The sequence below is a fragment of the Hesperophylax consimilis genome, chromosome 18 (assembly GCF_061612785.1).
Source record: "Hesperophylax consimilis isolate HC1 chromosome 18, BYU_Hcon_1.0, whole genome shotgun sequence".
Lineage (NCBI taxonomy): Eukaryota > Metazoa > Arthropoda > Insecta > Trichoptera > Limnephilidae > Hesperophylax > Hesperophylax consimilis.
This window is the reverse complement of record NC_142853.1, coordinates 23,840,043-24,128,400: the sequence shown is the minus strand read 5'-3', so window position 1 is coordinate 24,128,400 and position 288,358 is coordinate 23,840,043. Positions and strand designations below refer to the sequence as shown.

Genomic DNA, 288,358 nt, shown 5'->3' with positions numbered 1-288,358 from the left:
CATAAAGCAGAATCCTCTTTGTGCTTTATGCTTTATGAGCTAGATTATCAAAAATCAACTTAATATCAAATAAACTGCTGTGGGCATTTTGAAAGCTCGCGGTTTCGCAACAGCGGTAGAGAGCATAGATATACTACTCACGTAGACATTAATTAGTTTTTACAAAGAAAATAGAATCTAATTCCTCTATTAAAATCATATCGGTGATATCTAGGCTTACGACGACTATGCGGATTATGTTCAAAGCCGCGCAAAGCTCAACATTCCAATCAAGTCGAGCTTTAAATCAACTGACATACTTGGTCCACGACACAATATAATATGAATGAAATCTAGCTTTTCATCCTTCATCTCGTGGCAGAGTGTCTCGAAGCTTCGAATTATTAAATCTGCTTATGCGATTGGTGAATTTATCCATTCCTGCCTCGTTTCTCACTCCTCAAATAGCATAGTTAGATGATTGATCTCACCACATTGTTTAAGAAGGCAATTTTGTCAAGGCGTATGAAAGTATAAAAATCATTGTGATAAAGATTCAAAGACGAACAGGTAGGTAAACAAAAACATTGATTGGATAATGACCAATAGGCTGGAGCGACATTGCGAATATCAAATTTCAGTATTGCAATATCTGAAAAAGACACCTTATATCATTCATATTCTCGTAAAAATAGTTCCTTACCACACTGTTCAAGAAGAATGCACTTATCGTCTGGGCCTAAAACGTAGTCGGCTTTACAAACACATTTCCTAAGCGGGCATTCAACATAGCAATCTTCAGACACATTAGGGGAATCGCAGGTCTTGGGGCATGGCACTGGACAGACTTGAACTGTTGCATTAGGATCATTACAACCTGAGAAAAGAAATAAGATAATATGTTATTGAATTTATTCAATCAATGCGACAAACTAACCTGTAAATACGAAATACCTTATATGCTATTAAGGCGAACTGAGTTCTGCATGTTTCTGTAGGCGAATGTGTGGATGCACGGTTAGGTAGAAACTGTGCAGGTGTGTGAGTCGAGCGCGATTCGGTAATCCTCGGCAATGCTCGTGCATTGATGTGAGTCATTCTGGATCGAATCGCGCGCTCGCGAACAGCATTTAATTAAGCTCATATAAAGACTAAATAAAGCAACACTTTTCATTTAAAATAGATATTATTATTTAATTCAATCGATTCTCTTAGTCCTGTTCAAACAGGTTATGGGCCCAGTTAACGTATAACTAAAAATTAAGAGAACGCGAGTGAAATTATTCGACAAGTCTCACGTGGTGCGGAACGGAAGTCGGCCATTGTTTTAGTGTCAGAGCTAACTGTTTGAAAACGAGCGTGAAGTGTGAATAAAATTCACGATGTCGGTCGGCATCTCGGTGAAGGGTGTGAAGCCTTTCGATGGAACAAACTTCCAGGGCTGGAAAGCTCAAGTGAGTGCACTATTTGTGATGAACGATGTTCTCGATGTCGTCGATGGCACGAGAGAGAAGCCTGCTGCCGGCGATGGACATGCGGCCGCGCTGAAGAAAAACGTGAAAGATGACGCAACGGCAAAATTCATAATTCTGTCAAATCTTGACGAGGCTCAACAAGTGTGTGTGTTGTCGTGCATCTCTGCGAAAGAGATGTGGGACAAATTGTGTCTCATTCACGAGCAGAAAACCGCGTCAAACAAGCTGGGACTGCTACAAAGATTTCACGCTTGTCGGATGAGCGAAGCAGACACTGCGGTTCAGCATGTGGCCAGGGTGATGAATATGGCGAGTCAACTGAAGGAAGTCGGTGAGAATGTATCAGACGCTACGATAATGGCAAAAATACTCGCGAGTCTCACCACAGAGTTTAGCACGCTGCAGGTGGCGTGGGACAGCGTAGACCCTGCACGACAAACTCTTGATAATCTCCAGGAACGGCTAATAAGAGAGGACACGAGGCTCAGCGGCGAAGAAGAAGCGTCGGAAGCGCTGGCTTCAATAGCCAAAAATCGTCGTGGGCGAGGAACAAAAAGTGCTGAAAAGGACATGAAGAAAGTGCAGTGTTATAAATGCCAAGGCATGGGACATATTGCGAGTCAGTGTTGGAATAAGCGGAAGCCACGTGACGACGGTGAAACATCAAGTGATTGCGCGTTTGTAGGAGAGACAGTCAGCTCGATCGCGTCGGGCATGAAAAATAGCGCGCGACAGCAGCGCATCGAAACATCTAACCTACCGACGTGACTGGCTGACTGACTACAAGCCGGATAACACGGGCGCTACAGTATCGCTTGGTGACAGTCAGATATGCGACGTCGCTGGTGAAGGCACGGTCCGAATTAAAAAATTGATCGATGGAGTGTGGCAAGATGCGAGAATTGAAAAAGTGCTACACGTTCCGAAATTGAGAAAAAACTTATTCTCCGTCGGAGTATGTACAAAGAAGGGACTCGGAGTGCGTTTCGAAAATAATCGGGTTATTGTGGATCGCGACGGTGAAGTGCTCGGGACGGGAATGAAACAAAACAATGACGTGTGTCGCATGTTCTTCAAGGTCACGAAACAAGGAAGCACAGAAGAAGCTAACGTAGCTACGACAAATTTAACTGTGTGGCACGAGCGATTGGGACACGTCGGGAAACGAGCGATTCGTGAATTAGCAGAAAAGGGGCTCGTGAGTGGAGTAACATTTTCAGACAAAAGTGACGTCTTCTGTGAACCGTGCCAATTTGGGAAATCGCACAGGCTGCCCTTCAACAAGAAACTGGAGCGAAATAAGAAAATAAAGCCAGGCGAGAAAATGCATTCAGATGTCTGTGGGCCGATGTCAACGAATTCTGTCGGAGGATCGAGGTATTTTTTGACATTTAAAGATGAAACTACCGGCTACAGACACGTGTACTTCATGAAAACGAAATCCGAGGTGTACGAAAAATTCAAGATCTTCGAAAAGATGATCGAAAATAAGTTCGGAAGAAAAATGAAAACTCTTCGCTCCGACAATGGCCGAGAATTTTGCAATGACCAGATGGATAAATACCTCGAAGAATGCGGAATAAAGCGAGAGACAACAGCGCCATACAATCCGGAGCAAAATGGCAAAGCTGAACGCGACAATCGGACGATTGTTGAAAGTGCTCGTACAATGATAATCGCGAAGAATCTTCCATTAACCCTTTGGGCGGAAGCAGTGAATTGTGCCGTATACGTTCTCAACCGAACAGTGTGGATAAGTGGTGCAGTAACGCCGTACGAAGCGTGGATTGAAAAAGCTCCGAATCTGAAACATCTTCGAATCTTTGGATCAGACGCGTATGTGCACACTCCCAAACAATTCACACGAAAATTCGATGCATGAGCGAGCAAAAAGATATTCGTCGGATATACGGAAGAATCGACGAATTACAGGGTGTATGATCCTGAAAAGAAAAAGGTCAGTGTGGTTCGAAATGTTGTGTTCAACGAAAAAATCGGGGCGCCAGTGGCGAAAGAAAACGAGACGGAGGAGGAATACGAAACAATTCTTTCACGACCCGAGGAACAAGAGAACGAGGCACGAGAGAACGAGAACGTGAACAACAATGTGATCAACAACGAAGAAAACGACCACAACGAACAAGAGGACGATCAAGACTGTGAAGATCGAAGAATCCTGCGAGATCGAGCACTGATTAAAACTCCTAGAAGGTATCAACACAATGCAAATTTGGCGGAGTACATAGTCCCATTAACGTACGAAGAAGCGACGAATAGCACTGAAGCTGCGCAGTGGGCGGATGCTATTAAAAACGAATTTAAAGCTCATGAAGAAAATCGTACGTGGGAACTCGTGAAGAAAACGCCGGAGATGAGACTAATTGACTCGAAATGGGTGTTTCGGGTAAAGACGGATGTCGACGGGAAGTCACATCGTTTCAAGGCTTGATTGTGCGCAAGGGGCTTCCTGCAAAGAGAGGGGATTGACTTCAAGGAAACGTTTTCCCCAGTGGTGAGATATGACTCGCTGAGAATTTTGCTGGCAACGATAGCCACGGAAAATCTTGAAGTAATGCAATTTGACGTTCAAACTGCATTCCTGTATGGCAAACTAGAAGAAACAATTTTCATGAATGTTCCGGAAGGACTGAAGCTGAAAGAAGACAAAAGGAACGTCGCATGCAAGCTCGAGAGGGCTCTCTACGGGCTCAAACAAGCTCCAAGATGTTGGAATCAACGATTCAACAAGTTTTTGAACGAATTCAACTTCGTAGAATGCGAAGCAGACAAATGTGTATTTACTGGAAGGATTAAAAACAACAAAGTATATCTGGCGCTATTCTTCGATGATGGGCTAGTAGCCTCGAACAATATAGAGACCCTTAAGGAAATTATTCAACGACTAAGCGAAACATTTGAAATAACAGTCGAAGACTCGAATATTTTTGTCGGCTAACAAATAAAAAGGGATAGAGAGAGAGGTAAACTGATGATTCATCAGAGCGCGTACACGCAGAAAATAATTGAAAAATTCAGAATGGCGGATGCGAAAACAGTGTGCGTGCCAGCGGATCCGCACGCAGCACTGATTCCAGTCGTGGAAAACAATAAAACTAAAAATGTACCGTATCGCGAAGCAGTAGGGTCTCTGGTTTTCCTAGCGGCTGTATCGAGGCCAGACATCGCGTTCGCAGTAAATGCAGTGAGCAAGTATTTGAACGAGCACAATTCATCGCATTGGCAAGCAGTAAAGAGAATATTTGCATATCTAAAAAGCACAACTGATTACGGTATTGAATATCAAAGCGGCGGTAGCGAACCAAAATTGATAGGTTTCTCGGATGCTGACTACGCCGGGGATGTAGAAACGCGAAGGTCAACAACAGGATACGTTTTCTGTCTCGCGAACGGGGCCGTAACGTGGTCGTCACAGCGTCAAAGACTGGCGACGCTAAGTACAACGGAAGCCGAGTACGTAGCTGCATCGGCAGCAGCTCGGGAAGTAGTCTGGATCAGAAAGCTGTTATCGGACATCGGATGTCCATGTAATGAAGAAACAACGCTTTACGTTGACAACCAAAGTGCAATTCAATTAGTCAGAAATCCAGTATTTCACAAAAGAACGAAGCATATAGACATACACTTCCATTTTATCCGCGAGAAAGTGAATGATAAAGAAATTGTAGTTAAATATGTTCCATCTGCAAATCAGAGAGCAGATATATTTACGAAAGCGCTGCCGCGAGACCGTTTCCAAGATCTATGCTATAAGCTAAATATGGTAACGAGAAATGAGAAACACTCGAATGGCGGTAGTATTAAGGCGAACTGAGTTCTGCATGTTTCTGTGGGCGAATGTGTGGATGCACGGTTAGGTAGAAACTGTGCAGGTGTGTGAGTCGAGCGCGATTCGGTAATCCTCGGCAATGCTCGTGCATTGATGTGAGTCATTCTGGATCGAATCGCGCGCTCGCGAACAGCATTTAATTAAGCTCATGTAAAGACTAAATAAAGTAACACTTTTCATTTAGAATAGATATTATTATTTAATTCAATCCATTCTCTTAATCCTGTTCAAACATATGCCAACAGCCCATATAGCGATTAACAAACAGTAGTGACATTTACAAACTTGTCAACTTGTGTATACCTCACTAAAGTCCCAACTGCTGGAAGTCGGTTGGACTATGTCATTTCCATTTGGTGCAGGTTGTGAAACTAAAGAGATGTGGGAGGGAGAACAGATGGGGTAGAGAATGGTTGGGAAACACCTACCTATTCATATCTGGTCACTAAACAAAGTTAAATAAATTTCGAGTAACGTTTAAGTATTATAATATAAGTATGTCTAAGGATGTATATTGATTGACTACGTTTGTTTGCTGTAGGAATAATATGTTCTTTCCACTTTAAATTACAATAATTGATTAAATTTAAACAGTCATAAATAAAACCCTAGTATTTGATTTTAGTCACCCATTCTAAGTAAGGGCAATCATTTACCAGGAGGAAAACACATCTATTAATTTGATTTTCTGGGATACTCAAGAAAGGATTAATGCTAAACTCAATGTTTTAGGTTTTGGTCACATTCATTGTTGTCTAACCATAGTAACAGTGTGTTGTTGTCTAACCATATTTTAACAATAGCTACAACCCTGTTTGATTTTAAATAAACACCATTCCAGTTACTTGATTTGAAATGAAGAATCGTATATTTTGGCGTCTGTAGGCAGATTACACAATTCATTTATATAAATTGAAAATAAAGTGAGGCCCAAAACGCTTCCTTGTGGTACACCAAAACTAATTGGTAATCGATAGCTGAGTCAGTTATTGATTTTTACACGTTTGCGGTTGAACAGGTAATTTCGAAAAATAATAAGTTAGGTATGTAGGTATTCTAATTTTTTATAGTTATAGATGTAATTTTTTAAAACTTAAAAACTAATCAGTTAAAATCTAGGTATCGACGTCCTGATATACTCTAAATACCGGTGTATTTCAGATTGTTTTAGCATTAGTTTGTTATCGGAATAATTTTAATATGAAATGACGAAATTAATACGGAATAACATCTTAATAGCGATTACATACAGAGATCACCAGATACACATTCCCCGTCGTAGTAGTCGATCCTAACGTACACTTCATCACACTCGCAGCGTGGCTCGCAATGGTAGTCAGGCGGAGGGGCTGAGCAGACCACATCCCAACCCTCGATGTAGGAGTAACAATAGTCAGCTCCAAACGTGCAGTAGTCGGGACAGTTGTTCAACACTTCATTTTTGCCGCAAACTGGTGCAGCTGGAATCAGAAGGAATTGTTGTAAGGTTTGTAAAGTTTTGTAAAGTTTGTAAGCGATATTATTACTACCGGAAAGGTAGTTATGTGAAAGAAAAGGGTAAGAGGGTTGAGTGTTGATCTGGGATCCACAAGTGACGCATGAATCTGACATATGAATTAGTCGAGAGAATCCAGCTAGAGAGCTTAAAGGGTTTTTAAGAAAACTGAAATTTGTTTATGGTAAACACGAAGTTTTTGAGGCAAGGTGTGGCCGCACGGTAAAGTAGATATTTTATTTTATTATTATATATTTTTAATTTATTTATTTATACTGGGTTTTTACAGATGTTCTCATTTACGTGAGAACTATCTAGTTACAAAAACTCAGATAAGTTACAGGCAAAAATCTAGAAATTACATACACAGGGAAAAATGCAATTAAATACAGGTTACGTACAATTAAAAACCAAACAAATACTAATATAAAATTCTACACAAGCTCAGTAGAATGACAAATAATACTAGGAGAGACGAGAGATACGAGATTTACAGTGATACATAATATAATTATCTACACATATTATTTAGCATCACCTGAACATTTTTTTTGAATCTGTATAGATTATCGACGAAAATATCTACTTCAGCACACTCAATTTTATTACAGTCGACACATTTGGTTCCGAGGGCTAAAATAGGTGATATTATTCTTGAATATATTCAGTTGAAAAATGCTATGGTGTCTTAAACAATGGGAATTGGGGACATTTATTTCAATATTGCTAAGACATAATGAGGTATCAAGATTGCCGTGGATAATTTTATGCAAACATATATTAGGTCAGTCAATAACCTGACAATATTTGAAAATCTCCTACTACCTCCACAGTAAGCGTTGCTTGTGTTGTGATGGAGGACTAAGCCAGCCGAGGAATTGAACACACGACACTTTCTGTCTTGGAGCACTGAGGTCTAAATAAAGTTATCGGAGTTCGTCCGAGGAAATGAATATTCTCCATAAAAAATGTATTTAACAAACTGCCCTGTCATATTTTTTTCCGATCAAACATCAAACCAAAGGAAACACTTGTCGAACCTACGCCAAATAATGGAAAGTCAGATACAGGGGGTTGAACTTGGGCTAGCAATCAAATTTATCAACAAGCCGACAATAGTGAAGATAAAGATACTCCTAAAAAATAAACTACTCTTCCATTACTATAACTATCGACCTATCTCCTTGCTAAATACGTTATCAAAAATAATAGAGAAATTAGCTAAAATTAGGTTGATGTCTTATGTAAAAAGATATGAAATTCTCTCAGATAATCAATTTGGCTTCCAAGAGAACATGGGAACAAGTGATGCTGCATTAAAAATGATCACCACAGTCGTAGAAGCTCTTGATACTGGCAATAAAGCAATGGCCGTCTTTTTAGACTTGTCTAAGGCATTTGATACCGTATCCCACGGTTTACTCTTAAAAAAACTCAGTTCAATGGGTATTGTTAATAATTCTTTAGATTGGTTCAGATCATATCTTGAAAATAGAACACAGAGAGTAATAATTAATGATCACATTAGCTCAAATAAATCAATTGTATATGGTGTTCCTCAAGGTAGTGTTCTGGGTCCAATTCTATTTTTGTTATATATTAACGACCTCTGTAAACTGAAATTTTCTGGATCTTCAATTGTATTTGCAGATGACACTGTCTTGGTGTTTGCTGCTGACACATGGAACGAAACGTATGCTAAGTGCGAGGCAGGATTAAGGGCAGTCAAAAATTGGCTTGATCAAAACTTGTTAACCTTAAACATGAACAAAACTAAATATATTACTTTTAGCATTTCCTCTGTAAATCAACCATCTTTGGAACGTTCATTAAAATTACATTGTTGTGTGCAGGAGTGGAACTGTCAATCTTTGGAAAGAGTAGACAACATCAAATACCTGGGTTTAATTATTGATAAAAATTTAAAATGGAACAATCACATTACTATATTAAGAAACAAAATAAGAAGGCTAGCCTACATTTTCAAAAATCTAAGAAACATATTGGACAAAGTTACATTAAAAACTGTATATTATGCTCTTGTTCAATCAATGCTTTCATATAATGTTGTCTGTTGGGGTTCTTGTAACAAGACTACCTTAGAGCCTTTGAATGTTGCACAAAAATTAATTTTAAAAATAATGTATAAGAGAAATTTTATGTATCCATCAAAGTTATTATATAGTGAAAGCAAAATTATGACAATAAGGCAGTTGTACATAATACAGGCTCTCTGTAAATTTTTCAACAACACTATTACTGCTAAAAGATCTCAACAAGTGCGCAGCACTAGAATGGGTTCTTCTTTAATGTATCAGCCGGTGTATACCAGAACATCCTTCGGACAAAGGAGTTTTTCATATAAAGCTCCGTTGCTATATAATATGCTTGGAGAAAATATAAAAACTATAGGTACGTTAAATTCATTCAAGAAAATGGTCAAAATCTCCGTACTAGCTGAGAATGATGATTTTGGATCACCCATGTTGTCGCTTATATCATAATTCCTTGTGGAAGCTCTGTTTCGATACAATCCTTATTTATTTACTGCGCATGTACTTATTTACTTCTAAAATAACTTTTGGTTATTTATTATTATGTTACTTATTATTATTATTATCTACTTAATTATCGTATTAATATTTACTTTAATTATTGTCCAGCTAAATTATTTACTTACTTACTTTTTATGATAATATTATCTACTTACCTATCGGTTATTATTTACTTTTTTTATTTAGTTATTTTTATTTTTTCTTATAATCTATTATTCATACTATCCATGTTGTAATTGTTAGTATGGTTACCCTATGCTTGTGTCTGATAAGCCAGCACCTGTACCTTGTACTTTAGTTAACAGAAGAATATTATTGTTGCCAAATTACTTAATAATGCTTCTTTTGTTGACTTTTTTGTTTTTATTTTTTTCATACATTTGTTACTAAAATTTTGTTTTTTTTTGTCTACCGGTCTCGAAACGTCCGTGTCATAAACTTTTCTTTTTTGGTTTAAATTTTATTTGTTTTTTGAATGAAATAAATAAATTACTCCAAAACATTGATGTATTAAAAGTATTCATTATATTATTATTATGTTACCGATTCTGCTATGCACTTATTCACTAATACTTCTGTGTTCACTTACCTGGGAATACATCGATTATTATCACATGTTTGTTTTCATAAATAGTATTATATTATGTATGTTATACTGTTTCTGGAAATGGATCAAAATCGCATAGTAGTGAAATATTCTTTGTTTGGCATTTCATCTGAATAATTATGATTCACTTACCTCCTGATATCTACAATGACACAGATATAACTTGCAATACGAATTTGATTGTCGATCTCAACAAATTAAATCATTATAGTTGTGAGTCTTATACTTTAAAGATTATTCACCAGAATATGAGAAGTATGTCAAACATCGATGATTTTCTGTTATTTCTAGATCAATTCAATCTTATTTTTGATGTTTTAATTTTATCAGAGTGTTGCATCAACAAAAATACACATCTAAAATAATACAAACTTTCACTGAATATCACTCAATTAATAATATAAATAAATCTAATGGGGTCGTTGTTTACATCAAAGACGGTATTCAAGCGCAAGTCGAAGAAATGTTAGTATCACAAGGTAACTCTGCCTTAGAATTGTTCTTAATAATAACTTATGTATTTTTCTATACATAGATCACCTTCTTTCGGGAACATAGATTCTTTTTTGAATTCACTCTAAACTGTTATCAGTAGTTCCGATAAATTTGAACGTCAAATCATTAAAGGCGACCTTAATATTGACATTTTATCTCCATTTCACCCCCAATTCAACGACTACCTATGCATGCTCACAGCAAAAGGATTCATAGTAACAATCAATACACCTACTCGTGAACAGGGCACGAACAAATCCTGTTTGGATCACATCAACGTAAAAATATTAACTTCACTGACTCTTTTGTTATCCACACTTCAATTTCCAACCACTACACAACAGCCCTCTGCTTTAAAGATAAACCGCCCACAACTGCTAAAATTAAGTACGTCCATCGAACAAACTATAAGAATTTAATTGAGGACTTGCAATTAGAATACTGGCAAAAAGTATTTGATCAAACTGATACTGACATTGCGATGAATGAATTCATCTGCATCCTTCATACATATATATCTAAACATACAAGTAACAAACTCATACCGAACAGCCAGTTAAAACTCACGCCCTGGATATCTCCCGGCCTCATCAAATCGATTCACAAAAGAAACCAACTCCACAAAAGGGCGCAAAAGTTTCCAGATAATATTTTAGTACAAACTCAATATAAGAAATGCAGGAACTTATGCAAAAAGATTATCAAACATACGAAGGAAAATTTCGTAATATTAGTAAAACAAAAATCAACAGGTCTTCCGAAATTAAATCATTAGATATCGGTAACACAAACTCCTCTTATCCTAAAAATATGGCGAATTTTGCTAATAACTACTTCTCATCGGTGGGAACCACACTTGCCGAAAATATTCTCGATAAATGCAATAAAACTGAAACCGATCTTGCCAAGTTAGTCACCTCTAACATCAACCATAAAATAGACAATATACAAACATCGACGGACGAAGTCTTGGAAATAATTGACGACCTAAAGCTATCTAACGCTTGTGGACCAGACAAAGTTTCGACAAATCTGTTAAAAGTAATTAAGTCATTCATAGCAACTCCGATAGCTTTCATTTCAAATCTAAGTCTCAAATCAGGAATATTCCCTAACTATCTAAAATATTAAATTGTTCTATTACTACACAAAAAAAGAGATAAATCTGCGATTCAAAATTACATTTTTAAAAACCGTCTTAGCTTTTACCTTGAAGATAATAACATTCTTTCTGAGAGACAATATTGCTTCCGACCAGGTTTAGGTACCGAAAATGCCATTGGCAATCTGACTAAAGTCATTTCTAATAACATCGATCGAGGAATTAAAAGCATCGCGCTCTTTCTGGATCTGGCTAAAGCTTTTGATACCATCTCGCACAAAATCCTTTTGAAAAAACTTCAGCTAATCAGTATTCAGGGCAGTTACTTAAATGGTTAGGAAACTATCTAGAAAATTGAAGTCACAGAGTTAATATTAGTGGCACTCTGAGCGACCCAGCCAATATCGAATTTGGTGTTCCACAGGGAAGTACTTTAGGACCGATATTGTTTAATATCTATATAAATGACCTTTGTAACAGTAACCTTGTTGATCATATCATCACTTTTGCTGACGATACGGTCTTAATATTTGAGGCGAAAAACTGGTACGAAACGCATAAGATAAAATTTATACGTATTAGTGCAACACAAGCGGGACAACCCAAGGAAATACTGAATATTGCTATTCACATTTGTAATGAACCGAATACTTGTACTTGCAATAACCTAGAATCCGTGGATATTTAAAAATATTTAGGAATCACCATAGACAAATATCTGAGATAGGAAGAACACATTAACTCAACTGCCTCAGAAAACTTACCCACCGTTTTATGACCATCAGAAATATTCTCATTGTAAAAGATATGAAATCAATATACTATTCCATGTGTAATTCTTTACTCGAATATGCATCCCTAGATTGGGGTGGCTGTGCCAAAACACTATTAGACTCCCTGGTTAAAGCACAGAAATCACTACTTAGAGTCATCCTCAAAAAACCATTCAGGTACCCCAATGATTTTTCACGGCAGCATTATTCAAGGAAATAAAAGTTCTCGATGTTAGGCAACTGTATATTAGAAAGATTATATTACTTCCACAAAAACAACGTCAGCACTTCCCTTCCATCGACCACCTTCACGACACCCGACTTTCAAGGAATAATCCAATAGTCCCTAAAAAAACCTCGACGTCCATTGGGCAACGGCAATTCTCGTACTTAGGACCTAAATTATTTAATATCATTCCGAATGCTTGGAAAACGAAAAGTACAAATGTTTTGCGCAAATTGGTCAACGACTGGCTCCTTGATTTAGGAAGGGTAAAAAGTGAAGATATGTTGATCAATAGATAGATCTCATTATAAAAAAAATTATATGTACATTATTGTCAAAACACTCAAACATAATTTTTTAAAGTCCATACAATGCAAAAACACATATTTATCACCTCTGAACACAATTATATATTTTGTATTAATCTATACTTTATTTATCAATGCTATCGATTATTTTCTAATCACTCAAATATATTATAAACTTATACACTACCTTTTCCATTTTTTCTACCTTACAACTCCTGCGGTGATCTGTCTTTTTATTACTACTATCTGCCTGTTATTTAGTTTACAGGTTTTGTTTATATTAAGTGCTAAATTATGATATGAACTAAACTTGTCAATTTGACTGGCCTAAAACAGGATCCATTCCTAGTTGGCTAGTCAAAGTTTCCGCATGTTTTATATTATGATTTTTATGTAAAATATTTATTTTTTTTAAACTTCCAATTTATGTCCGGGTTAAATCTTCCCCATAGGAAAAACTAAACACTTCCACACACTTTTCCACAAATGATTATGTAGTCAATCAACATTATGCAAGTGCATTATATAAGCAAAATAAATACAAAACAATACAAGAACAACACGTCTCACCAGAGATTAAATGGGAAAATAATTCACCGACTCCAGATATTTATATATTATATTTATATTATGTAGGGTTCGGCTCTGTAAAACTCCTAACAGGGCCTATAAATCCTACGGATCCCTCAACATAAGTATTTAAAAAATCTTTCGTTATCCTACATGTATTTAAAATGACTATATTTTTTTAAATTTAAAAATGTTTTTTTATTTATTTCTTCTGAAACTGAAACCTGTCGTGACCCTGATATTCATACAGAGGAACTTGGATTTTCATCTTACAACACCTACCGCCTTGATAAAAATCCAGCAACTAGTACTAAAACAAGAAGAGGAGGAGTTCTCGTATCCATTTCAAAACTATTGCCATCCACTCGATTACTATGTAAACATCTAGACGTGGAACAGGTATTCGTATTATTAAAAATAAATCAGATAAAATTCTCCTGGGATGTGTCTATATTCCTCCCGGATCCAACATCACAGTCTACAGAAACCTCATTGATGACGTAAAAACCTTTCAAAATAAATACCCGGATGCCAGAACAATTTTATTTAGGGACTAACAACTTGACTCTTGTAACAACTTTAGCCTGCCAGAAAATTCTCGCGAATTGATAGATATGACGAACTTGCTCTCACCGCATCGAGTCAATCAAGTCTACAATACCAATAATCGACTGTTTGATATAGTGTTCTCCAGTGATCTCTCAATTCATGTTGTTAAATCAGATGATGAGCTCCTCCCCCTAGACTGCCACCACTCCGCTGTAAGCATAACCATTGTGACGAGTAACTCACTAGACGACACAACTATTCTGCCTAACCTTACTTATAATTTTTCTAAAGCTGACTATCATACCATGAAACAATATCTTGCATTAGAAGACTGATCATTTTTTCACCTCAACAATAATTACAATCGGGAAATATTTTACACAATTATTAATATTATATATTAAAAATATGTACCACTTTTGCATTTCAAAGAAGCGAAGTTATAAGCGAATATCCCAGACAATTAAATGCCACCCTCATACATATCCCTGCAATAAATATCAATAGAAACTACGTTAAAACTAAAATCAAATCTCTATACAAAAACAAGAAGGCCAGACCCGATAATGTGCATCCCAGTATCCTTATAAATTGTATTGCTTCACTGGCTGAACCGATTTGCTTATTCATTAATCAATCCCTTGACACAGGTTGCTTCCCTAACATTTGGAAACGTTGTTATCTGACACCTATATTCAAAAAGTTTAATAACTAACTATAGACCAGTATGTAAGCTATCCGTAATACCAAAACTTTTCACTTAACAAAACTCATCTATTTTTACTAATAGATGTATTTAAAAAACTGGTTTGACTGAGAAGTGAACATTCATCCCAAGGGACTAACTAAAATGAGTGAATTGTGCTATCACTTCAACCAAATCCTAATTGGATGATACTGAAATTTATTTCGTACATTCTGCTAGAAGTTTTTATTATTTCACCCAATTTCAGAGAAACGAGTGTGTGTGTATGTGAGAGTATCACCAAGTTCATATTATGCATTATCATCGGCAAGAAGTCTATCTACCGAGTTTCAGCTCGATCGGAAGTGGATTAAGGCGATGCACTACGAAGTAATGCAAAATTATTTGTTTTTGGTTTAAAATTTGGTCGTCTAGAAATGTTTCAGATGCTTTAAATAAATACCGCCAGTAATACATCTTAGCCTTTGAAATAATCGAGTATTTTTTAGATAAGTCTTTTTATAAGCCCAGAAAAAAAAAATTATAAGGCCTATGAAAACTGCTTTAAAGTTCAAAAATTCCTACTTACGAACCCATTTTCGGTTATGGTTTTATTGTATAATGTGGCAAATTAAGTTATTTATAAAATGATCTGAAAACATTTAAATATTTATGCCTGAACATCGACAAAATAAAATTAAAGGCACTTTTTGGCCATGTTTTTTTCTTGCCTAAATCAAAACAGCTGGATGGTGTTAAGCGGGAATTTAAGCCTTATCGCCATCTACGTAAGGAGTGTTATTGATGGCGGCTCTATTCAAAATATTACACGACGTAGTGCATCGCCTTAATTTCCACTAACTAGATTCCATTTTATTCTTGGTTCGTAGAAAATATGTATTTATGTTGAAAATATGTATTTATATTTAAAATATGTATTTGTATTGTATAAATATATTTATATAATACAAAAACATGTTTTAGTTATAAATACATAAAATATAAAAAAAATATTGTGGCAAGACTTGGATGTCTATGATGCAGACGGTGTATACAATAGTGAGCACAGTTGGGTTCTATAATGAAACATTTTTGGATATAGCCTCGATTAAAATTCTCACGACAATCTTTAGCTTCGATGCATTTAGCGTTTACGGAGTCGTCCTTCTTGATGAACCCGGGCAGGCACTGGCAACCGTAATCCGTGCAGCGATTACGACACTGAACAAACGTGTGGTTCTTCATGGTGTCACAAGTGAGAGGGCACCACTCTTTGCATCGCCCGTACTTGGCGTTACAATCGTTGCACTGGTCTGTAAAAAAAGATTTGTTTAAATTGTTTAACATTTAAAACCTAATAAATAAATACTGACAAACTGACAACTTAAGATATAATACTAGCGCAAACCCATAAAAAATCACGCAATGTTAAAATAATTGGATTTATGAAGTTGAAACTAGGTGCTACCTAATATACGAAAATTGCCTTAGGAATTGTCATTTTTCTTCTCTAACTAAATAGTATAAAATAAAGTCATTATCTGCGTCTGTCTGGTTATGCGTTTAATTCTTCTAAATTGGGCAATGGATTTTGATAGGAGTTTCTCTATCATTTTCATGCATATTATATTTAAAGAAAGTAGATAAAATACTATGTTTTGTAATCGACTCGAAAAAAAATGTTTGGGCAATAATACTGGCTAAACCTTATTAGATACATCAAAATAATGTAATACGGAATTGTACATCTTAAAAAGGCCAACAGAATAGAAAAATTCAAAAAATATATTGTATATGTCTCCTAAGGCTAAACCCCAGCAACACTAGGTACACGTCCGCTTGTAATATATAAAATTTCAGTCTTGCGTATTTTTATGCACGCAAAACTCGAAAAGTAGTCTACTATTTTTTTACATTTAAAATTTGTTCTTATTAGTGCCAGGAGTTATTAGAAAGTGGTTTGAATAGTATAAGAAGTTTGAGACGCCCGAGAAAGACATAGAAATAGCGAAGCATTGCGGGGTCCATAGTGTTAATGAATAAAATATGTAATCAGTTCCACTTTTGAAAATTAAAAGTTCATTGAACTTGATTAATTTTATGCAGGAATACAATTTAGAATCAGGCATGCACCCATGCACCGACAACCGTGTTAGAATGTTTAAAAATATGGTGCATTAATATTTTCAAATCTGGTTAACTGAACTCAAAATTTCAAAATTAAACTACGTGTCTGAAGAATTCAGATGAGCTATAAAGTAGGTAATTACCTACAATATAATATTTTAACAAAAATAAATTTAACTGTCATTTTCAAAATGTGAATTATAATATAATGATCGATGGAAAATGAACATCATATAGATTTACATTGACAATTAGATGGATCGATAAAGAAAATAAAATGTGTGATTTATTATTCTTAGCTTCTTTATAAGCATTCAAGGGGTGATAGATTACGCTATATGTTCAAAGCGTTTTATATAACTCCATATTACTCGTCATACAATCCTATACAGACCTTCACACCTAAAAAGATGTTGAAGATGTGTTGTAGGTGTTGGCGTTGTGACGATATGCTCTGTGATCTGCTAGCCAGGCGATATTTGAAAATTACGGCATGAGAGGGGGTCACAACAATTTACGGAGCGCCGTCATTACGCGGCTGTCATCTGTCAAAGTGACTGATCCCATAAAAATAAATGATATTCCGCGGCAGTTCCCCAATTGATCTGACCCTCTCTCCTGAGGAAGATTATAGCGTAGTAAATCACCCCAACATATAATACGTATATTCCACACCCAAATTAGCGTGCATAATATAGAATAATGTGTTTAAGGCTTTCTGGTGTTGGTTCATATTCGGTAATAGGTCGTTCTCAAATGTCTTCAGGTATTCCAATAATTGCCGGGTCTTTTCATACCACTATTATGTTTATAGATTTCCAGACATTATTCACGTTTACAATAATATGTTTTTCAAATACCTTCTTTGATTAAATTACACATTGCCAAAGGCAAAACCACTAAAACTAATTTTATCATCAACATCATTATGAAGTTGCTAAAAAATCAACTGGTTACTGCTAAAAACTCGTACTAAATAATAAAAAAAGGTAACGAATGAATATATATTTTGCTATTCATGTATAATTAATTAGAAAAGTTATTAAAATTTTCAAATAGCATGATTCTCGTGACATTAGCTCTAAACGACGTGACGACGATTGTCACGACTCTTAAAACTTCACGAATCTTTTAATAAATTTTTATTCCTTGTCTTCATTATATTCACGTTTTTTTAATAAGGGCTATAAATTTCACGATTCGTCTTTTTTTAAGTAGTCACGAAGTATCGGAATATACAATATAACGAAAACACATCAACTTAGGCAAAGAAGACAAAAAAATATATTTAATCATTGAAGACAATATTTAAGGACTCTCAAAAGAAAAACATGAAACAGAATAGACTGAAAAAGATTCAGTCGCATCGGGGAATGTCATTACCTATGACGTTAGTTAATATGGTCGAATTAGCTCAGTGGTTAGAGCACTTCCCCGGCAAGGAAAAGGTCTTCGATGATTTAAAATTTCAATTTGAAGTTTTACTCAACTTTAAAAATATATTAATTATAAATAACCAATAACCATAGACATCCAAAGTAATATACTTGCTTTTAAGATGAAATCCGGGTATCATTTCGAAGAGCTGGAGGCAAACCAGGTAACCGTATTTTTGGCACTAGAAGCTTTCGAGAATGCCCGAGAGAAGAGCACACGTTAAAATAATCATACCCTGCGCAGAAAAACAAAGTCGTTAAAGTAAGGCAAAGTTTTGCAGGGCAGTCCATTTTGGGACTTTTCTGCGCAGGATCGTAACGTTAGTAAAAACGGTTAAAAATTAAACCGCCTTCAAAGCAGGTTGCATAGCGAATGTGGATAAATTATAACATATTTGTAAAAGTGCCTGAATACTAAAACAACATATACAGTTTTGGAAACCAGCCCCAACTTTTGTTCACCCGTTTTGGGATGTGTAGTAAAGTTTTTTTACACAACCAGAAATTTGAGCGCCATTAAAAAACTAGTACCTAATTCGTAAGCAGATTTTTTTGACGGACTGAATGGTGATATTACTACGCGAGTTGCCTGTATACTGTCAGAGTCATTTATTGAACAACTAGCTGACGTGTACCCAGCGTTACACGACTTTACTCTAATTTCAATGGATATAATATCCATGTATTAGGTATATTGCAATAAATGGAGTTCCACAGGGTTCACACCTTGGCCCAATCTTGTTTATAAATTATCTTACTGTGGTACTCGTTACCTACCTACGGGCCGCGAGGTGTGGGGAGCACTTTGGCGGTAGTCTGTATTGTCATTCGGTATTCTGTAGTCTCACAGTAAACAAGCAATAAACGATCTCTGTAATTATTTAACCAGCCTCACGTATTTTATCAATCCTGAATACAAGCCCCCTTTTAAGGTGAATCTACAGGATACTACACTTACAAAAATATTTCATGATCTTACTTTTTATATTTTATATCTTACATTTTGCTGATGACCTCAAAATTTATAGAACTATTCAAAATATTTACCATTGCAACATTCTTCAAGACAATATCAACAAATTATTAATTTGGTGTAATGAAAATAGACTTTACTTTAATATCTCAAAATGTCAACATTGATAACAATGCTCTTGCGACATTAACACAAATCAAAGACATTTCATTGCATCACATTTCAATCAAATCTTTCATTTGTTAACCACATAACAGAAATCTCTAATAAGGGCTTAAAAACGTTGGGATTTATAAGTAGGCTTACCATAAATTTTAACAAAATTGTTATATTTTGCCTATGTAAGAAGTCAACTTGAGTACAATTCTCCTGTCTGGAACCCACATTATAATTTACATATACAAGAATACAAAACAAATACTTACGTTTTATAAATTTTAAAATGGATATTGCATCAATTATGTTGAACTACAACACTCCGTTAAATTTTATGAATATGCTCAAATTGTCAGACAGAAGAATTTTCACTGACTTGGTATTTCTTTATAAAATTCTAAATGATTTAGTTGATAGTCCGGGATTGCTAGAATTCATAGGCTTTCGGATTCCACAACGTAATACTAGAAGTCAGGATTTATTTCAGTGCAGAAATTCTGGGACTACCTACCATATGTATTCCTCTTTGCCCAAAAAATAGCGTTAATAAATAAATAAATATATATATTTATTTATTTATTAACGCCCTTTTTCGGGCAAAGAGGAATACATATGGTATATAGGTTTATATATAATACATATATTTTTTATATACCGCACAAGAGTCTCAACCGCTCCCGTCTGGAACAGCGAGACTGTGGCATCCCCAATCTGAGTACTTGGGTGAAGGTATTTGGGAGGCGAAGATGATGGGGAAGAGGAATGTGGAAAAGTACCTGGCTATTTAGATCTGGTCGCCAAACACGGCAAAAGCTTAGAAATAACGTTTCGATTCGGAATGGTGGTCTGATAGGGCGATACTGAGAGTATATTTCATTCTGGAACATGCCACAAACACACTATTTTTAATGTATTAATTGTGAAATAACACAAACAAATAAAAAAATATTTGCGCACGCCGGGTTCGACCGTCAGATTACGGGCTTCGGATTGCGAGTCGAGAGTCTTACCCCTCAACCACAGATGCTGTAATTAATTAATTAATTCACTATGAACGTGAAAATTTCACTAGAAGAGTAAGAAATATTTTTTGTTGTTTATTTACTTATTACACCTAATGGACTTTTACATTCTAGTTTAATAGTTGAGTATCGCAGTTATTATAAATTCTTCAAAATTAAAACAATAGAGAAAACAAAATACAATGAAAAAAATGTTACAACAAAAGCGTATAATAAAATAAGATACATTGGTAAAAATGATAAGAAGTCTCACATAAGTAGATATTCAAAATTAACAAAAGATTGCAAAAATTATAGATGTCTATTTGTGTCTCGATGTATAAAAGAATTGAAATAAACAATATTTATATTGATTATTTTTAAGGTGAGATATATATCCCAGATCAGAATAAGTAATGTTATCATAAGGGGTTATATAATATAAGGGGCATAACAACGGCCTAAATGTGCCTAAATTGTTGAAGTCTTTTGAAACTCTCAAAACAAATCCAAGAGTCTTAAGGGCCTTATATACGGATGACGTTAAAATTAAATCGACCTTCAAAACGCCATGTAACAAACAAATAATATACACTCGGACGCCAGAATAAATTATTCAGTATGGACGTGAATCCTTTATTAGAATAGTCAGCAATATACGGAAGACGTAATAATTAAATTAGAGTGAACGGACGTGAAACCTTTATTAAAAGGAACCTTCAATATACAAAAAATATACACCCGGACGTGAAAGTATAATAAACATCAAAACCTGCATTATTATGAATATTAAAAAAATATGATATTAGCGATTATTGTGAGCAATACATAGTGCAATATTCACAAAAACAATCTTAAAAAAAGAACTAGAAGTGCTGGACGCCCAAAGACGGATTTACGCACGGACGCAATAAATGTAGTGGGACCTATATATATACTAAGCCCCTTGAACATATAATAAATCTAAGCTTTCAAACTGGCCTCTTCCCAAATTCTTTAAAACACTCAAAAATTATTCCTATCTTTAAATCAGGGGACAGATCATCAGTGAATAACTATAGACCAATATCCTTGCTGAGTCCGATATCAAAAATAATTGAAAAAACGGTAAACGAAGGCTATACAAATTTCTTGAAGACAATAACATTCTTTCAGGAAATCAATATGGCTTCCGCAAAGGTCGTAGTGCCGCAGAAGCAATTGCAAATTTTACAAAAGTGGTCTCTGATAACCTTGATAAAGGCCGCAAGCCCATTGCTGTTTTCTTGGATCTAGCCAAAGCCTTTGATACTGTCTCTCACCGCATACTTTTGAAGAAACTCCTTCAGGCAGGAATAAAAGGTACTCCCCTTAAATGGTTTGAGAACTATTTAACAAATAGATCGCAATCGTCTCTTATAAATTCTGCTAAAGAATATAGAAGGACAAGTTTACCAATCACGTACGGTGTGCCTCAAGGCAGTGTATTAGGCCCAGTTCTTTTTCTAATATATATAAACACTTTATGTAACTTGGCAATTGATGGAACTATAATTTCTTTTGCTGATGATACGGTAATCATCTATGAAGCTGAAAATTGGAACTCAACTATGGAAAAAGTAAATAAGGGCCTAAATAAAGTAAAACATTGGTTAGACGACAACCTTCTGACTCTTAATATTGACAAAACAAAATACTTACTTTTCTCCATACGCAAAGACACTCCTCCTCAAAACTGTCCTAATCTTATCATTCAGCCATGCCCACAGAACCATATTACCCCTACGCCTCCCCTCAATAATTGCTCATGTATCAACCTAAAACAATCCGACCAAATTAAATATCTAGTGGTTGTTATAGATGATCAACTGCGTTGGGAAGATCATGTCAATTTCACAACAAAAGACTCCGCAAATTGTGCTATATATTTCTCTCTCTCAGATCAATCATGAACCTTCTAACAATGGGATGCATATATTTTGCACTTTTCCAATCAATAGCTACATACGGTATCGTGCAATGCAGCTTCAATTATTTATCCCATGATCTTAATTCAAAAGCTGCTACTAAGGATTATATTAAAATGTCACCCAACTCACCCATCAGACCCACTTTTAAAAAAATTCGCAATCCTAGGCATTAGACAATTATACATTAAGACAATTCTCATACACAAAAGGAAAAATGATTTATCACTCAAAACTCAAAAAAATATTTACACACGCTTTTCACCACACCAAAAATGTTATATTCATCCAACAAAAACAGCCTTCGTCCAACGACAGTTATCTTATATAGCCCCTAAAATGTTCAACTTACTGAGTATATATATAGTAATATCTTTTTGGCATTTGTTTCTTTCGGGGGGCGTTTACTCTTAAGTCGTTTGGACTCGAGGTTCGTTTTGGCGTGCGCGGCGTTTCGGAAAAAGTTGCCTTTCAATTGTTTCAGCGTCAGGCGAAAAGCGACCGAGACGCCTCTCTGTCGGCATTGAACCCGAGGTTCAATTCGGCCTGGCAAAAACACGACTAAATTAAGGTAAAATTTGTATGGAAATTTTTCCCCGAAACTCGACCAGATTCGTTCGGGCTCAATGTCTTCAAAATTGTCCGGAAACTCTGGCGGCGGAAACTGGAAGCGCTCGCGGCGCGCCATACAAAAGCGCTTATTTTCTCGCTTTTCGGCCGCCGGGATGGCCCCACTGGCAAAAAGTTGATTTGTCGCTGTTTAATTTGCTCAGCTTCCCGGTGACAAATCAACGTTTCCCCACGAGTGTTGCCACACGCATGGTTTCGAAACGGCTACATTTCGGTTCATTTTCGTAATGTTTCGTTTTCATCGATCACTATCGATCTGTAAAACTTTTTTTCCTTCACCGTTTATATTTTTATTCAATTTCGAACGCACCCCGAACGCGAAATGATTTAATTCTTTTTTTGTGCGCCTCTTTTGCTCGAAAATGTTTCGTTTTTCGCATTACTCAAACGTAAATTAAAAAGACGATTGATTTTGATTAAGCGTCGGGTCTGATTTAATCAGGTATCGTTGTTTTTTTTAATTTTCACGAAAAGGTGTACAATTTTTTTTTTTAATTAAAGTAAGTTTGAAATGACAACTTTTTTCTTCCATAATGATAATTCTTATAAAGCCATTTCTGCGAAAAATTGCCTCGAGGACGTTGTAATCTACCAGGAGCACATAAGTTTGGGAAAATAATTTACTATTAAAAACGGTTTATTTAATTGTTTTTTTTTTATTTAATTTTTTCAATTAAAAGTTTTTACATATGGGCACCGTTGCCCCGTAGTGAAAAACTACGTCACACAAAATTTATAAATTATACCCGGAGCGCAGAAGTAAGTAGGTTGAAGCGTCTATTTATTTTGTAAGATATAATTTTTTTTGATTAAAAGTTTTTGCTTTTCGCGTGTTTATAATAATATTAAATTTGGTAGGCGGGCATGGGTACCGTTGCCCAGGGAGCAATTCATATATAAAGTGTGATCCCTTTATTTTTTAACGAGTAGGTACCTTATTGCGTTTTGTATACATTTTTCCGATATTTTTTTTATGAAATTTAATTAAGATTGAAATGAAGACTTTTTTCCTCCATAATGATAATTCATACAAAGTCATTTCTGCGAAAAATTACCTCGAGGACGCTGTAATCTACCAGGAGCACAGAAGTTTGGGAAAGTTATTTAATATTAAAAACGGATTATTAAATTGTTTTTTTTTTTTTTATTAATTTTTTCCAATTAAAGTTTTTACATTTTGAGCGTTTATAGAGCAATGTTTTTTTCCAAAATAAAACTCGCTGGGACTTTTGAAGAATGTCGGTGAAAAAAACCGTACATACGATATGGGTATCAAATTCCGCGTCTCCACCTACACAACCCTAACGGCTCAGTGAAAAAATGATCAGTAAGCTCCTTGGGACTTTTTTCTCCAAATATACATTTCTTTTTTAAATTTTTTGTAGACCCACACTTCTTGCTTCATTTTTACCCATTAGTTGCCTGCAACGGGCAAAAAGCTAATTTTAGGCACATACATTCAAACATACATATATTTGAATAAATATGTGGGCACACATTCATTGCTTCATGCACATGCAAACATACATATGTTATATATACAATTTTTTTTTATTTAAAAGTTTTTACATTTGACGTGTAACATAAAACTGAAAGCTTTGGAATAGCATAAAGTGTACTGATTAAATCGGTAAACTCCCTGGGACTTTTCAAGAGTGTCGGTGACAAAAACCGTACATACGATATGGGTATCAAATTATGCGTCTCGACCTACATAACCCGAACGGCTCGGTGAAAAAATGATCAGTAAGCTCCTTGGCACATTTTTTTCTCAAAATATCCATTTTTTCTTTAATTTTGCTTTCCCACACTCCTGGCTTCATTCACATTCAAACACTACACCACGCACCACATTCTTACCAATTAGTTGCCTGCAACGGGCAAAAAGCTAGTTGATATTAAGACATCGAAAACTGATGATCTTTATGCCATTAGTGTTCAGAACTGGTTATTTGCTCAGGGAAGGAAATATTATAAAGAATGCCTTACATCTAACTGTTCTTATTTTTTCATATTTCTCGAGTAAAAATTTTATCTCAAAATTAACTTTAAAAAAAAACTTTATATTACGCTGATGCGATTATTCTTATTTTTATTTCTATTATCCCTAACATTATCTATTATTTTTATTTGTATCCTATTTTTATTTTTACAAGATTCACCCACTTCAACTCTGTTTAAAATTTCTTTTTAAAATAATTAATTAATTTATCTTTATTTTCATTATATCAACAAGTAAAGTCATTTGTTGATTTGCCCATTTGTATTTATATTTATTTTATCTCATTAAAATCAACACTTTGCAATACGGTTGGTTTATTCTTGTGAAATCTACTAAACCAGTTCAAGTATTACCCATTTTACAAATACATTGCATTTCACAAAATATTATTTTAACAAATGAACATGTATTACATTAATATAACTATACACAAATTTCGACTACCATAATACGGATATGTGTCTAGTGTGGTAGTCGAAAACCATGTGAAAAACTGGATACAAATATATTTTACGAATAAAAGAAAAACTACAAAAAGTTAATAAATTAGTATTATTAAATTTCATAGATAAAGTGAATTAAACATATTTTAAGAAAAATGGGACATTTATATTTCGCTGCTAGTTATTGTTTGTGATGAATTCTTTGTCGAACTTTTGAACCTTCTTTTTATGGGAAAAAATCGTGTTTTTGCAGTTTTTGTAGGGACCGAAAAAAAACATCTTAAGCGAGTTTCAGTGTAATATAAATTAGATATATACCTTCAGAATATTCCTTCAAATGAGAATTCCACACTGTTGAAGCGCACTGTAGGTGATTTATCAAATGAGGATTCCACACTGTTGAAGCGCACTGTAGGTGATTTATCAAATGAGGATTCCACACTGTTGAAGCGAACTGTAGGTGATTTATCAAATGAGGATTCCACACTGTTGAAGCGTACTGTAGGTGATTTATCAAATGAGGATTCCACACTGTTGAAGCCCACTGTATAAAAATTTGATGAACTGTTTTCTAAGATTCAAGAAAAAGTAATGCACGCGGCTGTCCCGGCAAAAACTAAGTTACAAATTACGCTAAGATACCTGGCAACGGGAGATTCTCTCTCAGGAGAGTCTGGCTTATATGTACAGTGTTCCAAAGATACCTGGCAATGGGAGATTCTCTCTCAGGAGAATCTGGTTTATATGTACAGTGTTCCAAATATACCTGGCAACGGGAGATTCTCTCTCAGGAGAGTCTGGCTTATATGTACAGTGTTCCAAAACATACGATATCATTCTTTATAAAATAAGTGTTCGTTGCAATAGTTGATGCCCTAAAATTTGTTATGAAGATTAAAATAATTATTCTTTGAAACATTCAGAGACGTGTTATTTAATAATAATAACTACTAAGTTACAGTAACATTTCAAAAATAATATAATAAATTGCAGTGTCACGGGCATTCTAATTTTCGTAAACTTCTTCCTTCTGATACCAAAGACAGGGATGGCTTTGGTATAGATCCATTAATCTTAACATCATATCATCCGACCACTTAATACCATTGAAGTAGATGCCATGATGGTAGGAACTAGGTACGCGTCAATTAATCACTCAGTAGGGATGTCGAACGTCTACTTTCGACCGCAGAAACATATGTTCACACGTTTCGATTCAACTAAAACTTTCGATCAACTAAAATCGCTCTGTGTGAAAGGAGTAGTAGAGAGCGAGAGATCAAACTACAATTTGCTCTGAGCCAATTAGATCTGAGCTTTCAGTCACAACAGTTTTGTCTATAAGAAAACGGGTTGGTGACGTCACGCCTCATCAGGGTTACAAGGTCAGACCGGAGATATACGTCCCTGCTATCCAACGCAACTATCTTGGTACATAAATTTTGTAGATCTTTTAAAATTATAGGGGAACTCCGCAATCGGTTTTAAAAACTTTCACTGATAAAAATTGTACATTAGAGTATAAGTGTTAATACTTATTGATAAGACAAACAAAGTAAAATAAGACAATATTGTGCTGCCGACTTCAGAATAGGTGAGTACCGGCAAATTAATTACACAGCAAATTAATTAATTCATATATTCAGTATAGTGACACGGAGAGCACACTCAATTTTACGCTTAACACAATTTAATATTTTACAGTATTTTTAATCAGTGAAACTAACAATTTAACGAGCCATTGAGAGACTGCAAGTTTAAGGAAGTCGGAGAGCAATCCTGCTGGTTCCTAAATTCATAACTGAGTAATATAATTAAAAGTCAAAACATTAAGTATTATTGTCACCCAAACTACTACCGCGCGGCTGGGTCCCTAGTATCTACTTCAAATCACTCCACCTTAAATACAGGCTGCCCCATCCTCCATTTTTCCAAAAAAAAAAAAAAAATTTTAAGTTAATAAAATGGATTCCCAAGGATTCATCAATCTGGCGAGAAACGCGGTTGAGGCCCTCACTGAATTAATAATTGACCCAACAAGCAAATTAAACAAAGATCAAATTGCAAAAATGGTACCAAAAACAAACGCTATTCTCGGAACCATTGCTCAAATGGCTGCCAAAATGGCAGCACTCGAGGGTGAGCTGTCAGCTTTTAAAGCATTATCCAATAAACCTAACTCAGTAGTATCTACTTGTGAAGCAGCCGACGAACTCGAAGAAAGAAAAAAAAGAGCAAATAATCTAATAATCATAAATATTCCTGAAAGCTCTAAGCTCAACCAAATAGAAAAAATACAAGTTGACAAAATACAAATTACAAATATATTGAATAAGATTGATAGTAACATTGAAATTAACTCTATTAACACTTTACGCCTTGGAGCAGTGAGGCCGGATAAACCTAGGCCCGTTAAAGTTATTCTAAAGAACTCCACTGAAGCAATAAATATCCTCAGGAGAAAGAACTTTCATCTGACCAACTCCACTGTTAAAATCTTTTCCGACCAAACACCGAACCAACGAAAATTCTTGTCGGACCTCCGCCAAGAATTGGAAACTCGGATAAAGGGAGGAGAAGTTGGGTTAACAATAAAATATATGAATAACAAGCCCACAATAATAAGGTCAACTTCAAAAAACTCAAACACATCATCGGATACGGCCAAAATATCCGAGGCTGCCGTACCAAACTCATAGAGCTACAAACTACTCTTCCACTACTCCAACACATTGAAGTTTTTCTTCTTACCGAAACTTGGCTTACTCCTGATATTCACACCGAGGAACTTGGATTTTCATCTTACAACACCTACCGCCTTGACAGAAATCCAGCCACTAGTACTAAAACCAGAGGAGGAGGAGTTCTTATATCCGTTACAAAATTACTGCCATCCACTCGATTAATTTGTAAACATCTGGACGTGGAACAGGTATTCGTTTTACTAAAAACTAAATCAGGCAAAATTCTACTGGGATTTTTTTTTTATAGTGTATACCTCACAAGAGTCCCAACTGCTCCCGTCTGGAGCCAGTGAGACTATGGCATCCCCAATTGGGGGATGTTGTGAGGCTGAAGGTAAGTGGGGAAGGGAAAGAGGAAGGTGGGGAAGTACCTGGCTATTCAGATATAGTCACTAAACACGGCTTAAGGCATTTGGAGCAACGTTTCAATTCTGAATGGTGGTCTTACACCAGGGCGATACTGGTAGTATCTTCCACTCTGGAAAATGTGATGTGTCTACATTCCTCCTGGATCCAATATCACAGTCTACAGAAACCACATAGATGACCTCGAAACCTTTAAAAATAAATACCCTGATGCCAGAACAATTTTATTCGGTGACTATAATACCCCTTGCATTGATTGGATGAATAAGGACTCTTATAATAACTTAAGCCTACCAGAAAATGCCCGCGAAATAATAGATATGACGAACTTACTCTCTCTACATCAAGTCAATCAAGTCTACAATACCAATAATCGGCTGCTGGATTTAGTATTCTGCAGTGATACCTCAGTCCATATTGCTAAATCAGTTGACGAGCTTCTCCCCCTAGACTGCCACCACCCCGCCCTAAGCATAACCATCACTACTAATAACTCACCAGATGACACAACTGTTCTTCCTTACCTAACTTATAATTTCTCCAAAGCTGACTATTCTAACATGAATCAATATCTTGCAAATGAAGACTGGTAATTTCTTCACCATAATAATACTATTAACTATAATCTTGAATTATTTTACAAAATTATTAATAAGGCCATTGAAAGCTTTGTACCACTTTCACACTTCAAGGAAGCGAAGTTCCCAAAATGGTTCAGTGGCGAGCTAATTAACCTAGTTATCTGTAAAAACATTGCACACAAAAACTTTAAAGAATCGAGCTCTCTTATCGACTACAAGATATTTCACAACTATAGAACTCAATGTAAAAAACTATCAAGAAATTCATATTTCAATTATATAAATAGAATCGAAAACTCTATACCTTCTAATATACAAAACTTTTTCACTCACGTTAACTCTCTTAGAAAAAACAAACAAGGTTTACCCCTTTCAATGCACTTCAAAGAAAAGAGTAGTACTGACATGAATGTAAAAGTTAACTATTTTGCTGATTATTTTAAAAGCGTCTATGACGAAGATATCCCAGATAATTATATACCACCTTCGTCGCTTAACGAGAGCATACATATCCCTGCCATACACATCAACTTAAACGACGTTATAAGTAAAATCAAATCCTTAGACAAAAACAAAAAGGCTGGACCTGATAATGTACATCCCAATATCCTGATAAATTGCATTACTTCACTGGCTGAGCCGATTTTTCTATTGTTTAATCAATCCCTTGACACAGGGTGCTTCCCTGATATTTGGAAACGTTGTTATCTAACTCCTATATTTAAAAAGGGTAATAAAAGTGATGTTACTAACTATAGACCAATATGTAAGCTATCTGTAATTCCTAAACTTTTTGAAAAACTATTACTTGATAAAATTTCACCATGTATTAACCATCTCATTGTTCCGAATCAACACGGATTTTTGTCAGGTAGATCAACTCTGACAAATCTCTCGTTATATGAAAACTATATATCAAACGCATTAGCTAACAGAACTCAAGTCGATTCCATATATACGGACTTTATCAAGGCCTTTGACAAAGTATGCCATAAAATTCTCCTGATCAATCTACGTAAGCTCGGTATTGACGGAAAACTTTTAGAATGGTTTGCTAGCTATCTAACTAATAGAGTTTTACTTGTAAAAATCAATTTGTTCATTTCCAATCAATTTATAGCTACCAGTGGTGTACCACAGGGGTCTCATTTAGGCCCAATATTATTTTTACTGTTCATAAATGATATTGTAAAATATTTGATGAAGATATTAATACGTTACTTTTCGCAGATGATTTAAAAATATTTAAAATAATCAAAAGCTCTGAAGATTGTATCTGTCTACAAAATAATTTGAACAGGTTAATTAATTGGTGTTCTCTTAACAAACTTCATCTGAACATAAATAAGTGTTATTCAATTAAATTTTACAGAATAAATCAACCAATTATTCATTCATATAAACTCAATAACTCAATCCTTACCTCTGTCGAAGAAATTAATGACCTGGGGATAACTTTCGACTCTAAATTAAACATTATATCGCATATAAATAATATAAATAATAAAGGAATGAAAATGCTAGGCTTCATTCTTCGAAATTCCAGAGGTTTCAAGAATATTTCAACATTAAAATTTTTGTATACATCCCTGGTTCGTAGTCAAGTCGAATATAACTCCTCGATCTGGTCCCCCCACTACAAATTACATTCAGATTCAATCGAAAAAATTCAACATAAATTCCTAAGACACATTAATTTTAAACTCGGTATTCCCATTGAAAATATAAATTATAATTCTTCTTCTTCTTCGATGGCGCTACAGCCCATATCGAGCTTTGGCCTCCTGCAACAGTCGCCTCCAACTCCTCCTGTCCTCAGCGGCTGACTTCCAGTTTGTCACCTGGAGAAGCTGTGCTGCATCCCCTCTTACCTCATCTTCCCACCTCAGTCTGGGTCTTCCCACTTTTCTCTTTCCACCTGGGTGACCAGTCAGAATTCTTTTTGGGACGCGTGTATCCGGCATTCTCTGTACATGCCCAGCCCATCTCAGCCTGAGGAGTCTCATGTGTGCAGAGATGCTAGGGGCCTTATATATATCGTACAATTCTATATTGTGCCGGATACGCCACTGTTCGCCCTCTTTCACGGGTCAACATATTCTTCTCAGCACCTTTCTTTCAAAAGTATCCAGAATTTCAGCCATCTTTACCGTCAGTGTCAGCGCCTCACATCCATATGCCAATACAGTTCTTACAATGGTCTTATATATGGTTATTTTGGTTTTTCTGTGGACTTAAACACTGGCAGCAAAGAGAAGTATGTTTTGTTGGCTGCTGTGATTCTCCTTCTGATTTCTGCTGGATCCTCATTGTTCTCTGTCAGGCTGGAGCCCAGGTAGGTGAATTGATCGACCACTTCGTATGAGTAGTTGTCTTTAAATAGTGCACTACTTCTTCTTCTGTGTGAGGGGTTCCTGCTCTGTACCATCATTTTTGTTTTGTCAACATTAACTCGCAGTCCTACTTCCCGCGCCGCTGTTTCTAAAGGGTCGAAGACCTCCTTAATGGCTGAAATTGATCTTCCGACAATGTTGATGTCATCCGCATATCCGACAACTTGACTGATCTTGAAACAAATATTGGAGCCAGTGTCTATTAGTGTTTTTCGTATTACATGTTCGAGCACAATGTTGAAGAGAGTGGGAGCCAGACTGTCCCCCTGTTTAAGTCCCTGTGATACTGTAAATTCTTCCGAAAATTCTCCGTCTATTTTGACCTGACATCTTGAGTCTGACATTGTGGCTTTTATGAGCCTAACCAATTTAGGTGGAATCTGGAATTGTAGCAATATGTCATATAGACACTCCCGATCTATGCTATCATATGCTTGCTTGAAATCAATGAATAGTTGGTGTATGTCTATGTCGAATTCCCAGCACTTTGCCAAGATCTGTCTGACGGTGAACAGTTGGTCTGTTGTGGATCTACCGGTGCGGAAACCTGCCTGATACTCTCCCAGTAGGTTTTCTGCATATTTATCAATTCTTTGTTTCAGTATCATGGTGTAGATTTTATATGCTGTGCATAGAAGTGATATGCCTCTATGATTTTCGTATTTTAATTTGTCACCTTTCTTGTGAATTGGGCATATTATGCTTATTTGCCATTCCTCTGGGATTTTTTCCACTGTCCATATTTTAGTTATTAAATTGAGTAGCAGATTTCTCAGATGCTCATTTCCATATTTGAACAACTCTGCCGGGAGGTTGTCTTTCCCAGGTGATTTGTTGTTTTTAAGTTTCTTTAGTGCAGCATTTATTTCTTGCATTGTTGGTGGATTCGCTGATTCTTCATTACTTGATTCAGTGGGGATGTTGGTAGGGTGACTTCTCAGGTCGCTATTAGGGTTGAGAAGTTTATAGAAGTAGTTTTTCCGCACCGTTTTTATTCGCTCCTTATCTGATATAATTGATCCATCAGCGTCTTTGCATAGTGTTGTATTCGGTTTGAAACCCTTCTTGAAGAAGTTTACTCCCCTATATGCTTCTCTAGGATTATTATTGACAAAGTCCTGTTCCATTTTTAGCAGTATATCATTCAAGAATTTTCTTTTCTTTCCCCGTATCAGCTTGTTCGTTTCTTTTCTCGCTTGTTCGTACGCCTGTCTTTTGTTTCTTGTTGACGTTTCCAAGTACTTCTTTCTGAGTATATTCTTTTCAGCTATCTTTCTTTCACACTCTTCATCAAACCACGGGTTCCTGGGCTGTCTGGGCATGTTTCCGACACTTGATTCCACTGCTTTTACAATTGCTTATTTTATATCATTCCAATCATTTTCGAGTGATTCTTGGGAGTTCTGCTCAGTGATCTGATCTGGTAGTCTATTTGCAAGGGCGTTGTGATACTGCTCTTTGCCTTCTGGTGTTTTTAGAGCTTCCGTATTGATTTTTAGAATAGTTGGTGATTTTCGTGTCCTGTTGTTTGCAATTCGGCTCCTATAGGTGGCCACCACCATGTAGTGATCTGAATCACAGTTGGCACCCTTATACGTCCTTACGTTTGTGATGCTCGTTGCCCCCCTTCTTTCTATCAGGACATCAATTTGGTTATGGTGTCTACCATCTGGCGACGTCCAGGTCCGTTTGTGTACGTCTTTTATTGGAAATTGAGTCGAGGCCACGATTAGGTTTCTTGATTCTGCGAAATCAATCACTCGGGTTCCATTATTATTAGCGTGCTTGTGTAGACTGTTCATTCCTGCAATGTGTTGGAGCAGAGGATCCTGTCCTATCTTGGCGTTAAAGTCCCCAATTACCATCTTAATGTCGTTCGATGGTAATGTGTCGTAGACCTGTTCGAGTTTCTGATAGTATGTATCTTTCATTATGTCCTCTTTATCTTCCGTTTCAGCATGTACGTTGATCAATGTTACATTGAAAAATTTCATTTTTATGCGTAAGCTGCACATTCTTTCATTAATGGGTTTAAAGTCTAATATGCATTTTCCCATTTTCCGGTCCACAATGAAGGCCACTCCGAATTTATGATGTCTTTCATTTCCACTATGCAGTATCGTATGCGTTCTTGTGTCAAATGGCTCAGATCCTATCCATCTGGTTTCTTGCACCGCCATTATGTCAATTTTATATTTCGTCATCTCCCTAGTGATCTCTCCTAGGGCTCCACTTCTATACAGCGTCCTTGCGTTCCAGGTAGCTATTTTCAAGTCCTTATTTCGTTTGCCGGGTCTTTTCCTAAGTTCAGTTGTTGTCCGAGGCTCTGTGTTAGGATTTGTAATAGCGTTGCTTTTTCAGGGAGAGGTTATTAGCCTCTCGCCCAACCCCCTACCAGGAGGGCCAGGGTTTTTCTGTAGGGGTTTCCATCCCTTAGCTGGGGGGTTCCGGTTTTATGGCACCGGAGATTCGCCATTCATCCTCTCCTATCTGCTATGGCTGATGGTATTGCCATTGGCCACATTGCCCAGGGCTCGCGGGGCTTAAGAGACCACTCGTGGACGCTAAGAGTAGGACTATTGGTAGTGTTGCTGATGGAATGCAACAGTGGCGTTACACGGTATTTGATGAGTGACACATTTTTCCCAGCAAAAAATGCGTCTCCGTGACCCTACCAAACTTTAAGCCCCATAAATTATAATTACTTGATGAAAAATCTAAATTTATTAAAACTCTCAGATCGAAGAATTATATCCGACTTAATATTTATGTTCAAAATTGTAAATGGTAGTATAGACAGTCCTGATTTCATTAACCTCATTGAATTTCATATACCCACGAGAGCTACTCGTTCTAAAATTTTGTTTAAATGCAACAATATCAGGACTGAGTATTCCAAACACTCGCTTTTACCTAGGTTGCATGAAGTTAGTAATAGCTACGCAGATGTGGCAGATCTATTTAACTGCACGCAAGGTAGGTACAAGAGGGCTATGCTATCAAATCTTTTCAATCAATATTAATTTAATCTAATTCTACCTTATTTGCACTATAGAAACTTATGTAATTGTATCTCTTGTTTACTTACTTACTTACTCTCTAATGTCATTTCACAATCAAATGCCACATATATTTGTAATTATTTTTTAAAAATATTTCTACGATTTTAACTGTGACATGTTATCATTGTTTATGGTATATTTATACCATTGATATTAAATAAATAAATATATTGGTATTCCCTTCGGATTACTAATACTACCTCTTACCTCCCACTTCCGGAACCCCAGAGCCGCCTTTGAAATACTTTTATCGACAATATGGGTAATACAGAATACACCAACACAAAATAAAAAAGGTTTCAGTCTGGATCAAAACAAAAGGTGCACTAATTTATTCAAAATTTAATAACATTAAACAAAAGTCAAAAACATTTACAATACATAATATAAATAACACAAAACATAACTCAGGCATTTAAATTTCATGACATTACATAATACTTAATAATATTCTAATAATTCACATAACTAAGACATGTGAACACCTCAGCATATAATGTTGTTCTCCTAGCGAGGTATTCACAAAACACTAAAACATATTCCTGATTCATTTGCACGCAGTATCTACCCATCATCCCCACCTTACTTGATGCGGTATTGTTGTCTACAAAGAAAAGGTTTTAGAATTGAGTGTAGACTGTCCAAACTGAATATTGATATATTGATAAAATGGTAGAGTTATAGAATAGAGGGAAGTATGAGTACTGACAAGTAGTGAGGCAACAAGTAACAAGAACTGAAGGACAGAATGCCAAACTGACTATAAACCAATTTCCAAGAGAGAAGAACAAGTTGTTCTTGGCCCTGGGTTGGCTGATTAGCTGCTAACTATCAATTATTTCATTTTAATCTCACCCAATGGTACATCCATTTTACACGCACAAATACAAATCGGCAACTACGATTTCTCAATAACCAGTTGGTCGATTGACCTCAGATTTGTTACATAACTTCAGTAAACTGGTTTTTTGAAAGTAGCAGAATAAGGTCAGTAAAATTTTAATTTTACTTTTTATTACTCAGATAGAAGTAAAAAAAATTTAAGTGCGCCATTTTTGAACTTAGGTTTAGTATAAGAAACAATATTACAAAAATATATTTTTCTTCTGTAAAACGTGTTTATAATTTAAAAAATAAAACTGATTTTGATATTATTAAATCATAAAAATCTCCTTTTTATAGAAATAATATATGCATGTACCTACATTCCACAATAAGTCATGTTTAAGTACCTTTAACTAATCCTAAGTATACCTACCCACAGGCCTTGCCTGTGTGGGATTTTTGTAAAACATGTTGTCTGGAAACTCATAGTACAAATAGGAAACTGATGAACCTATTACAAAAGTATTTTTTTTATTTTGTGAGTTTTTATTTTCGAGTAAATCGAGTCAGAAGTAGGAATTTATATATTTTTTTAATTGGTCGCGTCAGCCCAGCTACAAAAGGTTTTAATAGAAAAAATGTAACAAAAGAATTGAATTTTTTTTTTATTATTTTTTTTTTAATTAATATCTATAGCAAAATTTGTACATTATGTAGGTTTAAAGTATAATATAAGTATATTTTTTGTATTTTTTTCACAGTCCTCCTCACTAGGGTTTCCTGTTCTGAGGCGGCCTGTAGTTTTTCTTAAATTTTTGTATTTAGTTTTGAATTGTCTTTACATTGTCTTCATAATGTTTGTAAGTTGATTGTTACTTTGATCTCTAAGCCATGTTTTGACTTTTGTTTTAAATATACTCATTTCGTTTATTTTTTTGGTTTCATTTGGTAGAGCATTGAACAATTTTATAGCATGGAATTTATTATTTCTCTGTCCAAAGGATGTGTTTAAACTGGGAGTAATCAGGATATTTTCGCTTTTTGCCCTGGTTGTGTATTTATGTTGGGCAGTGGAGTATTCGGATATGTTTTTTTTCAGTTTAAATAAAATATTTTTTGAATATAGTTTCTGTACATTGTAAACATTGAAGTTTTTGAATATTTCTTCTGTCGGAGTTCTAAGCGGAACTTTCAGTATAGTCTTTAATACTCCTTTTTGTGCTATATTGAGCCGCTCTGTGTGAGTGCTCAAGGCAGACCCCCATCCAGTTATTCCGTACTCTATTTGTGATTGACACAAAGCATAGTATACTTTTTTAATATCGTTTATATTGAGGATATTGCGAATGTTTCTAAAGAAGTATATGTACCTGGTTAGTTTTTTTGTAATTACATCTATATGTGAGTTCCAACGGAGATTATCATCAATTTCAATTCCAAGATATTTGATGCTTTTGGAGTGTGCTATAGTGGGACAGAGGCATGATAAGCCTTGATTTTTTTGATAAATTCCTTGGCATGAATGTAATTTGAGATTAAGGTCCTCTGACGGCTGCCCTCTGGCTGTTTTAGAAAATGTCAGATATTTTGTTTTATTGACATTAAGCGTCAGGGAGTTTCTTTTAAGCCAGTTTTGCAGGAGACCAAGTCCGTGTTCAGCATCTTTGTAGGTATTTATCCAATCTTTTTCTTTAAATAAAATTACTGTGTCATCAGCAAAACTAATGATTTTTCCTCTTGTTTCTAGGTTACAGATATCATTAATGTATATTAAAAATAATATCGGACCTAGTACGCTTCCTTGTGGTACTCCATGGTTGATTAGGAGAGGTTTGCTTTTTCTCTTGTTAATTTGGACGCTCTGTGTACGCTCCGTCATATAGCTTTTTAGTAAGTTTAGTGTTGTACATGACATACCAATTTTTGAAAGTTTTGAAAAAAGTATTTTGTGATCTATTGTGTCAAAAGCCTTTTGTAAGTCTATGAAGATTGCCAAAGTTTTTTCTCCACTGTCTAAACTTTTAGTGATCATATCGGTAATTTTTTCTATGGCGTCACTAGTACTTAAGTTCTCCCTAAATCCATACTGAGTTTTTGATAATTTTTTATTGTCTTCTAAGTAGGATAAGAGTTGGTTTTTTAGTATTCTTTCCAATATTTTTGAAAATGCATTTAGTAGGCTTATTGGTCGGTAATTGTTTATGTCATTTTTACATCCTTGTTTAAATATTGGTATAACAATCGCTTTTTTGAGGGCTGTAGGGAATATGCTATTCGTTATAGACATGTTGACTAAGTATGTAAGTGGTTCGATAAGTTCTTTACAGAGATATTTTATTGCGTTGGTTGAGGTTGTGTCCTCCCCCGAAGAAATATTTGATTTTAAAGAAGAAATTGTGTTTTTGATATCGTCAGCTGTAATTTGTTTAAAATTGAGCTGATTTCCTTGCTCAGGTGGTTCGTTTATTTGTACATCTTCGTTACATTTTGTAACTTACTTTGCTAGATTTGATCCTATATTTATGAAAAAATTATTGACGTATTCAAGTATTTGGTCAGGATTATCAGCGTATGTCCTGGGAACATTGTTTATATTCAGCACGTCAATCGGTACATTGTAGATTATGTTTAATGATATTCCAGTTGATTTCTGTTTTTTCTGTTGTTAATGGTTTTTTCTTCATTTTATTTGACTTGTTTATTTTTATTGAAAGCATAGTTGTATAATGATCGGTTATAGTTGAATTAAATACAACAGTTTGAGTAATGTCTTTTGTTTTACTCATTATATGGTCTATGCAACTTTCACTGTTGTCCACTTTTCGAGTAGGAACATTTATTAAGCTTTCCAGTCCATGGGATGCTAGCATCTGCAGATATTGAATTCGCTTAGGGTGTCCATTTTCTAAAATATTTATATTTACATCTCCAATAATAAATATGTTTTTCGTTTCTTTAAGAAGGCAGAGTTCCTCGTCTACGGATTTAAGGAATGGGTCGATGTTTCTTGTTGAGGGCGATCGATAGATTGCTAATATAGCTTTTTCTTTACTGATTTTAATTTTTAAAGAATTGGCATTTGTGATAATAATTTCTTCAACTTCGGCTCTTATTTCATTTTTAATGTATATAATTACACCATCGTTTTGTTTTTTGTTATTCAAACTTGAGTAGGTTGTATATCCAGCAATTTCCAATTTCATGTATTTATGATTTATCCAACATTCAGTAAGTATTATTATTTGAAAATTAACTTTTAAATATTTCAATAAAATTTGCAATTCATCAAAATTTTTTCTTATGCTTCTTATGTTTTTGTGTAGTATATTGAAAGAGTTGTTATTTAAATTCGATAGATCATTTGGTTCCGAGGTTAATATAATGTCAGCCATTTTTATATTTTTTTTCGTAATCGTTTTTGTGCCCTTTTGTTATACAATATTTTTTATATCATCTATATGTTTTATATAAATTATTTTTTCGGTTGGCATTCTTCGCGTCATTATTTTTCCATCTTTGAACCAAACGTAGGAGTACATTTTTTCATTGGCAGATTGCTCTGATCGAACAAAACCAGAGTATTTTTTGGGTTTTCCATGTGACGTAAATGCGCCAGTTTGCCGCTTGTACTGCAAGTTTCCAGACACCATGCATACACAGAAGGGGGGGGGGGATTAGGGCAACTGCCCCCCTTAACTAATTCTATTGATACCATTATATTCAGAATGAAAAAAAAATTATAATAAAAAATAATTTACAAATTGCTTAAAACACGGTCCTAAACAACAACACCGCTTTCAGGCCACACAATACCCTCTATCCAAGGGACGAAGGTAGATATCCGCGTATTGGTCACTATGCAGGGTGAATCCTCATTCCAAGATTTCAACCCCACCAGCAGGTGAGTACAGGCCACCCTGGGGCTGTTGGAAATAGTCAGCGGGCTGCCGCTGTACAAGCCCTGAGAACAAATAAAGTGAACACACTTCAAATGACAGATTATTAATTCATTTTAATTAATTAATCGCTTCTTTATAACTGGTACATAGTCAGTGTTTACATTCATGGGCAATGGAAATGGTTTGGTTAACCTAACCTAACCTAACCTAACCTAACCTAACCTAACCTAACCTAACCTAACCTAACCTAACCTAACCCAAGTAGTTCTGTGAATAAAAGTCCTCGCATCCAATAAATGTATGTTTTCGTTTTTCTCTAATTAAATCAAAATTTCTTCTGAAAACTTAAGATTTGTAAGTAGGTACTTATATACCTACCTACTTAATCATATAATATGAAAAAGTTACCCAAATGATAATCCTGGGGAGGAATTAATTAAGGAAGTCGTTTCTCCTGGGCCTTCCTTACTAGCGACCTCAATCGTTGTATGAAGAATCATGAATTGTCAGATTCAAACGACAATCTAAGTTATTAATCGTCAAAATATCGATAATGTAGCCACGCTAGGATATCATAAATACATTTTTCTGTCGAGATATATGTTTTTACTTACAATTTATTTTCGTTAAATACTATATAATGAACATCTAAGAATTCTCCTACTCATTCGGCTCTATGAGGTGGCCGTGAATGCACGCTTTCTACGGTCCGTCGTGTCAATATTTTTTCAAAGTTCGAAATTCCGCGTAATTATTACACTTCCATGAGACGTTTCAACAATATTCCACTCTATGCGTTGCGCGTAGGGACTATAATAGTGTGTCGCCTTTTTTTATGTTTCATCTGTGCGTTTCCGTCGAAGCTGTGTAGTGTCAAATAGTATTATTAAGAATCAATTTATTGTTAACATTTTTTTGGGTTTCTAGGTAATAAACAATTTAATATTATTAAGAATTAATATATTGTTAACATTTTTTCGGGTTTCTAGGTAATAAACAATTTCATATTATAAAGAATTAATTTATTGTTAACTTTTTTTCGGGTTTCTAATAAATATAGTAATAAACAATTTGATGTTTTTAAAATATAAAAGTATATAAAATATTCCAGCACTTACAATAAAGTAAAAGAAGCACATCGTATAAAAATGTTTCAGTCGAAAAGATCGAATGCCGAAATCACTTACTTCGAAATTATTGCAAAAAACTTAAATCACTGTTAGAAGTATCCCTTAGCATTGAGGAAGATTGTGTCAAGCCGTATTTTACGCCCGAGAACGGCTGTACGTTGTGCAATAACGTACCGGAAGACTTTGAATTAGGAAAAATAAAACAGTTTTATTTGGATATATTTGAATGGTCCAAAACATGTATTTGGAGACCACTCACTATGCAAGGAACGGGCATACTTTTGCAAACGGGATACTGGCGACACTAATTACGTACCCAATATGACTTCGAGCTTGATAATGTCAAGAAACGCTTTTACAATTTTTGCATGCTACCCGAATTAATTGATCCTCGACACAATCGCTGCATGCCTATTAGAAATCCTGAGTATTTAGAAAAGTGCATAATAGCGAAAAGAAACAAAGTAAAATTGGTTTCAGCTAAAACCAAAACATGTAAAAAGGAATTGTTTCGAAGAAATCAATAACATTTTATTTCATTGAAGTTTCTTCAGAAGAAATTTCATTTATATTCCTAATGTATGTAGTCCACATTTTTAGAAATAGGGAAAAGGAGGGTTGGAAAGTTCCTGGCTATTCAGATCTAGTCACTAAACAACTAAAGAAACAAACTACCTTAAAAAATTGAAAATTAATAGTATTATTACTTCAATAGAAGAGAGTCCAAATATAATTACTAATCATATAAATTACTTCTTCAGTGACATTGGTCCAAGCTTCGCTAGTAATTTGTGCAGTGCTAATAAAACTATTGAGATGTGTCTGGTGAATGATTTTAAATCTGAACTTCACGTTACAGGGGACAATTTTTATTTTAAACCAACTAGCATTTCTGAAGTCACAAATGTGATAAATGATTTAAAAATGTCTTTCTCGTGCGGTATTGATTCTTTAAGTGTTATGGTGTATAAAATGCATGTATCCGAATTAGCTTGTCTCATATCTCACCTTGTAAATACAGGAGTTTTCCAATAAGAGGTGTAATTTTGATATTTAATCGTAAAATATCAATGGTTTCGTTGATTGTGTGGCACGTAGCGCCGTCTTGTTGAAAGTAAACGTTGTCCAGATTAATACCATCCGATTCCGGCCATAAAACATCATTCATTTTTTTTCGGTAGCGCAGTCCATTCACTGTTGTCCATTCTGTTGCTCCAGCCTCATTTTCAAAAAAGTAAGGTCCAATGACTCCGCCGGACCATAAGCCGCACCAAACAGTCACACGTTGAGTGTAAAGAGGCTTTTTAACAATAACTCTTGGGTTTTTCGAGCCTCAGATGCGACGTTTTTGCGTGTTGACGAAGCCACCGAGGTGGAAATGGGCCTCATCACTCAAAATGATTTGCATTTGATTCACTCAAGTGAATTTTAATAAGTTCAATGCGTTGTTGAAGCGTGTATCGTTCCATTTTATTAATGGCGTTGTTTCTACTTGTCAAATGTCAAAAAATGACAGCTTCAAAAGTAACATCTACCGAAATAGCGGGCTATTCAAAATAACACCTCTTATTGGAAAACACTGTATTAGCTTCGAGAGTGGGATGTTCCCTTCTCATTGTAAGAAAGCTAAAGTAATTCCCCTTTTTAAATATGGAGATCGTCTAGATGTTAATAATTACAGACCTATATTCTTACTCAATACTCTTTCAAAAGTAATAGAGAGATTAGATATGTCGAGATTGGTATCATTCTTAGAAACATATAATATACATACTCTCTAGCAATCAGTTTGGTTTCAGAGAGAATACAGGAACAAGTGATGTAGTGTTGAGGGTATTGTCCAAAGTCAAAGTCAAATATGAATACAATGTCCTGAAGGAGCTTGCAGAACTAGAAAGCATTACCATAGAAAAGTGTGGTCTTTTCATACATGAAGAGTATCCGTATATGGGTGCGACACCAGATGGAATTTCTTCTGAATACACCGTGATTGAAATTAAATGTCCTTTCGCAGCAAGCAGCATGCTCATATAAGAAGCAGTAAAATCCAAAAAAATTATGTTAGCAAAAATGGAGAAATTCTGGTAAATACATCTCACGATTGGTTTTACCAGGTTCAGGGCCAATTACATGTAACAAAAAAAGCTATTTGTATGTTTGTTGTATGGACTGAACTCGGATAAAAATCGAAAAAATTTTACGGGATGACGAATTTCGGCAGACTAATATGGTTGAACAGCTGAATCGCTTTTACAATTTTTGCATGCTACCCGAATTAATTGATCCTGGACATAATCGCTGCATGCCTATTATAAATCCTGAGTAATTCAAAGTGCATAATACCGAAAAGAAGTAAAGTCAAATTGGTTTCAGCTAAAACCAAAACATGTAAGAATTTTTAAGAAGATCAATAACATTTTCATTGAAGTGTCCTGAAAAGAAATTTCATTTATATTCCTTATGTATGTGGTCTACATTTTTAGAGATAGGGAAGATGGGGGGTTGGAAAGTTCCAGGCTATTCAGATCTAGTCACTAAACATATCTACGCCGTTCTCAAGCAACTTTCAATCCTGAATTATGGTCTCTCACCAGGGTGATACTGAACGTATCTTCCACTTTTGAACGAGGTACAGATTCATTATATGTAACTATATAAAATTTATTTTAATTCTATAATATGACATACTTATATAAATTAAATTAAATTTGTTTTGTCCTCGCCGGCTTTTGAACCCGTGACCTCAAATTAAACTATACAATTTAGTATTAACAGTGCCCCGCCGCACTGCGAAACCAGGCTGGAACAAAGGGAAGCCTTTTGTAACTCTTTATAATTGTATTTATCAAAAAAAAAATCCAAATAAAAAGTTATATTAAATGTTGTTACTGAGAACCTCCTCCATGAATCAAGCTATTGTAATATTGCATTACATTCTAAAATATATTTTAACATAATTTTCATAATCACAATATCTTTAATTAATAATAATTTGTTTTGCTCTGTGCGTGTCTTGTATTGAATGGAACGCACCGGCCAGCTGCCAGGTGCAGCGAGTTAGATATTCGAATTCGCGCTAGAAACATTTAGTAGCGAGGGCCGTTAATAGTAGATACATTACGAGAGAAGAGAGCAATCAGAAGAAGAATAAGGACGGGTTGTTTCGCGGAATAATAACAATTCATCAAATTTCAAAGTTGGTTTTCATGTTCTGTGTAGGTTCTATTCAAGTTCTATTATTAATTATATCATTATTGACCAAGGGCTTCACAAAGCTGAAATACCAACAGAACTTGAATAGAACCTTCACAGAACTTGAAAATCAAATTTGAAATTAGATGAATTGTTCAAATTCTGTGAAACAACCCTTCCTAAGAGATTTAATGTTACGTTACATAATATAGACATTATTATGAAATTAAAACTAATTTTTATATGCAACATGATTATGTGTTATGTTAATTAAATTGAAAAAAAATGGTAGACCTGTAGACAAGCTGCCATGGGGCAGGCAGCGGGACTACTCTTCTGTTATTTATAAAATTCTTGTTATATCAATGTTTTATTATCAATATTAAATAATAAAAAACATCCTTGTTATAATGAGCTTGGTGTACAATGCATCCCAGCGTTACATACCGGACATACTCCAGTTGTGTTGACTGGGCGGCTGCAAATCTCCAGGTCATGTTTTACGCCGGCAGGGTGTGCATAGCTGCCAGTGGGGAATGTTAAAGAGCACTCCTCCTCAGATACTCTCTGCATTGTCGTCTGAAATGTTGAAAAACGTACCAACTAATTGTTTTATCCAATGAGAACAATCCGTATAGTATTTCAATGTGAAGTGAGGTTTTGAAAAAAATTGTTTTTTAATGTAAATACTACACAAGTCTCTCAACTACTCCCAACCGTCTAGAACCAGTCTATGACATACATTACTTTTAATAAATCAATAATTTATCGTGAAATTACACGCGAGGATTTGACATACATTACTTTTAATAAATTAATAATTTATCGTGAAATTACACGCGAGGATTTGAAGCAGCTACTTCTAAGGGTGTGATTTAATCAACATTTCATTTCTCCTCTTCAGAGTGGTAGAAATACCATAAACATGTGGAGATCGGGAAAGAATTCAATAATGTAAGCTAAGGGACTCTAAGATGGGTTTGACATGTAGAGCGAATGTACGGAGTAAGGAGTGGATGGTAGAAGAACTCTGGGACTCCCAAGGTAGACATGGCAAGTACTTGGGTCATCTCAAGATTCAGATTAACAGAACTTATGTATGAATGTGCATGAAGCGAGGGGTGTGTTATAAAACAGAGTTGTGTGGCGGTCCATCCTCTCTGCCTACCCCTGCGGGAGACGGCGTGATGGTTAGATATCTATTTAAACAATTGTACATTTAGTACTAGCCACAGATGTCCATAATACAGGGTGTATCGGCAAGTACCCGACAAACTTTAACCAGCTATTCCTCAGCACATTTGGAGTAAAAAATGTTATGGGCGCTTTGCTGTCCGGTAACATTTTATTTCCATTAAAAACAAAAAATAAATAAAAAATCCACACTCCGTCACTGTCATTTGCATGGTTTATCGTGTTCAACAGCTGTTATTAGCAAGTGTGTCAAAAAGTGTCCTCGCTCTTTCGTACACACTAAATAATAATAGTTAAAAATGAGACGAATGGTGCCGTGCCATTTTGTTGTGATTGTAAAAGAGAGCTAACGTAGGTACGTACGTACATTATTCAACGAAACTCGAACAAAATACTGTCAGACGGGTTTTCAAACTTTGACAAAGGATAAAACATTGGTGACATGTGGTGAAAATATGAAAAATAATATTTTTATTAAAAAAAAATGTTACCGGACAGCAAAGTGCCCATAACATTTTTTACTCCAAATGTGCTAAGGAATAGCTGGTTAAAGTTTGTCGGGTACGTGCCGATACATCCTGTATAGTAATCACATCATCGGTAATTGTTCATTCTGAAGGCAGAGCAATGTGTTCTAACCTTGTGGGCGGGTATGGTGAGAAAGTCATGCCGCCCAGTAAGGATGAAGCCACTGTCAGGAAGAGTTGTGCCGGTGTGGAGACAGGCTGGGATTATACTGCTTGTGAATGTTACCCTGAAATTGATATAATTTATTTTTGTAAAACTGTAAAGTGGTAGTGCAATGCAATAATATTCCTTAACCCTTTAGGTGCGGTATGCCGATATTCCGGCATGACGCATGACGCATGACACTCGTGAGACCCTGTCATCTGTTATTTGACATTGGAAATAATGGTAATAAAGTAACAATAAATTATAAAATTTCATAAAAATAATAAATATCGTGACATTACTTTTCAACAGATTATTGACTGTAACCACAGACATAGGAATTAATAGACGAGAAGATAATGGCGAGGGGTAAAATCAACTGTTGAAGAACGAAGGGCGTAAGGCTGACTGTGATTCGTCAATAAATCAATCTGACAGTAAATAGGCATCTCGCATTGTAATATCACCATTTACTTCTTAAAAGTAAAATCTGCTTTGGAATGAATAGACATTTTTACATGGGAGTGCAAATTACTCGCCACGTTATGAACAAATTTGCGAAGTCCAAATTCGGCAAAAAAATTCGGTTGTATTTTCAGAGTCGAATATTTCGTTTAAGTATTTAGTTAAGACACTTTTATAAATGTTCATAATTTACTTCCCAGCAACCAACCAGCTTTGTGTTTCGCGTCCAGACGTTTCTCGATATGATAGTATAATATGTTTCTAAAACTGATCTATATTATACGATGTGAATATGCTTAAAATAAAGTAAAATAATGCTTATATATGGAATGTAATACGACAATAGGGTTTATTCTCTTTTTCACATCTATTTTTACAAGTTTTCATAGTACAAGTCAACATTTTGCCGTGTTATTTCGTAAAATGAACCGATGATGCCTCGACCATAGTTCGCACAAGAATGATGACGTCACGTTTTCAAATTTCGCTTGAGGCCATACGCGAGCCCAGCCGGTTCCAATGGAACCGGTATGGGGAGTGGGGATAATACGCTTTTAATCACTTAGGGCAGGTCTACTAATATTCATATGTCTATGACTGTAACATTGTAATAATAATTACAAATAGGTTCTAATGTCGGTTGTGACTCTGTCCGTAACTCTGGTTCAATGAACTCCAGAACTTTGATTTATTTTTGGGGTGCTATGCCATATTGCGCTACCTCCTTCTTTAGCCCACTTCGGACAGCATTCATCAGGGCAGATCCGGTAGATCCGAAGATGATCCGAACACATCTTCGGATCTACCGGATCTGCCCTGATGATGGACACTGCAACGCTGTCCGAAACGTCGGCTAAAGAAGGATTTAGCGCAACACGGCATAACACCCCAAAAACAAACAACAAAAATGCTTTTGGCCGTGAGAATCTAAAAACTTACCAAACAAAGATGCTGTTTAAAAGCAACTTCTTAAAAACTAAATATATAATACGTCGATATCGGAATTGATTCTGTTCAACTACTGACTCATCTCGCTAACTTTACTCTTCGAACAGTTCGAGAGAGTTCTTAAGGCTCCGTAGTAAGCGTTCAAAAAGATGAAGAAGATTGTTTGAAGGGAGATATGAAACGACAATAATTTTGCGAAAATTGTTAAAATATTTAATGAAACACGATTCGTTTAGTATAGCATCTATTACAGTAATTACAAATAAACATGTAATTTCACATTCGATTACACATCTGCCCTGATAATGGACACTATAATGCTCTCCGAAACGTTGGCTAAAGAAGGAGGTAGTGCAACCTGGCATAATACCCCAAAAATAAATCACCGTAATTTAAAGACGTGAAAATTTGAAATCATATCCAGAACTTTGGTTTTGAATTTAAGTGTCATCATTTTCAAAATTGGAACTGATTTGTCGAGAATTCAGACTATCTGTGATGTTTCAAGGGTCTGCCCTAGGTATATTTCTATATAAGTCTAAACTGTTTAGTGTGGCGCACAGTTTACACCCGCGCTACGCAAGCGAGTTCCCTACAGAGCATCAGACCATGTGAAGCAACACTGGGCCTGTTCCGCTATGGAAGTTAACCAATTGAACGGAACTCTGCAGGACTCCGGAGTGTTTGTTGGTCGACCTACACTGAGGTGGCACTATACATGTGGAACTATTCCTGCTAATAAGTAATAAGGAACTAACCTAGGAGATGGGGAATAGGAATGTGGGAAAGTACCTGGCTGTTCAGATCTGGTCACCAAACACGGCTAAAGCCATCTCAAGCAAAGTTTCAATTCTGAATGGTAGTCTTACACCAGGGCGATACTGAGAGTATATTCCACTCTAGAAAGTACTGCAAATGTGCTACATAATAAATTATTAAAATAAGATTTACTATTTGAACCTCCGACCTCCGGATTGCTAGTTGAGAGCCTTACCACTCAACCACGGTGGCCGTCAGATTTTTAATGTTGATAAAATAATATGTACACACTTAAATGTGTATTAAATGGAATGCAGAAATGCGGCAGGTCTGAAGGTTCGGGAGATAGCTCAGTTGCTAGAGTAAACGCCGGAATAGCAAATGGTCTTTTTTAGAAATTCTGGTCGCACCCATGAACATATTTATTTTGTGATTTTTACTCACATTATTCCAATGTTTTGTACAATTATGAAAAGCTTACTGTCTGTCAAGCTGCAGAAGGGCGATGCTATTATACACAAATGAGTAACTGTAGTTGTATAGTGGGTGGGTGTGAATTTTTATAACATCGTATATAGCATCAGGGTTGTACTGAGGTGTAAAATTCCCCCCCAATCCGACGAACTTGACCTTCTCTGAGCTGAAACAAAAGAAGTTCAGGTTATATTAACATTGCCATGTGCATCTTGAGTAGGTCTAATTGTCTAATACAATCACTACGTCATCTGAGATTCACCACCATAATATATTTGTTATGGTTTTATATTTCAAAGGAAAACCGATGATTCAATTCAATTCAATTTTTCATTTATTTTAAAAACATTACAAAATCGTTAATTTCAAAGCGTCTTAAAATAAATTGCATTCATATAAGTCGGTACATACATACTCGTATGACAAAGCAGAATTTAGTGTAGCTATACACTATGGTGTATAATTTGTAAACATGGAGTGAAAAATAAAATAACTGCGTACCATACTAGCGAAACTCGAACAGTTCGAGAGAGTTCTTAAGGCTCCGTAGTAAGCGTTCAAAAAGATGAAGAAGATTATTTGAAGGGAGATATGAAACGACAATAATTTTGCGAAAATTGTTAAAATATTTAATGAAACACGATTTGTTTAGTAAGATTTCTTTCTACAAATGCTTAAGTTGCATTTAAAGAAACACTGTGAATTTTTGAATACCTACGACATGTTAAATAACAGAACAAAATTGTTCTGTTATCATTTTCGGAGCACACTCTGAGATTTTAGTCGATCGATTGAATTTCGTATAGTTACCGTTTCAACTCAAATGTATAAATATTATCTTCAAAAACAATATATATTTTTTAGGAACTCTAAATTTTAAAGTGTTCAAGAGAAATGTGTTATAAATTTTTTGGAAATACGGAATGCGTGGCTTAAAACCAGTCGGGTCATGTGGTGGTATATCTGTCACCAAATGACAAATCCTCATGAAACTAACTTTTTTTTTTTTAATTCCTTTATTTTTCCCAATTTTTACATTAATTACATTTAATATTATACAAATCAATACGAATAATGGGAACCCACTAAGACGCAGCCTGTGCGTGGGTAATATATTTAAGTTATTATGTTATTGTACCTAGAAATAAACAAATTGTGGGCATATAAAATAAAAAAAAGATTACATTTTGTCTAAGCGGTTTGTATAAAAAGTGTTTACAATAGTGTATAGTGAAGTTATAAGTGTTTAGTGTAATATATGGTAAATATTTTATGAGAAACATAAATTGATACAAATTAAATAAAAAAAGTTTCAACTGCTGTATCGAAAAGCCATAATTTTAATTCTTTTAAGTATTGAGGAAGTTTAGTAATCACTTGAATATTTTTCGGTAAAAGATTGAAAGTACGAGGTCCAATGAAACTGCAGTGTATTTGCATTAGTTTTGTGTTCGTTTGGGGGGTATAAAATACATAATTATTTCTAATGTTGGTTCTGTTTTCATTTATTACGAATTTATTTTTGTTTTTAAAGATGTATTTCATAGTTTGCAAAAAAATAGTTTACGGATACAGAATAGTTTAGATTCTTTAAATAACTCATCTCTTGAAAATGTTCTTTTCAGACTATACATAACTTTGATGATATAATTTTGAATTATTTGTAAAGGTTTGATATGTGCATTAAGCGCACCGCCCCATCCTATTATTCCGTAGGTATATGAGTGAAGATTGCACCAAAGAAAAATAAATAATTTTCAGTTTTTCAACATTGAGCACTTCTTTTAGTCTGTAAAATGTGTATGTAAGATATCTTAATTTACAGACAGTATTATTAATTTGTGACTGCCAATTTAATTTTGAATCAATAACAATACCTAAATATTTATTCTTTTCAACTTTTCCGAGTTCAAAGCAAGATTGGCATATTTCTTGATTACAGTTAACATTATGTATTCTAATTTTAAGGTTATTGGGGGGTTTATTTTTATTATTTTTAGAAAAGGTTAGGTAAAATGTTTTATTATAGTTTAAGAAGCTTCTTAAACTTCTCATCTCCTTTTCTACTATGGTCAGACATATACTATAAACAAAATAATAAGAAGGAGTGATCACCTGGCGATCACGGGCGGCCACGGGGAGGAAACCAGGTGGGTGGCGGAACTTTCATTTTTATATAAATCTACAGTTTTATTCCGAAATCGGTGAAATTTTGCACACTTTACCTTCAAAACAAGAGAAAGGCTACAGTCTACTTAAGATTTCGAAAAACTCTATGGAAAGCCGGGCAACGCCGGGTACATCAGCGAGTATATTTTTATAAAATGGTTGGTCTGTGGTTGTGTTATAGCGCGGGATAGTTATTCAGCCAAGAATATTTAGTTTATTTCTGTTCGAAAGTGGTTTTATGTTTTTATCATCAAAACAAGTGAATTTGTAAAAGAGCTATTTTTTATAAATAACTAGCTGTACCTCGCCATGCGTTGCTGTGGTTCAGTCTGTCTGTGTAGATAGAGAGACAATGGCGCATGTTGCTTTTACGTCCAACAGATGGCGTTGTTTTAAGAAGAAAAAAAAAAAAAAACATGTTTTACCTGTCACAGGTGACATCTATATGCTATAGGTATATAAAAACGAATGCGTATTCAAATGCATCGTTGTGTCAAAATAACAAAGCAATCAGAAGAACTTTCGGAGATTTAAGATTTTGAACAAACTAACATTTTCATTTTTATTTATACAGGGTGTATCGGCAAGTACCCGACAAACTTTAACCAGCTATTCCTCAGCACATTTGGAGTAAAAAATATTATGGGCGCTTTGCTGTCCCTTAACATTTTTTTCCATTAAAAACAAAAAATAAATAAAAAATCCACACTCCGTCACTGTCATTTGCATTGTTTCTCGCGTTCAACAGCTATTATTAGCAAGTGTGTCAAAAAGTGTCCTCGCTCTTTCATACACACTAAATAATAATAGTTATAAATGAGACGAATGGTGCCGTGCCATTTCGTTGTGATTGTAAAAGCGCGCCAACGTAGGTGCGTACGTACATTATTCAACGAAACTCGAACAAAATATTGCCAGATGGGTTTTCAAACTTTGACAAAGGATAAAACATTGGTGACATGTGGTGAAAATATGAATAGTAAATTTATTTTTTATTTTTCGGAATAATTTTATTGAGTAAAACCTCAAATTGTAATATTTAAATATTGAAGACAATATTAGTGATTTCTAAAAAAAAATCTGAAACAGAAAAATCATTAAAGGAAACGGTCACATCTGGGACTCGAACCCAGGACCCTTGTCTTTCCATGACAGTGCTCTACCAACTGAGATAGACCGTTTCCTTTTCTGATTTTTCTGTTTCAGATTTTTGTTTAGAAATCACTAATATTGTCTTCAATATTTAAATATTACAATTTGAGGTTTTAATCAATAAAGTTATTCCGAAAAATAAAATATTCATTCTAGACTTGCAGAAAAGTCAACAGATGTCGCACATTAATAATAAAAAAATAAGATAGGTTTATCTAAAAAGACGCTGTCTGTATTGCATTTAGTTCGGGTTGAATCTTGCGATCATACATAAAGATAGTTGCCAATAAAAATGTGCGGTGAAAAAAATGAAGACAATGTTAGTGGTTCTTATTCGAAGTATGATACAGTTAAAAGTGACCGAGGGGAATAGGATCCCATTAGCTCAGTTGGTAGAGCACTGTCACGGAAAGACGAGGGTCCTGGGTTCGAGTCCCAGATGTGACCGTTTCCTTTTCTGATTTTTCCGTTTCAGATTTTTGTTTAGAAATCACTAATATTGTCTTCAATATTTAAGTAAATTTTTTATTAAAAAAAAATGTTACCAGACAGCAAAGTACCCATAACATTTTTTACTCCAAATGTGCTAAGGAATAGCTGGTTAAAGTTTGTCGGATACGTGCCGATACACCCTGTATACATAGATTTGCAGGGAAGGGACTTTAAAGTCTTGAATTAGTCTGATAGTGGGGTAATTAAAAATATTTTTTATTAATAGTTTTTGGAATGTTTTGAATTTACTTCCCCCGAGATTGATTCAGGGAGAAATAAATGGTTCTACTCTAAAATTAAATATGTTTCTTGACCCGTTGTCCCACGGGTCGGTAAGAAATCGAATTAAACCGAGTGCTATAAAACCCTGTGTCGTTTGGTTATTGATCCGTGGGACGACGAGCTTATTCTTTTAAAAACCATACAATCATTTCGCTATCCTTTATACTGTTTGTAATTTCCACTTCATATAATACATTAGGTTTAACGGTAAGCACAGAGCAGTCAGGCTTACATCATTTGAATGTATATTACAGTTATATGAGTGTATACCAGTGGCGGTCCGTGCCTTTTCAGTTAACTAACTAGAGTGGTTGGCAAATGGCTAAGGATTGACAAAACGATATTTTCAAATAATTCAAAATCAGAAATATCAACAAAAAAACCACATTACTAAACTAGGCCTCGGGAAAATAATTTCCCTTAGGGCCTATGCCATCTTTGAGGTAGCTGTGTGGTGGGTCATTTTTAGGATAGAAAGTAATTCTTGAAGAGGGTCTTCAAGAAACCCATATCATAGGAGGGAGCAAACACAGAAGCCCGCAAGTTATTCCACAGCCGAGCTGTAGAGTTAAAAAAACAAATCTTTGACAAAACCTGTTCTCGTGTGACAAATGTGATAACTGTGTAAAAATTATTAACGGGTCTCACGGCTATGCGCCGGTGCCAAAGGATCTATGATGCTCGTTCCCCGGATCATCTTCCATTGAAATACCGGTACTCACTTGTAATACTTGTATCCCAAATACAACGGAAACACTCCAAAAACAATCTGTATCTCTCAAACTTACTGGAGGTCTAGCACGGTCAGTCGAAAAAGCCATATGTCATAAATGGTCAACAATTGATAAGAAATGATCCGACGGCCGATAAACATATTTTAGGCCTCCATAGCATCAGATAAGCTTCGTTTAACTGTCAATATACACATCTTCTTTAATAATGGCGTTCGTTATGCAAAATTACTGGCTTATTAACGAACAGAGTTGAACTAACGAAGCTCTTAGAATTGGAAAAGAAGTCGTATAAGCGGTGAATTGAGGCGGGTATGGGTACCGCCGCCCCGAGAACTATTTATTACATAACCAACACTTCTGCCATAGACCTATGACCACCCCAAATGGTTCGCTTCGCTTGGTGACTTAGCAGGGGTGCCCGGTTCATCAGGTTTATCGGGGGCTGGGCGGAAGATGTGTCTGCCCACCAACTGCGTGGCAGGCCGGATCGGGAAAGACTGGTTGACGGAGACCTTTTGATCTCTCCAGCAGGACTCTCTCGGAACATTGCCTCGCACCGCAGTGGGAGGGATGGATTCATAACTAACCCCCAAATTCCTATTCACCCCTTGTACCTTTCTCCTTCCCATAACTTCCCATCCTTCCTTTACTAAAAAGACGCCCCACACAGCATCCCCAAAGAGGGGAACTATTTTTCTCCGGGCCTCCTGTGTGAAGCTAATAGTAAGCATAATTTCTTCTGAAGTCATAAGATTTATTAGTAGATATATTTTTTTATTTTTTTTTATTGAATAAATAGTTAATACATAATATCAACAAACAAGTCCTGCTAAGCCGATTGAATTGGCTTGTCAACAGGTGCTTAAAGTTAGTTTCAAATACATTTTTTAAAGTTATAATTTACATCTTATATCTACAGAATTAACAATTATCATACAATTTTTCATACATATTAAAATAAATATTTTTTTTCCGATAGCCAATTTTTCACCATATATTTAACCTTATTCATAGATTTACATTGCTTTATAGTGTCAGGTAATAAATTAAATATTTTCGGTATGTTGTATTCAAACGTTCTCTGTCCGTATTTATTATTAAATTTCGGAACTATTAACCCGTCATTGCGCGTGAATCTAGTACTGTATTTATGTTCTAATTTTTCTTTATGCTGCGGGGTAAATATATACTGAATTATGATTTTTTGCCATAGTATAGCCTTAACAGGTAAAATTTTGGCACTCTGAAACAGCAACGGTGTATTATGTCTCTGTTTAAAAATATTAGGGACGACTAGTAATTTTACAATTGCGTTTTGTACAACTTGGACTTGTTTCAGATTGGTTATACTAGTATTTCCCCATATGGTTAATCCATATCTTATAATAGATTCTGCCATTGACATATAAATTATTTTAAGTGTTTCAATTGATAGGAAAAAATTTAATGTGTACATTCTGCCAGCAATTGATCTGAGTCTTTTACAGGTTTTTTTAATATGTTTGTCCCATTTGAAAAAGCAATCTACTGTAACACCAAGATAGACATATTCTGTAACTAATTCTAAGCTTTCACATTTACAATTAGTCGGGATATTTTTATGGATGCAATTAAAACTATGAGAAATAATATTAGGATTAAATTGAAATCTGGCATTAGGTGATCTTATATGCATAACTTTGGTTTTTTTAGCATTTATTAATAGTCCTGCATCATGTGACCATTTACAAAGTTGATTAAAGTCGATTTGCATGAGTTCAATTGCAATTTTTAGATCTTTATGTGATATGACCAATGCCGTATCATCTGCAAATACAAAATGTTTAACAAAAGAGAAAAGTTTTTTCATTATAGTTACATAAATTATATATAGTGTAGGTCCCAATATGGAACCTTGTGGAACTCCTGCAGATACATTCTTTGTTTTACTAAAAGTATTATTTATTTTGGTACAAATTTTTCTATTTCTAAGATAATCTTTAAATAAATTTAACACATTTCCTCTTATTCCAATTTTTTCTAAGGTTTCTAGCAGTTTTTTAGAGTTAATTGAGTCAAAAGCTTTAGAGTTATCGATAAATAACACAATAACATGTAATTTATTATTTAATTGATTATTTATGTAATTGGAAAAATCTTGCAGTAATTTTTCAGTATTTTTTTTTCTTTGAAAGCCATATTGATTTGGATCTATGATAGCGAATTTTTCAATGTAATTATTTAATTTATTTGATAAAAATTTTTCGAGAATTTTTTCTTACGCAGGTAGTATACTAATAGGCCTATAATTTCCCAGTTCAATGTGTTTTCCACCTTTAAATATTGGTCTAGTAATGCTACATTTAAATTCTCGTGGAATTTTTTCTTGCTTTATTATCGTATTGATTAAATGAGTAATTATTGGCCCAAGAGTTTTTATATTTCTTTTTAAATCAAACATTCTTATATTGTCAATATCTGTGCTTTTAGAGTTTTTCATTTTTTTAACAATGTTTTCAATATCAGTTATAGTAGCTCTTGGTATAAATAAACTGTGAGGCAGTTCTTCCAGTACAATATTAGTAGCTTTGTGATTGCATTTATGTAACATGTTGCTGATGCTATCCGAGAAATAATTCACAAAATCATTTGACACAGAATCCTCAGTTCTATCTTTTAACATATATCGTGTTATTGTTTCATCACAATCGTTTTTGGGTTTACGTCCTAAAATATTATTTATTACATCCCAGGTTTTTTTTGTATCATTAAAACAGTTTTTATATTTATTATTATAGTAGTTAGTTTTATCTTTATTTATAAGTTTATTGACAAGGTTTCGTGATTTTTTGTATTCTGTTTCATATGTTTTGTTTGTTGGTGTACTTTTCCATTTTTTATATTGTTTATCCCTTTTATTTATTTGACATAATAATTCACTGCTTACCCATTCATTTATTGCATAAGGTCGTGTTTTCGGTTTTTGCACTATCGTTTTAGAACTACTCTTGTAAAATTTATTAAATAAAGATTTTATTTTTTCATATAATGAAATACAATCCTTATCCTCTATAAGTTTACTCCAGTTATAATCTCTGATATGTCTATCAATATCCTTTTGTGAGATGATTTGAATATATTTATTTGCAAAGTCTACCTGACGTTTATGACATTTTATATTAATAGCAGTGATAAAATGATCGGCAATATTATTTTCACAGACGCAAGCTGTTATTTTCTTGCCTCTAAATTTGGCAAATATATGGTCAATACACGTGCGAGTAATTTGTCCATTTGATACAGCTTCTCTGGTTACTACATTGATGCATTTAGTTAAATAATGGTTAGTAAGTAAGTTTTCATACGAAGTTACAATTATCTTGTTCATCAAGCAAATTAAGATTTAAATCTCCAAGTAAGATAATATTTTCCTTACTATTAATTGTCTCAAGATATGATGATAATTCCGTCAGAAATGAAGATTTACTGAAATTAGGAGGTCCAAAGATAGCTATTATATTGACTTTAGTTTTGTCCTGGAGTATGAGCTTTCCTGATATATTTTCAAAATGTATTGATTTTAATGTTTTTAGTCTAAATTCAAATTTGTTTCTTATATACAATATAATACCTCCTCCTGACTTATCAGTCCTGCAGTAGTTATATGCATTATATCCAGGAATATTGCGTGTTTACTTATAAAACAAATATATGGTTTTTGTACCGTTTTTTAAATTTCAAATAAGGACTTGTACAAAAAGGTCACTATCTCAATGACATTTCTGTTTCGAAATATTCTTCAGGCAGGTAGGTGCCATAATATTGAAAAAATTCATTCAATTATGTGAGGTAAATTCACTAGTTCGCCGCGTATACTACGAGTTTCCAGACACCGTGTATACCACAAGTTTGTGAAATGTCATCTAAAATGCGCTTTAATCTTTAAGGTGAGATCGTTCAAATATCAAACCAATTTGTGTGTGTATTTTCATCGTTGCAGTCATTATTACAAGGAGGAGTTGAATTTTAAAATGAAGAAACAATAAACTCACCCAATAACTGCAATGGCGAATGCAGAGCACAGCACCCACCGGTCACTCAGTAATGTCACTGGATACACCCGCCAGGAGATCTCTCTCCGACCTGATCCAATATATCCCTGGGAACACAACACAACTTCATATTAATCTCTAAGCAAGTGTTGTTTCGTTTTGTCTGGAACCAGTGACACTATGGCATCCCAACCAACCATCTGGAACCAGTGACACTGTGGCATCCCAACCAACCATCTGGAACCAGTGACACTATGGCATCCCAACCAACAATCTGGAACCAGTCACACTATGGCATCCCAACCAACCATCTGGAACCAGTGACACTATGGCATCCCAACCAACCATCTGGAACCAGTGACACTATGGCATCCCAAATTGCGGTGTATTGTGAGGCTGAAGGTAGTGGGAAGGGGCCATTGTCACCAAACACGACTAAAGCCATTTCAAGCAGCGTTTCAGTTATGATTAAACTGTACTTGTATATTATATACTATTTTAAATGAATACATAATAACACAATGTGACCAGCACATACCGGGATTTGAACCAGCGACCTCCGGATTGCTAGTCGGGTGCCCTCGACTGGCCGGAGATGGTAGGGCTATATCACTTGAAGTAAAATATCGTAAAACATCTAAGTGTTGCCCCGGTGAAAGGCCTTCAGAATGGAAACTTTGTTTGAAATGGCATTAGCCGTGTTTAGTGGCCACCTGTTCCCCATTTCACTACCTTCAGCCTCATAATAACATCTACCCTGATGATGAAAACTGTAATGCTCTCTGAAGCTTATAATATTAATTGAAAAACAATAAATTAAATTGAATATAAATATTTTGAATACACATGATTATTAATTATTATTTATTATTTGATCCCGTGACCACTGAATCCAGAGCCAAGGATTTTACCCGCCCGCCGATGTTTTCAGAGAAAATTCAGATCTATAGACTGAATTTGAATTGTTTTTAGTCCCTTTCTATGTTTTCTAAACATGTCATAAAATAAGCATGAAAATTCGTTTCTTAAACATGATAAAACAAATATTGATTTGGAGAGAAACGTGCGTTACAAATTGATAACCACTTCTTTACCAACCAAGTTTGGAGATAACTAAAGTACAAAATAATGACACGTGGAAATTTAACATCCCCAAAATACATAAATGTATTGGAATGAATAAGCAAATAGTACGGAAGTACGCGTCTGTTTGAATGTTGCTTATTTCAAGAACGACTCTCTGTGTCTAGGATGAATGCAGTTTGTATATACTTGACTGGCCACGCACTAGGCAGCCAACATGATCTGCAATGTGTATTCAAGGGAACGCCCTAGAGCTCTATGGAAGCCAAATATCGTCGGCTGTGGAAGCCAGCCTCAAATGTGACTAGGGTACATGTGTGTGGATGCCTCAGTCCTCAGTCCTCACGCACTTGTCGTGGAAGCCAGCAGAACTGGTGATATTGGCTGCTACAAGCTGCAACTACTGGCTGCTACTTTATAGGGCGGCTGCCTGGTCTAACAACTGTAAGGTCATGGTGTTTGAAAGAGAGAGTACAATATAGTTTTGAGAGATGAATACTTGGAGCAGGTGGATGAGTTTGTTTATTTGGGAAGTATGTTTAGGAGAGATGGAAAGGACTAAACGCGATTGGCGCTAATATATTCTAAAAAAGCGAATCTAGCAGTCCACAATAGAGTGTTGATACCAACCCTGATTTATGATAGTGAGGCATAAAACTGGCAGAAGAATGCTAAAATTGAACTGAATACTGTAGAAATGAGATTCCTGAGTTTACGTTTGCCAAAATTAAGTATGACCGTGTTACAAATGAGGAGATCGGGAAAGAATGCAAATAAGGCTTTGTTATAAACGTTCAAAAAGATAATGCAGATATTTTAGGGCTAAGCCTTTGATAGTGTGTTTAATTATCGTGGATATTGCAAATTAAAACTAAAGTCAAGTTCGACCATTCCAACTTATAGCTGCAACACCTGCATAATTTAGCATTTTGCCGCAAATTTGTAAAAAACTGTAGTGTTTTGTATATTTCCTGCTAAATGAGTGCTTTTCAAGATCATTTCAAACGACACTCGCTTACAAAAATTAAAGAAAAAGACAGAAGTCCACAATGGAGGGCTGATACCAACCCTGATGCGTAGCTGATAGCATTGAACCGGAGGAAGGATGAAAGTTGACTGAATGCTATACAAATGAGATCCCTGAGTCATATGTGTCTGAAAACCATTCAAATATTGTGCAAGCGTTGTGGGAAAGTTTAAAAAGGGACGCTTATATAGTTTGTACGTTTGGAGCGGACGGATGGAGAAAGGAGTGACAGGAGAATGTAAGACGACTAAGTGAAAATGGTAGCAGAAGTCTGGGACGCCTGAGGAAGACATAGCACGACCGAGTAAATCAAACACTCGAATTGGGTCATCTCAGGATTTAGATTAACAGAAATTTATGTACCTATGTTTGACACAATGTAAAAATGTGAATGAAGCAAGGAATGTGTGTCAAGAGTTGTGCCGAGATCTATCCTCTCTGCTTACTCATGCAGGAAACTGCGTAATGGTTAGTTAGTATTTTAATAAATAAATTAGTTGCGCGTGAGGTTTTAAAATTGAATTGCCTTAAAATGTGTACCCTTCACCCCCCCTTTACCCCTTGTCCCCTTTTCTTGACCCGGGCCCAAAGACAAGGAGCATTGTTATCGTTGCATCTTCGTCACCGCGAACATTCGTGTCATTTGTGAATACCCGCATATGTTGAACTCGGCTGTGACTGTTTTTGGAGTACACATCGTCCAGTGAAACGTTTTATACCCGCCGCAGTGAATGTCACTGTTTTGTTTTGTGTTGAGTGAGCGAATGTTAAAAGGGAATTGCCCTTAATTGTATGCAAACTCTAAAATAAGGAACCAGCGGCTAAGGAGGACGAGACCAGTTTAAGTCTTTGGCCTTTCCCACTCATTTCCTCTTGAAAACACTGAGGCAAATTCAATTCGTTTTTGTTTTGTCTTAGTCTTTATCGCACTTTACCGCAACCAACCCCCGCACAATTGCGAACGAAAGATTTGCGCACCACCATAAATTAATATTTTAGGTTTTGATCTACCTATTTATATAAATACAAACATGAAATTGTTGTTATAAACCGCAATTACATATATAATATTTGACTTAATAACAATGTCTGCAACTTACATAATGTGGGGCTTCGGTGCTAGTTGCCATGGGAGTCTGTGTGTGTTCCAAATAAGGATGTGGTGAGGGTGGAGGGCACAGGTCTCCCCGAGACCAGCCGAAACTTGTTTGTTGGCACGGGAATATAACGTTTTCACCTAGTTCTAAGCAGTCTGCAAGAGAAACAAAAATAAATACAAATAAACGTTAGAAGTGCCGACAGTTATTGATGGGACTAAGTAGAAGATATTTGTGATAAAGCAGATGTGGAAAGCCAGGGAGTTCTTCTTTGCTCTGTTACCTCTGACTGGTCTTCCTTCTCCAAGAACTGAGGAGACTTGCGCTAGTAGGGCAGTTCCTCTGCGAAGCGGACATGTTGCAGTGTTCACACCTCAGCTATTATATCAGATTATAGATCTTATCGAACTTAACAGACATTTTTTACAATATGTCTGGGCAGGGCCGGTTCAGTACAGGCGCAATTGTAGCAGCCCGCTCCGGGCGCCGACTTGCAAGAAGCCAAGGCGCTGATAATACCTGACACTAACACAGCGCCCTTGTGTTTTCTAGCGTTTAGCTCAGCCGGCCCCGTGTCTAGGTAGGTTATTTGAAGAGTTTTTTACCAATACAACAAAATCCCCAATTAAATTACTGAGATTGAAAAATGATTCATTTTAAAGAGAAATTAAGAAAGCGTGTCTACCTCAAATTTTGAAGTTTTGTTTATGATTTAATATGTTTAAATTTTATGTAAGCTAAGTTAAGATTAATAAATAAATACATTTTCATAATATCTTCAAGAGCTAGTCGATGGTAAATTGTACGTAAAGCACTTATTTTTATTTTCATCTTTATATCGATGAACTGATTCCGATTCTGGACTTGCAGTAGAGAATAGAGACAGACATTAACTTTCACAGTTAATATTATATTTTAAAGCAGTGTTATTGTTTGAAATCGATGAATGTACACTGTACACGACAACATGACACTTATTGCTAAAGCTTAGAGAAAACCGCTACTGTTAGCAAGATGGCCAGCGTGCTCAGTGGCCCCAAAGGCAGAGGTAGACATGGCCCTGGACTGAAGGAAGTGAGGAGAGGGGTGAGATGGACAATCAGCCCCACGAGCAAAGGAAGTGGCTCCTTGTGGAACTGATTCCTCATCGCTTTGGATCACTACGCCACTGGCTGATCTGATCGCCTTGAGATATACTAAGCCCGTATTTACCAATCTATCGATGTTATTTACAAAACACACATGATTATGTGTCTGTAAGTTTACAATGAAAATGTCAATGGCAATGTGACGCCACGCCGAGCCAACAAGACTGTCTGCTCATCCATGTCAATACATGGAATACACATATAATATGGCAGATCTTGTCCCACGTTGAGAAGCCATTGAGTTCAAGCATACACAGAATAAAATCTTTAGTATCTACCACTTTCAAGTCTACGGCATGTTATTTTACATCAATTAAAATGTTAAATAACTTGCTCATGTCGTGATAGATCCCTCGACCATGTAGGACGTCATTACATGGCCGTTTCTGATACGTGGTTACTCGCTGTACAATCAACAGATCTTTTTGAAACTTATTTAATACTCACAATCAGCAGCCTTTGATCCGGTAAGCTGCTGCGAGACTAGTCCCTTGGACAAAGGCGGACAGGGCTTTGTGCAGCAAATAATATCTTTCTCTGTATGATTGTCCGGGAAATGACATCTCTGAAATCCAACATACATAACATATAACTCGAAATAACAAATAATAGCAATGATTCAATGGGGTGAACTAGGCAACAATTATCATTGCCCTGCTGATGTACACTGCAAAGCTGTCTGAAACGTCGCGCAACACCTCAAAAATCTATCGCCATTTGGCAACAATTATTCTTTGGTTATATTTAACATATGCCTACTCTGATGTAAAATTCACTATTCCTGTGTTAACGGTGAGAGAGCTGCTGAACTTGAATGTGTAGATTGCGGTGAAAAGTGTCTTTGTTTGTTTAGAAGTGATACCGTGTTGCCCTCCTTCCGTGTCTTTTCTTCGGTTTCAAATTTAGATCTGAGTTATACTCCCCTGTTCTCGTTTGTCAAGCAATCAGAGATATTTTTGACATATCTCGGATTTGGGAATCGATGAATTCTGACCAATGACGTGACTGCTTTTATATCAAATAATTCTGACCAATGACGTGACGGTTGTGGTTTCGAATGATTTTTGACAGAAAGGATTCCTTGTTCAATGACATTTTAAAACGATTGTCTCGGACAGTGTGATGATTTTTGACATTATCTATTTGTCCGTCATAATGTATCGAAATATTTCGATGGTCAAAAAGATCGAGTAAATCATTGATTGTGCCCATCGCTAGTGTATTATGGCCCCGTATATCAGTCAGTCCCTGTCCCCGCTATGAGAGGTATTTACTTCTGTCAAGTTGCTCCCTGGTAGGAGTCCTGGTAAGTGACACCATTACTAAAAATACTGATATACGGGGCCTATATCACAGAATAAGTATCTGTGCAGAAAATGAGTGCAGAGGTAATATTGTTTTTTTTTTTGTAAAATTCTTAGTAGAAAAACGTGTTTTAATAAAAATCTATCGATTTAGAATAAAATGGATAAATTTCATTTAACAAACATTGTATTAAAGTTTACCTACGCTGGCGAGGAAAATGAATTTTTTTAACTTGCTGACGGGAAGGTTTTATGATGTAATTCAGTTGTTTACGTCTGGTAGTATGGCTTTTCTGGCAGCAAGTATCGCCGCCTGGCAGTTGGCGAATAGAGTGCATGCTCCCGGTATCCCCTTCACGAAGCAGGTCTTACCTACAAACACACAGCACACAGATATACCAGGGTACATAGGGAGAGACCATCGCCTACTACAAGCACACAGCACAAAGATACACCAGGGTACACAGGGAGAGACCATCGCCGACTACAAGCACACAGCACACAGATACACCAGGGTACATAGGGAGAGACCATCGCCTACTACAAGCACACAGCACACAGATACACCAGGGTACATAGGGAGAGACTATCGCCGACTACAAGCACACAGCACACAGATACACCAGGGTACATAGGGAGAGACCATCGCCGACTACAAGCACACAGCACACAGATACACCAGGGTACATAGGGAGAGACCATCGCCGACTACAAGCACACAGCACACAGATACACCAGGGTACATAGGGAGAGACTATCGCCGACTACAAACACACAGCACACAGATACACCAAGGTACATAGGGAGAGACTATCGCCGACTACAAGCACACAGCACACAGATACACCAGGGTACATAGGGAGAGACCATCGCCGACTACAAGCACACAGCACACAGATACACCAGGGTACATAGGGAGAGACCATCGCCTACTACAAGCACACAGCACACAGATACACCAGGGTACATAGGGAGAGACCATCGCCGACTACAAGCACACAGCACACAGATACACCAGGGTACATAGGGAGAGACCATCGCCGACTACAAGCACACAGCACACAGATACACCAGGGTACATAGGGAGAGACCATCGCCGACTACAAGCACACAGCACACAGATACACCAGGGTACATAGGGAGAGACCATCGCCGACTACAAGCACACAGCACACAGATACACCAGGGTACATAGGGAGAGACCATCGCCTACTACAAGCACACAGCACACAGATACATCAGGGTACATAGGGAGAGACTATCGCCGACTACAAGCACACAGCACACAGATACACCAGGGTACATAGGGAGAGACCATCGCCGACTACAAGCACACAGCACACAGATACACCAGGGTACATAGGGAGAGACCATCGCCGACTACAAGCACACAGCACACGATACACCAGGGTACATAGGGAGAGACCATCGCCGACTACAAGCACACAGCACACAGATACACCAGGGTACATAGGGAGAGACCATCGCCTACTACAAGCACACAGCACACAGATACACCAGGGTACATAGGGAGAGACCATCGCCGACTACAAGCACACAGCACACGATACACCAGGGTACATAGAGAGAGACCATCGCCGACTACAAGCACACAGCACACAGATACACCAGGGTATATAGGGAGAGACCATCGCCGACTACAAGCACACAGCACACAGATACACCAGGGTACATAGGGAGAGACCATCGCCGACTACAAGCACACAGCACACAGATACACCAGGGTACATAGGGAGAAACCATCGCCGACTACAAGCACACAGCACACAGATACACCAGGGTACATAGGGAGAGACCATCGTCTACTACAAGCACACAGCACACAGATACACCAGGGTACATAGGGAGAGACCATCGCCGACTACAAGCACACAGCACACAGATACACCAGGGTACATAGGGAGAGACCATCGCCGACTACAAGCACACAGCACACAGATACACCAGGGTACATAGGGAGAGACCATCGCCGACTACAAGCACACAGCACACAGATACACCAGGGTACATAGGGAGAGACCATTGCCTACTACAAGCACACAGCACACAGATACACCAGGGTACATAGGGAGAAACCATCGCCTACTACAAGCACACAGCACACAGATACACCAGGGTACATAGGGAGAGACCATCGCCGACTACAAGCACACAGCACACAGATACACCAGGGTACATAGGGAGAGAGCATCGCCGACTACAAGCACACAGCACACAGATACACCAGGGTACATAGGGAGAGACCATCGCCTACTACAAGCACACAGCACACAGATACACCAGGGTACATAGGGAGAGACCATCGCCGACTACAAGCACACAGCACACAGATACACCAGGGTACATAGGGAGAGACCATCGCCGACTACAAGCACACAGCACACAGATACACCAGGGTACATAGGGAGAGACCATCGCCGACTACAAGCACACAGCACACAGATACACCAGGGTACATAGGGAGAGACCATCGCCTACTACAAGCACACAGCACACAGATACACCAGGGTACATAGGGAGAGACCATCGCCGACTACAAGCACACAGCACACAGATACACCAGGGTACATAGGGAGAGACCATCGCCGACTACAAGCACACAGCACACAGATACACCAGGGTACATAGGGAGAGACCATCGCCGACTACAAGCACACAGCACACAGCACACAGATACACCAGGGTACATAGGGAGAGACCATCGCCTACTACAAGCACACAGCACACAGATACACCAGGGTACATAGGGAGAGACCATCGCCGACTACAAGCACACAGCACACAGATACACCAGGGTACATAGGGAGAGACCATCGCCGACTACAAGCACACAGCACACAGATACACCAGGGTACATAGGGAGAGACCATCGCCGACTACAAGCACACAGCACACAGATACACCAGGGTACATAGGGAGAGACCATCGCCGACTACAAGCACACAGCACACAGATACACCAGGGTACATAGGGAGAGACCATCGCCGACTACAAGCACACAGCACACAGATACACCAGGGTACATAGGGAGAGACCATCGCCGACTACAAGCACACAGCACACAGATACACCAGGGTACATAGGGAGAGACCATCGCCGACTACAAGCACACAGCACACAGATACACCAGGGTACATAGGGAGAGACCATCGCCGACTACAAGCACACAGCACACAGATACACCAGGGTACATAGGGAGAGACCATCGCCGACTACAAGCACACAGCACACAGATACACCAGGGTACATAGGGAGAGACCATCGCCGACTACAAGCACACAGCACACAGATACACCAGGGTACATAGGGAGAGACCATCGCCGACTACAAGCACACAGCACACAGATACACCAGGGTACATAGGGAGAGAGCATCGCCGACTACAAGCACACAGCACACAGATACACCAGGGTACATAGGGAGAGACCATCGCCTACTACAAGCACACAGCACACAGATACACCAGGGTACATAGGGAGAGACCATCGCCGACTACAAGCACACAGCACACAGATACACCAGGGTACATAGGGAGAGACCATCGCCGACTACAAGCACACAGCACACAGATACACCAGGGTACATAGGGAGAGACCATCGCCTACTACAAGCACACAGCACACAGATACACCAGGGTACATAGGGAGAGACCATCGCCGACTACAAGCACACAGCACACAGATACACCAGGGTACATAGGGAGAGACCATCGCCGACTACAAGCACACAGCACACAGATACACCAGGGTACATAGGGAGAGACCATCGCCGACTACAAGCACACAGCACACAGATACACCAGGGTACATAGGGAGAGACCATCGCCTACTACAAGCACACAGCACACAGATACACCAGGGTACATAGGGAGAGACCATCGCCGACTACAAGCACACAGCACACAGATACACCAGGGTACATAGGGAGAGACCATCGCCGACTACAAGCACACAGCACACAGATACACCAGGGTACATAGGGAGAGACCATCGCCGACTACAAGCACACAGCACACAGCACACAGATACACCAGGGTACATAGGGAGAGACCATCGCCTACTACAAGCATACAGCACACAGATACACCAGGGTACATAGGGAGAGACCATCGCCGACTACAAGCACACAGCACACAGATACACCAGGGTACATAGGGAGAGACCATCGCTGACTACAAGCACACAGCACACAGATACACCAGGGTACATAGGGAGAGACCATCGCCGACTACAAGCACACAGCACACAGATACACCAGGGTACATAGGGAGAGACCATCGCCGACTACAAGCACACAGCACACAGATACACCAGGGTACATAGGGAGAGACCATCGCCGACTACAAGCACACAGCACACAGATACACCAGGGTACATAGGGAGAGACCATCGCCGACTACAAGCACACAGCACACAGATACACCAGGGTACATAGGGAGAGACCATCGCCGACTACAAGCACACAGCACACAGATACACCAGGGTACATAGGGAGAGACCATCGCCGACTACAAGCACACAGCACACAGATACACCAGGGTACATAGGGAGAGACTATCGCCGACTACAAGCACACAGCACACAGATACACCAGGGTACATAGGGAGAGACAATCGCCGACTACAAGCACACAGCACACAGATACACCAGGGTACATAGGGAGAGACCATCGCCTACTACAAGCACACAGCACACAGATACACCAGGGTACATAGGGAGAGACTATCGCCGACTACAAGCACACAGCACACAGATACACCAGGGTACATAGGGAGAGACCATCGCCGACTACAAGCACACAGCACACAGATACACCAGGGTACATAGGGAGAGACCATCGCCGACTACAAGCACACAGCACACAGATACACCAGGGTACATAGGGAGAGACCATCGCCGACTACAAGCACACAGCACACAGATACACCAGGGTACATAGGGAGAGACCATCGCCGACTACAAGCACACAGCACACAGATACACCAGGGTACATAGGGAGAGACCATCGCCGACTACAAGCACACAGCACACAGATACACCAGGGTACATAGGGAGAGACCATCGCCGACTACAAGCACACAGCACACAGATACACCAGGGTACATAGGGAGAGACCATCGCCGACTACAAGCACACAGCACACAGATACACCAGGGTACATAGGGAGAGACCATCGCCGACTACAAGCACACAGCACACAGATACACCAGGGTACATAGGGAGAGACCATCGCCGACTACAAGCACACAGCACACAGATACACCAGGATACATGGGGAGAGACCATCGCCTATCACAAGCACACTGCACACAGATACACCAGGCTACATGGAGGGACCATCGTCTATTGGATAAGTACTGTACCTTCTAATACTGACTCCCGAGGACAGCAGACAATCGGAACAGTGCCCTCATGATTGCATATCTGAAAACAATATAAATTGTAATTTAAAACGCATTATCTAACCGTTCATTGTAGTATTTATTGTTTATTGTTGTTGTTATACGCCCATAGGGGCTTTTACATAGATTATAAATAAGTTTTACATAAGTTATCGAGTTAGAATTTATACTAAGAGTTATAAAAGTGAAGAATTTAAAAAAAATATACAAGTAGTTTTTGAAGAATATGGCGTAAAGAAACATTTTAAACAACATAATATTTAACAATAACAAAGAACAAAATATAATATAAAACATTACAATAACATATCTAATCGTTAAATCTATTACAATAATTTGTATGATTCCACAAAGTGTTGGTTTAATTTGAATTTAAGATTATAAAGGGAATCATGGAATATATCTATAATACCACCAAACTTGTTGCCCAAATCATGCATCCTATTGGTAAGTGAGTTTGACTGATAGTTGGTTTTATATGTGTCGCAAAAGAATGTTGTATTTTGTCTAGTATTTCTTGTCGGTACATAGAGTTTAATAGCAGCAACGATGGCAGGGCTGTCAATAAGGTTGTTCATGACTCTGTATAATAAAATTAGGTCTGAAATGGTTCTTCTGTCAGACAGCGTAATTAAATTAAGTCCATTCATCAAATTTACATAATTAATGTTTTCTATTGGAATTTTAAGCTTGAAATTTAAGTACCTAAGAAATTTGTGTTGAACCCGTTCTAATTTGTTAGAGTGTACTTTATAGAAAGGAGACCAAATAGGTGAATTATATTCCACTTGGCTTCTAACTAGTGAAATGTAGAGTGTTTTCATGCAATCCAATGACTTAAAATCAGTTAGGGTTCTACAAAGGAAGCCAAGAATCTTTAAAGCCTTATTAGTTATATCATCTATATGCGCTGTGAATGTTAAGTTTGATTCGAATATAACTCCCAAGTCACGAATTTGTGATACTGGTGTTAATTTAACATTATTTAAATTATATTCATGTAAGATATGAGAATGAGTTCTGGAAAATCGTATTACTTGACATTTCTCAATGTTCAAAAATAACATATTTTGTTCGCACCATTTAAAAAATTTATCTAAATTAGCTTGTAAAATTAGGCAATCATATATATTTCGTATTCTTTTAAACAATTTTAGATCATCTGCAAAAAGTAGGACTTGTACATCTTTAAATATGTTTACAATGTCATTAATGAATATTAAGAATAATATTGGGCCAAGGTGGGACCCTTGCGGGACACCACTTGTGGCCTCGAATACATAGGATTCTATAAAATTAATCCTGACACAAAGAACTCTATTACTGAGGTAACTAATAATCCATGTCAATAAACTACCTTTGATGCCTAACAGTCGGAGTTTGGATATAAGAATATGATGTCGAACCTTATCAAATGCTTTACTGAAATCGGTGTATATAGAATCCACTTGTTGTTTCAGACTGAGCGATTCAGATATGTAATTATTGTAGATAGTTAAATTACTTAAGGTAGATCGACCTCTGATAAAGCCATGTTGGTTAGGAACAATAATATTGTTGATAGGTTTTACAATGGTATCTAATACTAATGACTCGAAAAGTTTGGGTAAAGCAGACATAATACAAATAGGTCTGTAGTTAGATATATCGCTTTTGTCGCCTTTTTTATGAATGGGCGTTAAATAACTCTTTTTCCACAGAGCCGGAAAACAGCCAGACGCTAAGGATTTGTTAAAAAGTTTATGTAAGGGATATATCAAACTATCAATGCAAGTTATTAAAAATATGGGAGGAATACCATCCGGTCCAGCAGATATATATTTAAGAGCTTCTAGATTATTCAGGCATAGACCTATCCCATTTCTGAGATTAGAATATGAAAGAGCAAGTAAAAAGATTACCACCGAGAATCAAACCGGGACCACGCTAAAACCGTAACACTCTAAAATTATACTTATTTTGTATTTCATTTTGCGAAAATTATTTACTAAAAGAAATATATGTATATACTTCACATAACATAAAAAAATCAGAAAGGTTTGATAGCAGGCAATATTATTTCACAATGAAAGATATCTCATTTAATATCTGTGCACACGTGATATTAATGAATAGTACAGTGTATGTACAGATTGGTTACGATGATCTATAACAGAATCAAGTAGTGGTTTCACCTGAGGAGGTATTCCTTCAAGGGAGGCATCAAGGACGACCCGGCACTGAGATATATGCCTGCATATGCCTGGCCGCCCTGTACTCTCCACGGTGCAAGAATCACCTGCAACACAATAACAGGTGACACATACAGACACGCTATCAGACATACATGATGTGCTGAAATAGATCAGACCATGACGCGTAGAGGGTAATGTGTCGCCACCTTTATACACCAAGAGAGAAGAAAGTCGTGGCATATCAAAAGCCAAATACAAGAAACGTATTATGAAAAGATACATAGTTATATCCTTTCAGCGCACAAGGAATATATTACTATACACGTTTCAATGGGTATTTTCCAGGCTAATGCGAAAATACTTAGTACACATATTGTGTATGACTATTTCTGCCCAAAATGTTCAAGCAAAAATATTATCTTTCTCTATCTCTAGACTTGAAAATATTATAAAAGGTTTAAGGACTTCCCCAATATTAATCTTCTATTTGAAAATATAATAAAACAGATTACAGGGGCTATCAAACATTGAAATTTTTTGTGTTCATAAAATTATAAACTTTATAGAAATTTATTATTTGAAAAAATATAATTACAACACGTGAAAATATAGACTAACAAAAGAAAAGATACATTAAAACATGGGCCAACGGTTGCCGAACATTACTGAAAGAAATATTTTTTTTACAAAAAATTTTCTTTTGCCTAATATATGCTTTGATGTACAAAATATCAAAAATATTACAGAACACAGGCCAGAGAAAAAATGAAATATTTAATTAATTTTTCGTAGACTTTTTTTATAAATACATTAAATAAAAAATAACATAAAATATGTACATTTATTTATTCTTGGCTAATTTATATAGCGCCGCTTTTGTGAGACCTCACCTCAAAACATGGGTTAGAGGGTTTCAAATATTTCTAAGAGAGAAAATTTTAATATTTTGTCAAATAATTTAATAATTATTAAAATAAATCATTCATAATTTTATAATTTATGTAGATTGGATATGCCATTATGAAAATTTTGAGAACTTTTAGTGGGTGGCTCATATTAACTTTTAGTGGGTGGCTCATATCAACTTTTAGTGGTTGGCTCATATTAACTTTTAGTGGGTGGCTCATATTAACTTTTAGTGAGTGGCTCATATTAACTTTTAGTGGGTGGCTCATATTAACTTTTAGTGGGTGGCTCATATCAACTTTTAGTGGTTGGCTCATATTAACTTTTAGTGGGTGGCTCATATTAACTTTTAGTGGGTGGCTCATATTAACTTTTAGTTGGTGGCTCATATTAACTTTTAGTGGGTGGCTCATATTAACTTTTAGTTGGTGGCTCATATTAACTTTTAGTGGGTGGCTCATGTTTTCTTTTTATCATCATGTAATCAAAATTTAAATTATCGACGAGTGCTAAAATAATTTGGTTTAAAAATATATATATTATTTCCCAAAAATTTTGGTTCTTTAATATTTACTCTATAATAATATGTATTTCGTATGAATAATATTTATTCTATAATAATAACTATTTCTTTATTGTTTTTGTGTTTAATTCATAGAACTCCATTTAATTTTTTTTTAATTTAATTAAAATCAAATTTAATAATATAATTTATTATATTATATTAAGTTCTGCAAGTATTTTTTGGTTTTTGTTAATGGTACAGCTGTTTCGGCTTTCAAGTTTAATGGGCAATTTCGGCTTTCAAGTTCAATTCTTAATGCTCCTACAACAAACGTAGCGAAAAACTAAATTTCATCTTCAAAAAATATACTAATTTTTCACCACGTTACAGTGCCAAAAACTCAATTGAACTTGTTAACAAAAATAAAAACTTTGATCTTCCGCATAACTGTCAATTAATTTCTTTAGACGTAAAATCCTTATTTAGCAACATCCCCATTAAAGAATGCCTTAAAATAATTGAAAATATCCTAGAATAATCTAATGTCAACCCAATAATAAGAAAAGAGTTATTCCAGCTCATAAAAATTTGCATACAAACAAATTATTTTCTTTTTAATGATACATATTTTGAGCAATTGGACGGACTTTCCATGGGATCCCCTTTAAGTCCACTTCTAGCGGAGATATTAATGGATCATATTGAAAATAAGGACTCACGGAGCGATCTTTACCCGAGCCCGCTGCGGTGGCAGAATGAAGTTTTATTTTCAAAACTCACGAGACCGGAGTTTTGTGCGGTTACGCAGCCGTCGCGGTTGCGTTTATCGCTCGCAATCTTGGCGGTTGATTAACGCAAGACGGGCGGTTGCAAGACGGGCGGTTGCAAGACGGGCAGTTAAACGATCAGTTGAGTTCCAGTAATTAGTAGATCGACATCAATGTCCATTTTGTTGATAAACGTGCACAAACGCGTCACTACACAACGAGTAATAACAAGTCATTGCAAAATGGCGTCGGGATTTCTCTACACCCCTCCCCGCTGCCCACTGCGGTCGCCCGCCAACCGACCGCAGAGCGCGCGGGTGCAACCCGCCGCGGCTGCGGGACCGCGACCCGCGCCCGCCGGTACAAGATGACCGCCGGTGCAGCGGGACCCGCAAAAGCGTCGTGAAATGTGCTTTAATTTTTTACATAAATATCTCCATTCTACAAAGGCTGCGGGCCCGCAACCGCGGCGGACGCGGGTGAAAATCGCTCCGTGAGTCCTTAGCCTTAGTCTCCCTTATCTATATATATATATATATAATATACTATGTCAGATATGTAGACGATATCTTAATATGTTGGAAAGGCACCAACCGTCAATTAGATATCTTTATTAATTGGGCCAACACTGTTAATAATAAAATCTGCTTCACAGTCGAACATGAGATCAAAGGTAAAATATTTTTTTAGATCTAATAATTGGAAAGAATAATAATAAACATACTTTTGAAATATTTAGATAACCAACTTTTACAGACACTACAATAAATGCAAATTCAACTCATCCTTGGTCTCATAAATTATCAGCTTATCATTCCATGGTACATAGACTCATTAACATTCCCTTGGACAATAAAGCGTATGAGAAAGAAAAGGCAACGATACAAACGATTAATAATGGATATAACATAAATAACATTGAAAAAATTATAAAAAATAAGAAATATAAAAATAAAATTAATTTAATATATCCGGCAAATAAAAAAATATAGAAAAATTTGCATGTCTCGAATTTATCGGTCCAATATCCATAAAAATAGCAAAAGAAATAAAAAAAAATGCGGTCTAAATATAGCTTTCAAAACCAATAATAACATAGGAACACACCTTAAAAACTCTAAGAGTAGAAATCCTAAACTTAATAATAGTGGCATATATGAATTAAAATGTGACCACGCCGATAGCAACGCTACTTATATCGGACAGACGGGAAGGGCTTTTTCAATTAGATTCAAAGAACATATATAAGATGTTATAATAATAAAAGCCCATTTTCAAAATTCGCAGAACATCTCTTAGAAAATAATCACGTCCCGCTTGACAACAATAAACTTAAACCCTTACACATAGAAAGAAAGGGCCTTAGATTAAATTTACATGAACAATTAGAAATCAATAAAAGAACCAATGACCCCAAAATAACATAAATTAATAAAGTAAGGAAAATTATTTATTCCCCGCTTCTAAGTATGTTCACAAAACCTAAACAATATAACACATTTAAATAAATTAATAACTGCTACATCATTATTAAACAATTAAGATAACATTAATGTGGGGAAAACAGACTTCAAAATACCCCCACAGGAAATCTATTGTCACAATTATTTTTATCAGTAAATTGGTTTAACCGGTAATAAATCATTTTAACTTGGGAGGGGGTAAAATAGAATCATATTAATAAGTCGGCAAAACGTGGCTTAACCACAGTTTGAAAATGGCCTTGAAAGCCGAAACGGCTGTAACAATAACAAAAACCAAAAAATACTTGCAGATCTTAATAATTATATTATTAAATTTGATTTTAATTAAATAAAAAAAATAACTACCTATTTCGGTTCTATAATATTTTCTCTACAATAATATGTGTTTCTGATGTATAATATTTATTCTATAATAATAACTATTTCGGTTCTGTAATATTTTCTCTACAATAATATGTATTTCAGATGAATAATATTTATTCTATAGTTATAACTATTTCGGTTCAATAATATTTTCATGTGATTATTAAAAAGTTAATTTCAGATAAAAAAAAAAAAGTGGGTGTGTCAAGCCTACGCAAGACAGAAGTGAAACTTCTAGTATTCCTCTCTCTCTATTTTCATTTCATCATCTCTATTTTCTCTCTTAGGTTAGTTTGAAAATTAGAGGTTAAATAATTCAACGACGAAGCATGGATTTGCTTTTTCTAATATTTTCTTATAGATGAATGACGTTCGATTAATGTATAGTTCCAAAAATTTTCAAAATTTAAAAATTTTTCAATATATTTTTTTTAATTTCATGTTACCTAAAGGTATTTTTTAAAGTTGATGTATAATTTTATGGTACCTAATTGTATTTTTAAAGTTGATCTATAATTTGAAAAATGAAATCGACAAATTGAAATAAGTTTTAATATTATATGTGCAAACGCAGATGGGATGCACAAAACATGAAACGCATCCGCAAAAGAGTTAATAGATAGAATTATTACCTTTCTGTAGTCCCACGACACAATCCAACATTAATAACGTGAACACAATCTCTAGAAAATAACGCATTATGATTTTTTCACGACAATGAATTTAAACAAAAAGCACCGCTTCAGTTCTGATTTGAAGACACAATGCGATGTTAAAATCTCGGCTACCATATTTATTAGTTTATAATCAGCACTTTGACTTTTAGGGTCACACAACAGATAATCAAGTAGCGTCCGCAAACTCTCTAACTATTGTCTCCCTCTCGATGCCAGTTTTTTAGTTTTACATTATTTTAATACTTGACAAAAATAATTTACCTCAGGGACTGAATGCAAATGAAAAAAATAATTATTTTAATACACGTAACGTAACAAATAAGGCGAACTTGGCTTTCAAAAGGTCGTAAAGACGGGTGACGGGTGGCGGGTGACAGGGGACGGGTTGACCTGGCATCTATCTCAATGACATGTGCCGTTAACACTTCTTTTAAAACTACACTCAGCACATAAAAACGGTTACCTCCGATTTTGCAGCACACAATCTGCATCTTGGATTTTTAACTACACTTCGAACACGATAATGTTATCCTTCAAAATGCGCCAGCAGATTAATCCACAACTAGAATGTTATGATGACATTCTGAACACAAACCTGGTTTTAACTTAAGACTTACTTCTTGTGCGAGTTCCCATCTTTCATTAAAACTACATCCAGAACACAAAAATGGTTTCCTTCGATTTTTGCAGCATAGTCTGCATCTTGGATTTTATAACTAATAATGGTTTCCTTCGAAATGCGTCTGTAGATGGATCCTCAACTGTAATTTTACATTTAAATTCTGAACACAAAACTGGGTTGTAATTTAAAAATGAATCCTTGTGCAATTCCAAACTTTCATTAAAGTTCACCCAGAACACGAACATAGACTATAATTTTAAAAGTGCACTTCAAACACAGTTTTCTTCTTAAATGCATCTGCAGATGAATTCACTAGAGTAATTTTATCTGTAAGCGAGTCCCCAATTAAATTAGCATTATACTCTTATTGCTCGCACAGGATCAACTTGCCACCGGGTCTACGAGGTGCCTGCTAACCTACGACACATCCTAGTGGAACAGGGAAAGGTCTTTGTGGACTGGACAGTGTGCCGCGTACGTGATTTTATTGGCCTCACAGTATGTTCCAAGTGCCAAATGATCGGTCACTCTTTCAAGTTCTGTAAAGATCAAACAAGATGTGGTCACTGTGGCCAGGATGGTCACTCCCGCGAAAGTTGCCCAAATACTGCTGCGAAGGCAGTTTGCGCCACCTGCATCAGATTTGGAAAGCCCGCCACTCATCCTACCGGAGACAGGGAGAACTGCCCAGCATACCTAGCAGCGCTTTCGAGGGATTTCTCCACGATCAGCTATGGCGTCTAACTACATAGATGAAGACTATGATGTTGACTTTAAGAGAACTAATAGGTTAGACCAATGGACGGAAGAAATGGTAGAAAAAAACAGTGAAGTGGGAAGTTTTATATGTGTGCAAGTTAATATACGATCAATCTCTAAATATTGGGATGTTTTACATGCTAACCTCCAAAATTGTTGGAAAAATATAGATTTATTAATGTTATGTGAAACATCTATAAAAAGTGAACAAACTTGTCTTTTCGAAATTCCAGGTTATAATAGCATCAGTTACTGTCGCACATCCAAATCGGGAGGGGGTATAAGCTTATATATCCGGGATACTTTAATTTTTACACAAAATACATATGAAACAATGTTTTTCGAAAATATCTCATGCCTAATAACATTACCTAATAATACAACACTTAATGTTCTTGCTATTTATAGACCACCAAATCTTAGTAAACAATCTTTTATAAATGAGCTTTCTTCATTACTAACCAAACATTCGAACCGTAATGAAAATATGTTAATATTTGGTGATATAAATATTGATTTGCTAAATTATATTGACGCTATAACGATCAACTATGAAAACACTCTTTCAAATAATTATTTTACTAAATGTATCAGTGACGTTACGAGGGAAGCCATAGCTAAAGGTAAAGTGACACGTACGTGCCTGGATCATATATTTGTTAGGTATATTAATAAGCACAAAGACACGGACATGCTACGTGCTTGTGTATGTGACTTCATTATTGCTGATCACTTTACAACAGGTGTGAGCATTCCGTATTATAAAATGAATAAACGTATTGTAAATGAAGTACGGCAGGTCTCAATTTTATCCCAAAAACGTATAGATTGCTCTATTAGAAATTATAACTGGAGTGCTTTACTACAGACAAACGATTGCACTAATTTATATAATCAAATAAAATCCAATTTTAACGAATTGTATGAAAATAGTAGATTAATTATAGATGTCAAACCTAAAGCTCGACCTTGGATAATAAAAGAATGGATGACCGAAGATATTTTATCACATATTAAAAAAAAAGATTTTTTATTTAAACGATGGAAAAATTCACCAACAAATACAATTTATGAAAAACAATATAAATCATTTCGTAATTATGTCACCAAATTAATAATCAAAAATAAAACGGCATTTTATAATGATAGATTTAAGCATCATTTTACAGACAGCAAAAAAACCTGGGATGAAATAAATAAAATTCTAGGACGTAACACAAAGAGTAACTGTGATGATGTTATATCTAGATATATGCTAAAAGATCAATCCGTGGAAATTGTGACAAACCAATTTGTAAACTATTTTTCAGACAGCATTTCTTCAATGGTACACAAATGTGATTTTAGGGCATCAAATATCGTCCCGCCAGAATTGCAACATAGCTTATATATACCACGAGCGTCACTCGCAGACATAGTGAGCATAGTGAAGCTCCTCAAAAATTCAAAGTCTCCTGGCATAGACAACATACGAATGTTTGACATAAAAAGACACATAGATATCCTAGGCCCTATATTAACACATCTAATTAACATAATTTTAACTCAGGCTGTAATACCGGATGAGCTGAAGTGTAGTATTGTCAGACCTATTTACAAAAGTGGAAAACATACCGATATAGGAAACTATAGACCGATTAGTATACTACCAGCTATAGAAAAGATTCTCGAAAAATACTTATCTTTAAAACTAACTAAATACTTGGACTTCTTTTCTATAATAGATCCCAATCAATATGGTTTCCAAAAAAAAAAAAGTACCGAAATGTTACTACAGGATTTTTCTAATTTTATAAATAATGAATTGAATAACAAAAGACATGTTTTGGTACTGTTCATAGACAATTCTAAGGCATTTGATACTATAGATACGACGAAATTGTTAAATATTTTGGAGGCAATAGGGGTAAGAGGAAATACACTCAAACTATTCAAAAACTTTTTAACCAACCGCCAAATCAAGGTAAAAATATCAGATAAATTTAGTGAAATAAAAAATGTCAAAACTGGAGTTCCACAGGGGTCAATTTTGGGACCAACATTTTATATTATCTTTGTATCTCTTATGACAAAAATTTTTTCGTTTGTTAAATATTATGTATACGCTGATGATACTGCACTTGTCATATCCCATGAAAATTTATCTATTGCAATGAAATTGTTGCAGCAAGACTTTATTTCTTTATTAAGGTGGTCACATGATTATGGTTTACTAATTAATTCTAAAAAAACAAAACTGATGCATATAAGATCACCACATGCCAAGTATAGCGAGGCACCTCTAATCATATCTCACTCTTTTGACTGCATTCACAACAATATCACACAGCCCTGTGCGTGTACAAATATCGAACTGGTTAACCAATATGTCTATCTAGGAGTTACAGTAGATTGTAACATGAAGTGGGATGTACACATTTCAAAACTGTGTAAGCGCCTTCGGTCTATTGTAGGAAGACTGTATAAAATAAAATATTTTGTGCCTTTAAAAACTATGAAATTGATTTATCTGTCTCTTGCAGAATCTACCGTAAGATATGGGATAACTTCATGGGGTCAATCGTGCAAAACCAACATAAAACATGTACAAATGATTCAAAATGCCATTGTAAAGTTGTTAGTAAGCAAAACCGTTTATAACCAGAGGAGAGACATTAGTATTATGTATAAATCAATAAATGTATTACCGATTCGTGCCCTTATGTGGCAAAAAATTGTATTACAGCATATATCTGACAGTACGTATAAAACAATGGTGGATCATGTACACAATACATGTTTCATACAAAATAAAGGAATGAAAGTACCTATGTTTCAAAACAAATATGGTCAGAGAACTCTTGAATACACAATACCTTTAATTTTTAACAAATTGCCATATGAATTAAAAGAAAATTGCTCCATTAATAAATTCTCTTTAATATTAAAATCATGGCTACTAAGGAGTAACCTCATGTATTAAGACTGTTTTTTTTTCCCCACAACACTGTTTCTGTATTTTCAAATTTAAGGTATAACACAATTTTTTATTTATATTTTTTTTGGTTTTTTTGTAGAAATGTATGTATTACTACGCTAAAGCGTTGATGATTATTTTAATTTTATGTACTATACTATTATTATAGGTGCAACTAATCTCCTGCTGACAAGCTACTTGCAGTAGCTTAGCGGGTATAAATAATATTGTATGTAATCTTTATACAAATAAAAAAAAAAAAAAATAAAAAAAAACACATTTAATTTCTTATATTTATAAAATAATAAGATATTAAAATGAATATTGAAAGCTTTGTTGGATCGCCTATTTATTTGTATCTGTTTTATAGTAACGTGGGTGAATACGTAACTAACTGTAAGCTTGGTTATACCTTTCTCTGGGTTTTTTAATAAAGTAATTTATCTGAAACACCGGAAAGAAAATCGTTCTCGCGTTGCAGAACGCGAAGAACTATTTTTTGGGGGCAGATCGCTGCACCGAAAGTGCTCGCGGGCCGCAGCTTCCTCATCCCTGCTCTAAAGCGAGGTCGCTTGGCAGAAATAAACCACTCGCTTGTCGCTTGGGTACTTAACACAATGATGGTTTGCCGAAAAAAATATCTCCAAAGTTTTTCGACAAACTCCCCAGACTTCATAAAATTCCCCAGATTCTAAAACTTCGGTAGAAAAATGGACAAAAATGAAAGAAAAACACTGTGGAAAAATTCGAAGATTAATTTGAAGTCTGTGGACTTTCTTAGAGAACAAAATAAAGAAATCAACAACAAATTGATTAGGGAAGTCACGAAGAAGAAGTCTAGAAGACACCAAGAAACTACAAACTTCCCAGGACCTATATACAGGTTGTATCGGCACGTACCCGACAAACTTTAACCAGCTATTCCTTAGCATATTTGGAGTAAAAAATCTTATGTGCACTTTGCTGTCCGGTTACGTTTTTTTTTAATAAAAAAATTATTATTCATATTTTCACCACATGTCACCACTGTTTTATCCTTTGTCAAAGTTTGAAAGCCCATCTGGCAAATATTTTATTCGAATTCCGTTGAATAATGCACGTGTGTACCTATATTGGCGCTCTTTTACAATCACAACGAAATGGCACGGCACCATTCGTCTCATTTTTAACTATTATTATTTAGTGTGTGCGAAAGAGCGAAGACGCTTTTTGACATACTTGCTTATAACAGCTGTTGAACACGAAACGCAATGCCAGTGATGTAGTGTGGAAATTTTATTTTTTTTTGTTTTTAATTGAAAAAAAAATGCTACCGGACAGCAAAGTGTCCATAACATTTTTTACTCCAAATTTGCTAAGGAATAGCTTGTTAAAGTTTGTCGGGTTAGTGCCGATACACCCTGTATATAGCTTAAGAGGAAGCTAAAAGCCAAAACTGTAATAGCAATAAAATCGCTTGACAAACGGAGTCTGGAAACGCTCGATTTCAAGCACGAAATTAGTTTTTATTTATTTTGTAAATAATTTCTTAAGAAAGCAAAAAAGTTAATCAATTGAAACTGTCACAGATAATCTTAGCTATAAAACTGTATTTTTTTCCATTACGCGTTCATACATTTCAAAAATGTTGTGAAAAACATATTTTTTAGTAGTTTATATTTATATTTTTTATTCAGTAATTAATTTGTTTATTTGTATTCTACTGAAGTGAAACGATAGGAAAACATTCAATTTATCTAAAGCATATTTGATGGTATTCATAATGTACACCGTTTTTATACGACCTTTGTTTTTGATGAATTGAAGTTTCGCCAAGTACGGCTGCTTATATACGAGTACATCTGTCAACAATGTAAAGTATAAAATTGCGGACGTGATTTAGTATTATCGTGTTGGCCACATATTACGGAGCTGCCCTGACAATGGACACTGTAACGCAGTCCGAAACATTGGCTAAAGAAACACGTCGCAACACGCAACACGAGCCGGCCCTTAGCCAAACGACGCCTGTATTGTGCCTGTACAGGGCAGGCCCTGGAAACACTGCATAATACCCCAACAATAAATTAAAAGTATATTATCTCAAAAATGTCCGTTATTGTTTCTCCGAGGTCTAGGGGAAAGGCTATCGACTAGCAAACTGGACGTCGCGGGTTCAAGTGCCGGCGTGCCCAAGTATATTTGTGTGATTTCATAAATAAATTACTCATTTAAAATAATATATATAGTATATACTGTTCCAGAGTGGAAGATACTCTCAGTATCGCTCTGGTGTAAGAGCATCATTCAGAATTGAAACGTTGCTTGAAATGGCTTTGGCCGTGTTTGGTGACCTTATTTGAATAGCTAGTTACTTCCCCACTAGTCGCTAATCTGCCTGAATTGTCTGACTAACCAATAACCATCACGCTATCAATATCCCCGCGGGGGTAGTCAGATATGATTGTCCTCAACACAACTCCCCGGGCCAATAGACGTTACGATTATTTAAAATACATATTTTAATTTTGTTCTCACTGCCTGACTTCTTATGTCCAATTATCGGGAAGTTATTATAACTCCAATTAATATTAGTGTCTCTGTGGTGGAGGGGTGAAGCTCTCCACAAGTAAGCCGAAGTCACTGTATATATAAGGTATATTTGTGACACGTTCCAGACTGGAAGATACTCCCAGTATCGCCCTGGTGTAAGAGGTGAAAGATGTTCCCCACTACCTGCAGGCTCACAATATACACCAATAGGGGAAGCCATAGTCTCACTGTCTCCAGATGTCATACTTAGCATTTTGCATGTGATATCGATGATATTTTTAAATGACCTTTCAATGGGTTATCTTTCATTCTCGAGCAGACTTGAGCTGCTGGAGATAATGTATTTGCAAAACAAATAATAAATAATAACAAATAATCGGAAAATTTCCTGAAAGAAATTATTGTCTGACTGAAGAAAGACCATTAAGTGAATTCATTCCGACTTTATCCATATTATCGCACATATCGTCACCTTAAAGCAATAGTGGGATATCTTGAAAAATGCTGTTCTGAGATAATAGGACTTTTAGGTTTGCGTGAGCTCTAGCAGCATCAAATTAACTAATCTTGCAGATTAATGATTTAGTATAAGAGAGGTAAATTATTTAACATCAACACAAAATTGTAATAATAGAAAAATAATTAATTTTTTCATACTAATTTTGACAAAGTATACGTAAATCTGGAAATATCTCACTGTTGCGTGGAGTGTTTGGTAATCATCTCAAATTATCTCAGTGTAGCATAGTAATAATATTACGAGTTTAGATGGATAAATGAATTAATAATTGTTCCTCGGGAGATTTTTTCAATGTGTACGACTGTTTCAGGCTAATAATTGCTTTAAATAATTAATAATTGCTTAAAATAATTAATAATTGCTTAAAATAATCAATAGTTCTTATTTCTGCATGTTTTTCCATGATGTTTATAATCATAAATACATTTTCAACAGTACACACCCACTCACTCAAAAATAACAGAAAACCTTTAGAATAAAAAGTATGTAATTTTTTTTACAGAAAACTTTAAGAACAAAAAAATAAAACAAATATGTGTTGATTCCCTGGAAACCTACAATGAACCTTCATCGTTATTTTCTTCTTGTACATCGCAGTCTGTATTAGCAGTATTAATTAATTCAAAACAAATTATGAGGTTTTTTTGGTATAACACCACTTTGGCAAACAAATAAGAAATCACGATTTTTATTCGGTGGAATTGTAGGTGGAACTGTATAGTGTATAAGCTGGTCCTAGAATTATACTATTCTCATTCCGAACATTCTTTAGTCGCTCTCTCACATTAATGCTCTGATTAAATGGATCCTCGGTGTAGGTGCTTTTGTATTTGATAACTAACGATTCGTCTTTAGTGATCTGTAAAATCTTAACTTTATTCCAAATACATTTATTTTTGTCCATGTTTATTGAGAATTTTTTCCAGTCTTCTCACATACCTTCTTCCAGTCAATGAAGTCCGTTGTTTCCATTACTGTTAACTTATAACGAGGTTCATTCTTCTTGGAACACTTTATGATCATCGCTAACTCCGTTGGAATAAATATTAGGCCTTGTTTTAAAACCTTGACCTTTTCTCTGTCGATGCAATAATGAATGGAGTCTCCTTTGTTCTCTGAGTGCCCAACAATTAGGTATATATGGGTAATGATTTGAATATCAAGTGTTCATAGTGCATGCATGTACATAGAAAATAAATAAATTGTTTTTATCCTGTGCCACACAGTTATCAGAATAAAAGATCACTTCCCATTTCCCTTGGCAAAGGTCTTTTAAAAATGTGTACACGCAGGTAGATATTTCAACTGCGCATCTTTTAGCTACACCCTCATGCCGCATGTAACAATGGCCCTGTCGTGTTTGGTATTGTAAATACAGAAGTTATAACGTTTAACTTGCTCTTATAAAAAAATAGATATATTGCCATTTGGCAACGGCATAACAGCTTGAAAGTCATAAATGGCAACTACAGTATCATCAGTGGTCTTGGTAATGTTTTTATCTTTTTCTTGTCGAGATAGCTTTACATTCTGAATGTGTTCAGAATATTATTATTTTTTCTAATATCTCATTTGCAGTACTATAGTTGTATTATGCACAAAATCTACAAAGGTTTTTTTTTGGTTAAAAAAAATATCTATTGAATTTGGTATTGAATTGTATGTAGAGTGTGTAACATAGAGATTACATACCGAGACACACTTCTATTTGTACAAATTGTACATCTTTTTGATATTTGGAGATCCGAGATGATCCTGCACGATAATAGTGCGATTCCACTCTACTAAAGCTGTTGATGTGATTCATAACACCATCAACTAAATCATCTTTTTGCAGGAAGCTGTCTGTTTTATTTTTTAATGCAGTGCTTATGGTATTATTGCTTATATATAAGGTTGCCATAAAAAAATCTTACACATACGTATGTTATGTCCATCTCTCTCAAAATAATAACCACTATTAGCTAGCATTCATGGAATCATAAATATTAAAATATTTTAATCGATCAACTTCCAAAACAGATTCAGAACATTTGTATTTACAATTAGTACACAGTACAGGCTTAATTTGTTTTGCTCTGCGTATTTTTCCTGACTTTGCTACATACTCTTGACCAGTATTCACCTTCAGATTATTTATGTTTCTCTTCCAAGATCACCCAACTTGTTGAAAACTATAGAGCTACAATGAGACAATAAATTTATTTCAGTATTTTAAACGACCTTTTGAAAGCAACAGTGGGACAACATCAATATCTCAGTGTTGCTCTGAGTGACCGAACATTTCAATACTGAGATTTTACTTGTAACACTGGCAATTTTTTTTTTACAAAATATCCCAGTAATGCATCATGTAGAGCTCAAAATTTTACATCGAACTGCATACTTATCTCAAAAGTGTATTTTTCGAAGATATCCCACTATTGCTTTAAGGTGACGATATATTTATTATTTTTGTTTTTGTTTTTGTTTTACCATTTGTATATTTTATTTTATATGTTTTTTATATTTTCTTATGATTTCTTTTTATATTATATTTTCTTATTTATTACCACCATAATACGGGCATTTGCCTAGTTTGGGGTATTAATAAAAAAATAAATAAATTATTTACGTATATAATATTAAATATCAATATTTTTCTAATCGTAAAAACGAAAACTACGTGCACACAATATTATGAAATCGATCGAAATTTAAGTAATTTTAGAGTGTATTTCACTATCAAATAAGAGAAAACTGAGTCAAACGACGCCTGGTGCTAGTAAGAATCTCAAGGGCACTGAATTAGGTGCTAGGTATTATCAACTTGACAAGTCGACGCCTGGAGCGGATTGCTCCTATCGCGCCTGCCCAGGACCGGCTCTGTCGCTATAATGTATAGGTATAAATATTCAACATTTTTGTAACAAAACGTTTGGTTAACATCTGTGTGTAACGTTTTATGTATTTATTTTTCTTGCCAAGCTGCTTCCATTTTAAATCCATTTTAGACTTATAAAATACTTACAGTGGTTAATGTTGGTCTCCTTCTTTAGCCAACGTTTCGGAGAGTATTACAGTATCCATCATCAGGGCAGATGTGTAACCTGGGTATAACTAAATAGGTATATAAAAACGTTCTTAAACGATTCTGGGCAGCAAAGTTCACAAACGAAACGAAAGCACCTAAATATTATTGCTACGGTCTTATTATTGTTTCTCTATCTACACAGACCGACTGAGCCACAGCAACGCGTTGTGGAGTACAACTAGTTTTCAAATAAATATCACCTATAGTTTATTTCAAAACATGTATGAATTATTCAAGACGGGTGAAGCTTTGAAAGATAATTAATTTAGTATAAATGTAGGTAGGTATATACTGTAATAACAATAACATACAGACGATAGTTGACGATAGATGGAAAGAATGATAAGAACATTGAATGCTGCACATCTTCTTGGAAAAAATTCTGTTTACGAGTTTATGAAATATACTTTATTTTTATTTGGGGGGAGCGGGCAAGTCTGGGTGCGCCACTGCTGTTGAGTGGGCGAGAACCGTCATTTAAACTGAAGGAATATAATATGCCCGTGTATAGATAGGTACATATATAAAATATGTTTGTTATCAAGGCGTATTTACCATTTGTTTTTGAGATGAGACTTGCAGCTCCGACTTAAAAATATAAGCCAAATTCTAATAAAACCTACTGATTCAGGTAATAAACTTCGGGAACCAGAGCCCCAAAAACGTAAATGCTGCGCTTTTTGCTGCTAAAAAAAAGATTTTTTTTTATTTTTTATTATTTTAATACAGATCATATGGGTTACATTAATACATACATATTTTGCAAAATATAATATTAAGGTTCATAATTGGTCATGTATACCTTATCAGAAAATAGGAGCTCTTGTGCCTGATAAGGGAGCCACGATTCTTACTTAGATTCAATGTTATAATATTATGTTATGTGTAAAAAATATGGTTCGTAATACAGCGCAATTCGGAAGGGAGATTATTGTAGTTTTTTATGGCTTGGTAAATATAATGGTTTTGCATTTGAGTTGTTTTAAAGATTGGCGTAATAAATTGATTTCCATTTCTCATCAGTTTGTAAAATTCTTGATATTCTGTGTTATTTTTTTCTTTACACATTTTTATAATGGAAGTTTGCTTAAATATATCGTCAATATTTGGTACTGGAAACAATTTAAAAAGCAATTTTGTTGGGAAAGTAGAGTTTTTTTTAAGTATTACCTTTATAATAATTTTTTGCGAGACTTTTTTTATTTATTTATTTATTTCATTTAAACGCCCATAGGGCTTTTACATGCAATGCAATTATGTTTTTTAAATACAATAACAGTAAAGAGTTTACATAATATATAAGAATATACAGATTACATAAAATATAAGATTTAACAATGCATAGGTTAACAAAATATAGGTAACATGAAACAAGAGTTTACGAAACTTAGGTAACATGAAATTTAAGTAAATGAAATAAAAATATATGATCTGCCAATATCCTCCAAATCAATTGAATAAAAAAGGATGAAATTGTTGTTCACATTAGCCTATAAACTATGTAACTCTAATTAACAATCTCTATTACGCAACATTAGGATAAGAATCGACAAAAAGTCTAATGGAAAAAAATTTAGTTAAGTATTACAATATTAAATCAAGTATCACAATATTAAGTCAAGTATCACAATATTAAACCAAGTATTATAATATTAAACTCAGTATTACAATATTAAGTTAAGTACTTATTATAGTATTAAACAAAGTACTATAATATTAAGTTAAGTACTACAATATTAAACTAAGTATTATAATATTTATTTATTTAAACGTATTTTGTAGAGTAGTAGAAATAGTTCGCACATACTCCGTTTAATGTTTGCCAAGTTCATATTTGACATACAGATTTAATAATAATGTGTTTATAGGCTGATAGACATTCAGTACCGTTAGTGTTCACGCAATATTTATTCCCTGCACTGTGTAGTCGGTTCATTACTGAATTTATTTCTGTTTTGGTACCTGCAATGTTGCAATGGTAAGGTACCTTCTGACGAACCCAGAGGTGGATTTGCCCTTAGGCCTGTGTAGGCCCGGGCCTAGGGCGGCCAGATATTAGAGGCGGCCAATCGTGACAAAAAAGTCACAGATGATAACAAGAAATTACTTCCTAGTACCTAAATATTCTACGTACGAAATATCGATATGCAAGAGCGTGTTCACACACAGCACACAGCGCGCCCCCACGCCCCGCAGCCACCCTCGCCATAAGGTCAAAAGGCTTTCCTCACCCAGTCTCTCTCGATCCGGCCCGCCACGCAGCAGGTGGGCAGACGTATCCGCCGCCAAGACCTGGACAAATCTCACCCCATGAACCATGAATGATAATGGCAGGAAAATTAAAACGGTTTTGACCCTAGGAACTTAGTGAAAAGTTTGGATACTCCTGGTCAGTATGATGGGTACTGAGAAAGGGGCGGCTTCATGGTCTGGGGCCTAGGGCGGCCAAGACTGCAAATCCGCCTCTGGACGAACCGTTCTACTAGGCACATGAAAGTCGATCAACCTAAGGAGTTCAGGGGAGTCAAACATGTTATTAACAATTTTATAAAGAAAAAAGAGATCAGAACATATTCTTCTTTCTTTTAATGTGGCAAGGCCCATGACTTTCAACAGTGAGGTGTAGTTAATGTTTTCAATAGGAATACCTAATCTATAATTTATGTTACGTAAAAATTTATGTTGGATTCGCTCGATAGATTTTTCATGAATATTGTAAAATGGATTCCAAATGGTTGAGTTGAATTCTAAGTGGCTTCTGACAATGGATGAATACAATATTTTTAAAGTTTTTAAATTTTTGAAATCTTTTGAAATTCTTAATATGAAACCCAACATTTGCATCGCTTTAGTGGTTATATTGTTAATGTGGGAGATAAATGTTAATTTGGTGTCAAATATTATCCCCAGGTCTTTTATTTCGGGTACAGATACTAAGACTTGATTATTCATACAGTATGTGAAAATCAATGGGCTTTTCTTCCTATAAAATTTCATGACTTGACATTTTTTTACATTGAAGGTTAATTTATTTAGGATACACCAATCAGAAAAGCTAATGAGATTTGATTGTAATAATAAGCAGTCATTAATATTGTCAATAATTCGCTAAATTTTCATATAATCTGCGAACATCAAAATAAAGACACCTTTAAATACATTTGTAACGTCATTTATAAATATGTTGAAAAGAATGGGTCCTAGATGTGATCCCTGGGGCACACCGCTTGTAGCTGAAAAAGTGTAGGACAGTTGACCTTTAATGCAGACAGTAAGCTCTCGATTAGACAGATAATTCTTAAACCAGGATAGTACGTTACCGGTTATGCCAATTTTCGCCAGTTTGCTAACAAGAATTTTATGGCAAACCTTATCAAACGCTTTGCTGAAATCAGTATATATAGAATCGACTTGTTGTCTATTAGCAAGTGCATTTGTTATATAATTTTCGTACAGGGATAGATTGGTTAAGGTTGATCTGTTTGAAACAAAACCATGTTGACAAGTTGTAATGATGGATTTCACGCTGGGGTTTATCTCTAGAAGAATTAATTTTTCAAAAATCTTGGGTATTGATGATTGGATACAAATTGGACGGTAATTTTCAATTGCAGATTTATCCCCGCATTTAAATATTGGAGTTAAGTAACTTTTTTTCCAAAGTTTTGGGAAATTTCCCGTTGACAGAGACTTATTAAATAATATGAACAACGGAATGGATAAGCTGTCTGCACAGTTTTTGATAAAAATGGGTGGAATTTGATCCGGCCCGGAACTTAATTTTGGTTCAAGTGTTTTAAGGTAATTTGTAATGTCGGTGATGTTAATATTAATATTTGATAATTGCAAGTTTATATCAGAATTAAATTCCGGAATTTGTTCATCTGAAATGTCAGGTTCAAACGCATCTTTAAAGAAATCGGCAAACATGTCAACAATTTCTTTTGTGTTGCTAGAACTCCTTTGTTTATGATTCATAGTTCCGGGGATCCCGACTTCATTTTTTTTCATAGACTTAACGTGTTTCCAGAAATGTTATACATCATGATTTATAGTATTTTCCACTTCCATTATACAGGGTGTCCGGAAACTCGTAGTACAAGCGGGAAACTGGTGAATCTACATCACATTTGGAGTCGATTTTGTAGTATATTTTTTTTTATTTGAGCTTTCGTTATCGAGTAAATCGAGTTTGAAGTTGATTTTTTTTTTTTTTTTTTTTTTTTTTTTTAATCAAATTCTTATAAATTATTACTGAAGATCAAAGTACCCAACTAATTAAAACTATTTGAAAGTAAAACAAATGAAGAAACTCGGATTTGAAGCATTATTTTGAAATCACCCTTCATTTAACCCGGTGTAATCATAAAATATTTCTGCTCTGCAGGGTTAAAACATCTGTTATTCAACCCTAAACACCAGAAAAAACTTTAACCCTAAAATAGCCGAAAAATATTTTTTTTTGGTTTTTTTTTTTTTTTTGAAAATGCTCAAATCAAAAAACTTTATGTTTTTTTGGGTTCCCCATGTGGTGTAGATTCTCCAGTTTCCCGCTTGTACTACGAGTTTCCGGACACCGTGTATAATTTTTATGACTATTTTTAGACAAATATTTGCAAGCTTTCCTGACACTTTTAAATTTAATATAATTAGATACAGATCTATGTTCTTTATAGATTTTATGAGATTCTTTTTTACAATTTATCAAGTGACTTAATTCCTTAGTGAACCATATTGGATACGTTGATTCTTTATGTTGGGTAAGAGGAATATTATTTGAAATTACATTATTGAGTTGCGAGTAAAAATAGTCAGTATTGTAATCAATATCACCGTCATTTAGACTTGTCCAGTCAATGTTAGACAGTACCTCATTAACTTTATTGTAATCTGCGTTTTTTAAATTATAACAAATTCTTGAGATTTTAAGATTATCATTTCCAGTGTAGGGTATAGAAATTATAAGTGTAGGATGGTGTTTATCTATAGGGACAATGAACTCAGGAGATTCGTATACATTTACATTATCTTCATTTGAGAATATCAAATCGAGAATGCGATTGTTAACATTGGGTACGTTATTAAATTGAGAAAGATTTAAATAAGAACACATATCCAGAATATCCCTTTCACAATCAGAAATTGGCGAGTAATTAGGATCATTAAACTTACAATTCGGTAGGTTGTAATCACCACAGACAATTATTTTGTGTGTTGGATATTTTGTTTTTACATACTCGACGTCCTCACAGTGATTTTTGTATATCGACAAGTCCGAGTTGGGAGGAATATATACACTGCCAATAATAGTTTTACATGATTTTCCGCTTAATAGTACAAATATTTGCTCAACATCATAATTTTTATGTTTAATTAATTTAGAGTTAGTACTTTTATTCATTGCTATTAAGACGCCCCCTCCTCTTGATTTGGCACTAGTATTATGACTCCGGTCCATTCGGTATATGTTGTGATTCGGTAATCCGAGCTCCGCTGAATGAATGGAAGGTTCCAACCAGGTTTCGGTGAGTACGATGACGTCTTGTGTGATGGTAGGAGCTGTAACTTTGAATTTGCCGAGTTTTGATTTGATACCCCTGATATTTTGGTAGTAGATGCAGCATGATCCCGGTTTATGTTTATTAGCTGGCCTCTGTAATTTCACATTTACCACCTTCGTGCGTAATTCTATAACATTTCTGATATTGTGATAGTACAGGTTACATTTATTTAGTTGGAGTTTTTTGGCAAAACATTGATAATTTTGGGGAGGTTATTAATATATTTTATAGTTAAATTTGGTTCGCCATTTTTCTGTCTAGTTTACAATTCGTCCCGAAGCATCATAAGTTGTTTTCTTTGTTGACTCGTCTGATCGTTGCCGGCTTTAACACCATCTTTGATTTTTTTGTTATTAATTAAGATTGTCCGGACTAAATGCTCCTCATTAAGTTCTATCTTGATTGGTCTACATTTGTTTGAAATTTTCTTCGTTCCCAACCTGTACATTTTAATGTCTTGAGTATTAATGGTAATATCAATATTTTTCAGGGCCGTAGTAACTTTTTTAACATCATCGGAAATATTTATAGATGTTAGATCTGACGTACTCTCCGGGATATTGAAGAGAATTATGTTTTTTGCACGAAGCTTCCTCTCTTCAATTTCGGTTAATACTTCACAAATATTAGGTGGAGGATTTGTGGGGTTAGTATCAGTAGATTGAGTAAGAGCTGCACTTTTTAAGGTCGATAATTCTCCTTCGAGAATACCCATCCGGACGGCCATTAATCCTGTTGTTCCCAAGAGTTCCGTTATTAAAGGTGTTATTTTTCCCATTTGTTCCTTTGTGAATTTGTTACCCGGGTCATTTATAATTTTGATAAGGGAACTAAGTAGATCTTTTGCCTTTGCCATGTAGTTGAGCGAGTTTTCGTTTAGATCCATGTTTAGTTAATACGATGTTTACACTATTCTTTGAAAAATTTGATACTAGCGCCTATTTCCCGCAATCAGTTAGGCACGATTCAAAAATGATGACACTATTAGCCAATAGCGAGAAAATGACGACACTTGCAACCAATGACAAACTTATTTTTTGCGCATGCGCGTTCTGTATGTTTATGATTTCAGAAATGTTTTTATTTAATATTTTTAAAACACGATACTGCTCAGCACACAATATATTTAAGAAATATAACTGACTGATTTCTGAAAACACCAAGTAATATGAAGTATTTAACACATTTGTGTGTATTTACTTGCAAATCCTTACTGTTTATGCAATTTTAATGTGGAGCGTATTTCACTGTGAACTCAAGGCGGTAGGTAGGTAGATCGGTATTTTGGGAGACTTACTGAGTTTAGGTTGTTTTTATAAGATCCTCCCCAACTTATGATTCCGTAAATAAGCAGGGAGTGGACAAGAGCATAATATACATTTTTTAGTATTTTCACATTTAAAATATTTCTTAACCTAACAAATATATATATATATATATATATATAAACCTTCCGGTAGAAATTCTCGAAAATAAAAATCAATAAAATGTAAGACATGGGAAGAAACATTTCATAGAGCCGATCTAACATTGCAACTTATTAAACAGTGGTTGGATAATAATCTACTAACATTAAACATAACCAAAACGAAATATAGAACCTACAATTCTCCTACTACAAATTCAAACAAACGAAAAAAAAAAATTTTGAATCAACCTATAACACAAGATATTCCAACCAATTCAACTATATTAGTCCAGCAACAAGAACCTCAATTTAATTTTCTTGCCCCTAGAATCTTCAACAATTTTCCAATAGAAATAAAGTCAATTGCCAAATACAGTGACAGTTTCACGACGGCGCTTGGGGACTTTTTGATGAGTGAGTGTGATAGTATCTGTAACCTGCTTTTCGTACTCAGATAGAGGTGTACATATTGTTTACATGTGTGAGTAAGGAGATGCATGTATGTAAGTATATGTATCTTGTGTGTATATATGTGCGTGTGTATGTGTATGTATTAACGTACATATGTATACTACTTTATATATTTGTGTTTATTTTATTGATAACATTGGCAAAGTTTTCATAGAAAGCTTAGTTAACCAGAATTAAGCGTACAAACCGACAGACGCGGATAGTGACTTTGTTTTGTAATATCAACAGCCGTTGTTCCCAACTTTTCGAATGATCAACCAAGTGATTTGTTCAGTAACGTTTAATTCGACCCTTCTCAAACATCTTTTCGGTTGATTATCTTAAGTGGCCCTGCCCACTTTCGTAGACAATAAAATGACATCAACGTAAAAACTTTCAATGTTAAATTAATATTGATGAATTAATTATTGTATATATGAGTAATGCATATATATATTTTTTAAATACTTACATAAGTCGATATTTTATATTTTTTTAAACAAACGTATGTAACATGTTAAAAATAAAGTGTCTTGGCTTATGGAATATGTTTCACTCTGTCGACACTTTTTTATAACTATTCATTTCCTGGGGCAGGCTTGATCCAGTAGTTTGGCTTCTTGATTGGTTGATCGCTCAGTCGTCACTTTTCCGTTGTAAATAGCGTAGCGTTATGGGTTTTAGCAGTATTGAGCCAAAATTTCGGCTCAACTGTTGATCAGTAGGATTGGGAACAACGGCCGTTAGAGATGGCCATGCCCCCTCCTACATTGTTTGTTCTCCTTTCCCTAATGGGCTATTCTATCAATTTGGATTTTATGAAAATAACCTAATGAATTTTGTTTTGTATAACTTAATAAATAGGTTTTCATTCTTTATCTATTTAGAAACTGGTTCGTATCCCATATTTTTTTATAGATTAAATAAATATTGGGCACGAAAACAAAAAAATATATATTAACTCCCCGACCTGTGTCATCTTTTGGGGTGCTGTGTGGAGGGTCTTTTTGAGGAGGGGAAGCAGCGAACATGGGTCTTGAAGAGACTGAGTCGTAGAAATTTCCCGTTCTTATGTGACAATTGTCAACCGTTTACAAATGTTGTGCGCGTGAGTACTTTGCCGACTATGCACCGGTCCCAAAAGAATTAATGACGCTAATTCCTAGGAGCATCTTCCATAGAAATTCCGGTAGAACAAGGACAGCATTCCCACCTAACAGACCCACCCACAGAGTCTAGGGTCTTTTTAGATTATTTGAAGACCAGAGGTCGCTGCCTAATTCAACAGTGAGGCATACCCATAGGATAAAGAATAACTCAAAAAGTGCCTTGTGATCCAAACACAAGCCCAATTTGGATTTTTTTTTACGTTAACCACACACAGGATTAAAATAAAATTTCCTCAGAGCCTATATCATGCTGTGTGAAGGGTCTTTTTTAAGGAAATGAAATAGAGGAAGTTCTTGGAAAGTAAAAGGTATGAGGGTCAGAGGCGGATTTGCCCTTAGGCCTATGTAGGCCCGGGCCTAGGGCGGCAAGATATTAGGGGCGGCCAATCGTGACAAAAAAGTCACAGATGATAACAAGAAATTACTTCCTAAGTACCTAAATATTCTACGTACGAAATAGCGATATGCAAGAGCGTGTTCACACACAGCACACAGCGCGCCCCCACGCCCACGCTCCGTATTTCCAATCCCTACCGTGAAGGATAGGAAAAGAGGAAGGGAAGGATAGGAAGTTCTGAAAAGGAAAATGTATGAGGGGTGGGTAGGAATCTGGGGATTAGTATGTCCAGGAGTGACATACGTATGAATACATCCCTCCAACTGCGGTGCAAGGCGATGGGTCAAGATAGTCCGGCTGGAAAGGTCAAAAGGCCTCCCTCACCCAGTCTCTCTCGATCCGGCCCGCCACGCAGCAGGTGGGCAGACGTATCCGCCGCCAAGACCTGGACAAATCTCACCACATGAACCATGAATGATAATGGCAGGAAAATTAAAACGGTTTTGACCCTAGGAACTTACTGAAAAGTTTGGATACTCCTGGTCAATATGATGGGTACTGAGAAAAGGGCGGCTACATGGTCTGGGGCCTAGGGCGGCCAAGACTGCAAATCCGCCTCTGATGAGGGTTGGGTAGGAATCTGAGGATCAGTGTGTCTAGGCGTGAAGGACGTATAAATATATATCCCTCCCACTGCGGCGCAAGGCAATGGGCCGAGAGACCAGTTAGAGAGGTCAAAGGATCTCCCAAAACCAGCCTCTTCCGATATGGCACGCCACCAGAGATGTGCTTTATTTCAAATAAATCCATTTCAAATGGAAATGCAAAATGAAAAATGGGTATTTTCCATTTTGCATTTTAAATGCTTTTCTAAAAACCATTTTGCATTTTGCATTTTCAAATGGAAAAGTTTTGACCCATTTCCATTTTGCATTTCAAATGGTTTTGGGTACCCATTTTGCACATCTCTGCACGCCACGCAGTTGGAGGGCAGGCGCAACCTGAACACACCTCATCTCATGAACCCGGGCACCCCTGCTAACTCACTAAACGTAACGAACCTCTTAGGGTGACTTATGGCAGAGGTGTTACAGATACCCAAACTCGCCTCCCAAATTGTATTTCCATACAATCGTGATATCGTATTTTTGTTATCACATAAAACTGTTTTTCACCATGATTACGAAATTCAAATGAGATGACGATATACAAATGTAAGTGCTAAATGGAATAGAACCAAAAGGTACTAAGTTAGTGGCAGATTGATTTCCATTCACATTTATATGGAGTCACTTCTTGTTTTCAATATTGTATTATAATAAACAGATTGTCAAACGAGAGTTTTATTTTTATTTTAAATAATGATACTTGATCAGGCGTACGCTTTGCACAGTAATTATTTCTAAAAGAGCTTCACTGTGTTTTAAATCAGCAGGAATTTACTTCTGTTAGGTGTAAAATAATTTGATATTTTATTGGATTTATGCGATTCTGTTCTAAGTTAGTATTCCTTAATCCACTTGTATATCGATGCAATAACTATCTTAAAAGCAAAACCTTATTTATGGGGAAGATTAACAACAAACACAACCATTATTGTATTCATTTATTTGAACCACTCCATCATAAAAACGAGAAAACATAATATATTTACTTTAAAAATTTCCATAACAGTGATGAAAAAATCATAACCATCTGATTTGTATACATAACATATTGTGTAATAACTTATCTATGCCTAACTATACATTGATCTAATTTATTCACAGAATCTCTTCTAAGTATATCTATTTTTATTTAATACAATCTGGTCACATCCGTCTGTTACAGGGTCAAACGGCGCCTGGCATAAGTAAAATTTTGGCGTCCCTTGTCTAAACCAGTAAAAACCTAAGTAGCTGATCACTGTAATCAATAATATTCTGATGTTTTGTATTTGTGTGTTGTGCCGTTTTTATGAAAAATAATTTCAAGGGTGATGCGTTAGGAACGGACTGCTCCAATTGCACCCGCATCTAGCCGGCCCTGGTCTGTAAATATAATGCATGTCAAAATCATGAAGATGACATCAATAACGATGACAAGACAATGACAACTGCCATGGAAATGATGACCATCATTATTCAGGCTGTCATTGACTATAAATAGACGCTGAGATCTTTTTGACTGCCAGTATGAATGAAATTCCAATAAATTATATTTTAACATTATAAGGACTTTTCGATGAACAAGACACGAGGTGAATATAAAGTTATTTAATTAGAGGCGCTATTGCATATATAATATCTCGTCGAAACGGGTTCAAGCAAGTTAGTTTGGGGTACTTACCCCTGACTAAGTGGAACCAATTTTATCGCTTCGTAGCTCATCTAAATATTATAATATGTCAATGGATATGGGTTATTTTTCATGCAGTTGTTTCGACCAAATCATTTGCATTTAATAATTGGTGAGTAATATAATTCACTATAAGCCACTGTGTTCGTACACGTTAACCTCCGAAACCGTCCAACCGATTTCAATTAAAATTTTGTGAACTTGTATGGTTGGTTCCAGCTTGAAATATAGGATAGTTTGTGTGATTGTGATTCGTATTTATTGTGAAAATTTCCCTAATAATTTTAAATAATTATCTAGATCAAGTAAACAAATAGTAGGTGTGTATAATTTAGCCCGCCGTCCCACGGATCGGTAAGCAATCGACATAAGCGAAATGCTGCTAGACCCTGCGCAGAAAATTATGTTGGTCTGCAGGTCAGTTCAGTGTAAAACCTTACTGAGCAGGGTCTTACAGCACTTTGTTTATGTCGAGTGCTTACCGACCCGTGGGACGATGGGCCCAATGTAAAATATTTAACATGCACAAAAAATGTAGGCATATTTTTTAAACACAGTTATATGATAATTATAATTTTAAATTTTCTACTTAATAGTTCTACTCAAAATAATACGGTAAAAAAAAATTCTTAAAAATATTTCAAAATAACATCGGTGGTGTAAATATTTTATCGTCTCTATATGACACTGACATCCGCAGCTAATAGAATATTTTCGGCTGTGCAGGGCATTTCTGGAAAATGAAAAAAATAGTTATTAGAAAACTAAGTAATCATTAATCATGAATAATTTGCTATCTGAGAAATTTAAGGATGAAAATTCCCACAATATTCTAAAAGGTCGTTTCAATTTTAGTGGAAAAACCTAAAAAAGTACTAGATAATATATTTAGGGTGTATTTCACTATGTCGGGCTAAATATCTGACTAGCTAGCCGTTGGCTGGCTTTAAAGATCAGAATAACTTCGTTATTCAACGGCGACCGTTTCACCATTGTTGCCGAGCTTCCGGATAGATAACACTCGAAATAGTCTGGCAACATCGCAAAATGTTTGCAGTTACCCCATCTACTGCCACGCCTGTCATGTTTAGATAGATTTGTGTCGAATTAATACATTGTTTCTTATTTTGAACACAATCAAATAATTCAGGATGGATCATACAAGCATTCAAATTCATTCAAGCTCTTAAAACTCGCGGCCTTCGCATCGCCGCCCTTTCACCTGCTTCTGTAAATCAAAAACCTCGGTATCCATAATAATTCGCAACAAAATTCAACTCACTTCTCCGCTGTCAAACTCGGAATGTTTTGACGCCATCTTTGATTCGAGGAATAGCGCCTAACGTGAGGTTCGAGCACTGATTAGTCAAATCGAACTTTAACCCGAGCGTTGGCGTTATTCAGATATAGTGAAAACGAAAAAATGACTAATCCGCGGATTAGTGCTTAGTCAGAACATAATCAGAGATAGTGAAATACCCCCTAAATATAATGATTGAACTCAAGAATGAAGTCGCTATGGTAACGGTACCATGAATAATGCATTATTATACTTAAATTAAAATAATTTTAAATTAAAGTTTCTTACCAATCGTGTACCATTCGTTGGCGGGCAGGCCCCTGTCAACTCTGGCGGCGTTCAGCGCTTGTCTGATAGCAAGAACAACTGAAATGGACATGTTCAAGGCGGGCTCTCCAGTTGCTAGAATATAAATAAAAATCGTCATTATGTATTTATTTTTATCAAAAACAAAAACAAAAAATTTATAACGAAAATGTACTATGACTTATTTTTAAGTAAAGATGGCTATTCACAAAAGATTTGTGTTTTTATTATTCATCACGTCTCTAACAGTTAATTGAATGTGCATTTAAAGAATATCATAAAATAATGACCCCGAGTGATTATTCACTTAAAACTGTCGCAGAAAAAAAAAAGATTTTTGTAAATTTTTCTCTTTGTGAAAACGCTCCACAATTTCGATTTTATTTGGGTCCCACGAAAAAATAGATAGACTGGAGTCATTTGAGAAAGGTGTATTTTTAAATTGGACTCAAGATAAATTAAGAAGACGAAGACGAAGAATTTGGCGTAATTAGTATTTAGGTTAGGATCCTGCTTACCTTTGGAGCGCAGGACTCCGGAGGGATTTGGTGCATTTCTCCTGAATGCAACTCTGAAGTCCACGGGGATGTCCTTTACTCCGGGAGGCTTATAGTTCCAGGAACGGTTTGTGAGTAATTCTCCTGTTTTTTCATCATAAACCAATTTCTCTGAAGTCCAGTATCCAAGACCCATCACAAAGGCTCCTTCAACCTGCAAAATATCATGTTATTACTAGAAAATTTGTTACTGATGCAATCATTAGAAAATTGGATGTTCTTGTTGTACCTGTCCAACGTCAACTTGGGGACTAAGACTTTCACCAGCATCTTCCAAAATATCAACTCGCAATAGTTGATGGTTTCCTGTCAGAAGATCGACCTCTACTTCCGCAACGGTTGCTCCCCAAATGGTGTAGGGTTTCACATCGTCCTTAGCGGTGAACATGTAATGTGCGCACAGGTCCACAAGTGACGAATGAGCTTTATGGACAAGAGCTGGCCAGGTAGGGTTCTCCATCTGCTTTTTGATGGGTTCCAACCTTTCGAGCAGCATCTCGCAGGCCTTCATAGTCGCGTAGCAACAAGCCTCGCTTGCTAAACTTCCACCAGACACCATTGCGTTCGGTGTGGTGACATTGTTGTTTGGTTTAATTACAACCATCTCCAAGGGAATACCCAAGATATGAGCGCAAACTTGGGCCACTTTAGTGTTGAGTCCTTGTCCCATTTCTACACCAGCATGACACACGGCGACAGTTCCGTCGTCGTGGTAAATAGATACCATAGAAGCGAAGTTGCCCCAGAAGAAGAAGTTGTATTTGAGGGGGACGATGCTCATACCACGTTTTCTCCATAGATTGTCTTTATTGAAATGCGAGACTTCGTTTTGACGTCTTTCAAAATCGGAAGACACCTTCACAGTTTCTAGAAGTTCGGGGAGTGCGCAGTTTTCGAGGTTCATGTTTTCCAACCTAACGGCCATGCGGTCTTTGCCAGTTTCGACAGCAATGTGGTCCATTATATTTTCTATCATTGCAACACCTTCGGTTGTTCCTGTAAAGAAATCATAAACAAAATTTATTTTGTCGCCAAAATAATGATGATTACTGACCAACACACCTACTCTACACTCAAATCTACTTAACATCACAAAATTGAATTCATCTTTTCGCCAGAAAAACCATGCTAAATTAATTAATTCCATGCTAAAAAATTACATAATACCTCTCCTAATAATATTAAAAATACCATGGAGGCTAAGTGAACATTAAGATGGGGAAATCATACAAATTTTGAAACCACATTAACACAACCTATAGTCAAGAAACATGACGAAAAGGAAATCAGCACGTCTAAAAAGATGAAGATGGGAAAATCAAAGAACGTGAAAAGTATGAAATCAAGAAACACGGCATACCGTGATTTTTTTTTTGATTTTCTTGATTTTTTTCTTGTTTCTTGATTTCATAAAATCAAGAAACACGAAGATAATATGACAAACATGAAGATGAGGAAATCATGATGCAACACCAACGTAAGGAGTGAGGAGGACTGGGAATAATATTCAACTATACTGTGTATTTTAATAGTCGTTAATAAAAAAAGCAAGAAAATGATTATCACAGGCCTTTTTGTGAATTTAAATAGAAACGAACATCATTCATATGATGGGTAATGTATGAAGAGGAACATATTTATGTTTTGTGGTGGTATTGTGATGAGAGATTCGTGGTTCCTTTGCATTGCCAAAAAACTTATTTTTTGTTACCTGGCGAACGGCAAGCGAGGTTTGAAGCAGTGTCTGTAAGAACACTGAACCCTTCCACGGACCATGTATCGCTCTTGTAGCAGTTGGGGAAGGACATCAGGGCGTGGTTGGTAACAGAATCATTGTGGCAGCACCCATCGTCGGCGTAAAACTTCTGATTCAAGTATTGGATCTTTCCCTCTGTATTTACTCCGACCTGTTGATGAATTATTTATTAGGGCACAAAACAGCCACTCAATAACAGACAACGAGTTGTTCTTAAAACTGATGACGGATAGCAAACTTTGACACGTGGGCATGCTGTATTAGTACTCCTTTTTATTCCATCGATTGTTGGGAAACACCCCATATGCATTCAGGAGTTTTTCTGCTCAATAAGTCGGTTATGGAAAAAAAATTCGGCTCTTGACCATCTATGGGATAGCCACTACCCAATTACTTAGATGAAAACACTTAAACGTTTCTGATATGTATAAACGTATGTTGTGCCTTGTAGGGACAGTCGATGGCTTTTAAAATTATTTAATAGTAGCTTCATTTAAACAAAAACTTAAAACCAAAGAACAAAAAATATTCAGTAATCCGCGTACAATTGTAATGTTATATTTCGCATTAGTCAGAAGTACACTGGAATATGCATCGGCTATTTGGAATCTACAATATAAACTTTACATAGATAGTATAGAACGTATCCAAAACAAATTTATAAAATATATTACCTACAGATTCAACAATAAATTTGAGTGTAGATTTGAAACTTTGCAGCAAAGACGAGCAGTAGCTGACTCAATATTTATACACAGAATTTTAAACAATGACATTGACTGTACTGAACTTCTGTCCCTTATTAACTTTAACATACATTTGAGACGTACACTACATACAGTGCTATTCCACACGACTAATTATAAAACAAATGCAGCATCTAATTCGACAATTAACCGAACTCTTCATACTCATAATATTTGTCTTAACTCTACCATTGACAGTTATTCGGATTCACTGCCCAAATTCAAATGTGGCATCACGTCAATAATTTAAACTATTCAATGCCCATACATACAGACACACACAAACAAACACTCACACATACATTAAATACGTCACACACACACCTATAAACTACACACGTCACCTGGTAATTAAGGAATAAACATACCACTTAGCAGACATTACTAGGAAACATATCATTGGTACCCAACATGAAATATCTTATTCTTGTAAATTTTTTCATCTCTGTAAATCATGTACTGTTTGTTTCTATAATATAAAATAAAAAAAAATAAAAAAATTAGAGTATTGACGTGAGAACCGATCGAGGGACCCATATGGTCCTTGTAACGGTTGGGGAAAGTGGTGAGTGCCCTCGACTACCCAATCACTTCAGGAGACAAAAATAAAAAAGATTGTATTTTTAAAAACAAAAAAGTTAACCTCGTAATCGCTGGCGTATGGCACTCTTTTGCCCATAGCAGCCATATTTGCCTCCATGGACATGACCATGCGCACGGGTCTATTGAGCCTCACGGCAGCCAGGGCGGCAGCAATGGCTAGCTGGGCCGGGCGGGTGATCTTGCCTCCGTAGGCACCGCCCAAACGGCGGATGTTTCCGTTGATTCTGAAACAAATAGTATAATAATTAATATGTTGCAACAGTATGTTAAATGAAATATCGGCATTTCATTCATAAATATTTATGCCTAATAATTATAGTAAAAAACAACAACAAAAAAATACAATGTGAAATCAACATAACATTGACAACAAAAACCTACAAAATTATAAGGAAAATAAATACACAGTTGTTAAACTAAAATAAACACACAGTTGTACTAAAATAAACACACAGTTGTAAAACTAAAATAAACACACAGATGTTAAACTAAAATTACAGCTGAGCAGTACGTTCTATAAAATTCTACTGAATAAGTATTACAAAGAATAATAATAATAAATAAATGAAAATAAAATAGGTGAATAAAACTTACAGGTGAGTAATAAATAAATACATAATAGTAAGTAAATAAATATAGGCAAATTCAGTACATAATAATAATAATGAAATAATTATTAGTAATTAATAATATCTACGTACATAAATTAGATGATAATAATAAGTTAAATAAGTAGATAAAATAAGCGCATTAGGAATATGATATTATAATAGGTGCATTAAGTAAGTAATAATAAGTACATAAAATATAACTGTAGCATTTAATCCGATGATGAGTGATAGTATTTACCTATAACTGTAGCATTTAATCCGACCATGAGTGATAGTATTTACCTATAACTGTAGCATTTAATCCGACGATGAGTGATAGTATTTACCTATAACTGTAGCATTTAATCCGACGATGAGTGATAGTATTTACCTATAACTGTAGCATTTAATCCGACGATGAGTGATAGTATTTACCTATAACTGTAGCATTTAATCCGACGATGAGTGATAGTATTTACCTATAACTGTAGCATTTAATCCGACGATGAGTGATAGTATTTACCTATAACTGTAGCATTTAATCCGACGATGAGTGATAGTATTTACCTATAACTGTAGCATTTAATCCGACCATGAGTGATAGTATTTACCTATAACTGTAGTATTTAATCCGACATGAGTGATAGTATTTACCTGTTTTCAGGGATGTTCAATGCTCGAGAGACAGCAATTTGCATCATGTCCATCCACTGTGTGGCGCAATAGATATCCAGGCCATCTTCAACCGGAACAACGACACAAGTCTGAGTCTCCATCGTATAGTGGTACTGTCCTTGGAAATCAAATGACCCCTTAATGACTTTAGCTACGTCTGTGCCCTTTTCCTTTGGTTCCATCTTGTTTTCCACCACCATCCTTTCTGTCAAATCGGAAGACTTCAGAGCTTGCCTCACAGAAATTATTGGGTTAGACTTCTTTGTGTTTGTGTAGACAACTTTGACCTTTTCTGCAGCGATATTGGCGAGATGCTCTGAGCTTGCAACCACCAAGGCAATGGGCTGGCCATAGTAGGATACTTCATCGCTGCAAAATACTTCTTCGTCTTTTTTATGTGCCAGTAAGTCGCAAACTTTGTCAGGCGTGAAGGTGTTTTTGCCTGGAATGTCTTTGGCAGTGTACAATGCCACAACGCCTTTTATGTTCTGCAATTATAAATTATTCACGAATTTCAAATATGTCAATGTAACCAGCTCATCTCGTACGATTAAAGTAATTATTATAAATACCTACCAAAGCATCGGTTGAATCAATCTTGACAATGTTCCCACTGGCAACTGTGGACAGTACGAAAGCAGCATAAACCTCTCCTGGCTGAGTGGGCAAGTCATTGGCAAATTTGGCTTCCCCGGAGCATTGGATGAGCGCTTCGATCTTAGGGATGGGTTTGTTCAGAGGCCACACCTTCTTATTGGTGTCGTAGTCTTGAAGTCCGCTTGATACCGCTCTGTCAAACTCACTGCCGCCTGAAGTTTCGGACTTTCCAAAGGCACCGCTTGGTCCAACGTGCAGAATGAACTGTTGACAAAGAATACTGTGTAATGTTACAATTTTTCCTGCATGCGATGCACACAGGTGTTACAATTTTTGAAAACCTGTCAATAACAAGATTAATAAAACTGTGATTGCTCCACTAGTAAGTAGTAATGGTAAAAGATAGCAGACCATCACAGTGGTTCCAAAGCAAACAGCGCACCTATAAATAGGCTTACAGAATTTGTAAAAATCAGCTATATATAGCTGAATTGATACACAAACTCTGTATAGATTATAGTTACCTTGTAAAAGAGATTGACTGCCAATTTATTCCTGTAAACCGGTGATGGTTCTGGTGGAGCAAAATCTGGTACAATCTCCTTGGAAAGGGTCTGTAGGACTAGCTTCAAGGTGTTCTTGTCGAAGATCTTCTTGTTCTTCAGGTATTCCTCGGTGGCGCTGGCGTGGGAGAACTGGGGATTGATCCCACCATACACGATGGAAGCCTTCAGAACAGTTTGCTTGTCGGCGGCGAACTGGAGGAGGAATGCAGCGTTGACATGAGCATGAGCGTTTTGCGCCCTGGGCATTATCTGAAATAAGAAAAAGAAAAACTTTATTTTAATTTCTGTAGGATCCAATATTATACATGCATTTAATAAATATTTTTTACAAATTATTTAATAAATACATTGCATTTCCTTGTTATAATTACACAATAATCATTCACTTTCAACATATAAAGGCGTATCTATGAGAACTCCACTGTAAACTCTCTCCATATTTATCATAAACTACACATTGATAATCAGATTACTTCAGTGCTCTTGGCGGCAGGATCAGAACTCTAATCATACTCTAATTTATATAAAATATCTAGGCCCTCTGATTGGTCGAATTCAAATCGTATGTTTCGGGTAAATCCCGAATAGGGGGTCTGCAGGCAAAATTCGACCACTCTGCCCCTCTGGCTGTATAAGAACAAACCAAATGACTGGCGCGAATATTTAAATATGCAGCTAACAATACGCAAAATTACTTGACCATTAACAAGGGTTTAATAAGAAATTTTTTTCTGGAAGCTTATCACTTTGTAATGGCATTATTTATTTTGTTAAAACATAAATAACTTTGTTTACATCACTTAATTACATACAACCTCTACATGTTTCATGAACGAAGTTTACCTCATCAGGAGTTAGTATACATTGAAGTCAAAAATTAAATATAGATTACAATTGGAAAGAAGAAGTGGAAGGAGGGGGGAGAGGTAAGAGTGGCCGGAGTTTATCAGAATTAGGAATTACAATATCGTTAGACGGGAAAGACCAGTTGAGTGGGAAAATATTTAAAAGAGGGTGAGGGTCACCCTCTCTCTGTGAATGACCTAATATCTACTTTAAATTTAACTGTTGTTAGTATCAATTAAACTGGGCGAAGCCCAACCAAGTGCCGCCCGCAGGGCCTAGTAGCAAAAAGCTATTATAATTAACTGCTAGTAATAAATGAATACCGCACAAATCTCCTAATTGTCCAGAGTTAGTGGGTCTATGGCACCCCCATTCGGAATATGCTGCAATGCTGATGAGAGTAAGGAAGGGATGGATATGCGGTAGAGAAAGGTTGGTGAGAACCTGGCTAATCAGTTTTGGTCACCAAACACAACTAAAACCATTTCAAGCAAATTAGTGCAAGTTAAACCTGGTACAAAATTTGATTTATGACGTATATAATTAATAATAAGTTTATTTAGTAATTATTCTTACCTTATAACTGTGGAATACGTAATCCTCTGATAGAGGGGGTAGAACAAAATTCACTATGATGCGCCCCTTCATGTCCATTTTCAGGTAGTCCAAAAGGCTCACTTTAAAGACATTTCCTCCCTTTTCACCTGTCAAAGCATGAATTAATGTTAATATGCACAAAGCACTCTTTCAGGGCCTTATACAAAAAAATATGAATTTAATGATGTCAAAAATATGAAATAACTATTATTTTTCAATAATATTTGAAAATTTGGGAGACGGGAATGGATACCGCCACCCCAGGTACCATTTATTGGATGAACAACACTTCTGCCATAAGTCGCCCTGAGTGGTTCGCTACGTTTGGTGACTTAGCAAGGAGCCCGGGTTCATGGGAGTGAGGTTTGTCCAGGTCTGGACGGCGGACAAACCTCACTTTACCAGACACTTTTTGACATCTTCGGCCGGACTCTCTCGACCCATCGCCTTGCGCGCAGTGGGAGGGATGGATTCATACGTCACTCCTGGACACATCTTCAGAGTCCTACCCACCCCTCATACCCTTTTCACTCCCAGACCTTCCTATCCTTCCTTTCCAAAGAACCACCACATAGCATCCCCAAAGATGACATGACTGTATGGGGTTAATGTAAAAAAATGGATCTAAATTCATGAGAAATTTTGTAATTACTGAGAAAGTAATGCAATAATTATTATCGTTCTTGATATTATGTGCTTATGTTAGGTTGGTTAATTTTTATTAGGTTACGTGAACATAAATATCATAAATTAAATAGTTTTTACAAACCAATGGTCATCGAAGCTCCAAGTGCTTCAAACAAGACAAAGATATCTGATTGGAACTCGTTGTGTTCATGCTTTATGGAGAGGTTTCCTGCCAGCGATCCAACCTGGAAATTATTATAAAAATCCGTAGGTTAAAGAAATCTCTCTCCAAACATAAATGTATTAAGGTTACAAGTATTGATAGAGAATGCTTTTCATGAATGTTTTATCTTCAGATGTTGTTATTCTTAAATTCCTAACTGGCATGTGAGCGATCAAATCCATATGTCTGTACATTTGACCTGCGTATTTGAATTTGCTGCCTGTCTCCGCTATTTGCTGGAAAACTTTCATGGTTTCGTTCAAAGTCATATTTCCTCCCAGTACCAGGCTACCGTCCAGTTTGTGGGTCTTCAGTTCAGCCACGTCACTAACATCGATCATCACCTTCGGGGTTACTTTATTGTGATATATACCTGAAAACAAATATACGTACACATTAGATACTTACTAATTTTCATGGCTTATCAACCCTGGTTTTGATAACGAGTAAATATCACGACTAACGTCTGTTGGAACTCATTGGAAACATATCATTTGGTGACATTCTTAGCTGGAAAAATGGAACCATAGATCGCCAAAAGGTATCTGAAGACGTAAAAAGAACTGAACTCATTAAATCAAGCTATCAGAAAATATAAATAACATTTCAGTCCAAAACTAGACGCCAGAAGGTATATGTAGAAAAAAGTAGACTTTGAAACACACACATAGAAAACCCTTTGAAATGCATTACAAGTCCAGATTCCTGCAATATTTTCTAAAAATAGTGTTAACTCAACAAATTGATCAATAAAACTCTTATTTTATAGAATTTCCACTTCAAAAATTGGTCAAAATTGATTGACCCTCCTGAGCTATTTGTTCTAGTATTTTTGTTGCAATAGGTAACCAAATAGATTTATGCTTACAGATATTTTGATGTCCTCCAGACATTGCAGCTTACCGCAGATGGCTGCAGCCAGTGTTCTGATTGCCAGGAAAAGATTTGTGGAAGAGCTTTCTGTAACCTCTCCAACAATAGACGAAATGAATAATTGCAAAATAATAAAACTCACCTTGAGCAGTATTTCCATCAACAAGCATGTAGGAATCAGTGCCTTCCTTCTCGAAAACATCAAAGATGTCACTAATTTTGTACACTTTGAACCATGTGCAATCTGGTGTTTTAAGTTCAATCGGCGAAGTACCCAAATCCATGTCTTCAATAGAGCCTTCCATGTTGGCCGTACAACCGTTTGTCTTCGGGGAATAATCGCCGCAACTCTTGGTGCAGATCAGTCCATTCTTGTTACACATTTTGAGCCCGGACAGTTCCTCGATGTCCTCGATCTGCTGCATCAGTTTGGGATCGCAGTCCTTGCTGAAAGTCTTGAAGGCGTCCATTATGGGGCGGTAGCCAGTGCATCTGCACATATTACCGGCAAAGGAATTTTCGACTTCTGCCATAGTCAAGTCGTCTTTGCGGTCTTCATAAAGACTGAAAAAATAGAAATTCTTAATTTGCTTACCTATTATAAATATGTATTGGTCTTATTCATAATAGTGGGTATTTTGGCAGGAAGTATTTTAATTTTGTGTGCAAAACTAGATCAACATAGATCAACTTCATCAAAGGTATGAACAAAATTCTTTATTTTTGAACATTCAGAAATGTCAAGTAATACGATTTTCCAAAACTCATTATAAGGCTAGCTTTAGACTTGTAAGTTTTTTCTTAAATTTACGACTTCTAGCCAATCGGCATATTGCATTTTGAAAATCCAATATGCCCATTGGCTAGAAGTCGTAAATTTACGAAAAAACTTACAAGTCTAAAGCTAGCCTTATATCTTACATGAATATACATTAAATAATATTAAATTAATACCAGAGTCTCAAATTCGTGACTTGGGTGTAATTGATTTAAGTCCAAATATTGAAAGACAACCCTCTATATTTCATTAGTTAGAAGTCAAGTGGAATATAATTCACCCATTTGGTCCCCTTTGTATAAAGTTCACTCCATAAATTTAGAACGAGTTCAGCACCAATTTCTTAGGTACATAAATTTTAAGCTTAAAATTCCAATAAAATACATTAATTATGTTAGTTTGATGAATCAATCGCATATAATAACGCTGTCTGGCAGGAGAATTATGTCAAACCTAGTTGTGTTACAAAGAGTTATTAACAACTTAATTGACAGCCCTGCCATCGTCGCTATTAAGTTCCATATGCCGACTAGGAACATAAGACAAAATGTAACATTCTTCTGTAATGCATACACAACCAACTATCAGACATACTCACTAACCAATAGGATACATGATCTGGGCAATAAGTTTTGGGGGAATGTTTGATATATTTACTGACTCCATTTATAGAATTAAGCGCAATCTATACCAGCACATTTTTAAACCTATAAATTATAGTAGCGTTGGTAATATAGTTTTAGTGATTTATCTTATATGTAGTATTGTTCTAGTTTCCACATTATTTTATATTACTGTTACATGTTTTACTAATATTGTTTCATATTAAATTTGACTGTTAATAACTTTCTTATATATAAACAGGGTGTATTGGCACGTACCCGACAAACTTTAACCAGCTATTCCTTAGCACATTTGGAGTAAAAAATGTTATTGGCACTTTGCTGTCCGGTAACATTTTTTTTTAATAAAAAATTTATTATTCATATTTTCACCACATGTCACCAATGTTTTATCCTTTGTCAAAGTTTGAAGACCCATCTGGCAATATTTTGTTCGAGTTTCGTTGAATAATGTACGTACGTACCTACGTTGGCGCGCTTTTACAACCACAACGAAATGGCACGGCACCATTCGTCTCATTTTTAACTATTATTATATATATATATAATAATAGTTAAATATTATTATTATTATATATAATAATAGTTAAATATTATTATTATTATATATTATATATGATATATTATTTTTATTCAAAATTATCAAATCTCTCATTGACAGCCCTGAATTATTGGAATTAATTTATATGAATGTACCTGCCAGACAAACTCGAAGCATAGACACTTTTAAATGTAACAATAACCTCAATACTAACTACTCTTTGTACTCACCAATTCCAAGAATTCATCACCTTGCAAACAAATATTGTAAACTTATCGACATATTTGGTATTAATAACTTTGAGAGTTTCAAAAGGCAACTAATTTTAGACCTATTTGCTAGTTATTAACTTGTAATATTTATTAGCTTTAAAAAAAAGGTCTAGCCTTCATACTTTGATTTACTTTACCATATTATTTTCTAATTACCTTGTGAGTAAATTATATTTAGCTATTTTATCCATGTACATGTTACACTTATATACATATACTGTCAACTTACTATGTAAAAGCCCGATAGGGCGTTAATAAATAATAAATAAATTAAAAATTATTTAGTGTGTACGAAAGAGCGAGGACACTTTTTGACACACTTGCTAATAACAGCTGTTGAACACGAGATTCAATGCAACTGACAGTGACGGAGTGTGGATTTTTTATTTATTTTTTGTTTTTTGGAAAAAAATGTTACCGGACAGCAAAGCGCCCATAACATTTTTTACTCCAAATGTGCTGAGGAATAGCTGGTTAAAGTTTGTCGGGTACTTGCTGATACACCCTGTATATATATATATATATATATAAATGGTACTTGTGTCGTTAATTCTAAATAAATAAATACTTCCCAAAATAATCCACAGAAATTTATTAATTTTTCAGAGGGACTTTTTGGAGAAATGTGTGTTAATAATTTGAAGCAGACATTACCTGTGCATGTTCATAACCCATCCGGGACTGCAGTACCCGCACTGTGTCCCGTTGAAAGCAGCCAGCCGCCTCTGTATGGGGTGATATCCATCCTTCTGGTTACCAATACCTTCCACTGTGGTGATGCTCCACCCGTGACAGGAAAAAACTGACACCAGGCACTAGAAATTTTACACGAACACAGTGATTAAACCAGATTCAGAAAGAAATTTTAAGAATTTGAGAGAAGTATCGAATCTCGAAATCATTAAGTACTTTTTCTATCACAATTGACACCCATTTTTTTATCTTCAAAAGTAGTATACTAGAGGGAAAACTGCAATCAGACGTCAGATAAATTTTTGATTATAAAAAGGCTTTATACACCTCCCTGCAATCGGAGGCAATATCAGGGCAGTGATGGGGAGCATCCTAGATCGCTTCCTTGATCACCGCGTAAGTAGACAAATCGGCGGTAACTCCAAAATCGGACCGATATCAGCATGATATTAGGTCAGTTAGAAAATGACCACTTTAGACGATTTTATTTTTAATAAACAGATTCAATTTTCAACATTGTCATTGCCAAGCAATGTGATTTCACCTAGTTAGCAATAGTAAAAATGCATATGTTTTCCTGGAGTGGTAAGGGTGAGGGGGGGGGGGGGGGGGGGGTTATTGGGACGGATTATGAGTTACAAGTTGGATAACCTACCGAGTTGACGGAGAAGACCTGCGGCCTCTGCGTGACAGGGTGTAGCGAGGCCACGGTGACAATGCAAGCCCCGCAGCCACCCTCGTGGCACATGGCCTTGGTGCCGCGCAGGTTGGCATGGTTCCTCAGGTAGCTGTTCAGAGAGGTGTCTGCCGTCACATCATTGGAAACTATAACAAAACCATTGGTCAATTTCAAGACTCAGATTTCCACAATCAAATGCAGTATGTAATAGGAGGCATAAACTTTATTTAAAAAATAATCCTTTAAACTTTCAGGGCCGTATGTTGAAATATACTAGTTATTCCCAGTTTTAATACATTTTTTGTACATAATATATTACTTATAATAGCCTACCAAATCTAACAAAAAATAACATAAATTAATACATTTAAAACTAAAGTCAACACATGGTTGGCTTAGATAACTGAGTGATAATTACATTACAAACATTATGAAAATATAAAGACAACTGAGTACTCAATACAAAAACTACAGGCCGCCTCAGATCAGGAAATGCTAGTAGGAAGGACAGTGAATTCTTATACTTATGTATGAATCAGCAGCTTCTTATGCTTTTTACTGACATATTCCATTATAAACGTATCATGGGCGCCAGCAAGGGGGAGGGGGCTAGTAAAATTGGTAAACAAAAAAAGATGTTTATAGCTGGCGCCAAAACTATAAATCTGTTATTTTTTTTATAATAAACTCTCTTTTACCCGCAGCTTGGCTCGTGTACCATACGAAGAAAATACTGTTCAGGGCCGAGCTTCCGCCTAGGCCCCGGACTAGTCCCCAACCTCGGGGTGGGAGACCCTGGCCAGGGACAGATTTTTATTTATAATTTAAAATTTACTCCACATATGTAGCGCAGTTCGGAGTGAACATTTGTGCGCCGGGTCTTACGGCATTTGGTTTTGTTGATTGCTTACCGACCCATGGGACGACAGTTTAGTATCAGTGAGTTATTTTACAAGCTAGATACTATCGCACGTTGTAACTTGATTTTGTTTAATTCGTCTGCGTCCTTTGAGGAAGCAATTCTACTGATTCTTGAGAATATTGCCACAATTTTATAAATACAATATATATTGATATGCACGCTATGTAGGTACTAGATACTAGGTGCGTATATTACCCGTGGCTGTTGGAAAATTCACACGCGCAGCGTTTGAAATAAACCAATAATCCAAACAAAATGACAATATTTTCTTACGGATGGGTCACTAATTTGATCAGAATAATATCATGGGATGATGTTATCGGACAGATAACCATAAGTATCGGAATATTTTAATACTGAAGATTGCGCTATTTAGATGTTTATTTATCTACACTATTAACCTTATCTCCACATTATAGCCGTAGAGTGGATTTTTATATCTTTTAGTGCAAAGTAAAATGTCGATATCAGTTTTCTATATCTTTATTATCTCTATCTCTAAATAGTATTAAATAATGTCGCTATCTGCTTCTGTCTGTTTGTGCGCTTAGATCTTCTAAACTACGAAACGGATTTTGATAGGGTTTTTACTATTATTTAGAGAATTTCTTCCGGAAGGTTTACGTATATAATACATGCATATTATATTTATAGAAAGTAGAGAAAGGTCAATGTTTATCCTAGAATTCACAACCTCAAAACTTTACTCAAAATCATCTCAACCCCGAGCAACGGCGAATACACGTCAGCTAGTTTAATATAAAACCATATAATATACTAGCTTTTCGACTTTTATCTACTTTCTACAAATATAATATGCATGTATTATATATATATATAAACCTTTCGGAAGAAATTCTCTAAATGATAGTGAAAAGATAGTGAAGAACTTGAACTTGTTAAGGTCAATTGTTGCTCATAACTTGTGATTTGTGTTGTTCGCATCTGCCCTGATGGTGGACACTACAAGGCAGTCCGAAACGTTGGCTCAAGAGGGAGGAGAAGCGTAAGACGGCTCAAAGCCCACGAAAGATGTTTTTTTCTACAGTACCTACCCATTAATTCATTCGTAATAATATTCCCCTACACTTGCAACACTACAATTTTTCAACTGTCTAAGAATGTTTTGGATTCTAAGATAATACTTGATTGATAATAGTGATTGGTTTATTTATGGATAATATTGAATCGACTCAGCACCATATGAATCATATGTCTATGCTCAGCAGTGTTGCCAGTTGCCAACGAAGGCGATTATCGCCATTTAGGCTACTCAGAACGAGAATCGGCGACGTAGAAATGTAAAAGGCGACTGGTCGCCGACTAGGCTACCTCAGATTTTTTAATTTCAAAGGAAAAATGTGAGGAATTTTTCATAATAAAAGGGGGAATCAAACTCACGTAGAATATTTGTGGGGAATATGTGGGCAGAATTACTGCAACTGAAATTCGGCTACATTAGGCTACTAAATGTTTGAAAAACGTCGACATTAGGCCAAGATCCGTTGGCAACACTGATGCTCAGCACGTATTTTTTGCCTATTTTTGTCTAATCAGCGAAATGTAGTAAATCCTGCGGATGTGCAACCAAATTATTTTCTTTTTTGATTTGAATTCTGGGATATTTGAGGGAGCCATGGAGGATAATGAAGAATTATTACCTCCACTACCTGAGTAAGAGGATGATCTACCAGAGACAGATGATGCACAAGAAGTGGTGATTTTGAAAGATACGTCTGTTTTTGTTTTGGGATAACGTTTCGACAGCTACAACGAACTCTCGGAAGAAGCTGGATTACCATTCGAAGCAGAGTTTATGCATTACTGGCGAACGGACAGCAAAAGACGACGGCCATCTTTTGTGATTTTTACTTTTATGAGTGTGTGGAGTAACCATTATTTAGAGCATTTTGTTTCACGTAATCTTTGTGTCTTTATATTTTGTTTATTATTTGAGTTTTTTACAATAAATGTACAATTTTTACAAGTCATACTGTTTTAATTTATACTACACTTCCATTAAAAGCATTTGCTTGTGGATGGAAGAGGAGTGTAAAGGGGTGTGCCAGTCGGCCTTAAAAATGTTAGGGTTTGTTCTCCGAACCGTCAGAGTTTTTCGGGATATCCGTGCTCTGAAGATTTTATACTTCTCCCTGGTCCGCAGTAGGCTGGAGAGTGGTTCGCTTATCTGGAATCCTCATGAGGTGGGGTGCTCCCTCATGTTGGAGAGGGTTCAAAAAAGTTTCTAAGATTTCTCTACATGATGGAGTACGGCCACTATCCATGGCTTTACCCGACGAACTTTCTTCTGGGCATGCTGGGACTTCACTCCCTGCAGCTCAGAAGGGAGGGGTATGCCGCTACCCACTTATTCAGACTGCTGCGAGGCTATATTGAGAACTCAGCCATTTTGGAGCGCGTGAGTCTCTATGTTCCAGGTGACTATCTTAGACAACGTCATCATAGATTATTCTATCTTCCTGCCTGCAGAACTAACCTGTCAATGGTTCTCCCGGTAGGGAGGAGTATATTGCTCCTCCGATATTGATATATTTGGCGTCAGTGAGGAGAGATTCAAAAGGGAAATTCTTCTGATTCTTGAAAGAGTCTCTCCACATTGACGAGATCTTTCACCACTGCTTGAAATTTTTTTGGAAATTCCACATTTCTTGAAATTTCTTTTTTTATGTATAAATACTTGAAAACAATCTTTTGTACAGATTTATATAACCTAATTTCTTATATGCATTAAACCCCAATTTGTAATTGTGTAAGAAATTAATAAATAAATATTATTATTACATTTGCGAAAAAATAATATAACTAGGTTACAATGTTAAAAAAATCACAAAATTAAAATCCATACAAATTATTGTATTTGGAAGGAAGAAAAATATATATTATGGAGGATAAATAGAGTATAGTAGGATAATTTGTGAGATTTTCAAGTGAAATTAGGGGAATCAGTTTTTTTTGTTAACGATTTCCCTGAAATATTTTTTTTATATAGTTCAATATGTGTTTTTTTATCATTAATGCTTCTAATTTCTTCTGGTAATTTATTAAAGAAATGTTTTCCTCGGTGGGTATAATGGTGCTGGGCAAAAGAAGTGTGTAGTTTAATAATTAATTAATAGTAATTAGTAATTTGAATAATTGAATTTTTCATAAATAAGTGTTTAAATGTGGGAACTTTGAATTCTTCGAATACGCTTTCAGTGGGGAAGTCTGGAGGTTTTTCTAGTATTATTTTTATTGTGGCTTTTTGAACAATTTCTATGGGGGTCAGGCTAGTTTTGTAAGCTGCTCCCCAACCGATAAATTGCAGAACAGACTGTACTATTGCATAATATATTGTTTTTAAGAATTTAAAAAAAAATTGTATCGCAATTGTCACGATCGGATTTACAAAACCCGTTTAGGCCAAAACTCGTCGGCCATTCTAAAAGTTCTATGATCAAATCCTATATATATTTATTTTAAAATTACATCGGTTTTATCAAATACGGATACATTACATTTTATAAACTAGCGCAGACCCGTGAAAAATCATGGGATATTCTGAATTCTCGACAAATAATGTGTTCCAATTTGGAAATGGCAAATAATATATTGTTTTATAATAGATACCTAGGTACATCGCTTGTTTGAATTCTTCAAACAATCAGTTCCAACTTTCAAAATGACAGCAAAATTCAAAGCAAATTTGACCTCATTGAATCAAATTTCATCCAGGACTAACGCACATACAACCGAAATTCTTGAGTATACACGGTATACGGAAAGTCATAGTACAATCGGGAAACTTTTTTGATTTGAGCTTTCGTTTTCGAGTAAATTGAGTCCGCAATTTTTTTGTTCAAATATCAAAAAATGGGTAAGTGATTTCGACTTTTACAATTTGTCGAAAAGTATACCCGCCCTCAAAAGTTATTAAGCCCCTCAGAACAAAATGTTTTGGGTTCTCTACAGTGGCGGCGTAAAGGGGGGGCGGGGGGGGGCGGTCCGCCCCGGGTAACAAGGACCAAGGGGTGACAACGACAACACACTTGTGCAGCCAAATAAGACCTGCGTCACACACAGCTATAAAAGCGCAAGCAGATATCTTTTGAACCGCGAGCACTTATCTTTTCTACCGTCACACGACGCTATAAAATATTTCTTCCAATGGTAGGGGAAGGAGTCAGACGAATTAGAGAGCTGCCACGAAATTCCATTTCTTTGTACTGAATTGACAGCTGTCATCCGCCAATTTAATTTTAAACGCCCAAATATTTTGGAATTATTTTAGACAGCACTCCAGATATATCACATGTTGATCAGATGAGTTACGTGATCAGATATGTTCATATTCAAGGCGATCAAGTTGAAGTGAAGGAATCATTTCTAGGTTTTTCCCTATAGCTGGAAAGACTGCAGTTGATCTTGCTGAAAATATCCTTACACAGCTGGGGAGTGATAATTTAGACATACATCTATGTCGAGCCCAAGGATATGATAATGCTGCAACCATGGCAGGAATTCATGGTGGTGTACAAGCAAAAATCAAAGAACTCAATCTAAAAGCGTTGTTTTCGCCTTGTGCAAATCATTCGCTTAATCTATGTGGAGTGCACTCGTTTGGTAGCGTTTCTTCAAGTTTAACTTTTTTCGGAACTGTAGAAAGAGTTTACACGTTCTTTTCATCATCCACACATCGGTGGGAAATATTAATGAAAAATGTAGGCGTGTCCGTTAAACGGCTATCAGAGACAAGATGGAGTGCTCATCACGACGCTGTTAAACCATTGAAGAATGATTTTGAGAAGCTTGTATCAACTATCGAAGATATGTGTGATCCCAACACCAGTAAAGAAAACGTTGAGACAAGGGAAGCAGCATCAACACTCATACCAGCTTTGTGTGACTTCAGTTTTCTATGCTATCTTTCCTTTTGGTGTGAAGTACTAGAAGAAGTTAATCAGACGCAAAAGTATATTCAAACATCTGGGCTATCATTAGAAAAGTGTGTAATAAAGATTAAGGCCCTTAAAATTTTTCTTCAAAGTCAACGCAATCAAATAGTGGAAAAGGCTATTTGCTACACAGCAAAAATATGTGAGGACTTTGACATTCCGATTGAAGGAAAAAGAGGAAGGAGGAGATTTCGTAAACGTATGCCCGGAGAAATGGCCCGAAATGCTGGTCTTACATTACCAGACGAGCTGCAGAGCAATGTTAGAATGTAACGATAGATTTTACAAAGAACTAGACCATCGTTACAGAGCAATGGATTTTATTCTGGTTACATTTAGTGTTGTTCAGACAAAAACGTTGGTAACATCACCAGAAGGAGATCTTCGTGGAATGGTTCCAAATTTATTAAAAATTTACGATGAATTTTCAGCAGAGTGTTGGATATATTACGATTGAGGCGCCATTTAGAAGCCGCCAACATTTCTGCCCACGAAGCAGTTCAATGGACTACATTGGAGCTCCTCAGATTCATTGTAAAATGGGGCTATTCTGAGTCAGTTCCAAGTTTAGCGCTGTGTCAAGATTTTTTTTGACAATCTGTGTTTCGGTGGCTTCATGTGAAAGAACATTTTCAAAGTTAAAATTAATAAAATCTTATTTAAGATCCACAATGAGCCAAGTGCGACTAACCAATCTTTCGATTTTATCAATTGAAAGAGACCGGAAAATAAATTTTGATAATGTCATCGAATATATCAGTAAAATAAAGTCTCGTAAGCATGTTAAGTATTCGGTGTTTTATTTTAAGTAGGGGTGCTCAATACAAAACCGCCCCGGGTGCCAATCTACCTTACGCCGCCACTGGTTCTCTAAGAGATGTAGATTCACCAGTGTCCCGCTTGTAGGTACTACGAATTTTCGGACATCGTGTACATCTAGGTATTAGCGCCTTCTACTCAGAATCATTCTGGATCAACAATATACTCAGGATCATTCTAGTGAGAAGCCGCTTGAAATGTTTTTGGTTATGTTAAGTGATAAAATACAACATAACCTTCCCTTATTCTTCTTTTCTTCCTTAAGAGAAAGCTACAAGCCAAAAATGTGTATATTCTTGGTATACTTTATATTGTAGGTAATAGGCATTAAAATCGCTTGACAAACGGAGTCTAGAAACGTTCGATTTGAAGCAAAAAAATTATTTTTATTATTTATTTTGTAAATAATTTTACAGGAAAGAAAAAAAGTCAATCAAGTGAAACTGTCACAGATAATCTTAGCTATTACATTTTTTTTAAATTGTTTCCTTTACGCGTTCATACATTTCTATTGAAAAAATGTTTTTTTTAGTAGTTTATATTTATATTTTTTACTGAGTAATTTATTTTTTTATTTGTATTCTACTCAAGCGAAGCGATAGTATAACCTTCAATTTATCTAAAGCAAATTTTTTGGTATTCATAATATGCACCAATTAGTTATAAAGATTAATCAAAATAGTGAATAAATTTCCTAAAAACCTGGATTCCGTACGGGAATACAATTAAAATTTTATCAAACACTTAGTAAAGCGCTTTGCATAATGTAATTATTGTGAAATAAGTGTTTACAAAATGCGGCATAAACTTTTATTTTTATCAGAAAAATTGTCAAGTCACAATCATCACTGTAATCAGTATGAGTTGCGATTTTGAATATGCCACTTGTCTGTTAACTGTATGTGGCTCTCCAAGCAAACACCAAGGTCAAGCTATTTCAATACATGTCATACGCAATCATAATATTATGCTTGTCATTTTCGCTGAGCGTTTTTACGCCGGAATTCCCAATCATAAGAATAATTCGTTAAAGAGTCCGTACTAAACATAGAAAGCCCAAACAAATCCCCCGGAAGGATTAAAACTATATTGCAGCCATCCAACATCATTCAAATCATTATAAAGGAGCTAGAGCTTGTTAATCAAGCTAATTACTCTATTTGCCATGCTATCAAAGTCAAAGTCAAAGTCATAGTCAAAGTCAAAGCCACTGTCAACAATAATAAAGATTTTTTATTTATTGTTTTTGTGTTTAATTCGTAGAACTAAAACACTTGCAGAACTTAATAATAATATTATCAAATTTAATCTAAATTAAATTTATAAAAAAATAATAAAGATGTTTATGTGGTAATTTTTGTATGAATTAACAAGAGATATGCTTTCATATTACATAAAACAATCTTCATTACAATCATGATGTTTTTAAAACAAGTCAATTGTGCTCTTGCAGGCAATTGCCAGTTTGAATTCCTAATAAATTAAATAAAAGATTTATAAAAAAATTAAAACAGCAACATTACAATTACAAATCATAATTTTTCTTACCTCTTCCTAAGTTTACATATTATGCGTTATTAAACGCTTACATAAAATTTATGTTATTGCTTTGTAAACAGAAAACACGCTTTAAAGAAGATTTGAGCTAGAAACGCATCCTACCTGTTATAGCAAAGTGCATGGCCCGTTTAATAACATTTAATTTGCGATTTTATGTCCGGGTTAAATCTTCCCCATAGGAAAAACTAAACCCTTCCACACACTTTTCCACAAATGATCATCTAGTCCAGTGCTTCGCAACCTTTTCTCACCTAAGACACACTAACATTCTTCTTAGAACTCCGCGGCACACCAAAAGCTAAAATATATAGGTATTAAATTGATACACAATTTTTTTTATTTTATTTGAACTGTATACATATACATATAACTATAACATATTTTTTTAATTATTTAATAATTATTATAAAATAATAATAAATTAATGTGATACCTGCGCTTGTTTCAATGAACACAAAAGTTTTATATTCGGCTCGATTTTGCACAGCACGACTTTTAAGTATGACCGCTTATCATTTTTAATTACTACAAACATTGATGTATTATTATTATGTATTATTTAGTCTATGACTACAAACGTTTAAAAACTTTGCACACATAAATATGTCGTTGAAAATGGAAGTAGTGTTATGATTGCTTTGTCGAAAATGCGAGGATATTCGTATAGGAAAACGTAAATCCAGAAAACATCTAATGGAACTTCGGAGAAGTGAAGTTTTAAAGTCATGTCATTATATAAATCTGTAAATTCCTCTCGAATTATATAGAGGCAGTGCTTCCGTAAAATGTATTGCATTGGTTGCAAAAGGATTTCGAATCCAATCCTATTGTTACGTATTAATAGAATAAAAATACAGATTAAATTTCTGCTGAAGTATACTTAAATATGGTTAGGCCAGATCCACAATTAATTGTTTGTTTTCTATTTCACTGTGGTTGGTCCTTCGGTTTAAGTACATTCAAACGCTAGAATATATCAGCCATGTATGCAAGTTTAATCAATCAGTAATCATCATCGATGCGCTGATATAGTTGGTACATATTTTGATTTAAAACAAACTCACGCACCTCGTGACGAAGCTCAAACAATCTAGCCAAAACTTTTCCTCGGGATAGCCAACGAATTTCAATATAAAACAATAGGGATTCATATTCGGCTTCCATTTCAGCACAGAATATAACAAAGATTCTATACTACATTTTGAAAAATAGACAATATTATGAAAAATGATTTATCATTGTGTATTAAATACATAATGAAATATTGTAAAATGTCAAATACGTTGAATTTGACCGCGGCACACCTGTATCCGGCTTACGGCACAACAGTGTGCCACGGCACACCGGTTGCGGAGCACTGATCTAGTCAATCAACATTATGCAAGTGCATTATATAAGCAAAATAAACACAAAAAAATACAGGAACAACACGTCAAATCACCAGAGATCAAATGGGAAAATAATTCACCGACTCCAGATATTTTCATATCAGAGGGTTCGGCTCGGTAGAACTCCTAACAGGGCCTATAAATCCTACTGATCCCTCAACATAAATATTTAAAAAATCTTTCGTTATCTTACATGTATTTAAAATGACTGATTTTTGCATTTTTATACATAAATTTTTTGATAAATCTAATACGCCTAAATTTTTAATGAGAGAGCTAGGTATAATGCCAGTAGCCGAAATAACGAATGGTAATGTTTTTATAATCTGAGAATGCCAAATTCTTTTTATCTCATTTCCTAAATCTGTGTATTTTCTTATTTTTTCATTAACAGATTTTTGATAAATAATATTATAATTTTATGCAATGTCCGAAATGAATGCATTCTTATTTGTATTGTTAATTATTATTAGTATAGATAAATTATAATTAAGTACGTTAATTATAACATATCGTGAAAAATCATGTTTCTTCGTTTTGTGATTTTTAACAACTACCCTGTGTAATAAATGTCATATAATAATAACCAAATGAAAACACCCAATCATATTGGATAATAAATCGCATCTTTCAAGAATGATTAAGTTATGTTATGTCGTTATTACCTACAATAACTTTAATATCCGACTTCATCCGTATTTTTTTAAATCCCATCCTTCAAGAGTAATGTCGTTATTACCTACAATAACATTAATATCCGACTTCATCCGTATTGTATTAAATCACATCCTTCAAGAGTAGTTAAATTATTTTATGTCGTTATTACCCACAATAACTTTAATATCCGACTTCATCCGTATTTTGTTAAATCGCATCCCACAAGAATGATTCAATTATGTTATGTCGTTATTACCTACAATAACTTTAACATCCGACTTCATCCGTATTTTGTTAACTCGCATCCTTCGAGATTGATTAAATTATGTTATGTCGTTATTACCTACAATAACTTTAATATCCGACTTCATCCGTATTTTATTAAATCGCATCCTTCAAGAATAATTGAATGTTTTTTTAATCGCCCAGTGTAGTTGTTTTTAATGATTCGTTCATGGTATTGCGATGTAAAATTGACCATGAGGTGTACTTATCAGTTAATGAGTCTGATTACTGATTACTGTCACGTTGATGTTGATAAACTGTCCGTATCTGTAGTTTCCATGTAACTTTTACGATATTCATCTAAAATTGATTTAAAGGTTTATTTTACGTAGATAAAAATTAAAAAATATATATAATTTATGTAACATATTGACCATCAACCCAAAAACTGATTATAAGGTATATAAAATGATGAAATTATGAATAATATAGTACACAACAATCATACATATATTGCACACTCAACTTCATAGTAGTATAGGTTATAGGAATTGCAAAGTTGATCAAATGGTTTTTGTAACTAAAATACATATCTTTAGGCTACAGGAAGAGCTTTTGTTGGATATCCCATTGTTACGGAAATTGGATGACATTATAGCTAAAATAGTTGATGTTAAATAAGAAAGACGACGATATTACATTTGAAAAAGTAATATTTACTGAACCGTTAAAATGGCCACTATCTTAAAACGGTAACGGAATGAACAAGACAATTAACAGACATGCGAATTCCAAATTCATAGGATTTATTGTACGGAAGAATAATTCCTGAATCTTGTATTGAAATGGGAATAAGTTGATACCCACTACACTAGATTCTTACGCGCCGGTTCAAAGTCGGTCTGACAAAGCTGGCCTTAAAAGCCTGATTTAAGGCCGTTTTAACCATACGCATGCCGTGGTAATTAATTAGTCAAGGCTTTTCGTTATTCTGATTTTACGCGCTACGTTATATTTACACCGCGATTATAAGTAAGGTGGTGCGAGTTTCAGTGCAGGTAGGTACTCGGATGGGCTGTTTTACAGAATTTGATCAATTTATCAAATTTCAAAGTTAAAATTTAAGTTCTGTGAAATTTCTATCCAAGTTATTATTTCATCATGGACCGGTTGTGTCAAAGTACTTGAATATAACAGAACTTGAATAACTTAAAAAATTGATGACTTGCTCGAATTCTCTGAAACAACCCGTCCTTTAGAAATACTCTGTAGACACATGGGTAGTTTTAACGAACTGTAAACAACGATATGTAAATTTGTTCTAGAAATATACAATCCACCCCGGAAAAACATATTCACCGGGGAATATTCACCGCGGAAAATTTAAAAAAATCAACGGGCAACAGCACGTTGATCATTGATGGTAAAATCAACGGGCAACAGCACGTTGATCATTGATGGTAAAATCAACGGGCAACAGCACGTTGATCATTGATGGTAAAATCAACGGGCAACAGCACGTTGATCATTGATGGTAAATTCAACGGGCAACAGCACGTTGATCATTTATGGTAAAATCAACGGGCAACAGCACGCTGATCATTGATGGTAAAATCAACGGGCAACAGCACGTTGATCATTGATGGTAAATTCAACGGGCAACAGCACGTTGATCATTGATGGTAAAATCAACGGGAAACAACACGTTGATCATTGATGGTAAATTCTACGGGCAACAGCACTTTGATCAATGATGGTAAATTAAACGGGCAACAGCACTTTGATCAATGATGGTAAATTCAACGGGCAACAGCACGTTGATCATTTATGGTAAAATCAACGGGCAACAGCACGTTGATCATTGATAGTAAATTTGATACATGACATACAATATTTTTTGTGGAATAAAAAGTTTTATTACAAAAGTGGGTTTTCTGTGTATTCTTTCCTGGTGATTGAAAACGAATTAAAAAGTTTTTTTTTATGTAGATAGTTAGATACATGTCATACCGGGTGTTGAGGGACGCACTTGACTTTGACCAATGATTCCTGATATTATTTAGAGAATAACTGAAATTTAGGTCTCCGGTGACTATTTTCATGGATTTTTTTTCAAAAAACAAAATCTTTCAAATTTCGTCACTGGTCACTCAGTTGAGGAACCTCCCAACCTCACATTGACTATTCCTATATCTTTTTGAAAACCAACTAACACTGTAGACCAAAATTTTATTTCTATTTTTTACTCCAAATGATGTCACGAACAAATGATTAAAGTAAATACGTCCTTTAACACCCTGTATATAATAATCTATCTATTATAAACATCGTTGATTTATCTAGATATCAAAATCAAGAAGAAATTCATATTCAGTGTGAAAATGGAAAAAAAATGACATTTGATGCTGAACTTAATACATGACATAATATACCGTCAAATCTACATGATAAGTCAAATATTAGGTTTAAATGTGATTTACCTTTGTATTCCTGCCCGTTTATGCTAAATTTGATCTGTGCCATACTGTTTTTGTATGCGAGAAAAAATGTCCCGGTACGCCTACGCGATAATACGTCCGGAAAAGAACTAAACTAGTACAAAGTACAAGTGTCAAGTACCATAAGTACACTGACAAACTCAACACTCAACACTGGACGCCGACTGGTAATCACATGGGATTGGTATCGGTAGGCACCACAGACTAAGTCCGTTGTAGGCACTGAAAACATTATTTATATTTAGTCGTGTATGTATAATCTACCTACATATTATGATTCTTTATTTTGCCTTATCTTTGTGTATGTTAAGCAGGGCTGGTCAACAATGTACCACGCGGAAGCAATTTGTTACACGCGCATTTTTTTCAGTAGCACGCTGTCCATTGAGATTGATAACTCAATGAAGCGGTCTAGATTTATGCGACTTTTTTGGACGATTTGTATTGTCATTTACCGTTAAATTAATTGTTAAGATTTGTTATATTGTTATGATTTTTACGATTGTTAAGAATGTTAAGATAGTCACTAATTTTAAGATTGTTAGGATTGTTAAAATAGTCACGAATTTTAATATTGTTAACGATTGTTAAGATTGATAAGACCGTTAAGGTTGTTAAGACTATTAATGTTAAGATCCTTAAGATTGTTTGGATTGTTTCGAATGTTAAAATTATTAAGATTGTTACGACTTTTGAGTTTTTACGATTTATGATTGTTTAGATTGATAAGATCGTTAGGATGGTTATGATTTTTAAGATTTTTAAGGTTGTTACGATTTATTTTTGCATCTACGTAAATAAGAAAATAATGTTTTTTCTCTTAAAAATCAACCTCACTAGGACTAAGCCTTTATCTAGGTTAACAATTTACAAGGAAGCAAACATAGAGTAATACTACATACAAACACAAAATATTTCAAATAGAAAGAAAAAAATATGTGTTAGATGAGTTACCAGATGGGTAATTTGACAGTATATTGTAACAATACTTGAATATTTTGAGATTATCAAGATTATTAAGATTGTGATTGATTGATCGTTGATATGGTTAAGATTTTTTAGTATTTTTTAATGTCAACGGTATAAATATACCATACACAATAATTACAAGTCACAGAAAACAAGCATAATCAAACACTAGTAATAATTTAAACAAAAATAACAATCAACTGTTGCATTTGACCATGAAATGACGACAGAAAGTATAAAATTAATACAAGCTCTAGAAGGAGATACAAGTACATACAAAATATTATAAACAAATATGAGTAGACTTAGGTTTAATTAATAATGATTTAGAAGATATGATAGTTTAGCATTTTTGTACCTAGCTTCTGTGCAGTTATCCACTACATCTGTTTACCTATTACCAACTACATATTAGAGTGTTTGAAATGCTCAGTCCTTGAATAGTTACAAATAGGGTTTTAGAACGAGTAGCTCTTGTGGGTATATTGAATTCAATGAGGTTAATTAAATCAAGACTGTCTACACTACCATTTACAATTATGAACATAAATATTAAGTCGGATATAATTATATATGAGATTTATGAGAAGATTGTCAGTTTTGCTAAGATTGTTGAGATTTCTTATATTTTTAATATTATTTAATTGCTAAGAATGTTAATGCAGTATGTATTTGGAAAACGTTGTCCACCCCTGCGAATTAGCAAGGTACCTACATAATATTATGTAAACTGTCAACAATGGCAAACGTTATCCTCTGAATCAACTCTGCGCATTGTTCTCATTGGGATTGGAGGTTTTGGTTTTGTTTTTTCAAAAGCAAAATATTTTATGATAATTTCCCATTCAGCTTTATTAACTAATTATTTTATTAGAAAAAACATCTTATTATGTTACTAGTTCTTATAAACAAACATTTCTTCGTTAAGATTGTTATTTGTTATGTCTTAAAGATTATAACTTTTTTATAATTTAAATAATAATTTATAAAATTTGTTGGCTTGATATAATTTTATTTTTTTTCCACTTTTATTAAAAATTACTAATAAATACAGCCAACTAACATTTACTTATCTTATGCTTTCCGTATTTAATGAGATGCCAATGTAAAAAGTGAATCAACCTGCACAACTCAACTAAAAAACTGGTTAATGTATCAAAATTTTCTATATTGATATTGCTTATAAATACATTAGTCTGCGCAAATTCCTTCTGATTTTCAAGAGGTATATATAGATAATGTGTATATTCTTGGTATGCTTTATGTCCTCACAAATATAGGTATTTTGATTTATTTATTGGACAGTTTGTATAGCGCCGCTTTTGTGAGATATCAGGGGCGCTTTACAGTTGATGCAGGTATTACAAAAATATAAATATTACAATAATAAGTGTAATTAAGATAAAAATTAAGTACATGAACAGGTAATGAAGTACTGGAACAGGTGATACGACGATAGAAGATTGAGACTCTGCAGCAAGAATCCTAGGTAGCGAAGAAACTGGACCAGCTGCTGCAGCGAAAGAGTGCACCGCGTCCACCAACAGTGCCAGCACGAGGTTCGTCATCTGTCCAGGTATGTGTCTGCTGCTAATGAAGCGCTGACACAGTATCCTCACATAGATAACAGACCTTGGTATCACCGCTGTGACGTTCGGCAATTCCATCAATCATCTCCATGTAATCTTGTTCCGGATGATTGTGTTAGTGATGCGTTGTGCCCGCCATAAAAGGCGACGGTCGGGATAATAAATTACCCTGGGCTTAACAAAACATTTCTTAGGGCCTTCAGAGTTTCCAAGAAGGGTAAGGGTAAGGAAAAGGTAATAGGCATTAAAATCGATTTACAAGCGGAGTCTACAAACGCTGGAATTTCAAGCACAAAAGTGGTTTTATTTATTTTGTAAACAATTTTATAAGAAAGCAAAAAAGTTAATCAAGGGAAACTATACGACTGTATTTTTTAAAGTTGTTTATTTTATGCGTTCATAGATTTCTATTGAAAAAAATGAAAATTTTAGTAGTTTAAATTTATATTTTTTAATGAGTAATTGCAATTTTTATTTGTATTACACTCAAAGTAAATCTTCAAATTATTTATATAATATTTAAGCATAAATTTTGGCATCCATAATGTAAACCGATTCTTTATTAAGATTAATCGAAAATAGTGAAGGATGTACGTAATAGGTACATTAACTAATTTTAATATAAAATTTAGTATTTAATAATTTTTAGTAATACTGAGGATTTATTTTTTTTAAATTATTACTACATTCTTTCTTCAGATTATGATTTCTCCGCAATCAATGGGGAATAAACATTGGAAAATCAACGAACCCGATCGCGTTTTTGTATGTAATTAGACATACATTTTGTTTTTAATTTTCCTCAGTTCAAACTGTAGACTACCAGGATAAAATCAAGATAAATAATCAATCAAAGAATGAAATGATATATCAGATAAATTATGTGCTCACATAACTCACATGTACGGAGAAAATTTACTGATATGAAATATTGCTTTTCAAATTATTAGTATTCCTATTAAAAACGGGATTGCAGGCCTTTAACAAATGAATTGACAGATTTCTTATAAAGTATCAGTAAAACACGGATGTGTGAGACGGCGGAACACGTGTTCATAAAAATTCTACTATTGTCGCATTTCGTCATTATATTTATTAGGAAAAGCGCAGCTGCATGAACACGTGTTCCGATATAAAATTCTGAATGGACTCCTTTTTTATTATGAAATGGATTGCCATCACGTTTTTAACAGTATTTTAATGAATCAGTCATACTCATTTTTCTATGTGAGTTATCTGTTAGATGGATCCCGACCAAAGGCGTCTTACAATATTAATAAAAAAAATTATAAATAAAGTTATAAAAAAATAATATTTTATAAAGCAAAAAAAATGAGATAAATATGAATACGGTCGCTGCGCAATTTAATATTGTCCCCTCGATTCTGCGAAGTAACTCTCATGCAATTTCCACTTAAAATAATAATACCAATCAACAACCACATTGACAACAATAATGTATGTAGGTGGATAGGTATAAATATATTGAAAGTATAAATGTGCACTTAATGTGTTCTACAAGTGGTAAATAAATATATTGAATAATCGCCCAGCGGAGGTAGAGACCAGGGGCGTGCGGGATTTTCATAATTTTTCAAATTAAAATGTTTAGTGAAAAACATTTCGTCAGATTTTTATAACGATAACTTCAATGAAAAAATCTAGTTTGAAGAATCGAAAGCATTTTAATCTGGACAATTGTGGATGGAACGTAACAATGAAAGCAGCGAACTCCTGTTTTAACTCGATTTCGTCTGTCTGTAAATTTGTTTGTACATCCCAAATGGTTGGCAAATGGATACTGCCTTTTAGTCCCGCCAGAGTTCGTATGAGCGTGGATCCATCTACGAGCTGTCAAACCGGAATAATTAATATTATGGTACCAACCTGCCTGAAGTAAGTTTTAAAAAGAATTGAAATTGAGACAGTGATGTTTCTTTGGACAAATTGAATAATTCTTTATTAATAAGAATCTAGATATTTGAGAACCTACTTAAAAATCTTATTCTTTCAGAGCAGAATTTGATTTTGAATTCTTAAATGAGAAACAGAACTACTAGTTTATGTCATTGACGAATTATATTAAATGCTATAATTAAATATATGGATCTGGATATCCAGTTTTCAGTCCTTCCAGTCTTTCCTGACACTCCAAATAAACCATAAATAAAATATTAAATAATAATTAATTATTTGGCTGTAAATAGGGGTTAGACGTTAAAATTACATTTTAATGGTTTTATATATAAATTATTACTATGAAAAGTCGTTGCGAAATCTTTAAAACCAATGGCCTTCCGATGGGCGATAAATAAAACGATCAAATCAAGGGTGTTGAAGTAGACATTTTCGTCAAAAATTTATATACATTCAGAAAAAAGTCATGTTATTGCTAAAAAATACGTGACAATTGTTGAGCTAAATATAAAACGTTTCTATTTGTATTATTTGTCACTAGAGTGAGTTTTTATAATTTCGATTGCCTACAGCACACTTGTGTTAAGCGCAATTTGAAAAATTAATTTATATGAATACTCCAGGTTAATTGTACGATGTAAAGCAACAAAATTAATGAGAATGTCCATTTTATTTTTATCATTCTAGATGAAATAGGTAATGCAAATTTCCCACTAAACTATATATTTACAAAGTGAGTAATCGTGGTGAATGCTTTACAAAACATTTCATTGTATTTACTTAAGGCGATGCACTACGTCGTCTAATATCTTAAATTGAACCGTTATCAATAACACCCCTTATGTAGATAGCGATAAGGTTTAAATTCCCGCTTAACACCATCCGCCTGTTTTGATTTTTGTAAGAAAAAAACATGGCCAAAAAGTGCCTTTTATTTTATTTTGTGGATGTTTAGGCATAAATATTTAAATTTTTTTCGATCATTTTATAAATAACTGAATTTGCCACATTATACAATAAAATAATAACCGAAAATGGGTTCGTAAGTAGGAGATTTTTAACTTTATAGCAGTTTTCATAGGCCTTTACATTATTTTTTTTCTGGGCTTATAAAAAGACTTATCTAAAAAATACTCGATTATTTCAAAGGCCAGGATGTATTCTACTCGAAGTATTTAATTAAAGCATCTGAAACATTTCAAAAACACATAATTTTGAATTACTACGTATTGCATCGCCTTAATCTATTTTATGTACTTAGATATTACGTATTCTATAACTGAATGTGAATTTTTGGACTTTTACGTTTGTAGGTACATATTTTTATAGTTACTGAATTCACGAAAGTGAGAACCCAGTATAAATAAACTAGCTGACGTTTACCCGGCGTTGCTGGGGGTTATCCTTTTTGGGAGATTTCTGACTTTTTATATACAATTCCGTAGTACATTATTTTGATATATCTCATGAGATTTAGCCAGCGTTAACAATGTAGTGCCCGAAAAAATATGTTTACGTCTTAATTATAAAACATCGACTTTTCTCTACTTTATATAAAGATAATATGCGTGTTTCATATAGAAGAACTAAGCGCACAAACAGACAGACGCTGATAGCGACTTTATTTTTTACTACATATTTAGAGATAAATCGCTAAATTGGATTAAAAAAAATTCACGGCACGCCCCTGGACTACCTTCCTAATTATTGTTCCTGGCATAATATAAATAACTCACAATACATATAAAACGATATACATTTATCATGTATGCATCATATCCTCCCACGTTACTTATTATCTAATATTATTGATGATCCTGCACTGTGAAAATAACACTGGAGTCTTGATTGATTGCTTGATCTTGATTTGGCTCTCGCTTTGTTCATTGACTTGATCGGAATAGCCAGCAATTTTAAAACATTCCTCTGTTACACCCAATGGAAAGAAGGGGGACTCGACGAAGGTCAGAAACCGATATTTATTACGTGGAGATATTAAAAAAACTATTATAATTGTTACATAACTATATTCGCAATAGATGTGAAATTTGCAGGCGGGTTAGGGTACTGCCGCCCCTGGAACCATTTATTTGATAACCTGCACGTCTGCACCATAGGTCGCTACGTTTGGTGACTTAGCAGGGGTGCCCGTGTTCATCGGATGAGGTGAAAAAAAATCGTTTTTAAATAGTGTAACAAATATGAAAGTTCAAACCTCCATAACGACCATGGATGTAAATAACGTATCAGAAAAACTTATGTAAACTAGGATAAGAAGGTGGCGAGAGACGGTAGTCTAGCAATCGTCAGCTAAAATGATTATATCATTGAAGAAGATAATGTTGAAAAATCCAAACGAAACATGAAACAGAACAAGACACAGAAAATAAAAAGATAACTTTCACAACCTGGACAGCGTCTATAGCCACTCGACCATTGGGACCTAATTATTAAACGTCATATTTGTCGATCTCATATTTCAAATTCAGAATTCACAATATTATTGTGCAACTAATTGTTTCCCGTTTATTTTTTTTTAAATTTTTGGCAGCTACTTTTTTGAATGATCACAAATTTATAATGAATTGTTTTGTAACTAAGATAGTGTCTCCGATAAACATATCTGATTTTTATTTAAATGGGCTACCTATTGACTTTTTCTAAAAGTCTAAATGAATATTTAATTTTTAATGGAAATCTTTTCAAGATATACGCATCAATGCAATATGTCATTGAAGAAAAATAAAATGATTAATAAAATAATCAAATATAATAAACGATGATTATGATTGTCATCCGCTCAACAATTGTTTTAATTTAAATAGTGGTTGCGGAAAATACTTGAGTACCTAAATTATACAAGTGTTTATTAGTGGAAAATTTAATTGTTTTCTGATAACATTGTTGTATTATTATACTAGCGCAGACCCTTGACGAATAACAGGATGTAAAAAAAAAATTAAAAATTAAATATTTCAAAATTAAAAATACAAAATACAAAATTGCCATGGCCGAGAATATAACCCAGATCAACTGCTTGGGAAGCCAATATGCTGACCGCTACACCATTACACCAACTGTTGAGAAAGAACGGAGGCATATATTCATGTTGTGACTACTCAAGTACTGAAAATAATAAGATATATCTAATTTTTATATTTAGAATGTTACGTACTCAGATCGCATAACAGCCGAAATAATATTGTATAATTATTTGATAAGAAACGTTGAATTACTTTTGATGCCTTATAATTTCTTAGGAAATCTGTCAAAGGCCTGCAGTTCCGTTTTTAACAGGACTTCGAATAATTAATTAGCAATATTTTTTATCAATATGTTTTCTCCGTATATGGTTATGATTTTTTAGTAGACCACGACAAATTAAATGATCAAGTTTTCATTACCTGCTTGAATCGATTAATGTTAAAATTTGTTTTTCAATAATATACATTTCGTCCAATAAAGAAAATTTCATCTTGAAACCTATCTAAGTATTTGAAACCAATGATTATTGTGAGTAGTTAGAGTATTCGTATGTTTATCAGTTATAATTTTGTTTTTAAGTACCTGCAAACAATGGACACCGTTCAAGAATCGTACTATTATTTATTCTTGATAAGAAATTAAATTAAAGTGTTTACAATCTTTACAAGTGTGTTTCTAATTGTATTCTAAACAATATGATTAGATACTTTCAAATATGATATCGGAAATATGCATACTTTTTGAATTGATAAAATTGAGTGCTGGTACCTACCCTGATGTATGGCAGTGGGGCGTGGAACTGGCAGAGGAAGGATGAAAGTAGACTGAATGCTGTAGAAATGAGATCCCTGAGGCGTATGTGTTATATAACCAAGTGTGATCGTGTGAGAAATGTGGAGATCCGCAAAGAGTTCAAAGCTTATAAGCGTAATGAGTATGATTAAGAAAGGGACGTTTTTTTGGCCATGTAGAGCGAATGGACGAAGAAAGGAGTATAAGGAGAATATATTATGCAAATGTGAACCGGTAGAATAAGTCAGGGAAGCCCCAGGAAGACATGGCACGATCGAGTGAATCAGATGCTTTCGACTTTTCCGATTTTATGTCCGGGTTAAATCTTCCCCATAGAAAAAACTAAACCCTTCCACAAATTTTTCCACAAATGATCATCTAGTCAATCAACATTATGCAAGTGCATTATATAAGCAAAATAAATACAAGAACAACACGTCAACTCACCAGAGATCAAATGGGAAAATAATTCACCGACTCCAGATATTTTTATATCAGAGGGTTCGGCTCGGTAGAACTCCTAACAGAGCCTATAAATCCTACTGATCCCTCAGTATAAATATTAATAATCAGATTATTACTGTCGGGCCATGTCAAAGTCAAAATAATATGGCACTAATATAATAATAATAATAATACCTGGATGACTTTTATAGCGCCGTTTTTGTGCAAAAACACCTCAAGGGGCACTGACTTAATCACGTGACAGTTCAAATCCGTAACGCGCCAAGCCCTTCTGCAGTCCTTGATTGCAGGGAAATAATGACGTCGTGTTCAATTAATAAATGTCCACTTAATAATAATAATTAATGGTACAAGAAGTCAGGGACGCCCTATCAAGACAAGACACGATCAAATGAGTCAAATACTTGATTCGGGCCATGTCGAGAGTCATAATAATAGAAGAGTTTGTATCAAACGATGTATGAATGTGAATGATGCCATGGTAAACGGTGTGATGGTTAGTTTGTTAGATATATATTTATTTTATTTTTTTCTGACTTTATGTCCGGGTTAAATCTTCCGCACAGGAAAAACTAAACTCTTCCACACACTTTATTTCCATCATCTTGTCAATTTTATTTAATCCTACTCTAAAAATAGACTTCCTTCTCTGACGGGAGAAAGTTCCAAAAAAACAATCGTTTACCCTCTGATTGTGCCTGGAAGAATGTCTATTTAAATGCATCATTGCTATGTAAATTGCCCGCTAACAGGAGTCGAATTACGGTACTTAAACAAGCTGTGTAGATTGCGCACGAACAGGCGTTTTGCATCATGTTCAATTTTTATTTAAGATTCGCTAGTACAATGTGATTTAGTTTTAAAATTAACATTATATATCTAGTGAACATCTATAATATAAAATATTATATTATCGTACAAATAACAAACTCCATTAATGGAGGACTGAACACAGTTGGCGCTAGCAAAAAAATGTCCAAAGAAGCGAAGTTAGCAGTCCACAATGGAGTGCTGGTGCATACCCTGATGTATGGAAGTGAGGCATGGAACTAGATAAATGATGAAAGTAGACTGAATGCAATTGAAATGGCGTATGTTTGGTAAAACCATGTATAATCGTGTAAGAAATGTGGAGATCCGCAAAGAATGCAAGCGTAATGAGTAAGATTCATAATGGACCCTCAGATGGTTTTGGCATGTAGAGAGAATACCAATGGTAGCAGGGTAGCAAGTCGGGGACGCCCGAGGAAGACATGGCACCATCAAGTGAATCAGATACTCGAGTCGGGCCATGTCAAGAGTCAGAACAATAGAAGAGTACGTATGAGAAGATGTATGATTGTGAATGAGACAAGAAGTGTATGCCAAGACCGAGTCGTTTGGCGGTCCGTCCTCTCTTTCTTCTCCTGCGGGGAAACGGCGTGATGGTTGGTTGGCTAGTTAGTTAGTTAGCTATGACTGTACTAATATTTGGACTTCACTACATTGAGACAACCCACGAAAAACTGCAACTTTTTGGCTTAAAAAACAGCGCTATATAAATTAGCCAAATATTATTAATTGTACATTTTGAAACCTTTATAATAAATATTGTTTCGTGTTGCCGATAAATTTGTCTTAGGAAGCCTGAAATCGTTGCAGCTTCTCGTAGGATAGCCATGGACTGTAATATTAATACTTACACTTTTTAACTTATGATCTGAAAACATCTGTGCAGCTTCTCGTAGGATAGCCATGGACTGTAATATTAATACTAACACTTTTTAACTTATGATCTGGAAACATCTGTGCAGCTTCTCGTAGGATAGCTATGGACTGTAATATTAATACCAACCCTTTATAACATAATATGATCTGGAAACATTTTATTTTTTGACTTGTCTATAAATATTAGGGTATAATAGATTTTAAACGTTGCCACACGTTTAGAATATCGAGTTGGCGTTGCGTTGTTTTTATCCTAGTATATCTGCCACAGCACAATATAGACCTCATACCTTTTTTCTGAATAATTTCAACTATTTTAAATTACGTTTTATTGCTAAAAAATGACACCTGTGCAGTAGTTCAGGTGGGATGCTGCAGTGGTCTTGTAGACCAATTCAGGTGGGATGATACAGAGGTGTTGTAGACCAATTTCCTTGTTTTAAGGTCTAATTTTCCCCTTATCCTTCATAAGAAAATAACTTTTTTAAATTTTGTCCTTCTGACTTTTCAAAGTTTTAATTTGTTATCGATTATAATTCCCAGGTATTTAATTTATTCTTCTTCTTCAATATTTGGATTGCTATGTTCAGATTGTTCAGGGTAATAATTTCGTTTTGTTTTTCACTTAACACCATGAATTTACTTTTAGTTGCGTTTAATTTCAATTTATTTATATTTAACCATTGAGATATATGATGAAGTTCACTTTGTTATTTTGAAATTGCATCTTCAATATTATTTGCTATAATGTATGAAAGTTTGTCATCGGCAAAAAGTTTGATTGAACAGTACTTCAGACATTTCACTTTATCATTTATGTATATCAACTATCAGACGCACTGTTCAACTTTTGTTTTCACAAAAATGTATGTATGTATAAATAAGCAAGCAGTTTCGTGAAATTCAACCTAACTAACGAACCATCATGCAGTTTCCACGCAGGGGTAGGCAGGGAGAAAAGACCGCCAGACAATTCTATCTCGGCACACCCTCCTTGCTACATTTATATAAAATTTAAATATGTCAGTTGACAGTCCTGCTATCGTTGCCACTATTAAATATCATGTGCCGACTAGGAACACAAGACAAAATGTAACATTATTCTGCAATACATACACAACCAACCATCAGACACACTCACTAACCAATAGAATGTATGATGTGGGAAACAAGTTGGGAGGTACTATTGATATATTTATTGACTCCATTTATATAATTAAGCGTTATCTATAACAGCACTTTGTAAAATCCTACAAATTATCACAGTTTTAGTGATTTGTCGTATTGTTTTAGTTTTCTATATTAATTTATGTTAGGTACTGTTACATGCAGTGGCGACTCGTAACTTTTGGGTTTACTAGAATGCTAATATTACAAAAACGGAATGGAGAAATTTCAGTTTTGCCTCACGAATTTCCTGAAAATCTTCATACAAAAAAAATATAATTTTCGAAAAAAATATATAAATTGTTTTCAACTACAACGACATTAATAATGCAATTTATGTAATATTAGCACTCTAGTACACCCAAAAGTCACGAGCCGCTACTGGTTACATGTTTTACAAATAATGTTTCATATTCAGTATTTATTTGACCGGTCAGTGGTTGAGTGGGCATAGCGCTTGGGTCTCACCCGAGTGTCGCGTGTTCGATTCCTCGGCTGGCTAAGTCCTCCATCACAACACAAGCAACATTTTCGGCTTTCTGTGGTGGTAGTAGGAGATTTTCAAACATTGTTGGGTTATTCGTAACCCGGGAATGTTTGTCTTTCTTTTAAAAAAAAAAAAAAAAAAAAAAAAAAAAATATTCAGTCTTTCTCTGACTATCGTTTCAAAAGCACGTTCATAATCCAGGAACAATGCTAGATATAGTGATTTTCTTCTGATCCATACTTGTTTTCCGTTAATTAATCACATAATTTATTGCTGTTTCAGAGGAGAATTTGATTCTAGAACAAGATTGTTGTTTTAATTGAATGTTGTTTTTTCAATAAATTTACTCATCTCTTGTTAGCATATTTTGGAAATCCATTTATTGTTCTGAAATTTTTTGCATTGATTATTTTGGGCACGGGTGTTATTATGGAAGTTTTCCATGATTGCTGAAAAATTGTCTTTCAGAGATTCATTTATTAATGCAACTGATCGCTCTCCTATAGCTGGCAGTGCATCTTTCTCTATGCCTATTGTAATTTCATCTGGCGATGATTTTGCTTTCATTGGGTTAAGAATTTTTATTAAATTTTCACTGTTTATTTTACTAAACCTAAAACTATGATGATTCTTTCTTCTTTCCGCTGGTGGAGGAAAATTATCTTTGACTAATGGAATTCTCTTATTTAAGTTTTGCCTATCGACAGGCGCTTTATTGAATGAGCGTAGCAAAGTCCTATTTAAACTCCACTGATTTGAATTTTGTCGGCCTGTAAATTTCTTTCTACCTGCGTTTCAAGCTCAAGGTGGTGGTCATTTAAATGGTTCACAATTTTTTTTTTTTTCAAATGTTATTTATCGTTTTTATGCATTGTTTTTTTTTAATATTATGGTATCCACATTCCTGTAGAAGAAAAAAGAATCATCATTGAGACAGATATATTCCTTTGGTTAATACGTATATTTTATAATTCCTTGTTTTAATTTTTTTTTAAATTATACAAGATTTATGGGGCATAATTTTTTTTTTTTTTTTTATTTTAAATATATATAAATTACAAACAAAATGAACCTTTGTCTGCCCAACTGGGAAGGATTCCCGTTTCAGGACAGCCAAATTGTGTATTTAGTACATAATATTCTTACAATGGAATGGCGATGCTGTCAAAACAAATTTTGAGAACATTGTTGATTGCATTCGAAGTGACAGGATGGTTTCATTATCCTTGAATGAATCGCAAAGATGTATTTTATTACCAGGGTCAATTTGGATAACATTAGTAATTGCATTCAGAACAGATGAATGGTTTCTCTCGGACATCACAAGACTGAGATTCTTTCCAGGGCATTTTGGAGAACATTTACAATTGTATAGTTAGAATTTCCACATTTATAAATCAGTATAAGACATATGAATTCTATGGTATTATATTTTTCGAATTTCTTATGTGATAGAAATTACACATTACTAGACCAGAATATATGCCTTAAGTAGGAAGTTATTTAAGTACCTACCTACTTACAAATCTTTCGATTTGAGAGGTATGTTTAGTGTTAATTTATTAAACAAGACATAACTAGAACCTTTTTGGATTCGAGATTTACTGTTCACTGAACTGTTTACACCTATGTAGGTGATTATGTGTGATGTGACCTTATGCGCGTGGGAACTATAGTGTTTAGAAGGTCAAAGTGTGAATTGAATCCAAAGTTAATACAAAGCAAATTAATATTACTATAATGATTTAAAGACAAAGCTATTCAGATGTGTGTTAAAGTTGCGTCAGACATTAATGTTGCCAAATGTAATTTATTAGAACGTGGGTGGATCTACATTATTTAAGATTCAGACAAAATAATAAATTAATAAAATATAGTTTGGATTGTGTTATCCAGGACAGTTATTATTATTTTACTATTATATAATGAATATTTACACGGAGAAAAATAAATATGGTCGATTTATTAAAATCCTCTGTAAAACGTAATGAGAAGCCATTTCCTAGTAAAATATTAGTCAATTAAGAATATATCGGAATTTTTATAAACACGTGTTCCGACATCCTCATAATACATTCATGTTTTACTGATAGTTTGTTAGGAAATCTGTCAATTTCTTTAAACGCCTGCAGTCCCGTTTTTTAAAAAGTAATCGCAAGCCATTTTCTAATAAAACATTAATCCATTCAGAATATATCGGAACACGTGCTCACGCAGCTGATGATGAGCTGATGAACACGTGTTCATACATCCTCATAATACATTCTCGTTTCACTGATAGATTTTTATGAAATCTGTCAAATTCATTATTTAAAGGCCTGCAGTTCCGTTTTTAACGGGAATACGAATAATTGCGCCAGATTTTTAATAAATGAACAATATTAGCAGGGAGAAGTATAAATAATTAAACTTACAAATGAATTAATTGATGTCAAGTAAATGCAACTGTTGGAATTAGCTAAATGGGTTTTTAAACAGTGTTATAATTTAACAATTATCTTTGTTGCTGGGACGTTAAATTAAAACAAAATGCATCTCCTCGAATAAATTAATTCTCTGTAGGCGTATTACATTGTTCGCCTGCGTATTAGACCGTATAAATTGATTTTATAACTAGAATTACGAAACCATAAATCCTAAGGGATTTAAATAATTATAATATGTTCCAATCCCTGGTTCGTAGCACACTAGAATAATATGGTTCCCGGGCGGCTGACCTCATTATGGCCTGATACATCAGTTGATTTTAAGCTCGGCTTGGTTGAAATGTTGAGCTTAGCACGCCTTGGAAACAAATCACAAGCCTAGATATCACCAGTATTACACGGATGGTCTATGATTTTAATAAAGAAACTTGCTTGGTTTTTCTTCGTAAAACCAAACTACCGTCTACGTGAGATCTCGATCATCCAAAATGTGTTGAAACTTATAAAATTTCAATTCAAATTATCAATTTGTAACATCAACACTCCTCTCGCTCGATGAATAAAATAGTCCATATTTACAAAATGTTGGTCAATTATTTACGTTAAATGTCAGATTTAATTTAATGTGACTGCTAGCGCCTCGGCGTCTAAAAATGGAAATATTATGTGGCTTATCAACAGGTTCGTAGAAAATATGAATATTTTATTTATTTTTTATTTATTTATTTATCAAAAGAAAGTACATATTACATATTGGATGCTTTGCCTGTCCAACTAGGAAAGTTTCCCGTTCTAGGACAGACAAATTGACACGTTTAGTTCATATTATTACTGAAATGTACATAATTACATAACAAAAACCAAAAAAAAAAGTTTCATTTTTCTCTGAAACTAAGTTGTGTAATAAAGAAAATGTATATAATAAATATAAGTACACATACATTGTTTTGTGAGAAGTAGAAAAAATTAATCTGGTAGCATATATTATAATCGGATTTACCGAATTAACCTGGTAACATAAAATATTAAAATTTACAGAGTATGAGGTAAGCGTTGTAACTAGAATGTGTAATAAATTATGTGCATGATTGTTTTCACTGAATTAAAACATGAATTCAGAACAAATTATATTATACGACAATACGAATATACACCGCGCTCATTTCTTGAACTACTGCTAAAATGTAAAAACAATAACCATATATATAGATAGAAATATAAACCATGAAACATAAACTATGAATATAAATACATAGTACCTGATTTAGTGCTACTTTGGTGAAATTGGTGCATTACTTCTATATTTATATATTTTCTACGAACCTCGGTTTATCAAGGCTTGAGCCGCAGATTTAGCCCGCTTAAATTTGAGCGCGGAATGTCGTACATAGCGAGGATACGGACTAACTGATATTCCGGGCCAATGTCGTGTGAAAAGGGAACAAGCAAAACTCTGAAAACCCACAGTGAAATATTAAAATTCCTCATTCATAAAATAATTCAAAGTAACGGGCATAAAATATATAATTAATTGAATCAGAACTAATTACAAAATAAAACCTAATTAAAGAACCAGACTAAAAAGAAAATATGAAACATTTGAAGTAGGAATATTCAACTCCAATATAGCATATTTCAATCCTGTCTCTTGCATGTGTCGTCTGCATAACAAAAAGGTTAAGTACTTTAAAAAATATACCTACATTATAATCATTAATTTTTCACATGTTTTATGTGTACTATTATTTTGTTTGTTCTTCTCCACTTTATAGTTATTTCATTTGTGGATGTGTAATGCCCAAATGGCGGTTAAATGGACTCTAAATGCAAAGAGAAATTCATTTTATCGGATTAAAATCATTGGAAAAATTATCGGATTAAAATCATTGGAAAAATACGAGAGATGGATAAAGCCCTAACTTTTGATTGCTGTTAGTTTCTTTTAAAATGTCATCACACGCCAATCAAAATAAATTTTGTAATGAATGTCACTAAACCACGAAACAACTTATTATGAGTGATGCAAGAGTCAAAAGATTAATTTGATTTCAATAGATTAATTTGATTCCAAAAGATTAATTTGATTTCAAAAGATTACTTTGATATTTAAACATTAATTTGATTTCAAAAGATTAATTTGATTTCAAAAGATTAATTTGATTTCAAAAGATTAATTTGATTTCAAAAGATTAATTTGATTACAAAAGATTAATTTGATTTAAAAAGTTTAATTTGTTTTCAAAGGATTTATTTGATTTCAAAAACCAATACCCGAGAGATGCATGATGACCTTAGTTTTTGCCACGACAATATTTCGAAAAACCATACATCATGTGTGTTACAATTACTTGTAACATACTCTTTCTTCTCCGGTAACACTTTAAGGATAGAGAAGAATAAGGAGGTTTTTGAAATTTAAAATCTCGCAGTATACACCTAATCTAACCTAACCTTACCTAGACTTACATAAAATTAAACAAGTTTTTGTACATTGAAAGTTAAATATTTATTAGGAAGATTTAACTATCGAGTGATATAAATAACATATTAGAAGCTAAATAAAAGTAGATCATCAATCCATTTACCAAATCTACTATTTCATATCTAATGCGATGGTTGAATAGCCACAAGAGAAACGGAAATAAAAAGCTAGAGAAAAAAGATTGACTGATGTCAAAGCGTTAATAATTCCTATTCGAAGCGAAAAATGATATTGCAACGAGTTTTTTTTCTATTTAATTCACAATAGTATCAGCACTACAAGAAAATCTACGTCAAACAATTGAAAAATATGGAGCAAGCAAAATAGGGACTTGTGTTGCCATGTCTCAAAGCACCACAGGTTATAATTTAAATGCCATCGCCAGCGGAAAGTAGTTTCGTCTCTATTAGACAGAAAAATCTGTAAGTACTTAAAACTATTATGAGAGCATCATTTCTTCTTTAGAAAAGCAGATTTCTGCTTTACTGCGATCTTGCGTATTGTAGTAAGATCAGTCTCGTTTACAATAAGTTGCCCAGCGTAAATGATTGTTTGTTTTGTTGTAATGTATTTGCTAACGAGAACAATTTTAACATCTGTTCCACACCGTTCAATGCTACCATTAATCTGATTAATATTAAGTGTTGAGTAGTTACCTAAAACGCGTGGTAAGATAATATCTCACTAAGACTACTATCTACATTAAAAGACATTATATTAAAACAATAGACATGGACAATAAACAATATTTTTAGGCAAACATTTGTTTAACTAATCTCTGGAGATGTACTTAATCCACTTATATTGAAAGAGGTTAACTTATAGGTATGTGCCTAACAAGTATAATCGTGGGAGATCCCGGGAACTTTTTTACACTCCGAAAGCGAGGACTTAATCCGAGACTAATCAGAACTCGCAAAACAACAGCTCAACGGCTGTATCTCAAATTTGTAATCCTCTCCCGTATCTCTCTCGTATATTAGTGCCTAACCATTTTATGGAGGACATCAATAAATAAACAATTTAATCCATAACAAACGAACGCTGAGAATATGAGAATGAGAAAAATATAACCCGCTGGTGTCCCAGTGGAAGTGACCCAGAAACAGACCAAGTAAAAGGTGGATGTTCTGGGTGGTAGATTTCCACCTCTATTATTGCTATTCACAAATTTTTAACCAACTCAGTACCTACAAACCTATCGTAACCTACGTATCAAGTAAATTAATTTTATTTCTACTTATTCTAGGTATTTACTATCTTAATTTTTAATTATATTTCTTTCTGTTTACTATTATGTTGTTTAAGTCTATTTTTTATATTTGTATTATATATTTTATCTTTTTGTTTGAATTATAGTTTAATAACCGTAATGTTTTATTTTTTAAAATTTTAAGTTTGTTATTATCTTTCTGTTTTGTGGAGTTTGGTAAATATTATGTTATTTAAGTTTATTATTATAGTTCAATATTTGGGTACTTCAAATAATGCAATTTTTCCTAACTATCTGGCGCTTCTCCCCAATTCAAACACGAGAAATTATTTCTGAATAGAATTAGGAAGTTTTGTAAAGAAACTTTTCTGTAGTTAGCCTTAAACTTTCTGAATTGTTAAATGTTTTATACAGGATGGGTAGGACTGAAGACTGGAGGCGAAAGATTAGAGATGAAATCAGTGTAAAATCAATGGAAAACACTGGCGGAGCAAACCAAATCTCACTCAGGGATGTATTGAATGATAACGATGATGAACGAACGAACTTCTGACCGAAGTAGTCTTATTAACCAAAAAAAAGTTGAATACTATGCTATAACTCTGTAAGGTGAGTGTAGTATTTGCCTACTTGACAAACCACCGGGGGCAATATCTAACCACAGGTTTGTAATAAATAATAATGAATATGCGCATTTATATAGTACAATGTTTAGTTACATCAAAGTAGATCGAAAACAATACATCATAAAGCCATATACATTACGCTATATTATGGGCGCAATTTTTTTCTTTAAAATATTGGTGTAAACAAAGATTGTTATTTTCATTTAATTGAAAATGACCCTAGGCTAAAACTAAGACGGGTTGTTTCACAGAATCTGACCAATTCATCAAAGTTGGAGGTTAATTTTCAAGTTCTGTGAAAGTCCTATTCAAATCCTATTATTATATCACAAAACCGAAATGATAACAGAACTTTAAAATTAACTTTGAAATTTGATGAATTGTTCAAACTCTCTGAAACAACCCGTCCTGTGTATTAATCTTGAATTATTCAAGTAAGATGGTCATGTAGACCACATTTAAAAGATAACAGCAACGTGAATTCCAAGTTCCAAGTAGTGCTTCAATATTTCAATTAACTTCTAGATAATTTGACGCAGCATTTGAATTTTAAATAGTGAAAATTAATGTTTGGATTATTTATACAGCTATCTGGAAGAATCGCCTCAAAGTCGCGTTACAACTTATTTTTTTAAATTTTACCAATAACTTATCAGCTTATCACTTCAACTTATAACTAATATCTTAGAGCTAAGATTTATCACTAGTGACTTACAACTAAGATTTATACCTAGTTAGCAGCTCAGTACCGATAATAAAAATAACTTAATGACAATTAAGACTAATAACTAGTTGACGGAAAACCTCCAGAATGGCTCAAGTGTGGCAAAACTAACTTATCCAAGACTGCAACATTTTCAGGTAAACTATGGTATGTGTATGTAGATCAATCAACGTCTTAGCTTGCAAATTATGTTCAATGAAAACACTTAACCTCTTCAGCGTTTGAGTGAATAAATGACCGGGCGTCCATATTATAAAAATATTTTTATCTTTATTTTCTATAATGCGGAAAAACATAATTTTTTGACGTTAAAAATAATAATTCCCTCCAGTTTGCCTCAAATATGTATACTGGAACCATTAATAAAATCCTAAAAATAGCCAAAATGAATAATTCATATTTCGCGCCGCTATCGTAACAATCGGTTTAACTTTGAAATTTATTTCCTATTTTTTATTACATGAATGAGATAAAAGCGAAGGTACAATTTTCTTACAAATTCCCAAAAAAAAAACAAATGTGTTTTCAAAATATCGAGTTCTCTCAATTTTTCTATGATTGGAGTAAAAAAATAAGTAAAAATGTTATTTGCGTTTTTGATAACATTTTTCACGTTTGATATTAAAAGTTTATTATTTAGAAATAGTAATGATAATTTTATCTAGTTTCTAAAACAGTATTATTTTATGGAAAATTAAAAAGTAAGATGAATATAGCGTATTTTAAATACATAGAAAACATGCAAACTGAACAAATGTGATGAAAATACTGAAGGGTTAACACTGTTAACAGTAACACGCTTTACACGAAACAGGTTAGAAATGCATCCAAATGTTATAGTGCTCGTATCTTCACTACTTGAAGAGTTTGCCTCATTGTTTTCGGCAGACAATGTGAGATCTGCTAGTCTGTCATCACTATTAAAAGAATGCACAGAATTTACATTGTTTGAAATCACTTCATCCGTTAATTACATATACACGGAACGCGGTGTGTGTTGGCCATCATTTACCATTCTTTACGTGAAATACGTACGTCGGAAACCATTGATTATGCTGCTAAAATCGTCTGTTAAAATAGTGCTACCATGTTGAAAATGGTCTCCAGCAAAAAAAGACACCAGAAAACACTATTTACACAAAAAAATCAGTGTTGCAAAAATGTAGGTTGACTTGGTCTATACCCGAGCAAGTTCATTTCTTGGCGGGAATATGTTATGTACATACATGAGAAACTCTCATTTATTTTAGGGCTCCGTGGGCTAATTGAGTGTCTTAATTTTGAAATATATCTTACTGACGCCTTGCTGTATAGATAAGTGTTTCGATCTGTAGGGAAGTAGATATATACAGGGTTTTCCAATAAGAGGTGTTATTTTGATATTCAATCGTAAAAGATCAATGATTTCATTGCTTGTGTGGCACGTAACGCCGTCTTGTTGAAAGTAAACGTTGTCGAGATCAATACCATCCAATTCCGGCCATAAAAAATCATTAATCATCTCTCGATAGCGCAATCCATTCACCGTAACTGTTGCTCCAGCCTCATTTTCGAAAAAGTAAGGTCTAATGACTCCGCCGGATCATAAACCGCACCAAAAAGTCACACGTTGAAGATAGAGAGGCTTTTCAACAATAACTCTTGGGTTTTCCGAGCCCCAGATGCGACAATTTTGCTTGTTGACGAAGCCACCGAGGTGGAAATGGGCCTCATCACTCAAGATGATTTAATAATAATAATAATAATATTTGGCTAATTTATATAGCGCCGTTTTCGTGAGAAATCACCTCAAGGGCGCTGTACAAATATATTTCTTAAATAGTTAATACTAGAGCTACTGACTTATCTCTAAGACTTATATCTAGTGACTTACGACTAAGGCCTATAACTACTATCTTAACGACATATATACGAGTGTTTACATATTTAGCAACTTACAACTAAAATTAATATTAACAATCTAATCTTACTAACGCCAGAAGAAGAAGGAAGTTCTATTATAGGTGTTTATATTTGCATTTGATTCACTCATGTGAATTTTTATAATTTCAATGCATTGTTGAAGCGTTTATTGTTCCATTTTTATTATTGACGTAGTTTTTACTTGTCAAATGTCAAAAAATGACAGCTTCAAAAGTAACATCTACCGAAATAGTGGGCTACTCAAAATAACACCTCTTATTAGAAAACCCTATTGTTAGGTTGATATGTAGGAAACCATCGTTCATTTGGGGGTCCGAGGGCAAACCGAATGGCTTTATCTTGATTTATGTATATTTAATACAATATTAGCGACTCCTAAAAGAAAATTTCAAACAGAAAAATCAGAAAAAGATACGGTCTCATCTAGGCCTTGAACCCAGGACCCTTGCCTTACTGGGGCACCGCTCTATCAACTGAGCTAATGGAACCCTATCTCCTTCGGTCATATTTAACTCTATCATACTTCAAATAAGAACTACCAACATTGTCTTCATTTTCTCACCGTACATTTTTATTGGATGCTATCTTTATGTAACCCGAACTAAATGCAATCTGGACAGTGTGTTAGATAAATAAAATTATTTTATTTTAAAGTGCGACATCTATTGAATTTTTCTGCAAGTCTAAGATGAATATTTTATTGTTGGAATAACTTACTGAGTAAAAAAAAACATCAAATTTTAATATTTAATTATTGAAGACAATATTAGCGAAACCTAAGCGAAATTTTGAAACAGAAAACAACCTTATCTCGTTCGGGTCATATTTAAGCCCCCGCATACCCAATTTCTACCGATTTATAACAAATTTTTGGTTAACTCTTAAAATAAATTATGTTTGAAGACAATATCTATACATTTTTATGACGGAACGTTCATTATATACAATTTTCTAGATATAAAAAAATAACAAAGTAAGCTCCGAAAATAATCAAAAACATGTTTTGTTCTGTTTTTTAATATGTTATGGGCATGAAAAAATTCCCAGTGTATCTTTAAATGCAACTCAAGCATTTACTTGAGATTTTTGTTCTATTTCATACGAGTCATGTTTTATTAAATATTTTCAACATCTTTGTTTAATTATTATAGCGGGCTCCCTCTAACATTCGTATGTACATATCTCCCTTTCAAACCATCTTTGAACGCTTACTACGGGGCCTTAATGCATATTTGTATTGGCTGCTATCTTTATGTATGATCGCAATATTCTTCCAAAACTAAATCCAATTTGGATAGTGTCTCGGATAAATATATCCTTTTTTATTTAACTGTGCGACATCTATTGACTTTTCTGCAAGTCTAAGATAAATATATTTAATTTTTAGAATTACTTTATTAGTAAAAACTCAAGTTCCAAAATATTATATGTCATTTTCTAATATGATTTGACGTAAAAAAATACATATTATTATGTTAACTAATAAAAAATGTTATTATCTATAATGGAGAAGCCTTGACTCCTTCTCCTCCCCACCAACTTCAGTCTCACAATATATATACACCCCAATTAGGGATGCTACAGTAGGGTGGTTACAAAAAATCAATGTTGGAATTTTGTTGTGCTGACCCCCCCCTAAAAGCTGCCAATTGGCTAAAAAATGAGATTGGTGAAGTTTCAGCTCAATTAGATAAAGTTAACTTGTGCCTCATCAAGGTTGAAGTTTAACTTTCTATAAAAAAAATTTTTTTTATAAAATACCTAACAATATTGCAACATTTAATTACATGTGCTGTCCAGATTTTGCTTTATTTATTTTCTCAATTGGTATATGAAAAAGGGTGTAGTTAAAACTGTTTTTAAAGTAAATACAGCACAATCCAAATTGAAAATGATGGATTTACGAGAAAAGAAATGCAAAAAGGTATAAAAAACAAGAAGAAATAATGTTCAAAGTTTTATTATTTAAAATATACAAAAGAAAGCATTATGAAAGAAAGAAGTTATTATTATTATTATTTACATTTACAATTAATTATCAGATTAAGGTGGTAATGGCTTAGATAACGTGGCTTTTGAAGAGTCAGGAAAAAAATTTCGACATTCCGATACAACTTGTAACAGAAACTGTCGTTGTTCTTCGTCTTATGTCAAACAGGAATTGAGGTCTTGGATTAATTTTACCCCTCTTTCAGTTGTGTCATTGACAACCTTGAAACCGTTCACAATTTTTTTTTGCTTTTAAACAATGTGCATTTTCTCACCATATATCAGGATCCGTATTTAAAAATTCTGTATCAATTTCAAATCTTTTGAAAAAAATTTAGAGTTTGATGAGAAACAAAAAAATCGATATCTCTGTCCAATAAATTATCCACTTGATGGAGACTGAGTTTTGCTTTCACTCCCTATCACATGTTTGTTCTTCAATTGGAATTAATTGTAGACTTTTTACAGCCATGCTTGTTTTGACACTTTTTTCTAACTTTTCTTCGAAGAAAGAAAATGACTTGCTCGGAATTGAGGTACCACAGATAATTTATCATTTTAAACAGTGCCTTGTCTGCAAGTTCTTTATCGATTATAATATATTATTATTATTATTATATTTCTCTATATTTTACAAGAGATTTAAAAAATTGTAGGTTTTGTTTGGGGGCCAAAGTGGGTTTGGGGGCGTTAAACCACGCTTTTACATAAATGTTTATTAAAAATAAACAAATGTCAGTGATAGCTTTTTTTTCTACATTTGTTAATGTAAATTGATCCCTGAAAAGATATATTTTGATACAATAAATGGCCTTTGCCATCCATCTAGCGTGATGAATGGCACCAGGAACTTTGAAAAAAGTATCTTTTGGGGGAGTGCGTCCTAACACAACTAACGAAAGTTGAATTAATTCTTTGTAATCATCCCTTGGCTGTTGGTTTTTTTAATTGTTCTGTATGAAAAATTGATATTTCATCCGAATTCCCTATTTTATGTCTAATATTTTTATCTTCAATAGCAGTTTTGTATTTTGTCTTGTCTAGCTTCGACCACCCAGTCTGAAAGTTTAAAAAAATATTTGAGTGGGGTCCAGTAGCTGTGCCCATTTTTAAATCAAAAACTGATTTGAGAATAATTTCTAAAATATGGTGGCGACATGCTAAATAAAGAAGATTTTTCTCTAATAATTGCTCCAACAAAACGCAGGTTCCGTTGAAGCGACCAGTATTTACCGCAGTGGTATCAAAACACATTGCAAGTTGAAAAAAAATGTTTGTTTTATGTTTTATTATATATTATATTATTTTATTAAATATGATGTTGTTTATTATATTGTTTAATAATGTATAATGTTCAAAGGAAACAAAATTTGATCAAAAGTGATTAAATAAAGTTTTTTTGTTGTTTGTTTTTGGGGTGTTATGCCGTGTTGCGCTAACTCCTTCTTTAGCCGACGTTTCGGACAGCGTTGCAGTGTCCATCATCAGGGCAGATCCGGTAGATCCGAAGATGTGTAATGTTCGGATCTACCGGATCTGCCCTGATGATGGACACTGCAACGCTGTCCGAAACGTCGGCTAAAGAAGGAGTTAGCGCAACACGGCATAACACCCCAAAAACAAACAACAAAAATGCTTTTGGCCGTGAGAATCTAAAAACTTACCAAAGTTTTTTTGTTTTGCAAAAAATCGATTTTTCATATTTAATCTCGATGAGGCACGGGTTAACATTATCCAATTGAGCTAAAACTTTCCAAATCTTATTTTCTAGACAAATGGCAAATATTACGGGGGTCAGGTCAGCATTAGGACGAAAATATTTTTTCACCTTATACCTTGTAACCACCCTAATGCTACAGTCTCAATGGCTCCAGAAGGCTGGGAGAAGTTAGGACTATTTATTTATTTATTTATTTATTTACGCCCTAATGGGCTTTTACAAAAGTAGTTAACAAGTAATACAGTTGTGTTACATAGTTTACAATAAATTATGATTTTTTGATTAAATTGAGGTAAATTCAAATGAATAGTATGGATTACGGAAAGCTAAATATGTATTAAGGAACATATACATATAAAAACAAAAGTGTATTCACTACGGAGTTGTGAATTCATACATCTCAGTAAAATTATTAAAAAGATTTCGTTTTATAACTAATACGGAATCTTTAAGCATGTCTACAATATTCCCAAATTTATTGCCAAAATGATGTAGTCTATTTATAGGTGTATGAGCTTCATAGTTGGTTTTAAAATTGTCACAGAAAAATGTAGCACTTTGCCTCGTATTTCTAGTCGGTACGTAAAATTTTATTTTGGCGAGAATTTCAGGGTTGTCAATGGAATTATTAATAATTTCATTTAAAAGTACAAGGTCAGAGATGATCCGCCTATCTGATAGCGTTATTAAGTTAAGTTGTTTCATCAAAAGAAAATAGTTAATATTTTGAATTGGAATATTCAGTTTAAAGTTAATAAATCTTAGAAATTTGTGCTGTACTCTTTCAATATTGTCAGAATACGTTTTATACAATGGGGACCAAATAGGCGAATTATACTCTACCTAGCTTCTTACTAAAGAAGTGTACTATAGTGAGGTAATCACAAAAAGGGTGGTTTTATTTTGAATATCACTTCTCTATTATACTAAAATAAAGTCGTTATCCGCCGTCTGTGTGTTTGGACGCTTAGTTCTTCTAAACCAAGCAACGAATTCTGATAGGGTTTACACTATCATTTAGAGAATTAATTCCGGAAGGTTTATATATAAAATACTTGTATATTTTATTTGTAGAAAGTAGAGAAAAGTCGAGCAACGCCGGGTGTACCGGCCGTCACCTAGTACATACCTGATTAAGATAACAGTGGACTGCAGAGATAAGTGTGCCAATCGATAGGAAGGTAGTTAGGTATGGAGACTAAAGAGGTAAGTATAATACACGGTGTCCGGAAACTCGTAGTACAAGCGGGAAACTGGTGAATCTACATCACATTTGGAGTCGATTTTGTAGTATAACTTTTTTGATTTGAGCTTTCGTTTTAAGACGAGAGACTTTAGTTACGAAAACAGTTGCGTTGCAACAGCTGCGGCCATAAAAATCCATTATGGTATATGTAGTTTCCATTGAGATGCGTACACGAGAGACTTTTTAGTTGCTGCTGCCAGACACCGTAACTTTGATGTGTAAAGTCTTCGGAGACTGTTCCAAATTCAAAGTTAACACATACTACCATATTTCCTCCAAGTACTGATATCCTTTAAAATAGTGGCAGAAAATAAAGTAATCTCGTATGCGCACTTACTTTGAAGACCGCGACAGCGAAGAAATAGTTGCGCAACTAAAGTCTCTCGTTTATGGGCGCCTTTAGAATAAATCGAGTCGGAAATTGAAATTTTTTAAGACAAATTTGAAAAATCGTTAAGGCGAAGCTGCTAAATCACTATTTTGATTAATCTTTATAACAATATGGTGTACATTATGAATACCAAAAAATATGCTTTAGGTAAATTGAAAATTTTCCTATAGTTTCGTTTGAGTAGAATACAAATAAAAAAATGAATTACTCAATAAAAAATATAAATGTAAACTACTAAAAATTTTTTTTAATAGAAATGTATGAACGCGTAAAGGAAACTACTTTTTAAAAATACCGAAGATATTAGAAGAACGAGATATGCTATGTTGGCCGCCGGACCGTAGGCGGAGTACTACCTAATTAGGGTACTTTGAACGGTATCGGGACGTGTACGCACAGAAATCTATTCTATGTATTAGTGCGGATACCTTAGCGTAAGCGAAGGTGTGCAGTAGTATTAGTGAACAAAACCGGCGACACTCGGCAAAACAATTCCACTCAGTACGAACTGCTGATAGCACATCTCGTTCTTCTAATATCTTTGAAAAATACAGTATTATTGCTTAGATTATCTGTGACAGTATCACTTGATTAACTTTTTTGCTTTCTTATAAAATTATTTACAAAGTAAATAAAAACCAGTTTTGTGCTTGAAATCGAACGATTCTAGACTCCATTTGTCAAGCGATTTTAAAGCCTATTACCTACAATATAAGTTATACCAAGAATATACACACTTTTGGCTTGTAGCTTCCTCTTAAGGCGATGCACTACGTAGTAATTCAAAATCATGTGTTTTTAGTTTGAAAATTTGGTCGCCTAGAAATGTTTCAGATACTTTAATTAAATACTGCGAGTAGAATACATCTTGGCCTTTGAAATAATCGAGTATTTTTTAGATAAGTCTTTTTATAAGCCCAGAAAAAAATAATGTAAAGGCCTATGAAAACTGCTTTAATGTTCAAAATCTCCTACTTACGAACCCATTTTCGGTTATGATTTTATTGTATAATGTGGAAAATTAAGTTATTTATAAAATGATAAAAAAAAAATCAAATATTTTTGCCTGAACATTCACAAAATAAAATAAAAGGCACTTTTTGGCCATGTTTTTTTCTTGCATAAATCAAAACAGGCGGATGGTTTTAAGCGGGAATTTAAATCTTATCGCCATCTACGTAAGGGTTATTATTGATAGCGGCTCAATTTAAAATATTACACGACGTAGTGCATCGCCTTAGTATTCAGATCGAAAAAATAAGTTTTGTGATGTAGATTCATCAGTTTCTCGCTTGCACTACGAGTTTCCGGACACCTTGTATATTGGTATGTAGTGTGGTTTGCGAGTGACGATTTGACCTCGACCCCTCGACGAGGTTAGTTGGTTGGTTGGCAGACTGTTATCTGGTTCCAGCGGCGACTTGCTTACAGTTCACGGTGCTTATCCTTGCGTCTTCATCGTCACGCTCCGTCACCTACCGCCATTGTCGACTGTAGCAGCTATAATGGCCTCCTCAAGTCACACTCAAACGCACATCCACCATAGTCAGTACTCGGTACAATCGTATTAGCTAGTCTGGATACTGATAATGTTATAAATCTAAACTCAATATTCGTCTCAAAAACACACGTGATTGTAAGTCTCGAAATCCCAATTTTGAACTCGAAATTGTTAAGGTCTCAGAAAAAATTGGGAATACTGTGGTACGCACCGTTTCTCACCCATAATTTAATTCTACATCAAGATGTGCCGACTAAAGCTAGTTACACACGACGAATATAATAATAATATATAGGTGGGCGCGGCCTATCTCACGATATCGCTCGCTATATTGCGAAAGTTATCGATATATTTAGAGATTCTGTATTAGTGATTAAAAGCACTCTTCTTAAATGCTTTGTTGAAATGTTTGAGTTTACCACTCCACAGCGAATTAAAGGTTGTTCTAGGTCATCATTTCAAATTATGGATAGTTATTGAGGTTAATTTATGTATTCATTTTGTTTAAATTGGCACATTTCAAAATTATATGGAAGAATGGAGTCGACTTCAGAATTAGAAGAGATGAATGGAGGAAACGCAACTCTCGAAAAGGCTTCATAGAAGAGAGGATATTTGTTTAGAGAGGGACAACCAAAAATATGTGATTTAAAATTCCCACTCAAGCACACTAATTTTAAAAAGGTGAAAAGGAACGGAACAATATCCAATTCTCATTCGAATAAGTGAGGAAATTTATTTTTTGGAAGAATGAGGGTATTGTTGAGACCACGGTTTTGATGGGGTAGTCCTTTGTATTGAAGCATAGCAGGCTTCCTTGGATTGACTAGCAATGTTCCAATACTCTACCCAAATATTTCAGGATCTATCTTTGAGGAAAAAAAACATGTGAGATAGGGAAATGTTTACGAGGGTAACAGTGGGTTGGATGCTCCTTGTTTCGCTAAGGAATTAGGAATATCGTTACCCATGATGCCAAAATGTCCAGAAATCCAAATCAGAGTTACGGTTTTTCCTGAGCTTTGAATGGAGGCTATCAGCTATATTTAGAGAGAACTGAGAGAGTCAAATAGAACAAGTGAATGTTCATAATTATTTTTGATCATATTTTTTTATTTTTTTTTTTATTTATTTAATATTTGTATGTTTTTTACAATAAATACACAATTATACATATTATACAGTGTTTTCAAGGTAAATAATAATAGCTTTTCCTCACCATAAAGAGACAAGGCTCTTGTGTTTGGTGAGTGAATCCTAGCTCAATTATATGGAATCATGTAAGTAAGTAAATAATATATTTGCAAAACCAAAGGGATAAGTAAGAAATAGGCAAGATTTATCAATAATACAGTTTCAAGATTTGAAGGAAATAATAATAAGAGTAAGATATGGACTTTTATAGTAGTTTTAGGTAATTTTTTTAATTTTATTTTAAATTCCTGAATATCTTCAATATTTTTTAGATATAATGGAAGGATGTTAAAATATGTTATACCTAGATAGAGATAGGTATTTTGTGTGTGCTTTGTATTAAGTTTTGGGATTTTGATAGTTTTTTGATATCTTACTGATGAATTGAATTGTAAGTTATTTAACTGCATTTCTTTATAAATTTGTAGAATTGAATATTTTTTATATATATTGTCTATTGTGGGTACATTGAATATTGAAAAGAGAATCTCAGTAGAAAATTTGGATGGTTTTTTCAATATTACTTTAATTATCAATCTTTGAACTATTTTAAGTGGATTTAATATATTGTTATAAGTTCCTCCCCAGCCAATAATACCATATTGTAATATAGATTGTACAATTGCATAGTACACTCTTTTTAGGTTTTCTAGTCTAAGAATATTTCTAAGTCTTATAAATATATAAATACATTTTCTAATTCTTTTGACAAGTTCACAAATTTGTTTTTTCATTTTTTTATCTAATGCGTTACATAAAAAATCATTCATTTTTAAAGTTTTAGATTAGAGTTTAAAGAAATGAAATTTACCGTATTATTCATAGTCGATGCGCTCTCTAGCTAGTTGAAGCATTTTTTGCCGATAGAGACATTTCATGCTATCAACTCTGTGTTCTGTAGAATAATTCATATTAAATCTTTTGTTTTGAACACAGCAATTGTTGCATGTTGGAGGTTGTTCTTTATTTTCACATTTAGACAGAATGTGCTCCTTTATTTATTTATTTATTTATTTATTTATTGGCTCGCCAACAGAATACATCACATAATTTTAACAGTAATTTACATTTAAACATGGTTATAATGATGTTTCTAATTATAGGTGAGCACAACATTCATCTCAATATTATTTGTGTAATAATAATTGGTTAGTTACAGTAATAATAAATTTAATTACAAGAGTTTATATAAAAACAAGGAGGATCGAAATCAATTATTAGGAAGAAACTTACATACTTATTAATATATTATAGATATATACATATATATGTATATGCATACATGCATACATCTAAATACACATATAAATACACATACATACATATATACACACATACATAGATGCGTACATACACATTTAAATACAAACACACTCATAAGTGTGTACACTGTACGCATATTGTATGCAAACATATATACACATATGCACGCACGAATCATATATAGTGGAGCTAATGCATAAGTAGGTGATTGGTAAAGAAAATGAAATAATAATATGGCTCTAAGTGAGGAGATCATCAGATATAAGTATGTGTAAGTTCTTTCTGAAAGTATTAATTGAGTTTGAAAATATATCTAAATCTAGAAGATTGCAGTATCTATTATACAATCGAGTCATTCTCGATGTTGGTTTGAAAAAACTTGTATTACTACGACAAGTATCTATCCAAAAGGTTACAGGGTTTCTTGTGGATTTCGGTCTTATATTAAGGTTAATTTGATTAATTAAAGATGAATCATATACATTGTTAATGATTTTAAACAGAGAGATTATATCTGATATGTTTCTTCTTTTGGCGAGTGAGACTTCTTTAAAGTGAGTAAGTCTTTCAGCATAGTTACTTTTGTGCAATGAGGGCAAATGGGGGGCTGCGTCCTGGCGAGACATCTTTGCGCTGTGTGGCCGAACTTAAGGCAGTGGTAGCATTGAGTAAGCGGGTTACAGTCTTCTATGTATACTCTTTGGAATTTGATGTTTATTTTGTTTTTTTCTAGTAGCGTTTTTCTTAATTTACCGGTTGTTTCAATAATGTAGTTAGTGGTGTCGTTTTCTTTTCCTTCATTGTATTTGTTTTTTAATTCTTTGATAAGCTTGATGTTGTTTTTGTCTTCCAGGGTTAATCCTTCATTTTGTTGTACAATCCCATCTATTATTTCCTCTTCAGTCAATTGGCATTGCAGTCTTTTCAATATTAAACAAGGTTTCTTTTTTTTAATTTCTTCGGCCAATATTTCTTTTCCAATTACCTTATTAATTTCTTCGGTTAACTTTTCTGCATCTTCTTTTTTTTGACATGAAATCAGTAATTTTTGCTCTCCGATTTTTTTTACTCCATTTACTCCAACTTTTATTTTAGTTAAATTAATGTTTTTTTGAATTTTTATTTTTATATCTTCGGCCTTCAAGGTGTTTTTAGATGTAATTATGATGGCGTGCTTCTGTTCTGGGATGTGTGCACTTGTATTCACGAAGTTTTTATTGTCACCTAATACATTTGCATATGTCCTTTTGTTATTATTATGAATTTCTTCTAGTTTCTGTGCGTAGTGATGATTGTTTTTAATATTAGTTTCTTGTAATTCTATAATCTTTTTTTGTAGGTTTATTAGTTCATGTTGAATTTTTTCTTCCAGTGATATAATGTTCTGTTCCAGTGTTAATTTTATTTTTGAGTCTTTCACTGAAGTGATCTTGTTTATTAAATCTTTAATGTTTTTAATAATTTCTTGAGTTTCCATATTGGATGGAATGGAGCGCCCAGGTGGGCGAGTTATTAATGTAAACTATATTATTTGATTTACTTGTTACAAAATTACGCGACTGTACTCCTTCGATGCGGAGCGAGAATCATTTAAAGAATCATTTATATTTATCATTTAGGGAAAACCTGGGTACTGGTGATGCTATAGCTAAAGTAACAAATACAATTATAAAAAAACTGGATGAAGGTAAAAAATGCTTGGCAGTTTTTATTGACCTTCAAAAAGCTTTTGATACAATTGACCATGAAATACTATTTTTTAAATTAAAAAAAAATGGAATAACACAAACAACTCTAAATCTAATTAAAAGTTACTTAACTGGAAGAGAGCAGTATGTACAAATTGGTAATAAAAGTAGCAAAACTCTATCAATCAAGTACGGTGTCCCTCAAGGAAGCGTATTGGTTCCAATACTATTTCTCATTTATATTAATGACCTTATGAGTCTTCCCATTGAAGGAGACATAATGAGCTTTGCAGATGACACTGTCATTATATTCTATGAACAAAATTGGACAAGCACACATAAAAAAGCGGAGCAAGGTCTGACTGTACTCCAAAACTGGTTAAAAGCAAACTCCCTTACATTAAATGTGAGTAAAACTAAATATCTAACTTTCTCTAAAACCAACAGAGGTCAACCAACGAATGAGCATACACTCAAATTACATGAATGTCTAAATAAATATCCGCAATGTTCTTGCCCGCATATAGTCCAAACTAAAACAATTAAATATCTTGGGATCGTAATTGACGACAAACTTCATTGGGATGCACACATCGAAGGAACCTCAAAAAAGCTAACAAAACTCATCTATTTCTTCAAAAAATTACGAAATATCTTGTCAACTACAGATCTAAAGAGAGTATATTATGCGCTATGCCACTCTCTACTGGAATATGGAATAATAGGATGGGGCTCAGCATCATCAAACCATATTAAACTACTAAAGAAAACTCAAAATTGGATCATAAAGACCATATTAAAGCTCCCCGTAAGGACGCCAACTACTGATATTTTTAATCTGTTTGATGTTCCAAGTTTACAAAAAATCTATGCTAAAAATATTCTAGTTCATCACTTAAAAAATAAACCAGAGGCAAACCCCTCTCACGATCATAAAACCAGAGCCAAGCAAACAGACATGCTAAATATTCCTAAATGTAATTCTACCTTTGGACAAAGAAACTCTGAATTTTTAGCAATTAAATTATATAATAAACTCCCTCTCAACATCAAACAAAGGAAAACGAAAAATAACTACATTAAGGACATCAAATCTTGGCTTAAGGAAATATCGGAAGAAGAACTAACTAATATATTTAAAACATCATCTTAGTTGCTGAAAACGTATTATAACATATATAGTCCCCCTCAGCACAGGATCTCCTAGTGAGGAGGACTTCAATGATCTGTTTTAATTTTATATATATATTTTATTTCATGTGCCATACAAAAATGTACCTAATTATTTTAAAAAGTAACTAAATAAAAAAAAATAAAAAAATAAAAAATTTAAAGTTTTTAGTAAGAATCTTATATTTTATGGTAATTTATTAAAGCTATTAATTCATAGCTATTATATTCTGTGTGAATACATGGCTACACCCACTCGTATTACTCTTATACTCCCACTTTTCAGAATGTCTGGTTCGTAGTACAAGCGGGACACCGGTGAATCTATTCATATTTGAGTCGATTTTGTGGAATAATTTTTTTCTGAGTAAATCGAGTTCCAATGTAGAATTCGTTAAGTTTCAAGAGGCAATTGTGCTAACTTACTGTTCTGTAATTATACAAAAGGATTTTTTTTCAATTTTTTTTTTTTTTTTTTTCAATATTACCAAACCTTTTCAAAATCTTTTTTCTACGAATTATTCTGTAAGCACACCATTTTATTTAGTACTACATAGCTACCCACATAAAATACATTCTCAAATTTTATGGCGCTTGTCTGTTTCCATACTTACACACTCCAGTGTAGATTCACAAACCATCGTAACCGAACCAACACAATTCAACACAAACCACCGACGAGTCGGCAGTCGGCATTCGGCATTCGGCGCTCCGGCATTCGACGGAACAGACAGACAGAACAGTCACAGTGTGTTCAGTTCAACTCGCGCTCGATCGCCCTCTGTCGCTCGGTGCAAGTATAACTATCGACCAACAATCCTACCGAACCCGGCTCTTGTAACATTAACTGTGTAATGGTGTAACCCAAGCGAAGGCTGTTTATTAATCAGATATTATTACATGGAATGATGGTCGACATAGGGGCGTGAACAGACTACTGTTGTTGCTTGTGGGTCCCCGGTGGTTTGCGGTCTACTACGACTTGTTGATTAATGATTTGATTACCAACACCTAAGTGTATAACACCAGTGAGTTAAAGTGTAAAAACAATAATATTAAACGCGCTTATAAAGTGTCGGCATTATCATCGTGGTCAGTGGTTTTGTGACGATGAAGAACAGAAATACGCAAAACTCCAAACGCTAAACAAAAACAAAACGTAGTTTATTGTTGCCGTTATCTTTTAAAGAAATTACGTTATTATTATGAATGGTGTACTGCAAAAAAAATAATGGGAAAGTTTTGCAAAAAAACGTGGATGGACTGAGTTCTGCTTAGAAATGATCGTGCAGAGACACTGGAACAACCAACGAATTTTGAATCAATTGCTTTGTAGTTTAAGCACGTACAACAACTACATGTACGTACAGACAACAGTATAATATCCCATGTATCGTATTGAATACCTGTGTAACTAGACTACTGAACAAGCAAAGTATAAACTGATGTTTACCAAATGTTTCAAATGAGAATAATAATGCGGCAATCCAAATTCCGTTAGCAGATTATGCATGATATTATCTTCACAGGCCTGTTACCAAAAAGGAGAATTATCACAAACAGGTTCTTCGAAGCGGGATCACGATTAGGTAATAAAATCACTTTGAAGTCTTAGTTCTCTTACATGGCCTGACAGTAAGCAGTTAGCACATAAGGCCTGCCATTCCACCTGTGCCTATTTTTGAGCAAGGCAAAAGGAATCATTTCAAGTAAATTCACAAGGTAAAGGTTATCACCCTTTCTTGCAACAATAAGTCATCAGTGTTACAACAATCTATTAGAATAGATTAAAACGATTATCTAAGTGCGTGCTATTTAAGTGTAATAATAATTGTATCTAGTATCTAAGTAAGACTAAGTACTTTGTGGAGCAACCACGTGGAAGAAAATATCTGATGTTTTACTGGTTGCTTAAGCCTCAGATTTCTTTCACGGTTGTTTTCATGTGCTAAATAAGTTTAAAGTGTCTAAATTTTATAAAATGAACAATGTTGAGTGGTGGTAACAAGTAATCTTATGTAATCGGCTTGTTTATTGCCGCACTTTTAGTGTCTAGCTGTTAACCTACATCAGTAAAAAACGTTGGGCTTTTATTGATAAATTAGTTCTGGCTGACGATTTTTACCGTAGGTTTATTAGCGACATGTATGTTATCTGTACTTTTAATGATAATGCGTCGACTTTAAACCAAACCCATCTTTATGTATAAATTATGTGCGCGATGAATACTAAAACATGATATCCTCTTGGAAAGTAACACATTGACCCATTCGCCTAGCACTAGTGTAATGAAATCATCCTCGTATACTTCTCACTATGCAGCCATGATAGCATGACCAGTATGCTCGAGTGTGAGCAATATGTTAACGTTGTCCGTCTAGTAGTCCCGTCGGCTGAAATAACAGCCGAGATGCATCGGAGAGCCCAAGAAGCGGCCCAGGCTGCAAGCCAAAAGCCAATACCCGATGGTGAAGATAATGAACTGGAAGAGAGGTGTCCACATGACCCAGCATGCAAAATCAAATGCAAAGAGAAAACCTACAACGAGAGAAAAAAAAGCTCAAGCTACTTCAAAGGAAACAACCTGCACGAACCCCACAAGCGAGAAAAGGTTCACGAAGGGCATTCCAGTGAAAGGCCGTACCAAAGGTTACACTCTAAGGAAAAGATCACCTATGATGCACAGGGACATAGGCAACACGTTAGAGAAAGGTCTTCCAAACATCACAACCTGCACCAGTCAGAAGTCCGAGATTACCCTGAAAGTCATATGCAAGTGAGGATAGACGCTCCCGACACCGCACGGAAAATATCAGAGCCCTGCTCGAGAGTTTTGCAACAGAGGTTGTCTCTTCTTCACATCTCTAGATCCAAGACCTCTCGAGAAGGCCCTGCATCTCCCGAGTGGCCCATTGAAGTAGGAAAGAAATCGTCTTGGTGCAGGTCACCATCACCAACATCTGGAAATACAGGATATGACCAGTACCAGAAATCCTTACTGGAAGTTCCGTGGTGCATAGACTATGGAGATGCTTCAAGTGACGATCTTAGTTCCGAATGGGACTCAGACGTTCCCGAACCACCACCTCCACTGCATCCAAAGGTAATTAACATTTCAAACACTGTTTTACATGCCAATTATGTGCAATATTATGACATTCAATGCTAGGTTTATTAAGCTGTTTGACTTGTTGATATTTCTCAGTCAGATATTGTAATCTAAATGCTGAACGCTTTTGCGTGGTGAGTTCTTATGTTGCTTTCCCACCATGTTATTAATTATTTACTTAAACTCCTACGGCGTTTTTAAAACAATCGTCTGGTATTGTTTCATTGTTTGCTTTCAAAAGATGATTCAGTGTGAAAGAGATGTGTCGAAACATCAAACAGCTTAGATTTTTATTCGTTTCCTCGGCTCTCGTGCAGCTGCTCAGTAGAAAACATTGACGTACGATAGCGAGAATTAGTAATTGAAGTCATCTCTATAAACGCTTTCAAATGACGTTTTTTCTTTATCTGGAGGGTCCCCTCCATCCTACACGTGGGATCTAATATCAGCGTCATTATGATATCTGTTCGTATATTGTGAATCATTACTTTAATGTAGTTCCGCGTTCGTGGGTTACTTTCCGAATTAATCTATTGACGCTAACAAAACACATCACGCAAGCGCGGTCACACGTACTATCTTTAGAGTTCAGAGTTCACAGTCCCACAAACCGTAAATATCTATAAATAGGCCGTACAGTACCTACATTGGAGTATCATAATCCATTAGTTATTAGATACAGTATTTTTATGCCCAGCTACTTGATGCTTGGTCTTGTTGTTTGTAAAAAAATACGATATTTTAACGTATCCGTATGCACGAAATTAAACTGTTGCTATGATTTTACCTTAAACTTACCAGAATGTATAGTAGATTGCACAAGAGTATTTATAAACTCTTTTATTTTTAATTGAATATTTCCACTTTTTATTATTTGAATACATTCACGGACACAGCGTTTATTGAAGTCATTTTAGAGGAGATGTGATATGACACAACGTCTATAGACGTCGTATTACAAGAGATGTGATGTGACGCAAATGTACACATGCCTGTTATCAGGAAGATTTGTATTGCAGTTGTATGTGGCCTGTCTATTTGTGTCAACGCGAACACTTCTATACTTGATGGTGTCACACCTAAAGACGATCATTTTTTTATTACTGTTTTTCGTCGACTTTATAAAACATGTGTCCTGTGACCAAAGATATGTGGTAGCATATTGTGTCGTTATAAAGAAACTTAGATTTGCGGTAGGTGTACGTCAATATCAGAACTGTTGATGCATTTTGTTTCTAAAAAGAAAAAAGCAAGTTACTGCTTTTTGGAGAGTTTGAACTAAAAAATAGGTCATTGTTATAACATAGAGAAAATCCAATAATTTTGGATGAGACAAGAAGTAGTTAGTGTGTGCCAGAAAGTCCAGAACAAAGGTGTAAGACATTCCAAATAGATGGCGTAGTGGTCAGTTAGTTTGTTTAATCTGTTAAGATGTCTCTAGGCACATTAAAAATTATTATTTCCCACGTTCCATCTTGAACAAAATTGTTTGATCTGCCCGCCCACGCAATGTAACAAAGCTTTTATGGACACGCGAGAATATCAATAAAAATGTACGCTCATTTCGACGACAAAACTTAGAGTTGTAAGATCACAGAAAATGGGGAATAGGTACCTATACAATATGACTACGGCAATACCGCTGACAGATCCGTTGTAACCTGTTCGTCTTTCTTTTATACAAAACATGTACCTACAAATGTAGCAGAAAAAGTAGAGGTTAAAGCGGTGTTCTCAATGGCAGGAACCAAGAACAGGTGGAAAGAATAAGTTGAACGCCACTGGCGGATTATATTGTCTTCAGTATCACATAATTTACTCGTATTAAATGTATAACTGTTCACACCAAATCACGCGCCATTTGCATCGTTTTTTGTTATAAATTTAAGGTTCCCGTTTTTAAGTAGTAACATATTCTAGCTATAAGGTTTTTATTTTCTAGAAACTAGAAAGGTTAGGCCAAACTTTTAGCTCTGTTTTCAAAATTCTGAATAATAGGTAATCCACCTATTTCTAGATTCTTTCAACACATTCACATTCAGTGCTCAAATTAACGCAAATGTGTTAAGAGCAATTCATTTTATGTAAATACAATTACCGTGTTTGTTACGCACCTCTCGAGATGTACGCTACAACTCTGGAGTACAACATTCTTATTGTGTAGACAGCAAAAAAAAGTCTTTTGGCTGTCCAGAAGTGATGCAGTCCTTTTTTTAACCTGGTTACCAATAATATGGAGTGATTTTTTATTTTATTTTGGTACAATATTTTACATTTTATAGTACAATCCAGTAATGTTGACCTCACTGGGTGGCTTACCCGTGCTTAGGCCTTCATTTTATAATACAAAAAATATATATAATACATTTAAAGAAAATATATATAATGTTGGTGAAGGAAAAAAAAACATAAGATTGATAAATTAAACTAAAAATATAGTTTTAAAATTAAAGTAAAATAAAAAAAAAAATTAAATTAAAAGAAATAAAATGAAAAAAAGTAAGAAATCGGTATATTTATATTATATTATGTTGTGTGTTTGCGAGTGATGTGTGTGTCATATTGGTTTTGTGTGTTAAGTGTACGTTTTATTATTTTATGTTATGAAATTTTGGTAATTTTGTTTTCTTTGTTCTTTAATTCATTTGTGTCTTATTTCTGTGAAATTATTTTTGCTTACCTCAATTTTATTTTCAAGTGTTAGACTTTTGAATGCTTTTATAGCATGGTATTGATAGTGACTTTATCCAAAGCTTGTATTTACCGTCGGAGTTTTTATGTTTTCTTTGTACTCTTGCCTAACTGGTCTGTGGGTGTGATTTTTGGTATGTTGAAATTTGTTTTTTTGGTCAAAAATGTAGTTTAGTAGTGTTTTAACGTATAATTGGCGTATATCTAGTACGTCACAACTGTTGAATATTTGGTCTGTATCAGTCAGTCGATGTTTTTTTTAGTATTATCTTTAAGATCGTTTTCTGTGCGATTTCTATTAAATCGATAGCCAAGTTTGTTGTTCCTCCCCAAGCAATAATTCCATATTCTATTGTTGATTGGCTAAGTTCAAAATATATTTTTTGAGGAGTTTATTTGTGATTTGTTTGATGTGAGGTATCCATCTAAGGTTATGGTCAATTACGATTCCTAGATACCTACTTTATTTGTTCTATTTTTTCTAGAGGAGGGCAATCGCAGATGTTGGTGTTTAAACAATCGTGTATTTGTATGGTGTTTGTGTTTTTTTTATTACTGTATGTTGTGAATTTTGTTTTCGATATGTTTAGTGTAAGTATGTTTGAGTCTGGCCATGTTTTCACTTGCGAGATTCCTAAATTCGCTATGTTATATACATTATTCCAATCCTTAGATTTATAGAATAAAACTGTGTAGTTAGCATAACTAACTATTTCATCGTCTATTTTCATGCTGCAATGATGATGATTCTCCTTGCGCATTTCAGATCGTCGGAATCCCACTACAAATGACTTGCTGACCCTAGGCTCAGATCTTGGTCACTAGGCCTGGAAGGCGATATGTTGAATTTTCACCTCCATAGACTTATGAATATTAGTAGACCTGCCCTAAGTGATTAAAAGCGTATTATCCCCACTCCCCATACCGGTTCCATTGGAGCCGGCTGGGCTCGCGTATGGCCTCAAGTGAAATTTGAAAACGTGACGTCATCATTCTTGTGCGAACTATGGTCGAGGCATCATCGGTTCATTTTACAAAATAACACGGCAAAATGTTGACTTGTACTATGAAAACTTGTAAAAATAGATGTGAAAAAGAGAATAAACCCAATTGTCGTATTACATTCCATATATAAGCATTATTTTACTTTATTTTAAGCATATTCACATCGTATAATATAGATCAGTTTTAGAAACATATACTATCACATCGAGAAACGTCTGGACGCGAAACACAAAGCTGGTTGGTTGCTGGGAAGTAAATTATGAACATTTATAAAAGTGTCTTAACTAAATACTGAAACGAAATATTCGACTCTGAAAATAGAACCGAATTTTTTTGCCGAATTTGGACTTCGCAAATTTGTTCATAACGTGGCGAGTAATTTGCGCTCCCATGTAAAAATGTCTATTCATTCAAAAGCAGATTTTACTTTTAAGAAGTAAATGGTGATATTATAATGCGAGATGCCTATTTACTGTCAGATTGATTTATTGACGAATCACAGTCAGTCTTACGCCCTTCGTTCTTCAACAGTTGATTTTACCCCTCGCCATTATCTTCTCGTCTATTAATTCCTATGTCTGTGTTCACCTCGCATATTGATCTTTGACCACAGATATATTATTTATTTACAGATATCTTTAATATTATAAAATTTATGAATCAATCAGGTATGCTGTAACAAGAGTAATGCCCCATAAACGGTAATTTCCTTACTCAGAATCAAAAGCACCGTCCATCCTTTTGTCCAGGATTCCATCGAAGGTCCAATTACGTAATTAAGTAATTTCCTCATTGCATCGCGAGTCGTTTGGACCTAATGAGAACGGTACAACCAATAACCGCTTCCCTTGGGCTACTCTGATTGTATACAAATGACGTTATGTTATACAGATAGACCACCATATGACAATTACACTATACAGACTACTATTATACAGCAGCTGTTGACGTCATAATATAGGATGCAGTACACTCAGTCGGTGATATAAATATTCATCACGGAGCGTTTTGCCTTGTGACTTATGACCTGAGTCACATTAAATCCACAATCCATTTTGTTTATGCATGCCCACTTTGGCTGGTTTTCGGAAGGTTAACTTATTTTTTTGTGTTGAACACAATATGATAGTTCATTCAGAGCCATTGGGCCTTGACATCAGCAATATTGTGGAATGTTGTCTATGAAGACGGTTGATGGCTCACTTCATTTTCAAAAATTTATTATTTTTATTTATTTAAGTTTTTTGTTATTTGTACAAGTTACTAATTATAACTTAACTCCAATATATATAAATATATTCCAAATTCCTGTAATATTCGAAAATCTGTTAATGAAAAAATAAGAAAATACACAGATTTAGGAAATGAGATAAAAAGAATTTGGCATTCTCAGACTATAAAAATATTACCATTCGTTATTTCGGCTACTGGCATTATACCTAGCTCTCTCATTGAAACTTTAGGCGTATTAGATCTATCAAAAAATTTATATATAAAGATGCAAAATTCGATCATTTTGAATACATGTAGGATAACGAAAGATTTTTTTAATATTTATGTTGAGGGATCAGTAGGATTTATAGGCCCTGTTAGGAGTTCTACAGAGTCGAACCCTCTGATATGAAAATATCTGGAGTCGGTGAATTATTTTCTCATTTGATATCTGGTGAGTTGACGTGTTGTTCTTGTATTTTTTTGTATTTATTTTGCTTATATAATGCACTTGCATAATGTTGATTGACTAGATTATCATTTGTGGAAAAGTGTGTGGAAGGGTTTAGTTTTTCCTATGGGGAAGATTTAACACGGACATAAAATCGGAAAAGATATTTTGACTTACTTAATTTAGTTCTTGCAATCTATTTTGAATTTATCAATTGTGCAATTTTATGGTTTCTGGGCAGCGCATTATAAGGCTTGATTCCTTTTTGGTAATTTAATTTCTGATTTGGTTCCTTGTGTTATGTCTGTGAATTCTTTATGAATATAATTTTGTTTGAAAATGTTATGGTAACAGGTTATTTATTATTTAATGTATAAATATCATCGCGTTCAAGGTGCCTTTAACACTTCAGTTACATTGAAAAAACCTATTTCGCCTAAGTATTATTCTGGTTGCTATATTGTGAGAATTGGCAACTTATGCAGTTCTCTATCATTACACGAGAAAATAAACGTTGAGCAATAGTTAAAATGTGAAGATGTAAATATCGACTGTAGTTTTTCTGGAAATTATTTGACAATAATTTTCAATTTATTTAAAAACAATTCTCAGAACAATGCTTTGTGAAATAGAGTACCTATCAGAATCTTTAGACGTCAATTAAAAAAATATATGGAATAGGAAAAGTGAACATAAACACAATTACCTAAATAAATATAAATTTCATGTTTATTTTTTAGAGTAGATCATACATTTTTTTAATAATAATTTATGGATTTTTTTCACTGAATAAATACGAATACATGAATAGCGATGAGGACGTGTTTCGTGATCCAAAATACCAATCGGGCCTTACATTTCCAATACAAAACTGTGTTTCATCACCACTAACAAATTCAAATGAAATAGCGATATACAATGTCAGGCAAGAGTAAAAGAGAGAGCTTGTGTTGAATGGGCTATAATCAAAAGATATTAAGTCCTTTCAAATCTACATGGAAGGCATTTCTAGCGTGTGTTATCTATTCAGTGATTTGTACAGTATTTTTAAAGTTCTGTGATAACTACCTTTTAAAATAGTTCTTTCAACGTAGTTTATTCTTCGGATGGAAAAACGTCCTGAAAAAAAACTGTAGGCAAAGAAAACTGTAAAAATGAGATCCCAAAGGCGTATGGGTATAAACCTATGTATGCCCATTTGAAAATTGTTGAGATTTGCAAATAGTGCAAGGCCGGTGTAATATAAGCGTAATGAGTAAGAGTTAGAAACGGACGCTAAGATGGTTTGGACATGTAGAGCTAGTGAACGAAGAAACGAGTGTAAGTATAATATATGACGAGAATGTGAATGGTAGAGCAAGTCGGGGAGAAGTGAACCAAATAACCAAATGACCTCATTTGCTTCTTCAAAATTATGAATGGTATTGTTGATTCACCTACTCTACTGCAACTCATTCCCTTCAATATCCCCTCGCAAAGACTCAGAAATAATGAACTGCTCTTCCTCAACCATCATTCGACAAATTATGGATATTATTCACCATTATCCAGAATGTGTAGACTGGTCAACTCAAGTCAAAACCTTAACTTTTTTGGGATAAGTCTGAATGATTTTTGCCAGTCGCCAGTCCCATTGTTAGAGCGTTAGACTGCTTCAGACAATCATATATTTTAATCACTATTTTAAATAAAGCTTTACTACGAATCGCTTTACATTATGAAAACCATTTTAAGTATGTTTCGATAGAAATGTGCGAACGCATATGAGAAACAACTTAAAAATACAATGTTATGAATAATATTATCTGCACGGAGAAAATGAGTATTGCTGATTTATTGAAATCCGGTTGATAACAGGATTGCAGGCAAGTTTCCTGTCAAACTTTTCATACATTCCTAATACATCAATAATATAATGATTTTTATATACCTACACAGTACCTTATACGTCAAAAACATATCCTCCTACTATAAATTCAAACACACGAAAAAAAATATTTTTGAATCGACCCATAATACAAGATATTCCAACAAATCGAATTATACTATTCCCCAAATAAAAACCTCAATGGCACAAAGACAATTTAACTTTCTTGCTCCAAAAATATTCAATAATTTAACGTTAGAAATAAAATCAATAGCCAAATACGACAGTTTCAGGAAAGCGCTCGGGGATTTTTTTATGTAACAAATGGAGAACCTCTCATAATAGTAGAAACAACGAAATATTTAGGGCATATCATCACCAACAACTTAACGGATGACGACGACATCGATAGGCAGAGGCGAGCACTGAGCATAAAAAGTAACATGCTCAGTCGAAGATTTCGACTCTGCAGCCCGCAGGTGAATAGGACGCTATTCTCAGCTTTCTGCACTACCTTGTATACTTGCGAGCTGTGGGCCAATTTCAAAAAGCGAACCATGGAAAGGCTTCGGATTCAATACAATAATGCCTACCGCATAATGTTCGGACTTCCAAGGCACTGCAGTGCCTCCTCGATGTTCATGGAGGGAAGAGTTCCCGGCTTTGCTGCCCTAATGAGATCCAGGGTAGCCGGAACGAGGGGAAGGATCAATAACTCCAGAAACATCCTCATCATCGAATCCCGCCAGACCTCAGGATCGAGCATCGAAAAACATTGGAGAAAAATATTGGCCCCCATAATTATCGCTCCGATGATAAGCTTACAAGATATTTAAATGTTTTATGTTAACACTCTCCATTCTATATAGTTCCTTTTACTTTTTCTTATATTTTATTTGCTCTATCAAACTTACATTTTAAATTATTTGTACTTAATTGTATCTCTGTATATAACATTGTAGTTATATTTTATGGATTGTGTGGGATTGCACTAACCTCCCCACATTCTGGAATAAACAATTATTTATTTATTTATTTATTTTATTTATGTGTGATTGTTATAGTGTTAGTAGCCTATTCCAAGTACTCAGATAGAGGTGTATATATTGTTTATATGCGTGAGGATGCGTCATATGGGTGTATGTATACATGTGCTGTTATATGCTAGGTATGTCTGCTGCTATATACACATGTGTGCTTGCATGCACACATATTAAAAATTATATATATAATTATGTACATTTTTACAATCTAATGCTAATTTACTTCTTTCTCCTTTCTAATTTCTATCTTCTACTTTTTATTACAATTTTTCCAAAATTTTAGCTTCATCTATAGTTACTAATTTCATATGTTTACACTAGATTTCATATTTCATACAAATTAATTACACTCAATTGGTCACCATGAAACAGGCAGCCGCCTAGTATGGTGATTCATTATATCTACTTTATGTAAATTTCATAATAATGTAACATGTATTAAATAAATAAATAAAATAAAAAATATATGTTCCGACATCGCGATAATACATTATTTTTTTACAAAAATATTAACAGAAAACCTATCAATTCATTCGTTATTGACCTGCGGTCACGTTTTTAACCGTATTACGAAAAAGTTGAAAAGATTCTTAATAAATTGGATAATTAATTAATATTTTATATTTGTAAGTTTTCTTCGTGTAATCCAGGGAAACAATCACAGTTTCCTATAAATAATTGGTTTTCTTTCTTATAAAATTATTCATTTCTAGACTCAGTTTGCAAAGCGATTTTTATGTCCACTACCTGTATTAGTGGTGATATAAGGCACACTATGAATATACATAATTTTGGCTTGTGGCATACTCTGAGGATGGGTTATTTCATAGAATTTGAACAATTCATCAAATTTCAACGTTCATTTTCGGGTTCTTCTTTCAAGTTTCAAGGATTGAAGTTCTGTTATTATATCATTGTAGGCCAGTTACTTGAAAAGAACTTTTGCAGAACTTGAAAATTAAACCTGGAATTTGAATTTTTTTTCAAAAACTCTGAAACAACCCGTCCTTAATGTAATAAATATTAAAACACGGTAAATACCTACATAATACAATTGTAATTTAATATATTGCGTATTGTTTTGAGTTTCTCCAATTCTAATCGTCACTTTCATATATATTTATGCTACGTGTTAAAACCACAGAAATAGTACTTGATATTTTCCTAATAATTAAGCTAACTCTGTTTCTGGAATTTCTATAACCGGGTAAAATTCGAGCGATTACACCATTTATAATCAATATGAGTATATCCTTTGGTACGGACTTAACATAAATTCATTTTTCCATTCATCCACAGGAACGAGGAAAACATTCAATTATTACATAGAGTGATCAGGTCGATTACCTAGTATACTATATGCAATGATTATATATAGTAGATTATAGTAGATTATATATAGTAGATTATAGTAGATTATATGCAATGCAAATAATCGATCTTTGCCCTCACGATGAATTTAACAGATAAATAAAACACCTATTTAAGAATGTTTTACCTTGATAATATATCATGCAAATGCAAGAATACTTCAATTTTTATGAACACGTGTTCCGACATCATGATATTATATTCATAAATTACTAAAAGTTTATCAGGAAACCTGTTAATTCATTCGAGATGCAAGCGTAATTCGGGCATGTACATAGAGCGAATTATCTATTTATTTATTTATTTGTAAGAAACAAACAGCTTTTATATAATATACAATGATAGATATAAATATACAAGTTATCTGAAGTCAAGCCACAGAAGTTTCTTATGCTAAAGTTCATTGGAAATGAAGTTTTAATATCTTAAAATTAATTTGGTGTTAAAGGAAAGGGGAGAGGAAAATATGAAGAGGATAGGAGATACTCCCGATACATTCCATACTCTCATATTAATAATCGTACGCATTACTTCATATCGATATTTCTTTAGGATATTACCAAAAATGTCAATGCTCAAATGCAAATATATAAGAAAGTAGGGTGTAAATAGAGTAATGATGCAGATGTGAATTGTCGAAGAAGTCGGCGATGCCCAGAAAGACTTGGCAAGATCAAGGGAACCAAATACATAAGTCGCGCCATGTCAAAAGTCAAAATAACAGAATAATGTTTATGAGACGATGTGTGAATGTGAATGACGCAAGAAGCGTAAATACAAAGGTACAACCTAGCACATATCTTCAGATTTGGAACTTGACTCAAACCAGGAAAAGTAAATACGGCGAATATCAAATACAACTTTTATACCTGATGGAAAGGTTGATACCTTTATACCTGACGATAACGATGTTTAAATCCCAAAACTTGAATCCGAACAACGGCGTAAAAAACATTGACGTCAGTGCCAATGATTCGAACTTGAACAAAGTTTTATCACAAAACCGTTCTTTTATGTATTTCGAAGATGTTCATCACAAGGATGCATTCCATAAACAAAATATGAAAATATTGATTTTGAAACATGTTTACAGTTACGTTTGTGTAAGAAAAACTCGTTTCAATGGTTTTTTTAACCATGTTTACTGTTTTATTAGAGAAATTGGCTGTTTTCAAACATTTTTCGGCCGTTCATCGTGGCTCATTCGTTTCCTTGCTGAATGTAAACAGCCCACATAATTAACGATGCAGTATGGAATTTACAAGTTTAATAATTACTATGCGCATTGTGCTTGGGTGAGTATGCCACGGCCGGAGCGTGCGTGCTTTACATTTAGTATGACAAACATAAATAAAGTACGAGCATTTGTACAAAACCATCTAAATTGCCTGTTATACTCTGGAATAGGTAAGAATTAGCGTTTTGATAGAAAGAAATAAATAGATGGTGCCTATCGTATGCCATTCCATAAGTTCCAAAAAAAAATAAAAAATTTTGAAGACAATATACATTTGGTATGCCGAAACGTTAATTATATGAAATTCCCTCGATAGAAAAAAATCGCAGAGAAGCTCCGAAAATTATTAAAAACACGTTTTGTTCTGTTCTTTAATGTGTTATACATTTCAGTGTATCTTTAAATGCAATTAAAGCATTTGTCGAGAGGTCTTTGCTCTATTTCAAAATCATAAAATATGTATAAATTGAAGCCTTTCCTATCGTAACTAACCAACGCAACTACCTAACTAGTAAAAAAAATGTTTTTCGTTAGATGTGTATGAACGCGTTTTTTTTCATAGTAATACCCCATAAAAGTCCCAACCGTCTGAAACCACTATGGCATCCCCAATTGGGATATGGTGTTAGGTTAAAGGTAGTGGAGAGGGGGAATAATATAAGAGGAAGGTTGGGGAGTTCCTGGCTATTCAGATCTTGTCACCAAATACGGCTAAAGCCATTTAAAGAAACGTGTCAATTCACTGAGATACTGAGAGAATCTTCCACTCTGGAACGTGTCGTAAGTAAACTATATATTATTTTTAATTAATGAATTGTGAAATAAATTCATCAAATAAAATGTACTTGAGCACATCGGGATTTGAACCCGCGACCTTCGTATTGCCTGTCAAGAGCTTTACTCCTCGACCACAGAGATCGTCAAAATATAACAAACAACTTTTTATACTGTTTTATGGCTAATATTATCTGTGACAGTTTCCCTTGATTAACTTTTTTTCTTGTAATTTTTCCTAATTTAAATTAATTAATTTTTATTTAAATTTTTTATTTGCCAAGAGTTTTTTTTTGCCTATTACCTATATTCGTGATGATATAAGGCACACTAAAAATATGCACATTTTTTCCTTGTATATTCCTCTTAAAAAAAGAATGAAGTGTTTGTCTACATACAATTTTCATTTACTTATTTATTTCTATTGACGTACATATACACAATTAGTACAAGTAATACAAAAAATGTTATTAATCAGTAAATGTATGGGTTAGTAGTGGTGTTTTGTGAACACCTCACTGGGGGAACCTGTACTAAGGTGTTCGCATGTTATAGTTGAAGTGTTAATTAAGGTAGGTCTATAAAGCTAGACTAAGGAAGGATTGTTTCACAAAATTTGAACAATTCATCAAATTTAAAAATTAATTTTCAATTTTTGTGAAGTTTCTATGATGTTAATATTTCAGTATTGTGCAGCCCTTGGCCAATAATGATAGAACTTGAATAGAACCTTCACAGAACATGAAATAATGTTGCTGAAACAACTCGTCCTAAGTGTTGCATTGATAATGAGATTAATGAGGCTAGACAATCTTTTTCCATTGCAAACACGCAAATCTCTAGAATAGCGACATAAAAAAATGTCCCGTGTTCAGTTAAGAGTAAAAATTTAATACGTTTTCTGCTCGATAGAAAATGTGTGCTTCTCTTAATATTATGTATATTGAATAAATACCCATATGCATAACAAATCCCTCGCTTATAGTTGTCAGTCATTGGTTTGCATTTTATAATTGAACTGTTAAATTTTGAGTTGAATGATAAACACGTGGTCCTCGAAATAGAGAAGTCTTTCTCAGAAGATTTTAAGATGGACTAATATTAATCGTTTTTATTAAATACATATATCTGAATTTCAATTTTGTTTTCGGTAATGAATTAATGCAAATCTTGGAAGCGGAAATTAACCCACTTCTCGACATCCGATCAAGCTGAAACTCTGTAAATAAACTCGTTGTCGATGACAATGCATTCTCATCATTTTTGGTGGCAATGGCGTACACATACGCGGACATATACCTTATCTTATTCTTTATCTGAAATCGGATGACATTATAATAGTTAAGGCGATGCCATACGTAGTAATGCAAAATCATGTGTGTTTTAGTTTGAAAATTTGGTCGCCTAGAAATGTTTCAGATGCTTTAATTAAATACTGCGAGTAGAATACATCTTGGCCTTTGAAATAATCGAGTATTTTTTAGATAAATCTTTTTATAAGCCTAGAAAAAAATAATGTAAAGGCCTATGAAAACTGCTTTAACGTTCAAAATCTCCTACTTATGAACCCACTTTCCTTTATGATTTTATTGTATAATGTGGCAAATTAAGTTATTTATAAAATGATCGAAAAAAAATTAAATATTTATGCCTGAACATTCACAAAATAAAATAAAAGGCACTTTTTGGCCATGTTTATTTCTTGCATAAATCAAAACAGGCGGATGGTGTTAAGCGGGAATTTAAACCTTATCGCCATCTACGTAAGGGTTGTTATTGATAGCGGCTCAATTTAAAATATTACACGACGTAGTGCATCGCCTTAATTTACAAAATAAATGTAGTACACTTGTCGACTTCAATTCCTGGTTAAGAAGGTTCAATCCTCAGTCAAATCAATTTTTTAAGTTTTAAAAGACGTTTTAGAATAAATTTATAATAATAAAAGAAATGTTTTTTACGGGTTGCTTTTTTTTCATATTATGCACAAATATTTAGGTTTGTTGTTTTGTCTAGTCGCATGTGGGTATTTTTAGACACGGTTGACAATGCTTCTGTATATTTATTTTCGTTACAACATTGCGTTTTTAATGCTGTTTTATGGACGAAAGACGAAAGACGAACAATGCAGAATTTTTTGTTTTTGTTTCTGCAATCTTGTATGTAATTGTTTTACGCGCCAAATTTGATTTATTTCAAATTTCGTGGAAACGGCTATAACCTAGACTTATTCACCATTAAACAAGAGTTCAAAGATATGTAATTTGAATGAAATATTTCACGCAACAGCCTGTGATTTTTTTTAAATATATTCTGTGTTCAATCAGATAATCTGAAACAATATATTTTGTGTTGTTCAATCAGATAACAGCAATATATTTTGCGTTGTTCAATCAGATAATAGCAATATTGAATTGCAACTAGAATTTTCGTAGTACAAAAAAATTGGAATCTTCTATTTTAAATTAAAAGTTTTTGTTTTATTTTTGGTTTCAATTCCAATTTTATTAGTTTGTCTGTGCGAGTACGTGTATAGTGTAAATACACAAAAAATTATTAGCTGTCGAAAGTGCATTATTCAATTTTCCTCAATGAAATACGTATCGGTTCCAGAAAACATTCTCGATAAAAGAAATGTCAAATTAGGTTATGCCAAAAAAAACTTTCTAACCTTAATGATAATATTTGTGATCAAATTTTATTTTATTTATTTCATTTTATTAACGCCTAGAAGGCTTTTACATATACATGTTATGGGTTTTGTTGTTCAGTAGCATTATAAAATATTTTAATTACATAGCATAATAAATTGAGTATGAACTTACATAACAATGTGTAGGGTTATTGTTAAGGTGTTATTATTTTATAAACATAAGCAAGCAAAGTTTATTGTACAAAGTACGTCGGTTGAATATTTTACAGAACATAGGTTAAACTAATACATAAACTTGAGAAAAATATAACAGATATAGGTAGGTAGTTAAGTAGATACAATTCAAGTATATAGTTACGGTGTTATTGGAATAAATTTCAAATAAAGGATTTTGAATATTCATTAAAATGATTACGAAAGAATCTACAAATAAACGTGTTTGATTTTAGTGTAGGTTCCTATAAATGTTGTTAAAACCTGATACCTCGAAAAATAAATAATCTTACGAAGATCAAATTAGAAGAAAAGCTAGTTTTTAAAATATAGTTGTATTTATTTGATTTTGTACTCGGCTGCACACGTGTTTTGCCCGTATTTGTATCGTTTACCTACTTCTCATCACTTGTGGAAATATATACAAATTTAGTATTTAATTATTTTCATCATATAGATATTGAATTGGCCATGTGTAAAGCAATTATTATCCTTTGTATTAGTGTCTCCTTTGACCGTAAAAAAATTATTAGTGAATTTTTGTTTTCGATATTCTTTTCCCAGAACGTAATTTTAATGATTACCGTTGTGTTTACCTCGATTAAATGATCAAATAACATTTTTTTTTACTTTCAACAATTGAATTTTTGTTCTTGGAGAAATATTTGTAAGTTTACACATCGGCAGGTGAAAATTGCGCTAACCTAGAAATTCTAAACAGGAGGTTCTATAAAAAAAATCATGCGTAGGTAGGCCCATAGTGTTTCGTTAGCATGTTTTTTGTGGAATAAAAATATACAACAAAGTTTCAAATTTCAAATTAAATAGCATATCTGTGAGCAGTCGTCCGCCCACTAGAAAAGTGGTGCGACACACAACAATATTTTGACCCGTCAGAAATGAATACTACACACAAGAACTGGTTTGTTGGGACAGCTGTAGAACGTCTTCTTTGGCAAGCTAATACCAAAGGCCAACAATCCCACTAGTATTATCAATGGACTTTCATAATACAACTTTGTTCGAAGTTCAAATATTGCGCAGGATTTTAAAATACAGTACGTTCGATCGATCCAACTCTCAACGGGCATCGGTAATACACCTTACGAGTAGTTCGAATTTCAAATATTTTATAGAATTTCTAAACACAGCACGATCAGTATGCACACTCATCTATGGGTTTTCGCAATTAAACACAGTTCGATTTTTAAATTCAGTTTATGATCAATCCTTATTTTTAAATGCAGTATGACCAATCAAATACTTTTGTAATACAATGTACTTAGAAGAAAAAACATAATTTTTATGCACAATAAATACAATAACCCACAGATAAAAATGAGTAGAGCTTTATTTATCAAGATATTGTTAAAAATGTGACTGCAAGTCCATTTCCTAATAAAATATTAGTCATTCAGAATATATCTGAAAACGTGTTCACGCAGGTGGCCTTTACCGAAAACATATAATGGACCAGATGCGAAAATATTATTAATTTTCAGAACACGTGTTTTAACTTCCTCATAACATATTCGTGCTTTACTGATAGTTTGTTATGAAATTTGTGAATTCATTCTTTATAGGATAGGCCTCCAGTCCCGTTTTTAACAGAAAATCGAATAATTTGCACAAATTTTTTCATATCAATAATATTTCTGCGTGCCCTACATGTTTTTGAAACTATAAATATAGTACATATATTATCGACAATACCTACCACTCAACATAAATTGATTTTCGTAATAAAATCTCGTATTTACTAGATAACATTATTTGTCACATCTCCAATTGTATTACTTATAGTGGTATTAGTTATGTAACCACTAAACTGTAATACTACTTGATGTCAAAACAACTTATTACATAACTCTTTTTATCATTGTCATTCTGTTTTATCTTGTTTTTACCTTAATTTAATGATATTTTTTTAGTTGTAGCCAAAACAACTGATATTTCTAATCTGCAGTACATAATAGAATTACATATTAATAATACAGGGTTTTCCAATAAGAGGTGTTATTTTGATATTTAATCGTAAAAGATCAATGGTTTCGTTGCTTGTGTGGCACGTAGCGCCGTTTTGTTGAAATCAAACGTTGTCCAGATTAATACCGTCCAATTCCGGCCATAGAAAATCATTAATCATCTCTCGATAGTGCAATCCATTCACTGTAACTGTTGCTCCAGCCTCATTTTCGAAAAATTAAGGTCCAATGACTCTGCCGGACCATAAACCGCACCAAACAGTCACACGTTGAGGATATAAGAGGCTTTTCAACAATAATTCTTGGGTTTTCCGAGCCCCAGATGTGACAATTTTGCTTTTTGTCGAAGTCACCGAGGTGGAAATGGGCCTCATCACTCAAGATGATTTGCATTTGATTCACTCAAGTGAATTTTAATAATTTCAATGCATTTTTGAAGGGTGTATCTGTAGTATCCTGTAGATTCACCTTAATAGTGGACTTGGGTTCAGGATTGATAATGAAACGTAAGGCTAGTTACTATTTACAGAGATCGTTTATTGCTTGTTAACTGTGAGACTACAGAATACCGAATGGCAATACAGACTACCGCCGAAGTGCTCCCCGCACCTCGCGGCCCGTAGGTAGGTACCGAGTACCACATTCTCCCCCACTTAAGAGGAGAACTCCTACCAGGTTTACATCTTACCTGAGCCTGTTTACAACATATTTATAGAGTTATCATATATAGCAAAATTATAATAAAGGTTGTTACACATTAGTTTTTTCTATGCCGCAGCCTTCCAGTCCAAGGAGACTGCCACGGTGGTTCCTGAAACAGAGGAGAAGACCCATTAGCCCCTTTCCGAAAATAATGGGAAAGGTCTAGGTCTGATACTCTCATATCAGAGCCTAGATCGTCACTATACACTTTTTCACGCTCTTTAGGATTCCACCTTACACTCATTGGTGTCAGTTGATCCTCATGTCTTTTCCAGATTTGCCCTGTGTCTTTTATGAAAATTAAGTAGGTATTAAATCCAATTCTTTTTTTAATGATACCTACCACCCAACCTTTTTTTCCTCTAAAATCCTTAGTCATCACCTTTTTCCCCACCACAAATATATTCATATTTCTTTTCTTAGATTTATAACTCTTTTTCTGATTTTCTCTACTAACTAATATTTTACTCTTTACTTTATCCGACATACACCTCTCCCCCCTCCTTTCCGCAATCACTGGAGAAATGAAATCAAACACGGACCTTAATCGTCGTCCTAACAAAGCCACCGCTGGTTCTACACCAGTCGTGATATTTGGGGTATTCCTATAATCAATTAGGAATTTGGTTAACCTATCATCGACGTCTCTCGGTAACCCCCCATTATGTAAAATCTTTTTTAAAAAATTTTTACACGTTTTAACTCCGTTTTCAGCTAATCCATTACTCTGCGGATGATTCACAGGAGAAGTGATGTGCTGGATTTTTCTATCTTTACAAAAACGCTTAAATTCTTCTGAACAGAAAACAGACCCGTTATCCGATACAATAGTTTCTACAGTACCAAATTGAGCAAACATCCTCTTTAATTCCCTTAAAGTATTATCCGTATTAGCTTGTTTTAAATTAATGCATTCTATCCACTTGGTACTTGCATCTACTATAATTAAAAAATTTGTATTAGCCATCGGACCAAAAAAATCAATATGAATTCTTGTCCACGGCTTTTCCTCAATCGGCCAATGTTGTAAAGGAGTTTTTGGTGGATTCGCCTGATTTTCCAGACACTCTTTACATGATCTAACTAAATTTTCTATATCTTTTCCCATTTTTGGCCACCAGAAATACCCTCTTGCTAACCCTTTAGTTTTAGCTATACCTAAATGTGAACGATGTAACATATTTAACAAATCCCCTCTCATAGAATTTGGAATGATGGCTTTATGTCCCCAAAAAATACAATCTTCTACTAAAGACAACTCATCTCTAATTTTCCAAAAAGCCCATAACTCACTATCTTTTGGAATTTTCCTTGGCCAACCCTGCCTTAAATATTGTTTTACCAATGATAATACGTCATCTTTAATAGTGGTTTCCTTTAAATTATCAACATTTAATGGAACCTGAGAGTTATCACTAACATAAAATAACAACTCTTTTTCAATATCCTGAAAATTAATGGAACTCAGCTTCTCAATATATAAATCCTCCGATTTATTTGTCTCTTCTATTGGTAATCTTGATAAAAAATCTGAACAATTTTTTTCTGATGCTACATATTCAATTTCATAGTTAAACCCCGCCAAAATTAAACTGTAACGTTGCAATCTATTAGCACTCAATACAGGAATGCCCTTCTTTTCTGACAAAATTCGTACTAACGCTTGATTGTCGCATTCTAATTTGAATTTCCTACCGTATAAATATACAAAGAATTTTTTTAATGCAAACACTATCGCTGTTGCTTCTAAATCTAAAATACTATATTTACTCTCTGTGTCTGTCAATTTCCTTGATGCAAACGCTATAGGTCTACTACTACCATTTGAATAAGTATGTAAAATTGTCGCACCCAATCCCTCTAAGGATGCATCCGTTACTAATTTTACTGGTAAACGTGGATCAAAATGTACTAACACGCAATCAGAAGACATTTCTCTTTTAAGTTCTAAAACTGCATTTTCACAGTCCTTTGACCAAATCCACTCCGAATCTTTTTTTAATAATTTATATAGAGGTCCTAAAAAACTAGATATATTCGGAATAAAATTTCTATAATAGTTAACTAAACCTAAGAAACTTCTTAACTGATTAATATTACCTGGACTACTAGACTCCATTATTGCTTTAACTTTACTTTCTAATGGTCTAAAACCTTCCTTCGAAATAAAGTACCCCAAGTATTCAATACTTGTTTTGAAAAATTCACACTTTTCTTCATTTACCGTGAGACCACAAAGTTTCAATCTATTCAAAACTGCTAATAAATTTTTATTATGTTCCGCAACTGATTTGCCCGTAATCAAAATATCATCGTAAAATATAATTGTTCCGTTTAAACCTTGCAATGAATTAAACATAACCCGCATAAATATACCTGGTGCTGCATTCAAACCATACACCAGTCGAGTATATCTATATAAACCTATATGTGTAGCTATTGTAGTTATATCTCTACTACCTTCACTTAACTGTAATTGTGAATATGCCATTTTCAAATCTAATTTAGAAAACATTACCGCTCCACTGATTTGTGTCAATAAATCTGTAATTACGGGTACTGGAAATTTATTTACAACCAAACCTGGATTAACTGTTAATTTATAATCTCCACAGATCCTAACTGATCCATCTTTCTTAATTATTGGAACAATGGGAGATGCATATCTACTCGTTTCTACTGATTGTAATATTCCCTCTAAAACAAGTCTATTAATTTCATGTTCGACTTTATCTTTAATAGCTAAAGGTATTTGCCTTGCATTGTACATTTTTGACTGAAATCCCTCTATTAATTCCAGCTCAACACTATATTTATTAAATTTCCCTAATTTATTCGTTAATACGTCACCAAATTGTGTTTTCAACTTATCGACATCTAAATTGCTCTCTTCATTAACACCAAAATTATTTACTACCGTGCAATTATTCAAAAAACTAATGCTAATCCCAAATAATTCCATAAAATCCCTACCTAAAATTAAATCCGACCCATTTTCAATAACCACAAATTCAAAATTTTGTTGATTATTATTACATGTGACAAATAAATTTATTTTACCGCTCGCTTTTAGCGGCTTGTTATCGTAACTCGCTAAGTGTAAATTAAATTGCATTAAATTAACATGTTTAAAATATAATTTATAGATACGTTCGGGTATGGCACTAATTCCCGCTCCTGAATCTATCATAGCCTCGAATGAAATATCATTTATTTTCAATTTAATTACATACGGTTCAATCCTCTTATTAATACTTGATACAAAAATCTTTTTTTTAATGCAAGAAATATTTCTACAAAATTTAGCAATGTGACCTTTTTGACCGCATTTAAAGCACTTCGAAAATTTATTATTCACAACCTTGCACTCTGATTTAAAGTGCCCGAATTTATTACAATTAAAACACTTTTTCTGTTCCGAATCTAGATGCTTCAATTTCGGTTTAAAATTATTACTATCGCGCGATGAACTTCTACTATGCCTCGAATTTAAATAAACACTTCGATGTTTCGATACTGATGGATTATTTTTCGGACTTTTTGATCGTGAACGTGAACTAGCTACTTGATAACACACTTTTTCGTCTTTGAAATTTGCTTCAGAAGCCTCTAAACACGCTGCGATTGAAATTAATTTCTCAAACGAATTTTTTTCGCCCTCAATGTATAACCGTTCTCTAATTCTAGGGTTCCTCACTTTACAAATGAATAAATCTTTTAAATTATCTTCAAATCTAGTACCGAATTTACAATTAATGGATAAACTTTTTAACCGTGCCGCAAATTCTTTTACACTTTCTCCTGATTCATTAACTACATTATAAAATTTTGATCTTTCTTCAAACAACGAAGTAACATTTTCACAATAATTACCCAAAAATTCACACAAAATTTCTACTGTGACATCATTTATTTTTTTAGGAGTAACCAACTCAATCAATAATTTAAAAGTTTCCTCCTCCAAAGCGTTCAAGAATATAGCTCGTTTCTTTTCGGCAGAAATTTTCTCATCATATAATATGAAGTAATTCTCCAATCTTGCTTTGAAAACCCCGAAACAATCTGACTTATGACTGAAGGTCTCTAATGGTTTGATTTGAGCCATGTTTTTACAACAAAATTACAACAATATTATTAAAAAAAAATTATCAACACAAAACTTAAACTATGGACTTAACTTAAGGTTAATGATGTTGAAGCTCTGGTTCTGGTCATCTACTCCCTCCTGTTGCAGATCTTCCTTCTTAACCTCGGCTGTACTCCAAGAATAGCTCTCGACCGATAGTTCCCAAGGATCCGCTCTCAGCTGCTCCTTGCTCCAAATACAGCTCCCCGCTGTGCTGCTGTTGTTCAGCCCCCGGTTCTTATGGTTTGAAGATGAATTCAGCTCCCCGCCGAATATTTATCCTCTTCACGATAACTCCGCTCCCGCGTGGTTATCTGGAACTATTTTTATTGATTCCGGTTTCGCAATTCAGCTCCCCGCTGAATTATTTCCAATCTTATTTTACAAAGATTCTACGATCCTGTTCTATTAATGTTGCGAGACTCCCCGTCCGTAACATTAAAAAGAGCACCGCCAATACGTGAATACTCTTCGAATTTCTTGAATTATAACAACACGTTTGCCGCGTAAATTCTTTTAACTTCGCCACTGTTTTATAATAATTAGTGACCAAGTTTCCTCGTCGCCACTGTAGTATCCTGTAGATTCACCTTAATAGTGGACTTGGGTTCAGGATTGATAATGAAACGTAAGGCTAGTTACTATTTACAGAGATCGTTTATTGCTTGTTAACTGTGAGACTACAGAATACCGAATGGCAATACAGACTACCGCCGAAGTGCTCCCCGCACCTCGCGGCCCGTAGGTAGGTACCGAGTACCACAGTATCGTTCCATTTTTATTAATGGCGTAATTTCTACTTGTCTAATGTCAAAAAATGACAGCTTCAAAGTAACATCTACCGAAATAGCGTGCTATTCAAAATAACACCTCTTATTGGAAAACCCCGTACATGTATCGGTGAATTTTACTACCTTAGCAATTTCTATAATTAAATATGAATGAAATGAAATTAAAAAAGTAATGAATACAATAGAATATTAATTAAATTAATTACCAATGTTTTATTGCGAATACATGCGTTATATTACATCCAGCAAAGCGAAAACCAATATTGTGCAACGTTTTTACCGCGCATTTGTAGATAAAGTTATTATTATGATTCCGCTCTAAGTGTTGCCGACATTAAAGTGTCTTTGACACTAAACGCTTAAATAAATAATTATCTAAAATAGATTAACTACTGTATCTCTAAGCAAAAACATACCATAACATAAGGAGGAAACTGACAGATAAAAAAATATTGCTAATTTATTAAGAATCTCGTAAAATTACTCGTAATCCGGTTAAAAACTGATGATTTCATAGGTAAACTTTTAGTAAAATACCAATGTTTTGTCACGATGTCGGAACATGTGTTCATAAAAATCTAAACATTTTCGAATTTCGTCGATGTATATTATTAATACAAACGCAGGTGCATGAACACGGGTTCTGATATTATTACACATTTACTAAAACTTTATATTTACCAGGAAGCGGCTTAAAGTCCCGTTTTTAACCGAATTATCAAAAAAATTTAATAAATCTGCAATATTCATTTTGCACTGTTTGATTTTGCTTGCGCTTAGATAAAATTTTAAGCTCATTTTGATTAGTGAATGCGGCCGAATGTGGAGTTTTTTTAGAAATGTAATTAAATTGAGACAAAAAAAAACTTGTCAAGAAGTCGGACGTACTATAGTAGTCCCACTAAGAGGTCGCACATAAGTCAAAGACGATCAATTTTTCTCACACGTCTTGTATTAAAAGGAAAAAGATAGAAGTTACTAGAGATAATACGATACGTAAGTATGGCATCGGCATCATCGTTCGAATCGCTCTAGGACTAGGTACTACCTACAATAAATAAAATCAACAAAATTACTGTAATATTAAAATTACTTATTTTTCATTAAGGCGATGCACTACGTCGTGTAATATTTTAAATTGAGCCGCTATCAATAACAACACTTACGTAGATGGCGATAAGGTTTAAATTCCCGCTTAACACACCATCCACCTGTTTGGATTTATGCAAGAAAAAAACATGGCCAAAAAGTGCCTTTTATTTTAGATTGTGGATGTTCAGGCTTAAATATTTAATTTTTTTTCGATCATTTTATAAATAACTTAATTTGCCACATTATACAATAAAATAATAACCGAAAATGGGTTCGTAAGTAGGAGATTTTTAACTTTAGTTTTCATAGGCCGTATACATTTTTTTTTCTGGGCTTATAAACAGACTTATCTAAAAAAACACTCGATTATTTCAAAGGCCAAGATGTATTATACTCGCAGTATTTAATTAAAGCATCTGAAACATTTCTAGGCGACCAAATTTTCATACAAAAAACACATGATTTTGCATTACTACGTATGGCATCGCCTTAAATTTCACTTCTGAAAACTTTACCGATTCACTTGACCACTCGAGCGATTTTCGGCATTTTATGCCAATTTTGAAAAAACGTTTTGTACAATCGCTTGCCATAATATACCAAATTTATATAACCTGAAATCTGGGTGTTTTTTTCACGTGTCTTTAATTTTTGCTAGCCTTCGTCAAACATATTTTTTTACAAATCAACAAAGGCGTATTCCATAAATCAATACCATGGCGAAATTAAAATGACATTGGCTTGGATACCAAAAACACAAAGAACTTGTGCATTTAGTCATTAATTATAATAAGTATATTATTATTATCTGGTGTGACTCTGCCCACGCACCTTTTATCCACTCTATCTAAAACGGATACAACACCTAACATTGAATAACATCATATCATATTTTTATCGTCAGTTGGGTGCATTACGTAACAGCTACTCGACCTTCCCAAATAATCAGAGTAAAATACAACTAGGATATAAAATAAAATTTGAACGAATGAGGTGTTCAACAGGTCGATAAGACACATATATAATAGAAATATGGGGAGATATATCTCCGTGCAGTGCAGGACCAGGGAAATTATATATTACACGTGGATAATAAATAACGTAAAGTTATTTAACGTAAAGGAACATTTAAACAAAACATTGCTTAGTTGCCGGTACCAATTACCTACCTCGTTAGGTAAATAATGATTTACTCTGAGGTAGGTAGTAGGTAGGTACTTTGCATAATATGATATATGGGAGGAATATTCCGTTATCTAGTTTAGCAGTAACGTGTTTTGAATTTTGAACTAGTTATTACCATTTATTTAATGATGGAGAATGGAAACTTTCTTCAAATAACCCTGTTTGTATTATAAAAATGTCTTATCAATATAGTAGTCAAATAACCCTGTTTGTATTATTAAAATGTCTTATCAACAGTAGTCTTGTGAACAGTTAGTAGACCTCGAGTCCAAAAAAGTATATAAAAGTAATTTTCTCTTATTTAATAAATCAAAACCAAAATTTCCTCTGAAATAATCAAATTTGTAAATAGGTAACATTTTTTGTTTCAAATAATTAATTATAGAATTTTTACAAAGAAAGGTCACTATCTCAATGACTATTCTTTTTCAAACTTTCTTGCGTCAAAAATACGAATAAGTCCAAATAAACCCGACGATTTCACATTTGAAAAAGAATCTTTACTTAACCATTAAAACGGCCACCATCTCAAATCGGAAACGGAACGTACAAACAAATTTACAGACTGATTCAAAACAATCGAGTTAAAACAGGTCTTCGCTATCCTCAGTCAAAAATGGTGTTCTTGGAGGCTCCTCCACAAATATTCTCCATAGGGTATGGTTCAACTGCTCAACCCTTTTTCAAACTGTCAGTCCACCTCCTCCCCGTCTATTTCTGGTTTGCTTCCACTGTAAGTATACTTGGAGATGATTTGCAAAGCCCTTTAATTTTTTCCAGTTGTCTAGTCTTTTACAATCTTTGTGGCCGTCTTATGATGGAGATGCCAGAGTTTTCTTGTTATTTCTTTTATCTTGAAAACTTTGCCTTTCACCATAAACAATTTTGAAATTTCGTCCATAGTTAAATATTTTTAAAAAAACGTATTTCCTTCGGTTATTTTAAGTGGAATGAGATTACAATGATTGTTTGGCTTCCGACCTGATTAGGTTTTACCCATCCTATACAGTTTTATCATCTAAGCATTCAAAATTGTTGTAGGTTTAAAATGGATAATGTGGGTCTTTGGTATTTTTAATTCGTTGCTTAAGAATTTGTTTTCACCAAAGCTACAATTTAAGAATTATGATTAAATCTTATTACAATCTGCCTATAGCCCAATATATCAGATGATTTTGAACAAAAGCGGCGCTATTTTTACCATCCATATATTATTATTATTAATAAAAGACTCTAATATCACTTATACTTAAATCATACTGATTGTTGATTAATGTAGAATAATCATAGTTTTGGTACCATGGTAATGTTTTGTAATGCTCTGAATTCCGACTGACAAAATAATTTTCTATGTTATTAATTTAAAAAAAACATAATTACTGTGGTATGTCTCTGAAAAAATCCGGTTCAATGACCTCTATAACTAGGTTTATATTAAATTTTAAAAGTTGGAATTGACTGTCGGAACGATTCAGACAAGCGATAAAATAGGTACCAACATTATTTCATTAAATGATAATTTTATATTTAAAACTTGAAACGAGTATTTCTTTTGTTAAAATTTTTGAATGATGTCGTAATTTTTCAAATTTACAAACGGTGTTCATTAGAAATATAAATTTCTGATCGTGTTTTGAAACGCAATGATCCTAAGGCGAATATTTTTTTTTATAAATTCTTCACAAATCTTAACGATCATAATACCCCGTGATTTTTCAGTGGTCTACGCTAATATTATGTAATAGTTACACAGGCAGGTTTTTTAAATCCAGTTCCAATGTATAGCTAATCATAAACGTTTTACCTATTTTAATAACGAATCAAATAAAAATATATCTTTGGATACTAAAACTATTTTTTAAACAAATTTACATTGTTTGTTGAAGTGGATATGTAATGCTATCCGAAATGCTGCCTTAACAAGGAGGTAGCACAACACGGCATAACACCCCCAAATTATATCACTGAAAAATGCCGATACCAATGTAAAGCTAATCCTAAACGTTTTACCTATTATAATAACGAATCGAATAAAAATATATCTTCGGATAAAACTATGTTTTATACAAATATACATAGTTTATTGAAGTGTAAATCTACCTTGGATATGTAATGCTATCTGAAACGCTGCCTAAATAAGTAGGTAGCAAAACACGGCATAATACCCCCAAAATAAATCACATTTTGGCCGTGAAAATCTCAAATCATATCCAAAGTTGCATTGATTTGGACATGATTCCAAGCAATTCTCATGCGATGATGTCGTAACACGAGTAAAGAAACTATAAAATTCTAATGCATAATTTATCTTCTCTGGGGGTCTTTGTTCACGAAGCGTGCCTCAAGGACTTAAACAGTGGACGAAATAACTTTGAAGGCTGCGTTACACGAAATACGGCAGAATGTTGAAGGTGGATAAAGCCAAGAGTGTATTTTTTATTATTATAGCGACTATTTAAACATTGTGCAAACAAAATATGATATTAAATATATGTATAGTAAATTGAATTTCTTTAGTCCTCCTCACTAGGGTGACCTGGGCTGAGACGGACTTAAGTTATTCATTTCTGTTTTATTAGTTTTCTATGTCGTTTTTATAGTTTTTTCATTAATCTCTTTCAGCCAGATTTTGATTCTCGATTTGTAATCATTCAAATTTTCTATTCGTTTTATGTCTGGGGGATGGATGTTGTGGAGTTTTGTCGCAAAATAAATGTAATTTCTTTGTCCGAATGTGGTTTTATGACCTGGAATAATTTTTATGTCATTGTGATTTGACCTTGTTTGATGAATACGCGGTATTGTAGAGGATTCAGTATTTTTGAATGGGGAGAGATGTGTCGTTTGGTAGTGGTTTTAGCTAACAAAAATACTAATTTTGGTTGTGAGTCTATCCGTGATTGTAACTCTACCTTTTAACATAATATTTTAACGGAAAATTATTTTAAATTGTAACAGTTGTGCCAATAATTCAAAAGAACGATAAAGTACCTACCTTGAATTAACATTTCATTGCCAGAAAATTATTTCAATTCTATATTTGAAATGTGTAATTCTTATGTTTAAATTTCATAGGGTCTTGACAACTAAAGTCGGATTTCGTGATTTTTCCAATGGTCTGCGCTTTTTCTAAAATATATTTACTAATCCTTCTAATTCATAATTTTTTTCACAGTATGTAAGATACTTTTGCTTAAAATTGTAAAAAAATTCTTGGATAGTACCGGTAAACCGTTATCTTTTCATGTAATTATATCATCACCAAGTAAAATTTTTCAGTGCAGAATACATTTCCATTGCAACAAACAGAAACGTTTATTCTATGTATTGAATCATTTTAATGGACTTAGACATGGTCATTGGACTTCCACATGTCATGGACAACGTCACGTCAATGGCAGTTTATCACAATGTGGACGGAGTTTGTATACTTGTTTAATGGCACATACACCTACTGTATAGTATGATATAACAAATGAATACTGTGTTTTTGCGCAAAATCACCTCAAGGGCGCTGTACAAATATATAATACATTTCTACGATGATCTATGTTATTACTAACTATGTATGGAGATAATATACAGTACCGTACTTACCTGGTAGGTCACATAAGATTAACACTTAATTAACATTAACTAATTGTTTATTAGCGAAATTTAGATACAGGATTTAGGATATAATTGGAAAATTGGATTATAGTCCAAAATGGAGTAGATATCATAGTCTATACTGTTCAAAAAGAGGACTAGATATGACAGTCTTTGTTTCATCAATTGTTTAAAAATGTTTCAGGAATTTTTAATTCTTGCGCGCGTCATTTCTATCCTACCGGCTGCGCCAATGTAATTCATATGATGGAGTGCAGGATTATTGTCTTCTGTACAGGATAAGATGAATTATGCACTATTCAATATTCATATTACTTTGACTGCTGCAGTCTCACTCTAACACTCCAGAATCCAAACTTTACTATTCACAAGTTAAATGTTAATATTAGATGGAAAAAGTAGAAAAATCCTAATTACGGCTGAAAGCGGACATTAAAACGAGTAAACTTAAATAAATATATGTTCTGTTTTTCATCTTCTCAGCTCTTTAATCTACCGTAAGTAACTACTAAAGTTTATGACATGATAATTTATAAGTGAGGTGTGCTGCTCTCAAAAAATACTTTGTTGGAACCAAAATTTACTGAAGCGTGAGTAATTCTAAATATGGTAATGGAGACATAAAAAACATACGAGGATTTGGTAAAATATAATTTAGATTGATCAAATTATGGGTAATTTATGTGATAGATCATTCAGATAGCCTATACATCAAACGCAAAGCCAATGTCCAATTTCAGTTAATCAAGTTATACTGCATTACGCAGACTTATTATTTGGTAATTTCCACTAATTCAACTCCATTTCCGGAAAGTGTTCCCTTAGTTAATGCTGTTGTATATGTTTACTAACTAGAACTAGGTGACAATTTAATTCTATCGAACATAGTGTTTTCTAGAAGTATAGATTCCACATAGCACTCTTTTTAGGGTGAATTGCCTAATACAAAAAAAAGTATAGATTCCAAATAGGCGTAGAAATAAGCTGTTTTTACTATATGATAAATACTTTATTTAAAAATTAATTAATTAATTTACTGGATAATTTGTATAGCGCCGCTTTTGTGAGATATCACCTCAGGGGCGCTTTACAGTTGATCCAGGTATTACAAAAAATATATATATTACAAAAATAAAGTGAAGTTAAGTTAAGTAAAATGAAGAACAGGTGACACGAAGATAGAGGATGGAGACTCTGCAGCAAGAATCCTAGGAGGTGAAGAAACTGGACCAGCTGCTGCAGCAAGAGAGTCGTCTCTTAAAATTATTTTGTTTTACATCTGGTTTGAACCTTCCTACCCAGGAATTTGAGTTGACATCTCTACCAATCTCGCGAAATGTCGATCGAGTAGGACCTACATTTATTTCGTACATTAACTGCTGTAAAGTCATCCGATTTATATGTCTGCGTGTGTGTGTGTGTGAATGTCACCAATTTTAGAATTATTTACAGTACCTTCTCCTATCCTTAAAAAGAACCCATCACTTCGATATGACACTTACGCTAAAGATATGTTCACTTTTTTTTAATCTACGACCACACGTTTTTTCACAATGGTTTGAGAGGATTGAACCTTCCTCCCCAGGGACTGGCTCTTAACTGCTGTGAACTTTTAAAATAGAGGGATTTACTTTCATTCATTCCCGTAAACAAAAGTGATATTTAAAAAGATATATTACAGCTTGCTGAGCGCCTAGCATCGCAGAGACCTACTCTAACTACAATTAGTCCAATTCGACCTCCAACGCTCTAACGCCGAACGACCGGAAACTACCGAAAACGGTCCCCGTGCAATTCTACTCAACATCGACAATAGTGGAACACAATATATTAGTAGGTACCCAATAGCGCCTCCGTGACTATACAGTGATTTTACGCGGGTCTGCGCTAGTTTTCTAATGATCTCTGACAAACTGTGAATGGCAGTGATGCAAGAAGTCATTTCAGATTTCAAAGAATCATAGTATTAGTTTGAAATATTTCTGAGAATTTCGGATTATAAAGGTATTCGCTAGAAATTTTATTTTCAGAATCCGTAATAATTCCACACGATCGCTTTTTTATTATTCTTTTCATGATATTTTATCAAAGTCAATGTCCAAAGGCTGATATTTATTCTCTTTAAAACATAGTGTTCAATTTCGCAAATCTATCGGGTCCCAGTTGCTTTCAAATATTTGCTGATGATTTAATGAAGTTGTGTCTTGAGTTACTCGATTCTCATGAATTAAACCATCTATTTCACAGTAATTTTTATCAATTATGTTTGAGTTACTGGATTCTCATGAATTAAACCATCAATGATGTCTTGAGTTACTAGATTCCCATGAATTAAAAAATCTATTTCACAGTAACTTTTATCAATTATGTTTGAGTTACTGGATTCTCATGAATTAAACCATCAATGATGTCTTGAGTTACTAGATTCTCAGGAATTAAAAAATCCATTTCACAGTAACTTTTATCAATTATGTTTGAGTTACTGGATTCTCATGAATTAAACCATAAATGATGTTTTGAGTTACAAGGTTCTCGTAAATTAAACCCCCACTTCACAGTAACTTCTATCAATTATGTCTTGAGTTGCTAGATTCTCGTGAATTAAACCTCTACTTCACAGTAACTTTTAACAATTATGTCTTGAGTTACAAGATTCTCGTGAATTAAACCTCTACTTTATAGTAACTTTTAACAATTATGTCGTGAGTTACCAGATTCTCGTGAATTAAACCCCTACTTCACAGTAACTTCTATCAATTATGTCTCGAGTTACTAGATTCTCATGAAATAAACCATCCATTTCACAGTAATTTTTATCAATTATATCTTGAGTTACTAAATTCCCGTGAATTAAACCATTCATGTCACAGTAAATTGTACCAATTATGTCTTGAGTTTCAAGATTCTCATGAATTAAACAACCAAATTCATTAGATTCCCATGAATTAAATTAATGAGTTATTCCTTTTTAGTAATTTTTCTGACTTAGTAGGTTCTAATGAATTAAATGAGCCGTACGTGCCGTACGTAAGTGGTCTGCCTCAGTAACTTTTTGTCAAGTTGTTTAAACTGTATGGTAATTATTCTTAAATATTTACGTAAACAATTCATTGTTAAGTTTTAGCACCATTTTTGAGAAATATCACGTAAATGGCGCTTTACATAATTGGAAAATAACTTTAAAAAATAATATAAATTACCTGAGAATTACTTTGCCATACGCAGAAAACTTACTGATAAAATATTGCTAATTTATTAAGAATCTCCAAAAATTATTCGTAATACGGTTAAAACCGGAATTGCAGAGCATTAACGAATGAATTGATAGGTATCCTGATAAACTTGTAATAAAATATCAATGCTTTGTCTCATTGTCGGAATACGTGTCAAAAATACTAAAATTTTCGCATTTTTTCATAATTTTTATTTCCAGACAAGACAGGGAGGGGCCTGCGGACCATTTTTAACCGGACCAATGATTTTTAATAAATCAGCAATACTCATTTTTCTCTGTGCATTCTAGATTTAATGAAATTAAAAATAATTAATTTATAAATATTTACTGGTGTAAATGTGAATTAGTCTGGATTTGTGAAATAAACTACTATATTAATTTGTCTAGCGGGACTGTAACCTATTGCCTATAGTAATTAATAAGTCAGAGCATTGTAGAAACAAATTATATATTTGTACAGCGCCGTTCAGGTAATTTTTCACGAAAAACTTAAATATCATTATTATTTTAAAAAAAATACATATTTTAAAAGGCTTTTTATGTCCGTACGGTGATTTATTTTACTTTGATATTGTCATATAAAATGTGTTTCCTTCACTAAACATTAAACATGGTTATGCAATTCGATGCAATTATGCAATGTATAGCTGTGGTTTCAAATCGGAACAATTAGAGCAGAAAATATGATAATTTGAAGTGTGAAAATTGCTCACGGAAGGTTGGCTGTCGATTTAACAATACCGTTAAACAGTCAATTATATTGGTACATTAATAGAAAAAATATGGCTGGTGACTTTTTTCATGCTAGAGGACTAAGAATGACAAATCAAATAAAAGTGCATGAATTTTTCACATGTAGCAAACACTTTGTGGGTATACATAATATGGGTATATACAATTAAAATAATAAAACTTACAGAATGTTTTTATAAACCCTGATGAAGTTTCGGGTTGAACTGAAACCGTTTGGTTAGAAATATATTTAATAAAGTGGTATTCAAACAAAGTTATTTTATTTTAATTATTATAATTATGTAGAAACAATTATTGAAATTATATTACAAAGTGTTTTCTACGAGTGAAAAATTAAAAAAAAAATTCTAATTATTATAAGTATGATAACTTATTAGGAATTTCTATAAATTATTGGTAATCTGGTTAAAGTCGGGATTGCAGGCCGTTTCCTGTTAAACGTGTAGTGCATTCCAAATGTATCAGAAAACTTGTTCATGAATCATGACTTGATAATGTATGGTGACGAATTGCGAATATATTATGATATTTATGAACACGTGTTCCAACATCTCTTTTACTAAAAGCTTAACAGGAATCCTATCAATTCATGAATTTAGGGCCTGCAATTAGCAATCTTTTATATCAGTAAGTTTTCTCCGTGTAGGTTAGGTTAGTTTTTTCATCGGTTTTAACCCCTAATAATAATATTTGGATCATTTATATGGCGCCGTTTGTGTGTAAAATCACCCCACCCCCAGTGTTTTAATTTCATATATGACCCGCGTAGAAATAAGTAAAAAATTTTGACGTTTAATGAGAAATAATAATTCTCTCCAGTTTTGGGTCAAATATATATTCTGAATGTCATTAATAAAATTCTAAATATAGCCAAAATGAATAATTCATATTTCGCGCCGCTATCGTAAAATTCGTTAACTTTAAAAATTATTTATTATTTTTTTATTATATGAGCGAGATAAAAGTGAAGTTACAGTTTTCTTAAAAAATTCCCAAAATATCGTGTTCTCCCAAGTTTTCTAAGATTTGGAGTAAAAAATTAAGTAAAAATATGGATAGCGTTTTTGACAACATTTTTCACGTTTGATATTAAAATTTTATTATTTAGAAATAGTAATTTTAGTTTTGAATGCGTACACCGGAAAGATAATTTCATCTAGTTTCTAAAACAGTATTTTTTTTATAGAAAATAATAAATAAAAAGTTGTATATAGCGCATTTGAAATACACAGAAAACTGAACAAAACTGTTGAAAGTACTGAAGGGTTAATGATTTTGTATAACTTTTTAAATATGGATTTTCGGCGGAATTGTATTTTCACATTTCTCCTATATTGGAAAATTTGAAATGCTTTATCGGTTTTTTAATTTAAGTGTACTAGTCAGTTTCATCATTATATACTTTACAGTAGTCCTGATTAAACTTCTTCCAATTTTTCGACATTTAGGATTATCTGACCTGATTATTAAAATGTTTAACAATGATATGTTAGGTTAGGTTAGGTTGAATTGTTATTGTGTTGAGTTATCACGGATCCGATCTAGATACGTTTATATTCGTGCAATTTTCCGTTTGGGTACTAAGTATGCCATAAAATTGATCATTTGCATGTGCCACACAAGTACACAGCAAGACGTAATAAGCCACTCAGTTGTAAAACAAACTGCCAGTATTAACATTTAAGAACGGTGATAAGGACTACTTGTGTTGTCTATTCTAAAGAATCATAATATTATGTTGGTATTATATTCGCATACTAACTAATGGAGTTGTATTTCATTAGTGTTATGGTCTTATAACTTACAAGCAAGGTCAAAGCATTATTAATTGTACTGTAATTGGCTTTTATTATAATATTTTTTTAATCGTTACCTCTGCCTACACGGATAACGAGGATTTGTATTGTTTTTATGATGCTCCGGTATCCTGTGTTTATCTGAGAGGAAATGTGTGGTTTTAAATTACCACACAATAAATAAAAATATGAACATATTTTGACGTCCTTCTTTTGTCTCCGGTTCCATAGATCACGGATTCGAAACCCGGCGTACGAAGTATATTTATTAAATACAGGGTTTTCCAATAAGAGGTGTTATTTTGATATTCAATCGTAAAAGATCAATGGTTTCGTTGCTTGTGTGGCACTTAGCGCCGTCTTGTTGAAAATAAACGTTGTCCAGATTAATACCATCCTATTCCGGTCATAAAAAAATCATTAATCATCTCTCGATAGCGCAATACATTCACCGTAACTGTTGCTCCAGCCTCATTTTCGAAAAAGTAAGGTCCAATAACTCCGCCGGACCATAAATCGCACCAAACAGTCACGCGTTGAGGATAAAGAGGCTTTTCAACAATAACTCTTGAGTTTTCCGAGCCCCAGATGCGACAATTTTGCTTGTTGGCGAAGCCACCGAGGTGGAAATGGGCCTCATCACTCAAGTGAATTTTAATAATTTCAATGCGTTGTTGAAGCGTGTATCGTTCAATTTTTATTAATGTCGTACTTTTTACTTGTCAAATGTTAAAAAATGACAGCTTCAAAAGTAACATCTACTGAAATAGCGGGCTATTCAAAATAACACCTCTCATTGGAAAACCCTGTATTATAAATTGTGTTATTTTATGTATCGAATGTATATCAGCATATACCCGAAGGATTTTAACCAGAGATTCCTGAGTATATTTCGAGTTAAAAATGTACATCTCGTTTTGGTGTCCGATGATGTTTGCTTTATGTTGGTTTTACTAACTAACTAACCATCACGCCGTTTCTCCGCAGGGGTAGGCAGAGAGGACGGACCGCCAAACAACTCAGTCTTGGCACACACTTCTTGCCTCATTCATATTCATACATCGTTTCATACATACTCTTCTATTATTCTGACTCTTGAAATGGCCCGACTCGAGTATCTGATTCACTTGATCGTGCCATGTCGAGGCTTATGTTGGTATACCTAATTAAATTAAAATAAAATATACTGTGTACATCTATTTTTGATACTGACAATTCGTGGTGGCATTCTATTTTCATAATATAAGAATCTTTTATTATGTTAAAAAGTTTTATACTCTCAATATCTACTGAGAAAAATAAGTATTGCTAATTTATTGAGAATCTCTTCAAATTATTCGTAATCCAGTTAAAACGATATTGAAGGCCCTTAATGAATGAATTGATAGAGTGGGTGTAAGTTTAAAAATGTTTATTTGTTCTTTCGTTCTTTAGACATCTGATTTATTATGAATTGTTTATCGATTGACTCGTAATAATTTGAAAGTCGATCTCAATGAATACGAGAATGGACAGTATTGGCACCAATATTATATGCTAACTTATACATTTCTTTAAACACTACATGAATGGTTTATTTATGAACACCACGTTGTAGTGGGTCGGAGTCCAGAGGGCAACTTGTGTACGTATGTTTTGTTTAATTATTAAACAGAAGCTGTGATTAATATTATGCAAAGTCAGCGATAATTTGATAGATCATTCAATAAGGCGCACAGTTTGGTTGTGAATTGGATTGAACATTGTGAACGAGGAGATAAAATCGGTATCTTTATAATTGAACTTTACATAGCACTGCTTTGTGATTCAATCACCTCAATGTAGTTATTATATGAAGCCTTTCGTTTTCTAAAACTTTCGGTGGGTATCTTCAAAACTTCTTCATCACTCTGAAGTTGTATACGATATGCATTAATTATGTGTCTTTCGGGACGATATACATATATGCGTAGATATATTTTATTCGTTTAATTTTTTCAAATATCAAACATACTAATTTCGGTTGTGGGTGATTGTAACTCTGGTTCAAAGAACTCGGATTTGTTTTGAATTTATGTCATTTTCTAAATTAGAACTGATTTTGTCCAGAATTCAGACAATAAATGAAGTACATACCTATCTAAATACAATATTTTAACAGAAAATTATTTTAATTTAATTTTCTAAATTTGTCTCCTGATGTGTCAATAATTCAGAAAAGCGATAAAGTACTTACCATTAATATAATATTTTTTTACGAGAAAACTATTTTAATTCTATTTTTGAAATATGTTCTTTTTTAAATATCTTACGCTTAAGTCAGGTTTCGTGATAAGTCTGCGCTTTTTAGCTAACATACAATTGTCTACCCTACAATAGTAATAATTTATTATAACATCGTGATTTTTCATGAGTCTGCGCCAGTATATAAATATAAAATAGTTTACATGTTTGGAATTTATTTGTCAGAAATAAACACCCTAAAAGAAAAAGCAACCTAAAAACTCTTTTGACCTTGAAATTTGTTGTTTTGCTAAACTCTACATAATCTCATGGACGTGGGCCGCATTCAAAGTAGTAATTTATTTGTATATTTTTGTCATTCTTATAAAAATATTTGGATTTTAGAGTATTTTTCAACTATAAAGCAGAAAATCTGCGTGTATGAAACAGCTAAATTCTAAAAAACGTTGTAAATTTGATAGCTTTTCTTGTGAAATTTATTTACATGGATAGTATTTTCATGTATTTAGGATTGCTTGACTGGTCAGTCGTTTCCAGTCATTAGGATTGCTTTACTGGCTAGTGGCTTCCCGTCATTGGGGTTGCTTGACTGGCTGGTGGCTTCCCGTCTCTAGGATTGCTTGACTGGCTGGTGGCTTCCCGTCATTAGGATTGCTTGACTGGCTGGTGGCTTCCCGTCTTTAGAATTGCTTGACTGGCTGGTGGCTTCCCGTCATTAGGATTGCTTGACTGGCTGGTGGCTTCCCGTCTTTAGGATTGCTTGACTGGCTGGTGGCTTCCCGTCATTAGGATTCCTTGGTTGGCTGGTGGCTTCCCATCATTAAGATTGCTTCGGGTCTTTTTTTTATTTTATTTGAATACCGCAACCAACCGCCTGCAGTTGCTGGATGGCATTCCCAATTGGGATTAAGTTGTGATGCTAAACGTAGTGGAAAAGGGGAGATGTTTGCAGCAGAAGGTGGGAAGTACCTGGCTATTCAGATCTGATCACCAAACATGACTAAAGCCATTTAAAGCAATGTTTCAATTCTGTATGCTTGTCTTTCATCAATATGATACTTATTATAGCTTACACTCTAGAAGTTCCCTCGAATATCCATGTGTGTATATTATTTTTTTTTTATTTATTAACCAAGAGACAATTTGTGATTCATAGATAACAAATTATTTTAACATATTTTTCGCGTAATATAAATCAACGCCTACATATTTAAATATTATAATCATCAATGCGTAGGTACCACTTGTTCGTGCTTCATCCAACCTTCAGATTGGCAATAGGTACATTTTAAGGTCCTGTCGACGTTACCATGTGTAAGCTTCAGACGCCAAACAAATAAAAAAGACACCAATAAACTCACATCATCATCACCCAATACAATTTAAATTTAAAAATTAGAAAATATTGAACACAGAAGTCTTGCCATTTTGTTTGACAATTTCGTGAATATCTTTTAATAAAGCTCTATAGCTTAACGTATTGAAATGACATTTTAAGGCGATGCACCTTAGCGACTAACATTTGTAATCAGGCGAAATCATGCAGATAGCGTTTAGGGCAAACTGTTTTGATTTATGCAAAAAAAATCGCCTTTTTTGTTAAGTTGAAGAGCCAAATATTCAATTTTTTTCCAATCATAATCTAAATAGCTTAATTTTCCACATTATATACTAAAACCATATACGAAAATGGGTTCGTAAGTCGAAGATTTTGCATATAAAATTCAAAGCATTTTTTCTAGACTTATAAAAAGACAAAAAATACTAATTAGTATCAAGCTAAAAACGAAACGCATGAGAAAGGGATAGCAATTCAAAGAAAATGTGTGTGCAGATGAAATAGCTGTATTATCAACACGAAAATTTTAATTTATCTATGGTTAAACCTGCGAAAAGTGTTGTCAGATAGAGACAGAATACACCGTCAATAAATTAAAACATGTGGTCCTACCTAGTTTATTTTTGGACACAACGATTTCACGAATAATACAGTCTAGTCATAATACCCGCACTGTCAGCCCGATCAAGCCGCGTATGTAGACTGTAGGCAGTGAATAAACCTTGACAGTCAAATTTAGCCTCAAAAATGTCAAGGCTGAAAATCGAGCCGATTCGTTTAACAGATTATAATTCATGTACAGGGTGTACCAATTTAACTGAAGAAGAAGATAATAATAACAAAACTAAACGAAACATGAAACAGAATAAGACACAGAAAATAAAAATATATAACGGTCACAACTAGGAAATGTTTATCCGAGACACGGAACTGGCAGAGAAAGGATGAAAGCAGACTGAATGCTGTAGAAATGAGATCCCTAAGGCGTATGTATGGTAAAACCGTGTATGATCGTGTGAGAAATGTGGAGATCCGCAAAGAGTGCAAGGCTGATGTAAGCGTAATGAGTAAGATCAAGAAAGGAACGCTTAGATGGTTTGGCCATGTAGAACGAATGAGGGAAGAAAGGAGTGTAAGAAGAATATACGATGCAAATGTGAATGGTAGCACAATTCGGGGATGGCACGACCAAGTGAATCAGATACTTGAGTCGGGCCATGTCAAGAGTCTGAATAATAGAAGATTACGTATGAGACGGTGTATGAATTTGAATGAGGCAAGGAATGTGTGCCAAGACCGAGTTATCCTAGGTTCGGTTCCTAGTTGTATCTTTTTTTTCTGTGTCTTATTCTGTTTCATGTATCATTTAGATTTGTCAGTACTATATTTTTCTTTAATGATATATTACATTGATGGTTTACCTTGAAAAAAGCTAAAGAAAAAGTTGTTAATTAAATCTATTTATTTAAAATACGGCGAGTTTCTTAGCGAGAAATTTTAAATACTGGGTGGCACAAATAGAAAGTAGAATACAATAAATATATTCCACATTATTAATCTTTTAAAAACAAAAATAACGCAATAAAATTTTACAAAGGCAACATCTAGTATTCATAAATCATTTATGTTGTTTGGTATATTTAATTAATTTAATATTTAGGTTCTTTTGTAACTAAGTCACCTTCATTCGCCCTCTATAATATATAGCTAATGTATACATATTGTTGTGCAAATTTTGATCGTCTTTATCTTTTAATAAATCTTTCAGGCTGACAAGCGTGACATTTATAAATATAAAACGGTAAGCATTTTAACCACTGTTGTATGATTTTCATAATAAAAAACAATCAACCAATGAAATTAAAGTTTTTTTACCCCAGCACATTTAAAGCTCAAACTGTTTTTTTTTCATATGGAAAGATACGCACGATAGAGCATAGGTTGATTCGTAGTTTTGGTTACAATATGAAACCAGTGAAAAGCATTTTCGACCGTAGACCAAAAATAAATTAACCCTTCTAAAAATAATTTATTTTTAGTCTTTTCCGATTTTATGTCCGGGTTAAATCTTCCCCATAGGAAAAACTAAACCCTTCCACACACTTTTCCACAAAGGATCATCTAGTCAATCAACATTATGTAAGTGCATTATATAAGCAAAATAAATACAAAACAATACAAGAACAACACGTCAACTGAAAACAATTCACCATCCAGATATTTTCATATCAGAGGGTTCGGCTCGGTAGAACTTCTAACAGGGCCTATAAATCCTACTCATCCCTCAACATAAATATTTAAAATATTTTTCGTTATCCTACATGTATTTAAAATGACTGATTTTTGCATTTAAATATGTAAATTTTTTGATAGATCTAATACCTACACCTAAATTTTTAATGATAGAGCTAGGTATAATGCCAGTAGCCGAAATAACGAATGGTAATATTTTTATAGTCTGAGAATGCCAAATTCTTTTTATCTCATTTAGAATGTATTTTTATTTTTTATTATATTCTATTATAGTTGTTCTGTGAACAGTATACCTCGTGATTGAAAAGATAGGTTTCTATTTTTTTTCTTATTTAATAAATAAATAAAAAATCCTCTTAATTTTCTAAGTAGGTACCTAAAAAGCTACCTAATTAAATATAAACCTTATTTTTTTTTAAGTAAAAAAAATTATTTCATATAAGGAATTATACAATTTAATCAAAGAAGCGTCTCCAGCGGGGTATATATTGATATAATAAATATTGTGACGTCATATGATTCCCTAACTATATCCACCAATGAAAAACTCTGAAAATCTATGGAATAAACTTTCAGAGCATTTCATTGGTGCACAGCAAAGATATTAGAAGAACGAGATGTGCTACGCGCAGTTCGTACTGAGTGGAATAGTTTTGCCGAGTGTCGCCGGTTTTGTTCACCAATACTACTGCACACCTTCGCTTGCGCTAAGGTATCCGCACTAATACATAGAACAGATTTCTGTGCGTACACGTCCCGATACCGTTCAAAGTACCCTAATTAGGTAGTACTCCGGCTACGGTCCGGCGACCAACATAGCATATCTCGTTCTTCTAATATCTTTGGTGCACAGTATGATAAGTAGGCTCCGAATGAGATTTTTATTGCCTATATGTTGGCATTTCTATGTTTTTTTAGGACTAATTTGTTTCATGCAAAAAGGCCGAAGATATCGAACTAGTGAGTGGTTTATTTATGTGCGTCACTATATATATCGATGACAATTAATTTTTCAAAAATTCTTTAGGAATGAAGTAGTTCCATAATATTGAAAAATGCGAATAAGAAAGTCCAAGCAAATATGTATATTTCGATGATCGGGTATGTCATCAAAATGACAATTCAACACACCTCCAAAAAGTGATATAAAATCATGAAAAGTGATAACAATAACAAAAAGTAGGTTACATAGGTAACTATCACCGAACCGTATATTTCGAATTTGATAAAAATATTTTTTACTGAACCATTAAAACAACTACCATCTTCAAATAGAAACGGAAGGTCCAGACAGATTTACAGACAGACGGAATGCGAAACGATACGGTTAAAACGGGACTTCGCTACACCTTCAGTCAATAATAAATATAATGTCTAGACTTTTTGCAAGTTATGCTTTAAAATATTAAGTCGAACTATTTACTTGAATATGAATAAGTAGTTTTGTCCGTATAAAACATCAATTCTTTCAAGAGAGGTATAAAAATACAATATTGGATTGAATCTCCGATACAATATTGTATTATAATGCCTTTCTTGAAAGAATTGAGTTTTTATACGGAAAAAACTATTTTTCATATTCATATTACATATGTACGGGCGCAGACAATTGATTCGTCTTAATATTTTGGAGCATAACTTGCAAAAAGTATATTTTAATATACAGGGTTTTCCAATAAGCGGTGTTATTTTGATATTCAATCGTAAAAGATCTATGGTTTCGTTGCTTTTGTGACATGTAGCGCGGTCTTGTTGAAAGTAAACGTTGTCCAGATCAATACCATCCAATTCCGGCCATAAAAAAATAATTAATCATCTCTCAATGGCGCAATCGATTCACCGTAACTGTTGCTCCAGCCTCATTTTTTAAAAAGTAAGGTCCAATGACTCTGCCGGACCATAAACCGCTCCAAACAATCACACGTTGAGGATAGAGAGGCTTTTCAACAATAACTCTTGGGTTTTCCGAACCCCAGATGCGACAATTTTGCTTGTTGACGAAGCCACCGAGGTGGAAATGGGCCTAATCACTCAAGATGATTTGCATTTGATTCACTCAAGTGATTTTTAATAATTTCAATGCGTTGTTCAAGCGTCTATCGTTCCATTTTTATTAATGGCGTAGTTTCTACTTGTCAAATGTCAAAAAATAACAGCTTCAAAAGTAACATCTACCGAAATAGCTGGCTATTCAAAATAACACCTCTTATTGGAAAACTCTGTAGTAATTAAATTAACGCCATATATGAACGAGTAGATTATAACTTGATGTCATCCTATATTTTATCCTAATATTATTCAAGGTTTGATGTAATTTAAATGAGTTACGAATAAACTTAAAATAATAACTAGTAGTCATGTGATTAGTCATTGTGTCCAAAAAAGCATGTTTATAATTTTCTCTTGTCTAATAAATCATAACAAAATTTCGGTGACCGGATAACTCATCAAAATGACAAATCGAAACACCTATAAACAGTGTTATAAAGTCACGAAAAGTGATATAAAGTCATGAAAAGTAATAGAAAGTCATCAAAAGTGATATAAAGTCATGAAAAGTGATGAAAAAAAAACTAAATAGGCCACGCAGTTTAGGTTTATATGAAAGTTTTTTTCGTCGCTTTGACGACTTTAAATCACTTTTTAAGATGTGTTGAATTGTCATTGTGTTGAGTTATCATGGAACCCAAAATTTCATCTGAATCATAAGTATTTAAATACCTACATGCTTAATTATTAAAAAAATAGTATTTTACGTAACGTTTTTACAAATTTACAGACAGATGAAATGCCAAATTGCCGAGTTAAAACAGTCAATAATAGTTGGATGATTTGTATAGCGCCGTTTTTGAGTGTGAACCCAACGCATTTGTCTACTCGACTACTAAACCATTAATACCCACTTACCTAAATTGTTATGCTAGAAAAACCGAATTTCATTAAATGAAATATTCATAATTTAGTTAATAATTGCTATCTATTTCTTAATATTAAAAAAAATAATAAATATTAATTCAGATCTTATCGGAACACGTGTTCATGCAGTTGTCATTTTCCTGATAAATATAATGACGAAATGTTACAATTTTAGAATTTTTATGAACACGTGTTCCGACGTCCTAATGACATATTCGTTATTTAGGAAACCTGTCAATTCATTCTTTAAAAGCCTACAGTCCCGATTTTAACAGGAATTCTAATAATTTCACCAATAAATTATCAATATTTTTATATCATTAAGTTTTCTCCTTGTGTGTATAATTAATAATAACTAATGTTGAAAATAAATCCCTGATGAATTTACAAGCTTCCTAATATTGCTGATATTGCAACATTCCGACCTATGTATAACCCATACAGAAATAGAGCTGATAAAATGTCTCGTGCGTCATAGGGCATTCATGAACAATTCGGTCCCTACATCATTATGTAGTTGTTGCATTGTGGTTTGTGGCTTGTGGTACGGGTGATGGCTTTTCTCTGCTCCAGATTCTAGATTGGGTGATTTGTCGCTTCCTCAGAGACGCAACCATGTTTCTCTATTTGTATATATACTGCGTACTCGATGCAGACTACTTGACTAGTTCCACCATCACCGCCTGCAACAAGAGGAATACACAAGCCAAAATGTGTATTATAAATACATCCATTTCTATTTCACTTGTTTTTCGGTAATGAATTAATACATCTATTCAATCAATTTATTTATTTATGTCTATTCTTGAATACACATTTTACAAATGATTACAGTGGTTTATATTGTAGTACAGAGAAAAAAGTACAGAAAAAATGTATAAAATATAAAGAACATAGGTTGATATATGTAAAACTGTGTGTGGGTGATATTGTATGTTACGTGAACACCTCACTAGGAGAACCCGTGCTGAGGTGTTAACGTGTTTGTGATTAAGTGTTACAGGTATTTATGTGTTGTAGTAGAAAGTTTTTTTTTTTCACAGACATATATTGAAACATGAAAACACACATTTATATGTGAGTGTATGTATTTTTGGATAATTCTTAAAGAACGTGTATAATATTTAATTTTACTTATTATATTTTGGTTATGTTTGGTTTGGAATTATAATTATAATTAATCTAATACTTATCAATTAATAAATCTTGCATAGCGTAATTGACTGTCTCCGATGTCCGATCGAGCTAAAACTAGGCAAAAAGACTCGCTGTCGATGACAATGCATTCCCTCAACTTTTGGAGACAATCCCTCATACTCACGCGGACATATTACGCATTTTTCTGAAATCGGATGACAGCAGTTAATTTATGAAATAAGTATCGGTCCTACCCGATCGGCATTTGGCGAGATTGGTAGATTTGTCAGCTTCAGTTCCTGGGTATGAAGGTTCAATACTCAGTCAAACCAAATTTAAAAATAAATTAAAAGTTTTGAAAGACATTTAAAAATAGACGTTATAGTAAAAAAAAGGGTTTTTACGGGATGATTTTTTTTTTCATCTTTATTATTCATTATTGACGAAAAATATTGTAATATAAGTACAAAAGTTATATATTAAGAATCATTAATGAATAATTTTTAATGGTACTTTTGAATATTCTGCCAGATATATTTACTTTAACGCCTTACAGAAGGCATTGTTAGTGTCAAGAAGCCAAAATTACCTAACATCAATTTCCAATTCCAATTGATGAAGGACTTTTAGCTTATTACATTACAAGCTAAGCGCCACGCTGCGTAAGCTTTTTTAATTATCTTCGTAATAAATTGATTACCAGTCTGCTGTGAAGAGCAAACAGTCCTGAACATTGGTGCGATGGTGATAATATGGTAGATTGCTCAGCTGACGCGGGTGGTAAACAAATCTATAAATGGTTTTATATCTTGTTACTCTTGCCCAACGACTTCGGGTCTTGCATTAGAATAACAGAATAACATCAGGGTTCACTCACTTTCATTTTACACCTGGTGCAAAGTTGTGATGCGAGAAACGCTTTTCGAAATGCTCCAGATTTATATTTTGATTCTAAAAATAATTGGTTAGTGTTCATTCGAACTATATGTCAATTAAAAATCGATAAGTAATAATAATAATGAAGAATAATAATATATGAACTTATATCATTGATGTCACTATTCCAAAATAACTTATGTCATTGATGTCCGTATACACAGATTTAGGAAATGAGATTAAAAGAATTTGGCATTCTCAGACTATAAATATTACCATTTGTTATTTCGGCTACTGGCATTATACCTAGCTCTCTCATTAAAAATTTAGGCGTATTAGATCTGTCAAAGAATTTGTATATAAAAATGCAAAAATCAGTCATTTTAAATACCTACATGTATGATTAAGAAAGATTTTTTAAATATTTATACTGAGGGATCAGTAGGATTTATAGGTCCAGTTAGAAGTTCTAAAAATCAGAACCCTTTGATATGAAAATATCTGGAGTCGGTGAATTATTTTCCCATTTGATCTCTGGTGAGTTGACGTGTTGTTGATCTTGTATCGGTTTTTTTTATGCTTATATAATGCACTTTCATAATGTGGATTGACTTGATGATCGTTTGTGAAAAGTGTGTAAAAGGGTTTAGTTTTTCCTGTGTGGAAGATTTCCAGACATAAATTCGGAAAAAAAAGTTTAATCTATTCAAGGTCGTATAAAAGGGGGGGTGTGAAATCTAATCATTTTTTTAAATATTTCTGTCGAGCGGGTGGGTTTTGTATACAAATCTACAGTTTTATTCTGAAATTGATGAAATTTTGCACACTTGGCCTTCAAAACAAGAGGAAGGTCACTATCTAAGTCTGAATTCTCAAAACTCTGTATTTATCCCGGACAACGCCGAGGGCTTCAGCTAATCCCATTACAATAACATAGTTCACGGAGTCTCTTTATAATAACGACCTTTAACGATAAAATATGTGACTATTTGAAGAATGGACTCATTTGTTTGTCATGTCTGTAGTCTGTACACTGCTATTTTTTGGGAGCACTTTCCATTGACCTACAGATAGAAAGTTAGCAGTTTTATTCTAAAGCATGAACCTATTCCAGCGGATAACCTATTTTTGGACAGAAAGTTGCTACCTACTATAATCACGGTGTCTGTGAGCTCTGTTCAATACCTTCAACTTAAATCTGGCTTAAATATCCCTGCGTGTGTATGGTCAGGTATAATGACAACCTAGTATGTCAATGGATGGCTTGTTAGTTACATTACTTCCGTTGAAAGAGAATACATCTAATAATCGTTTCGTTCCCTTTTAGTCGTAAACAGGCACGATGACGTACAATCATTAGCGAAAACGAGTTGGAGACGTCTGCAGAAGACCAAATAAGCATTTAAAAGGAATGTAAATAATCAGATTGCATCTTTAGTCTACAGGCAACCGGTGAAGCCAGTTTTCTCTGACGAGTAACGACGGATACTGACATTATCTGACGTCATAGACATGCATGACATTTGACGTAGGAAGCTTAGGCACCATCATTAGCTGTAAAATAATGAGTAGAATGCTATAAATCATATATTTTGTGAACTTAACATGGATATTACATAGTTACCTAGTTGTTACTAATATTAACTAATATTCTATTGTCTACTTAGGTATTAAAATTGCACTTCACATTGAGACATAACCAATGAAAATCTGCAAGATTTTTATCTTTCTCAACATTTAACTTCTCAGGCCATATTTTGGCAGAAAAAAACTTCCATCGGTCAACCACTTTTTGTAAATATGCAAATGCAACTGGAAAAATTTTAACGGGCCTGCTTGGATTCAGTGTTTAACTTTCCGATAGGCAGAAACTGTTACAAAATCAGCAAGAAACGTTATAATGTGTGCGGAATATGTGAAGATGATAATTAATTTATTTTTTACACTTCTACTAATGTTTACTTAAAAAGTTTTTCTTTTTAGTTTTTTTTTTAAAAAGACTCGATTTCTTTCATTGTTATTTTTGATAAACTTACCATATATTTTATTATTTATTATTATAAATAAATAATATATTGAATACACACATTATATTTAATACTTGTATTAAATATGACCGGTCAGTGGCTGAGTTGGAATCGCTTCAACCAGGCTAAGTGTGTTCAATTCCTCGGCTGGCTAGGTCCTCCATCACGACAAGCATCATTTTTCGCTTACCGTGATTGTAGTAGGAGATTTTCAAATACTGTTGGGTTATTCGTTTGTCTTTCTTTAAAAAACAAAAAATATGTTTTAATGTTTTTTCAGAGTTTTTTTCATTGATCTCTTTCAGCCAGATTTTTATTCTTGATTTGTAATCATTCAAAAATTTTATTAGCTTTATATCAGGGGAAAGGATGTTGTGGAATTTCATCGCAAAATAAATATAATTTTTTTGTCCGAATGTGGTTTTATGACCTGGAATATTTTTTATGTCATTGTGATTTGACGTCGTTTGACGATTACGCTGTATTGTAGAGGATTCAGTATTTTTGAATGGTTTCAATAGAATATTTTAAGCATATATTTGTTGTATATTTGGTATATCAAAACTTTTGAATATTTCAATCGAAGGCGTTCTTAGGGGTACTTTCAGTATGGTCTTTATGATTCTTATTTGAATTGTGTTTGGGTTATATATATACTTAGATACAGCAGATCCCCATCCCATACTTCCATATTCAATACGAGAATGACATAAGGCGTAATAGATTCTCTTCATGTCCTTTATATTTATTTCTTAGATTTTTAAAGAAATATATAAGTATTGTAAGTTTTTCCGTGATACCTTTAATGTGTAGGTCCCATCTAAGATTTTCATCAATTACTACCCCGGGATATTTTTTGGTTTGAGATTTTTCTATAATTAGGCATTGGCATTAAACATTATTTCTATGGCATTCGTGTAATTTTAGTTCGAGCGATTTTACTAGTTGACCCCTTGAGTTAATTGAAAATGTTATATATTCAGTTTTGCTTATATTAAGGGTAAATGCGTTAATTTTCAACCAACTGCGTATACTAAGTATACTTCAACCAACTAAGTATACTAAGCCCTTTTTACTTTACTTAAATAGTTTTTTAAACTTATGTATTCAAAATCACAAACTTTCTTAGATTCTAGACTTGTCCCATTCGTTATTTCTTTCAATGACAGGTAGTAAAAAACCTTTTTTTTACTAATACCTACGAATACTTAAAATCAAATGTTTTATTTTACTATGTCAGAGTGCAAAAGTCAACGGTGATCAAATAATGTTTATTTTATGAATAAATTTTTTTTATCTACTTACAATTTTTTTTACCCAAACTGTCCCATTCATTGAGGATCTCTTCTAGGAGAGAACAAGGTTTTATACACCGAGCTCAATAAATTAACCTAATAACCTATTTCACCAATAATATATGCATAGATATTATAGATTATAGATGTTACCTGGAGAAAAATGAGTAGGGTTTGCTAATTTATTTAGAATCTCTTCAAATTATTCGTAATCCGGTAAAAAGCGGGATTGCAGACTGTTAACGAACGAATTGATATGTTTCTTGATAAACTTTTAGTAAAATACCCATCTCCTAATATTTTTGCATTTCGTCATTGAATACTAGGCAAATGCAGATGCATGAACTTACTAAAAACATATTATGAATTTACTAAAAACTTATCAGGTAATGGCCTGCAATCCAGTTTTTAAACCGATTAAGAACTTAGTAACTTCCCCCCAACTCAATAATAAACCATTTATTTTGCATAAAGAACGACATTATCCAAAAAGTTGTGTATTTTGACATCTTATCCAATGCCATGTAGGCACTGCTAAAAGTAGCGGCTTTTGTCTACCGACTGTCGGAATCATATTCTGGTCGTGCTCGCAAATATCGCTTTCTGACCGTAGATGACCGATTTCATCAATATTGCATTGACATAGTGCTTTATCGATCGTCCGTGCTAGACCTCCTGTTTTTTGAAACGCAAAAAGCGGTCGTAGGATAAACTTTGGCAAACATGAAATTACACAGTTTTTTCAGTCCGCCATTCCTAATATCCTAATACAATGCGATGATTTTTATTTTGCAAAGATGTTTTCGCTACGAGATATCGGGAGTACTTATTTCTATTATTTACCCTATAAACCAATTAACAAACTTATTGACAGTAGATAATAGAAAGATATAAAAATTACAGAATATAATTTTAAGACGAACATTGAAATGCACTTGAAGATGTTTATCTCGATCGAAAGGCATCAAAGTAGGGCAAAAGTTCTAGCGCGAGGATATTACAGGAAAAAATAAATTCGTACTTTTAATTCTAATCACACGGGTTTGATGACTAACCGATCGTCGATATCTTATCCCGAATATAGGTACCTACTGGGCGCTCCCACAGAGTAAAGAATATTTATAGGGAAGTGTAATGTCTGTATGAAGGTGTGTAAGTGCAAGCGAGATGGCATGCTTGCGAGATTCTATAAAAGGCGATGCATACTAGGATCGAGTCTCTTTTGTTACAAGCAGCTCCCCAATAAATACCAGTACATCATAGATCACCCAAGAGTATTATTATTGTTTAAGCCCTTCACCCGCTACAATACTCCATACATCACAGGAAGCAAATAAGAAATAAGTATCTAATTATTGAAAACAATTTCTGCGAATTTTTGAAACGAAAAATTGAAATAGAAAAAGATACGGTCCCATCTAGGACTAAATCCCGGACCTTCGCCTTGCCGGGGCTCTGCTCTACCAACTGAGCAAATAAAACCTCATATAATATAATATTGTCTTCATTAATTAAATATTATAATTTTTGGTTTTTCTCATTAGTTATTACAAAAATAAAATATTCATCCTAGACTTCCAGAAAAGTCAATAGATGTCGCACATTAAAATAAAAATAGTATGTCAAATATGATTTAAGATTTTCACGGCCAAAAGTATATTTGCTAATTATTTTTGGGGTCCAAAAGGCTAAAGAAGGAGTTAGCGCAACACGGCATAACACCCCAAAAACAAATTACAAAAATAGTATGTGTTTATCCAAGACAGTATCTAGATTGCATTTAGTTCTAGATGAATTTTCCGATCATACATAAAGATAGCAGCCAATAAAAATGTGCGGTTATATTATGAAGATAATGTTTGTAGTTCTTATTCGAAGTATGATGCATTTAAATAGAGATCGAAGGAAATATGGTCCCATTAGCAAGGCGAAGGTCATGGATTCGAGTCCTAGATGCAACCGTATCCTTTTCTGATTTTTCTGTAACAAATTTTCGTTTAAAAATCGCTAATATTCTCTTCAATAATTAAATATTACAACTTTAGGTTTTAATTATTTAGTTATTGCAAAAATAATAATAAATAAGCATCTACCTTTGTGTATTTTTTGGTGACGGTAATTATTATTAGGGGTATCAGAATAGAGCTGAGAAACACCAAGGAATTATTTTTTGTTGAAACATGTATCCGAAAATAAATTTGATTAATTTTTGTTCATACATGTATCCGATTATGAACGTGATTAATTTTTGTTGAAACATGTATCCGATCATTAACGTGATTAATTTTTGTTGAAACATGTATCCGATTATTAACTTGATTAATTTTTGTTGAAACATGTATCCGATTAATAACGTGAATTTTTGTTGAAACATTTATCCGATTATTGACGTGATTATTTTTTGTTGAAACATGTATCGAAAAAACAAGATTTATTGTTGAAAAGCCTCTCTATCCTCAACGTGTGACTGTTTGGTGCAATTTATGGTCAGGCGGAGTCATTGAACCTTACTTTTTCTAAAATGAGGCTGGAGCAACAGTTACGGTGAATGGATTGCGCTATCGAGAAATGATTAATGATTTTTTATGGCTGGAATTGGATGTTATTGATCTGGACAACATTTACTTTCAACAAGACGGCGCTACGTGCCACACAAGCAACGAAACCATTGATCTTTTACGATTGAATATCAAAATAACACCTCTTATTGGAAAACCCTGTATTATTGATCACAGTGTTCACCTACTACCTAGGGCTAATAGTCCAGTCAAGTTAAACATGAAAAGGGGGTTGTGCTTGCAAAAGGTCCAGTCATTCTGAATTTTTTATATGTTGTTAGGATCTAAACCAGTATTAAAAAAAAAAATTGCAACTTCGAAAGTGCTGTGCGAGCGGCGGTGGACCTAAAAAACCAGGAAATTTTCGGATTTTTTTCAGTTTTTGCTCAATATCTCAGTAAAGGAAGGGTCTGACCAGTTAGTTGGAGTACATACTTTTAAAGTAGACTAAATTTGATATAATTTGAGACCAAAGCAAGCTATATAAAGCCATTGGTTTTCAAGATACAGTTCTTCAAAAATAGGCAATTTTTTCCAAAAAGTGAAATTTTTTCGAAATGGTCACTTATTTTGTAAAATAACTTCTAAAATACGCATCCCACGTCAAATATTGTATGAAATAAAGTTGTTGTAAATTTAATTAGCTTTCATTTGAAACTAGATAAATATCTGTAAACTTAACGATTCTCTCAAAAATGGCAGATAACCAAAAACAGTCATAAGTGGATTTTGGGTGAAATGCAAATAAACTGTTCTCACGTCTTTTTATGGTTTTATTTATCAAACAGTTAACAGATTTTTGATGAAAAAAAGAAAAGATATTACATCTATCGGGAATAACGTCATCTTCAAACATTGTTTTATATACATACATACCAAAATGCTTGTACAAGCATCATGGTACCTACTATAAGGACAAATTACATGTACACAAAAAATAAAACTAATATAAATCATGTAGGTATTGTGTCTTGGTTGCCAAATCATGTCTTTCTTTTTATCTTAGCTGGGAGAGGCGCCCAGTCTGTAGTCGGGTCATCTTCATCGTCCGAGCATTTCAGCTCCACATCCGGGACGTTAATGCAAAATTTGCCACCGCATAACTGACAGAGGACTGAGCAGTGGAGCCCAGCCTTTCTACACGAGCAGCTCCTAGAGCATCGTTTATTGCATTTACATGAAATTTTTCGCAAAAGGGCAGGAGGTGCGGGATCCATCGTGGTGGGGATGGGGGTGAGTCCTTGAGAAGACAGCTTCCACCCCCATTCAGTGGGATTCAAGTTGACTCCCCGCCACTTCTGCACTTGGAGGTAGCACCTTGCTGCATGGTGGCCTGCAGCATCTTCCGTCGGTGGCAAACGGGCGAGGTTTATGTTTGTTGAAGTGACAAACGTCTTATACCTCAGGAAATCCAAAGTATCCCTCGCGATTTCACCCCCATATAGAGCCACGAAGCACTTGATGCCTGCTTCACTCACGGCTTGTGGGGTAGAATCTGGCCGAAGGAAGACCTCCACTTGCTCAGCAAGTGGTTCACTCTTGCTCAGAAGTGTGCTGATTTTGGTCTTTCCTTGGCCAAACGGTGCTGAGGTGGTAGAGCACCCGGCAAACGCGTGGGTAAATATTACCGTTCCTGGTAATTGTCGGGAGTCTTGGTTGTTGTAGGAGGTCGTAGAGTAGTGACAGCAACCAGCTTCACCCTTCGTGCTCTTCTGAAGATAGACGTTTGTCTCTTCAGCGCCTAAACCATTGAGAAGAACGAGCAGGTCAACATCTTCTCCCACTATGACGACCCGATTGGCATCTGCTCTTTTTGATAACGCCATCATGACGATCTCTCGATCAGCATCTTCTTCGGCAACAGCCACTTCTACTCCCTCCTTCTGAAAGGCGTCACAGAGAAGAGTTATAAGGCATCTCTTATTGTTTTCATTGCCCAATACATGCTCTTGAGCAATTCGAATTACTGTGGATTCATCGAAAGTCAATTCGTAGCTGGAATGAGCTGCGTAGCACCGGAGTCGTTCCGCTGTTTTGGTGTTTTTTTTTGGTAGCATCTTCGGGGTAGCCGTCAAAATGGAGACGTTCTTCCCAAAGTGGTTTCGGACGTAGGTGGTATAACGCGCCAAAAGTGCTCAAACCGTGCTTTTTCGCTGCCACACAACCTTGTGCAAGAGGTAGCCAACATCCAAAATGACGTCAGTGCTGGCATCTATCGGCGTGTGGCTGGAAAGAGGAGTGAAGGCAGAGCACAGAGTAGATTTCGTGCCCTTGCGCATCCCTTGTTCATTGAACAGAGACATCGGGAACGGGGCCAACTCATACTTGAAGTCATCCTGTAAATCCTGTTCAGATTTCTTTGCAATACACACTCGCTGAAAAATTGTGAGCGGATCCACAGCCACTCTTCTGTTTTTGTCCGGCAGTTTAACGGTTGAGGTGATCGATGCCAGCGTGGTAACTTTATTTTTCCGCTTTATCACTACCTTGTCGTACATTTTCCCCACAATTTTCATTACTCCTTCCGTTCCAACTCTCTGGGCTGTGTGGCAATTAATTTCAGGACCTGCCAGTAAACCACTACTGATAGAAATTAAACTGTCAGTTTTGGGAAATGGAGGGTGGAGAGCAAACCAGTTTTTTTAGTTTTTCCACATCACTATTATCTCGGATGATTCGAGAAGGTCTCATGTCTACATGCTGCTCTCCAGTATGACATGATAAGCTGCAAAAACTTTCCAGTTCTTCACAAATGTTCAAAATAAACACCATTCCTGTTGTCCACCTTGCCAGAACACTTTCGGAGATTCCTCTTCCTTGGGTCTACCCACCGTAGGTTTTCATGAATCGCATCAGCTTCTGCTCAATTGTTAGGTCTGACCACAACCCAGACCAAAACTTGTCAGACCGGCAAATGGTGAAGGATCCTTTTATGAACATGTCGTATTCACTTTTATCCATCCGATCTTATAGAGCCATCATATCCTGAAGATAGAGGTGCGCGCTCTTAGCATACAAAAAAATGTCCAGCTGCGTGGAAAAAAGGGAGCATCTTGTGGACAGTGTACAAATGAAGGTTCCAATCACCAGCACGCTCTGCCTGGATGAATAGTTTTATCCGAAAGCCCACAACTGTGATGTTGGACCATTCGCTTTAATTTTCTCCAAGGCACTTTCAAATTTTGCCTTTAGTATTTGGTAGGTATCAATTTCTTCTGCTGATATAATGAGAGACCTTTCAGTGTCTTGCAGCAATTTTTCAGTCTCGTCTCGCTCCTCAGGAGTTATGTCAACCTCATAAAAAACAATGCTGGCCAGTGTGAGGTTTGCCAAAATGTGGGCTCGAACAGCTCGTGAATATGCGTGCCCATTCATATGGGTACCCATGGGTATAGGTACTAATGGGTACTTGAAATAGTCGTAATTATATTATAACCCTAGGATAAGCCCACGACGATTAATGGATTTACTTCACAGCACAATAAAACCATAAAAAGACGCGAGAACAGTTTATTTGCATTTCACCCAAAACCCACTTATGACTGTTTTTGGTTATCTGCCATTTTTGAGAGAATCGTTTAGTCTACAGATATCAATCTAATTTCAAATAAAAGCTTATTAAATTTACAATAACTTTATTTCATACAATATTTGACGTGAGATGCGTATTTTAGAAATTATTTTACAAAGTAAGTGTCCATTTCGAAAAAAATTCACTTTTTGGAAAAATTGCCTATTTTTGAAGAACTGTATCTTGAAAACCAATGACTTTATATAGCTTATTTCGGTTTCAAATTATAGCAAATTTAGTCTACTTTAAAAGTATGTATTCTGACTACACCGGTCAGACCCTTCCTTTACTGAGATATTGAGCAAAAACTGAAAAAAATCCGAAAATTTCCTGGTTTTTTAGGTTCACCGCCGCTCGCACAGCACTTTCGAAGTTGCAAAAATTTTTTTTTTAATATTGGTTTAGGTCCTAACAACATATAAAAAATTCAGAATGACTGGACCTTTTGCAAGCACGGATGTACATCTTGACTGGACTATAAGGCGTCTACTGGTTTTGATAAGTGACATCGTAATTTTACTCGCGCCAGGCGCACGCCGCGCCGTTTGGCTTTGGCCGTAAAATTAAATTTCATCTGTAACCAATAGATTGTGTTTATATGCATATTTATTCTGGGAAGTATTTCTACGTAGTTTTCTTCTAGTGAAAATACAAACGCCTTTACTATGATTGTTTTAATTTATATAGCCACCCTCTGTATAAAAAATCATTTAGACACTCGTTTTAAATTTTTTTCATAATTTTATGGTACGGATGTATATTGTTATTTGGAGTGCACAACCGTTAAAAATGAATCATTATAACACATAACCGTGGTAAGTGTTACCTGCATGTGTTTATTTTTTTATATTATTATCTGTGCGTCATAGCATAATTATTAGTATCTATTTATGCATTAATTTGCATTCCATCTAAATGCTCCAATGCGTCTAAACAAATCGTAAAAAAAACTGGTGGCTATTATTTTGAACACGTGGAAAGTTGAAGAACAAAGAACCTCATTGACGGTAGTGCGTTTCACATAAGTATAAATATAATAATTTGATTTAATTTATTTCTGTTGTTTGTATACTAAAAAAGCCGTTTTAACCATAAAATCTGAGCGAAGCTTAATGCGAAATCACTATTTTGATTAATCTTTATAACAAATTAGTTTACATTATGAATACCATAGACATATGAATATTAGTAGACCTGCCCTAAGTGATTAAAAGCGTATTATTTCCCACTCCCCATACCGGTTCCATTGGAGCCGGCTGGGCTCGCGTATGTTTAGGCTTCCCGTGAATCTTGAGAATGTGACGTCATCATTCTTGTTCGAACTATCGTCGAGCTATGGTCGAGGCATTTTATGAAATACCACGGCAAAATAGTGGCTTGTGATATGAAAACTTGTAAAAATAGATGTGAAAAAGAGAATAAACCCAATTGTCGTATTACATTCTATATGTAAGCATCATTTTAAGCTTATTCACATCGTATAATATGAATCAGTTGTAGAAACATATACTATCACATCGAGATACATCTGGTCGAATGTAGCGATTCTCAAGTGTGCGCATCGTTGTTACTGGGAAGTAAATTATGAACACTTATAAAAGTGTCTTTATTAAATACGTAAACAAAATATTCGACTCTGAAAATAGAAGAAATTTTTTTTGCCGAATTTGGACTACGCAAATTTGTTCATAACGTGGCGAGTAATTTGCGCTCCCATGTAAAAATGTCTATTCATTCAAAAGCAGATTTTACTTTTAAGAACTAAATGGTGATATTAAAATGCGAGAATGCCTATATACTGTCAGATTAATTTATTGACGAATCACAGTCAGCTTTACCCCCTTCGTTCTTCAACAGTTGATTTTACCCCTCACCTTTAATTTCTAGTCTATATATTCTTATGTCTGTGATGAATACCAAAAAATATGCTTTAGATAAATTAAAGGTTTTCCTATCGTTTCGCTTGAGTAGAATACCAATAAAATAATAAATTACTCAATAAAAAATATAAATGTAAAACACAAAAAAAAAAATTTTCAATAGAAATGTATGAACGCGAAAAGGAAACAACTTTTAAAAAAAGCAATATTATGGCTAAGATTATCTGTGACAGTTTCACTTGATAAACTTTTTTGCTTTCTTATAAAATTATTGACAAAATAAATAAAAACCAGTTTTGTGATTGAAATCGAACGTTTCTAGACTCCGTTTGTCAAGCAATTTTAGTCCCTATTTACCTACAATATGAGGTTTACCAAGAATTTACACATTTTTGGATTTTAGCTACCTCTTAAGTTAAGTAAAAAAATATTAAGACGACACACTACTCTAAATTAAAGTCGGAATCTTAACTACGTAAAGTGAAGAAGGTGTGTACAAAAAATGCGACGCGCGGCCCTGGTGTTTTTGTAAATTCATAAGTCATAAAAAAAAATATCCGCAGGGTTTTATAAAATAATTTTAATAAACGTATTACTAAAATCTCAGATGTTTCGAACTGAATACCTCGAGAAATTACTAATTCGTAGTCTAAAAAAATAAAATCTGGTGCTTACCGCTCATTTTATTGTTGAAAAACGTTTTGTAAATTTTTCAAATCGTTTTATTTAAAATATTTTAATGTATATTTACTTGCGATTTTATGTCCGGGTTAAATCTTCCCCATAGGAAAAAATAAACCCTTCCACACACTTTTCTACAAATAATTATCTAGTCAATCACCATTATGCAAGTGCATTATATAAGCAAAATAAATACAAAACAATACAAGAACAACACGTCAACTCACCATAGATCAAATGGGAAAATAATCCACCGACTCCAGATATTTTCATATCAGAGGTTTCGGCTCTGTAAAACTCCTAACAGGGCCTATAAATCCTACTGATCCCTCAACATAAATATTTAAAAAAATCTTTCGTTATCCTACATGTATTCAAAATAACCGACTTTTGCATCTTTATATATAAATTTTTTGATAGATCTAATACGCCTAAATTTTTAATGAGATAGCTAGGTATAATTCAAGTAGCCGAAATAACAAATGGTAATATTTTTATAGTCTTTTATTATTTATTTTTTTAGTGTGTTTAATAAATTATTGTCACGAATTCGCCAGAATCAATTAAAATGTGAACCTCGAGCAAACCCCCGTTATTAGATGCTTGTGTCGCCTTAACTCTCCCGCAGCCAAGTGGGGGAGTAGGTAGTACCCAACATTACTATCCTCATTATATAAACTTAAATACTTGACATATCATTTTAGTATTTTACGTATTTCTGCGCAAATACATAATTTACCATTAATAATTGACTGAATAATTGAGATTTCTATAGTTTAAAAGCCCATAAGACAGAAAAATGCATGGGGTCGTCGGAAGACCGACTTGGTTACAGACGTTTTTTTGGCATATTGGCCTGTGAAGATTTAAAGAAGACCTAACAAAGGATTATGTAGGTACCTACACAATTCTACTTTATCAACGTTTTTGACGGAGAGTTCTTAGTTATTAAAATGATGAACGGGTGTGGATACAATAAAAAGTCAATTTAAAAAAATAATTATGTGATACCGCGTAAGATTCCTAATTGCTCCCAATCGTCTGGAGCCAGTGAGAATATAGCATCCTCAATTATTTGTGTATGTCGTGATGCTGAACATAGTGGGAAAAAGAAGCAGATGAGAAGGAGAAAGGTAGAGAAGTATCTGGCTATTTCGATATTAGCACCAAACACGGCTAAAGCCATTTGAAGTAACTTTTCAATTCTGAATGATGGTATTTAACCAGGGTGATTCTGAGAATATCTTCCACTCTGGAAAGTTCCGCAAATATGCTTTTCCCGGGTAATTTTTAATGAATTAATTGGGAAACAATAAAAATTGATCAAACAAAATTTACTTGCGCGCTTCAGGATTTGAACCCGCGACCCGGAAAAATACCAGAATAGTGTGAATGAAGCATTGATTGTGATCAATTATCGTGATTAATTTTTGGGTTGCTATGCCGTGTTGAATTTCCTCCATTTTCAGCGTTTTTGACAGGATCATACAGTTCCATCATACATCTGCTATACATCTGCCCTGATTATGTACGCTGCAACGCTCTCCGAAATGTTGGCTAAACAACTAATAAGCCAAAATGTATTTTGACTTTCCGTCATCTCTGACCACCCCTGAGGGGAAACGACGTACAAAAAAATAGTACGTTAGTTGGGTATCTACTTTAACTAACATTGTGCGTAAATTATGACCTCGACAGTTCAAGAACAAGCTGTTTCTTAGAATCTGCAGTTGTATGTACGAGCATATTGTGGAAATGCTCTGTCTATAGGTTTTCTTATCGATTTTGGACTCGTGATAATCTTATATCTTGGAGAACTCACTTTTCAACACTGCGACACCTCGACCTCGTGGCGGTTGGTGATGAAAGAATCAAAAATAATGCGTCCCGTGAATTCGGCACTCGGCGTCATTCGAGATTTGAATTTTTTTTCAATTATTTAAACGTCAATACGAAGTCCTTTCTTATTTCTTAAAGTAATTGAAATCCTAGTGAATAAAGAATGAATTTTCGGATAGGAATTTGTGCCTTGGTTGATTCGAAAGGCTTAAATTGAGAAAATATTAAGTAATAAAGAAGGTTTATTTCGTATGTAGTTTCGATAATAATCGCAGTGGAATTTAAATAAAGATAGAACATAGTTCCGAAGGAGATAATTGTTGTCACAGAATTTGAACATTTTATGAAATTTCTAAGTTAATTTTCAAGTTTTGTAAAGGTTCTTTTCAAGTTTTGTTTTTATATAATTATTGGTCAGTTGTTTCACAAAACTGAAATAATAACAGAACTTGATTAGAACTTTCACAGAATTTGAAAATTAACTTTGAAATTTGATGATTTCTGTAAAACAACCCGTCATAGTGAATGTTTATAGAATTTGAGAGATTTTGATTGAATTCACAAAATTTCAAAGTTAATATTCAAGTTCTATTATAAGATGGGTAGGTATTCAAGTTCTGTGAAACAACTGGAATAATTAACATAACTTGAAAAGAACATTTACAGAACTTGATTTACAGATTTTTTTCAGTTCTATGAAACACCCATTGAGACAAACGGAAAAGGCGCTTTCAAGGTCAATTTCAGAAGAATCGCCGTTCTTAAAACGTTGAATATATATTCTGCGGCGGTAAATAAAATCACAGTGTCTCCCTTAAAACTTTCAATTAAATACCGTGTTTTTACTTACCGCGACAGTATTGCAATATTTATATATATTTTTTAAGCACAGTTCATATGTTACCTTACTGCGTCCCACAAAGCAGAGTCATCAACATTGGACATATATTTGTTTTAGAGAAATATGTAATTGACACAGCTTGATAACAAAAGTTGTGTTGACTGTTGACTTCCAAACACGTCAGAAGTCTCAGCATATAAGCTCATACTTGATTATACCTGCTCAAACTAAAAAAAAGGTTGTTGAAAACATCGTAAATCTTTCGCACAGGTACGGGCGTTATAATTCTCCTACTTATAGGCTTAGGTATTATCTTCAACGAGAGGGAAATTGAGGAATAATAATGAATATCTAACTAATTTCATTTGTTTTAATTTAGATCACGCGTTGGCTGTCTGAGTACAGCACGCATTGTAGTCCTGTCGCGTATTGTAGAGTTTTGTTATCTACATCATGCGGATAGTAGTCTAAAAAGTGAGAAGTGGTAACAATTCAAAACTCGAAATTTGAACAAATTAAGGTGCGCAGACGCACATCTCTTGTCATGCGCAGAAAGGGCGGTATTTATTAGTACCCGCGCTTCATTCCGAACAACGCTCGCGAACGGTATTTTCATTTTGGTCTGGGCTGTCGTGTAATTTGCCTTAATTTCTGATAATCTACATAGTTTTGGCAGAGAAAATATGTTGCAATGTAAAAAGCCGAAGACAGAGAAATCTCCCGACCCTGGAAGGCTTTGTGTAAAACATTTGAGATACAATTAATATGGCGTCTTGTATAATTTTTCGACAATCAAATGGATATTTGAAAACTCCACATATCTTGAATAAAATGGCGTTGCTTAAAACCGTTTCATTTTCAGAAATTTCTGACACAAAAGGCTGTGCATATTTAATGATACTAGAACTCATCGAAATGCGATTAGAATACTAGAATAGATACCGGACAGCCATGCATCCACTTTAAAAATCTACAGTTGTGGGTAGGTACTTTTTAAAGTACACCTATTTGAATTTAACATTTGTTTTCTCAACTATATCAACTTGATTGGTGGAAATCACGCACACATATACGCATTTATCTGAAATTGGACGACTACAAAATAAATGTGAGTCCTACCCGGTGGGGATTTTGCTCAGTTGTTAGCGCGATTGACTCCAGTTCCTGGGGAGGAAGATTCAATCCTCAAACAAACCAAACAATATATTTTATACGTCTATTAATAAAAAAAATACATATATTAAAGTTAAAAAAAACTTTGCTTTTTACGGGTTGATTTTTTTATATTATGATACCGAGTACTAATTATAATATAAATAGTACCTACCTTATATCCACTAAAATTAATTCACATTTTTCAGTCCGTTAAATCTCGGAATTTAGAAATTAGTCCCGCCTTTTCAATGAAAAATAACTCAATGTTACGCTTGGAAGAGCCCTATTTTTAAATGCGTACTTGGTCGTGAATAATAAACCTTGATTTCGTTTCATATAATTCTTTGCAATCAAACGGAAGTGACGTCAATGGATCAATTCAATTTAAACACTGTCATTATCATCCTACTTAAGTGGGAATTTACTTACGTACAGCTTTATTATCAGTTTTCATAGAGAAGTTAAAAATTACATAATACGTAACCACTCAACTCTCTATGTAAATTCCTAATGATCAATATCTTACCTATCATAAAAGCATCATATTTACGTTGGTATTATGAATTACGTACATAAAGTGATTTCTGAATTAATGTTGGAAAGTTTCTGTCATAAATCAATGTTAAGGCGATATAAGACTTTAATGCCGAGGGTTTGCTCGACGCTTATACATTTTAATTGTTTCTTATGAACGTATTACTAAAATCTCAAATGTTTCTAGAGGGATTCCTACGTATGTAAGATATTTATAGTTAAGATAAATAAAAATGAAGCTTTCTGCTAATATATTTTATGTAAAACGGTTTTCAACTATAAAATTAGCGGTAAACACCAGATTTTATTTTTCTAGATGATGAATTAGTAACTTCCCGAGAGATCCCTCTAGAAACATTTGAGATTTTAGTAATACGTTCATTAGAAATAGTTAAAATAAACCCAGTTTCAGGCACCGCGTTGGCTCAGGGTAGTGGGTAATTTAATATTCTTGATAGGTATATAAAATAAAATTCGTACACACTAATCTTCGAAACCGCCCAACCGATTTCAATGAAATTTTGTGAATGTGTATGGTTGGTTCCAGATTGAAACGCAGAATAGTTTATCTGGTCCCCCCACTCTAAAAGAAAATGGTACCTACTCGTAGATTACGTTTCTGGAAAATACCACTCAGACATTTGCTCCATCCTTTTGACCAAAAAATGTCATTACGATGCCAACGAAACATTAACAAATCGAGAACGGATATTTACATTAGTCGAATATGGTGTAAATACCTAGGTATGTAAGTTTTTTATGATTATTATTTATTGACTCTTACATCATAATCCTAATCTCTAAATAGTATAAAACAAACTCGTTTTGCTCGTCTGTCTGTTTGTGTGCTTAGTTCATCTAAACTATGCAACGGATTTTGATAGAGTTTTCTCAGTAGAAATTGTTTTCCGGAAAATTTATTTATATAAAATTGCAATAACAACCAACTTTATTTAATTACAGACAAGTGTAACGTTATTACATTTACACGTAAAAAACAGCCGATTAATTATACTTACAAATTAAACCATGTACCCCTACAACGAGTAGAATCAATCAGAGATCTTGGAGTACTGCTAGATTCTAAAATGTTATTTAAGGACCATATTGAACATATTTTAGAAAAGCGTATAAACAATTGGGATTTATTACACGCATTATAAAGCCTTTCGCTATAGCACACGCGCTAATTCTGCTATATATGTCATATGTAAGATCACAACTCGATTTGCCTCAGTCATTTGGAATCCTGAATATCAAACATACATTGATCGTATTGAAAATATCCAATCCAAATTTATTAAACAGCTATCGTATCGCTTTAGTGATCATCGGTTTGACCCTACCGCTTTACATAAACGCAGAAAAATTTCTGATGCCCTATGATTATACAAAATCTTTAACAATCTTGTTGGTTCATCATATCTGCTAGAAAAGATAGCATTTCGTTGCCCTGAACACAACACCAGATCGAACGACTTATTTAGAACACCACACTGTAAAGCCAAATATGCGCAAAACTCTTTAATAGGACGTATCTGTAAAACTCACAATGCCTCTAGAGATGTAGACATTTTCAATTGTAACATGAAAACATATTAAATGCAACTTACTAAACCGATTTTTTTATTTTGTGAAATAATCCTATCATCTTAGTTTATTTTACTGTTTTTATTATAATCATTCGAAAACTGTATTGCTACTAACTGTCTTTATATATAACATTTCTACAACATTGTCTATAACATTTTGTGATTCCTTATAATGTTTATTTTTTTTTATATTTCTTTGTCATTTATAAATATATTGTATAGGTGCAAATATTGAATTAACGACTAGAATTAATGGAACATTAATGGTCTAATATTGTAAATTATTGATGTTTATGCTAAATATATAAATGACTGTTTGTTTCCTAAATAAAATAAAAATATATATAATACATGCATATTATATTTACAGAAAGTGTAGAAAAGTCGATTTTTTGTAATCAAGTCTTAAACCAAATATTTACTGGTGCTTACTTTGCTAACTCTGGCTAAACCTTATGAGATACATCAATATAATGTAATACGGAATTTTATACCTTAAAAGGGCCTCACAACCTCAATTTTATTCCTAACGATTTATAGGTCCCCGAGCAACGCTAGTAATATATAAAAATTCAGCCTGTGCTCGCAAAACTCGAAAAGTAGTTGACCGATATCGCTAAAAATGTCAAAGTTTGTTCTTATTAGTTCCAGGAGTGGACTTGTTTGAATAGTAAAATAAGTCGGAGACGCCCGAGGAATACTTAACGCACCGTAATGATATCCGGGTTGGTTAAAATCGATGTATATGTAGTTTTTTAACAGTAAAATTCTGGTTTACAGTATTGAATATTGGAACAGTAGCATTGTAGCATAGAGTAGTGAATAGTGGAACAATAACATTGTGGTATACAGTTTCGAATAGTGGAACAGTAACATTGTGGTATACAGTTGTGAATATTGGAACAGTAGCATTGTAGCATAGAGTAGTGAATAGAGGAACAGTAAAGTAACATTGTGGTATGCAGTTGTGAATAGTGGAACAGTAACATTGTGGTATACAGTTGCGAATAGTGGAACAGTAACATTGTGGTATACAGTTGTGAATATTGGAACAATAGCATTGTAGCATAGAGTAGTGAATAGTGGAACAGTAAAGTAACATTGTGGTATGCAGTTGTGAATAGTGGAACAGTAACATTGTGGTATACAGTTGCGAATAGTGGAACAGTAACATTGTGGTATACAGTTGTGAATATTGGAACAATAGCATTGTAGCATAGAGTAGTGAATAGTGGAACAGTAAAGTAACATTGTGGTATGCAGTTGTGAATAGTGGAACAGTAACATTGTGGTATACAGTTGCGAATAGTGGAACAGTAACATTGTGGTATACAGTTGTGAATATTGGAACAATAGCATTGTAGCATAGAGTAGTGAATAGTGGAACAGTAAAGTAACATTGTGGTATGCAGTTGTGAATAGTGGAACAGTAACATTGTGGTATACAGTTGCGAATAGTGGAACAGTAACATTGTGGTATACAGTTGTGAATATTGGAACAATAGCATTGTAGCATAGAGTAGTGAATAGTGGAACAGTAAAGTAACATTGTGGTATGCAGTTGTGAATAGTGGAACAGTAACATTGTGGTATACAGTTGCGAATAGTGGAACAGTAACATTGTGGTATACAGTTGTGAATATTGGAACAATAGCATTGTAGCATAGAGTAGTGAATAGTGGAACAGTAAAGTAACATTGTGGTATGCAGTTGTGAATAGTGGAACAGTAACATTGTGGTATACAGTTGCGAATAGTGGAACAGTAACATTGTGGTATACAGTTGTGAATATTGGAACAATAGCATTGTAGCATAGAGTAGTGAATAGTGGAACAGTAAAGTAACATTGTGGTATGCAGTTGTGAATAGTGGAACAGTAACATTGTGGTATACGGTAGTGAATAGTAGAACAGTAACATTGTGGTATGCAGTTGTGAATAGTGGAAGAAGTCTACCGTATAATAATGCGTAAAATAATATTCGCTGCCCACCCATACCCAAATTTTATTCACAATTTATCACATTTTGTTTTAGGGTTGTTTATCAATTTACTGTTGACCATTTCGGACTTCAGTCGGTAGGTAGATCGAGAAAAATATTTGAAATTACGAGTATTAAGTCTTAAGTGTTTTACTGCATAGAATGGGTATGGACTATAGTTTTAATTTGGGAGGCGGGTTTGTACCGCCGCATTTAATTGGATAACCAACACCTCGGCCATTGGTCACCCCAAGTGGTTCGCTTCGTTTGGCGATTTAGCAGGGGTGCCATGGGTTCATCGGGCGTGCCAGATCGGGAGAGGCTGGTTTGGGGTGACCCTTTGACCTCTCCAACAGGTCTCTCTACCCATCGCTTTGAGCCGCGGTGGGAGGGATATATTCATATATCCGTCACGCCCAGACACACTGACTAGATTCCTACCCAACCCTCATACATTTTACCTCCCGAAAACTTTCTCTCCATCATACCATCCACACAGCATCCCTAAAGATGACATAGGCCCTGAGGGAAATTGTTTTCCTCAGGGCCTCATGTGTGGTGTTAATGTAAAAAAATGGACTGGTAAAATAAAATCCCCTTGTGATTATTATCATCAGAATCTTGTGAACCTCCCCAAAAACGTGTAGCATAAAATGTAATAATTTTACAAATTAATACATAATACTATGCCGTTATTTATTTTCTTGCTTTCAGAGAAGCACCCCGTTTCTTCTACCTTCTATGGTACATTTTTGCATTCTACGAATAGAAAGTTTTATAATAATAAAAATATCAATCGCAAATAATCTGGTGAAAGTTAGAAAGCTTTCTATAAAGGGGTAACTAATAATTCTGCCTAGTGAAGCAAACTAGAACTAGGAATTCAAAATTATGATCGCTGTTCGAAATAAGAATAAATAAAATCCCTTGGATACATTGTAAAAATAGTAGTTCTCGTATTCCCCGTCGGGATCTTTATTGTTTTATGTCCTCCCTACGTATTATATCCATGGTAGGTAGGTACTTACTTTCCAATATTGTCACTTTCGTATTTTGGAAACGCAGTGAGGGGTTCGGTGAGTGGTTCATTTATGGGGGTTCGTAATCCGCACGTCGTTCAGTTTGAAATTTGAAATGGTTAATGGTTTCGCGGCGTAACAAGTTCGGGGGATGTGTTCGAAAATAATGGCTGTGTGAAATCTGTGGTCTTTCTCGTGACGTATTATTAAAATAATGCTGGAACGTGTTCTAATACTATAACATGATTGAGTGCCAAGTTTACAAAAACATAACAATCGTTTTGACAGACCTATTTGAGCAGAACTGTCAATTTGATATTGGTTTCTAAAGCGCGCGTTTAATATCTGCAATCTGCAGATTTGTGTGTTACTTCCGTTCTGTATTTTTATAAGTGATTGACATTTCTGTTTTAGTGTCAAAAGTTTCTAAACAAAATTTCAAAATGGCTTTTGGATTGAACGTGTGTATTGTTGGAACGATCACGAATGAAGAGAAAGAAATAAATGTGCGTATTGCGAAAAGTCGTATATTTTTGCATTTTTTATCAGACTTCGCGTATTTATTTATTGAAATAATAATGTTTACAATTTGGCAACCTAACATTCGTTAGTTTCGTCACACATGTACAAGTTTTCTAAATCAATTTGGCAACCAAATTGTGAATAACTTTTTTATCTTCTACCTATGTAATAACACAACAAACATTTTTGTAAATAAGATTCATTGGTGGTGTTGTTATAAAATAAAATCTTACAATTATTATTTACTAAAATACAACCCATCCTAACGTTTTAATTATATATAGTTACTTTTTTGATTCCAGAACTTTTGAATATTTGAATCTGTTTCAATGTTGCCATTCTACACATTATGAATATTTGAGTGCTCGAACCAACCTATTTTTTTTTCTTTTACTCCTGACTGAATTTGTGTATTGGCAAGAAATGTGAATTTATTTATGGGAAGGGAGACTAATAATTTTTATTTTTTCGTTCTAGACTTCGGGCTGGAGAAAGCTCCGGAACATTGTGCAATGGACGCCCTTCTTCCAGACCTACAAGAAGCAGAGGTACCCGTGGGTGCAGTTAGCTGGCCACCAGGGCAACTTCAGGGCAGGCCCGGATCAGGGTACCATACTCAAGAAGCTGTGCCCCAAGGAGGAGATCTGCTTCCAGGTATCTTTTCACTAAATTATACTGTGTAGACCTGCTTCCGTGCATCTTGCACTCAATCACAATGAGTAAACCTGCTTCCAGGTACCTCTTCACTCAATTATACTATGTAGACCTGCTTCCAGATACATTTTCATTCAATTATACTGAGTAGACCTGCTTCCAGATAACTTTTCACTCAATTATACTAAGTAGACCTGCTTCCAGATAACTTTTCACTCAATTATACTAAGTAGACCTGCTTCCAGATAACTTTTCACTCAATTATACTAAGTAGACCTGCTTCCAGATAACTTTTCACTCAATTATACTAAGTAGACCTGCTTCCAGATAACTTTTCACTCAATTATACTGAGTAGACCTGCTTCCAGATAACTTTTCACTCAATTATACTAAATAGACCTTCTTCCATGTATCTTGCACTCAATAATACTAAGTAAACCTGCTTCCAGGTTACACCTTTTCACTCGATTTTCTAAGTAGACCTGCTTTCATCTTGCTTGTATATTTCACTCAATTATACCTGTTAAAGTAGACCTGTTTCCAGGCATTTTTAAATCATTTAAATCAAGTAAACCTGCTTTCAGTTTACTCAATTATACTAAGTAGAAGTACTTTCAGATTTCTTTCATTCAATTATTCTAACAAATAGAATACAAGCTGATGTAACTTTTTTATTTATTTTTATGTCATACCCGAAGAAGAGTCTCAACTTCCCTTAGCAAGTAGAACATTCCAGTGACCAGAACTAGCAATAATATTTGACCAGTGATTTCCCACCTTTTCTCCTACTTCCATCCCTTTGTTCTTTGAACTCATTACCAGTGCCCCACGATATTGAACAATTTTTTGTGTAATTGTGTTTAAAGGACATTATTTCTGTTTGCAGGCATTGATGAAGGACACAATGCGGCCATTTGTTCCGGAATACAAAGGACAGATTCAGAGCGATGATGGTGACTGTATCCTTTTAACAAATAATTAAGAAAAAATTATGAAACAAACTACATATCAGAAATACGTTTTCTGATACAGCTGATAACAGCAAAAAAGATGAGCATATGGGATGATCTTCAAATTTGCACAGCTTTTCATGTTTGGATTTTCTAGTTTAATGCAGTCATTTTTAGCTCGCAGTGTCTTTACCATCATGAGCTATAGAGTTTTGAAATATTCATTTCACTATCAAAAAATAAAACTACATGCAACTAAATTTGTTCCTCTTCTTCTTCGGAGGCTACAACTTAGTAGTAGGATTTTCTTCTTTGGGTATTTTAAAAAAATTTTATTGACGAAAAAAATTTAAAAAAAAAACTATAATGACAATTTTATTTTATTTTTATTTTGATGCATAAATTTTCTATAGTGTTTTAAAATGTGGCATTTTTGATTTGCTGCCAAAACTTCTTGTTGTAAATATAGCGTTGTTGCCATCATGCCGGCCATTGTGTGTGGCAGCCATCTACCAGCCAGTGGCATTTTCTAAGTCATAATGACGTAGCCAGTTCGAACCGTTTAGGAAAGTGTGGTTTTAGGTCGTTTTCAAAAACAATAATTATTAATGAAAAATGTTAAAATTATACATTTTTTAGTCAGAATTGGACAAATTAACTTTAAAATCTATATACTTTTAACAGTAGGTATCCATAGTTTATGAATATATCCCATTATTCAACAAGACAAAGGGATGTTATTAGCCTATTAGCGCATTGCTGGCGGGTATTTTTTGCGCTGGCGCTACACCGCCTCCGGATTAAAATAAAGGTCCCGTGCGAATTTCTTTAATTTGTTTTAAATCGCTATGTCTTCGAAAATAATTAAAATATTTTAATAAAAATTTCAACACAGTAACTCCAGCATACCTATAAAAGTACTAAACAAAAATTATTTGAAACGCAACGCAATTAACCTTGTAAATATGTTTATTACGGTCCGCCTATCGGTATTTGCCCATATTTGCTTTCTTTAAATATGCCCGACATCTCGTGCTCGCTTGCACATAGGAAAAGAGTGGGGCAGAACAGAGATAGAAATTCGAATCGGGTTTCACAGTTATAAAAACCCTCATTCCAGGAATTGAATTATTACAAAAACAAATAATATACTATCCTTTTGTTGAAATACCCATGTAAACAAATATAAATATAAGACTTGCATTACGATTCCATAATTATGTACATATAGTTGGGACCTTTACAAAGAGATTGGTGTATAATATTCATATAAAAACATTGAATAATTCTGTCTTTTCTGCCATTGAAATGAGGCCGGCGCAAAAGGTAAGACTACCCTTCCCAGCGTTAACCATCAATTAACCGAACGGGTAGAACTACCTTTCCCGGCCGAAGTGTGTTAATAATATAGATTATGGCATCAGTGTATTTAATCACAATAATATTACTCTCGAGACTGCTTGTAGACCCCATAATTTTTCTTAGAAATATTTGTATTTCAAAAGCTATTTTTCCTTGACTCTGAACTTCACCACAGCAGCTTACCTTCAGTTGCAAGATCTCCTGAGTGGTTTTGACACTCCTTGTGTTATGGACTGCAAGGTCGGAGTCAGGACTTACCTGGAGGAGGAACTGGCAAAGGCCAAAGAGAACCCTAAGCTCAGAAAGGTACAAACACAATTACTATATTTAAAATATTTGCAACTCGTACTTTAGGAACAATGTTGACACCTGCCTTTTGGGAGAAGATTCTCTACAGTGCATCAGACCATATCTATGAATTTGTATCCTCAATTGGGTTATGTTGTGTTGTGAGCTGCAGGTAGTGAGTAAAGAAGGATATGGGGAGAAGGAAGGTTGGGAAGTACCTAACAACGGATAATAAAAATGTATTAAGCTAGGTGTATAGTAATTTTTTGAACAATCTTGGAACAGACCTAGATCAACACGCAAAGCATAGGAGAGCTAAATTGTGGTCCAAAACTAGAGTTGTCATGGTAGGTAATCCATTCTTGTTGGCTTATGAAGATTGATTGATCAAAAATGAATCTGAGAAAAAGTTAAATCAGATAATATCACACAATTAAAGCTGTCGACCCACTCTGTCAGTATTGGTAAGCAATAAACCGAAAACCCTGTGTTGAAAATTCCTACAATGGCTGCGCTGTAAATCGTAGCGAACTTTACTTTTCTACACAAATGAAAGAATATCTTTGTTTTAAACCACTTTATTAAATTTATATACGTCGACCGGTTTCGGTTGAACTCAACCTTCATCAGGACAGTACAAATATAAACCGGTCGACGTATATAAATTTAATAAAGTGGTTTAAAACAAAGATATTCTTTCATTTGTGTAATAATGTCAAGCCACAAAGTGTTTGCTTCCTTCGATACTTTACTTTTCTGTTTAATATTTTCGGTTTATGTCAATTGCTTACCGATTCTGACCAAGTGGGATGACGGGCAAAGAAAACATACCTGGGAATATGATCAATGCACTCCCTTGGAAATAAACATTCTCAAGTAAGTGTGTCTTAGGTATTTTAAATGGTTTCTTCCTAGTATGTGTAAATGACCAGCAAGCCACTAACGAACGCTAGCAAACTACTAATAAATAATACAGATACTTCGCAAGGCAAGAGACGTGCGTTTAGGTCTTGCGGCCGTTGTAGTCCTGTTATAATTAATTTTTTTTATGTATTTCCAGGATATGTACGAGAAGATGATTCAGATAGACCCGCTGGCCCCCACTGAAGAAGAGCACCGACTGAAGGGGGTTACCAAGCCGCGCTACATGGTCTGGCGGGAGACCATTTCCTCCACGGCCACCCTCGGCTTCAGAATCGAGGGCATTAAGAAAGCGGACGGGACCAGCACAAAGGACTTCAAGACCACTAAGACCTCTGACCAGATCTTGGAGGCCTTCAGAGATTTCACCAGGGGATTTCCTAACATTGTGGTGAGCTTGGTTTTTGACCTGTTAACTGTGGGACAAGAATTCGGAACTGCGTGAAAAATACCTTGATATAATGTCTGAATAAAAACTGTTGTCTGTTTACCAGATAATATATCTTATTATGTCGTGAGATGTTTCCCCAGAATAGCTAACTTTATCTGAAAAAAAAGTTCCCATGTGAGAAGCAATTGTCAAAGAATGTTATGCAGAATCATATAATTAATTTGTTTATTTACTTAACAAAATAGTAAATGGCTCAATGGATGCACCTGACTCAAACATGTACCAAATCGTAACACGAGATTTTCAGAGTTGTTCTTTGTTTATTCTTTAAAAACAAACTACATATTTCACTCATTCCCCAGTCCAAAGGCTTCATAGGCTTGAAAATAAATTCAGTTCTGTTGATATTTTCATATATTCCTTACTAAAATTTAAATCGAAATTTTTTTTAACATTTTGTTTCGTTGAGGCCAGTTGTTTCAAAGAATTTGAACAATTCATCAAATTTCAGAGATAATTTTCAAGTTCTGTGAAAGTTCTTATTTTTTTTTAAAGAAAAACAAACATTCCCAGGTTACGAATAACCTGACAATATTTGAAAATCTCCTACTACAATCACAGCAAGCAGAAAATTTGGCTTGTGTCGTGATGGAGGAATTAGCTAGCCGAAGAATTAAACACACTGCGCCAGGGTGGGACCCAGATGCGATGCCAACTGAGCCACTGACCAGACTATTTATGTTCTGTTATAATTTTAGTACTGTGAAATATGTGATATAACAGAATAGAATAGGTTTTTCACGGAAATTGAAAATTAGCTTTAACCACTTAATACTAAGGGTTTTTTAATAAAAAGTATATATTATAAGTTTTAAGAAAATTAAATCAGCAGGTTAGCTAAAAATAGAACGCTACAAGTCGAAACCGGCGAGTGTCACTCGAGCCAGCAGAAATTGGAACGCATTTAGCGTGCGAGCGTGACTCGTTTAAAAGCATGAAGCTGCTATCTATGTAATTTGCATCTTCCTAGGAGATCTTCATAGTAATTATTAAGAATAAAATTGAAATAGAATATGCAATTAGCAATAAGTTATTTACTTTCCAGTAGATATAAAGGAATAGTTGATTCAGGTTTTGTCAAGAATCTGAATAACAAAATGTGTGAAAACCAACAGGTTGGTGCGAGGACAAACTTCTATGTAGTGTTGCATTCTATCTGCATTATGTATGCATCCTATACCCTTATACTGAATTGATCTTAACCGCTCGAATGTCATTTCGTCACTTGCAAACATATTTATTTTATCTGTGCAAAAGTATGCCAGCCAATTCCATTTCAAATGTCATAATTTCGATTTTTCAAAATTCATAGTACTGTACTTGTATGTATGTGGATACATTTATTTACAGGAAAGACTTATATTATGACTTATTTATATTATGATGAACGCTTATTTAGCTGGAAAATATAACAAAACGCAAGAATATTTTCTGGGAAAACTACGTAGGATAGATATTTACAATTTTTATAAATATGTAAACTCATTATCTGGTAAGACAACGTTAAACAAGAAAGTTATTATGAAAATAGTGTCAGCCGGCGCAACTTCTACTTCCACTAGATGAATATGCATTAATTGTGTTAACAAACCAGAAGTATTAATTTTTTAATCTTGATTGCTTTCAGAAGGGCTACATTGCAAGACTAAAACAGATAAAATGCACAATGGCAGACTCTGAATTCTTCAAATCGCACGAGATCATCGGCAGCTCCTTGTTGTTTGTCCACGACAAGCGAAAGGTCTCCATCTGGCTCATCGACTTCGCCAAGACAGTCCCGCTGCCAGAGAATGTCCACATAGACCACAGCACCAAGTGGACAGTCGGAAACCATGAAGACGGCTTCTTAATAGGCCTGGACAACCTCATCTCCACCTTCACAACTATCAGCGAAGACATGGAGAAAGAAGTCAGCGAACAGATTAAATCTCATTCTGTTGAAAATCCAAACAAACCCACCAAAACTGACTACCTGCCCAAGGACTTTGACGAGACATGATATTTTATTATCATGTTTGATCAGTACACTTTTTAGTGTAAAAGTGAGAATAAATTGTAACATTGTTACAATTAAATGCACATTTATGGTGACCTCATAAAATAGACATTAATTTCTAAGGTGACTTCAGATTGTGACTTTGTGTTAAATGTAGCTAAATTTATGTGATTTTGTCAAATGCTCATTTTTGGTCACACTCAAATATAAACACATCCACTATGACTCTGCGAAATGTACATTTATGGACTCTAGTAAATGAAACAGAAAGATCTACTGTGATGCCATGAAATGCACAAACACATTGTTAAAAACACATTTATGTGACCTTGTACATTCACATTTATGTGATCTTGTGAAGTGTTCATTTCTAGTAACTTGGGAAATACGTGAAAGTCTATTATGACTGCATGATGTGTACATTCTGGTAACCTTGTGAAAAGCTAATTTACGTAACCTTCTGAAGTGTACATTTATGTAATCTTGTTAAATGTAAATTTCTGCTAGCTCCAGGAAATGCAAGCGTATTGGGATGCATATTTATGTGACTTTGTTAATTCACATTTATGTGATCTTGTGAAATTTACATTTATGTGACCTTGTTAGATGAATATTTGTATGTGACCCTGTGAAGGTGCATTTCTACTAGTTCCAGGAAATATGAAATGCATATATCTGGTGACCCTCTGAAATAAAAATGACTCAATTTGTGAAAACGTAAGGTACATTTCACTCGACTCCACGAAAACTCAAAATAATTCCATGAAATGTACAGTTTTGGGGTGTCTATAACGTGTAGGTTTCTGGTGAAATAATAAAATATTTTACTGTGAGTATAACCTCCTCAATCAGACAATGGTGGTCTATACATTTAACATGTAAACCACATGCATTTATGTATAGCGTTAGTGTTATGTAGGGGGAGGGGGGGCACATTGATACACAAAAATTCAATCTCTTTTCTGAGGACCATAAAGCATTATACAGTAGAACCCCGTTAATTCGAACCCCGATAATTCGAAAAAACGCGTAATTCGAAATTTTCGCAAAAAAAATTTCCTCTGAAAAATTTATTCATACAAAATTCTTTTTAATTCGAAATTCGTTAATTCGTAATTCGAAATTTATTTTTGTCCGCGCACGAAAATTTGTTCGTGTAATTCGAAAAAATTTGATTTTTGCGAAAATAAATCATAATATTTCGTAAATCTGAATCTAAAAGTCAACCGTGGCGGTAAAACGCCGAAAAATGTATTTTTACGTGGTTATACATCGTCCTAATTAGTATTATTATTTTGTAAATCTGAATCGATTTACACTGGAATGTCGTATTTTTTCAAATTTATTTCGAATATCCGAGTTTAAAGGGCCAAGAAAATACATTTTACGCGGATATATGTCGTAGTTTTACGAGTTTACGCCAAATATCTGCATTTAAAGGGTCGGCCGCGACGAAACTCGGCCGCGTAATTTCGATTTACGCGTAAATATATCGTATTTTTACTAACTTTACTTCGAATATCCGCGTTGAAAAAATACGGCGCGACGGAAATCGGCCGAAAAATTTCGATCCATGCCGAAATATGACATATTTTTACGAATTTACTTCAAATATCTGAACTTAAAAGGCCGGCCGCGATGAAAAACTGCCGACAAAATTCGATTTACGCGGAAATATATAATATTTTTACGAATTTATTTAGAATATCTGAATTTGAAGAGCCGGCCGCGACGGAATACGGCCGCGAATTCTCGTTTTACGCGGAAATATATCGTATTTTTACGAATTCAAATTCAGATATTTGAAATAAAGGGCCGGCCGCGACAGAAAATTACCGCGAAATCTCGATTTACGCGGAAATATATTGTATTTTTACGAATATCTCAATTTAAAGGGTAGGCCGCGACCGAAATCGGCAGCGAAATCTCGATTTACGCGTAAATATATAGCATTTTTATGAATTTATTTCGATTATCTGAATTTGAAGAGCTGGCCGCGACGGAATACGGCCGCGAATCCTCGTTTTACGCGGAAATATATCGTATTTTTACGAATTCAAATTCAGATATTTGAAATAAAGGGCCGGCCGCGATGGAAAATTACCGCGAAATCTCGATTTACTCGGAAATATATCGTATTTTTACGAATATCTCAATTTAAAGGGTAGGCCGCGACCGAAATCGGCAGCAAAATCTCGATTTACGCGTAAATATATAGCATTTTTACGAATTTATTGCGAATATCTGAATTTACAGGGCCGGCCGCTACGGTAATCGACCGCGAAAATAAAGAAATAATTGGTATTAATACGAATTTACAACTAAAATACCACCCGGATTTGAAGAGGCGGCCGAGAAAATCGATTTTTGGCGTATTTTTTTTTTTTTTTTTTTCATAAAATTTCGAATTACGTGGGAATTCGTTAATTCGAAATTTGAATTTTGATGTCCGCTGGATTTCGAATTAACGAGGTTCTACTGTATTTAAATATTTGTTTTGATGTGTGCATTGGCTGATATGTCAGCTTATATTTTGCCTACGCTAAAACCGCAAAAACTGGCGACATATAGAGATAAACTGATTTTAAGAAAAAATCATATTTGTATCATTCTGCCCCACTAGTGGGGCACTTTGATTCATGGGGTGGGGCAGTTTGATAGGTATTTTAGATCCATATGAAATGCAAATTTAAACTGACTAAAAACCCAATATAAACTGTATTATTACTTAAAATTAAGAAATAAAAAAAAATTTATTGATTGAGATCGCAAAATACTTTTTATTAAGAGTGCACATTAGCCATAATCAGTTACTTAAGGAATATAATCACAAAAAAAAAACAAAATTGTCATCATAGAACAAGACTAATTCTCTGTTATTTTCTTAATTATATAATCAGTTATATACTTACTAAGTAATCAGACTTTAACATTGAATATTGTTAATGAAAATATAATATTAGAATCTCCTATCAAAATGAACAATGTTTTTCTTAAAAAATTAAACAAACATCAAAAATTAAAAAAAAATTAATCATTAAAATTCTCATATAAATTACAGAACAATCTACTGGATATTATATCGAGTTAAACCTACCGAAAATGAATAAAGCGACGATGTTCGAGATGTGCCTTTGTAGAAAGTTGGTTTTGGTTATTGCAAAACTACATCTCTAACATCCACATTTGCTTTGTGTTCCACAATTGGAAATATAAACTTAGAAGACCCTGCTTTTTTTCTGAGATATAATACTTCATATTCTGTCACATTATACTTAAATACAACTTTGGCAGCGTAGTGAATCACAGTTTTCTTCTTCTCATACTTAATTAGCAGGAAATCTCCAATATTTATGTGTTCAGGATTAACTGGTTCTTCATTAATTACCTCTTCTTCCGATTCCGACGGCATTTCAATGTCTTCACTATCACTCGTCATCACGACTTCATCTTGACTAGAATCGGAATCTATTTCTGCAGGCAAAGAAGTCACTCTCTTTTTCTTTTTTGGCTCAGTTAATCCCAACAGATTTTTCACTGTTTTCAATTCTTTTGCATGCTGTTTTGCTTTTTGTAATTCTCTTTTCCTGTTCTTTTCATTACGTAAGCTTTCTAATCTATTTTTTTCTAGTGTTTCAGTGTATATTCTTGATCGTTCCTTTTCTCTTCCTTTTCTTTTTAAGACACTGTCAGTAATCGCCTTTTTTGGATAAGGTCTAACTATTTCAGGAGTAAGAATAGCCTTTGATGAAGAAACATGTAGAGGATCGTCAGCATCAGACGCTGAAACTGGGTCGGCATCCAAAGTAGGAGTGTTGTAGGGTTGCAGTTTTGATGCCATATTTGTCGGCTGCTTTGCGTATAGATAAAGTCTTTGACAATACTTCACGTATTGCATCTTCAATGTTTTCTTCATTGATATTTTTTCTATCAGTTTTGGGTTTGTACGTGCGCACCATTTTCTGAAAAAAAAAAAAAAAAAAAATAAAATAAACTATTATTTTTGACGGGGCACTTTAATACAATAAAGGGGCAGATTGATACGTATCATTGTACCCCGCACATTACCGTATCAAAGTGCCCCAAAGGACTTTTTCCACAAACAATTAATTTTTTCAAATATATAATAATCTTGCAATCAAAAACATTTTAAAATACAATAATAACTATATTTACTTACCTTTAGTAACAAAAAATAACAAAAACAACTAAGAGTATCCTCCTGAGACACAATTACATTTCACGTATTTTTTTTGTAGGCAGCGGCGCACGCCACTTCCAACACGTCAGTGACCGTTGAGGCCCAACGGCAAACCGGCGGCGAGCGGTGTCACAACTGTCATTCTTGTGAATGTCCTTGAGCATTCTAGTGATGTGCCGGACTGTGTAGCGTTTATCGGTTTTGAGATATAGATACTGTACCAATGTGCCCCATGAATCAATGTGCCCCCCCTCCCCCTATACGTTTATCATTTATGTATTTTGCATAAAGCATACTTTTATTCACAATAAGCTTACACATAAAAATTTGTTTCCTGTTCTCACACTTAATGTTAATGAATAAAATTTACAATTTTCTAAATAATAAAGTTTCTATATAAATAATATTGTTTAGTATTGAAAAAAAATTGTAATATTTAAGAATTAACAACTGGAAAAAATATTTGTATTTTGTTTAGAAATTTGAGAAAATTTGAAAAATGCGATTTTAATTTGAAAATTATGAAAGAATATCTACTGTGGATTTTGAATCTGCTGGATTCAAGGAATGCTGTTAATAATAATACATATTGATTTGACGATCTATATGGATGTTAAATTTAACTAGATTTTATTTTAAGTTGAGAATTATAAGACTCATGTTTGTACATAAGTAATACAAATATTAATTGATATTTTTGTAAAATAATTACATATTTCTGACAAAAATTTGGTTTAATTTGTTCCCTTAACCGCTTCTGTGCCAAGAGCGAGTTAACTCGCATTCTTGGCCTGCTGTGCACAGCTACACTTCTACCTACTGGCATTTAAAAGGTTAAAGAAGATTGTATATATAGAGAATCGTCCATATGTTTGTGAAGAACCTCTAATCTCTAAATAGTATAAAATAAAGTCGCTATCCGCGTCTGTCTGTGCGATTAGTTCTTCTAAATTACGCAACGGATTTTGATAGGATTTTCATTAGCATTTAGAGAATTTCTTCTGAAGGTTTACACATATAATACAGTTTCATGATATTTCATCAAATTAAAAATTCAACACACCTTTAAAAAGTGATATAAAGTCAAAAGTAATGACACAAAAACTAGGTTCAATAGTTACTTAACCTAGTTTTTGTTTCATCACTTTTTGTAGGTGTGTTGAATTGTCATTTTGATGACATACCCGGTCAACATATAATACATGCATATTTTATTCATAGAAAGTCAATGTTTTATAATCAAGTCGTAAAAATATTTTTTTCGAGCACTACATTGCTAACACTGGCTAAACCTTATGAGATACATCAAAATAATGTACTACAGAATTATATATATCTTAATAAGGCCTACAGAAAAATCCACGACGGTATATGTCTATCTCCTAAGCAAAAGCCCCAGCAACATCGCGAACACATCAGCTAGTATAATAATAAGGAATGTGTAAACCTGGTTCCTGAAGATACCCATGCTCTATCAATGTATGAGGGAGGAGTCACAAAGGACAGAAGATCAATCCACAACAAAGCTGTCGACAGAATAACTCGGCACCGTACATCGAAATATCCACTGATAAAAAAATTACAGCATCCTGTCATCTGTGTTCCTACTTATTCTTGAGATTGGGTTGAGATTTCTAATATATGGATTGTTTGTTCTTGAATGAGTCAGAGGTTTTTTCAGTAGGTGCTCCAGACCAGAGGTTAACTAACTAACTAACCATTACCTCGTTGCCGCAGATGTAGGTCAATTAAACAACTATATTCTAAAACTATACTCATTTACATTCATAAGTACCCAAGAAATAACAACAAACACATACAATAGAAACGCTAGATCTCATGGAAACTTATCCAACAAATAACTACTAATATGTACAACTTTTGGGCAAAAAAGCTTCTTATATCATAGTATTAAACTCTACAATAAAATCCACTCTCACACAAAAACCTCAACATTATAACATTTAAATCTCAAATAAAAAGCTGGATACTTAATATAGGGAGATCTGAAATAGAAAATATACTGATATCAAACACAGACTAAAACCGAATCTACTAAACTGAACTATACAAAAAAACACTAACCTACTTATTTTAAAATTATTTAAAAAATAAATTATACTACCTACATGATATATGATTATAATTAAATTCATATGTTACTTTGTTGCAATATTAATTTGTTATAATTAAATTATAATATGTAAATGAAATCCTCAGCACGGGAGATCCCAGTGAGGATATCATTATCTCTATATGTTACTAAGAAAAGAAGACAATAAATCATTATTATTATATTACATAACATAATATGCCGAATATGAACAATAGTCGGTACAATACAAGTTAAAAATAGAGAGTTCTGTTGTACACAGGAGTCCAATAATTATACATATACAATAACAGAGTACAATATAAGTAGGTACTATGAAAGTAGTTACACGCAAATGTAGTAACTTTGCTGATATTAGTAAAAATAACATGAAATGTATGTTGTAAAGCATCGTTGTATTTAGCAAACCTGTATCATGCCATATTGGGGATTTTTACAGAACATGGCAAAAGTTTGATAACTGTATTATAGTAATATAATAACGTAGTTAATGTAAGTTTGTAACATAATTATAAAACAATTATGTTAATAATTATTTATTTCAGACGATAAAAATATTACCATTTTTTTATTTCAGCTACTGGCATTATACCTAGCTCTCTTATTCAAAATTCAGGCGTATTAGATCTATCAAAGAATTTATATATAAAAATGCAAAAATCCGTCATATTAAATACATGTAGGATTACGAAAGATTTTTTAAATATTTATATTGAGGGATCAGTAGGATTTATAGGTCCAGTTAGGAATTCTACTGAGCCGAACCCTCTGATATGAAAATATCTGGAATCGGTGAATTATTTTCCCATTTGATCTCTGGTGAGTTGACGTGTTGTTGATCTTGTATTGTTTTTTTTATTTATTATGCTTATAGAATGCACTTGTATAATGTGGATTGACTAAATGATCATTTGTGGAAAAGTGTGTGGAAGGGTTTAATTTTTCTTATGGGGAAGATTTAACCCGGACATAAAATCGGAAGGTATATAAAAAACAGAAAAAAGTTTATTGTAAAGTTCGTTTGTAGTTTAAAGGAAATATGTGGCCGGCCTGGCTCTTTAACGATCAACCGTATCAGACCAATGTGCTTGTTCATATAATATGTACTAATTCAACTATCGACTTCAAACATGCCTATCTCTTCTTTTATCATTTTACATAATTCAATGCATGGCGTTAGCAATTGAAAAACATTTTCTCTTTGTGATTATCATGATGATCAATGAAAATAATAATTATTATTATTGATCATAATCTTATTATGATGGACTTGATTCAATTAGGTACTATTATGGCAATGCACTATCAAATCAATGTCAATTAGTGAGAAACGAGATTTATTAGAAGTTCTGTTTGTTTCAATTCAATGCATATGGGGTTGCCAACTATGACAATAAATCTGTTATTAATATTTAATTACAACATTCATAAAGTCTATCAAATAATCAACATCACACAGTAGTTAACATTAACATAGTAGGAACCATCATTTATAATTTTTTTTTTCTTTGCATTCGTAAAAATACAATACCTATGAACCTTACCGCTTGGCGTTTACCAGTTTCATCACAAACAGCAACTTGTTCGGGTCCTGATGAAGACGTGGTTGTGTCCTGAAACCTATAAATAATGTCTCCAAGTGGCTGAAAGTTGACAAACTTTAACTCAACATCTCAAAAAGAAAGTATGTACATAATCATTATTGGTAACCGAGAGTACAATGAACGTCATCAAGTAATAAAGTACATCATCATTATTGGTAACTGAAAGTAGAATGAATGTCATCAAGTAATAAAGTACATCATCATTATTGGTAACCGAAAGTACAATGAACGTCATCAAGAAATAAAGTACATCATCATTATTTTTTTATTTTTTTTATATTTACTCCACACAGGAGGCCCTGAAGAAAATAATTTCCCTCAGGGCCTATGTCATCTTTGGGGATGCTGTGTGGAGGGTCTTTTTGTGGAGAGGAAGGAGTGAACATGGGTCTTGAAGAGTCCCATGTTGTAGGAGGGAGGAAACACAGAGGCCGGCAGTTCGTTCCACAGCCGAGCTGTTGAACTTAAGAACGAATCGTAGAAGCGACCCGTTCTCATGTGACAAATGTCAACTGTGTACAAATGTTGGGCGCGCGTTTGGCGTGTATCCCGACTACGCACCGGTGCCGAAGGGATCAATGACGCTAGTTCCTCAGATTGGTAACTGAAAGTAGAATGAATGTCATCAAGTAATAAAGTACATCATCACTATTGGTAACCGAAAGTACAATGAACGTCATCAATTAATAATGGACGGTGAAAACTTGGAAAGGTTAATAAGATAAAGTACTTGGGAATAATTCTAGACCCAAAGATATCTCTTGAAGAAATTGCCGATATTATTGCCAAAAAATTGGCCAAGATGGTGTTTTTACTTGCACCACACATAAACTACCACCTACTTTAGAGAAAAACTACATTACAATAAAGACTTCCGCATATACACCATACAAGACAGAAAGAAAAGACCACACAAAAAAAATAATAAAACTACACGGAATTCTATAAAAGGAATCCCTATGTATAGCTTAGTTCCTAGTGAAATTAAAAATGCACCCAAATTGAGAAAATAAAATGTAAAAATTATGTATGTAAAAGTACTAGAAGTAAATAAAAAATACATGCGGTCCACGGGCCGCGTGTTGCTCATCACGTCATCAGTGATTTAAAAGATCTATAGATTTCTTAAATAATCTTAAAATTATTGTTAAATAATAAAAATAAGAGCGATTACAGAATGGTTTTATTTAAATTAAATTTTAATAACGACTCTATCTATTGAATAATAAATAACACAGTGTTTTTTTTTAGTAATTATTATTATTTTCCAGAGTGAGACTTTCTAACGTTCTTATCTTTGACAATAAAATTACCACAAATCATCTTCACAATGGCGCTATCTATCCCGGAGTGAGATTTTGTTCTTATTTTCTTCTTCCATAAATTTAGTGCTCTCTTCACCAGCTCCTTTCCCTATCCAGTCCTTTTCACTTCTTCCTCGATTTGCCTTTTGCGCCTTTAGGATGTCTCGGTTTCTGTCTTCTGGCATTGCAACCTTCGATACTTACATAACCTTACAAAAGTGCATGATCTTGAAATGAGAATATTCTTAATTATTAGTTACTACCGGGATGTCATTTATCTAGTTCCTACCTCTTCGTAACCTTGCTGGAAAATTATTTGAATTATAGAACAAAAGAAAAAGGTGCAAATTCGAGTGAGATTGTTTTTGAAAACAGAAGAAGGATTTGGATGAGTGGTTTATTTTTATTGGGACCAAATGAGACTAGGTACCTTTGAAGTAAGTTGTTGGTGTTTTTCGTATACCTACATAATCTCCTTTTTAGGTAAAAAGAATGAATTTGACTTTCGTGGAAGTGCATAATATCTTTAGATACTAATTCGTTTTGTTGTGGCGATAATTACCTCGAGTTATCGCAGTGGAACCCAATATATTGTGGTTGTGTAGTTAGTGTGCTTCTTCACAAAGATTGGTCATCCCGTTTTCCTTCTTCATACTAAAGTAGACGAAACTAAACTAAGTTAAATAAGTTAGGTTCATACGTTTGTTTTTTCCATCGATTTTATTGATTTTATATCACTTTTTGAGGTGTTTTGAGTTATCATGGAACCATTTTTTTCCTTCTGCAAACCCAATACTGAATACCCATCTATTGATTTTTGTGTTGATAATTTGATTATTTTGATGTAATCAATCTGGCATTTTAAAACGATTATCTTTACAAATTGTCGTACAGTAATAATATTATAGGTGTGAATGAATATTGGTACATCACCAATTCAAACATATACATAGCAGACATTCTTATTTTTGGCAATGTGTTTTTTTATCATACAGGGTTTTCCAATAAGAGGTGTTATTTTGATATTCAATCGTAAAAGATCAATGGTTTAGTTGCTTGTGTGGCACGTAGCGCCGTCTTGTTGAAAGTAAAGGTTATCCAGATCAATACCATCTAATTCCGACCATAAAAAATCATTAATCATCTCTCGATAGCGCAATCCATTCACCGTAACTGTTGCTCCAGCCTCATTTTCGAAAAAGTCAGGTCCAATGACTCCGCCGGACCATAAACCGCACCAAACAGTCACACGTTGAGGATATTTTCAACAATAACTTTTGATGATGGTTTTCCGAGCCCCAGATGCCACAATTTTGCTTGTTGACGAAGCCACCGAGGTGGAAATGGGCCTCATCACTCAAGATGATTTGCATTTGATTCACTCAAGTGAATTTTAATAATTTCAATGCATTGTTGAAGCGTGTATCGTTCCATTTTTATTAATGACGTAGTTTGAACTTGTCAAATGTCAAAAAATGACAGCATCAAAAGTAATATCTACCGAAATAGCGGGCTATTCAAAATAACACCTCTTATTGGAAAACCCTGTATTTTTTATTTTTTACAATAAATACAATTTTTATACGTTTTTACAGTATTATAAAGAAAAATAAAAGTTGATTTTCCTCTTCATAAAGATACAAGGATTTTATGCTTGAACAACGATTTTCATTGTCATCGTGTATCGTTAGTTTTTTTTTTAATTCGACTTCAAGAGAGGCAACAAATTAAATAATCTTTGACTATCTCAATACAGTAAAAAAATTCCACTTTACCCTCGTACGATCAGGGCCGGCCTTTAACGAAACGGCGCCTGGCACCAGTAGGTATACACCTCAAGGGCGTTGTGTGTTAGATATTTGATAAATAAGCTCTTTGGCGCCTTGACTACTCGGCGCCCGGAGCGGACTGCTCCAATTGCACCTGCGCAGAACCGGCCCTGCGTACGTTGTATTAGCAGGTTGAGAGTCTATAGTATTAGTTTAACTTCCAACAAATCGGTATGCCATATCTCTATAACTCTGTTTTTAATGCACATACAGAGTATTAAGGAACGTACTAGACTCACCTTAACCAGTGAATCCTGACATTATTTTGAGTAAAAATGTTTACGTCCAATTAGCTGTACCCCGCCACGCGTTGCTGTGCTGGGTCAGATAGAAAAACAATAGCGCGTGTTGCTTTTTCGTCCAACAGATGGCGCTGTTTTAAAAACATGTTTTTACCTGTCACAGATGACATCTATATAATATAGGTATATAAAAATGCAACAATGTGTTAAAATTTCAAAGCAATCTTTGAAGAATTTTCGGAGATTTAAGATTTTGAACAAACGAATATTTACATTTTTATTTATATGGAAGATAATGTCAGGAATCACCATGACACCCTGAATAAGAGTAAATAGTTTTAAATATCAAATATTTTTCAATATAATTTGATAGATATTTAAATTAAGTTAGGGCCCGTTCCCACTTCCGTTTTCAAATCGGAGGCGGGTCCCGTTTTAAAAACGGTTGCCCTAGCGGCTGTAGTGGATGTATGGAGCTGTTCACACTTGTCCGACACGATTTGAAAACGGATCCGACATTTTTTGTCGGATGGCTCGCCAGCGCAGCGCGTCCGTTTTCAAATCGTATCGGAACACGCTCGCTCATAGTGTTGTATGGAGCTGTTCACACTTGTCGTCTAGTCGTTCCGGCAGAGTCCCCGCCACACCCCGACCCCTCCCCGCCCGCTCCCAGTCGCAAGGAAGCAGGCACGCTGCGTGCTTGTATTTGATTATTTTGTTAAGTAAATAAATTATAACGTATTTTTATCCTAGCAATCTAGCTCGCTAAAAACCCACGGACCGCCACTGGAAGACCCAGTAACCAACAAACTACAATATTTTATTTTTAATTAAATAAAAACAAAACGCTTGGTGTGCACATCTTTTTTATATTAAAATTATCAACATGTTTCAAATATATTCTTTATTTTTTAAACTTTACTTATTTTTCTTTCTTTTAAAGCTTAAATGAGCTGCACGATGCACGGAAGAGCGCATTAGTTTAATAAACACACAATAAAAAAATATTTGAGTTGTAATTGTTTTCTTACCTTAAAAATATCGAGAGCCTTTCTGCATGACAAATGCACTCTCTCAATTTTGTATTTTGATGCGTTAAACTCTCTGAAATTTGTTCCAGTAGATGGTTAAAGGAAGTGATAGACATTCTAAAATAATTTAAAAAAACTTTAGTTAATCACTTCTCAACTGACCAATTAACACTTGGAAAGTTCGTACAGAAAATCTTTCACCCAAATTTTTTTTTTCATTTTTTACCTTCTTTTTAATAAGTACCACATGACAACAAGAGCTTCATCATCGTCCATTGCGCACGATCGTCTACTGAAAAATGAGCAAATAAAATGTTTTGGTTGAATTGACAATTATTTGTTTTCGTGGAGTATGATCCGATTTTAAAACGGATCCGTTTTTAAAACAGAGGTGTGAACAGGGCCGTAGAGCATTCGTTTGTAAAACGGTACCCGCCTCCGATTTGAAAACGGAAGTGGGAACGGGCCCTTACAGTTTGCAATATTTTTCGTCAAAATTGTGGCGAATGATTTATTTGATTCACATCGAAGAACCGAGCTCCACATCTCTATTTCCGGGTATTTTTATGTCTTGTCATTCATGTATAATTTAAATCTCGAGGTAAATGTTTTTTCTAACAAAGTCTTCAAAACTTATGTTTGCCTTCAACAACAAACATTGAAAAAACTCAACTCAGGAATATTTCAAGAATTGATTTGGTCGAAATATGGATATTATAAAAAAAAACAATAATTATTGAACATTCGTCTTTTATTCATTATCATAATCGTATTGTCATTATAAGTATTTTTTTTTAATATATATAATTTTTTTAACTCCCAACCGTTTGGAATTGGGTTATATTGTGAGTATGAAGGTAGTGGGTAGGGGAAGGATATGGGGAAGAGGAAGGTGCGGAAGTGTCTGCCTATTCAGGTCTTCTCACCAAACACGGCCAAAGCCATTTCAGGCAACAATTCAATTCTGAATTGTAGGCAACACTGAGAGTATTTTCCATTCGGGAACGTGCCGCAAATACACTATATATTTATAAATTTAAAAAAAATACAAATTAATCAAATAAAATTTACTTGCGCACGCCGGGAATTGAACCCCTCCACTACGGAGGCCATCGAAGCATGAAGCATCGACATGGATTAGTAATATAAATATTTACGTTGAAACGAGTGCACAATATAAAAATTTTATCAACTAACAATAATTAGTATTCTATTATTCAAGAAATTATGACAAAAGTTTTAAACAATTTACACTGCTATAAATAATGAGTCGAGTTTAACATATATAAAATAGATAAAAATATAAATGGGTACCTTTACCTATTTTGTTTCTAAATTTATTTATTTCTACCTACTTGGATGATTTTTATAGTCTAGGTAAATTTAAATTTTATATTAATTAATCATTGTACTCAGCACCTTACTAACATAACAGAATTGTTCAACACACTTCAACATCGTATCTCCGTCGGCGACCAAAAATAACATAACAGAATTGTTCAACACACTTCAACAACGTATCTCCGTCGGCGACCAAAAATAACATAACAGAATTGTTCAACACACTTCAACAACGTGTCTCTGTCGGCGACCAAAAACAACATAACAGAATTGTTCGACACACTTCAACAACGTATCTCCGTCGGCGGCCAAAAATGGAACTAACGAACGAACGAGCGAACTATTTATTTAAAACCATATTTTGTACCTATATAGAAAATGCGCACTACTGTCGCCTCCGACTTCACAGATAAGTATGTCGATGTGTACCTCTCAGTCGCAGGCATGACAATATCGGTTTGGTAAAACCCTCAACAAGCAATATTAATAAGTGCACCATGTTTTAATCTATTTTCTATTAATATGAAGATAAGTGTCTGTGGCAGGCGGCGTGGATTTGATTTTTGACAAAAAGAGGAAGATCACTGTCTATATGAGAAAAAACACCATATTCACTGTTCCCACCCCTTAAAGCAGAATTTTAAACTTCTTGATGAAACTTTGCACACTTGAAGTTCAAAATGAGAGGAAAATTACTGTCACTGATTTCTAAAAACTTTGCGCAAAGCCCGGGCAACACCCGGGACTTCAGGACGTGCTTGATAAAACAGGCTCTAACCACTTTTTTGCTATAATACCTACCCAATCATAACTTTTAAATCATAACTTTTTTAAATCTTTGATTGTTTTACTTGGCTTATTTGTACCAAAAAAGAACCGAGATTCGCACTCTGCCAATCACATGTTTATTCATACGAATCATCATAATATTATATCAGTTGAGAGAGATCTTTTTCATTTGAAGTCATCTATCTTGACTTCTGTGAGGCTTTCGCACCTCGCGCGTCCCGGGGGCGGGGAGGGGGGATGGGATATGGCAGGGCCCCACATGGACTGGCGGCGCGGGGGGCGGTGGCGGGGAAGCTCCAGAGCCGTGTAGGGCGGGGGCTGCTGCCCGAGGCCGCGCGCCGGGGACACGTTGCCCGACACCAGAGGCACTAGAGTGGGCGTGAATCCTGGCTTTGCAGCGGACGAGGGGTGAAGCGACATTCTGCGACGGGCAAGAGGCGGCTGTAAGGCAGCCGCGGGGGTCACAGACATCCTCCTTCCGCCGGTCTGATACACTGACGCTCTGCGGGGCTGCGGGGTTGACGGAGCGAAAAGCCTCATCAGCGGCGGAGGATCTCTCGGTGGCGTCAAACTGGCTGTACCGTACTTCCTACGTGGCGGAGAGCTCGATCCGGTGTGTAGTGACTCCAGTGCCCTGATCAGATCAGCTATTGTTGTCTGTTCGAGTACATCAGGGCTCTGTGAAGGCAACGAAATCCTACTGGCTCTACCACTCTGCGTGGCATTCAAGTATCTCTGGTGAGAAGACATGGGTGCAGCCATGCTCGCTCTGCCACGGGCCGTCTTTCGCAAGTACTCTGCAGGAGTCATACTGTCTAGCTCTGGTGGCGTGTTCCTGCTGGCTCCACCACTCTGCATGCTATTCAAGAATCTCTGGTGAGAAGACATGGGTGCAGCCATACTCGCTCTGCCACGGGCCGTCTTTCGCAAATACTCTGCAGGAGTCATACTGTCTTGCTCTGGTGGCGTGATCCTGCTGGCCCCACCACTCTGCATGCTATTCAAGAATCTCTGGTGAGAAGACATGGGTGCAGCCATACTCGCTCTGCCACGGGCCGTCTTTCGCAAATACTCTGCAGGAGTCATACTGTCTGGCTCTGGTGGCATGATCATATTCTTCTCAACCTCTAGTCGCTTGTGAGCTTGCTTCTTGAACGGATTCAATCTGGAGAATATAGCCTTCGGAGTTTTAGAATAATCTGACTCAGCAGACCCGCTTTGTCTGGAAAACGATGAAACATTTGGAACAGATAACTTGCCATTTCTGCGCAACTTTTGAAGCTCTTTGATCTTGTCAGCGGCGTCGGGACCAGACCAAGTCCAGTCCCCATTAGAATACCCATCTTCTAGAACAGTAACAGGTCCTCTTATTTCGCTCACTGCTCTCTGTCTTAGTACTGGAGGAGTTACAGCAAATATCTTCCCTCCGCCCAAACTCCAACCGGATCCTGCCTTTTCACTCGCAAGGATCTCTTCATCGCTGAATCCGTGGACGCCATCTTCAAAGCAGTTGTTTACTTCGTTTTGCATTGTGCCCAGTGCGTCTACAACCCTAGCGAGGAGTTCCGAGGGTTGTAATTGAGCGCCTGTTGCAAAGGTCCTGGTGCGGTCTATGGCCAGGAGATCAGAGTCAGACTGGACCCTCTGCAGGGCGAACGGACCGAAGGGTTGCGCCTCGGACACGGCCCTGCGGCGTGCCACTTGCGGAGACTCCTCGCGAGTGAAGGTCAGGTTGGGGCAGCTGGAACTGCGGTGGACCATCGGAGGCGGAATCTCGTCATTGTAGACGGGCTGTCAAAAAGAAGAAAAAAAAATAATTACAGTTAAAGAAACTTCTGTACCGTTATGTGGAACAGATCACATTAGTAAGTATTTGGGTAGGTACAAAAAACAGATTACTGACCTAAGGACATCTGCCGGCTCTGAATAGAAAGAGCAATATTTGAGGGAGACTTACAAAGCCTAATGTCAGAAGTCTTATGAGGAAGAGAGCTTAATAACATGATCTCAAATCTTCAAAAAAATTAGATTGACAATAAACCAAAAAAAATGTTTAAATTTGACCAGAAAATAGTATTTTAAAAACTCACTTTGAATCTCATCAAATACACTTCATTGAGGATTTTCCTCAAGTAGCTCACATCCTTGGTGACTCCGTTCCATATCTTGGACTGCGTGACCTTTAGGTTCTGCGCCAGCTTGCGCTCGAGGTTCTTCATCTTCTTGGATCGCAGCCCCTGCGTTAGGAAGCCAATCACCATCACCAGGTAACCCAGCCCGAAGGTTATCCAAAAGATCAGGAAGACCTTGTAGGCGATAAAGTAGCCGCCAAATCCTCTATCTTCCATACCTGGAATAAGAACATTTTTAAGTTAACTAATGGAGTTCAAAAAGAAAGGATTTCAGCAAGTATTTTAAAGTTTAGGAGAGAATCATTTTTATATGATGACATACAACTACCAACTGCTAAAATCAGTCCAACTGTGGTATGTCACACCCAGAGATGTGCTTTATTTCAAATTTCAAATGGAAATTTCAAATGGAAATTTCAAATGGAAATGCAAAATGCAAAATGGGCATTTTCCATTTTGCATTTTAAATGCTTTTCTAAAAAAAAAATTTGCATTTTGCATTTTAAATGCTTTTTTCAATGCATTTTCCATTTTAAATGCTTTTATGCAACATTCTTCCTACTATCTCCACTCATCTTTTTTACATAAGCCCCAAATATCAGTCGGTCCTCAACCTCGCTATGAGAGATAATTTACATTTGTCAAGTTGCTCCCTGGTCGGAGCCCTGGCAATTGAGTGATACCATTACAAAAAATACTGATTCAAATACTGAACATGGGGCCCCGGCCATGACGCTGTAATATTAAATGTTAGATGGCAGTTTCTATGTTTTTACGTTGGCAACATTAGTCCCGCGCAAATTTTTTGTGGTTTTCATAATTTGTTTTCATAATCTGTAGTCGTGGTGTTTAAGGATTTACCATCATGTAATATGTTTGTTCTACATTGATGTCCATTATTAAATGACAAAATTGTTTAAAAATTGTATAATTATTTTAATTGTTTGACCTGAGAAACCATTTTGCATTTTCAATGCATTTTGAAAATAGGTATTTTGCATTTTGCATTTGAAATGCTTTTCTAAAAACCATTTTGCATTTTGCATTTTCAAATGGAAAAGTTCTGACCCATTTCCATTTTGCATTTCAAATGGTTTTGGGTACCCATTTTGCACATCTCTGGTCACACCCAGTAGTATCATCCAATTTCCGTAATAGGTTTTCAACAATAAAAACCGGTGGGTTCATGTACTACAGTTACTGGCTACTAGATTACTTTTAACGGATAATGCTGAAGCATGAGCATTGATATACGGAGAGTCCGGGGGTAAGGTGCATAAACTTCGGGAGATGATTCTACACGATAGTAGGTACACGTAAAATAGATGGATTAGTTTTTAGACATTTTAACGTTTTATGTTGTTATCAGATACAAAAGTTTAGAGATACTAGAATTGTTTGAGACGCAAGAACATGCAATGTATCAATGAAACTGTTGATTTCTGAAGAAACTTTTATACAAGAAGCATTATCAACTACTACTGGTATTACAGAAATTTAAAGTAGGGTTTCAGCGTGCGTGAGAGCGTAGTAAGGGTTCAAAAGTGGTTTTAAAGGGAGATATGTTAATACAAATGTTAGAGGGAGCCAGCTAATATTAAAAAAAATTATAATAATTAATCGAAAATATTTAAAAAACACGACTCGTTTGAAATAGGGTAAAAATCTCTCAAAAATGCTTTAGTTGCATTTAAAGAACACTGTGAATTTTTTCATGCCTATAAAATATTAAATAACAGAATAAAACGATGAAAAAAATAAAATAAGCAATAATTGTTGATTAAAATACTAGTACATATAGAATTATTTGGCGTTTTGGGAATAAGCCGACGTAGCTTAGTGTTCAGAGTATCTGACCGGCAATCAGAAGGTGAGGGTTCAATTCCCGTCGGCGGCATTTATTTTTATTTACTCGGGAGATATTTTGAATTTTTTATGGATATTTCAGGCGAATAATTATTGCTTATGATATTTTTTTATCCTTTATGCCATGCATAAAAAAGCTTGTCTTTTAAACATTATTTTATCATTAAAAAAATAATAATTTTCATTTATGGTAACATTTTCTAATGTACTGCCTGAAGATGAAATTTGAATTAAAATTACACACATTTTTATAAAGAGCGTCAATGAATATATGTGTCAACTTTTATTGCATCTTCTTCGTTATTGCTAATTAATAACAGTAATTACTAAGTGATATTTTATTTATTAATTTAAACGCCCTGATGGGCTTTACATGATAAATATTTTACATGATTTACAGTTGTCACAATATTCTAAAACTAAGAATGAAACATACCATTCAAACGGGGTACCGATGTATTTGAAGAAATGTGAATATTTTTTAAACATGACACGTTAGTGTATTGTGAAAATAAAAGACGATAACGAATATGCTTATGACCCGATTTTTAAACAAGCATTGTTTGCGTTTGGTTCATTTATCAGCCATAATGTTTGTAACACGATGCGATGTCGAAATTTAAAAATATATGTATAACAAATTTGGTAATGGCAACTTGTCTTAAAATATGTTCCTCAATATAGAGTGTATGCATATCTGAGGCTGCAATATGATAATCATCTGGTAAATATATATCTCTTCATGACGCAAATCGCAAGGCTAGAAACAAAAAACACCATGACACCGAATAAAAATATCCCTAGAGAAACCAGTATAATAACTAATATAGGTATTTTGAATCAGGGTGGCTGGTGAAGGTACCAAACATTGATCCGACGTCATATTTATCTAACCTTGTCATTTGGAAACTAATTTAGAAGTTCTTCATCGGATGACCAATAATTACGAAACTCTGCTAGACATAAAAAAAAGAACTCATATATCTTGGATGCATCATGAGGTATATTACCTTGGGGGTAACAGATTCTCGATCAAAGGGTTGATAACAACTAAAAACTGTTTGAGAAATCTGAAATATCGAGGATCGTCCTATTGAATTTGATACTAGTTCCCTTAAAGTTCGATTGTGTAAAGTAAAATGAATGTAATTAGAAATATCGTAATAAAATAGCTCATTTTCTTAAAAAAAAAAGGCCAGATGGAAAAATATTTCCTTTTATGTCCTATGCTAGGAAATGGCTGATAAAGAAGAAGAAAGAATGACGAACTAAAAGACTCTAATTAATTAGAATAAATCCATGATTTTAAAGATCAGGTCTTGCGGAAAGATTGCCGGATGACATGACATTTTATAGATCTCAAATATTACGGTGGACAGGTCTTGCGGAAAGATTTTCGGATGACATGACATTTTATAGATCTCAAATATTGCGATGGGCAAGTCTTGCGGAAAAATTGCCGGATGACAGGACACCGAAATGGGTATTTCAGTGGAAGCAACATAGAGGTAAATCGAGGGGAATTAGATTGACTGTGTGGAAGAGAATTGTGTAAAAACCGGAGTCGCTGAAGCTGTGGAGGAAGCAAATCATACCATTAGTTATAGAACTGCAATAAAAATTATTGGTGTAGGTACCTGCAACGTAGTCACCAAAACCGATGGTTGTCAAGGTAACAAAGGCGTAATACACGGCCAGGGTGTAATCCCATCCCTCAAAGATGACAAACAGCCCGGCCGGCAAGAAGATGAAGAAGAAGAAGCCAGGGATGAGGTAAATGGAGACTCGACCCACCAGTCCGAACCGTTGGAACAGATAGTCGATATTAGTACCGGAGGAAGGGTTTTTGTTCTTGTAGCGTGTATACAAGCCGCGGAACTAGAAACAGAAGATTAGACATCAAAACAATGTTATTCGAAGAATTTCCTAAAGATAATAATAAATACACCACCTTCATTAACGTAACAAATTATTTATTAAATGTCCTCCTTAATAAACCTTCGCTTTTTCAGCAATGTGTTTAATATTGGATTCATTATTTATTGGGTTTATCATGCGTTAAGCAAAGGACCATAATGAATGTAGCTACTTCGAGCCAAACGGCGCCTGGCGCTAGTAAAACCTTAAGGGCACTGGAGGAGGCCCACCACTTCCCCGCCCTGTTTAAGGTACTGATGGTACCCCTTCAGAGCTCTCACAAGGACGCTAATTTTTTTGATAAAACGAGTCTACATTTTAAATTTCAAAACAAGACCTCCAAAATGTCCATGCATACGATGTTATTCGCAGTATGCAAGTGCTGCATTTTAATAATTTTAGTAAGTTCTATTCTACTTGGTTTGTATAACAAAAACATATTTACAAAATGTCAACAATAGGTAGAGAAAAATTAAAATAATACACAACCTGCAAAAAGAACAAAAAAGAAAAATGGTTAAGTATGCGCCTATTTCTGTGGTGAAGGGGGTGTCGATACCCACTAACAGGCATACCTAGGGAGAGAAAGCTGGGCGTTGGATTGGCTTCACGAGGATCAGGTTCCGCTCCTAAGCCAGGAAACCGGTTGTGCCTCGACGAGAAGTGTGAATTGGGGTTGGGAATATCCCGAAGACCATGAGCAGAAAGCGTCGTCGTCGGTTAAGGGCACTGTATTAGGTGTATTAGGTGTACAAGGCCTTAGCATCTTGGCGCCTTGGCAAGTCAACACCCGGAGCACACTGCTCCAATTGCTCATCCACACGGTCGGCCGTTCAAAGAAAAGTTCTGAATTCATAGAAATCTCACAAATTTTGCAATGATTCCACTATGCTATCTGCCAAAGGTTACTGTCCTCAAAATAATAAATTGCTGTACATAATATCTTACCGCAACACCGAAGTACTCTCCAAGATTAGCGAACAGTAATGCGTTGAGTGGGATACCAACGATCGCGTAAAATATCATGATAATCCTGCCCCCAGAAGTCGTTGGCGCCAGGTTTCCATATCCTGCAACATAATATCAAGGTGAGAAACATTTTAAATGGTTAAATGCTTAAGAGGAAGCTACAAGCCAAAAATGTATATATTCTTGGTATACCTTATATTGTAGGTAATGGGCATTGAAATCGCTTGACTAACAGAGTCTAGAAACGTTCGATTTCAAGCACAAAACTGGTTTTTATTTATTTTGTAAATAATTTTATAAGAAAGCAAAAAAGTTAATCAAGTGAAACTGTCACAGATAATCTTAGCAATAATACTGTATTTTTTTAAAGTTGTTTCCTTTACGCGTTCATACATTTCTACATAAAATAAAAAGATTTTTTTTAGTGGTTAACATGTATATTTGTTATTGAGTAATTTATCTTTTTATTTGTATTCTACTTAAGCGAAACGATAGCAAAACCTTCAATTTATCTAAAGCGTATTTTTTGGTATTCATAATGTAAACCAATTCGTTATAAATATGAATCAAAATAGTGATTTAGCATTAAGCTTCGCCTTAAATAGGTACTCGAAAAAAAAAACGAAAAAAAAACATACAAAACATAAAATTGACTATAAGGCCAAAATACCCAACCAAACTGAAAAATTATTGTTTTAATCAAAAGGCCTAGAAAATATCTAAAACAGATATGTGCCATTTTATTTATTTGTGTTTAAAATTATGATATGTGGGCTATTAAAAAATCCAATTCAACTTTGGATTTTTTTTGATTTAATCGTGATTACTAAAAAAAATATCTTGTCCAACCAACTGTGTTAATACAAAATGAAAAATAAAATTTTTTAAAAAACATTAAAGGCGTTTTTTGGGTAAACATTTTAATTTATATACGACAAATTTAAATAGGTCGTTTGTAATTTTAATTTACGTCCGTCAAAATGCTTTATTGATAATTTTAATTTTTATATTTGTATAATAAATTGTGCAACATTATTTATCATTAACCATTATCATACCATTGTTCTTTTTTTACAAAAAGTCACAACAAAAAATCTATGTAAGGTCGAACTTGTCCAATAAATACGCCGGAAGTATAAAGAGGCAACACTTATGTCTTATCTGGAAATCGCATACAAACAATAACAGCTAAGTATTTTCATGAGTAAACAAACCATATAGCTAAAAAGTTCCTTAAAAATTTAATGGCCCATGATTTATAAATGAAAGCACAAATAACTAAAGTTGCATATATCCGTACTAGACATTTGCTCCACCTTTTGATAAAAAAAATCGGTTTGTTTCGGTTTTTATAAGGGAAGACGTGCAGAGTGCAGACAAACTTGGAGAAAGCAGACACAAGACAGTGCGAAAGGGGCCATTTTTGTAATGGATGAGTCCCAAGGTGCATGAAATTTATGTCGAACAGATTATAATCATTCTATAAGAATTTCGCAGATCTAATTCAGATAAGAATCTCGCAGTGTTTCAGAAATTACCGAAATAAAATAACAAAACTCTGTCATTCACATAAAGAAGATAAAGGAAGGTGTCCCGTAGTGCCAACAAGCAATAACACTACTGTATATACATATCAAACTGGCACACTCCCGACCTTATGGAATTCCACAATAGTTATAAGGAATAATGTGGTAACGTAAGGTTTACCAATAGTACTGACGACCGTGTAGGAGAAGAAAAAGGAGTGGTAGAAGTCCCACAGGATGACAGGCACCTCTGAGTCCGACACGTTGGCCATCGGCTTCCCGCAGAACTCTGACAGTTTCTCCAGGATGTCCTGCAGAGCGTGCGCATTGTCTGGCAGGTAGTTCTTGCGGAGAAGTTCTGGAATAAAACATATTTTTAGGTTATGATCGGGAAAGTCGATAAAGAGGTGGCTGATCATCCACAGACATCATTTCTTCAATGCGGTCAAATAGAATATCTTGATTACAATAAATAAAACAGCACATATCTGTATTATATATTTGCTTATACTTTATGTTTAAAAAAATGATTATTCAGTTTGGTTGGGTATTTTGTCCTCAAATTCGAATTTAAGTTATTAATAGAAAAGGCCATGCAGACATTCCTCTTAAAACATACAAGAGAAATTTGTGTATTTCAATGAATTTTTGTTATGATTTGATTTATTTTTCATAAGTAATGTTATGACGCAACATGGTCTCTTCAAAGGTTGTAAATTGTGAATTGTACATTTAAAGGGCAATTAAAATGATTAATATGTCTTTGGGCTAATCTGATTTTGCAATGGTGTACTGCATTTGCACAAGTGACTTTGTCTAGATCGGGTTGAAGTTTTTATGAAATTGTTTGGGCGCGTGTAAATAAATTTTAGACATTGAATGCTGTTGGTAGGTCCAAGATATCACTTTCTTGGAACAATTGTTTGAAGGGGTAAGTTTTGATTCTATTATACGCAAACTTGATAATTTATTTTTGTGCATGCGCAATTGATTTCCAGGAATCTTGGGATCCAACAAAACATTTTGGTTCGCATAATATGTATATTATGACATCATTTGATAATACCATTCGGGACCCTGTACGTGTAGAGAACCGGAGGGCGCGGTAGACCTTTTTTAACTTCACACAGGAGGCCCAGAGGAAAATAATTTACCTCAGGGTCTATATGTCGTCTTTGGAGATGCTGTGTGGAGAGTTTTTAACGGCAAAGAAGAGGGGGTTATTCTGGGAAGGAAAAGAGTATGAGGGGTGAATAGGAATCCCGACCCAGCCCTCCACGCAGCTGACACACGGCACCAAGACCAGTACAACCTTACCCCATGGACCTGGGCCTTTCTGTTAAGTCATTAAACGTAACACTTGGGTAACACTTATGGCGGAGATGCTGGATGCTGGTTATACAATAAATGATTCCCAAACAGTTAAACTAAGCTTCCATTCTCGCCACAAAGTGGTTCCATTTGTGTATCCGATGACAGGTTATGTGTTATGGGCTCCCGGTCTATAAGGGAACTTGCCCGATTATACTCGTATTTTCAAATAATTTTGCATATCGTTGCATGATTTCACATATTTCATACTCGTGACCAATACATATATACCTACCTAGCAACACCGCGCAAAGTGACCACCAAATGATTGATATGGTAGTCATCCAAGTGAGAATGCAAATTAGACTATAAATAATATACAGTATCTTAGCAAAATAAATTCACGATTCGAGTCGGCAAACAAATTTCAATACTTGCACTATCCAAGGTGTTTGGAGTAAATTGAAGTAACTTCGTTGTAGTGTTAAGCGGGAAAAAAATAAAGCATTAATAACATTTTTCAAAATACCATTATTTTTTCTACAAATTGTCACATCTACTAAAAATCTATGTAAGGCCGAACTTGTCCGACAAATACGCCGGAAGCATAAAGTGGAAGCATTTAGTAAGACCGAACTGGAAATCGCAAACAATAACAGCTAAGTATTTTCACGATTAAACAAATAATATATCTAAAAAGTTTGTTAAAACTTTAACGTTATTTGTCTGTTTCTTAGTAGAATAGTTAGACTTGTTCAATATACCACACGGCAGAACAGATGTTCTAACACAGCAAAACATGACAAGAGGAATGGTCGGATTGAATAGAATTTCTATTGTATACCTATCTTTCCAAATGTTAAGAATTTTCGACTAAGATATTTTGTAGTGTAAAAAATGGATGATTTATTTGTCGAACTAAATATATTTATAAATAAAACAATATTATATGTTGGTAATTATAGTAGTTATTTGTATTCATCTTTCGCCATATTGATACTGAATCTCTAAATAGTATAAAATAAAGTCACTTATCCGCGTCTGTCTGTTTGTGCGCTTAGTTCTTCTAAACTACGCAACGGATTTTGACAGGGTTTTCACTGTCATTTAGAGATTTTTCCCAGAAGGTTTATGTAAATAATACATGCATATTATATTTAAAGAAAATAGAGAAAACTTGATGTTTTGCAATCAAGTCGTAAAAAAAATATTTTCGGGACTAAAACCTTACGAGATACATCAAAATAATGTACAACGGAATTGTATATCTTAATTAGGCCTACAGAAAAGTCTACAATGGTATATGTCTATCTCCTAAGGATAACCCCCAGCAACGCCGGGGTTTCTATTTTCAGAGTCGAATATTTTGTTTAAGTATTTAGTTAAGACACTTTTATAAATGTTCATAATTTACTTCCCAGCAACCAACCAGCTTTGTGTTTCGCGTCCAGACGTTTCTCGATGTGATAGTATATGTTTCTACAACTGATCCATATTATACGATGTGAATATGCTTAAAATAAAGTAAAATAATGCTTATATATGGAATGTAATACGACAATTGGGTTTATTCTCTTTTTCACATCTATTTTTACAAGTTTTCATAGCACAAGTCAACATTTTGCCGTGGTATTTCGTAAAATGAACCGATGATGCCTCGACCATAGTTCGCACAAGAATGATGACGTCACGTTTTCAAATTTCACTTGAGGCCATACGCGAGCACAGCCGGCTCCAATGGAACCGGTATGGGGAGTGGGGATAATACGCTTTTAATCACTTAGGGCAGGTCTACTAATATTCATATGTCTATGATCGCAACAGAGATAAATAAGTATTTCTAATGTATTAAGAATATTTTTAAATTATTCGTAATCCGATTAAAAGAGTGATTGCAGCCCTTAACGAATGAATTAATAGGTTTCCTGATAACTTTTAATAAATTACGAATATATTATCGCGATGTCGGAACTCATGTTCATGAAAATCCGTCATTCTCTATTAACAAGGCAAATGTACGTGCATGAGAACGTGTTCCGATGTATTAGTAATTTACTAAAAGTTTATCAGGAAACGACCTGAATTCCCATTTTGAATAATACTCTTTTTTCTCCGTGCGTGGAACAGCAAAACGCTTACAGATAAGTTTATAGAGGAGGAAATAAAGAGAACCTAGGTTTTTTGTGTACGTGTAGTCAGTAAGTACCTACTGACTCGGTAATCTATAATAGTGGATGCAAAGGAATTGAAAGATTCAGAGTCGTAAAGTTTAGGCACGTTCAGTCGACCGTTTCCAATGTCAGTCGCTTTATTATGAATGAACTTTTTAAAGAACACAATACCTTTTGTAAATGGACCTATCCGAGTTTGGTACATTTTTCAATTAGTTTTAACTTTGACCTCTCATCAAGGACCCGTTTTGTGGGCCACAGTTACGCGACGTTGACACAATACACAATCAATGAATAGGTAAGTTTTATAGGTATCCTGGCTTTATGTATTCTGGTGATCTCGGCTATACTAATTTGTGGCGGACTTAGAGTGGTATTTCTGGTAGATATTTAGTGGGTCATCTTAGAGTGGATGGGTACTTAATAATATCAGAGTGTGCGTACACTATTTACTCTGTTTATTGTTGCAGTAATTGTATAAGTTACTTAAAGGAAGCTTCTGGTAAAAAGACCCAACACGAAAGCAGACATACCCATTTACATGTCGGTATAATCATGCTATCTCTTGCATACACGAGTGCATAAATAAATCATTCACTTGATCGATATCTTCGGGCTTTTTGTATGAAATAAACAGGGTGGTATAACTCCGATCGAAAATTGGAACCGAAATATTGTGACGTCATAAAATTGCCTTACTATATCCACCAATGAAACGCTCTGAAAGTCTATGGAATAATCTTTCAGAGTTTTTCATTTGTGTATAGTATAATATGTAGACTCCGAGTTAGAATTTTACTAATGTAAAAATTTTAAACACTTTTATTAGTAAGGGGGTAAGTGACTAGCAATAGCCCGTTTCCTTTCCCTTTCCTCCGCTTCCTCGCTTTTTTATTTATTATAAATATGTATTTTTTTAAGCAAACATGCAAATTATTACTTGCTACACGTTGAATAAAAAATAATAAAAGATTTTCCTCGCCATAAAGAGTCAAGGCTCTTGTCTTTGAAGAAGGAATTCATGCTCAAATAAAGCCGGGAATACACATGCCTGTAGCTGGCACACTTGCATGCAAGCTCCTTGCACATGCCAGCTACTATCATGTGTATACGCTAACTTGCATGCCTGTACCTGCCTTGCAAGTAGATTGCACAACATTTGATTTACTGGCATGCAAGTTGAGGGAGGGGACGAGGGGGGCTATGAAACCGGCATGTGTGAACGTCGCGACAGGTACGGGCATGCCAGTAGCTCAGTCTCTCATTAAATTAGCCACACATTGTACTGCCAATTGCAATACGATGATATTTAATTCACTTCGAATGTTTTCCATTGCCAAAAAGCTTGAGACTACTCAGTCTCAGAGTGATTTGAGACACGTACTGTCTAGTGACTGGCATGTGTATACGTCTTGCAAATACAGGCATGCAAGGACGCAACTTGCATGCAAGTTTAACTTGCATGTGTATTCTCATTGCGCCAGTAACTTGTACATGCCATTAACATGCATGCAAGCTACTGTTCCATTTTACAGGCATGTGTATCGCCGCCTTAATAGTCATATAATCAATAAAATATCGTAAACTAGCTGACGTGTACCCTGCCTTGCTGGGAGTTAAGGCGGCGATACACATGCCTGTAAAATGGAACAGTAGCTTGCATGCATGTTAATGGCATGTACAAGTTACTGGCGCAATGAGAATACACATGCAAGTTAAACTTGCATGCAAGTTGCGTCCTTGCATACCTGTATTTGCAAGACGTATACACATGCCAGTCACTAGACAGTACGTGTCTCAAATCACTCTGAGACTGAGTAGTCTCAAGCTTTTTGGCAATGGAAAACATTCGAAGTGAATTAAATATCATCGTATTGCAATTGGCAGTACAATGTGTGGCTAATTTAATGAGAGACTGAGCTACTGGCATGCCCGTACCTGTCGCGACGTTCACACATGCCGGTTTCATAGCCCCCCTCGTCCCCTCCCTCAACTTGCATGCCAGTAAATCAAATGTTGTGAAATCTACTTGCAAGGCAGGTACAGGCATGCAAGTTAGCGTATACACATGATAGTAGCTGGCATGTGCAAGGAGCTTGCATGCAAGTGTGCCAGCTACAGGCATGTGTATTCCCGGCTTCATTCTAAGGAGATATACATGTGCCATTGCGAACATTTTTGTAGGCCTTTTTAAGATATACAATTCCGTAGTACATTATTTTGATGTATCTCATAACGTGTAGCCAGCGTTGGCAATGTAAGCGCCCGAAAATATTTTATTTACAACTTGATTACAAAACATCAACTTTTTTCAGCTTTCTATAAATATAATATGAATGTATTATATACATAAACCTTCAGGAAGAAAGTCTCTAAATGATAGCGATAGCGATAAACGATATCAAAACCTAACTAACTAACTAACTAACTAACCATCACGCCGTTTCCCCGCAGGGGTAGGCAGAGAGGACGGACCGCCAAACAACTCGGTCTTGGCACACACTCCTTGCCTCATTCACATTCATACATCGTCTCATACATACTCTTCTATTGTTCTGACTCTTGACATGGCCCGACTCAAGTATCTGATTCACTTGGTCGTGCCATGTCTTCCTCGGGCGTCCCCGACTTCTGCTACCATTCACATTTGCATCGTATATTCTCCTTACACTCCTTTCTTCGCTCATTCGCTCTACATGCCCAAACCATCTAAGCGTCCCTTTCTTGATCTTACTCATTACGCTTACATCAGCCTTGCACTCTTTGCGGATATCCACATTCCTCACACGATCATACATGGTTTTACCACACATACGCCTCAGGGATCTCATTTCAACAGCATTCAATCTACTTTCATCCTTTCTTTGCCAGTTCCATGCCTCACTTCCATACATCAGGGTAGGTACAAGCACTCCATTGTGGACTGCTAACTTCGCTTCTTTGGACAATATTTTGTTAGCGCCAACTGCGTTCAGTCCTCCATTAATGGAGTTACCTGCATTTACTCTTCTTTCAATATCTCTGTCAGCCTTCCCATCTCTCGTAAACATGCTTCCTAAATACACAAATTCATCCACCTGCTCCAAGTATTCCTCATTCACAGCTATATTGCACACTGTTTTCGTACTTTCTCTTTCAAACACCATTACCAAAAAAATAATTAAACGCATGAATGAACTAAGCGCACAAACAGACAGACGTGGATATCGACTTCATTTTATACTACTTAGAGATAACAAAAAAAAAAACGCACGATATTTCAATAACAGAAAATGATTTTGTTTAAATAACAAACATTGACTCTTTTAATGTTTTCATGTTTTGTTCAATTTAGGCTTAAATTAAAAAAATATAAATTTTCTTTAATCTTTTAGTTAAAAGAAGATTGTTAAAAAAAGTTATTCCTAGATAGAGGGAGGTATTTTGAATATATTTGGTGTTAATTTTTGGAATTTAAATATATTATTTTGATGTCTTATTAAATTTTAAGTAATTCATAGGTTTTTTAAAATTTTAATTATTGAATATTTTTAAACGTTCTGTTTATTGTAGGTACGTTGAATATTGTAAAAAGGGTTAAAAATATTATCATTTGTTCCTTCCCAATCAATAATACCGTATTGTAATATAGATTGAACAATTACATTTCCCGAATGAAAACATTTTGTAATGTTAACGTTTACAATACACACTAAATATTTTACTTATGTAATTTCATTCCAATTTTAATTGTTTGTGCGAGCAATTAGCCCAGTTTTAAACAAATACCAAAGGTTAAGTAAAAGTTGATAATATTATAGTAATTAAAATTTAAATATTGATCGATATACTAAAGAGGCTGTTCATTTACTTATCAAGATTTGACAATAATTATAGGATCTCTGAGAGTAGTGGGTGAATTTAATCAATATTTCCTACGCTCACCATCAATTTCTCTCTGACGTGCTCTAATTTTTTTTATTTTTTTTTATTAAGTTATAATTTCAGATACGTAATCGGTACTAGGAAGAGTTTTTTAGGATTTCATTGGTAAATTGGCCACTACCCAAATATATTTAATTTAAATCAATGGGCAACAACTTCTGCACGTAAATTGTACCTGATATTATTTCTAAGGCCGCCGTGGTCGAATAAACATTTATTTCGCAAAGGAAGTCTGGTGGAAAAAATGCATGTAGGTGTACAATAAAGAACCAATTCATACTTAGTGGTTAGGAAAAAAATATTGGTACTGTTAAATTTCTCATTGAATTATTGAGGAAGTTTATAATGTTTTAGATAGGTACATTTCATGCTTTAGTTTCTGGCTTTGCCCCAGATTTTATATAAAAGGTTGGACTCTCTTGCTGCAGCAGCTGGTCCAGTTTCTTCACCACCTAGGTTTCTTGCTGCAGAGTCTCCATCTTCTATCTTCGTCAAAAGTCACAGCGGTGCTGCCAAGGTCTGTTATCTATGTGAGGATATTGTGTCAGCGCTTTATTAGCAGCAGATACATACCTGGACGGATGATGAACCTCGTGCTGGCACTGTTGGTGGACGCGGTGGCTCTCTCACTGCAGCAGCTGGTCCAGTTTCTTCACCACCTAGGATTCTTGCTGCAGAGTCTCCATCTTCTATCTTCGTCGAACGTCACAGCGGTGCTGCCAAGGTCTGGTATCTATGTGAGGATATTGTGTCAGCGCTTTATTAGCAGCAGACACATACCTGGACGGATGGCGAACCTCGTGCTGGCACTGTTGGTGGACGCGGTGGACTCTCTCGCTGCAGCAGCTGGTCCAGTTTCTTCATCACCTAGGATTCTTGCTGCAGAGTTTCCATCTTCTATATTCTATCTTCGTGTCACATGTTCCTGTTCTTCATTTTACTTAACTTAACTTCACTTTATTTTTGTAATATTTATATTTTTTGTAATATCTGCATCAACTGTAAAGCGCTCCTGAGGTGATATCTCACAAAAGCGGCGCTATACAAATTGTCCAATAAATTAATTAATTAATTAAAAGATTCTGTGAAAACAAATTAGGTTATTTCCTTTTAAAACATTTAAATAAGTACACGAAGAAAAAATAGTATTGCTGATTTATTAAAATCGGGACGGTTGGCTGATTCCTAATAAAATGTTCAAATATGTTCATATTTGCAATGTTTAAAAATTGATTTTTCTATGTAATTTTTACATAGAAAAAATGCTGGACATCGATCTACGCGGCAGGTAAGCCGGCGACGCGGTATCGATGCCGTTCGTAGACAAAGTTTTCAAGCCGCTTGGGCCGAAAACTGGATAAAATGACCAGTGGCGGGGAGTGGTGATTTTGCCAGTGGCGTGGAGTAGGGACATTTTATAAAAGTAAACAATTTTTATGAAATTAAATAATATGGTCAACTACGTCCGTTACACTCCCCCCGTTTAGCTATGCTGAACTAAAAAATAGGACGTTTGTTGGTACGTTGCAGTCCGCGGCGGCCAGTCCCTCTGGGATGGTGCTGGGCTGGTGGTACTGTTGATGTTGCATCGGTAGGCGGGGCCGGCAGGATTACAGCGAGCTTCACATCGGGGTGGACGTAAAATCCGGTGCTCGTCTGGATCCGGGCGGTCCTCATTCGGCCGTCTGCAGCAGGGGTGAATGGAGGAACATGGTGGGCTAGCCTTAATGGCGGCAAGGGCCCCATCAGAGGGGGGGCTGGCTTGCTCCTGCGCATCTTGCAGGTGGGGCAGTTGTGGGCGATCTTGCGAATATTTGTTCGCAGTCGCAGCACATGGTAGCTGTCTCGCACCTCAGCCATTGTTCTCTCCTTATTCGGATGATCGTCTTCCTGGTGATGATATCTCACTAGAAGTCATGCATATGCATGATCACCATCCAAAATTATAGGTGTCCGCACTGCTTGGGGCACGTTACTGAGGGCTTGTAATCTGGAATTCATCCTCAGTAGGCCGTCAGGTCCAAGGAAGGGGCTCAAGGCTTTGAGCCGGCTGTCACTTGGTAGTGGATCTCCTTTCTGGAGCGCATTTATGTCATGATAAAATGTCTCTTCTTGACATATTCTTGCCCATCGGGCCTCTGCTTCTTTGATTTCATCGCTTCTTAAATATTTATCAGGTTGTTCGTGATGTTTTCCACGACACCTTTTAATAAAACGGTGTATCCAGCAGGTAGTTCGAATAAGTCGACGCCATGAAGAGAATCTGTTGATTTCGGGCAGTGTCTCTGCCACAGTTGTTGTGATGCCAACGTATTGAGGCCTCACTTCCAGGGTGCCATCATCAGGCTGAGGCAGTTTGCACCGTTCGCGCGGCCATTCTGCCTCGTCTGAGGTCAGGAAGGCTGGTCCACTGAACCATCGTCCAGAGTGCGAGAGGTCAGGAGTGTTGACGTCTCGGGTGCCGATGTCTGCCGGGTTTAGTTTGGTAGGGACCCATCTCCAATCTGCAATGCGGGTGAGCTCGTCGATTTCGCCGAGTCTGTTGGCCACAAAGGCGGAGTATGTGCGTGGATCTGTGCGCAGCCAGCACAACACTGTTGTCGAGTCTGTCCAGAACACTGTTCGCGCAATGTTGCTGCGACATTCTTTCTTCAGGGTTGCTGCCAGTCTGGCCGCCATGAGCGCTGATTGTAGCTCAAGGCGGGGTATTGAAAGAGGTTTCAGAGGAGCCACTTTGCACTTGCTGGCCAAGAAGGTGGCTGTGGTGTTCCCATCAATCTCCTCGGTATGGTAGGCGACCGCACAGCATGCCTGCTCTGAGGCATCACAGAAGAGGTGGAGGGTGACGAAGCTCTCTTTGTTTTGTAAGCAGCGCCGAGGTATGGCAACTTTGCAGTCTTGCAGAAGTCCCAGCCAGTCCATCCACCTTTCGTTGTGTTCAGGTGTGATGATGTCGTCCCATCCGATGTTGGATCGCCAGACAGCTTGTAGTAGTATCTTGGATCGGACTGTGAGGCAAGCGACGAAGCCCACAGGGTCGAAGATTTTCATAACAATGCTGAGCAGCTGGCGTTTGGTAGGCCTGCTGATCAGTTCAGGATCGGCAGCATCGCGAAATGCATATAAAAATCGATCTGTGACAGGATCCCACAGAAGTCCGAGGATTCTCTCGGTATCTGCTTCTCCGCTGTTTATGGTGATGGCTGACCTGGCTCGGTCTATAAGCGGGATAGTAGCCATCACTGAAGTGTCGTTAGAGGCCCAGTTTGTTAGGTGGAATCCTCCAGTTGACAGTACTTTGGCAACAGTAGTGATGAGTGCTGTCGCTTCAGTTTTGGTATCGACCGCATCCAAATAGTCATCCATATAAAACTTTGTTTGGATGGCGGCTGCGGCAGCAGGGAATAGTGCAGAATTCTCCTGAGCCACTTTGTTTCGCACGTACTGGGCGCTGCTTGGTGAACAGGTAGCGCCAAACATCATTGATGACATCATGTAAGTACGTGGTTCTTGTTGAGGTGTTGGTCTCCATAAAAACAATTGTGACTGTTGATCTTCACTTTTGATTTTCACTTGTAAAAACATCTCCTTGATGTCGGCGGCGAGAGCTATTTTTCCCTCTCGAAACCGGAGTATGTTTCCTAACAATGAAGTCAGCAGGTCAGGCCCAGTCAGCAACTGATCATTGAGGGAGGTCCCTCGGCAGCGGCTGGCAGCATCAAACACCACACGGATCTTGTTTGGTTTGTTTTGGTTCACTACGGCAAAATGCGGTAGGTACCATTTGCGGGCAGAGGGTTTTTCTACCTCTCGATCCGTAAGTTCACGTGCGTGGCCTTGTGTTATAAGTCCGTTGATTTTAGCTGCATAGGCGGTTGCCAAGTCCTTTTCCTTCGATAATTTTCTCTCCAGAGACCACAGTCGTTTTAATGCACATTGCCGATTGTCAGGCAGTGTGATATTATTCTCCTTCCACAGAAGGCCGGTTTCCCATCGGCCAGATGTCAGTTGATGGGTTGTATCTTCCATCAGCTGATTTGCACGTACTATGTGCGCAGTTACACGAGAGGCGGACGTGATCCCCAATGAGTCAATCGCAAAATTGTGTTTGATGAGATCACTCATGAGGTCGTCTTTGTGGCTCTCCTCGCGCAGGGCCAGTGTTGTAGCCTCAGCTTCGTGTTCAGGGGCCCCTCCGCCATGGGTGATCCACCCCAACGCCGTCCGTGACAATATTCGCGTAGAGTCACGAACGTCGCGCACTTCCCTCGAGACAATAAGGTGTACATTGTCTTGCCCGATGAGAAGTGTGGGGGTGATGTAGCGGCCGTGGATCCTCTGTTCAGGAAGGCTGAGCTGCTGGACGGTGTTGGCCTTGATGACGTACTCATCAGAGATTCCGGCGCCGCGTAGAGTGATTGGCACGCGGCGGGACGTCAAGTCTGTTGAGCACATATTTTTTGCTCCGTGTAGTCGTAGCTCACGGGTAGGTCCGGTTGTGCCGATTTTCTGTGCTGTGGTGGCATCAATAAGGGTGACAGTTGAGCCCTCGTCCAGAAGCGCAAATGTTTTAATCTGTCGCTTGGGGCCCGACAATATGACCCCCACCACTTTTAACACGGCACTTTCGGTGTGGCGTCACATATTGTGAACGTTTGCCACTGTATTGTTATTTTCACGATAGTTCGGGTTGTGAAGAAGTCGGTGGTGGGGGTATCTGCACTCCCCCACTCCACACCAGTCACTAACTTTGCAGAATTTGGTAAAATGTTTGCCATTGAGGCATACTCGGCACAATCCGGCACTTTTAACTGTCACAAAACGGGTTTTTATGTCTTTCGCGGCGAAAGTACGACATTCGCTAAGTTGGTGGCCATTTTCACCGCACTGAACACACCCGGCGCGGTTGTCGAACTCGCGAACTTCATCGTAACTGTTTTGCACTTTTTCCCCGCTTCGATTATTTTCTCGATTATTACCAGACAAAATTTGGGGCATTCGATTATTACCAGACAAAATTTGGGGCTTTCGATTATTTTTCGCGAACTGTTGTTTTTCACTAGAATTGTTGTTGTAAACATTGTTTTCCCGCGATAAAAACCGTTCTGACGCGGCAGACGTGTTTAAACTGTTGTCACAAGTGTCACTTTTGTTCGAATTGTTTTTTCGCGAAAACTTTTCTGACGCGGCAGACATATTTAAGAAACTTTCACAGGTATCACGTTTTTTAGCACCGTTTTTGCGCGAAAACTGTTCCGTTGTCGCGAGCGTGTGTTCACGGCGTGGGCGGGACCTCGCGGGGTCAACCAAACCGGACTTTGGGATGGCGTTCGCGACGGTTTTCAGGAAGGCGGCAAACTGGCAGATGGTAGCGGAGGCCTCGTAGTGCCGCACTTCCATCAGCCACGCCAACCGCAAGGTGGGCGGCATCTTCCCCGCGATGTCACTGAGCAGCGCTGGATTCGTCAGGTAGCCATCATTGTTGAGGGAGCGGAGTGATGCCACCAGGTTCTGAACTGTGCCAGAGAAGTCTGCGATGTCCTCCAGAGAGGCCTCAATTGTGAGGTGGGGCAGCTTCTTCACCTTGTCCAGCATCAGAGCAGCGAGTGAAGTAGTCCCTCCAAATCTCTGCTCCAGGACTTCCAGGATCTCCGGAACCTGGGCAGGGTCCATCAGAAGGGGGCCGACGGCTTCTCGGGCTTTCCCCTTGAGGGCCCGCTGTAGGCGGATCAAGTTTTCGCTGGAGGTCATCCGACATGTGGAGGTAGACTGGTTAAACTGTGCCCTCCATGTGGGCCACTCCAGTGGATCTCCAGAGAATGGAGGCAGGTCCTTGGCCATAGATTGTCTGGCAATAAGGGCCGCCATTCGTGGATCGTCCTCGATTGTGGGACGGGGGCTGTCCTGAGCCCTTGAAGCTCTGATGGCTTCTGTCAGGGCGGAGGCCAGCTGAGCCATGGGACTGCCATCATGCTGAACCCAGGCTCTGGTATGTTGGGCCGTCTCATCCGCCGTAGGTTGGGGCGGGAATCTCGGCATGGAGCTGGTACTGGCTGTGGGCGGGCCATCTGGCCGTGCCGGCACGCCATACTCCTGTTCCCGCAGTGGTACGGGCGGCACATGTCCAGATGGTCCAGATGGTCCAGAGGGTCCAGGTGGTCCAGGCTGTGTCCATGGCACGTCCCACTGCTCCAGCAGTCCGGCAGGTGATCCTGGCGTCGGCGCTGGGTACCCCGGGTGGGGCAGAGGTACGGGCAGCACAGGGCCATGAGGTCCAGGCTGCACCAGTACTGGGCATCCCTGAATGGTCCAGGGTGCTGGTTGCGCAGGGCCTGCTGGCTCTTGCTGCGCTCGTGATGCGTACCTCTGGTCCACCAGAGGTACAGGTCCGGCTGGCACTTCAGGTACGGCTTGCCTCTGTTCTATCAGAGGGGCGGGCGGTACGGGGCCAGAGGGTCCAGGCTGCATCATGTTTGGCCACCCTGCATTGGGCCAGGGTGACGAGGGCGGGGGACCGGCTGGCCTTGGCTGCGCCGCTGCTGAGTACCTCTGGTCCACCAGAGGCACCGGGCTCGGTTGGCCGGGCTGCACCCATCCAGGGCTGTACCCTTGGAAGCGCCAGGGTCCTCCTTGGGCAGGATACCCTTCCAGGAGTACGGGTCCAGATCGGGCAGGCACTGCTGCTGCTGATTCCTCGTACCTCTGGTCCACCAGAGGCACCGGGCTCGATTGGCCGGGCTGCGTCCATGATGGTGGTGACCTCTCCAGGAGCTTCGAAAGTCCAGGAGGGGCAGGGGCTGCTGCTGTTGGAGCTGATTGAAGAGCTGCTTTAAGTCTCTCAATGTGCTCGGTTTGACTGCGAAGCTGTTGTCGCAATGACTCCATCGCATCCTCTTGAGATGTGGAGGGCGGTGAGTCATGATGTGCAGGTGGTGCCATGTCAGGAGTAGTGCTGGGCGTGGGCATGGGGGTTACGTCAGGCGTGACGTGAACCGCAGCCGTGGCCTGAGACCCAGCGTCCAGGGCATCTGCAGATGGTGTTGAGGATCCATCGTCTTGGATCCGGCTCGACCGTAAAGTTGGAGACATCCTGGTTGAAGGCGTGTGAGAATCCGGCTCGAAGGACCACTTGTACTGGACGGGAGTCCGCACAAGACTGCAGATTTAGGCGCCGGGTCCAAACCGTGTCTTCAACCGATGAGATGCTCCTTTACGGCCGATGATGATGATTGTAGTTGATATTGGTGATGAAATCTGCCTCCCGCACCCAGGCTTGGTGAATGGTGGGCACTGGGTGTGCTTTCGTCTCTGCTCGCTTCTGGTGTTGGCGGTTTTCCAAAGGAGGGCCGGCTGGTCTCGAAGAGGTAACACCAGAAGATCTTGGAGCAGAAGACTCGGCGAGGTGAGGCAGATGTTGAGCAGGAGTCACTTGTTGATAAATAAAACGCTTGGTTTTGGTGGTAAAGATGAACTGATTTATTTTTAATTATGTGGCTGCTTATATTTAATTAGCCTGACTCGCGCCCGACATTGGGCTAGGAGCCCAAAAGTGGTGGGGGGTTGTACCCGCGCCAACAATGAGTTTATAGCCTCCGACAAACTGTTGCATATTCATTTTGTCGGTAGTACTGGTGATAGTAGTCGCTTAAATTTGAGAGTTAGAAAAGATTTTGAGCGCTTACATGAATGATAATTACATAGTTTAAATGCATAGTAGTTATAGGAATGTGTATCTTGACAACTAGATTTTTTGTTTGTCAAGATACGACAAAAAATAAGAAATGTTTGTAAAATAAATGTGTAAAAATGATCTCAAGCGATCAAATTTGTAAAACATGTTAAGTTAGTATTTTTCCGAGGTCCCCCGTAACATAGCGCTCAGAAAGAGATAAGATTCACTATGCTACGAGGTTCCTGGATTTTTTGTACACGCAAAAAGGGTAAAAAATATTGTTCAAAAATGGGTTTACATATGGGTGAAAAACAGCTTTTTTAATATCTCCTCAGCGGTAGTATATCGAAAATAGTGTTTATTTGACTACCGCCGAGGGGATGAACAAGTAAAATATACATATTTGCAATGTTTAAAAATTGATTTTTCTATGTAATTTTTACATAGAAAAAATGCTGGACATCGATCTACGCGGCAGGTAAGCCGGCGACGCGGTATCGATGCCGTTCGTAGACAAAGTTTTCAAGCCGCTTGGGCCGAAAACTGGATAAAATGACCAGTGGCGGGGAGTGGTGATTTTGCCAGTGGCGTGGAGTAGGGACATTTTATAAAAGTAAACAATTTTTATGAAATTAAATAATATGGTCAACTACGTCCGTTACAATAACAATACATGGATATTCGATAGGCATAAGAAAATGCGGAAAAAAAAAGAAAAAAATTAAACACAAAAACGTATGCAAGCAGCCGTTTATGGAGGTTATAAACATCTGCCGTTTCAAGAGGGCCATCAGAGGGGACTCCATCCAGCCAACCATGGTAGTGATTATAGTATTATTTGATTGGCGTAGTCTGCGTCATATGCTTCCTATGTGGTGGCGGAGAGCGCTCTGAAAGAGTGCACTCTCACCTCCAGGAACTTTTCCGTAGGGCTGCAGTATCTCAGTAGGCGGAATAGAACGTAGGCCATGGATTTACTAAATATAAGAGTCACGTAATTTAACTTCCTTGGTTGTCCTTGAAAATATTTTACGAAACTGACAAAGGTTAACCCCGTGGATGTATGCCACAGCGAAAACACGATAAAAGAAAACTTACGTGCTTTTAGTATGCGTCCATTGGTTCAGCGAATTATTTGCGAAATGTTAATGAGGTTACGTCTCATAAAACATTGCTACATTTTCTAGCAAATATTCGTCAGAAAAATTGCAATAATAATATTATGGTTCGATTAGGTACGATAAAACGTAAACTTTTTGTCACCTTGGTAAGGTTCATTAACTTACAAACTTGTCCATTAGACTGGAAACGGCTGTTACTTAATGCGTTGTAATTACGAAATTAGGGTTATCAATTTCTTAAAACATTTTCCACAAAATTAGATTGTCTTCGAATTATAGGATTATATAAAATAATAATTTGATTTCGTTCAATTTTGGGGTTATAACAATGATAACGTTTTGACAGGTGGATTGAAAGGAAAACATTTGCGAAAGTGGGGAAATTGCCAGGGACTCAGTGAGGTTATCTCTTCTGTCAAATCACGATAGAACCCTTGTAATCCTCACTCGTATCATACATATTACTTCTCTCACAGCTAAACAAACACGTATCTGAAACGAATATTGAAAACCTATTTCATTGCCAAGAACAAGAAAATGAAGAAGAACTTGTTATTTCTCATCCATTGATGTATTTGGTCTATGTTCTCATCCCACAATGGACTGCACGTCCGCTCGCGGGCGGACACTGACAAAATTTTGTCTTGTGCCGAGTTAATAAAAATGCACAAACGCGAATCGAAATTAATTACTATTATATACTTTAAGAATATATTTTTTGGTCATAAATTATTTCTAATGTTTCAATAATGTCTTGGTTAATTATTTTTGTAAAAAAATCTGAACTAATTTGTAAGACCATAAATAAATAGTCAAATTGAGGGATTTTCGTCACAAAACGCGTGCTCGGATTTATTTATTAGTAATTTTATTTGAAATAAAACTAAAATTCTTATACAAAGTATTAGTAGATAATTTATCGATTGTTTATACTGTATAATTATATGAATTGAAATATTTGTTGTATAATACAAATTCACCTATGAAAATGCAACAAATCTGCGCATTGACCAATGGTAACACTTTATTATGATAAGAAAATAACATTATTTTTCAAAATTTAACATCTTGCTTTACCAGATAAAATAAAGATCTTTCGAAATCAATTTGTGTTTTTTTGAAGAAAAGTGTCCATACGTCTAAAATTGGCCTAAAAATTGACAAATTTCAGGTCAAGTCTACCTATTTCGCCTTAAGTTAGATTTTCACTTCCTTCACGAATTTCCCATCAACGTGAGTTTATAGTTTTTTTTTACCTACAATAATAATATTTACATAATTCGATAAACATATTTTATTTATGTTTTTTCGGGCACTTACTTACACAGGTAACTTACATAGGTACTTTAAAAAGTGGCATATATTATGATTTGCGTTTGTTAAGTATTGCAGTAATATACAAAAGAGTATCGCTACTTATTTTATACAAAAGAATCTCTTCAAATTATTGGTAATCCGGTTAAAAGTGGGTTTGCAGGCCCTTAACGAATGAATCAATTGGTTTCCTGTTAAACTTTTAGTAAAATACAATATATTATCATGACGTTGGAACACGTGTTCATAAAATAAATAATTATTTATTATCAAGGCAAATACAGGTGCATGAACACGTGTTCCGACATATTATGAATTTACTAATATTTTATCAGGAAACGGCTTGCAATCCCATTTTTAACTTGAATACCAATAATTTGAAGAGATTCTATTTATTTTATGAGCACGTGTTCCGACGTCATTGTATTTTACTAAAATTTTAACAGGAAATCTATTGATTCATTCGTTAAGGGCCTGCAATCCCATTTTTAACTTGAATACCAATAATTTGAAGAGATTCTTAATAAATTAGCATTTTTCTCCGTGTACGTAATAATAAGCAGAAGTTCTTGCTAGTGCAATGATGGAGGACTTAGCTAGAAGAGATATTGAGGCCATTAATAATAATAATAATAATATCGCATTTATATAGCGCAGTTTAGTGTCGTTTCACTTCAAGTGTGCTTACCATAACAAACTTAAGACGGTAATTTAGTGTTAAAGCCCAGCTACACTACTCGCGAAGTTGATCGAAGTTGACCGAATACGATAGTGTGGGCACGAACTTCACTTTGCTTCGGGCAACTTCGCTTCGCTTCGCCCGACTTCCGATTGTTGTCGGTAAATGCGCCCGAGTCAAAGGACTCGAAGCGTTACTCGCGAAGTTGCACGAGTGTGTGGGCACGCACTTCGAACTTCGGCTAACTTCGTCGAGGACTTCGTCGAAGCGTCGAAGCGAGTAGTGTAGCTGACACGTGCTGATGTTCTTAAAATTATTCCTATAGCCCAGCTACACTACTCGCGAAGTTGATCGAAGTTGACCGAATACGATAGTGTGGGCACGAACTTCGCTTCGCTTCGGGCAACTTCGCTTCGCTTCGCCCGACTTCCGATTGTTGTCGGTAAATGCGCCCGAGTCAAAGGACTCGAAGCGTCACGGCATAAATAAACCAATCACTGACTGGTTGGACTGAGTTACTCGCGAAGTTGCACGAGTGTGTGGGCACGCACTTCGAACTTCGGCTAACTTCGTCGAGGACTTCGTCGAAGCGTCGAAGCGAGTAGTGTAGCGGCCGCTTTACAGTGTGCCTTACCCAATGCATGCAGATCTAATAATACATATAACACTAAATGTAGTTTATACAAAGCGATGACAAAACAAAGAAAAACAATAACAGCGCTTTTATATTATTAATCGGTTAATAATTAAATAAATTTTGAATCGTTATTAAAGCAAGCGTTCTAATTTTTTATATTAAACTGTGGGTAAGTAGGTATTCATATAATTTATATTAATTGATCGGTATCAGACTGTGAGATTTATTTTTGTTTTTTTATCCTAATCCTACCAGATCTAATAAAACCTAAAATAATTCTGACAATTATTTTAATGTAATACTGAAATTAATTTATAAGTACAGATAATTAGCTGTCATGTATTTTTACTTTCGTAAACAAAAACGAAACGAATGTATTATTAATTATTATTACCTATTATTTATCCCGACGCCTGGTAACGAACAATAAACATTTCTTTTTATTGACAAGAAAATGATTAGATATCTAATCGATAAGTTGACGATTAAATCTTCGGTAATATTACGAAATTAACTTAAGACGAGACAATACCCTAAAATAAAGCCAGAATCTTAACGACATAAGTGAAGCAGCCGTGCACAAAAATATGCGACGCGCGGTTCTGATGTATTACACAGATTTGCGGTTGAAATTGCCCGAGCCAATCTCTGAAATAAAGTGGCAATCTTAATGACATAAGCGATGAAGTCGTGTAAAAACAATATAGGCGCGCGGCCAGGCGTAATGGACGGACCTACGGTCGAATTTTCCCTAACGGGTCTAGAAAATCGGTCTTTCGACCAGGTTTATTTTAATTATTTCTGATGAACTTATTACTAAAATCTCAATTTTCGAACCGTCTTACATAAAATATTTTAATTGTAAGGTACTGTTTCTATTATCCGTAGGGATCGGTCAATGGGACTCACTCAACCGACATCTCCTGACTCGAATTATAATTCATCATATCTTCAAAAAGTTATATAAAGTCATGGAAAGTGATGAAACACAAACTTTTTTAACTTGGTTAAGTATGTTATGTTAGTTTAGGTTAGGTTAGGTTAAAAAAAATTTCATCGTTTTTAATGACTTTGTATCACTTTTTAAAAGTGTGTTGAATATTCACTGTGTTGAGTTAGCATAAAACCGCCGCCAAGACCTGGATAAACCTCAATCCATAAACCCGGGCACCCCTGCTAAGTCACCAAACGTAGCGAAAAACTTGGGATGACCTGTCGTAGAGGTGTTGGTTACCCATAACCTCCTCTCAAATCAGAAAACTTCCACACTTTTACGGTATCCGTAATGAACACATCTTTCGATTTATCGACTACGATACGAATTATTGGTAATTTTTTATAAAATACACACTTTACTGCGATAAAATTGTTAACAATCGATATGAAATAATGCAAAATCAATAAGATAAGAAGTTTATCTAAGAATCAAAACTGTCATGAAATAAACATTTAAATTATCGAAGAAAGCAAACACTTCGTGATTTGAAATAATATAAATTTAAAAAAAATACTTAGTTTTAAACCACTTTATTTATATTTTTAATGTAAATGTTAGGTAGGTGCTGTATAAAGAATTTATTAGTAATTCAACCTGTCTAATTAGGTACCTATCTTATTGAATGGACGCTGAAGTCAAAAGTAATAAAAAGATTTTTTATTATTATTTTTGTGGCGAGATTGAGAGACATTATAATTAAAATAAGACAGTTACCCACGTAAGTACTCGTAATAAGTTTTTTATTATACTGTCTCACCACGAAGTGTGTTCTCCTTGTGAGAATTACTACAAAAATAAAGTAAATTAAAATCGAAGTGGTGTAAAAGTATTTTTTTATTGTAGCTTTTTTTTACTTGAAGTGGATTCATAATTCTCTCGGCATTTTTTACTCAAGTAACTTGGTTTGTATCATAGACATATGAATATTAGTAGACCTTCCCTAAGTGATTAAAAGCGTATTATTCCCCACTCCCCATACCGGTTCCATTGGAGCCGGCTGGGCTCGCGTATGGCTTCCCGTGAATCTTGAGAATGTGACGTCATCATTCTTGTTCGAACTAGCGTCGAGCTATGGTCGAGGCATTTTACGAAATAACACGGCAAAATGGTTGCTTGTGATATGAAAACTTGTAAAAATAGATGTGAAAAAGAGAATAAACCCAATTGTCGTATTACATTCCATAAGTAAGCATTATTTTACTTTATTTTTAGCTTATTCACACCGTATTATATGGATCAGTTTTAGAAACATATACTATCACATCACAATGTAGCGATTCTCAAGTGTGCTCATCGTTGTTTACTGGGGTAAGTAAATTATGAAACATTTGTAAAAGTGTCTTAACTAAATACTCTGAAACTAACTACGACTCTGCAAACAGAAGAAATTTACTTTGCCGAATTTGGACTTCGCAAATTAGTTCATAACGTGGCGAGTAATTTGCGCTCCCATGTAAAAATGTCTATTCATTCAAAATCAGATTTTACTTTTAAGAAGTAAATGGTGATATTATAATGCGAGATGCCTATTTACTGTCAGATTGATTTATTGACGAATCACAGTCAGCTTAACCCCCCTCGTTCTTCAACAGTTGATTTTACCCCTCGCCATTATCTTCTCGTCTATTAATTCCTATGTCTGTGGTTTGTATATATTAATCTACGTGTGATGGGGAATTTTGTGAGGTTGCAAGAATTAGGAGGTGGAAAAAGGGAGGTTGGGAAGCCAGAACTGGTAATTAAATAAAACTAAATACGGTGTTTGATTTCGAAATGAATAGTTAGTTACCTACCGAGATTGTCATATTTATCCAGTTCCTACCTTTCCCTAACCGTCACTACTAGTTGGAAGTTGTTTGAAATATGAAACATATGGCAATAAAATTGTGCAAGTTCGAGTGCTTTTGTTTTTTGGAGGAAGAAGAAAAAAATAGGGAAGCGGGTCGATGTTATTTGTTGTACCTACTCGTATTTCATGGTAATTACCTCGAGGTATCGCGGTACGAATACAACTAGTGTGCTTTCGTTACAACTATAACAAATTAAAGTGGTTGTTTCGTACTCCTTCGCAGAGTTGCTCCTGTTATTAGTGATATCAATTGCTTCCCATACCTTTGTTTTGTTCCTACGTCTACTTTTACAACACCATTTCGTTATTTTTTGTTTGTTTTTACAGTCCATTTTCAAAGTTAATCTGAAGCTGCATAATTCGGGTGTAATTTCGTATGCAACGCATTCAATGGTAAACTATTTTAATAGTGATTTGAATCTTCTTTAATTGTCTCACCGCAAAGCATTTTTTATTCAAGCAAGTCTTACTTTGACTAGATAGCTTATTTTGACTAGGCGGCTAACTTTGACTTTGGTCAGTGAAGATTCTTTTTTCAAATGGGAAATCGTCAATCGGCATTTTTTCAATATTATGGTACTTACTTGCCTGAAGAATGTTTGAAATAAGAAATAGTCGGAAGTTTTAAAATATAAAGTGGCGTTTCTTTGGACAAATAGTATAATTCCTTATTTGAAATTGAATAAATGTTACATAAATCAAAATGAATACTTAGATCCCTGTGATGATATAATTATATCTATTTGTTATTAAAAATAAGATTATAAAACACTTATTATTATTAAATTATATTTTACAATTAAGTATGTAGGTGTATTTAAGTACCTACTCACAGATCGCATGATTTCGTAGGAAATATTGATTTGATTTATTAAATAAGAGAATATGAGAAACACTTTATACGGCTAAAGCCTTTGAAGCAATGTCTCGATTCTGAATGGTATGGACTTAGGTCGTGTTGTTTCACAAAATTTAAACAATTCATCACGGTTAACATAAAAATTATTGTTAATTCTATGAAAGTTCTATTCAAGTTGTGTCACGTTATTTGGATACTAACAAAGTTTGAATATTAACTTAGATAAATTGTTTAAATTCCAAAGAGTAGGTATCTACTACTCGCGATCTATGGGTCAAAAATCAAGGAACTCTTACCTCCGTCATGCTATTGAGGCAATCTCCAGCTAGAAGATCTTATTATTACTATGTCCTTGCAGATAGTATTGTCTACAGGACACTTCAAAGAAAAATTAAAAAGACGGATGAGATCCGGAAAACGTCTCCTTTTATTAAATTTTGGCCGATTTTGGCAACAAATCGAATCTGATAAATCGAAGATGAAACGATTAGCCAGTATCATATATGATAAGATACAAAGAAATATCATAAAGAAAGAAATTAAAATCAATATTTTAGAAGTATACCGCACTTCATCAACAAGTTGTGTAAGCCCAATTAAACAAACTAATCGTAGACAATATAGGTACTTGGAAATACAATATAATTTATTTACATGTTTAATTGTCGTTAGTGAACCTAATTTCTTTAATTATTATGTATCTAGCGTGCTCAAAAGTTAGATAAATAATCGCTTTTATGATAAATAAAAATCTAATTAGAAGTCAATGCATGAAATTATAAAATTTTCTAGGTATAATCAATAATCGTAATCGATCGATTTTTGTCCGTAAAACGTATCAGTGAAGAAAATTACATTTGATCTTCATGACAATTGAGCAATCTGTTTATTGAAAAGATTAATATTATATAAACATATGATTGCAAAGGAATTTAAAATAAAATTGAATATAATACTTAACCAACTAACCATCACGCCGTCTCCAGCAGGGGTAGGCAGAGAGGAAGGACCGCCAACAAACATTGTCTTGTGACCAGAGATGTGCTTTATTTCAAATAAATCCATTTCAAATGGAAATGCAAAATGGGTATTTTCCATTTTGCATTTTAAATGCTTTTATAAAAACCATTTTGCATTTTCCATTTTAAATGCTTTTTTGCAACATTCTTCCTACTATCTCCACTCATCTTTTTTTCATAAGCCCCAAATATCAGTCGGTCCTCAACCTCGCTATGAGAGATAATTTACATTTGTCAAGTTGCTCCCTGGTAGGAGCCCTGGCAATTGAGTGATACCATTACAAAACATACTGATTCAAATACTGAACATGTGGCCATGACGCTGTAATATTAAATGTTAGATAGCAGTTTCTATGTTTTTACGTTGGCAACATTAGTCCCGCGCAAAATTTTTGTGGTTTCATAATCTGTAGTCGGGGTGTTTTTGGATTTACCATCATGTAATATGTTTGTTCTACATTGATTTCCATTATTAAATGAAATTTTTTCTTGCGTCATTCACATTCACATCGTCTCGTACGAACTCTTCTGTTATTCCGACTCTTCACATGGCCCAACTCAAGTTTCTGGTTCACTTGATCGTGTCACGTCTTCCTCGGACGTCCTCAACTTCTTCTTCGACCAGTCACATTCGCGTCATATATTCTCTTCACACTCCTTTCTTTGTACATTCCCTCTACATGCCCAAACTATCTAAGCGTCCCTTTCTTAAACTTACTCATTAAGTTTACATCTTATGTATGCATTATTAGTGAATCTCCAAATTTCTCACACGCGGTTTTATCACACACACGCCTCAGGGATCTGATTTCTACAGCACTCAGTCTACTTTCGTCCTTGCTCTGCCTGTCCCATGCCTTACTGCCACACATCAGGGTAGGTACCAGCACTCCATTTTGGACTGCTAGCTTCGCTTCTTCTGACATTTTTTTGTTAGCGCTCATCGCGTTCTATCCTCCATTAATGGAGTTTCCTAAATTTACACTTATTTCATTATCCTTATCAGCCTTCCCATCTCTCGTAAAAGTCGTAAACATACTTTCCAAATACACAAACTCATCCACCTGCTCCAAGTATTCATCATTCACAACTATACTGCACACTGTTTTCGTACTGTCTCTTTCAAACACTATGACTTTAGCTTACTTTTACATTCATCATTAACTCATTGTTCATACATACTTCGTTCATTCTTGATACGAGAGACTGTTGATCTTCCATATTGTTAGAAATCAGCACCGCATGATCAACATACAACAGGCAGCATACTATCAGATTGCTCATTTTCGCGCCTAATCCCACCTATTTCAATTCTGGTCTACAATTATCCATTTACAGATTGAATAACACCAGTTATATGTTACTTGGTTCATGATAATAATTTCATTTTTTTTAAAAGAAACACAAACATTTCCGGGTTACGAATAACGTGATGATATTTTAAATACCCCTGCTAACACCACAGCACGTGTATAATGATGCTTGTGTGGTGGTGTAGGTCTTAGCCAGCCGACGAATTGAACTCACGAAGCCTGGGTGGGACCGACACTGACCGGTCGGTCAACCAGCAAGGAAAAATCTATTATATATCTCGCAACTTTTTAATGGTACCTATACGATTATAAATTAATTAAACAAATAACATTGATTGGTTTTAAAATATTTTTTGACCAAAGAACATAATTTAAATTAAATGAAAATAATAAACCTTGTTTAAACCAATTTTTTTAATGTACATGTTTCAGGATACAAAGTATACATTGGTTCCAACAAACTTTATTTTTTTCAATGCCACAAAGCAAATTTGCAATCATTTACTAACTAACTACTAACAAATTTTCGCGACTAAATAAAACATTTTCAGAGTATTTCTAAAACGAATTAACTAAAGACTTATTTGACAAAAGTTCATGAAAAAAAATATTGTGAATGTAAAGTTTCTAACTTAACTATTAATCATCACGCTATTTCACCGCTGGTGTAGGTAGAGAGGATGAACACAACAATCTCTTCATTCGAATTGAATAATATATCGTATCGTATGGTATCTTTTGTTGCATGAATGATTGTAATATTTTCTAAAACTTTTCTCGGTGCACCATTTTTCTTTTTGTTTATTAGATATCCTTGCCACTATTGCGTAGTTTCATTATTATTTGGTTGTTGGTGTATTCCACAGGGATCAGTTTTGCCCTCTACATTGTTTTCAGTTGGTCGATGACCTTCTGCGTATGCACAAACAGGCGCCCAACATCGTTACGGATGATATTATTACAGTCCGTGATTGCTTTTTGTTTGGCACGCCTTCAAAGGGCAGTGAAACACTAATAACTGTCAGGGCTTTTGAATAGACAATAAAATGGTACAAATTAAGACCCAATCATTTCTGATTTTGGCTAAAAAGGTTCGAAATTAAAATTTCGTGACCACCAACGCAATTAGCTCAAAATCAGGATTTTTACTGTAAGTGGTAAGTTAGATACTACAGAGCTAGCAGGTACTCTCTATGAAATTAGAAGTCCCCAAGAAAATATATGATTTTTTCTGTAAAGACCATTGCAAACTTGACGTAGAGATTCATAGCATTAAAATTATGGAAGTTTTAGGGTACTTTCTGATATGTACCTAACTCAAATTTCTTAAATCTGAGATAGGCGCTTATATGTAGCATTAATCCCCAGCCATACACTAGTGGTAGAGTGATAGAGGCATAACGAAGACCACCTAGATGAGACTCGTATGTATGTATACTGTGTGGAAAAATGGACACTTAGAGCCAGCAAAAGAAAGTGGATAAAGACCCTCAAAATGTGATGCTGGAGGCGTAGCTCGCCAAACTGATGCCTCCAATTGGGAGAAACTAGTAGATACTGGCATAAGTGGAAGGTAGAAGACGTAGAGGAAAGTCACCAATGCGCTGGAGTATCCTTGGCTCTCCACGCAGTAGAGGAGCCTTGAAATTGGATCAGGGGTCACGATCCTCAGCAATAAGGAACATACTTAAGAAGAAGAATAGAATTGTAGTCAAACAATGAATGGTTGACCCCTTTACACATCTTAAAGATACCCCCATAGAGTCTTCAGATATCTAAAAACCTAGACGTAGTGCAAAAAGATGCGTATACTCTTCTCTTATGTTTCCACCGGTATTATACTAGACTAGACTGATTGCAACACAGACGTCAGGTGGTAATTGGTAATGGTGGGTTTGTTTTATTTATTAGTAGGTACAGTGACGTGCAAAGCGTGCCCACCATTCACACACTGTTATCCTTTTCCTTAAAGTGGTGGGCGGTTTAATATGGTTCTTATGTCCAACATATTTTGTGCTTTCTCCCTCCTACAACATCAGTCTCTTCCTAATGCACACATTCCTCTCTTAATACCCTCTGCATAACATACCTAAATATCATTCTATATGAGATTGTCCCGGAGGGAACCCACATGGCCATCTGTGTCAAATAAATATATAAAGAATAAACTGCATCGATAATAAAACAAAACAAAATGAGAATAACATCTACGGCTAAGCGGCGTTTTGCAACAAAACTTAATTTTAAATTTGAAGCCAAAATACCCAACCAAACTGATTCTTTTTAAAAATCAATGTGTATAGAAAATATCTATTACGGGTATGAGCTATCTTGGTTACTTGTATTCTAAATTATAAAATATACTAGATTTTTCGTGATTTTAGAGGAAAATTTGGAAAGTCAATACTAATTCATAAAAAAATAATCTTGCGAACCTACTGTGAACTGTGAACATAAAGAAATATGTATTTATAAAGTGAAATAAAAATTTTGTGTCCCATAAACTCATTTTATTTTATATTTCATCATATTTAAATAGTATGTAAGGTAAATTATATATTTTTTAAATAAGTCACAAATAATTGCCAAAGTTTCCTCTAAAATCTCGACAAAACGAATTCTTTAATATTTTATAATTTAAAACACAAATAAATAAAATAGATTCCATATATATTACATATTTGTTTTCATATTTTATTTCAAACATATAAATATTCAATTTGGTTGAGCATTTGGCCTCAAATCAAAAATATATATTCAATTTGGTTGAGCATTTGGCCTCAAATCAAAAATATACATTTAATTTGGCTGAGCATTTGGCCTCAATTCAAAAATATACATTCAATTTGGTTGAGAATTTGACCTCAAATCAAAATTATATATTCAATTTGGTTGAGCATTTGGCCTCAAATCCAAAATTAAGTTTTGTATGTAAAAGGCCGCGCAGACGTTCCAATTAAATCTAGCAAAAAATGTGCAATAAAGAAAGCTAAAATGTGGTGGAATTTTATCACTGTTTTAACCTATATCATATCCCATACACCATTTATAGTGGTTACTGAATAATGTTACATAAAATGTGAATTATTACTCTGTTTTCAGAGATCCGCAAATAATGCAAGGTAAGCGTTATGAGTAAGATTAAGAAAGGGACGATCAAGTTTGGGCATTTAGATTGAATAAGCGAAGAAAGGAGTGTAAGGAGAATATATGACGCAAATGTGAATGGTGGCAGAAGTCGGGGACGCCCAAGGAAGATGTGGCGCGATCAAGTGAATCCGATACTTGAGTCGGGCCATGTCAAGAGTCAGAACAATAGAAGAGTATGTATGAGATGATGTATGAACGTGAATGAGGCAAGAAATATGTGCCAAAACCGAGTTGTTTGGCGGTCCGTCCTCTCTGCCTACTTCTGCGGGGAAATAGCGTAATGGTTAGTTAGTCAGTTTTCAATTATGTTTATAATTTTGTACAAATAAATTTATAGTGAAAAAAGGAGGATTTCTAAATGCAAGAAATCCTACCGCGTATGTTTAGTATTTTCTTTTTCAAATAAGGAATTATACAATTTGTCCAAAGAATCGTGACTATTTTAATGACAATTCTTTATTCGAACTTTCTTCTGGCAAGTACCGTATTACTGAAAAGCTCAGTCAAAGAAGCCACCTAGTCAAAGTAAGGAAACGGAACGTAACAACAAATTTACAGACAGAAGGTTAAATGATCGAGATTAAACAGTACTTCCATATGCTCAGCCAATAACATAAGAGAGATGTTACTATTCTAAATGCGAGCTTAGTCCAGAACGTTCTGTGAGGTTATGCCCAACATCTTGGTTCTAGAACCTGCATCTTTTAATAATAATAATAATATTTGGCTAATTTATATAGCGCCGTTTTCGTGAAAAATCACTTCAAGTGCGCTGTATTATAAAAATATATATTCAAGTTTCTAGCCATCCAATGAGATGACGCTTTCTAGTGTCTACGTAGCATTTATTGTTATTAAGTTTAATTTGTAGAACTCCATTTTAATTTTTATTTTTTATATATTCAATAATATTATTATTGGGTTTATAAAAACAGTTTATTTTTAAACAAGTTCTGCTGTGTAATTATTATTACGCGTGACAGCTGTTTCGCCCTCTGAAGGCATTATCAAACTGTCAAACTGTCAAACTGTCAAACTATCAGTTTGATAATGCCTTCAGAGGGCGAAACAGCTGTCACGCGTAATAATAATTACACAGCAGAACTTGTTTAAAAATAAACTGTTTTTATCTACGTAGCATCATACCAGCAACATACCTACAACCTTTTCTCTAAATACGAGTAGTATAAGTCAAAGTCGCTATCCGCGTCAGTCTGTGCGCCTAGTTCTTCTAAACTACGCAACGGATTTTGATAGGGTTTTCACATATCATTTAGAGAATTTCTTCCAAAAGGTTTATATATATAATACATGTATATTATATTTATAGAAAGTGGAGAAAAGTCGATGTTTTGTAATCAAGTCGTAAAAAATACCTTATGTGATAATGTGATACATAAAAATTATGTGCTATTTATTTTATAATCTTTTACAAATGTCGAAAAGAATGTGACCTTACTGGGGTACCCCGTTCTAAGGTCACATTGTTCGTGGTTTTGTGTGATTTATAAATTAGGTCATGTTTTTTAATTTTTTTAAGTGTTTGTAAGTATGTATATTATATTACAAGAGGAAAATTACAAAGCCGTGTCTAGAAGAAAAACATAAGATAGGTTAGGTTGCAATAGATAGCAACATTGTAACTATTTTCTTTCATCCCGTGTCCATAATTGGGGTGACGTTTTTTATATAACTCGTTTTAGTGTTTTATATAATTGCATATTGCTCGCTATGCAATCCAGTACAGACCTGTCACACCTGAAGTGTGTTATAAATGTCATTCCATGTAAATGAGTTCGAATACAAAATGTGGAAACGTTCGAAAAGAAATCAGAAAATTATCAATGTGATAATTTACAAATAGAAGATGACAGCAAAACGAACATATTACCTTTATAACTGGGAGAAATCACAGTCCAAACAATCAACGCTGTCATCTAGTTCGTTTCCAGGCACACTTTTAAAAACATATTTCCGGAAATCAAATATTGGGAAAAACATTATTTTATGTAGATTAGTAAGTACTAACCCTATTTAATGCAGTGAGTTTTTTTCAATCGTGTGTTTAATTTATATTTCGAACAATGTTTAAATATTTTCGTGAACGTTTTTCTTTCACGTGAATTTCGTGTCATTTTCATGAAATTTAAGTATGAACAATTGTAGTAATTGCTTATAAATACGTTTAATACAGTAGTTTCCGCGTGCTTAAAAAATGGTTTACTAAACATTTTACTGGATTTTTTTGTTTAAAAGTTGTAGTTACGGAAATTCGACATCACTACGAACAATGTGCGAAAAAAATTGTGCACGGCACAAACAAAAAAATGTTTATCCGTGTTAGTCGAGTAGGTACCTGTCTGCCTGTGATTATTGCCCCACCATATCTCAATTTCCTGATTTATGAATATTACAATACAGTGGCATATCTATTTATAGCATTCACGTGGGGGGGGGTTGGAACCTGAGGGGGGTTACACTTTGGGAGGGACAAAAGAGAACGGGGGAGGTTGTAAAATTTATTATAAATTTTTTTGGGACCTCTACGTACCGTTATTTATTATTTATATACTTTGAAAAATAATATTGTTGTATTTTCCACGAATGTAATCTACTAGTACTAGTACCTTTTTTCCTAAGGAATAATGAGGGGTGGGGGTTGAACCCCCCTCCTCACTTATATACGACACTGTTAGGGTACATATAACTTAACAATTCTCAATGTGATTCTGCAAACGATAACTCGGTTTTAACCGCCTTTTCCGTTACACGCGTCATTTATTAGCAATACTGTAATCTTGATATCTAAATGCGTTGGTATAAGGTATTTGTATAAGAATCAAAACCTACATATTTTTGTGTTGTATTAAAGATTATCTATTATTAATTCTGTGAACAGTAGACCTCACGTCCAAAACAGCATAATTCTAATTTTCTCTTATCTTACTTCAAAACCAAAATTACCTCTGATTTTTATATGTACTTAAATACCCACCTACTTAATTATAAACCATAAATAATTAACTTTTTTTTTTCAAATAAGGAATTATACAATTTATCCAAAGAAATGTCAATGACAATTCTTTTTTCAAACATTCTTCTGGCTGATGGTAGGTACCATAATATTGATTGATAACTCGTAGCAGGAACCAGGATAATGCGAACGTGAGTGATTTATTTCTGACGGTATAAAAGGTAATATCCAACGCGGCCATCTTAAACCGGAATGGGAACGTAACAACAAATTTCCAGACAGGTGAAATGTCAAATGATCGCGCCTTTTCACCGATGAATTAAGAAGATTATTAAAAATAGCTTTTCTTACTTTTTATTTCAATCCGTTGCCTAAGTTCTTCTAACTTATTTTCTAGTTCCAGGGGGCTCTCGATGTGGTAAAATATGCTGGCGCCAAGGAAGAGATAGGCGATGTGCAGACACAGCAAGGCAGACCACTGCTTCTTGGACATCATCTTGGAAGATTTCTTCAACTCACTTCACTTGAACACACAATCACGGAAAATTCCCTACCACGAGGAAATGTACTTCAGTCAATTGCCCAATAAAGTTCCACGAAATGATTTTTATCAAACACAGATAATTTCTCAAGTTCTAATATTGTTTTATTTTATCCCGATATCTTGTGAGATTTTATGTAACGATTATAAGATATTGACTCTAGCGTTGCGACGCGGTACGGTCATAAAGGTCCCATTAGGGATTGTTGATCTATTTGCGTTTTCTTTGACCCCTTGTTGCTCTCGGGAGTGTCCTTTTCTTGGCCTGGAAGGTCCAACTGCAGTAAAAACATAATGAGGTCTTGAGCAGAGCCTCTGGCTGGTGGAGTGCAGCCCACGAAAGCGAGTCCCTTTTTCAATGGGGTCATTCTTCCAAGGGGATGTACATCCCAATCCTGTTTTTATTGACTTCTTCCTGGACTCTCCCACCCTTCAGACGCTTCTCCGAGCTATCACTTGTTGCCGGTGACGA

At 34.9% G+C, this 288,358-nt stretch overlaps 5 protein-coding genes across 8 annotated transcripts; 1 reads left to right on the top strand and 4 right to left on the bottom strand.

The window, feature by feature from the left end:
• Nucleotides 1-6,543: 6,543 nt before the first annotated feature.
• On the bottom strand, nt 6,544-17,324 carry LOC149415545 (uncharacterized). Its single transcript, XM_089642236.1, has 3 exons — nt 17,312-17,324; nt 15,788-15,979; nt 6,544-6,761 (listed from the first exon to the last, which is right to left on the bottom strand). Exons 1-3 carry the CDS (start codon nt 17,322-17,324, stop codon nt 6,544-6,546), a joined length of 423 nt encoding a protein of 140 aa, XP_089498362.1.
• Nucleotides 17,325-36,726: 19,402 nt separating this feature from the next.
• Nucleotides 36,727-74,988, bottom strand: LOC149415544 (serine protease snk-like). The gene is made up of 11 exons (XM_089642717.1): nt 74,857-74,988; nt 70,200-70,303; nt 67,987-68,047; nt 62,878-62,975; nt 61,747-61,864; nt 60,155-60,306; nt 56,945-57,051; nt 48,092-48,250; nt 45,406-45,520; nt 44,020-44,151; nt 36,727-39,312 (listed from the first exon to the last, which is right to left on the bottom strand). Exons 1-11 carry the CDS (start codon nt 74,921-74,923, stop codon nt 39,130-39,132), a joined length of 1,296 nt encoding a protein of 431 aa, XP_089498843.1. The 5' UTR covers nt 74,924-74,988; the 3' UTR covers nt 36,727-39,129.
• A 20,901-nt stretch (nt 74,989-95,889) lies between these two features.
• Nucleotides 95,890-124,186, bottom strand: LOC149415543 (uncharacterized). Its single transcript, XM_089642716.1, has 16 exons — nt 124,080-124,186; nt 111,050-111,219; nt 110,356-110,516; nt 107,630-108,051; nt 106,764-106,987; nt 106,534-106,636; nt 105,744-105,871; nt 104,280-104,570; nt 103,735-104,019; nt 103,138-103,646; nt 101,934-102,117; nt 100,500-100,695; nt 99,018-99,784; nt 98,750-98,942; nt 98,214-98,327; nt 95,890-97,358 (listed from the first exon to the last, which is right to left on the bottom strand). Exons 1-16 carry the CDS (start codon nt 124,120-124,122, stop codon nt 97,303-97,305), a joined length of 3,846 nt encoding a protein of 1,281 aa, XP_089498842.1. The 5' UTR covers nt 124,123-124,186; the 3' UTR covers nt 95,890-97,302.
• A 34,242-nt stretch (nt 124,187-158,428) lies between these two features.
• Nucleotides 158,429-234,403, top strand: IP3K2 (Inositol 1,4,5-triphosphate kinase 2). Of its 4 annotated transcripts, none has more exons than XM_089642712.1 (7): nt 158,430-158,528; nt 159,862-160,834; nt 227,347-227,523; nt 228,410-228,482; nt 230,011-230,141; nt 231,184-231,435; nt 233,123-234,403. In XM_089642712.1, exons 2-7 carry the CDS (start codon nt 160,064-160,066, stop codon nt 233,492-233,494), a joined length of 1,776 nt encoding a protein of 591 aa, XP_089498838.1. In that variant the 5' UTR covers nt 158,430-158,528; nt 159,862-160,063; the 3' UTR covers nt 233,495-234,403. The 4 variants fall into 4 exon arrangements, with proteins under 4 accessions (XP_089498840.1, XP_089498841.1, XP_089498838.1 ...); XM_089642711.1 differs by having other exon boundaries at nt 158,444-158,528; nt 159,781-160,834; XM_089642714.1 differs by having other exon boundaries at nt 158,429-160,834; nt 230,014-230,141.
• A 13,707-nt stretch (nt 234,404-248,110) lies between these two features.
• On the bottom strand, nt 248,111-287,841 carry Ork1 (open rectifier K[+] channel 1). Its single transcript, XM_089642235.1, has 7 exons — nt 287,697-287,841; nt 256,537-256,713; nt 254,809-254,930; nt 253,581-253,821; nt 250,036-250,295; nt 249,042-249,736; nt 248,111-248,756 (listed from the first exon to the last, which is right to left on the bottom strand). Exons 1-7 carry the CDS (start codon nt 287,839-287,841, stop codon nt 248,111-248,113), a joined length of 2,286 nt encoding a protein of 761 aa, XP_089498361.1.
• Nucleotides 287,842-288,358: the final 517 nt, after the last annotated feature.

Excerpts from the sequence above, each read along its gene's own strand:
- LOC149415545 (XM_089642236.1), bottom strand. Across the intron at positions 6,762-15,787 it reads CATCGAAGCTAAAGATTGTC|CTGCACCAGTTTGCGGCAAA; the intron begins GTGAGAATTTTA and ends TTCTGATTCCAG.
- LOC149415544 (XM_089642717.1), bottom strand. The coding sequence starts at position 74,923 with ATGCGTTATTTTCTAGAGATTGTGTTCACGTTATTAATGTTGGATTGT. Across the intron at positions 68,048-70,199 it reads TTGAAGGAATACCTCCTCAG|ATATGCAATCATGAGGGCAC; the intron begins GTGAAACCACTA and ends TATTGTTTTCAG. Across the intron at positions 57,052-60,154 it reads GCACCGAAGCCCCACATTAT|GGATATATTGGATCAGGTCG; the intron begins GTAAGTTGCAGA and ends TTGTGTTCCCAG.
- LOC149415543 (XM_089642716.1), bottom strand. The coding sequence starts at position 124,122 with ATGGCACAGATCAAATTTAGCATAAACGGGCAGGAATACAAAG. Across the intron at positions 111,220-124,079 it reads AAACGGGCAGGAATACAAAG|TTTCCAATGATGTGACGGCA; the intron begins GTAAATCACATT and ends GTTTTGTTATAG. Across the intron at positions 102,118-103,137 it reads TTGAACATCCCTGAAAACAG|AATCAACGGAAACATCCGCC; the intron begins GTAAATACTATC and ends TATTTGTTTCAG.
- IP3K2 (XM_089642712.1), top strand. The coding sequence starts at position 160,064 with ATGACCAGTATGCTCGAGTGTGAGCAATATGTTAACGTTGTCCGTCTA. Across the intron at positions 160,835-227,346 it reads CACCTCCACTGCATCCAAAG|ACTTCGGGCTGGAGAAAGCT; the intron begins GTAATTAACATT and ends TTTTCGTTCTAG. Across the intron at positions 230,142-231,183 it reads AGAACCCTAAGCTCAGAAAG|GATATGTACGAGAAGATGAT; the intron begins GTACAAACACAA and ends ATGTATTTCCAG.
- Ork1 (XM_089642235.1), bottom strand. The coding sequence starts at position 287,841 with ATGATGTCCAAGAAGCAGTGGTCTGCCTTGCTGTGTCTGCACATCGCC. Across the intron at positions 253,822-254,808 it reads GAGAGTACTTCGGTGTTGCG|TTCCGCGGCTTGTATACACG; the intron begins GTAAGATATTAT and ends TTCTGTTTCTAG. Across the intron at positions 250,296-253,580 it reads TTTTGGTGACTACGTTGCAG|GTATGGAAGATAGAGGATTT; the intron begins GTACCTACACCA and ends TTCTTATTCCAG.